The sequence below is a fragment of the Bubalus bubalis genome, chromosome 5, assembly GCF_019923935.1.
Source record: "Bubalus bubalis isolate 160015118507 breed Murrah chromosome 5, NDDB_SH_1, whole genome shotgun sequence".
Lineage (NCBI taxonomy): Eukaryota > Metazoa > Chordata > Mammalia > Artiodactyla > Bovidae > Bubalus > Bubalus bubalis.
In genome coordinates, this window is record NC_059161.1 from 46,014,702 (window position 1) to 46,242,905 (window position 228,204).

General features: G+C 39.3%; 5 protein-coding genes, 1 non-coding gene and 1 pseudogene across 7 annotated transcripts; 4 read left to right on the forward strand and 3 right to left on the reverse strand.

Moving 5' to 3' along the window:
• The first annotated feature begins 1,195 nt into the window (after positions 1-1,195).
• On the forward strand, positions 1,196-121,639 carry WDR64 (WD repeat domain 64). Its single transcript, XM_025286000.3, has 28 exons — positions 1,196-1,614; positions 10,768-10,898; positions 17,265-17,367; positions 20,108-20,211; positions 23,118-23,147; positions 24,361-24,471; positions 27,839-28,053; positions 31,705-31,839; positions 42,099-42,178; positions 43,735-43,874; positions 59,288-59,414; positions 63,280-63,428; positions 65,510-65,633; positions 67,508-67,683; positions 76,320-76,496; positions 81,510-81,640; positions 84,290-84,391; positions 85,589-85,658; positions 86,556-86,592; positions 87,168-87,310; positions 93,495-93,600; positions 100,245-100,303; positions 103,575-103,684; positions 108,036-108,224; positions 110,921-111,026; positions 114,236-114,316; positions 115,117-115,230; positions 121,352-121,639. The coding sequence occupies exons 1-28, from the start codon at positions 1,470-1,472 to the stop codon at positions 121,433-121,435; spliced, it is 3,279 nt and encodes a 1,092-aa protein (XP_025141785.3). The 5' UTR covers positions 1,196-1,469; the 3' UTR covers positions 121,436-121,639.
• On the reverse strand, positions 97,744-97,815 carry TRNAC-ACA. The gene has a single exon. It is a non-coding gene; the product is annotated as a tRNA-Cys (tRNA).
• LOC123333597 lies at positions 99,110-100,064 on the reverse strand (annotated as a pseudogene).
• A 3,900-nt stretch (positions 121,640-125,539) lies between the features above and the next one.
• LOC112585101 lies at positions 125,540-134,760 on the reverse strand. The gene is made up of 2 exons (XM_025286001.3): positions 134,196-134,760; positions 125,540-125,669 (listed from the first exon to the last, which is right to left on the reverse strand). The coding sequence occupies exons 1-2, from the start codon at positions 134,758-134,760 to the stop codon at positions 125,572-125,574; spliced, it is 663 nt and encodes a 220-aa protein (XP_025141786.3). The 3' UTR covers positions 125,540-125,571.
• On the forward strand, positions 134,589-177,178 carry EXO1 (exonuclease 1). 2 transcript variants are annotated; one of them, XM_006075861.4, is made up of 15 exons: positions 134,589-134,710; positions 135,096-135,290; positions 136,715-136,888; positions 139,799-139,918; positions 141,689-141,812; positions 144,173-144,310; positions 145,220-145,432; positions 146,893-147,080; positions 147,768-147,864; positions 154,574-154,799; positions 157,332-157,578; positions 164,696-165,254; positions 168,840-168,941; positions 174,176-174,369; positions 176,901-177,178. In XM_006075861.4, exons 3-15 carry the CDS (start codon positions 136,728-136,730, stop codon positions 177,037-177,039), a joined length of 2,508 nt encoding a protein of 835 aa, XP_006075923.3. In that variant the 5' UTR covers positions 134,589-134,710; positions 135,096-135,290; positions 136,715-136,727; the 3' UTR covers positions 177,040-177,178. The 2 variants fall into 2 exon arrangements, with proteins under 2 accessions (XP_006075923.3, XP_006075924.3); XM_006075862.4 differs by having other exon boundaries at positions 134,682-134,824.
• A 14,035-nt stretch (positions 177,179-191,213) lies between these two features.
• MAP1LC3C (microtubule associated protein 1 light chain 3 gamma) lies at positions 191,214-197,093 on the forward strand. Its single transcript, XM_025286003.3, is given in 5 exon segments — positions 191,214-191,377; positions 191,484-191,539; positions 191,741-191,847; positions 196,385-196,580; positions 196,583-197,093. Coding segments are annotated over 5 exon segments (444 nt in total). The 5' UTR covers positions 191,214-191,319; the 3' UTR covers positions 196,610-197,093.
• Positions 197,094-223,267: 26,174 nt separating this feature from the next.
• Positions 223,268-224,731, forward strand: BECN2 (beclin 2). Its single transcript, XM_006075866.3, has one exon. The coding sequence runs from the start codon at positions 223,353-223,355 to the stop codon at positions 224,646-224,648; it is 1,296 nt and encodes a 431-aa protein (XP_006075928.3). The 5' UTR covers positions 223,268-223,352; the 3' UTR covers positions 224,649-224,731.
• Positions 224,732-228,204: the final 3,473 nt, after the last annotated feature.

Here is a 228,204-nt window from a genome sequence, read left to right on the forward strand (position 1 = left end):
CCACATGGTTTGCTACCTTACTTCTCTCTGGTTTGTGTCCAGGTGTCTTTCTATTGATGAGTCCTTTTCTGAGCTCCCTCATCCATGTCCTTTGACTTATCCCCCAACCCAACATACTTTTACTCTTTTTCTTTAGCGTACCTATCACCTTCTGCCATATTACTTAGTTGCTTGTTTGTGTGTCTTCTCCATCAGATTGAAAGCTCAATAAGCTCTTTTGTTCACTGTTGTTTCCTCAGTGCCTAAAATAGTACCTAACGTGAAGCAGGTGTTCGGTGAATATCTGCTGAATGAATGAAAATGAGAATGCATGAGAATGGTAGGAAAAGTGGTCCTTCATGTGTCACTACCTATATTTTGAAAGCTTTAAAGGGAAAAGAGAAGGAACAAAAGAAATTAGGAGATTTTTTCCTACATAAAAGTCTTATTTTGTCCTTTTAGTAGCCAGAGATGAATATTAAGGAGACGGTATTACAACTGGAGGTACCCAGCACTGCTACCTGGTTCACTTCTGAATGCAAGGCCTTGCAGATGTTTTTAAAGATGGACTTCATCTAACTCACCTAAAGCATAGGAAGTTAGCTCATGGTGGCTAAAATATTAGACAATCTCTCCTTCCCATAAAGAGTTAAATATTGGAAAACTTGATTTAATAGCAATTGCACTCAATAGTATTGGAGTATTGGAGCTTGCAATTAGAGGAAAGGAGACAAAGAGAAAGCTTCTTCTCATTCAACTAATGATACCTTGAAAGAACTTTCCTCTCAGTCAGGAACTACCTCTTCCTCATACTGACTTGCTTTATTATTTTAATTGAAGGACAATACATAAAGGAAGAAAAAGTATTTTTATTCTCTATGACCTCACAAGCTATCTTCATTTGTCACAGAAAGGTCAGATACTGAAATACATTTTCATCTTTAGAAGTTCAGGTATCCAATCAAGTATGGCTGCAAAAATGAATGTGAATTTTACTCTCCAGGGCATATCCTGAGGAAGGCAAAATGAGATGAAAAGAGATATAGCGGGGAGAAGGTAATGCCCAGTTTCCACACTTGGCCTTTATCCATTTTTCTTTCCTCTTAGGGAGTATATACACACACCCCACACCCACCCATACACATACATACACACAAATTTGTGGAGAAAGAAATCTCAGTTTCCTCTTTATGAAGGAAGGAGGACGTTACAAAGGTATTATGATGCAATAAGGACCATATGAAGGACACTGGTAACATTATGAGGTCAGGAGTTTTACTGAAGTGTTTGCCTATATGAAACGCATTAGACCTGAGTCAGTGTTTTCCCTGCAATACTCCTACCCACAGTATGGGATGTTAAGATCAAAGGAATGAGACCTAGGGCAAAAATTGAGGCAGCAGGGAGGTGTTGCAACAACCGGAAGATTTTTCAAGTTGGCAAATTTACACTGTTATTTCTGGACAAAATAAAAGATTCCCTAAGTCCTTATGGATATCAAGGAGGAAAAACATATCAACACTGCACTGCAGGCTAGCAGTTTCAGGACAGCCTTGAGAGGGTTTGAAAGATTGGTTGAACACATAGCAGCCCAGAAAAGAGATGAAAGAGCCGGCGTGTTTGCCCCAAAAGAAGGTAAGATCAGTGAACATGGGGCAGTCCAGTTGGCTCTGTTGATTAGAACTAGGAATACTATCAAACAGAAAGATGATAGAATTTAATAATTTACAAATTACTTTAATAAATATAATTTAATTACTTCTTGTAACAGGGAGAGGCAACATAGCTGAATAGCAAAGACGTTGAATGGGAGGGTGGTGTACAGTTCCTCATCTGACTCTGTCCTTGAATAGCTAAGTGGACTTGAGGAAGCTCTTTTCATTTCTCTGAATGTTCAGTTCAGTTCAGTTCAGTCACTCAGTCGTGTCCGACTCTTTGTGACCCCATGAATCGCAGCACACCAGGCCTCCCTCTCTATCACCAACTCCTGGAGTTGACCAAAACTCATGTCCATCGAGTCAGTGATGCCATCCAGCCATCTCATCCTCTGTCGTCCCCTTCTCCTCCCACCCCCAATCCCTCCCAGCATCAGGGTCTTTTCCAGTGAATCAACTCTTCTCATGAGGTGGCCAAAGTATTGGAGTTTCAGCCTCAGCATCAGTCCTTCCAATGAACACCCAGAACTGATCTCCTTTAGAATGGACTGGTTGGATCTCCTTGCAGTCCATGGGACCCTCAAGAGTCTTCTCCAATGCCACAGTTCAAAAGCATCAATTCTTCGGTGCTCAGCTTTCTTCACAGTCCAACTCTCACATCCAAACATGACCACTGGAAAAACCATAGCCTTGACTAGACGGACCTTTGTTGGCAAAGTAATGTCTCTGCTTTTGAATATGCCATCTAGGTTGGTCATAACTTTCCTTCCAAGGAGTAAGCGTCTTTTAATTTCATGGCTGCAGTCACCATCTGCAGTGATTTTGGAGCCCCAAAAAATAAAGTCTGACACTGTTTCCACTGTTTCCCCATCTATCTGCCATGAAGTGATGGGACCAGATGCCATGATCTTAGTTTTCTGAATGTTAAGCTTTCAGTTGTGTCCAATTCTTTGTGACCCCATGGACTGCAGACCACCAGGCTCCTCTGTCCATGGAATTCTCCAGGACAGAATACTGGTGTGGGTAGCCATTCCATTCTCCAGGAGACCTTCCAGAACCAGGGATCAAACCCAGGTTTCCTGTATTGCAGGCGGATTCTTTACCACTTGAGTGACTAGTGCGTAGTGATCATTAGTAAGCCACATGAACTACCTGCCATCACTTTACTTAAGGGTATCACAAGATCATAAAGAATTTTATAAGTAAAGCAAAGTTTCCTGCCTCACCATGGTTCACTCTCTGGGCCTCTCCTCATGTCTCTAGGCTGGAATAATTTCAAGCATGCCAAGGTAAGGAGATGTTGGTGATCAGTGATCTGCCAGGATTACTAGAATCAGATATCAACACAGAACTGAACGTATAGCTCCATGGTCAAGGTTGAAGGGGAGTGGTGTAGTGTGTAGCTTCAGATCATTGAGGATAGCAGTGAAGAGCAAGGCTTAATGGTAGAGTAAAATTCTAACAGAACAAATCCTGCTGTTGTAAGGGAAGTAGTGGGGCCCACATAACTGCTAGAGGGTCAGCATGGCCAGCCTCTTAATATGCCAGGCTGGAGTAGGAAATGGCAACTCACTCCAGTATTTTTGCCTGGGAAATCCTATGGATAGAGGAGCCTGCTGGGCTACAGTCCCTGGGGTTGCAAAGAGAAGGACACGACTGAGTGACTGAACAACAATGACAACAACATAGTCATAAATAAGTGAAAATGTTGACTTTGGGTGTTCAAACCCAAACCAGTATTATTTGAATAGTCTTACTGACTTAAAAAAGATGCACAACCTGAGAGTTGCGAGTTAAATTTTATTGGGGGCAAAATGGGGACTGCAGTCTGGGAGACAGCACCTCAGATACCTCTGAGAGACTGCTCCAAAAGGTAGTGGGGGAAGGTCAATATATAAGATTTTGGAGAAATGGGAGTTCATGCAATCAAGCACTTATCTTACAAAAGATTTTCTGCTAGTCATAAGGAGCTGATGTCACCCTTAAAGGGTTTAGGACTTTTGTAGATAGGAGGAGATTGCAAGGGATGGGATCATTAAATCAGTTCCTGAAAATATCTAACTATCTAAAGACCTGTTCCACCAGTTTTCCTGAAGCTTGTGCCTGCATGCTAAGTCACTTCAGTCCTATCCTACTCTTTGCGGCCCACCTTCTGTTTATGGGATTCTCCAGGCAAGAACACTAGAGTGGGTTGCCATGCCCTCCTCCAGGGGATCTTCCCGATCCAGGGATCAAACCCAAGTCTCTTACAGATTCAATCCCAGCAAAGGCAGATGGCAAATGCCCTTGGCAACTGCCAATTTGTAGTTGATAGGTTTTAAGAATTTACAAATAATTTTAATAAATAAAATTTAATTATTTCTCATGACAATTCTAAAAGGCAAATATTACTGTCATTGCTATTTTTTTTGTTGTTGAGTTACTAAGTCATGTCCGACTCTTTTGTGACCCTATGGATATCTAGTCAAGGCTACGTTTTTTTCCAGTAGTCATGTATGGATGTGAGAGTTGGACCATTAAAGAAAGCTGAGTGCCGAAGAATTGATGCTTTTGAACTGTGGTGTTGGAGAAGACTCTTGGAAGTCCCTTAGACAGCAAGGAGACCAAACTAGCCAATCCTAAAGGAAATCAGTCCTGAATTTTCATTGGAAGGACTGATGCTGAAGCTGAAGCTCCAATACTTTGGCCACCTGATGCAAAGAACTGACTTATTAGAAAAGACTCTGATGCTGAGAAAGACTGAAGGCAGGAGAAAAAGGGGATGACAGAGGATGAGATGGTTGAGTGACATCACCAACTCGATGGATATGAGTTCGAGTAAACTCTGGGAGTTGGTGATGGACAGGTAGGCCTGGAGTGGTGCAGTTCATGGGGTCGCAAAGAGTTGGACATGACTGAGTGACTGAACTGAACTGGACTCTAGTCTGCCAGGCTCCTTATTGCTATTAGCTCCATTTTATTTGTTAACAAATGAGAGATATGTCAAAATCATCTGTTCAAGTCACTCGATTCCTAAGTGTTAGAGCTGACTCAGACCTTTTATTAATAGATATGCTTTTGTTAAATGATTGAGAACTTGGCTGGGCTTTCTAAACTACTCAATAAGCTTTCATGTTTCCCTAGTCCCCTTGTCAGTTTGTTTTAACTCTCTCTGTAACTGATTTTCCAAACCCTTGCACTTTTTCTGAGTCCTCAATGGGATCTCACCTCCTCTCAGTCAAGCTTCCAACATCATAAGTGAAAGCAAAGCCAAAAGATAAGAAATCTCTCAAACTCTCTTTCTTCCACTTCCAAATTACCTGAAGCAATACCTGTCCTCTCTTCCATGCTTCCTCCGCTCCAGAGCTGTTGCTACCTTGCTGCAACAACTGCAAAATCTTCCTTTTCCACTGGTTTTGTCCTCTAAAACTAAAATTATGATGACAGTCCTTACCTTGACTTTCTCTAAAGCTTGTACGTTTTTCCTTTGCTTCTTGCTAAATTTCCCCATAGTGTCACCACTTTGTTTTCAAACAAGTATGGCTTCCTTCATCACTTTGCTGAAAAATCCTCTTACCACGGTATTCGATCACCTAATATGCCTGCCAAATTCAACAACTTGTTTATATTTTCCAGCTTAGTTGGCCATTTCACTGCAAAAACAGTTAGCTGCTACTGCTTCTAGAAATTATCTTCTGTGTTACTCATTAACACCACTCTCCTCTTATTTTTTCCTCTTCTCATTCTTTCTTTGCCTCTTTTTTTCTTGAGCTTTGCCTGCATTGTCTCTCAGTCTTACAGCATAGACATCAACTACCTAGTCTCCTAAGCCAGATGTCTTGGTATAAATTTTGACTGTTTATTTCACAGCATCTCACTCTTGGGTTATTATAACAGCTTCTTTATATAATGGTTTTCTTGCCAAGAGTGATTCCTTTCTGTATAGTTCTGCTGGGAGATTTTCCTTTAAAAATCTGTTTAGAATTTCCACATTCCTAGTATATTAGAGCACCCTTAAAATCCATATGCGTTAACTTGGCATCATCCCCTAACCTACTTCAGTTGTAGCTCCTTGGAATTGCCCTGCCTGCACCTTCTGTCCTAACATTAACTTCTCAGCATTTCCAAACCTGGCATACTGTTAAAGACTCTGATTTTGCACACGTCATCCCTACAAAGTGGTGTACATTTCCTCCCTTTTGGAGGGTCTATGAATACTTCCTCATTTTTCAAGATCCAAATCAAACATCACTTCTTTACAAACGCTTCCAAACTTTTCCTGAGCAAAGCCATCCTTAGAAATTTTGATGCACTTTATTGCCATCTCTGCTTTGGAACTGTGGTGTTGGAGAGGACTCTTGAGAGGCCCATGGACTGCAAGATCCAACCAGTCCATTCTAAAGGAGATCAGCCCTGGGTGTTCTTTGGAAGGAATGATGCTAAAGCTGAAACTCCAGTACTTTGGCCACCTCATGCGAAGACTTGATTCATTGGAAAAGACCCTGATGCTGGGAGGGATTGGGGGCAGGAAGAGAAGGGGACAACAGAGGATGAGGTGGTTGGATGGCATCACCGACTTGATGGATGTGAGTTTGAGTGAACTCCGGGAGTTGGTGATGGACAGGGAGGCCTGGCGTGTTGCAATTCATGGGGTCGCAAAGAATCGGACATGACTGAGTAACTGAACTGAACTGAACTGATTGCCATCTCAAGGAATTTACTGCTAATCTTAACTTGTTGAAATTGATATACATGTGTGTATTCCTGCCCTTTCTTTCCAACATTGAACTGTGAGTGCTTTGAAGACTTGGTAACCTTAGGGTTAGCCCAGAGTCTGAAGCCAGGAAGCACTCCTTAAATGTGTGCTAAACAAATAAACCTTGCTTAAATCTATAAGCTTGCAATTACAAAGCCACACTGAAAATTTATTTCTCTAGTATATATGTTTATATACACACACATATGCATGTATATATATATTTATGTTCAGAGAAAGAGAACACATTTATATTATAGACACACACACACACACACACACATATATATATATATTTTTTTATAGTACATTATACTATAACTAAAGTGTAATGTACTAGTGGACTAAACTAAAAGATTGAGAAGGGAGAAATGTAATCTGAATTTTGATCAGACTGCTAATACTGGCATACATTCATTTTTGTTGTTGTTGTTTAGTTGCTTAGTTGTGTCCGACTCTTTTGAGATACCACGGACTGTAGCCCACCAGGCCTCTCTGTCCATTGGAATTCCAAGGCAAGAATACTGGAGTGGGTTATCATTTCCTTCTCCAGGTGATCTTCCCAACCCTAGAGATCGAACCTGTGTCTCCTCCCTGGCAGGTGGATTCTTTACCAGTGAGCCACTTGGGGAGCCCCAAATTGGGTCTACCTCTCACCATAGGCAAGATTGGCAAGAAGCTGAGAACTACAGAGAATGTTTCTTAATGGCACCGTTGTTTACCTCAAAAACTATATCAAGTATATTGTAGGAGTTCATCTGTGCAATATTGCTCTTGTATCTTCTTGTTAATTACCCAACAGTCTTAAAATCATCTGAGGAAAGAAAAATCTTACATTCCTTTATCCAGTGGCATTTAGAATGAGACATCTATCTGTACTAGTTGGTATGAATTTAAAAGAGCTAAGCTATTTGGATCTCTCATACGAATTTCAAACTTAATATTACCAAGATTGAATGGCTTATTTTTCTCAAGAAATATGACTCTTACTCATTTTCCCCTGTTTTGGTAAATAGTACCAATATCTGTTCAGTTTTGAAATCAGAAACCTGAGTGTCATTCTAGAGCAAGGTTTCTCAACCTTGAACCTGTTGACATTTGGGGCTTGATAATTCTTTGTTCTGTCTGTATGTGTATTCTATGGGTATGTGTGTGAGGCCAGGAGTGGGGGCGGGCTATCTTGTGCACTGCAGAATATTTAGTGGCATCTCTGGCTTCTACCCACCAGATGTCAGTAGCATCCTCATTCCTCGTTGTAACAATCAAAAATGTCTGCAGACATTGCCAAATAGGTAGGACAAACTCTCCCAATAACAACCATTACTCTAGAATCCAGCCTGTCCTTCACTCACAAATTCTGTCCCCCAAACTTACAAGCTGTTGCAAGTCTTTGCAATTCTACTTCCAGCCATATCTCACCATCTCAGTGATCTCTCTTTGGTGCCTGTGTGTGTATGAGTTGCTCAGTCATGTCCGACTCTCTGCAACCCCATGGACTGTAGCCCCCCAGGCTTCTCTGTCCATTGAATTCTCCAGGCAAGAATACTGGAATGGGTTGTCATTTCCTTCTCCAGGGATCTTCCCTACCCAGGAATTGAACCCAGGTCTCCTGCATTGCAGGCAGATTATTTACCATCAGTGCCTATGCCACTTATCATCCAGCTGAGGACACTTTCAAGAATGAAAGGGGTTGTTATTAATAATTAAGTGGACTAAATAGGTGGGCTTCCCAGGTGGCTCAGTGGTAAAGAATCCACCTGCCAATACAGGAGATGTGAGTTCAATCCTTGGGTCAGGACGATCCCCTGGAGGAGGAAATGACAACTCACTCGAGCATGCTTGCCTGGGAAATCCCATGGACAGAGGAGCCTGGCAGGCTACAGTTCATGGGGGTGGCAAAGAGTTAGACAAGATTGAGCAACTGAGCACACACTCACAGAGAAAAGAGGCATAAATGTATCATCTTGACTTAAGCCTCCACATCTGAAACCTGAATTAAATGCTCAAGCCCCTCACTAACTTTATAGTTTTCATCCTTGTCTCCTTATAGCAACCAGGGTCTTTCAAACACTCTAGTGATAGCTCACCACCATGCTTAGAGTAAAATACAAACTTCTAACTCTAACTTGGCCCTCCTTCCTCTCTGATCTCACCTCATGATAACTTTCCCCAGTCCTCACTATACTTCTTATCACTGATCTTTCCAGAACACACCAAGCTCTTTCCTGCCTTAGCATCTTTGTGTTTGTCAGCCTCTACCTAAAATGCTCTTCTCTAGCTTTAGCATATGTCTGACTCCTTTTGCTTATCAGGTCTCAGCTTTGTTGCTTTTTACCTGTCCTTAGAAAGGGATTCCCTCAGGTCCACCCTCACCCACCAGCACAGGATAATTCTGTTAATATCACATCTCCCTACTGATTTCCTTCTGAGCATTTATCCCACTCTCAACTTAATGATTCTCACATTGTTACTAAGATATGACCTACGTACAGTAAAGCACAGAAAGCGCACTGTTCTTGTGTATAACTCAATACATTTGGACATATGTAAACATACCTGTGGAGAAGGCAATGGCACCCCACTCCAGTACTTTGCCTGGAAAATCCCATGGACGGAGGAGCCTGGTAGGCTGCAGTCCATGGGGTCGCTAAGAATCGGACACAACTGAGCGACTTCCCTTTCACTTTTCACTTTCATGCATTGGAGAAGGAAATGGCAACCCACTTCAGTATTCTTGCCTAGAGAATCCCAGGAATGGGGGAGCCTGGTGGGCTGCCGTCTATGGGGTCGTACAGAGTCGGACACGACTGAAGCGACTTAGCAGTAGCAGTAAACATACCTGTAGGTATCAACTAGATCAAGACAGAGAATATCTCTACCATTCCAGAATGTTCTCTCATGCCCTGTTATGCAGATAACCACTAATCCAATGTCCATCTCTAGTAATTAGTCTTGCCTGTCATAGCCCGTAAATATTTTGTTCACTTGACTTTCTTTTTATCCCATTAGAATTTAAACTACCAGAAGAAGGGATCTTGGCTACCTAGTTTTCCATTCTATGACCACTATCTAGCTCAGCTCTGACACATAAGTTGCTTAATGTATACTTGTGTCTAACTCCTTGTTGTCCTGTAACTCAATAGCTATGTCCCAGTGAATCATGAAATTTGTCAAAATCAACATTCAGTCAATGGTGTGGTTTGTGTACATGTGTGTTTACAGTGTCAAATAGTCAACAACTGTTCTTCATAGTGATTGTAATTATGCCCATTTAATACATGGGAAAGTAGAAAGTCAGAAATATTAAGGTACTAGTATGGCTCACAAAAAATCAATAATTAACAAAGCTCAGTTCAGTTGAGTTCAGTCACTCAGTCATGTCCGACTCTTTGAGATCCCATGAACCACAGCACTCCAGGCCTCCCTGTCCATCACCAACTCCCAGAATCCACCCAAACCCACGTCCATTGAGTTAGTGACGCCATCCAACCATCTCATGCTCTGTCATCCCCTTCTCCTCCTGCCCTCAATCTTTCCCAGCATCAGGGTCTTTTCAAATGAGTCAGCTATTCGCATCAGATGTCTAAAGTATTGGAGTTTCAGCTTCAACATCAGTCCTACCAATGAACACCCAGGTCTGATCTCCTTTAGGATGAACTTGTTGGATCTCCATGCAGTCCAAGGGACTCTCAAGAGTCTTCTCCAACACCACAGTTCAAAAGCATCAATTCTTCGGCACTCAGTTTTCTTCACAGTCCAACTCTCAATTTTGGTGATAAAAAAACAAAACAAAACAAAAGAAGACATGCTCTTTGCTCACTTTTATCGTCTACCCAATATTAGTTTGAGGAAATACTCCTGTTAGTAAAACTTCTTCCTAAAAGGAAAGAAGTAATTCACTTTCTTACCTTTGTATTCCTGAACAAGACTTCTATAAAAATTGAAATAAAATCTATGGGTGAGATACTAAACACCAAAGTAAATTATTTCTTTCTGACTATGTAATATTCTAGCCAAGAGCTTAGTTATGTTCCCATGGAAAGATCTTTAAACTTTAGAAGTTTTTATAGGTTGAAATAAAGAAATAGATTGGGCTTCCCAGGTGGCTCAGTGGTAAAGAATCCACCTGCTAGTGCAGGAGACATGGGTTCAATCCTTGAGTTGGGAAGATCCCCTGGAGGAGGGCATGGCAACCCACTCCAGTATTCTTGCCTGGAGAATCCCCATGGACGGAGGAGCCTGGTGGGCTACAACCCATGGGATCACAAAGAGTCAGATATGACTTAGCAACTAAACCATACCACCAGGAAATAAATTAGAAAATAGAAAAAGCAACTAAAAATGCAGTATAGTCCTTTGAATTTTCTGACAATGTTCTTGTGCTTTGTTACAATGCAGATGCAATGGATTATGACAAGTTTTACAAGATGGTACAGGAACTTTTTGGTCCAGAAGTGAAGAGTCAAGATGTGAAATGCTTTTATAGGAAGCTCTGCAACAACCCAGATGCATCTATAGACTGGTGTGAGGTATCCACTTTTCTTGTTTATAATATGAAAATCTGGTATTATTTTCCCTTGTTCAGAAAAAAAAAAAAAAAGTGTTAACCCCATAGGGGTTAACCACAGTGTGCCGTGGCACGTTTCGATGCCTATACGCATTAAAGGCAAGGCACTGCCCATAATTAAAAGTGAGTAAGGCAGACAGAGTAAGGTTTTCATTACATTCTAAATGAGATATTCCTTTTCAGTAGTGTCAATGTATATAAATTTCAGTATATCCGTATTTTTAAGAGAAGAATGAGGTTGACCAGCTCTTATGTTTCCTGAGTCATTTTCTTATCAGTCTGGTATTGACCCTTTAGATATCGTTCTGGTGTTATTGGAAGAACATATGTGAAGAAGCATATTTGATTGCAAAGTAATCTGTGAACTATGGAAAAAGAGAGGGGAAATTCTTCACTCCTCACTTAAAACTCACATAAGACTGCATTCTATAGATTTGTTTATAAATCTAAAGGGATTTGAGGTAACTTAGAATTGAAAAAATTGCACACTGCATACAGAGTAATCAAAATGATCTCTTAAATTATTTGGCTGTCTCTGAAAAGTCAGTAGATATAGTAGAAAAAGAAATAGCAAGGATTTAATGGATTTGACTATCACATTTAAGGAACTAGTAAATATGTGTATATAGAATTTTGAATCAAAGATTTAGAAGAGATACATCTTCTCTATTATATATAGGGCCATCACAAAATTGACTATGTGGAAAGCTAAAAGTAATATTTCAATTGATTCCAATTTGATAAAATTAGAAACCAATAGTAAATGATAGCTCAGATCCTCAAAGTCAAACAAATAAATTCATCAATTAATTTTGGGGAAAAAATTGCAAACAAAAAAGTATGTCTATTAAGCCTTTAAGGAACACAAAATTCCCAAACTGAAACCGAGAAAGAGCCTGCAGGACCTTCCCAGTAGGTCAGGAACAATACAGACTGCTCTGTGTCCCTGCTTGTTGTTGATTGGGAAAAGCAGCTATAGAAATATACCATGACTCCCTAGGCTCTCCATGTAGAGCAAAGGACAGGCCCTAGCAGTTAATGTATGGGGAAGTAAAGAATGCAGAAACAAAAACAGGAGAGTCAGGCAGGAGAGTACCTATAACTTGAGCAGTTATGGCTATAGCTTAAAGAGTTAAACTATAACTATTATCTATAATATCTGTTATTATCTATAACAGATAGATCTGTTATATCTATCTGTTATAGATCTATCCCAAAGACCCCAGATTCTGTTTTAAAGACAGAATCCTAAGTATGAAGCATGTACCTAACTTTTGCAGATATTAAAACACCCACCAGGTTGACTGCAACTTTAACCAGAAGTTCACTGCATCAGTATGCCCCTGGCATGTAGCCCCCAGATTAGTTAGAACCAGAAAACTGAAAATGGAGATTCCAACACATCAGCTAATCAGGGAATTTGAGCACAAGCTGATTTTGATTGTGAGCACAAGCTAATCACATACCCTGATTCTTAGTATCTGACTTATTTCACTTAGCATAATACTCTCAAGGTCCAGCATATTATTGCAAACAGCAGGATTTCCTTTTATCTAACCTAACTACTCAAACTCATGTTCATCGAATCAGTGATGCCATCAAACCATCTCATCCTCTGTCATCCCCTTCTCCTGCCTTCAATCTTTCCCAGCATCAGGGCCTTTTCTAAGGAGTCAGTTCATTGCATCAGGAGACCAAAACATTGGAGCTTCAGCATCAGTCATTCCAATGAATATTCAGGACTGATTTTCTTTAGGACTGACTGGTGCTCAGCTTTCTTTATGGTCCAACTCTCACATCCAAAAATGATCACTGGATATATTGGGTGGGCCAAAAAGCTCCTTTGGCTTTTTAAATAAAAATAAAAGACACATTTTTCATTTTTCACCAAGAACCTTATTGAACACTGTATTCAATGCTTTGTTCCACTGCCTTCAGCAATTTTTCAGGCAACTTCATAATTCTGTCTTCCCAAAACTTCTCACCTTTTTGAGCAAAGAACTGTTCCAGGTACCTTTTTCAGTCTTCAGGGAAATTGAAACCTTGTCCATTAAGACAATTTTGTGACGACTGAAATAAATGGACATCTGAAGTACAGTGTCTGGTGAATATGGTGGATGAATCAGAACTACCCAGCCAAGCTGTAACAGTTTTTGCCTGGTCATCAAAGAAACATGAGGTCTTGTATTATCTTGATGGAAGATTATGCACTTTATGTTGACTAATTCCTGACACTTTCCATTGAGTGCTGCTTTCAGTTGGTACTTGTTGGAATTAATCCTTTGGTTTTCTGGAAGAAGCTCATAATAGAGGAGTTCCTTCCAGTCTTACCATGTACACTACATCACCTTCTTTGGATGAAGACCGGCCTTTGGTGTGGTGGTGTTATTTCGCTTGCCCCCTTTTATATTCCATATTATTATACAGTATCCACTTTTCATTGCCTGTCATAATTTTTTTTTCAAAACATGGAAAGTTTTCATCACATTTCAGTAGAGAATTGCATGTGAAAATATAGTTAAGAAGGTTTTGTTCATTTAACTTATGTGGAACCCAAACATCAAAGTGATTAACATAACCAGGCTGGTGCAAGTGACTTTCAAGGCTCGATTTGGATGCTCTGACTATAGTGGCTATCTCCTGCCTGGTATAACATTGATTGTTCTCACTGAGTGTCTGGATTGTCATCAACCACTCCACCTGACCACAGAGTAATGTCTAGTGTGGAACCTCCAGCATGAAACTTCGCAAACCACTTTTGACATGTTTCATCAGTCACAGCACCTTCTCCATACAGAGGACAAACTTTTTGCCCTTTTTTTTTTTTGCATTGCAACTATGTTTTAACATTTCTTGAAATAATGAAGCATAATATGCCAAAATGTTGCTTTTTTTCTTTATTCAATATTAAAAATGGCTACATAAAAATTCACCAATTTGATTTTTTTTTAAATGCATGCTGATATGACAGCTGGGACAATCTAATAAAATTAGTTCTTTTTTTACATTTTCAAAAAATCCAATTTATCATAGCCAGGTTCTCAAAGTTCATTGCACATTTAAAACTGCCTTGATGCATTTTGTATATTCAGTTCAGTTCAGTTGCTTAGTCGTGTCCGACTCTTTGAGACCCCATGAATCCCAGCACGCCAGGTCTCCCTATCCATCACCAACTCCCAGAGTTCACTCAACTCATGTCCATTGCGTCGGTGATGGCATCCAGCCATCTCATCCTCTGTCATCCCCTTCTCCTCCTGCCTCATGGGATCACAAAAGAGTTGGACATGACTTAGTGACTAAGCAACAAAAATACTGTAAACCTGAAACTATTTGCTAACTTCAAAAATGAGAAAAGAATGCCCCAGCATAGGTTTAAAAATGAGTTGCATACTGGTTTTTATTTTTCTTTATCTGCTTTTTATTTTCTCCAAATATTCTACATTGAACATGTGTTCCTTAGGTAATCAGGGGAAAAAAAAAAGTATCGTTAAAAAAGATGGATCACTTAATGCATGTAGCAAGCCCTTTAAATAACATAGTTAAAAGGAAAATTAACACTGTAAAGCATCATCAATAGTCATAAAATTCTCTAAAATGTCTCACTGGTTACTAGACTGAAATTTAAACCATTAAAAGAGAAATTTTGAGATTCTTGAGGCTACAGCCCATCACAAAAAAGTAGATGTTTTTTGTTCTTTAAAAACATTTTTCGTAAACCTTTTCTTTCAAAGTGTAATAACAGATAAAGACAGCTAAAGAGGGGTCTCTTTGAAAGGCCTTTATGTTATATAATATCTCAAATTTTTTCTCAATAAATGTTAGTAATTTGATGTTTTTAGTATTCTTTGGAAATTGCTTATGGTAAGTATTGCAATATTGTATCACTAAGCTTAAAAAGAGCAAAATGTATCATTTTCATAAGAGCAGATGTCCTATAGGATGGCACCTATCATAGACGTGACTGTAAACCACATATATGACAGATTGCATGGCTAATGTACTGACCAGGCAAGCAGCAAAAGTGCCCAGTGGACAGTTTAGAACTTGCAAAGAGGATATTAACACAAATATCCATTCCTATTGTCATTTCCCATTATTATCTGAAAGTTATCTCACACAACTATCTGAAGTTAAATAGCCTGCTAATATCGGTATTTGTGTTGTATTTTGCACAAATAGCTTATTGTATTGAATTGCATTTATAAAAAGAGGATGTGATAGGCAGAATGCTAAAGATGTCCCCCATGCCAGCCACCTGCCCCAAGATTCTTGTCCTGTGGTCATCCAATAAAACATCAGAGTAATTTAGGTACTGCTGTGAAGGAACTTGAACTGCAAGGAGATTCAACCAGTCCATTCTAAAGGAGATCAGTCCTGGGTGTTCTTTGGAAGGAGTGATGCTAAAGCTGAAACTCCAGTACTTTGGCCACTTCATGCGAAGAGTTGACTCATTGGAAAAGACTGATGCTGGGAGGGATTGGGGGCAGGAGGAGAAGGGGATGACAGAGGATGAGATGGCTGGATGGCATCACCGACTCAATGGATGTGAGTTTGAGTGAACTCCGGGAGTTGGTGATAGACAGAGAGGCCTGGCGTGCTGAGATTCATGGGGTCGCAAAGAGTCGGACACGACTGAGCGACTGAACTGACTGACTGTGAAGGGACTTTGCAGGTGCAATTATGATGACTAATTAGTTACCTTAAAATAGACTGTCCTGGATTATCTGGGTGGACCCAATGTAATCACAGGAGTCCTTAAAAAGGGAAGAAGAGGGCAGAAGAAGATTCTAAGTGTGAAGGATGTGAAGCACCATTGCTGGTGCTGAGATGTAGGGGCCCAAGTAGTAGGACTGAAAAGAGGCCTCTGAAAGGTAGGGGCAGCCCCACCTGACAGTTAGCAAGACGTGAGGACCTCGGGCCTTCCTTTCAGCATGCTCTCAATCCTTCAAAGGGAATTAGATGCTGCATGCAGAATGTTTCGTACTCATGGGAAGTTAGCTTCAATTTCTGAAAAGTAATAAATTTCTTAATCTTTTAATGAATATTGGTTTTGCTGATGGGAAGAAAAATGGAAAAATACAAAAGAGTCTTTGATAATCTTGGTCTTCCCAAGGAATAAAACCTAATTGTAGGAAATTCTTAAGGCAGTGGATAGATGCTGTGAGGTTTGGATGTGGGAGAATGTAAAGGAGGAAGTAGTAACATTTGTGAAACAACTGATGGAAGGACATGTAAACACATAATGCTAAGCCATTATCTACATCAAAATAAACAAATGTTATTATAACAGACTGATATATAGTTGGTCCTTCACGGGCAGCTTCTTAGAAAGGTGCACTCCCAGGCCTACAAGTCAGAACTGCACTTGAGTAAGATCCAGTGGTTCATATCCACACTTGAGTTTCAGAAGCTCATTCTGCTCATTTACTAACAGGACCAACTAGTCTCAAGTGTGTCATTAACTTCTAAGAACTTTATTTCTGCTTATCATAAGACAACTTAAAAAATAGCTATCTTATGTTTTAAATTCCTTGGAATTACACAATCTTGACAATTTATTCACAAATAAAAAGCACTTTATTTCTTCAAGATATTCTTTTTATAGTAATTGATTAATGCAATTCCTGGAGGGTAGGATTTGGAACAGCAAAATGAGTAAAAGTGTTAGTTTCTCAGTTGTGTCCAACTCTTTGCCACCCCATAGACTATAGCCCGCCAGGCTCCTCTGTCCATGGAATTCTCCAGCAAGAATACTGGAATGGGTAACCATTCCCTTCTCCAGAGGATCTTCCTGACCCAGGGATCAAACTTGAGTTTCCTGAACTGCAGGCAGATTCTTAATTGCCTGAGTCACCAGGGAAAGCCCAACCCCTGCCTCCCGCCCCCACCACCAATAAAGAAATGAAAAGTCTTATTCAGGAAGATTTATGGAAAATTGGTAGGAATAGTTACTTGAGAGTGGCAAAATTCAGCATCAGGGTTCTCAATTGAGCACTGAGAACTGTCTGATGAAGACTGATTTGATTTCCGAACAAGTGCCAGCTCCTAATTGAACTATCAGTGTGAGCAAGGACATCAGCCTGGGACATCAGTTTATCCATTGGAAAGAAGAATCTATGACTGCTCAAAACTCATGCCCATCAGCATGCAGTATGCTGAATAATATTAAACCACCTTCTGATATTTATATCAGAACTTTGTATTTATAAAGCAATGTGTTGATTGTTAATTCAAAGTAAGCCTTCAAATTCAACTGACATTAAATCTCTTACTCTACAGACATTTCTGAGATACTGTGAGTGTTTACCTGTGTTGTTTGGATTTTCAGATCTTTGGCTACTTTTCCTCTGAAGAAGATTCTCTTATTAACCAAATGGATGAAGAAAATTTGGTTTTCCTCGTTTCTAGAAAACAGCGAGTTGTAATTTCAGGTGATAATTTAATTTCCCTAACAAATTAACGTGGGTTTTAATATTTTCTCAAAAATAAATAGTGGGAATACAACATTTCCATTGAACCATTTTCCATCTTATTTACTTGATCAGTAATTTATAACAAGAGAAGGGAGTGACAGTTTCAAATGCAGTATCAGAAGAAATTTGCAGTTGAATTGGAAATATTATTGTTGCTCTGAAGGACACTAAGTAGGGAATATAAGGAGGGAAAATTCCCATTTTTCAGAAATGGTTCAGATCTCAAGTTAAATCTCTCCACAATGTCACCTCAATAATGTGTGCTCCAGTACCAAATGGATCAATCACATTTTTAAAATATATATTCTTAAAATTGAATTTTCAAGTTTTCACTTATTAGAACTCTTTCCCAAGCTCCCACCCTTGATTATCTTATGGAGATTAGCCGTAACACCTCTCAGAGGTACATTTGGGTCAATAACAGAAGAGTGTTAGCTCAGTTTGAGGTCTCCAGTTTAGATATGTCTTTTGCTTTAAAATTTGAGCCTGGGTCCCATGAACTCATTTCCCTGTCCACTGTTGAAGCCATGGGTTTTCTTTCTTTTCTTCCCTCCAGGGAGGGAGAAGTCCAGGATGTGGAAAGGAATCCTCCAGAATCTGTCTCTGTCCTCAAGCATTTCATCTCAAATTCTAAGATGAAGGGCATAGTCTAGATCAAATCTGGTGTTCTTTAAAAAATAAAAAACAAAACAAAAACAAAAAACCCTGGGCTTACTTCAGTCCTTTGTGAACAAAACCCACCCTGGTTTTTGGCCCCTCCTTAGTGCAACGCTAGAGCTCACCAGAGCCTAAACGATGGGCTTCTCCATGGGAACTGTCGTCAAAGAACAGAAGCCAGGGAGCAGCGGTGATGCTGCTGCCATGACTTACTGAGGAGGGGCCAGTGACCACGGGAGACGTGTTTCTGGCCTCCTAAATTAGAATTTCAAAAGCATCTTCATAGATGGCCGTTGAGTTCTGTAACTTGTTTATTCACTCAACAAATAGTTGTTAAGGTCTACTTTGTAAGCCAGGCTTCCCTAGTGGCTCAGTGGTAAAGAATCTGCCTGCCAATTCAGAAGATGAGGGTTCGATCCCTGGGTGGGGAAGATCCCCTGGAGAAGGAAATGACAACCCACTCCAGTATTCCTGCCTGGAGAATTCCATGGACAGAGGAGCCTCGCTGGCTACAGTCCATAGGGTTGCAAAAGAGCTGGACGTGACTTAGTGACTAAACAACTTTGTGAACTAGGTGACTTTCTAAGTGCTGGGAACACAGTGGTGAACAATCATAAATCCCTGACCTCATGGAACCTATATTCTAATGGGGGAAGAGACAGACAATTTAAAAAAAAAAGAGTAAATTAAGCACTATAGAAAAAAATAATAAAGTGAGCAGATTGTGGAGAAAAATAAAGCAGGAGTGTGGGAGGAAGTTGAAGTTGGTTTGGACATGGGAACATGTGTTGGGACTTTAAACAGGGTAGTTGGGAAAGACGTGGGGGAGATAGGCAAGTAAAGCACACACTCCACGCTGGAGTGGAGTGGTGGGGGAGGGAGAATAGCAGAAGAGGGGAAGGTTAGAGCAGCAGCAGCGGAGAGGGCACTGATGTCCAGGGCCTTCAGGCCACACTAAAGACTTCTGAGACAAACATCTATGAGAGGGCCTGGCCTGAGTTACACTCCGACAAATGTTCTGGCTTCTGTGATTAAAGTGGTCTATAGTGGGGAGGGAATGGAAGCAGAAAACATGTTGGTGGCTTGACATAAAATACTCTCAACAGTTTTTGTGTTGTTTTTTTTTTCATATTGACCCCTCCAAGCAGTCTTTTGGAACTTCTTTCCTAATTGCAGGAAAATCCTGCAGGAAAATTTTCCTGCAGGAAAATCCATCCCCAACTCCCTCTCAACCTCATTCCCCCAACCTTCAGACATTTTAATATCTCAGATACTGTGTCTCTGCCTATGTACTGTATGTACATCCGAACTTTGACACAGAGAGTAAGAGTTGTTTACGTGCCTTGCCCACCAAGAACCAATTTGTATCCTTTTGGAGAAAATAATTTCTCTGTTGAGAATGTGTGGGTTAGGCAGATTATACTGGAGTTTGAAATTTGTTCCCTTGCTTTTCCTCTCTAAACATTTGCAATTATAAAAACTTGATTTAAATCATCCTGGGAAGAGGCTCAATATGTGTGGCTTTATCATTCAGCACATAGGCAAAGAAACAGGAAAGTGTTTTCTCCAAAATGCATAAAATAAAAAAAAGAAAGAAAGCCTAAAATAGTATTAAGGCAGTTTTATTTTTTTGTACTGGAGAGCCTGAGATAGTATTAGACTTTCGTTCTGTGTAAATCATATGGTGACAGTTCAAAGAAAGAATTCCTGAATTTGAAGATCTTAAAATAGAAATAATTCTAAAAGATATTTGGAAAACTCATTCTCAGAAATGTGCACATTGTGATCTTAACAACTTCTATGGGAGGTCATGGACCTGTTTAGTCGGAAAGCATTAAAAGGTCAGATTAGTATCTCTAAGGATAATTAAAAAGCAATCGTTGCTCATTTTTTTGGTTTTATTCTACTTTAGTTTTAAAGTAACTAGAGCCTTTCTAGCTTAACGTTGGTTGTTTCCCTTTTCTTTTATGATTAAAACTCTAACAAGTGACTTTTAGGGTCTTTACTGCTAGGAGCTGAAATGAGTGTGTACCATTCACAGGGAGTAGAAGACGGGATGTGATTAAGTGCATTGTCAAGATCCCTCAGTTGGATTTACTAATAACAGCTTCTCAGAAAGGAATGATAACAGTCTTCAATAGCCAGGTAATTTGAGAGCTTGGTTTTCTTCCTCTCTCCTACTTTTCTCTTTTGTTTTGTCTATGCATTATGCCTATGTATCAGATGCAGCAGAAACCATAACCATATTTAAGAGTTATTCCAAGAAATAAAACCAAGTATTATTAAAACAAGAAGCTTGCTCAACCCCAGAGCAGCTTTTGAGAATTTAGTAACCACATTTGTCATTGTTCCTCTGGGTAGCCTATTGAACCGCGTGCATCAACACAATTAAAGGATGCCCTTAGATAATTTCTCAAACAAAATGATAAAAACTCACAAGTCAAGTGATTTTGTCATAATACTACCACGTAATAAAAGGTTCCAACAAGAAACCTTGTGCTTGAGGTTTAAAAAAAGGCTCAGATGCTAGCTCCTCTATTTTACCATCCTATATGTTAAGCAGGGAACTTAATGAACCAACTTACATCTTTTCATGTCTCTTTTTCTCATATTTGTAAAATGAGGACAACAGGATCAGTCTCCCCACGCTCAGAGCACTGTAGTGAACATCAAATGAGATAATGAATATGGAAACATTTTAGGGCATTGCTATTAGCAATGTCATTTCTTTCTAAATTTATGTTTTTGGACTTCTATTTTCAAAATATGAGGGATTGTAATGGAATGTATGATGACATGATAAAATATGATATAGACAAGTGTTTGGTGTTAAATATACAGAAATTGATTTAATTATTAATTTATTTTTAAGTAGAGTCAAGCTTTATACAAATAAAATATGTTTAAAATAATTATCACATGATTAAAATTTCAACAATGATTTTCAGCCTTTCAGTGATTTTCATCACAGGCAGCCAGATTGTGTCATAGAGAACTGCCTGCACCCAGAGGTGCAGCAGGAGATTCTGAGTGCAGGTGTGGAGACTGGCTCCCCCTACGACCCCCACCATAGCTATGCATGTTACTTCTAGGCCCCAGTTCCTCCTTATCCAGACCAGAGAACATCTCTCCCTAGGTAGTTGTGCTGTTTGCATGATTCCATCAATACAAATCACTTAGCTTTGTTGTAAACCCTTAGTAAATAATGACAATTATAATTATGAACAAATAATGTGAAAATAAAAATGGATTTGCCTCATTAAGTAGGCTTCCCTTGTGGCTCAGCTGGTAAAGAATCTGCCTACAATGCAGGAGACCTCGGTTTGATCCCTGGGTTGGGAAGATTCCCTGGAGAAGGGAAAAGCTATCCACTCCAGTTTTCTGGCCTGGAGAATTCCGTGGACTGTATAGTCCACTGGGTTGCAAAGAGTTGAACACTCATTAAGTATGAAAATCTTCCTCAGTCTCTTTTTTTCTCTATGCATTATTATCCTTTTCATTTTTTTACCTTTAATTCCTCAAAAATAGAACTAATATGGTATCTAAAGAAAAACAGTGAGGAGAAAAATTATGATGTTCATAATGAGATAGTTTAGGATTATGCGAATTAAGTGAGATGGCATTATCAAATTTCCAGAGATGTGTGTGTGTCTCTTTCTCTTTCATATACACATAGGATTATGAAAATTTTAGAGCAGATAAGGGAATTTTAAAGTGTCTTCCATTAAAGATGGAGAGAAATAGGAGAGGAATTTCTCTAATCCCTTTATTTGTTCCTTTAGAAAAAAGTCCCTGGTTGGAAAAGTATTTTTGAACTCTTCAGATGAAAGACAGTCTGTGATGACTACAAATAACAGTTCGAGTAATCTCTTTGATTCACATTTTCTTCTTTTCACATAATCCATCCTTCTAGAAGGCCATTTTCTAAACTTCCCCAAAGACCATTTGAGCATGCAAAAGAAACTAGGTCATTAATAAACTTCAGACCCTTACCTTTACCTTGGGAGCAGTTAACATGCCTTAAGGGTATAAGAGGGCTTACCTGGGGGCTCAGTGGTAAAGAGCAAGTGCAAGAGATACGAGAGATGAGGGTTGGATCCTTGGGTTGGAAAAATACTATTGAGAATGAAATGGCAACCACTCCAGTATTCTTGCCTGGGAAATCCCATGGACAGAGGAGCGTGATGGGCTAGAGTCCACGGGGTCACAAAAGACTCAGACATGACTTAGCAACTAAACAACAACAACAAAAGGGTATAAGAGGCTGCTCATGTACTTAATAGCTCTCCTGAGATAAATCTATGATTCTTCACTAGTATAGTACTTAGGATATTATACTCACTCAATACGTATTTATTGGGGCTTCCCTCGTGGCTCAGATAGTGAAGAATATGCCTGCAATGCAGGAGACCTGAGTTCCATCCCTGGGTTGGGAAGAGCCCCCAAAGAAGAGAATGGGAACCCACTCCAGTAATCTTGCCTGGAGAATTCCATGGACAAAGGAGCCTGGTGAGCTACAGTCCATGGGATGGCAAAGAGTAGGACACAACTGAGCGAAACAACACGTACACATACATTTATTGAATAAAAGAGAAAACCCACTAGATAGAATGTTCTTAAATCTCAGTAACTTGAGAGATAACTTTCAAATGAAATGCTTTTTTTTCTATATCAATCTATGTTCATATTGACCTATTTACCTTTCTTGCCATTGCTGTTAGCATTATTTTGCAGTCCCAAATTTTAGTATCAGAGGTTGCTCTGAATAGTTAAAGAATGTGAAGGAACAAAACAATCAATAAAGTTTAAGAGCACAGTAACTGGGCTTAAAGATAAGACACAGAAGCCTAAAGTTGCCCAAAGCAAACAGTGCATTATTCCACAGAGACAGGCTTTTCAGAAGCAGGAGGAACCAGAAGACTCACAGAAGGTAGAAATGACAACTAAGGTTAAACCAAGGAGATAACATAGTGCTTTATATATAGCATTTTCATCTTTAATCATAGTGCCAATGGGGGTTCATTGTTCTCTTCCTTTTTCTTTTTTAATAGATGAAAGTTCAGACCAGTACCAATGTTACAGTAAGTACTTTTTAAAAATTCTTAATCAAGTTAAAATGATTGATGATGATTCTTCCATAACTAATCAAAATCTCAGTGAAGAGCCTGAATAGGCTCTGAGAATAAGATGTTTTTGTAGGTTGTAGTTTTATCTTTATTGACTAGGATCCAAACTAAACCTTGAGCAACAGCAAAGAGGACACAGATCTTGTTTTCTGAGTTAATTTGCTTGGAAACTGATTATTCCCTGAAAGCTTCGATTTAAAAGCTTTGGCTGCTTTTCTAAGTGTTCCTATTAAAGAATGTAAAAAAAAAAATGGGCAAAACCCACACATTGTGCAGACAAGGAACTAGTCAGTGATGGTTATTTGTGCAATTTTGTAATTGATTCAATCCATATTACTAATTGGAACAGCAATCTTGTGGCAAATGTTGTAAAGCTATGGTGACTTCCCACTGTAGAATCCATGGCTTCTCGTGGTGGAATCCCATGGTGGAATCCCACCATGGCTTTACAAGGGACAGGGAATGGTTGGCTTTCACCTTATCTGTATGCACTGAAATGCACAGAGGTATCAGGCAGAGGAGTCTCTGAATCTCTCTTTCTTAAACTTTCTTAAAATTCCTAATGGGTTTTACAGAAGATTCAGGGCATACCTGGAGCAGTTTCTGGCACAGACACACTCACCAGTGGGAGCCTTTGTTCCTGTAACATCATGTGCTGTCAGTGATAATATGGGTCCAGGCCATGCCAACCTGGTGGCTTTTGGAAGGCATGAGGCAAACTTGTTGGCCTCAAGCTGATCCCTGACCAGATGATCACCAAGGTCTTATCCAGCTAAAAATGTTAAGCATGAGGACAGGGCCAGAGAACTTGCTTAATCAGTGCCCTAAATCTAGTCTTACCTCCTATGAAGAAGTGTTCTCATGTAGAACAGTGCACAAAGATGATTGCTTGACCAGTGGCTGTGTGCTTCCAGGAAGCTGTGCCAAGGCCCTGGCTATGCCATTCTCCAGCTGATGGTGCTGAGAAACTCAGGGTAAAAGGGAAAAAGATGGGACCCTCTTGTCAAGACATCAAAGAAGAGATATTGTGTGGCTCCTCTGCAAATAAGGGGGCAAAATGGTGCTTTTAACGTAACTAATCTACTCCTTAGTAGCCAGTCATTATGTGATAGAACAAAACACAGTACAGTCCAAAACACAACGTTCCAATTTCATGTTTTTCCATCAGGATACCTCCTGGATTACAGGATGCGATTACCTCTCACAGCTGAAACGAATTGTTGCTACTACGGAAAGGACCATTATCGTCTGGGATTATAAAGCTCAAGGGAGCAGCCAGGTACTGTGTTAAGGGAAATATTCAAAGAAATTGGATTGTCTTTTCCATACAGGTAGGATATGAGCAACTCACTTTCTCTATTGAACATCAGTTTCCTCATATATAAAATGAAAGTGAAGTGAAAGTTGTTCAGCTGTGTCCAACTCTTTGCAACCTCTTGGACTATACAGTCCATGGAATTCTCCAGGCCAGAATACTGGAGAGGGTAGCCGTTCCCTTCCCCAGAGGATCTTCCCAATCCAGAGATCGAACCCAGATCTCCAGGATTGCAGGCAGATTCTTTACCAGCTGAGCCACCAGGGAAGCCCAAAAAATCAGGGGTTAACTGTTAATAAAATAGTCTAGTCCAGCAGTAATATTCTGAGCCTTAATTAAAAAGGAACATATTTTCATTTAGCGTATGTTTAATTTGTTTTGTTTTTGAGAGCGAGAGATTGACTAGTTCATTTCTCATTTTACACCTTTCTCTGAATCCAAGTATTATCTTTGATTATGCTCATGTTATCCAGTTCAGACTTTCCCTTCAGTCCAGCTTTATTTGGCAAAAGAATTACTAAAATCAAATACCTAATTCTGGCAAAAAAATCTAATGGGGTAGATGTTAATGTTAATCCTTTCAGTAAATGAAATGTTACGGCTTAACCAATTTACAATATCTATTGAGCATCTGCAGAAACAAAGAACATGTTCCCTGTACTGAAACAAAACTCAGCCTTGAGGAATCTCATGAACAAACATAATATGTAATACAATGGTACAGAAAATTATAAAGTAAAAAGAACAAGAGCTCAGGGAGAGGTGAGATCACTAAGAACTGGTGTTATTTAAATATGCCCTCAGGAAGCAGGCTGACTTTGAAGGACATGGAAGATTAAGAAATAATTTACCCTTCCTCTGTGCCATACTAGTCTCAATGAAAAGTAAATTTCCTATGCTTGTCCACAACATTGGCCAGCTAATGATGCTAAGATGATTTTAAAGAAGACAACTGTTTGCTTAATGTATTTTAATATGTAATGTGTCACTATCTTGTGTCATATAGTTTGATTATAATCTCTTCCTTCTCACTCTCTTGTTTTCACTCTTGGTTTTCATTCTCATAGAAGCCTCCACTGTGTTGAAAGCATCTTCTTCCATGCTTCAGTACCCCTGCTTCTTCTCTCTTTCCCTTCTCATATTACCCCCAAGATGGGTCATCTCTTAAATCTCTGTCCTTCAAAACTTGAATCTCAGGTAGATGCTATAGCCCTGCTTTATTCCCTTGCAGTGGCTAAGCTCTGCTAGAGAAGAACCCAGAACCACACTATTTGGCATCGCTACAAAGTCAAGGTCTGCCACCTCGCTTGAGCACTCAGCGTCTTCTATCAACCTGTTTCTGATTCTTGCCAACTCACTTTCCCACTCCTGGCAAGTGTTCCCTTTCAGCAGATTAACTTCTTCCTGTTTCTGAGAATACTGAGTCTGGAAGGTTTGTCCTCTTTCAAATTCCAGCCTTAATTAAGCTTTAACTAAGAATGCAACACTACTTCCTTCCTTTCTTTGTTCCTCTCTCTAAAAACAAAATCTGACACTCTCTGTATCCAACACCCTCCACCACCTCCTGCCTTGTCCAGAACAAGGCTCCATAGCTTCTTCCCTTTCTCTTCTTTTGACATTAATCTCTTCTCCTAGGATCCTCCTTTTCAACCTCCTCTGAATTCTCCTCTCAACCAATTCAGATCCCAGATCCAAGGTCAACTTCCATGATCATGGGACCCAAAGTGACCTCTTCAATAACTCTTTATCACAGCGCTCTGGCTTATTTTTTAAAGTGTACATCCCATTATCTGGAATTATCTGTTTTATTCATCTGTCTCCCCCAATTGGGATAGTAGTTCCACAAAGTCAGAAACTTTTGTTCATCATGAAGAGGAACTCAAAAGCCTCTTGATGAAAGTGAAAGTGGAGAGTGAAAAAGTTGGCTTAAAGCTCAACATTCAGAAAACAAAGATCATGGCATCCAGTCCCACCACTTCATGGGAAATAGATGGGGAAACAGGGGAAACAGTGTCAGACTTTATTTTTCTGGGCTCCAAAATCACTGCAGATGGTGACTGCAGCCATGAAATTCAAAGACGCTTACTCCTTGGAAGGAAAGTCATGACCAACATAGATAGCATATTGAAAAGCAGAGACATTACTTTGCCAACAAAGGTTCGTCTAGTCAAGGCTATGGTTTTTCCTGTGGTCATGTATGGTTGTGAGAGTTGGACTCTAAAGAAGGCTGAGTGCCGAAGAATTGATGCTTTTGAACTGTGGTGTTGGAGAAGACTCTTGAGAGTCCCTTGGACTGCAAGGAGATCCAACCAGTCCATTCTGAAGGAGATCAGCCCTGGGATTTCTTTGGAAGGAATGATGCTAAAGCTGAAGCTCCAGTACTTTGGCCACCTCATGTGAAGAGTTGACTCATTGGAAAAGACTCTGATGCTGGGAGGGATTGGGGGCAGGAGAAGGGAATGACAGAGGATGAGATGGCTGGATGGCATCACTGACTCGATGGACGTGAGTCTGAGTGAACTCTGGAAGTTGGTGATGGACAGGGAGGCCTGGCGTGCTGCGATTCATGGGATCGCAAAGAGTCGGACACAACTGAGTGACTGATCTTATCTGATCTGATCTGAACAGCCAGTGCCTAGAATGGTTCTTGCCATATTGTAGGTGCTCAATAAATATTTGTTGAATGACTGAATGAACCTGTCAATATGTTCAAGTTTTATTCATTCTATAGGAAACAAGACAGATTTAAAAATTTTTAAATACTTTTTTCTTCTCTCTTAGGTAGAAACTAAGTTCCAGGAAAGCAATGGCTATATAGCTTAGTGAACCCAGTTTGATAATACAGAGCCAGCTCGATAGATGCTTGCTGAATATTTCTGGATACATGTAGATGTTAGGATATTTTTCTCCTTGTAAAGTAATTGGGACTTTGATATTAGATTTTCCCATTTACCACTCATTTTTATTTCAATGGTCTTTTAACACCTGAACTTTTTTTTTTTTGCTTCCTGTTAATATTGCCTTAAAATTCAAGAAAGGAATATTCATAGTAATATATCAGAAAATCTCATTATTTATTGGACCAAAGATAGATACCTCACACTTTTCTCCAACAAAACACCCAAAAGCACAGTGTTGGGCTCACAGCAAGTGTTCATTAACTTCTACTTAGTTAACTTTGTTTTTTTTCAAGTTCCTTTAACAGTGGGAGTATCTAAAATGAAAAACATCAGAAAAGTAAAATCTTATAAATAATAAGAGCAATATTTAAATTTAATATTTAGATACTTAGAGCAACACAATAACATTTAAAGTGTTCTTCTGTTTCTAGGAAAACTATTTTGTCATAAAACCTATGGATCATTGCCTCCTCTGTGTGTGTGCAGTGTCTCTGCCTGACCAGCTCTGCCGAGATGACATCCTCTTGGGGGACGATGGTGGTTTTGTGAGCAAATTCACAGTAAATAGTGAAGACTTTGGATTAAAGCAGGCAAAATCCAAAAAAAGATTACAGAATCAGGTCTTAGACTCAAAGAACTTCAAAAGGTAAGGATATGATATGGATATACCAACAGTTTTAATATAGACATTGTTCAAATATTTATATAATGAAAATAATATGCCAGACCCCATGGTAGATATTTTAAATACAAAGCTGAAAAAGAATTTCTTTTTTGTTTTTTTTTTTACCTCAAGGGACTTCCATTATAACAGGGAAGACAGGAAAATCAGCAACTGAAATCCCTATTTCAAATGCTATTGACAGTTAAAATCTATAGATACTTGAATGAATTAAAGAGTTCAATGAAAAATTAAATCATAAAAAAGGAAAAGGTACATATGGCTGTTTCCTAGTATTTAAATATGCAAGATTCTAAACATAAAAGCAATGGATACAGGACTCAAATAAAAAGTTTGATAGATTTGACTATACACAAAATCAAAAGATAATATCTTGAAAATAAATAGCAAACTGGGATAAATATAAAAATATGACAGACAGTGGGTTACTAATCTTTAATAGGTATTAGAATTCAATTAAAAATAATAATTTCTCAAGATAAAAATTGGCAGAGATGATGAACAGATAATTTACAAACATACCCACACAGTAGAAATAGTCAATGAACGTTTCAAACTGATCATCAGGCAAAAATGCTAACAACAGATATCTCCAACTGATGAGATTATGGGTGATTTCTATTGTCTTCTTTATAATTGTAGTGTTTTTGAAGTTTTTAGAGTAAGGTATATATTAATTTTATTAGCAGAAAAACAGACTTTTTACTAAAGACAACCTTTTTATTAATCAAAGTGCAACTTAAAGTCATATACAACTTCTCACTTATAAAATTAGAAAAGATTAAAAATGGGTACGATGCTGTGAGACAGGCATTCTCGCTTACTGCTTGTGGTGAAAAAATGAATTGAATCCCTTTCTGGAAAGCAGTTTGTGCAGATGCATCAAGGATCTTAAAAAACATTTATGCATTTAGACCTGTGATCCCCATGTGTTTAATGTTTAATATTTATATGTAAAATACAATTTTATCAGAGTCCTAAAAAATATTTAAGGCATCAAAGGCATGCAAAAAATCACAGTATAACCATATTAGAGGATGCCATGCATCCCCATTAAATTGTTTTGAAAAATATTTAATAATATGGAAAATGTTCATAATATAATATGAAGTAAAAATACTTTTGTTTGTCTATGTACATTTGAATCTAGTTTAATTTAAAAAACACACAGATGTCCATATGTATATATGTCCGTGTGTGTCTGTGTACTTCTACGTAGAAAGAAAAATGCTGAATGAAAATATACCCAAACATTAACAATGATTGTCTTTGGAACCTAAGAGAAGTGACTTTTATTTTCTTCTTTATGTTTTTCTACTTTCTAAATTTTGTACAAACAAAATTTTTCTTTCACAATAAGAAAAAAACCTTAAAAATACAGGATTATACTTTGTTATTAATATAGCAAATGTTTTATACCGGAGTTAGAATATGTAATTAAAAGCTCATTTACAGCTATCACTACAACAGAATTAAGACTAGTCCATTGCTGAAACCTTAAGAATGACATAATATTTGTCTGGTTCCATTTTCCATCTTTCATATATGAACAGTATGACATAGTTCCACCAAAGTACTAGCCTCTAATGGGAGCCTTTCCCAAAATGTGATGGGCTGTTCTATCCATTATCAAGCACTTTATTCCTGTTACGATAGGCTCTTAGATGCCGAGACATGAATCTTCTCTTTACTGAGATATGTGTCTGCTGTTGCTGCTGTTTAGTCACTAAGCAGTGTTTGATTCTTTGCGACTGTGGACTGTAGCTCACCAGGCTCCTCTGTCCGTGGGATTTCCCAGGCAAGGATATTGGAGTGGGTCACCATTTCTTTTTTTAGAGGGTCTTCCTTACCCAGGGATCGAAACCAAGTCTCCTGCATCGGCAGGTGGGTTCTTTACCATTGAGATTCTTGGGCATGACTTAAATTATTTGAGACTGAAGTATATATGGTGGTTCAGATGGTAAAAAATCTGCCTGCAATGCGCAAGACCTGGGTTTGATCCCTGGGTTGGGAAGATCCCCTGGAGGAGGGCATGGCAATCTACCCCCGTGTTCTCACCTAGAGAATCCCCATGGGCAGAGGAGCCTGGTGGACTACAGTCCATGGGGTTGCAAAGAGTTGGACATGACTAAGCGACTAAGCACACACACACACATACACATATGTATATACTTAGGCTGAGTGTTGAGGCAAAAACATTGTAGAAATTTTAAAAAGTAGCCAGTATCCAGAGTTCAAAATTTAACACAATGTGACATGGAAAAAAGAAATCTCCCTCTTCACTCTGTTTCATCCAATATTGTCAAACTTTCCTGCCTTGAGTTATAAACATGTTTATTTCTCAACTACAATCTAAGATATTTGATGATAAGGATTTTACGTTAATCATCTTTATGTCCTCAGTACCTAGGATTGAGGCCATAAAGCTCAACCAGTGTTTTTGACTGAGGAAACAAATACACTGGCTTCCCTGGTGGCTCAGCAGGTAAAGGAGCCACCTGCAATGCAGGAGATGCAGGAGATATGGGTTTTATCTTTGGGAGCATGGCAACCCACTTCGGTACTCTTGCCTGGGAAATCCCATGGACAGAGGAGTCTGGTGGGCTACAGTCCACGGGGTCGCAAAGAGTCGGATGCAACTGAAGCGACTGAGCACAGACATGGCACACATATGACAGTTGCCCTAGCCTCAGCTTCACCAGTGATCTGGGATTGCAAACTTCCTTGTTCTTCAGTTTTGAATGTACTCATGGGAAATATGAAAATGAATTGACTCATATAAGATTTAAAATATTATAACAGACTCATATAAGATAAAAAATATTATAAAACAGAATTTTTTCAATAGGGTAATGATGATAGTTGTTTCCCTGGTGGCTCAGTGGTAAAGAATCTACCTGCCAATGCAGGAAACTCAAGTTTGATCCCTGGTTTGGGAAGATCCTATGGAGAAGGAAATGGCTACCCACTCTAGTATTTTTGCCTGGGAAATTCCAGGGATAGAGGAGCTTGGGAGGTCATAGTCCATGGGTTTGCAAATGAGTTGGACATGACTTAGCGATTAAACAACAGCAACAAAAGATGATAGGGTCAATATTGGACTGAAATTCATCTTGATTAAAATTTAATTCTGAATCTATAGCTCAAAATCCGATGACAAACTTTTATTTTTTATTTTAAAATATGCTAGATGATGAAAACGTAAACAGTTGGAAGTTGCACAACGCATGCTACTGCTACTGCTAAGTCGCTTCAGTCGCGTCCGACTCTGTGCGACCCCATAGAGGGCAGCCTACCAGGCTCCCCCGACCCTGGGATTCTCCAGGCAAGAACACTGGAGTGGGTTGCCATTTCCTGCAATAGATGAAAGTGAAAAGTGAAAGTGAAGTCGCTCAGTTGTGTCCGACCCTCAGCGACCCCATGGACTGCAGCCCACCAAGCTCCTCCGTCCATGGGATTTTCCAGGCAAGAGTACTGGAGTGGGATTAATACATGGAGGCTTTACTATAGCTCAGAGTTACATTTTGGTTAAAGTAAAAGTGAAATACCAAATAGAAATTCAACATGATGTGTCTGTGAGTCTAACATAATCCCCTTTTTTCTTGTAATTCCCAGTGTTAAAAGGAAGCTACATAATGACTGGGTTATGAAAATTAGATATATTTCAGCCTTACATTGCTTTGGATCCTGCTCCTTAGACAACATTCATTCATTAGTTTTGGAATCCTTGAAAAGAATTGAGGATACTTTGTAAGTACAATTGTTTATATACATAAACATTTTGTGACTTTCAGGTGTTTTCCTTAAACTCAGGGCAGCCTTGGAGCTTTTAAATTGGTTTTTAGAAGAATCAGATGTTAAATATTCCATTTGTTCAACAAGATTAATTAGATTTTCCAGAAGACAGTTGAAGTTACACAAATATGAACATGATTTCTCTTTTCTTTGAAGCAATTCTGCTCATTTGTTGTTTATTGGTGTATTCTATTAAAATAAATCAATGTTGATATAGCTATTTTTTCCAAACATAATTCTATTGGTAAAACTTTATACTTTAAAAATCATTCTTATAGGTCAATTGAGTATCTGTAGCACAATCATCATGTTTCATGTTTAATAAATACACAAAATGGCTCTTGTATAGACAGGTGAGTTTGAATAGTGTATAATCTTAGTTCCTCCCTAGTTAGATATTTATTAATAGTTATATTGATGTATAGCAAGGTTATACTAATATATAGTAACTATAAAACAGCCATTGTGTTTTTTAAAGAGAGATATATCCTACAGCATGTATAACCCTCAAAAACGTTATGTAGGTGACAGAAGCCAGACACAAAAGTGTATATGAAGAATTCCATTTAAAGGAAATGCCCAGAAAAGACAAATTGGTGGAAATAGAAAGTAGTAGATTAGTGGATGCCTGGGAGCAGGGGGAAGCAGGGATCCCAAGTGGGCACAAAAGAACTTTCTGGGATTAGGGAAGGCTAAAGAAGAAAGTGTGATCACATGATCATATCAATAGATGCATAAAAAGCACTTGACAAATTCCAACACCCATTCCTGATAAAAACTCTCAATCTGGACATAGTCATTATACAAGTTTTAGAGAAATAACTCAAAATGGATCATATACCCAAAGATAAAATGCAAAACTATAAATCTCCTAGAAGAAAATCCAGATGACTTTGGGTTTGGCAATAACATTTAAGATACAACTGCATGAAAGAAATCACTGGCAAACTGGACTTCATTCAAATTAAAAATTCTGTTTTGAAAAAGACACCATCAAGAGAACAAGAAGACAGGCCCTAGATTAGGAGAAAATATTTGCAAAACATATATGTGATTAAAGGACAGTTATCCAAAATATACAAAGAACGCTTATAATACAACAATAAAGCAACCTGATTGAACAATAAGCAAAAGATCTGAGCAGACACATTACCAAAGAAGGTATACAGATGGCAACAAGTACATGAAAAGGTGTTTCACATCCTACATCACTAGAGAAATGCAAACTAAAGTCACAATGAGATATCATTACACACCTACTAGTGCCCAACGTCCAAAACATTGACATCAAACGCTGGCAAGAATGTGGAACAACAGGAGCTCTCATTCAGTGCTGCTGGGAATGGAAAATGAGCACAGCCACCTTGGAAGATAGTTTGGCAGTATTACTGATCACCCTCCCTAAAACTCTATTCTCTTGGCTTCTGGGAAGCCAGAGTTTTCTCCCAGAATCTTATGTTTGTTCTTTTCCCTTGTGATTTCTCTTTTTGCATCTGCTATTTTTGTGGTGGCATTCTCCAGAGTTTTGTCCTTAACCAACCTTAATAGTCACTTTCTATGCAAAATCTTGGGCTATTTTCCTCTATCCCAATATATTAATACCTGTATACTGATGAAACCCAAGCTGTCTTGAAACTAGACTTACTTATACCTGCTCACCATGTCCACCTAGATATCTCATAGCCCCTTAAATGTATTGTTCATAGCTAAATTTTACTTCCCTCACCTTTTAATCTATGCCTTTTATAGCATTTTAACTTTTCTTGGTAGCACTGAAATGGTGCACCTCAGAATGGGACTTGACCCCACGCAGTGGGACTCGAACTCAGGCTAAAGCCAGACTGGGACCTGAACTCAATGATTTTTTAATTAGAATCACTCACCTCGTGTCAGGACTTACTGTGGCTCAGGTTCTTTGTGCCTAAGTACAGAAGGAATTGAGTGAGAGGCAAAGTGATAGGCAAGAAGTAGATTCACTAACATAGGACATTTGTGAGAAATGCAAACAGGCTGGCGGGACTCTGCCCTGAGGATTAAGTGCGCTACATTTTTATAATCAAAGGAAAGTGAGGGAGGGGGAAAAGACTGCCTTCTTCCTCATTCTTCAAGTAGATGCCAGGCTTGCATCACTAGCTCCTCATTCCTATTGGGCAGGAGAGTGTCTGACCGTATGAGGTCAAACTAGGACTGTCATAGTGCTTATTCAAATCAGCTGAAAGGTGGATTTTTTTCTTTCACTTAATGACTTGGGGCATATCTCATACTTTATAGTTAAGCAGGCCTGCTTCATTCCACAACGATCTGATAGCTTTTTGCGGCTGCTGCTGCTGCTAAGTCACTTCAGTCGTGTCTGACTCTGTGCAACCCCATAGACAGCAGCCCACCAGGCTCCCCCGTCCCTGGGATTCTCCAGGCAAGAACGCTGGAGGGGGTTGCCCTTTCCTTCTCCAAAGCATGAAAGTGAAAAGTGAAAGTGAAGTCACTCAGTTGAGTCCGACCTTCAGCAACCCCATGGCCTGCAGCCTTCCAGGCTCCTCCATCCATTTTTGAGTGATCATTAAATTACAGGGGTCTCCCATCCATCAGGACAAGTTGTACTTGGTCCGAGTTTACAGCATAATTTCTTTGTAATCTCTCTGTGTGTTAGTTGCTTAGTCATGTCTGACTCTTTGGGACCTCATAGACTGTAGCCAGCCAGGCTCTTCTGTTCATGGAATTCTCCAGGCAAGAATACTGGAGTGGGTTGCCATTCCCTTCTCCAGGGGATCTTCCCAACCCAGGTATTGAACCTGAGTCTCCTGCATTGCAGGCAGATTCTTTACCATTTGAGCCACCAGAGAAGCACAGCTGTTTCTTCATCTAATACAAAATCACTTGTTAAGAAGGGTCTCCCATACATTAATTCATAGGGACTGCATCTTAGCTTTTCTTTGGGGGCTGCCCTTATTCTCATTAGAGTAATTGGTAATATTTGGACTCAGTTTTCCTGAGTCTCTCGGCATAATTTGGCTATACTTCACTTCCAAGTATCATTCATTTTTTCCACTTTACCTAAGGATTGGGGTCTCTATGCTATATGAAGGGAGGACTTTCCCCCAGGGTTTTAGCTACTTGTTGGGGCATTTTAGAGGTAAATTTAGAGGTATCACTTTGTATAGATTGAGGTAATCCTCAATAGATAATAGGGATTATCTCCTTAAGCAAGTGTTTTGTTACCTCTGAGGCCTGTTCTCTCTGTGTGGGAAAAACCTCTACCCATCCAGTGAATGTCTACCACTACCAATAAATATTTGTATCATCTGGACTTGGGCATGTGAGTCATGATAGTATAAGACAGATTAGTATAAGACAGATTAGATAGTATAAGATAGATTAGACAACAATAGGGTAGATGGATTCCATTGCTTCATTAACAGTCCTTAGATCTTGTACAAATTGATACTCCCTAGTTGGTTTGAAAATGTGTTCCTGGTGGCTCAGTTGGTAAAGAATCCACCTGCAATGAGGGAGACCTGGGTTCAATCCCTGGGTTGGAAAGATCCTCTGGAGGAGGGCATGGCAAGCCACTCTAGTATCCATGCCTCGAGAATCCCCGTGGACAGAGGCGCCTGGAGGGCTACAGTCCATGGGATCACAAAGAGTTGGACATGACCGATCGACTTTCACTTTCAATATTGGCATATTACATGGTAACTGACAGAGTACCATCAATCCATCCAAGTTATTCCTTTACTAAGGGAAAAGATTCCTCTCTGATTTTAGGGGGTATTGCTTTTTGCAGGGATATTCCTGCCTAGGTCTTAACTTAATAACCACTGGCTGGATATCTTTGGTCAAGCCTGGAACATCGATACTCCACACTCCAGGGTCTACTAAGGGTTCCATATCAACTTCAATCTGTTCCTTTTCGCTTTCCGTTAGAACCATTTGGCAATGAGGGTGATCTCCTTGCTCCTCCAGAAACAGAGTGGTCCCTAATTTAGTTAATAAATCTCTCCCTGTTAAAGGGATGGGACAATCAGGCACAAACTGCAAGCAATGTGAAAACAATTGGCCAGTGATGTTTCACAGAAGGGGTTCCAGAAAACCATGCCCTTGTCTCCTCCCTGACACTCTGTTGTTGTTTAGTTGCTAAGTCATGTCTGACTCTTGCAACCCCATGGACTATAGCCTGTCAGGCTCCTCTGTCCATGGAATTTCCCAGGCAAGAACACTGGAGTGAGTTGCCATTTCTGATCTTCCTGACCCAGGGATCAAACTCAAGTCCCTGCACTAGTAGGTGAATTCTTTTACCACTGAGCCACCAGGGAAGCCCTGACACTCCATTACATATTCCTTATGATTGCTAAGGTTTCCAACCCTCTGGGTTATTATGGAGAAGGTTGCAACAGTGTTTACAAGAAATTCTATCAAGTGGCCCACCACATCAGTGATCACTCATGGCTCAACATTAGTTATGTAGATAGTATCTCTAGGCAGAGAAGCTTTCAGCCTTGAGCCCTGTCAGTCTTCTGATTGTGAAACCATTAGTGGTCCTCAATGGTCACTCTCTGGCATCTGGGACATTCCCTCTTCCAATGCTCTGGCTGTTTGCAAAGGCATGTTAATTGCCATCCTCCCTCCAATGCCCCTTTTGTCCACACAGAGTACACTGGCCTTGTATGGGTACCCATGGACCCTGTGGTCCACTAGGGACAGACTGGCTCAGCAAAGTCAGCCTCCCAGTTGGTGGTCTCTGAGCAGACAAAGTCACTGCAAGTATTTGGACCCTTAGTATATTTCTCTGGGCGCGTTCAGCCTTTTTTGCAATATCCCCATTATTGAAAGCTGAATAAGCCAATTGGAGCAAATCACTCATTAGAGTTTGAGGACCAGCAGTAGCTTTCTGAATTTTGCACCTGAGATCTGGGGCAGACCGGGCTATCAAATGCATAGCCAAAAGAGTCTGTCCTTTGGAGGAGAAGGGATCTACATCTATGTACTTCCTAAGCCTCTTCTAGTCTCCCTTGGAAAACTGTAGGATGTTCATCCTGCCCCTGTTGGACCTCTTTTACTTTTTCATAATTAACAGGTTTTACTCTAAGGTTATTTGTGTGTTTTGTTTGTGTGTGTGTGTGCGTGTGTGTGTGTGCGCGTGTGCATGTGCGCATTCTAAGTTGCTTTCGTGGTGTCCGACTCTTTGCAACCTAATGGACTGTAGCCCTCCAGGCTTCTCTGTCCATGGGGTTCTCCAGGCAAGAATACTGGAGTGGGTTGCCATGCCCTCCTCCAGGGGATCTTCCTAAAGCAGGGATCAAACCCATGTCTCATGTCTCTTGCATTGGCAGGTGGGTTCTTTACCACTAGCACCACCTGGGAAGCCCAAGTTTCTTCATATCTTCTATTAACCAGTGAATCATATGGTCCTATCTCTATCAGTAGAATTTACCTGGTAATCCATTGTGAGTCTGTCTCAGGGATAGTGTCACTCCCCACCTGGTGGTAGACCCTGCATGGGTCTACTGGACTCGGGCTGCCAGGTGGTCTGCAAGGGCTCTGGCCACCAGTATTGTTCGCTGCTTTTCCTTGAGGGTGCAACAGTGGGACAGTAAGATCTGTAAATCTCCTCAGGTGAGATCAAAAGTTCTCACTAGTTGGGTAAACCCCTTTGAAAAAGCTCAGGATCCTCAGATAAACTTCTCAACTTGTCCTCTGCCATACTTAGATCAGACATTGTGAAAGGTACATGGACCTCTTACTGTTCCCTGATTTCTATCAGGGCCTTCTCTCAGAGGCAAAACTGAAGGGGCCGTTGGTTGGTAACTTATAATCGCTGTGAGTGCAAGCTGGGCTAAGGATGGGCCCCTTGAGTATCTCAGGGTACAAAGAAGAGGTTCTTGAATATGAGGGGAGGCACCTCTTTTCATCCCTAGCGACTCCCCCTGGGGTAATAGCCTTAGCTGGAGGAGAGGCTTCGGCCAGCAGGGTGGCCTCTGAGGTTAGTACCCTGGCTTCCCCTGGGGCAATAGCTCCTCCCAGCGGTCAGGGAGTAGCTCCTACTGAAAAAGCCGCTCCTAACTGCAATATAGTATAACTCAGGGACCCATTGAGTATCACTTTTCTTCCTAACTCATATTGTAGGTTGTTGGTGGTGGTGGTTTAGTCACTAAGTCATGTCTGACTCTTGTGACCCCATGGACTGTAGCCCGCCAGGCTCCTCTGTCCATGGGATTTCCCAGGCAAGAATACTGGAGTGGGTGGCCATTTCCTTCTCCAGGATATCTTCCTGATCCAGGGATCATACTTGTGTCTCTTGTGTCTCCTGCATTGCAGGCAGATTCTTTACCACTGAGCCACCAGGGAAGCCCATATGGTAGGTTATGTACCTAATAAATATTTTTCTTTTTAATTTCTGTTGTCTGAATCTTTCCCAGTCCTGGAGGATATGGCCCAGAGGGGTAATTTGTTGGGATTGATGCAGTCTGATTCATTTCAGACCCAAACCTGAGGAGATGTCTTTAACTCCCATGCTATCCAAAATTCCATTCAAGTCAAAATCCATCCATAATTTGGTCAAGGATTGCCCTTATGATTTTAGATGCTATCCCTTCCGAGGTATTTTCCAACCAGGTGTTAGTACCTGAAAAATTGCTGAAAGGGAATAGAACAGAAGTTATCCCCAGTGGTGTCCATGATGAGTGGGAGTTGCTCTGGCTGCAAGCTGGGAATAAAGTGTCAACACTTGAAGGATCAGACATAGGGGAGTAAAATAAGAAGTTCATCTTGGTGGTCACACAGGTGTTCTGGGGTTAACAAAAGAAAGAAATAGAGCAGGCAAATCTAATACAGTTATGTTAAGTTTAAAAATAAAATAAAATTAAAAAAAAAAAAAAAAAAGAATGTAGGAGCAAAAACTCAGAATCAAAGAGTACAGAGATTAATAGTTCTGTCTTGGACCTGCTGCTGGATGTGCATAAGCATACAGGGTTGACCCACCAGTCAAAAATGAGCAGACATTGGCAGAACATCCTCCCCAGTACACCTGGCTCATGGTGTCCTACTGGCCCCTTTAGGACTGAGAGCTAACTCTCGTGTTTTCTTACCTTACCACTGTCCTTTCGTGACTTGACAGCTGAAACTGTGCACCTCAGTTTGGGACTTGAACCTTTTAGCTGAGATCACACACCTGGTTTCAGAACTTAATGAAGCTCAGGTTCTTGATGTCTCATCACAGAAAAATTTCAGTGAGAGACAAAGTGATAGGTAAGAAATAGATTGGAGAGAAACATACTCCATAGACAGTGTGGGCCATCTCAGAAGGAGAGAGAAAGGCTTTGAAATATGGTTTGGTTAATAATTTCATAGACAAATGAGTGAGAGGATTATTCCAACTATTTTGGGGAGAGGGCAGAAATTTTCAGAAATTGGTCCTCTGCCCACTTTTTGATCTTTGATGGTAGTACTTGGAACTATCATGGCGCCTGTGAGTGTGTCATTTAACTTGCTGGTGTACAGTGAGTGTATACTGAGGCTCAAGGTCTAGCAGAAGTTGACTAGCTTCCCATCTTGAAAAGTGTTAGTTGCTCAGTTGTGTCCGACTCTGTGATCCCAGGGACTGTAGCCTGCCCGGCTACATGGTTGCTGTCCATGGTTCTCCAGACAAGAATATTGAAGTGGGTAGCTCTTCCTCCTCCAGGGGATATTCCTGACTCAGGGATCAAACCTAGGTTTCCTGCATTGCAGCCAGATTCTTGAACATCTGAGGATCTATTTAATTCTAATCAGTCTATGTCGTGTTTTCAGGCTACATCATTTTTTAAATGTTTGTGCCATGCCCCCTTCCCTCCTATTTCAGCACCATGATCCATCAAATCATTCTGGGCAAAAATTTAGCAACCCCACATAATTCCTTTTCCCCTCAACTTTCACAAATAATCAATCACAAATTTGTCTATATCGCCTTATAAATTCTTGTTGAATCTCTTGTCTTCTGTATCTCTATTGACCTAGGCTCTCCTCTCCAATTATCCTCTTGTCTCAGTACTCTTCCAAGAATTCCTGTAGACATGATGTCCAACCATCAGATTTCATTTCCATGTTCTCTCGTTGACTCTGTGATTGTGTTCTGAGAACTCTACAGCTTGTGTTTAATTTATATCTATTTCTTTTATAACCCAAATCCACAATTGGGCACTTATAAAGAAAATTTATTCTCACCTGAAGTTTAAGGTGATAATTGCAATCCAAGGTGCTTCTGGGTATAGTCCCTTAGGTTCATTATCTCAAAGATAGCCCTCAAATACCAGCTATATATAATAAATTATGCTTTATAAGGCCCAGTTTTTGGGAAGAGCCCCGTTTAAAGAAGTGTAGTCCAGTGGGCAAAAATAATTAAAAAGAAACTGCAATATATTTTAAAATTACAAATGCAAGTATCCCTTGACTTGCAGTATCATTTCTAAGAACTTATAGAAAAATGGCACTTTTACAAGACTGCTCATTGCAATATTATTTGTAATCACAAAAAATCTGACAGTCTGATGTTCCTCAGATTAAAGGATTTAGTCATTCAAGGGAATACTCTATGACAATTTTAAAAAGAATAAGAAAGTTTTTTAATGTACATATTTGGAAAGATCTTCAAGATTTATTATTAAGTGGAAAATCAAGGAACAGAATAGTATATACTACCCTTTTATTTATGAACAAAGAAAAGGAAAGGAAACATACAAGACAAGAGTAGACTAAGGTCAGGTGCTTTATGCCTAAGGGAAAATAACATGGTACCAGACTAGAAAATAACACAAAAGGCTTAAAGTAATTGGTGGGGGCAGGAGGGTGGAGTCTAGGAAAGGCCTTTCGGAGAAATTAATATTCAAGCAGACACCTGCATCTGTCTGTAATGAGGGAGACCTGGGTTCGATTTCTGGGTTGGGAAGATCCCTGGAGGAGGGCATGGCAGCCCACTCCAATATTCTTGCCAGGAGAATCCCCATGGACACAGGAGCTTGGTGGGTTTGCAAAGGAGTCCATGGGTTCGCAAAGAGTCAGACATGACTGACCAACTAAGCACAGCACATACACCTGCAGGAGGGTGGTTGCTAGTGTGGCTACAATCCAGGGGAGAAACATCTTTGGCCTATGCAGAAGCTCTTGAGGAGGAAGAGAGTTCAGTGAGGCCAGAAAGGAGGCTGAAGAGATTACAAGGCTGGATCAAAGGGAGGAAGAAGGTGAAAGATGACAGGGACCACCCAGCGGCACCTAAGCCGTGTGGGCCAAGTGATGGAACCTGGTATTCCTGAAAGCATCAGTAATCCACTGGAGAAAAGTGATGTGATCCAATTCATGTTTTAGAAAGGTCACTTTGGCTGCAACTTAACGGGATTTGGAGTGGGATTGGGGAAAGAGGAATAGAAAATAGTGGAAGCTGAGAAATTAGTTTATTGCAGTAGTTCTGGTGAGAGGGGATGGAGAGTTGAATCAGGATATTATTTATTTTTAATGTATTTATTCATTTTTGGCTGCATGCGGGCTTTCTCTTGTTGCAGTAGGCAGAGGCTACTCTGTTGTGGTGTGTGGGCTTCTCACTGCAGTGGCTTCTCTTGCTGGGAGCACAAGCTCTAGGATCTGTGGGCCCAGAAGTTGTGGTGCTTGGGCTTTGTAGCCTCATGGTATGTGGGATCTTCCTGGACTACAGGTCGAACTCATGTCCCCTGCATTGCAAGGTGGATTCTTAACCACTGGACCACAGGGAAGCCCAAAGCAAAGATATTATGATGGAAATGGGAAGAAGTGGTCAATTTCATGTCTATTTAGGAAGTAAAATCAACAAGACTTGACAGAAAGTTGGATGTGGGTAATGAGAGAGGGAGAAATGTCCAAACACATTCCTGCCATTTTGTTCTACGAAAAAGACTCATTGAGCTGAACAATGTACTTTCTGGCTTAAGAGGTGATATATCCCTGTCCATTCTTAACACCAGCACAACCTCAGCTCCAGGGCAGAGTAATGGATTTCTTTTTAAACAGAAACAATGCAAATGCTGTGTTAATATCATATCATAGAATAAATAGATTCTGTGGGTCAGTGAGAATTTAATCATTACTTACAATTTTTTTTCCTATGGGTAAATAGATTCACAATGACTTAGAGATGAACTTCTTGAACATTATAAGTTGGAATTAACTTTAGAAAGAAAAATAAACAAGTTTTACATTTAGCTTGTGTTTTGCAGGCCTGTCAGAGAGTTTTCCATGCCAAGAGGAGCAAACACTTTCTGTTACTGCATAAAAGCCAATGTAATTGTCACTGGAGGTAAGAGGACAGTCCACGTTACACAGGGATTTTCTCCTTTGCAAATGGTGCTCTCCTTAATTAGCACAGTTACAGAGTTTTCACACAGCTATAGCATTTTACTGCTAACAAGACCTTTTAGAGAATTTTTAAGTTTGTATAAAGTCAAATCTGTCATTCTTTTTCTTTGCGGCTTTTTGGTGCGGTGGCACACTTAGAAAGGCCCTCCCTAGCCTGAGACTGTGTGAAACAAATTCTCCTATATTTACTACAAATTTGTTTGTTTTACAGTTTACCTTTAATCTCTCTAGAATCTGTTTCATTGTGTGAGAGCATGAATTCCTAGCCTGGGGCCCATGTGTGGACTTTAAGGGAGTCCTGTAGCCCCTTAGGCTGAATAACTGTGTGTCCACGTGCATTTTTTTCTGGAGAGACAGTCCAAAATTTTATCAAATCCTCAAAGGAGTCCTTGACAAAAAGATCAAAAGCCAATGGTTTAGCATTAACAGAGAAGTGGACTAACGATAGAGTGCTTAAAACTACCAACATTTAAGGGCTCAGATTATCTGCTGAGAGTAACAGGAAAGATGACAAATACAAGAAACTTGAGGAGAAAGATGGGAGGACTGAGCTATCCTGCTGGCCTGACTCTTTATCTGTCAAGCTGGGATATGAAGCCTGTGATGGCTTTCAGCCTGGGCTTTGGAGTCAGACTGTCTAGGAACAAATACTAGTGTTTTCACTAGCAAGCCTTGAATAGGTTATTCAACTCCTCTAAGTTTCAATCTCAGGCTTCCCAAGTGGTGCAGTGGTAAAGAATCCACCTGCCAATGCAGAAAACTCAAGAGACACAGGTTTGATACCTGGGCTGGGAAGATCTCCTGGAGTAGGAAATGGCAACCCACACCAGTATTATTGCCTGGAAAATTTCATGAACAGAGGAGCCAAGCAGGCTACAGTCCACGGGGTTGCAAACAGTTGGACACAACTGAGCGACTGAGCATGCACGCACAATACAATAATGCATAAATGAGTAGGGACATATTAAATCAAGAAAAGAACTCATAGAATATTCATGAGAATTCAAATTTATATATGTAAATACAGTAGTTACAAAACAGCCTTGACAAGAAGAAGCAGATCCAAAGGAAGTCAATCATAGCATCCTGGAAGAAACAGACTGTGATTTGATATTAGAAGAAAGATAGTGAGAGTCACTCAGTCGTGTCCAACTCTTTGTGACCCCATAGGCTATACAGTCCATGGAATTCTCCAGGTAGCTTTTCCCTTCTCCAAGGGATCTTCCCAACCCAGAGATGGAACCCAGGTCTCCTGCATTGCAGACGGATTCTTTACCAGCTGAGCCACAAGGGAAACCCAAGAATACTAGAGTGGGTAGCCTATCCCATCTCCATCAGATCTTCCTGACCCAGGAATCAAACTGGGGTCTCCTGATTGCAGGAGGATTCTTTACCAGCTGAGCTATTAGGATATGATTAAAGTTGAGAAAGACTCTTTAAACTGTGACCATCTGCATCCCTGAGAACATAAACAATCTTCACATGTCCTTCTTTCAGGAGATGATAAAGTGCTCCGGTTGTGGCACCCCAACATCAGCACCAAGCCAGTGGGGAAACTTGTGGGGCACATGTTCAGTATCACCGAGATCGTGACAAATGAGAAAGAGCAACATGTTATCAGCCTTTCTTCTGCAAAGGTAACCGAAAGAAAACAACAAAAATGAAACAGAATGATTCTTTCCCATAAAGTGAACTATTGGAAAATATAGGATGCATACAGTTTTTCACTGAAATAGCTGACAGTCAAAGAGAAAAATATTGTTAATATGGATAAGAAAATAAGAAGTCACTGTTCTTTGTTTCTATTGATATCAACATAAGAAAGAAGATATGTTTAAAGACAAGAGTAAAAGGAATATAACATTGGGAAGAGAGCCATTATTCTTAATAGTAAAACATAATATGGCCCTTCTGTGATCATTAAAGACAGAAAAAATAAGGATTTCTAGACACAGAAAACAAATTTATGGTTACCAAAGGGGCAAGTGGGTGGGAGAGAGATAAATTAGGAGTTTTGGATTAGATAAACAACTATTAGATAAACAAAATAAAGGTCCTACTGGATAGCACAGAGAAGGAAATGGCAACCCGCTCCAGCATCCTTGCCTGGAGAATCCCTAGACAGAGGAGCCTGGAGGGCTGCAGTCCATGGGGTTGCAAGAGTCAGACATGACTGAGTGCCTAAACCACAACCACTGTACAGCGCAGGGAACTATATCAATATCCTGTGATAAAGCATAATGGAAAAGAAGATGAAAAACAATATATATATTTGTATAACTGAATCACTTTTCTCTACACCAGGAACTAACATAACATTGCAAATCAACCATACTTCAATTTTTAAAAAAGCAAAGAAAGAAAAAAGTATTTCTGTTGTTGTTGCTATCACTACACAGTGTTTTAAATGTTCTAAACAAAGTAATAAAAAAGAAAAAATTACTTATGACTATTAGAAATGAGGAGACTGCATATTTGCAAATAATGTGATTGCTGGGAAAAGTCAAGAAAACCAGCTTAAAGTTTTAGGACAGATAAATTCAGTAAAGTGGGTGGTTATATTCATGATTGCAATTTATAAAAATAAATTTCTATGTAAGAATAGAAACCAGTTAGGAAAAAATGGTCAAATGGATAGCATTCACAAGAGCAAAATTGTTTGAAATGCCTAGAAATAATCTTAACAAACAATATTCACTATTAATGTTAAGATAACTATGAAGTTCTGAGGTACATTTATTTAAGAACATGAATGTAGGGACTTTCCTAAATGAGAATATAGTACTGTAAAAGATACTCTGCATCAAATAAAGCTATGTATATTTAATGCTATTTAGGATTATTTAGGAGCTTCCCAGGTGGTTCTAGTGGTAAAGAACACACCTGCCAATGCAGGAGATATAAGAGACATGTATTCAATCCCTGGGTCAGGAAGATCCCCTAGAGGAGGGCATGGCAACCCACTCCAGTATTCTTGCCTGGAGAATCCGATGGATAGAAGAGCCGGGTGGGCTGCAGGCCACAGAGTCACAGTCGGACATGACTGAAGTGACTTAGCACAGACAGGAAAGGATTATTTAGACCTCAGTTTGCCAAATCTAAAGTTACTATAAAAGTGTTGACATACAAAAATATCCTAGAAACTTTAGAAAATAAGATTACAAGATAACACTTTCCCTATCAGATATTAAAACATTTAATAAAAGCCTCAATAAATAAAACAGAACAGCAGTCAATGCAGCAATAGACACATCTATGAAACAAGAGAAGATTCACACATAAGTGTGAATGGGGATTTCATATATGATAGAAGTAGCATTTTAAGTTTGTGAGCAAAAGATGGTTTGTTCATTAAATGTTGGGAAAACTGATTAACCATATTAGGAAAAAATAAGTAATCAAATCATTACTTCATAATTACCAACAAAATACATTCCATATGGATTAAATATTTTAAATGTAAAATATAAAACCATAGTAGTTGTAAAATTTTCCTGAAGAAAACACAGGTGAATATTCATATAGCCATCAAGTAATTCCTATGTATAATATCTACAACTAAAGAAAAAAAAAGTGACTACATGAATATTCAAACTGTAATTATTATAAAGGCTGTCATTTATCAAATGCTTACCAAGAGTCAGGCACTACCCTCATTATTTTACATCACAACTTATTTGATGCTGGTAACAATCCTGTAGTTATCCCAATTTTGCACATGTAAAGAAAAATGACATCTGTATACTTGCATTAAATAAATGTAGCCAATCTTGTGTCTATCCTGACCCCAGACAGCCTTCTTATCTGCATAGAAAAGGTTAAGACAGATAACAGAGGGGGGAGCGTGTAATATAAATGACATAAACTGGAATAATATTCTTATACAAATAAAAAACACTTTAACAAATCAGTAGGAAAATAGGATGAAGGAAGGAGAAGGGAAAGAATACAGGCATGTTTACATAGTGCTGCCGGGGGTAAAGGTGGCAAAAATTTGGGGGGCATTTATTCTAATAAAATAATCAGAAAAGTGCCCAGAGATCAATGTAAAAGGATGTTTAAGGTGCTATTGCTTATATAGGTTTAAAAAAGAAAAAGGAAATAAAAAGGAAAGGTAAGGGATAGGGAGTGAGAAATTCAGTTTCTAAAAATAAACCTTTTATTCAGTAATTTATTTTCCCTAAGTTTTATTGAGATATAATTGATATATAACATTGTATGAGATTAACATTAATGTATCATTAAGCATAATGATCTGACTTATATTCATCATGAAATGATTATTACCACAGTTGGTTTAATGAACATTCATTATCTAATATTGAAACCAAAAAATGAAAAAAATACTTTTAAAAAAACTTTGTAATGAAAATACTTAGGATTTATTCTCTTAGCAACTTTCATATATGTCATACATCAGTGTTAGCTATAGTTATCATGTTATACATTACACCCCTAGTACTTACATATCTTCTAACTGGAAGTTGGTATCATTTGACCACCTTTCTCTAATTCCTCCTTCCCTTAAATCAGCAATTTATGATATCTCTTTTTATATCATAGAAATTGTCACATAGACTTTCAACATCATATGGATGAATATTGATATGAAAATGTATACACAATATATTATGCAAAATATAAAATGGCATGTAAGATATTAACCCATTTTTAATATATGTGTCTATCATATATTATCAGGGATAATAGTGATTATGTGGGTAGCAAGGTTGTGGATAGATTTAATTTTTTTTCCTTTTTTGTGTTTTTTTTTCCTTGTATTTATATCTTTTTAACAAAAAATATACATTGCTTTTAGAATAAGACTATTTTTAATTTTTTTCTTTTTCTTGTGCATTTTTAATATAAATTTATTTATTTTAATTGGAGGTTAATTACTTTACAATATTGTATTGGTTTTGCCATACATCAACATGAATCCACCACAGGTATACCCGTGTTCCCCATCCTGAAACCCCCTCCCTCCTCCGTCTCCATACCATCCCTCTGGGTCATCCCAGTGCACCAACCTAAAGCATCCAGAATCATGCATCGAACCTGGACTGGCGATTCATTTCATATATGATATTATACATGTTTCAATGCCATTCTCCCAAATCATCCCACCCTCTCCCTCTCCCAAAGAGTCCAAAAGACTGTTCTATACATCAGTGTCTCTGTTGCTGTCTCGTACGCAGGGTTATCATTACCATCCTTCTAAATTCCATATATATGCGTTAATATACTGTACTGGTGTTTTTCTTTCTGGCTTACTTCACTCTGTATAATAGGCTCCAGTTTCATCCACCTCATTAGAACTGATTCAAATGTATTCTTTTTAATGGCTGAGTAATACTCCTTTGTGTATATGTACCACTGCTTTCTTATCCATTCATCTGCTGATGGACATCTAGGTTGCTGCCATGTCCTGGCTATTATAAACAGTGCTGCGATGAACATTGGGGTACACGTGTCTCTTTCAATTCTGGTTTCCTCAGTGTGTATGCCCAGCAGTGGGATTGCTGGATCATAAGGCAGTTCTATTTCCAGTTTTTTAAGGAATCTCCACACTGTTCTCCATAGTGGCTGTACTAGTTTGCATTCCCACCAACAGTGTAAGAGGGTTCCCTTTTCTCCACACCCTCTCCAGCATTTATTGCTTGTAGACTTTTGGATCACAGCCATTCTGACTGGTGTAAAATGGTACCTCATTGTGGTTTTGATTTGCACTTCTCTGATAATGAGTGATGTTGAGCATCTTTTCATGTATTTGTTAGCCATCTGTATGTCTTCTTTGGAGAAATGTCTATTTAGTTCTTCAGCCCACATTTTGATTGGGTCGTTTATTTTTCTGGAATTGAGCTGCAGGAGTTGCTTGTGTATTTTTGAGATTAGTTGTTTGTCAGTTGCTTCATTTGCTATTATTTTCTCCCATTCTGAAGGCTGCCGTTTCACCTTGCTTAATCATATGATTATCTCAATAGATGCAGAGAAAGCCTTTGACAAAATTCAACATCCATTTATGATTTAAAAAAACTCTCCAGAAAGCAGGAACAGAAGGAACATACCTCAACATAATAAAAGCTATATATGACAAACCCACAGCAAACATTATCCTCAATGGTGAAAAATTAAAAGCATTTCCCCTAAAGTCAGGAACAAGACAAGGGTGCCCACTTTCACCACTACTATTCAATATAGTTTTGGAAGTTTTGGCCACAGCAATCAGAGCAGAAAAAGAAATAAAAGGAATCCAAATTGGAAAAGAAGAAGTAAAACTCTCACTGTTTGAAGATGACATGATCCTCTGCATAGAAAACCCTAAAGACTCCACCAGAAAATTACTAGAGCTAATCAATGATTATAGTAAAGTTGCAGGATATAAAATCAACACACAGAAATCCCTTGCATTCCTATACACTAATAATGAGAAAACAGAAAGAGAAATTAAGGAAACAATTCCATTCACCATTGCAACAAAAAGAATAAAATACTTAGGAATATATCTACCTAAAGATACTAAAGACCTATATATAGAAAACTATAAAACACTGGTGAAAGAAATCAAAGAAGACACTAATAGATGGAGAAATATACCATGTTCATGGATCGGAAGACTCAATATAGTGAAAATGAGTATACTACCCAAAGAAATCTATAGATTCAATGCAATCCCTATCAAGCTACCAACGGTATTCTTCACAGAGCTAGAACAAATAATTTCACAATTTGTATGGAAATACAAAAAACCTTGAATAGCCAAAGCAATCTTGAGAAAGAAGAATGGAACTGGAGGAATCAACCTACCTGACTTCAGACTCTATTACAAAGCCACAGTCATCAAGAGAGTATGGTACTGGCACAAAGTTAGAAATATAGATCAATGGAACAAAATAGAAAGCCCAGAGATAAATCCATGCACCTATGGACACCTTATCTTTGACAAAGGAGGCAAGAATATACAATGGATTAAAGACAATCTCTTTAACAAGTGGTGCTGGGAAAACTGGTTGACCACTTGTAAAAGAATGAAACTAGAACACTTTCTAACACCATACACAAAAATAAACTCAAAATGGATTAAAGATCTAAATGTAAGACCAGAAACTATAAAACTGCTAGAGAACATAGGCAAAACAGTCTCTGACATAAATCACAGCAGGATCCTCTATGACCCACCTCCCAGAATATTGGAAATAAAAGCAAAAATAAACAAATGGGACCTAATTAAACTTAAAAGCATCTGCACAACAAAAGAAACTATTTTTAATTTTTAAAATGATACTGGAAAGACAGTAAGATTGTTGAGACATAAAAACTAAAACATTATGCTGGAGATTCCTTAAAAAACTAGGAATAAAACCACCATATGACCCAGGAATCCCACTCCTAAGCATATACCCTGAGGAAACCAAAATTTAAAAAGACACATGTATCCCACTGTTCCTTGCAGCACTATTTACAGTAGCCAGAAAATGGAAGCAACCTAGATGTTTATCGACAGATGAATGGATAAAGAAGTTGTGGTACATATACACAATAGAATATTACTCAGCCATAAAAAGGAACACATTTGAGTCAGTTCTAATGAGGTGGATGAACCTAGAGCCTATATTCAGAGTGAAGTAAGTCAGAAAGAGAAAGATAAATATTGTATACTAACACATATATATGGACTCTAGAAAGATGGTACTGAAGAATTTATTTGCAGGGCAGCAATGGAGAAACAAACATAGAGAATAGACTTATGGACATGGGGAGAGGGGAGGGGAAGGTGAGATGTATGGAGACAGTAACACAGAAACTTACATTACCATATGTAAAATAAATAGCCAATAGGAATTTTCTATATGTCTCAGGAAACTCAGACAGGGGCTCTGTATCAATGTAGAGGGGTGGGATGGTGAGGGAGATGGGAGGGAGTTTGAAGAGGGAGGGGATTTATGTATACCTATGGCTGATTCATGTTGAGGTTTGACAGAAAACAACAAAATTCTGTAAAGCAATTATCCTTCAATTAATAAATAAATAAATTAAAACAAACAAAAAAAGTTCAGGCCATTCATGTCCAGAGGTGAAGAGACAGCAGAGACAAGCTTTCCAGTTTCCTTTAGATATAGTGAGTGTTTTCAGTGCTGCTCTTTCAAGCATCCTAGCGGCTCTACTTGGGCAAAGTTCTTAATATCTTTCCCCTCAATTTCTTTGTCTGTAAACTGTAGTGGTGCTTAGCTCACAAGACTGTTATAAAGAGATCGTTCATTTAGTTATTTAGCAAGCTTTCTTTCTTGAGTGTCCTCCCTGTTTCAGGTACTGTTCTGGGTTTTGGAGACAGAAAACTGAACCAGGCAGTCAGGGTCCTCTCCACAGGAAGTGTACATTCTAGGGGAAGAAGGAGACAAGCAAAGTAACAAACACGTAAGAAAACAGAATAATAACTATTCCAATGAATAGAAAATACAACAATGTGATATGATTGAGTATCACCTCCAAAAAGGTGACATAAATGTTGAAACCTGCATGACCAGAGGAGCCAGCCCCATGAAGATCTTGGAAAGGAGCAATTTAGGCACCAAGAATGGCAATCTAGACACATACATAGTTTTGCTTAAGCTAGTTTCCACTTCTCCTTCTCCGTCTCCTTCCCCTCCCCTCTTTCTCCTTCTTCTCAGTAAAAATCATAGACAGGTTTTACACATTTAATATTCCTTCATATTTACACATTTAACATTCCTTCATATTTACATATTCAACATTCCTTCATATAAATTAGCTTTCATCACATCAAGTTTTAATAAATCACCACGGGTAGTCATGTGCCTACTCTGGGCCTTTATCTAAGCTCTTAAAGTAGATTTTCATCCTTCCTCTGAGATTTGCAGACTTTCAATCAGGATATTATTTTCTCCTGCACTGGTAAATTTTTTTTTCTAGTTGCAGAGCTCAAGTATTTAATAGCTATGCCACATTTATTGCTCCTAAAGAACGGACAAACATTGAAAAATAGAAATATAAATTTTAGTTGCTTTTATTTTATTAACAAAAACAAGAATAATGGTTGACAGGTGGCGCTAGTGGTAAAGAACCCGTCTGCCAATGCAGGAGACATAAGAGACACAGGTTCCATCCCTGGGTTGGGAAGATTCCCTGGAGGAGGGCATCGCAACCCACTCCAGTATTCTTGCCTGGAGAATCCCATGGACAAAGAAGCCTGGTGGGCTGTAGTCAATGGGGTTGCAAAGAGTCGGACATGACCGAAGCAACTTAGCATGCACGTGATCTTCCCAAGCACAGCTCTATAGTTATCAGCGGTTATTTTTCTGAGAAGGAGACATGCTTTTATGATTTATAACAGATGAAAATGAGTGTTTAAACATTGTTATTTTCTTAAATTTTCGCTTTGGAAAGTGATATGAAAGGACCCCAGGTATACACCTGTGGTGGATTCATTTTGATATTTGGCAAAACTAATACAATTATGTAAAGTTTAAAAATAAAATAAAATTTAAAAAATAAAAATATCCTGTGATATAAAAAAAAATTAAAAAATAAAAAGAAAGGACCCCAGGAAAGGTAAAGCTTAACTAGGCTGTGGGTATGGCTTAGAGCAAGAAGCAATGTCCTGAAACCAAGTGCCAAGTGGATAACTCACAGCAAGTCAGAGGTTTCCCCATCTGGCCTGCTGCTCAGCTGGACTTCATCTTATCCGTGACTATGTCTAAGATATTGTCCTAAGTGAAGATTTTTTTCCTGCCCTGTTTCAATTCCAGGCACATGGCTTAGCACATGGCCTCTGAAATCAGGTAAAACTAAATTTAAGTTCTGGCTCTAATTTATGACCTTGGGTGAGCCATTTGAGAAAGTTGAGGAGGATAATAGAATACAGGCAGACCTTGTTTTACTGTGCTTTGTTTTATTACACTTGGAGGATGCTGAGGTTTTTACAAAGCAAAGGTTTGCCACAACCCTGAGTTGAGCAAGTCTATCTCCACCATTCTTCCATTGGCATTTGCTCACTTTGTATCTCTGTCAAATTTTAGGAATTCTTGTCATATTCCAAATGTTTCCACAATTAATACTGTATTATTTATAGTGATCGGTGACCTTTGATGTTACTATTGTAATTGTTTCGGGGCACCAAACACCATGCCCATATAATAGATAGATACTGTTTGTGTTCTGACTACTCCACCAACTGGCTGTTCCCCCATATCTCTCCTCTTTGGCCTCCCTCTACCCTGAGATACAACAATTTAAAATAGACAATTAATAATACCACATTGTCCCCTAAGTGTTCAAGTGAAAAGAAGAGTGGCATACTGAGGAAAGATGAGTCAGGCATCCGTACTTAAAAAGGGCCCTCATGCCAAAAATGTTAGACTCATGCGGGCTACACAGGGATGGTCTCACATGAAAGCAGCCCTTCAAGATGACAGTGCTAACTGTCAAAACTCAGAGAAATAGAAGTAAAATGAAGGAGCACAGGAGCCTCTCTCAGTTAAGAGATCAAGAGAATTCCCGTGAAAGAACAAACAATGAAACAGACCTGTCTAGCCTACTAGAGCCCAAGGTAATAAAAATACTGAAGAAATTAAGAAAGGCTATTGATAGAAATGCGTATCAATATTAAAAAAAAAAAGAAACTATAATGAAGAGCCAATTAAAATTAGAAAAAAATCATTTGCCATGATGAAAGCTGAGCTAAAAAGCCATAAGTAGTAAATTTATTGATGCAGAGGAAAGAGTAAGTGATCTGGTTCAGGAGGGAGGGGACATATGTGTATTTATGGCTGATTCATGTTGTATGGCAGAAACCAACACAACATTGTAAAGCAATTATCCTCCAATTAAAAATAATTTTAAATGAAAAGACAACCCACATAATGAGAGAAAATATTTGCAAACATAGTGACTGGCAAGGGATTAACCACCAAAACATACAAATAGTTCATGCAGTTCAGTATGAAAAAACAATTAAAAAATGGGAGGAAGATCTAAATAGACATTTCTGCAAAGAACACATACAGATAGCCAACAAGCATGTGAAAAGATGCTCAACATCACTAATTATTAAGGAAGTGCAGATCAAATCTATAATGAGATATCACCTTACACCAATCAGAATGGCCACCATTAATATATCTATAACAATAAACACTGGAAACGGTGTGTGGAAAAGGGAACCTTAACTGTTGGTGAAAATGTAAATTGGTACAACCACTCTAAAAAAAAAGTAGGGAGGTTTCTTAAAAAATTGGATATAGAGTTACTATATGATCCAGCAATCCCATTCCTGAGCATATATCTGGCAAGGACAAAAACTATTTCGAAAAGACATGCACCCCAATGTTCATCGCAGCACTATTTACAATAGCCAAGACATGGTAGCAACCTAAATGTCCATTGACAAGAGTGGAGAAAGAAGATGTGGTACATACATAAAATGGAATATTGCTCAACCATAAAAAGAACAAAATAATGCCATCTGCAGCAATATGGATACACCTAGAGATTGTCGTACTAAATGAAGTAAGTCAGACACAGAAAACAAATATCATATGATATTGCTTATATGTGGAGTCTTTAAAAAATGGTTCAGTTCAGTTCAGTCGCTCAGTCGTGTCTGACTCTTTGTGACCCCATGAATCGCAGCACACCAGGCCTCCCTGTCCATCACCAACTCCCGGAGTTCACTCAGACTCACGTCCATCGAGTCAGTGATGCCATCCAGCCATCTCATCCTCTGTCATCCCCTTCTCCTCCTGCCCCCAATCCCTCCCAGCATCAGAGTCTTTCCCAATGAGTCAACTCTTCACATGAGGTGGCCAAAGTATTGGAGTTTCAGCTTTAGCATCATTCCTTCCAAAGAAATCCCAGGGCTGATCTCCTTCAGAATGGACTGGTTGGATCTCCTTGCAATCCAAGAGACTCTCAAGTGTCTTCTCCAACACTGCAGTTCAAAAGCACCAATTCTTCAGTGCTCAGCTTTCTTCACAGTCCAACTCTCACATCCATACATGACCACTAGAAAAACCATAGCCTTGACTAGACAGACCTTTGTTGGCAAAGTAATGTTTCTGCTTTTGAATATGCTATCTAGGTTGGTCATAACTTTTCTTCCAAGGAGTAAGTGTCTTTTAATTTCATGGCTGCAGTCACCGTCTGCAGTGATTTTGGAGCCCCCAAAAATAAAGTCTGACACTGTTTCCCCATCTATTTCCCATGAAGTGATGGGACCAGATGCCATGATCTTAGTTTTCTGAATGTTGAGCTTTAAGCCAAATTTTTACTCTCTACTTTCACTTTCATCAAGAGGTTTTTTAGTTCCTCTTCACTTTCTGCCATAAGGGTGGTATCCTCTGCATATCTGAGGTTATTGATATTTCTCCTGGCAATCTTGATTCCAGCTTGTGCTTCTTCCAGCCCAGCATTTCTCATGATGTACTCTGCATAAAAAATGGTATCAGTGAACTTATTTATAAAACAGAATAGAGTCACAGATGTAGAAAACAAACCTATGGGTCACCAGTGGGGAAAGAAGGAGCAGTAAATTGGGAGATGGGATTGATATGAATATACTATTATAAATAAAGCAGATAACTAATAAGCACCTACTGTATAGGAGAGGGAACTCTACTCAATGCTCTGTAATGGCCTACATGGGAAAGCAATCTAAAATATATATTTGCTTAGCTTATTCACTTTTAAAAACGATGGAAAAAATAAGATAAAATAATGACTTAAAAAATCAATCTTTTTAAACTCAAGTTCATAAAGATATCATCTAAACTTTTCTAAAAATACGTTTCTTTCTAATATTTAGAAGCATGATGTCTGTATATGTGTGTGTGTATCTATATGCTTGCTACTCCATATCTCCTCACATAGGCACGTAGGCCTCAGTTTAGAAATAGATCTAGTCCCTGAACCAGAGGTTGCTTTGGTTTAGTTCCTTCTCAGTCTCCTTTTCCTGAACCAGGAGACCTGCTCTGGGCACTGCCATGGGGTGGTGAGAGTGCCTGTGGTCCTGCCTGCCCTGCTAGAGCTGCTCCCCTGCTGCCACTCTGCCCCAGACAGTGCCCAGGCTCTGGTTGGAGCCCACTCATTGCTTTGTACGCCTCTCTTAGTTGGATCTATTCAGTTCAGTTCAGTTCAATCGCTCAGTCATGTCCGACTCTTTGTGACCCCATGGACTGTAGCACACCAGGCTTCCCTGTCCATCACCAACTCCTGTAGCTTGCTCAAACTCATGTCCATCGAGTCCATGATGCCATCCAACCATCTCATCCTCTGTCATACCCTTCTCTTCCTGCTTTCAATCTTTCCCAGCATCAGGATCTTTTCCAATGAGTTAGTTCTTCACATCAGGTAGCCAAAGTATCTGAGTTTCAGCTTCAAAGTCAGTCCTTCCAATGAATACTCAGGACTGATTTCCCTTATGATTGACTGGTTTGATCTCCTTGCAGTGTAAGGGACTCTCAAGAGTCTTCTCTGACACCACAGTTCAAAAGCATCAATTCTTCGGCACTCAGATTTCTTTATGGTCCAACTCTCACATCCATTCATGACTACTGGAAAAACCATAACTTTCACTAAATGGACCTTTGTCGGCAAAGTAATGTCTCTGCTTTTAAATATGCTGCCTAGATTGGTCATAACTTTTCTTCCAAGGAGCAAGCGTCTTTTAATTTCATGGCTGCAGTCACCATCTGCAGTGATTTTGTAACCCAAGAAAATAAAGTCTCTCACTGTTTCCATTGTTTCCCCAACTATTTGCCATGAAATGATGGGACCAGATGCCATGATCTTCATTTTTCGAATGTTGAATTTTAAGCCAGTTTTTTCACTCTCCTCTTTCACTTTCATCAAGAAGCTCTTCAGTTCCTCTTCGCTTTCTGCCATAAGCGTGGTGTCATCTGCATATTTGAGGTTATTGATCTTTCTCCTGGCAATCTTGATTCCAGCTTGTGCTTTATCCAACCCGGCATTTCGCATGATGTACTCTGCATAGAAGTTAAGTAAGCAGAGTGACATATACACCCTCAACTACTCCTTTCCCAATTTTAAGTCAGTTGGTCTAGTATTCTCATCTTTTGAAGAATTTTCCAGTTTGTTGTGATCCATATAGCCAAAGGCTTTGGCGTAGTCATTAAAGCAGAAATCGATGTTTTTCTGGAATTCTCTTGCTTTTTCGATGATCCAACAGATGTTGGCAATTTCATCTCTGGTTCCTCTGCCTTTTCTAAATCCAGCTTGAACATCTGAAAGTTCTCAGTTCATGCACTGTTGAAACCTCACTTGGAGAGTTTTGAGTATTACTTTGCTAGCATGTGAGATGAGTGCAATTGTGTGGTAGTTTGAACATTCTTTGGCATTGCCATTCTTTGGGATTGGAATGAAAATTGACCTTTTCCAGTCCTGTGGCCACTGCTGAGTTTTCCAAATTTGCTGGCATATTGAGTGCAGAACTTTAACAGCATCATTTTTGACTTGAAATAGCTCAGCTGGAATTCCATCACCTCCTCTAGCTTTGTTGGATCTACAGAGATTAGATATCTTGCTTTGAAGCCTTGCTGTTTCTTTCTGCTTTCTCTTTTTAACTTGACTATCTGTCTGTGTTTGGAGAAGAAATGGTGCATTGAGGCACCATAGTGCAAATTCATTGCACTATTGTGACCTGAACTCTCTTTTCTAAAAAAATACTTTTTATTTTATATTGGAGTGTAACCTGTTAACAATGTTGTGATAGCTTCAGGTGGACAACAAAGGGACTCAGCCATACATATGCATGTATCTGTTCTCCCATAAATTCCCCTCCTACCCAGGCTGCGACGTAACATTGTGAACTCTAATGCTAATAATCTTTATGACAGATTTAAAGAAAGAGCAGCAGTTAGCTAGATAGATAAGAGTGAGGAGAGGAAACAGTAGAGGGTAGCAAGAGTATGTGTGAATGTGCTGAGACAACAGAGAAAAAGAGGTTTTTGGAACTGGAAGCAGTTTGGTATCACAGTAACTAGAACAGCCTAAGGGGAGAGGGCAGCAGAAGAGCCTAGAGGAGAGATGCAGCATAATGAGGAAGGTCTTTGTGCCTTCTGCCAACAATCACCACTTCCCTAAAAACACACAAAAGAAGTAGAAAATAGAATCACTGTGCAGAAAACATCACAGGTTTCAAAAGATATTCACATCGATTCACTGAGGCGGAGAGTGCTGGTGTTATTATGTCCATTCTAGAAACAAGAAAACGGAGGCTTAAGAAATTTAAATGATGGACTAGAACTGAAACCCAAAGCCTCTTTTGCTTCATCCTTTGTTCTTTCCGTGGGCTTCCCTTGTGGCTCAGTTGGTAAAGAATCCACCTGCATTTGGTTGGGAAGATCCCCTGGAGAAGGGAAAGGCTACCTACTCCAGTATTCTGGACTGGAGAATTCCATGGAGAAGTCCTTGGGGTCACAAAGAGTTGGATACGACAGCAAATTTCACTTTCACTTTGTTCTTTCTACCAACCACAGTTCAGAGCACATACACAAACAGTAAAAAGACTGCCAACCACGAAGCATCTCAAACAAAACAATAGAACTGGAAACAAAACAGAGATAAACTTCTTTGACACTCCTTGATTCCACTTTTAGATTCTTCCCCTACTTGTCTCTCTGAACCTAATTCATAAATAGGCTCTGAACCTAACTTCATAAATTGTCCTAATGGACTCCTCTACTCTGTCATGCAAACAGTGATAAGTTTCAATATTGTAGCTACGCCCCAAACTTACATTTTTACTAGCACAAAGGAAGTAACGACTCCCAATTGCACAGGTTCTGAGTAATAGTGGCCTGTAGATGGCATACATGTGAGCCAAAACTCCTGATCATGTGATTTTGACATTTTTATGTTCCTGCATCTAAGTACCAACCTGCCTTCACAATAGTGAAATTTTGAACTCAATTAACTCTAAGTGTCTTAAGTAAGAAGTTAATACCTCTGTTAACAAAACTACTTATCAAATCTTTATATGTAGTTCTATAAAATTATCACCATTTATTCAACAAATATTCTAATTTAGTAAGTACTATATAATATAGCAATAGGTAATGTATATAATAATGACTATTATGACATAAAAATATTAATGCTGATGCATGCTAGGACTTGTAATCCTTGATCAAATCACTTTTCTTCCCTGAAGTTTAATCACGAGGTAACTTTCTGAAAAAGAAAAAAAGAATAATAAGAATACTAAGACTAGCTGTTTCAAGTGACAAAGTAAACTTGACCTAGTTTTGCTGAATTTGTACTTTATTGTTCTATTATATTATCCCAAGTTCTAGCTGAGTAACTAATCTAGGTCTCTTTCCTTCCTCAAAGGAGAGCACTAATAATGTATTTACCTATAGTCTTTCTCCTCCAGGGCATTGTCCGGACCCAGGGATTGAACCTGCGTCTCTTAGGTCTCTTGCATTAGCAGGTGTGTGTGTGTGTGTGTGTGTGTGTTACCACTAGGGTCACCTGGGAAGTCCCTCCTATATCTACACCATCCCTAAGAACTGCTTTCTGTAATTCTTCATTCCTGGATAGGAACAGGGAAGGTTCTTAGAAACCTCATTTAGTAAGACGTTCTCATCTTAAGTCATGAAAGAGCAATTTGAAACCCTCCACCTGAACTATGCTGTGTCTCTATTTTCTAATCTATAGTGTAAGAGAAATATGGCTTCAGATAAACTGTTAGTCATAACCAGCCCTTTATTCTTCCTCCAGATTCTTAAAGGATAATAAATTCTATGTCTTTCCCCTATCTTTTTTGAGGACAGAAAAAGTCTAGTTCCTACTGGCAAGCTTTTAGTCACTGCTTTTATTTTCTTCTGACATTAATGAATAACAATTGAATCAAGAACCAAATTAAAGCTTAGCAAATGAGTGCTCATCATACAAATCATACTTTCCTGCAAGTTTTTAAGAGCATATTGCAGATTCTGAAGATGGTTCACCTCAATAGCTTTGAGTAGGGAAAGTAAAGTAGAAAAATGGTGACCCATGTTCTTTATCCCTCCAGGTTTTCAGAGTATGGGATATACAGACTCTTTCACTATTACAAGTCTTCCACGATAGCCAGGGAGGACCGGGAGACATGCAGATTTACTCTATGATATTTGATTCCAATCATCGCGTGCTTATTACAGGTAAGTGCACTCAATTAATGGGCTTCCCAGGTGGCACTTGTGGTAAAGAACCCACCCTCCAATGCAGGAGACATAAAAGACATGGGTTCTATCCCTAGGTTGGGAAGATGCCCTGGAGGAGGGCATGGCAACCCAATCCAGTATATTCTTGCCTAGAGAATCCCATGGACAGAGGAAACTGCCGGACTATGGTTCATAGGGTCACAAAGAATTGGACACAACTGAAGCGACTTAGCACCCCTGCACCCAGTTAATGAGAAATAAAATCTTAATTTTTTCAAATCTTTTTTTTAACTAGCACTTGATCACTGACCAGAAGAAAAACAAAACTAGATGGGAAATTTATAAACTGTGATTCCTCACAATAGATAACTGAATTCAATTCTATTTTTCTATGGCTTTCTATTTTTCTATAGCTTGGTGGATGAGGTCTTGAACCTAGGATGCAAGGTGGTGGGGTTAAAGCTGTTGCTACACACAGGGCAAATCCAGCTCTGCATTGAGTGTTGGAGCAGGAATATGACCCATCTTAGCACGGCTGCACCAGCATGCTGAGTCAGTGCCCCTTTTCTTCAGGGAGGCAATTTGGCCCCATGTACTCTGGTACTGGGACAGTCACTCAGTGGGTAGGGTGTTGACCTTCCCACCTGCCGCTGCTTCTAGACAAAGGACAGTGAAGAGAGAGGATAGGGTTCTGAATGACAGAGCCACCCCAGCACTGATGCTCACAGATTGTTTTCTCCTTTTCCTGCTGCCCCTGATAAACATGCTTACTCAAGAAACAAAAGACCCTGTTAGGCATTTGGGTTGAACATTGCTTACATGCATATCCTCAGAAGAAGCTTTAGAAGACATGAATAGTATTAACAATAGTTCCTCCTTCTGTAACACCAACCCAGAATGCATTTCCTATTGACCACCTTATCTGAGTTCCTGTGGGATTAATAGGGCAGAGAAATGATTGATGCTACCTCTCCTGGTGGAGAATATGAATTATTTTTAACTTTTAGGTGTTTTCTGGATTAGAAGTGAACTAGAACTTCATGTTTGATGGATAATCTTCTACCTTCTAAAACAGAAATTAATTCTCGTTGTAAGCACCCCTCCTCTATACTATGTCCTCTAAGAATAACATAAAAATGGCTACAAACAAGTTTTCTCTTAGTGCCCCAACTTGCATGTTTGATTTACTAAGCTCAGCATTTCCATCCCATTTATCATCAGAGTAACTAAAGCTTCAAATATCAAGGCAAAAGCAAAAACACAAAAGAGAACCCTAAGATCAAAATTTCTTTCTGCTGCTGCTGCTGCTAAGTCGCTTCAGTTGTGTCCGACTCTGTGCGACCCGAGACGGCAGCCACCAGGCTCCCCCGTCCCTGGGATTCTCCAGGCAAGAACACTGGAGTGGGTTGCCATTGCCTTCTCCAATGCATGAAAGTGAAAAGTGAAAGTGAAGTCACTCAGTCGTGTCCGACTCGAGCAACCCCATGGACTGCAGCCCACCAGGCTCCTCCGTCCACAGGATTTTCCAGGCAAAATTTCTTCCTAAGTTTATGTAATTCGGATAATACTCTACTTACAACAATATAGAGCTCTGTGTATTGCTTAATCACTAAAATCACATACATTGACTGCAACCATCAACGTGACACCAGAATTGCATGAAGCTTGGCTCTCAGATTTTAATTTGTGCTTTTGTTCAAATGAAGCAGCCATAGTAATCTTATACACCCCAGGGCCAGCAGCACCACATTATAAAATATGCTGTTGTTACTGTCGCCGTTGTTGTGTTTGTTACTCTAATAAGACAACTACCATTTGGTTAGTTCTTTCACAAAGTGCTTTCATGGACTTTATTTCATTTGCACAACCACCACTGAAGTAGGAATTATTATTCATCTTATTTTGTAAATGATAAGACTAAATATTAACTATTTCAGCTGACTAGTATAAGGGCATTAGTTGAGATACACAGGTGGGATTCAGTCCCAAAGTTTCTGACTCCTGGATCTACTTTCTTTCTCTGTATTGCTTTGTTTCTATACTGCTAAATGGTATACCTAGCCAAACATGGAGCGGATTGCCACTTGTTCATAAGTGTATCTAGCTTTGTTGTCAGTTCAGATAAAATCCATTACTGTCAGTAGAATATGAAGGTGCTCCGTGTGTTGTTTGATTATCTGGTTACCACCTCCCTCTCAGATTTCCACCCGGTTGTATTTGAATTGAGAAATACTACCAGAGGAGCCACCTCCATTCTTTTTACACATGAGTAGACTTTATCTTAAAATTCAAACACTTTAGGAAAGTGTTCAGTAACTCTTGCTGAAAATTTTGCTGCAGTTGAGATTTCTATGGAGAGACTTGAGAAAAAGAAGGGCCAGCCTTTGGTAACTTAATCTCCACACCAATAAATTAGGAAGACGTTTCATTTCTATTTGAACTGTAGAATGCTTTGAGATCCTTATATTTCTAGACATTACACTAAAACAGAATACATAGTTGATTTTGAGAGTTAAATCATACTTGCAGTTTATAGGATTACTGTAAAAGCAAACCAAATGCCATGATGAATGGATAAGGAAGTTGTGGTACATGTATACAATGAAATATTACTTAGCTGTAAAAAGGAATGCACTTGAGTCAGCTCTAATGAGGTGGATGAACCTAGAGCCTATTACACAGAGTGAAGTAAGTCATAAAGAGAAAGACAAATACTGTATATGAATGCTTTTATATGGAATCTAGAAAGATGGTATTGATGATCCTACATACAGGGCAGCAAAGAAGAAACAGATGTAAAGAACAGACTTTTGAACTTGGTGGAAGGAGAGGGTGGGATGATTTGAGAGAATAGCATGGAAACATATACATTACCATATGTAAAATAAATAACCAGTGCGAGGTCAATGCATGAAGCAGGGCACTCAAAGCAGGTGCTCTGTGACAATCTAGACGGATAGGATGGGGAGGGAGGTGGAAGGGAGTGTTCAGGATGGGGGGGACACATGTGTATCTATGGCTGATTCATGTTGATGTATGGCAAAAACCATCACAATATTGTAATTGTCCCCCAATTAAAATAAACACATAAATTTTTAAAATGCAAGTAAGAAATACCTGCTCTCCATCTAATTCACTATGGTAATTTGGAAATTAATCTTACTTAATATTGTTGCAAGCACTGGCTTATTTTGTTGTTGCTGTTTAGTTGCTAGGTTGACTCTTTTGTGACCCCCCCCGGACTGTAGTTGGCCAGGCTTCTCTGTCTATAGGATTTCCCAGGCAAGAGTAACAAAGCGGGGTGCCTTTCCTTCTCCAGGGTATCTTACTGACACAGGAATCAAACCCTCATCTCCTTCATTGTGTAGGTAGATTTTTTTGACCACTGAGTCACCAGGGAAGCACGAGACCATGTTTACGGAGTGCTTTACTATTCGTTGGTTGAAACAGCTTTCTAACATATCCCAATCACTAAGTGGAAGTTTTCCATCAGCATAAAGGTGGCCACCATCTTTATTACTGTACACTAGATAATGTAGCAGGCACTCTGAAGAAGGAAAAAACTAGACTATAAAAAGTAGGAAAAAGTGGTCACTGAAAAGAAGATATCAAGGAAGTCCAAGTGCCCTACACTTGGAAATTAATGAAGCCCCAAATGAATGCTTTTCTCTGGCTAAATAATATTTGTTTTATTTGTCAAAGATGTTTTTAAATAAATGAATGTGTTTTTACCTCATTTGGTCTCCTAGGCATTAATAATCTCACTGACCAGCTAGTTCCAAACACAATTAGTTGAATAAAATCCTTTGTGGTTCAAATCTTCTAATATTTGTTATTTATGAGATTCTTATTTCTGTTCAAGGATCTAGTGTTATGGACATGTATCCTTTAACTAGGATGATACAAGATACAAAACAGGTCCCTCACACCCATGAACGAGAAATCAATGTCATGCTTTACAACAAATATTTTCACCAAGTACTTACCATCTGCTCTGAGTCCATAATTAAGGTGAGTACATATTGACTCTTCAGGAAGAAAAAAGCAAAGATAGAATTTTCTCTTCTTATAGATGAGTCTTTGAGTGATTAAATAAAGATAATGGCATATATGATGGAACCTTATGTTAGAGCTATTTTTAAGCTTTCATGAATACATGAAAAGTAAGCTTTTTAATGCAGCTCATATTGCTTGCTGTTAGGCTACAGGTTCAATTTAAAAAATGAAGCTAGTTTTTATGATTAAAACAGGAATTTTAAGGGAAATATGTCAAGGAAACAAGCCTAGAGTGTGTGTAAAAAATTTTTAAACTGAGCTATAGGAGACTGTTAAGAAGAAGGGAAAGAAATGTATAGATGTTTACTCTGACCCCTACAGGTGCAGGATATGTGCCAAGTGTCTTAAATCCACAATCTTGTTTAATCCTCACACTAGTTCTCTGTGTGAGGGTCCATTTAAAGATGTGGAAATTAGGATTCAAAGATCAAGCAACTTGCCTCAGTTCATATAACTAGTAAGCATCGTGGCTGGGATACGAACCCAGGATTTTCTGAGGTGTATACCAACGTCCTTCCCTCTGCAATCCTCAGGCCATGTCATTAATGTGTTCCCCAGAGGCCAGAGTTCTGGACCACCCTAACTGTGTTTGTATTTACAACCACTGACTTCATCTAGCAATGATGGCTGGGGGTGTTTGCCTGAAGTGTTTATCCTTTTATTTCATGCATGCTCTCCAAAAGGAGACATTGGGAGCAGGAGAAAGCATTTCTCAGAGACGCTTCAAATTCCCTCTCAACCTTTGACCTGTGCTCATCTGCTGGAGCTTTTCTCAGACCAAAATCTCCTAAGTTCATGTAATTATCAGTTATTTCTAATAATGCCTACAGAATAAGTAGAGGGAAACTAAAACCTGGCTGTCTTCATGAAATACTGACCTCTTAAAAGGAAAGTGTCTTCCTTGCAAGGTGGGGAGGGGAAAAGAAGACATCTAGGTGAATTTTCATACCTGACTGGTTGGAGACAGATCATACTTTAGGCCAGGAAATGGGTGGCCCCTGAGACCCCTTCCTGTAGTGGTCCTTATTCCTCATTCTCCCTTTAAGACCTCATCTACACCCAGGGGAGCACACAGGTTATGAGCATGGGCTTTAGGGCCAGCCTGACTTCATTCAGATCTTGGCTCTGCCACAGCTCAGTCAATGGCCCTGTTGTCTGGTCTCCAGACCAGTGATTACATCAGCTACATCTCCTCCCTCTCTCCTCCTTTCACTCTAACTGCGACAACTGACTTTCAGTCCCCTGGAGGAGCCGTGCCCCTTCCCAGCTCTGGCCCTTTGTTTATGCTTCCTGTTTCCAAATACCTCAAGTTCAAACTGTGTTGCCAGTTCAGTTTGTTTACTGGAAGTCTAATAGACACCTAAAGTTGGCAGATCCATGAAAAGCAAAAGATTCAGGCCGAGACTGCAGGTCTCACGCTTCTACTGCATTTCTAAAGAGATAGTGATGAGCTTTGACATGTTTCTAGGCTTTCTGATTACACCCAACCTTCTCTGAAATCTCAGCCTCCCCCGCCCTTCCTCCCCTGTTCTCTCTGTTAAGAACTGGGCCCAGGTCCCTAATCAGAACACTCCTTGGAAAGGTCAGTGAGCCCTTTCCTCGGGTTGTCTCAGATTTCACACTGTTAATTGTAGATTCTGTCCCATGATCTCTAGACAATTTGGATAAATGACAACAGAGAATACATTCAATTTTATTTCTTTGTCCACTGACCTCCTGTTACATTTCTAGCCTGCTGCTAAGCTTGCTTCATGCTGAGAGTAGCATCTGACTGCTTCCTAGATAGACAGGGGCTGCCTGGAACAGTTGTGGCTTGTCTCATCCCACCTATATATATATTACAGAAAGACTCTGGGGTAGCACAGTGACTATTAGACTACATCTTTTAGACCTTTCTTTGATTAAACCAACATTCATGGCAGAATGTTGGAAAAGGTGTTAGGTATGCCCTGTGCCAATTTTGAGGTTATTTTGAATATTGTAAAATTGATGAAAACTGAAGGTCTTATGAAATATTTTACTGTTCTTTCTTGTAGGTATGGGAACTCGAAACTGGCCTCCAAATATACCAGATTTTAGACCCTCATGGCTTCAATGTTGAACTGACTGCTGCAGCTATCGATGAAAGTGGATTTCTTTTTGCCACAGGAGCATATAATGGTCAGACTAATATCCAGAATATGGCCCCCCTGCTTTAGTGTCCCAAGAATTTGTTCTAGGATCTCGTCACAAGTTGTTTGGGTTAGAGGGGAAGTGTGAATCGAGCTGGAATATGTAAGCGTGCCAGTGAGACTGCTGTGCCTGACTGAACAGTGCTAGGCTCTTCTCTAATGGGCATTAATGTCCTGATATTGGTGTTAATCATAATAAATACCTTACTTATATAGATGCTTATCAGTTTGCAAAGTCTTTCATATATACCATCTCAGTCCATTTTGACTGAGATTTATCTGAGTTGCACTGACTCATTCTGTCCCTCTAATTTTGAGTACCATCAGCTAAGAGTTATTACTGGTGTTTAGTTGCTCAGTCATGTCCAACTCTTCTGTGATCCCAACCATGCACTATAGCCCTCCAGGCTCCTCTGTCCATGGTATTTCCCAGGCAAGAGAATACTGGAGTGGGTTGCCATGTCCTTCTTCAGTGGATCTTCCCTACCTAGTGATTGAATCTATGTCTCCCGCATTAACAAGAGGATTCTTTACCACTGAGCCACCAGGGAAGCCCCATCAGCTGACACAGACATTCTATTTAGTGCTTTTCATAATATTTTTACTGAAAATATGGGACCAGACAAATTATCCATCCAACTTTGCCATATCACATTTAGGATTCTATACTGGACTTGTTTATAAGTCTAAGATGCTTAAGGGCATGTGTCATGTCACCCCTGAGAGAATGTCATGCTCCAGTTGGGCTGTGTCATTTGCTGCTGTGGAGAGTTCATAGAACTTGTTGGAACCAGCCTTCTCTCCTTTCACCTTACCTTATTCTGAACTCCCATGAGAGAGACAACATGACCTAGACAATATGACCATCTGTATCACTATATAGTGATTCTCCTCTCCAGGGGATCTTCCCAACCCAGGGATCAAACCCAGCTCTCCCACATTGCAGGCGGATTCTTTACCAGCTGAGCCACCAGAGAAGCCCATATTTCTTTTAGGGATATGTTTACTAGATAAATTCTTGTTTGTAAGCCAGTTGATGGATTGAGTATCTTGAGTACAAGTCAGAGTTTTTAAAGTTTGAGCAGATAACAATATACATGAAATAAAATCCAGAATGCTGAGTTGATGGGGTATGAATAAATGCAACCTGAGGTCACTCTAAAAATCCATGTTAGAAGATAATTCTCTACACTGAGTAATGACCTAGAAACAGGCATTCAATAAGTATGCTATCATTTCACCTGGCCCTTTCATGAGGATCTCCTACATGAACAAAATTAATTAGAATGTATGATTCCAAATGTAAGAAGAAACTCGACACCCTTTTTGCATTTCCTTTTTATGTAACCAACAACTCCAAACATTTTGTTTTCTACCTGCTGGAATTATTTTAATCCTTTTAACACCCAGTAGGATCTAGTTCTAAAACATGTTAGCACCTTAGGAAATGACACTATTGGAGTAATCTTTTACTGTTAATAATCACTGTGGCATGATTTTAGATAGATAGATATTGGAGAGTATTTAGCAAACTGGAAAGCGTTGGGATAATAAAAGCAGAAAAGACCCAATGAAGACAGGAAACTCACACAGGAGAGTCTGGGAATTTCAAAGAATATGTTCACAAATTTCAAGACATTGCCTGGTCCTGTTCATTTTTTATCAGCCTGTGACAATGAAAGTATACAGAAATATACTTTGTACACAGCAATGCTAGGGAGACTCATGTGTCAGTCTCAATAGGGAATAAACTTAGGATAAACTGTTGCAGAAAGCTTTCAATTAGATTGATTTTCTCTGAGATAAAAGCCATTCCTCCTAGAAATGTTTTTTGCTTATAGAATCTTTTCTCTGTGTGTTCAGGAACAGTTAAAATCTGGGACTTTGGCAGTGGACAAGAGTTGAAGGTGTTACCAGAAGGGAAAGACTGGAAAGAGGAAGAGCATTGGCTGCACCGCCTGATTTTCCTGAAAGCTCAGGAGAAACACCAATACTTGCTCCTCTCTTTGGAGCACAACGGAAAGATCAAAATGATCCAGGTTTGCAATCCCATTTCCACATACTCTATGTGCTCTTCTGGGGAAAATCAACTGAACGTGGATAATCCCCATTTAACTCTTCTCTTGCCAGCCAGTGGAGGATAGTATTTCTCCACCAGCCTTCCTAGGATGTTCCTAATTAACCTTGTCCATGTCCAAGCAAAGAGCAAAAGAGAATAGCTAGTCGACACTGCCCATCCAATGTTTGCTGAAGGGATTAGCCAGGATCCTTCTGGAGTAGATATTAAGAAGATTAAATTTACAAATTTACATACAGCTACCACCTCTGACATGGTTTATATCCTCATTGGAGGAATCCCAGGGACGGGGGAGCCTGGAGGGCTGCCATCCATGGGGTCGCACAGCGTTGGACACGACTGAAGTGACTTAGCAGCAGTAGCAGCAGCACCGGCAGAGCTGATCCCCAGTAGGCTTTATGAAAGGGAGCAATGATTCCTCTCTGAACCATAGAACCCATAATGCCTTCAGGGATGTTCAAGTCACTCTTTCAGTTTGTCATCAAAACTGCTTTGTGTACTTAACATGGCAATCTGTTTAGGGATGTTTTGGAAGGATTGAGGTAGACTAAATTTGTTTTTCCTGTGTGTCTTTTACCACCTAAGTACACGAAAGCCTTCTTCATACTTAAAATGAAAACTAGATCATTTACTCTGGCTGTTGAGTGGATATTTCCCTGCCTACAACTCAAGGATTCTTTGCCCTTATTCTTCCCCTTTTGAAGATAGGAGTGAAAAACTTCCTTGACTCAACTAATCTTTCTTGGCTGTCTGAGCAATCCAAAAAGGCATTGTACTAAAAGGAAGTTCTTCAGTGGAAAGAAATAGTTGTAAATTTCTTTTAAAAGATTTTCTTTGTAATTCTGCCATGACGAGAATGTGGAATTCTTACTGAGGGACACAATTTCCTCAATATATAAAATGAAATACTGAGAAATGTGGTTAAAATTTTAATAACATAAAGACCAAAGGAAAAAGATTAATGTTCTTTTAGATAATTGAGACACAAACAGTCAAGGAATCAACACAATTCTATGTGTTTAATTATGTATTGAGTAATTTGTAGCAAAGTGAAAACAAGTTGATAGCCAAGTCAATACATGACTAAATGAACTTTTAGTTTGCTTTTGCTTTTTTTTTTTGCTGAATTGACAAAATAAAGCAATAATTTAAGTATCATCGAAACATAGCCACATTCCTTCAGAAAACAGAACCTGCAAGTAGCATTATCCTTGAAAACTGCGATAGACATTTGTGGGTTTTCAGCCTGTGAAGGAAGAACCTAAAAGATGACACAAAGCAAAGAGGTCATTAGGAAATTGTAACTTTGAGCCTAAAGTTTTGGCTAGAGATGGCACTAATCTTTCTTCAGATCAGATCAGTTGCTCAGTCGTGTCCGACTCTTTGCAACCCCATGAATCACAGCACGCCAGGCCTCCCTGTCCATCACCAGCTCCCGGAGTTCACTCAGACTCACGTCCATCGAGTCAGTGATACCATCCAGCCATCTCATCCTCTGTCGTCCCCTTCTCCTCTTGCCCCCAATCCCTCCCAGCATCAGAGTCTTTTCCAATGAGTCAACTCTTCACATGAGGTGGCCAAAGTACTGGAGTTTCAGCTTTAGCATCATTCCTTCCAAAGAACACCCAGGACTGATCTCCTTTAAAATGGACTGGTTGGATCTCCTTGCAGTCCAAGGGACTCTCAAGAGTCTTCTCCAACACCACAGTTCAAAAGCATCAATTCTTCAGTGCTCAGCCTTCTTCACAGTCCAACTCTCACATCCATACATGACCACAGGAAAAACCATAGCCTTGATTAGACGAACCTTTGTTGGCAAAGTAACGTCTCTGCTTTTGAATATGCTCTCTAGGTTGGTCATAACTTTCCTTCCAAGGAGTAAGCGTCTTTTAATTTCATGGCTGCAGTCACCATCTACAGTGATTTTGGAGCCCAGAAAAATAAAGTCTGACACTGTTTCCACTGTTTCCCCATCTATTTCCCATGAAGTGATGGGACTGGATGCCATGATCTTCGTTTTCTGAATGTTGATCTTTAAGCCAACTTTTTCACTCTCTTCTTTCACTTTCATCAAGAGGCTTTTTAGTTTCTCTTCACTTTCTGCCATAAGGGTGGTGTCATCTGCATATCTGAGGTTATTGATATTTCTCCCGGCAATCTTGATTCCAGCTTGTGTTTCTTCCAGTCCAGTGTTTCTCATGATGTACTCGGCATATAAGTTAAATAAACAGGGTGACAATATACAGCCTTGACGTACTCCTTTTCCTATTTGGAACCAGTCTGTTGTTCCATGTCCAGTTCTAACTGTTGCTTCCTGACCTGCACACAGATTTCTCAAGAGGCAGGTCAGGTGGTCTGGTATTCCCATCTCTTTCAGAATTTCCCACAGTTTATTGTGATCCACACAGTCAAAGGATGGCCTTAGTCTTATTCTTTATTTCCCATTTTTTTACCACCTGGTCCTGACACACACGTGCACACCCCTTGCCCCAGCTCACGCAGTCATTCATGTTGACAACTTTACTTTCATCAGAGCTTGGTCTACAAATCTACTCAATTTCTAGAGACATGAAATAAAACTAAACTCATGTCCACCCTCTTATCCCTTGGAATCTTTAATTGCTATAATGTTTAAAAAATAAAGAAGTAATAAATAAAACAAGCTCACTTACTCCCTAAAAAAGTGGCACTGTAGAAAGGAACTTATTAGTAATATACTCTCAAATGTGACAATGTATTAATTTCTCTGTTTTAAGTTAGTGCAATCCCAGCAGACAAAATCTGCTATTATAAACACTCCTTTTTAAAAACTGCAAAATGTAGCATCGTGCTGTTCCCACATCAAAATTGCTTTTAGATCTACTAGTAGTTTTTGCTTTATTTTGAGTTTTTATGTCTCCAGAACTCCATAGATTGAACTTGATGAGGACTGAAAACCTCTCTTATTCATATTTGTATTCTTGCTCTGCCCAGAGTAGGTGTTCACTAAGGATTGACAGAATGAAGAAATATAAGAAACCCCTTGTAAGGTATACAATAGTAAATCTATGGGGCATTTTACGGTATTTTATTAATGCTTGAGGGGGGAAATTTACAATAAGGATAATGTTGAAAACATTATTTTTATTATTATTGATATCTTATTATTTGCTTATCACTTATTATCTGCCTTCCCTGGTAGCTCAGACAGTAAAGCGTCTGCCTACAGTGCAGGAGACCTGGGTTCAATCCCTGGGTCAGGAAAATCCCCTGGAGAAGGAAATGACAACCCACTCCAGTATTCTTGCCTGGAAAATCCCATGGACTAAGGAGCCTGGTAGGCTACAGTTCACGGGTCGCAAAGAGTCAGACATGACTGAGCGACTTCACTTTCTTTCTTTCTTTCTTCACTTTATTATCTGCCTATTCAAAGTAAAATATGGTTTGATTTACATACTTAATTTTTGGAATACTTTCATTTATTCACTCATTTTTTTCAGTAACCATTTACCAAATGTTTACCATGAACCAGAAAGATATCTCCCATTTCACAATGGAACTTATAATTTAATAAGAAGGACTGATATTTATCCACCTGTTATATGTGTTATGAATGCTTACACAAAGTGCTATAGAAATTAATGATGGCAGGTGGTGCCTAGCCTAAGCTGGGAGTCAGGGAAGACTGCTTTCCTCTGATTTCCAACTAAACTCAACACAATTCAAGAAATATTTTGTGTGCTCCACATACGGTAGGTATTTTTCTAAATCCCAGGATTCTATGTTAGATAACTACTCAGGACAGTCACTGAAAGCCATGAAACACTGTGGATAAAATATTTTCTAAATCTCCCAGCTGGTACTAAAGAGATGACAATATAATAAGTAAATAGCAGACCAAAATTTTAGTGCCTGTGTGTGTGTGCTTAATCGCTCAGTAATGTCTGACTCTTTGCAGCCCTATGGACTGTAGCCTGCCAGGCTCCTCTGTCCATAGAATTTTCCAGGCAAGAATACTGGAGTGGGTTGCTGTTTCTTTCTCCATTCATGAGTTACAGGACCTTTTATTTGGTCTATATGTAACTTCATTGTCTTGAAGTGACAGTGCTGTCGATGAGCAATCCAAAACTGGTCCGAGTCTTCTTCCTTTGTAAGCAACTTATTCTTTCTGCAAATTTATAAGATGTTATCTTTGTCCTTGGAGTTTAAAGTCTATGCCTCTGTTTGTATCTTTTCTCATCAATTCCACAGGAAACTCAATCTGAAGTCCTAGGTATTTCTTCCCACTCAGGGGATTTTCGTTGTATTATTATTCATTTCTTAGATGTCTCTTTGGCATGTGTTTCTTTTTCTAATTCAGAAACTCATATTATTTGCATATTCAGTTCAGTTGCACAGTCGTGTCTGACTCATTAGGTCTTCTGAATCTGTCCTCCAGATTTCTTATATTTTTCCTCTGCTTTTGTTTTGTTTTAGCTTTGCTGCCTCTTGATATATTTCTCTACTGCTAGGCTATTAGTTCAAATCTCAGACAGGCACTGTCTCCTTTAACTCATCAACCAAATTCTTAAACTTGAAGATCATGTGTTGGTTTTTGTTTCTGTTTTGAACTCCCATGCTTTTGAACTGTGGTGTTGAAGAAGACCCTTGAGAGTCCCTTGGATTGTAAGGAGATCCAACCAGTCAATCCTAAAGGAAATCAGTCCTAAATATTCATTGGAAGGACTGATGCTGAAGCTGAAACTCCAATACTTTGGCCACCTGATGCAAAGAACCGACTCATTGGAAAAGACCCTGATGCTGGGAAAGATTGAAGGTGGGAGGAGAAGGGGACAACAGAGGATGAGATGGTTGGATGGCATCACCGACGTGATGGACATGAGTTTGAGTAGACTCCGGGAGTTGGTGATGGACAGGGAAGCCTGGCATGCTGCAGTCCATGGGGTCACAAAGAGTTGGACATGACTGAGCGACTGAACTGGAGTATTGTTCAGGTTTGCTCAAACAACAGACTGGTTCCAAATAGGAAAAGGAGTTCGTCAAGGCTGTATATTGTCACCCTGCTTATTTAACTTCTATGCAGAGTACATCATGAGAAACGCTGGGCTGGAAGAAGCACAAGCTGGAATCAAGACTGCCGGGAGAAATATCAATAATTTCACATATGCAGATGACACCACCCTTATGGCAGAAAGGGAAGAGGAACTAAAAAGCCTCTTGATGAAAGTGAAAGAGGAAAGTGAAAAAGTTGGGTTAAAGATCAATATTCAGAAAATGAAGAACATGGCATCTGGTCCCATCACTTCATGGGAAATAGTTGGGGAAACAGTGGAAACAGTGTCAGACTTTATTTTTCTGGGCTCCAAAATCACTGCAGATGGTGATTGCAGACATGAAATTAAAAGACACTTACTCTTTGGAAGGAAAGTTATGACCAACCTAGATAGCCTATTGAAAAGCAGAGACATTACTTTGCCAACAAAGGTCCATCTAGTCAAGGCTATGGTTTTTCCTGTGGTCATGTATGGATGTGAGAGTTTGACTGTGAAGAAAGCTGAGTGCTGAAGAATTGATGCTTTTGAACTGTAGTGTTGGAGAAGACTCTTGAGAGTCCCTTGGACTGCAAGGAGATCCAACCAGTCCATTTTAAAGGAGATCAGTCCTGGGTGTTCTTTGGAAGGAATGATGCTAAAGCTGAAACTCCAGTACTTTGGCCACCTCATGTGAAGAGTTGACTCATTGGAAAAGACTCTGATGCTGGGAGGGATTGGGGGCAAGAGGAGAAGGGGACGACAGAGGATGAGATGGCTGGATGGCATCACCAACTCGATGAATGTGAGTTTGAGTGAACTCCGGGAGCTGGTGACGGACTGGGGGGCCTGGTGTGTTGCAATTCTTGGGGTCGCAAAGAGTTGGACACGACTGAGCGACTGAACTGACTGAACTGCTCAAGTTATTGTACTTCCCAGAAGTTCTAGCTACTCTGGGATCTGTTCTGCATGTTTTGTCTATTCTTCTGTCTAGATTCTAGGCCCATTTAACTACAGTTTTTCTTCTCACTGGGCTTTGGCTACTAGAAAAATGCAAGAGGTGACAATCCCAAAGGGAGGATATATAGTCATTGGTGTTCTTGAGGGCTGGGGTTCAGCATTCCCCACAGCAGTCCTCTGTTGGGACACCATCAGTACGCCTTTCTGCTGCCCATTCTCTTCCCAGTTTCAAAAGTACGAAAGGCTGTTACACACATGTTCAGCTACTCCTCTACGTCCTTGGAAGCAAGGAAAACTATGCATAATCCATAGCACACATTGCCCCCTCCACACACACCTCTGGGGATTTAAGGATACTTGCAGATGAAACATCATGCTCAAATCTCATCCTAGGAGTGTCTCTGAATAAGGGTCCCCCCATGTCCTTTCTTGGTAAAATGAAATATTAGTAACTCTAAATAAATCTTTTAAAAGATTTTTTAAAATTTAGTGTTCTGTGAATTCAGAAAGTCTGAGAGCTACTATCTGAAATGGTTCAGCTAAAACCAGCTAAACTTATTAAAACCACGGTAGCCAATTTATCTCATCAAGGGAGCCCATGACCCTAAGCAAGCTATTTCTCAGTATATCAATATCTGATCACTATTTGAATATTGCTGAGATTCCTTCTAATCCCATGATGGTGCAAACACTAAAGAATCAACTAATGCATAGGAATACCATTGGCTCACACTTTTGAATTAACATACATATGAGATAACAGAGATGTTAGATCAACACCTAGAAACATAAAGTTTTTAAAAATAGGACTTTTATCTATGAACTAAGGAAAATAAGGCCCCATAAAGATATATACTTTGTCTAAGGTCTCACTAGAACTAAGACTAGAAACACATTGTCACCATGCCTAGAACCAATATTCTCTTCATTTTACCACAGCTGCCTTTCAACCTACAAAGATCCCTGCTCTGCCAACAAAATAACCTTTACAAAGTAGCCTTTATTTCCATATAAAAGTTGAAAATTCTAAAACTAAAAGCATCTCACCAACTAGAAAGCAGAAAGAATGAGGACAATAGCAAATAAAAATCAAAGGTACCTAAAACAAATCGAACAATAACATACAAGGCTCTTGTGGTGGGATCTTAAAGGACATAAAGACAATGTGAATAAATGGGGTATCACAAAGATATCTTAACTACAGTCAAATTAAAAATAAACACCTGTCTTAGAAAACAAAGTAGAGAAACAAGTCACAGACTGTGAAAAGACAAATGCACCCCAGGTAAATAAGATTAGGAACCAGACTATCAAAAGAAACGACACAAATCCAGAAGAAAAAGAAACAGCCCAACAGAAAATGGACAAAGAACAGATAAGAAAATCAGATGGTTCAAAAATACATGAAAAATATGTTCAACTTACAAAATTAGGAAAATGTAACTAATGTAATTAATAAATTAAAAAAATTTTAAATGTCCTATTTTAAAACTATCAGATAGCCAAAAATAACTTTTAAAAAATCAAATGAAATGAAGCTTTGACAAGAATGTAAAGAAAGAACTAGATGCATATATCTTACAATTTAATAATTCTACACCAGGCACATGTGCTAGAAAATATGCCATTTGTTCATAAAAACATGCAGTGAAAAATTCACAGCCTGAACACTCACCAGTATGAGAATGGATAAGTAAATAGTAGTATATTCAAACAATACTATAAAGCAGTTAAAAATAAATGAACTAGCTGCTGCTGCTGCTAAGTCGCTTCAGTCATGTCCGACTCTGTGCGACCCTACAGACGGCAGCCCACTAGGCTCCTCTGTCCCTGGGATTCTCCAGGCAAGAATACTGGAGTGGGTTGCCATTTCCTTCTCCAATGCATGAAAGTGAGAAGTGAAAGGGAAGTCGCTCAGTCGTGCCTGGCTCTTAGCAACCCCATGGACTGCAGCCTACCAGGCTCCTCCATCCATGGGATTTTCCAGGCAAGAGTACTGGAGTGGGGTGCCACTGCCTTCTCCAAAATGAACTAGAGTGCCACGTAATTACTTGTATAAATCTCAAAAATAAATTAAGTGAAACAAGCAAGGTGAGTAAGAATCCATAAAGTTTGATATCATTTTATAAAAAGGTTAGAAGCCTGAAAGCACTATCATATCATGTAACATACATATGAAAAGTGTTAGTCACTAGGTCATGTCTGACACTTTGTGACCCTGTGGGCTGTAACCTCCCAGGCTCCTCTGTCCATGGGATTCTCCATGTACTGGAATGGGTTGCCATTTTCTCCTCCAGGGGATATTCTTGACCCAGGGATCAAACATGGGTCTCTTGCATTGCAGGTGGATTCTTTACCATCTGAGTTGCCAGGGAAGCTATATATATGACTAATACCTGAATATGGCATGTGGGTATAAACTTTGATGACTAAAACCATATGCAGGTTACTAGTTACCTCTAGAAAGTAAAGAAAGAGGAATTATATTAGGGAGGGACAGGTAGAGCTTAATATCTGATAAAGCTGAGTGGTAAGTATATCACTGTATGTTCTATTTTTCTCTATGCCATTAAAACAGCTCAAAATAGTTAACTGAATTTTTCATGTACTCACTGGATTTCTATTAAAGGGTAAAGAAGATGATATTTACCTTGTGGTGATATGGGAGCTGCCTGATGTTGCGCCTCTCCTACAAAGTGGGAATCGTATTGTGCATCTAAGGGTGTCTACTAAAGAAAGGAGCATGGCTATTCCCTTTCCAGATGTAGAGCTGATAGTTGAGAAAAACTTTTCTCAGCGTGTTGGTGTAAGTTTCTTCTTGAATTTTTTCCATTATGAAAAATTACAAACATATACAAAAGTAGAGAAAATAATACAATGTATTTTCATGTACTGTTAGCCAGCTTCAAAAAGTATCTATTATGGCCAATTTTTTTCCTCATTATTTCTACCACTTCCCCATGACCACGGTCAATGGATGGATTATTTTGAAGCAAGTCCTCAACATTGTGTAACTTTATCCCTAAATATTTCAGTATGTATCTCTAAACAGTAATGACTCAAAAATAGAACAATGGTACCAGTATTTTCTCAAATATGTTCTAAGATAATTTATAAGACACCTTTAATATAATCACATCACAGTTTCCAGTTTTCCCAGATCTTCTCATACAATATATACTTCTTACAGTTTGTTTCAACCAGAATCCAATCAAGGCCCATTTGTTTCATTTGGTTGATGTCTCTTTAAAGCTGTAATTATCTTTCCCTATCTTTTTTCCCCTTGTAATTCATTTCTTAACAATACTAGACAATTGGTGCCTGGTTTCTCATTTTCCAGATTTTGCTGATTGCACCCTTGTGGGAAATTGAAGAGGTTCTTTTTTACTTCCTTTAATCTGGTAATTATATCTGGTGCATACAGCTTTGATTTAAAAAAAAAAAAAAGACTCTGTACTACATGGAGGTCACTATAGTACACGTGTCATTACCTCCATCAAAGTTCACATAATTTTTTTGGGGGGGTGGGGATGTCAGCAGCCATTAATGATCACTACCTAGGTTTATTATTTCATTCAGAGTTGCCATTTTACCTTACTCTGATTAATTTGTTAGCTGGAATGTGTCTCTAAGCAAAAACTATTATCAACTATTCAGTTACCCCGAGGTACAGTTCAGATAGGAAATCAAAGTAACTGACTGACTGTTTTCTTGCATTTATCAGTTTTCAAAGTAAGAAGTTGGTTTTCTAGCATCCTACAAAAGTGGTCAGTGCATTTTATTTGTTTAGTATCATTATCAGATCACAAATTTAAATATTCTTGATGTGTTTCAGTCTACTGCATTATTGATTAATTCTTAAATTGTCCCATCTCAAGCTAGTTGGACACTTCAGGTTTCTGAGTTCTTTTGATATGACCCTAGTGGTTCTGGATAAGTTTCAGGTATGACAAGTTTTCAGATTAAATATTTTTAAGTACATGCATCATTTGTCTATTCTTTGTTTATATTTCTATCTAGATTTTTCTTTTTTCTAATGTATTAAAAAGTTCTTTATATATTAGGAATATAAGAATATACACATATATGTAAAATAATTTGGAATATGTATTAGGAATATCAGTCCTCTGTGAGAGAAGTTTCAAATACTTTTTCCCATTTTCTTATTTGTGTTTTCACTTTGTGTATGGTCACTTTTGCCATGGCAATGTTAATTTCTGAGCAGCTTGGTGTAGATGAGGTTTCAACAGTTTTATTAGAAACTACTCTTGGAAATAATCACAGTTATTCTTTCAGCTCCACTCAGGGAGTCCATTAGCATTTCATGTTTTCATCTATCTAAAAATAGCTAGGTTGTTTTAACGTCTCCTAGATTTTGACAAGAAGGGTAAGTTTGGGATCATGTCAAGAGGTCACAAAATTGTTGTTCACATTTTCTGGCTAATTATTATTTCACCATGCTTACATTATATGATTTTAATTAGATTTTCCAATATCAGTTAATAAAGTTTCAACTTTTTGTTTTCAGCTTTTATTTTTTAAGCTTCTTATATTGCTCTGGTGATATCACTTATTGATATCTGGTTAATATTTTTCTTGCTGTCCTAAATATTGTTTAAAAAATCTAAATAAGGAAAATATATCATCAGACTATTTCTGTTACAGGATATTCTCCTATTTTCAAAATTGTAAGTAGATTGAAAGAAACCAATATTGTTTTCCACACACAGATAAAAAGAAGTATCTCCTGACAAGTCCTTAGTAGTACATCCTTAGAGTTACAGAACCAGGGTCCGTAACATCCTAATTTAGGATCCTTGAATTCTCTGTCCATGGGTGGACTTCCAGGGGTGTAAAAAGTCTTTGTAATTATAAAATCTCTTTTCTGAATAGTGTATGGTTCATAGGTTTTTCTTTCTCAACATTTCATTATGAAAAATTTCACAAATATAGAACAACTGGCAGCTTTATAAAATGAGCACCTATAAACCCTCCACTTAAAATTTACTCTTTACAAATATTTTGCAATATTTGCTTCATTGCATATGTAGTTACATATTCATCCCCTACTCACCCTTCAATCCTCCTTGTTTTTAAAATGTATTTCAAAGTAAGATGACGATATCAGTACATATCATCCCCAAATATATTCAGTATATGTATCTTCAAGTAGAATTTACTATTTATGTTTTTTAGTAAAATTTACAAATAATAAAATGCACAGAATTCAAGTGTGCTATTCAATGAATTTGAATAGGAATATATTCAAAACACAATCCAAACCCCATCAAGATAAAACACACTTTATTGGGGTATACCCTGCCAATCAATACTTGCCCCTCACTCAAGACAACTACTGCTCTAATTTTTTTTTAGATTTGTTTTTCCTTCTTCTAGAATGCTATGTAAGTTGAATCACACAGTATATACTTAAATATTCTTTAGTGGGTTTTTGAGACTTTTGTATGTCACTGCATGTATTTTTAATGAGCACCTACTAGGTATCCTGTTCCAGGGGTCATTAACTTACTGAGCTCACTGGGCAGGATGTGGGTCTCATGCCACCATTGTTTTATTGTTTTAGGGCATCTGTATAGTCAAAGCTGTAGTTTTTCCAGTAATCATGTACAGATGTGAGAGCTGGACCATAAAGAAGGCTGAGCGCCAAAGAACTGATGCTTTTGAATAGTGGTGCTGGAGAAGACTCTTGCGAGTCCCTTAGACTGCAAGATCAAACCAGTTGATCTGAAAGGAAATCAACCCTAAATATTCATTGGAAGGACTGTTGCTTAAGCAGAAGATCTAATACTTTGGCCGTCTGATGTGAAGAGCCGACTCACTGGAAAAGACCCTGATTCTGGGAAAGATTGAAGGCAAAAGGAGAAGGGGGTGGTAGAGGATGAAATGGTTAGATAGCATCACCAACTGAATGGACATGAATCTGAGTAAACTCTAGGAGATAGTGGAGGAGAGAGGAGTCTGGTGTGCTGCAGTCCATGGGGTCACAAAGAGTCAGACATGACTTAGCAAATGAACAACAAAAAATGACTGATAAACTGAAAGACATGCTATCTTTCCCCAGAACTCTCAAAACAAAACTCTAATGGAAAATCTGATGACTTCATCCAGATCAACAGGAATTAACATTATGGGATCAGATGAACTGATAAACATGGTTTATAACTTTATGACTTTTTGGAAAATATACTAGTTTTAATCTTTGTTTTCCAAAAGAGGTTTCCTCTTATGCTATAACTTACAACAAAATTGATAAAGTATAGCTTTGTAAACAAAGATGTAATCGTTGTTTTAATCTGTTCTTCATTTCCAAATGTGTTTTGTGCCTCCATGCTGCCCTATGACTTTGTTAATATTACTAGCTGTATTACTTATATCCTGTCTATTTTATAAGGTTGTTGTCTCTTACCGTATCCAACTTATAACTAGGCCCCGTGACAAAACTAATGATGGCTAAACATTTTGAGGAAATAGATCACATTTATGACACATAAAATAATTCTAATAGTGTGATTCTAGGTACGGAAAGAAGCAATAAGGTGAAAACATTTCCTGGATCATAATGGACTAGTAAGACAGAGGATCCAGAGAATCTTTAATTATCAACAGAACCTAATCCAGAAATTAACATCCAAAGTGGCATATCAACAAAAATTTTTGCCAAATCTAAAAAGAATGTCCTAGCACCATGGGACAAAAATTGGTCATGAAATGTCTCCCAGGTATTGCTCAAACTTTGGACCAAGGTGAAGAACTGAGAAATAAAATATTATCTGCCATATCAGTAAAAAAAGATATCACAGTCATCAGTGATTGTAGCCAACTCTGACAGTGAGCTGGTAAGTCCTGAGGGAACTCAGGAAGGAAACAAAAAATACTTACCATCTAGCAGCCATCAGACTGCAGCCACTTCTGATGGTGAGCCCTGAGGAAACTCAGGATGTGAAAACAGGATACTGGCCCCAGATAGCTGAGGTGCATATCAAAGGAATGAACAGAGCCCAGACTCTTGCATCTTCTCATATATAGAAAAGTGTTAAATTCCTTAAATTGAGTTTTCTTTTATTAACTGTAATCTTTTGTGCCCTTTGTTGGATAATTCCTATATATCCTAGCTTCCTCCTCACTTCCTTGGAGCAGTTTTCCCAGGATTACTTAAGATGCTATCTCCTGGATGTCTGTCAAATAAAACATACATTCTCAAAAAAAAAAATTGTATGTAATTAACATTTTATCTGAATTAACAGTTATCTGGATGCTTGAATTTTATTAAAAATTTCTCTGGGTTTACTGACATTCTGTTTAACTATATATCCCAAGAACCTAACATAGTAGGTATCAAAAAATACTTGAGGCAAGACAACTAAAATATATCAAATAGCACTGGCAAAAGAAAGTCCCTAGTGATATTTAGAAAAAGCTTTCATAGAGTGGCATGGAGCAGAAGCTAGGCCATGGGTGAAAGGAAGGTCAGTAAGTTAGAAGAGCTAATATAGGATATTCTTTCAAGAAGTTTGAAGAGAAGAGAAAGATGGGAAGGTAATTTAATGGTTGATAGTTTAGGCTGAAGGAAGAAGACAACAGATGAGTATATTTTTTCTTGCTTTATTAAATTCTACAAATTAAAGTATTTAATGCCAAAATAATTTAGATTTTACTAAATTTCATGCTTTAGGATTTAAATATATACTTTTTTTGGTTTAAGTTAATGAGAGAACAACAAAGTATACACATTGTGTTTGCATGGTGCTTAGATACTGTGTTCATGATGGTCATTGGGTCTGTTTCTTTCCGTCTTCAGAATCCTGCTGTTAGTATAGAAGTGAACTGCATTGATCTATTACAAATAGAAGGATATAATTTGATAGCTGCTGGAACCTTAAATGGTGTGATCATCTTATGGAATTTTGTAACATCAACTGTCAAAGAAGTGTGAGTTGAATTGTTTCCTTAAATACTATATTCATTTCCTTAAAAAGCTGCACTGCAGAAGAGTCAAAGTAACATTCATTACTTAAAAAAAAAAAAAGCAATACATAAAAGTGATGATAATTTTCTCAAGGAGCCTTTCCTGGAGGTTATCTTTATAAGCAGGGTATGTACTAAGTGTTTAAATCCCAGAATGATATGAATAAAGTAAACCTTAATTATTTGTATTCCCAAGTGCTTTCACATTTACTCTTCTTGAGTATGTACTAGAGTATGTACTTTATGTACAAAGAGTATGTACTAAAGTTAGTATATGCTTTCCATGTATAATCTTGTCCAAATACATAACTTTAACAAATATTTAAAATATGTAGTAATTTTAAATAATAATCTAAGAGTTTCAAGCACACATATCCAATTGCCTACTGGCAATTATCATATGGATGACTAACAAGACCCTTAAAGTCCCCCATGCCCAAGATTTCTTCCCAATCTACCGTCCCCCATCTTGTCTGGTATTCCCAGTGACACCAGCGTCAAATGGTGAGAGGTAATTAAGATGGGTCTTCCTTCTCATTCACCACTCCAACACATCTGGTTTATTGGGGTGGTCAAAAAGTTCTTTTGGGTTTTTCCATAAGCTCTTATGGAAAAAGAGCTCCACCCAATACTACAGGGCAGTACTAAGAAGGGCATTACATATTCAATTCTACATCTCAACCAACTAGATTTGCTCTTTTCCACAAAATTTACCCTCCCCTGGAAATCCAGTTCTAAATATGCTTACCATTGGTTATAAGGGATATAATGTAACATTGTATTATTTGTTATGGATGGGTTAAAAATAATAACCTTTCCTCAGTAGTGTAATTGGGCTCTAAGTAAGGGCCATATATCACCCTATATCTAGAGAGTTTCTAAAGTTGTACTTCAAGGTATAAGATGGCCAAGAACCTTAACAATGAATTAAAAATAAAATCAATTCTATTTAAGCATTTGGGGGAAGGAAAGAGGTATAAAGGAGAAGAGAGTCAGAGAAGACAGGGGAAAAGAAGAAGAAAAAGCAAAAGAAATCTCTGCCTCTCCTAGCTACAGTACTTGCATATGTCTTCCTGGACTCTATGCCCCTTTTCAGTCTATGTCAGAGTTTTTACTTTTAGCCAAGTTTTGGGAGGAAATATTCCTTTCTTTTTGGGACTCTGGGTATGCTTTTCTTTGAACCTTAAGCTGAAGTAGCTGTTTCTGCAAACCCCTCCTCTTTACCTCAGCTCAGGGTCTGCTGGGCCCTGCCCCTAGAATTCCTGTCAGCCTTCAGTTCCTTTCCTCCAATCCTTGTTTTTCTCACAGACTGTATACGTGTCACTTTATTCCTAAATAATAACACCACACAATTCCTCATCTTCTTATTAATACAGTTTTCACACTGTGTCAGCTTATGTATGACTCACTATTTTGGGAAAGCATCCACTAGACTAAAAATGCAAAAACCATAATCTACTGTCACAACTTAAAAGAGATTGCAGCTCCCCCAAGAATATTCCCAATTCAAAGGTGGAGATTCTTCTTGAATCTATTCTTGAAGTGCTAGGCAGTTTGCCAAGGGATGCATGCAAATCCAGCACCCAAAGAAGAATAACTGACTACAATGGGTCATACAGTGTCCTCTTCCCACAAAAAGATGACTATATTAAAACAATTGGTTTAGAATCACTGGAGTATTTTGCAAAACATATAATTTAACTGTCCAAAGTAATCTAGGTCCAGTTTAAAGACTCTAAAGTTAAGGATGGCCATCTCTACCTCTACCTCAAACTTTGTCTAAGAGCCCTTCACCAGTCAGGAGAAATAGTCCTTCTTTTTCTGTTCCAAGTCCTATGCTTTTTTGAGGGTGCAAACTAGAAATTGTTATTGCTAATGAATAATCCACTTTACCATGCAGTTCACTTGCAGAGCAGAAATACATAAAAAGTTGGAGCTCAACAAGTCATCAAATTTGCAGTCTCCTCCTTTGAGCTTGGTTCACTCCCCAGCAGGTCCTTCATCACTTGCCCATCCAAATTAGGAGAGGTAATTTTCACTAAAGGAAAAAGAACAGTTTGTTACAACATCTATTTCCTATAAGGAATATCAAACATGACTTTAAAAGCCTACTATGAAGTGCCAGGGCAGACGTTGGGGGACCATCCTTCTGCTTCCATGAAACTACCTAGGAAGGTGTTTTTGGGAATCTGAGTCAATTGGAGACTGGAGCAGGAAGAATAGTGTGATTACTGAATTACCTGCTTTCCTTTTCCACTTAATGATAAGGTGCTTGAGGGTAGTAACTACATTTTATTCTAATTTCTCACTGCACTTATTCAAAGAGTAGAAATCTATTCTTTAAACTGTATGAAACTTTCAGGAGGTTGTATAAGCTCACTCTCTGAACTAATAGACAAACTGATTGAATTAAAAGCCTTATAAACACTAAAATATCATGTTGTTATATAGATGTTTATTAAGGAAGAATTCAAATGCTATACTTTTGGGTTTTCTCTCCATGTTCAATGATAATCAACATTTCAGGAGTTGATTACCTCTGCATGGAATATATAATAATGTACGTTACCTTATTTGTAAATTTTTATCTTGTGAATGTATGCTTATTCCTAGGTATAGACCAGAAGATTGCTTCACTGTAGACCCTGATTTGGACCCTAAACGCTTTAGAATTAATGACATACTATTTCTCTTTCGTAATCCTGAATGTGTAAGGTAACTCAGCACTTACTGATCAAGAAATATTGTCTGGGACTTAAGTGGATGATATAAAAAGAGTTCTCCTCATCCCAGCATTTAGGAAGGTACAATTGAGAGAAGGGTCTTCCCAGGTGGCACTAGTGGTAGAGCTTCCACCTGACAATGCAAGAGATGCAGGAGATGCGGGTTCGATCCCTGGGGCCAGAAGATCCCCTGGAGGAGGAAGATGGCAACCCACTCTAGTATTGTTGCTTGAAAAATTCCATGGACAAGAGGAACCTGGTGGGCTACGGTCCATGGGTCACAAAGAGTCAGACACAACTGAATGACTGAGCACACACACACACAACTGAGGGAAGATATATTTGGACTGACGTACTTGGCTTCAGCGTTCTTCCCTATTACGGTTTTTGTAAATGGGTGGCCCCAGGGGGATCTAATTGCTGTGTGGTTAACCAGTTTCCCCTTACCATTTCAGTCCCACAGCAGAGAGGAAAAATGCCCACTTGACCCCACTTGCAGCTAAAATACAACTCTATGAGCACTGATATACAGCAGAAATTTAAAAAAAGATTTATAGGGAAAATATGAAAGATCATATGGAAGCAGGTTTCATACGACATCTGCTATAACTGAGCAATCGTCATCCATTTCCAAGACAGCAGGGGATTTTTTTTTTTTAAGTTTAAGAAAAGGTGTTTTTCCTATTTATATTTGCCTGAGAGCTCTGATTTCAATAGGCAATGAAAAACACATCTCTGGAGAGAAATCAAAGGCTTCTGTACTATCTCATCATCCAGAAGTGAGCCAGGATATAACATCTTCCTTACTCCTTGACTTGAAATGTTCTCATTCTGAGAATATTTTGAGGACCTCATCTGTATATATCTGCATCAGAACACTAATCCAGTTTTCAGCCCATTCTAGCAGAATTAGAAACTATAGAGCAGAAGTTACTAGGTTTTCCGAGCCTCCTCACAGCCACCTCACTCCTCACCATTTCAGTGCCAGAGCCTCTGGGACTAAATCTAGCCTTAACAGTGGGAAAGAACAGATTTTTGTTTCCTACACCTGAGCAGTATCCACACTAAAATCCAGAGATGCTAAAAAAAAAAAAAGTAACCAGCTGAAATTAAAACAGAGGAGAGCACCTTCTGAGTATGAAAAAATATCTTAACTTTTCCTCCTTGGGCTTCCTCCCTCTCCTTATAGGAGATCAAGTCAGGATTCTGTATGTTCTTCATCCCAGTGTGATTCTAGCAAGGGTCCACAGAGTAGCAAGGTAAGCAAGAGAAAAGGAGAGTGTGCCTTCCTGTTATTGCCAATGTTAGCTCAATAATTTGTTGCATGTAGTAGGTAAAATCTTTTTTGTTTTCCCTAAAAAGCAATGTCTAAACTGTTTTTATCTTTTTTTCCCACTATTTTTCAAGGCTTTCCTATATGCAATAATAAATAAATAAATTTATTTATTTCATGAATAAAATAAATTACATAGGCTATTTTTATGTTCATTAAATAATAATTTTAGACTATCTCTTTTGCTAAAAAGTATTATATACATTTCACAGAGGAAAGAGACAGCATGTGATTATGTTACAACACAATGTAATGAAATGGTTTTCAAACTGTGTTCTTGGTTCCATATTTTATATATTTTTATACATTTTTATTTCTAGTTAAGATTTTGTTTGAAGGAAAGTTTTCACTGCATAAATTATTTTAAAAGCACTAGCATAGTGGAAATAATCAGTTTGTAAGGATGTGTCAAACAGACTTGTACTTAAATCCAAGCACTCCATTTATTATCTGATTAGCTTTAGAGATGTCACTTAACCTCTGAGTTTCCATTTCTTCAGCAATACAAAGGGAATAGTAGAACCTAACTGGCGTGGTTGTTAATGGAATTAGAGACATTATACACCAAGAATGTAGCAAGCTCTAGGTATTTAATTACTCTCGTTATTATGCTACACTGGAGCCACTAGAAAAAGGCTGTGTTATAAATACCCTATTTATAAACATGAAAATCACTGTAGCATCTTTTCAAAGAATTAATTGTAAAATAACTTTAAAGTTAATGCTTGGAGATATAAATTTAACTATGAAAAAAATCTATTCGTTCAGTGTATCACATTTCCTTACAATATCATAAATATTCTCTTTTTCTCCCCAAATTCAGGGAAGCAAACAGAGCATACACGAAAGTGAGGTTAAAGGTTAGTATGAAATTGCCTCCCTTTCTTCACTTCTTTGCTATAGGGAGTTTAGGTGATAGACTACTTAGAATTAATGTATATTCTTTTTTGTGACTAAATGCTGAGGTGCTATAGGATTCAGTAATCTAAGAGGCGGAGTTTACATTATTATGATGCTTTTATAACTATTAACTTTAGATTTTAAAAATCCAAAGTACTACTGAGCTTCTTAGTCTCCAGTCTGCTGCCCGGAAGCTTATACTAGATTCATAAGCCTTTTTTGACTGAGTAGGACTCATACTGGATGTATACCTAGTTTTAACTACCATGTACAGTACAGAGGCTTTTGTAATAGAACCCAAAATGAGCTCTTTTAGTTTTTTCCAGTAATACAGGATTCCATTTGTTAAAGGTTTTTTGTTCTCTGCACTGACTGAAGTTCTCTAAGATTTAAAAAAAAAAATTTTTTTTAATTCTAGGGAAAAGAATGTGAGTTTTTTTTTTTCCTATTTTCCTACTTGCTTCCTCTTTTATATTCTATAAAATTTGAAATGCCAAGTACAACAAACACTGGTAACTCACTAATTTTCCAACAGGTGAGCAAACAGATGTTGCTGTGAGAGAGCAACAGCCAGCGGACAAAAAGCCTCCTGGAGGCACCAAGGAAGCAGATACTCAACCACCACCTATCCTTGTCACTGCGCATGAGGACGGACATCTCCGCTTGTGGACTATGGAGGTCAGGGCCTGTCATTTACCTGGAACAGCAAAGAACGGGAAAGATAAAAAGGATTATTGAATAAACCTTAGCCCCCTAAGGTTTGATATAGCATCTAATTTTATTACTGTTCAATCTTCTAGCCAAATGGCTGGTTTTGCAGTCTGCTCACTGAAAATACTGAAATTACTCACTGAAAATACTGAAAATACAAAAATTTAGGTCAATTTTGTAACTCAAAAGATCAAATCATCAAAACCGCTAAGACAACTACTATATTTCCGAACTTTCTTTACATTGAGCTACAAATACATCCCACTATATATTTCATTGGATATTTAAATAATCAGTTCAGTCACTCAGTAGTGTCCAACTCTTTGCAGCCCCATGGACTGCAGCACACCAGGCCTCCCTGTCCATCAAAAACTCCCGGAGCTTACTCAACTCATGTCCATCAAGTCGATGATGCCATCGAACCATCTCATCCTCTGTCATCCCCTTCTCCTCCCATCTTCAATCTTTCCCAATATCAGGGGTCTTTTCCAACGAGTCAGTTCTTCACATCAGCTGGCCAAAGTATTGGAGTTTCAGCTTCAGCATCAGTCCTTCCGATGAATACTCAGGACTGATTTCCTTTAGGATGGACTGGTTGGATCTCCTTGCAATCCAAGGGACTCTCAAGAGTCTTTTCCAACACAACAGTTCAAAAGCATCAATTCTTTGGTGCTCAGCTTTCTTTATAGTCCAACTCTCCCATCCATACATGACTACTGGATGGACATTTGTTGGCAAAGTAATGTCTCTGCTTTTTAATATGTTGCCTAGGTTGGTCATAGCTTTTCTTCTAAGGAGCAAGCATTTTTAAATTTCATGGCTGTAGTCACCATCTGCAGTGATTTTGGAGCCAAAAAAAAAAAAAATAAATAAAGTCTGTCACTGTTTCCATTGTTTCCCCATCGAATTGCCATGAAGTAATGGAGATGAAGTCATGAAGATGGCAGAGTAGAAGGATGTGTGCTCATCTTCTCCTGTGAAAACTCCAAAATTACAACTCACTGCTGAACAACCATCAATAGGAGAACGTTGCATCCCACCAAAAAAAGATACCCCACGTCCAAGGGCATAGGAGAAGCCCCAGCAAGATTGTAGGAGGGGTGAAATCACATTTAGAATCAAACCCCTTACCCGCCAGAGACGCTTGGAGGGCTCAAACAAACCTTGTGTACACCAGGGCTCAGAGACTCCGCAGAGACTGAGCCAGAACTGTGTTTGACTGTCTTCTGTGGAGACAGCAGTGGAGTGCAGCAGGGGCAGGGGGTCTGGGTGCAGTCAATGTGGGTATGGCATAGGGCATAAGCCCTCTTGGAGAAGGTCACCATTAACCCCATCATAGAGCTGCCAGATCTTACACAGGACTGGGGAAACAGACACTTGGAGGGCACAAATAAAACCTTGTACACACCAGGACCCAGGAGAAAGGAGCAGTGATCCCACAAGAGACTGACCCAGATTTGCCCATGAGTGCCCAGGAGTCTTTGGTGGAGGTGTGGGTCAGTGGTAGCCTGCTGCAGGGTTGGGGGCACTGAGTGCAGCAATGCCTGCATGGGACCTTTTGAAGGAGGTCACCATTATCTTCATTATCTCCACCATAGTTTGGCCTCAGGTCAAACAACAGGGAAGGAACACAGCCCACCCATCAACAGGAAATTAGATTAAAGATTTACTGAGCATGGCCCTGCCCATCAGAACAAGACAGTCTGTCCCCAACAGTCAGTCTCTCCCATCAGGAAGCTTCTATAAGCCTCTTATCCCTATCCCACAGAGGGCAGGCAGAATGAAAATCACAATCACAGAAAATGAATGAAACTGATCACATGGACCACAGCCTTGTCTAACTCAATGAACCTATGAGCCATGCCGTGTAGGGCCACCCAAGACAGATGAGTCATAGTGGAGAGTTTTGACAAAACATGGTCCACTGGATAAGGGAATAGCAAACCACTTCAGCATTCTTGCCTTGAGAACCCCGTGAAGAATATGAAAAAGCAAAAAGATAGGACACTGAAAGATGAACTTCCCAGGCTGGTAGGCACCCAATATGCTACTGGAGATCAGTGGAGAAATAACTCTAGAAATAATGAAGAGACAGAGCCAAAGCAAAAACAACACCCAGTTGGGGATGTGGCTGGTGATGGAAGTAAATTCCAATGCTGTAAAGAGCAATATTGCATAGGAACCTGGAATGTTCAGTCCATGAATCAAGGCAAATTTGAAGTGGTCAAACAGGAGATGGCAAGAGTGAACACTGACATTTTAGGAATCAGTGAACTAAAATGGACCAGAATGGGTGAATTTAACTCAGATGACCATTGTATCTACCACTGTGGGCAAGAATCCCTTATAAGAAATGGAGTATACATCATAGTCAACAAAAGAATCAGAAATGCAGTACTTGGATGCAATCTCAGAAACAGACAGAATGATCTCTGTTCGTTTCCAAAGCAAACCATTCACTATCACAGTAATCCAAGTCTATGCCCTGACCAATAATGCTGAAGAAGCTTAAGTTGAATGGTTCTATGAAGACCTACAAGACCTTTTAGAACTAACACCCAAAAAAGATGTCCTTTTCAGTATAGGGGATTGGAATGCTAAAGTAGGAAGTTAAGAGATACCTGGAGTAACAGGCAAATTTGGCCTTGGAGTACAAAATGAGCAGGTCAAAGGCTAACAGAGTTTTGCCAAGAGAACGCACTGGTCATAGCAAATACCCTCTTCCAGCAACACAAGAGAAGACTCTACACATGGACATCACCAGATGGTCAAAACCAAAATCAGATTGATTATACTCTTTGCAGCCAAAGATGGAAAAGCTCTATACAGTCAGCAAAAACAAGACCAGGAGCTGACTGTGGCTCAGATCATGAACTCCTTTATTGCCAAATTCAGACTTAAATTGAAGAAAGTAAGGAATGAAGGGAAAACCACAAGACCATTCAGATATGATCTAAAACAAATCCTTTATGATTATACAATGGAAGTGAGAAATAGATTCAAGGGATTCAATCTGATAGAGTGCCTGAAGAACTACAGATAGAGCTTAGTGACATTGTACAGGAGGCAATGATCAAGACCATCCCCATGAAAAAGAAAAATGCAAAAAGGCAAAATGGCTGTCTGAGGAGGCCTTACAAATAGCTGAGAAAAGAAAAGACATGAAAGGCAAAAGAGAAAAGGGAAGATATACCCATTTGAATGCAGAGTTCCAAAGAATAGCAAGGAGAGATAAGAAAGCCTTCCTCAGTGATCAATGCAAAGAAATAGAGGAAAACAATAGAACAGCAAAGACTAGAGATCTCTTCAAGAAAATTAGAGATACCAAGGGAACATTTCATGCAAAGATGGGCACAATAAAGGACAGAAATGGTGTGGGCCTAACAGAAGCAGGAGATATTAAAAAGAGGTGGCAAGAATACACAGAAGACTATACAACAAAGATCTTCATGATTCAGATAACCACGATGGTGTGATCACTCACCTAGAGTCAGACATCCTGGAATGTGAAGTCAAGTGGGCCTTAAGAAGCATCACTATGAACAAAGCTAGTAGAGGTGATGGAATTCCAGCTGAGCTGTTTCAAATCCAAAAAGATGATGCTGTGAAAGTACTACACTCAATATGCCAGCAAATTTGGAAAACTCAGCAGTGGCCACAGGACTGGAAAAGGTCAGTTTTCATTCCAAACCCAAAGAAAGGCATTGCCAAAGAATGCTCAAACTACTGCACAATTGCACTCAACTCACACACTAGCAAAGTAATGCTCAAAATTCTCTAAGCCAGGCTTCAACAGTACGTGAACTGTGAACTTCCAGATGTTCAAGCTGGATTTAGAAACCAGAGGAACCAGAGATCAAATTGCCAACATCCATTTAGAAACCAGAGGAACCAGAGTTCAACTTGCCAACATCTGCTGGATCATCGAAAAAGCAAGAGAGTTCCAGAAAAACATCTATTTCTGCTTTATTGACTATGCCAAAGCCTTTGATATGTGGATCACAGTAAACTGTGGAAAATTCTTCAAGAGATGGGAATACCAGACCACCTGACCTGCCTCCTGAGAAACATGTATGCACAACAGGAATCACAGAACTGGACATGGAACAATAGACTGGCTCCAAATTGGGAAAGGCATACATCAAGGCTGTATATTGTCACCCTGCTTATTTAACTTATATGCAGAATACATCATGGAAATGTCAGGCTGGATGAAGCACATGCTGGAATCAAGATTGCTAGGAGAAATATCAATAACCTCAGATACAGAGATGACACCACCCTTGGAAAGTGAAGAAGAACTAAAGAGCCTCTTGATGAAAATGAAAGAGGAAAAAAAAAAGAAGAAAATGAAAGAGGAGAATGAAAAAGTTGGCTTAAAACAGCATTCAGAAAACTAAGATTTAAATAACATGATACTATTAATGATGAATACATCATTAAACAGTGTAAGAACACTGAAATGTGGAATATACATGAAATTTTAGCTTTCCAAGCTACTGGAAGAAGTTATTACATTATATTGAGGGTCCTAAACACTTTACAATGAAGGGATAGCTTTCATTTACTGAAAGGTTTTAAATGATTTGGGGGTGGAAAGTAGGGCAGGGGGTTTGAATTAGGTGGACAGAAATGACAGAAGTAAGGATCTTGAGTAGACTGATGATGAACAGCAAGGGAGGTGGCATCACTTATAAGATTCCTTTCTAGAGAGAAACCCAGAAAACAGCAAGTTTTGTATGGCAGATAGTGAGGTTCAACAACACAGGACAGCATACTGTCTGCTGTATAAAACCTCCAACTGATCAGTTGATTCTAACTTATTAGTGAGAAACTCTTGGTTCCTGGTGGCTCAGACGGTAAAGCGTCTGCCTACAATGCGGGAGACCCAAGTACAATCCCTGGGTTGGGAAGATCTCCCGGAGAAGGAAATGCAACCCACTCCAGTATTCTTGCCTGGAAAATCCCATGGATGGAGGAAACTGGTAGGCTACAGTCCATGGGGTCGCAAAGAGTCGGACACGACTGAGCAACTTCACTTTCTTGGTTTGAAAATGCTATGAAATACTATACACAATGATTTTCCCTGAGACGATCCAGGTATTGGAGCAGTGACGTTTCCCCCTCCCCCCAAAATAGGTAAATAATAAAAGTGTGAGAACTATAGGAGGAGAAAATATTATATCCAACTAAATCCCAGGAAACAAGTAGCAGATTCAAAATTTTTCTTCCTATGTTTTGACTTTTATTCTTCAAGTATAGAAATGTATATGAAAGTCAGTGATGACTTACACTAAGCACTGAAAAACAACCTGCCAAATTTGAATCTCTTGCAATCTGTCTTGTACCAATATTCAAAAATAGATATTTCTGAAAGGACAAATACAACATTCTGGCTTAAAGTAAGTGAGAAACACTTAAATATGAAAATCATGTTTATTTAAAAGGAGAATATATCACTGGAAAGGGGTTGAGGAACTGCATGAAAAGAGTTATCGGAAGTGACAGAAAACAACCTACAAGTATAGAGGTGATTTGCAGTTAAGAGTCTAGATGGTTATAGTTATCAGTTGACCCCACTTTTACTAATATTTAGTTTCAAGGAAATAAGTCCTTATCAGTTCAGTTCAGTTCAGTCACTCAGTCATGTCCGACTCTTTGCGACCCCATGAATCACAGCACACCAGGCCTCCCTGTCCATCACCAACTCCCGGAGTTCACTCAAACTCATGTCCATCGAGTCGATGATGCCATCCAGCCATCTCATCCTCTGTCATCCCCTTCTCCTCCTGCCCCCAATCCCTCCCAGCATCAGAGTCTTCTCCAATGAGTCAACTGTTCGTATGAGGTGGCCAAAGTATTGGAGTTTCAGCTTTAGCATCATTCCTTCCAAAGAACACCCAGAAATGATCTCCTTTAAGATGGACTGGTTGGACCTCCTTGCCATCCAAGGGACTCTCAAGAGTCTTCTTCAACACCACAGTTCAAAAGCATCATAATTTCAAATTATTTTTATTATGAAGAAGAGAAATCATGTTATAATTAGAAGAGAAATCACGTTATAATTAGTATATAGCTCCTTGGGATAAATTATCTATAAACTCAACTCTAATACTGATGTTTATATAATTTATTATCATATTTTATACAGGGAAGACTACTGAAAGATATTCTACCTTTCACAAAACATGCTGCCATTTCTCTGACATCGCTGTTCACTGATTCATGTGCAAGAATACTACTGACTGGAAATACGGGTAAGTCACTGCTGTTATGCAGTTGGCCACAGGTATCTTAACAACCTACATGATATAAAAATGGATATAGGATAACACCGTGACATTTATTGAAACAAAAGGAAGGATACCCAAGCTGCCAAATAAACAGAAGAATGAAAGGGTGTCAGGAGAACCTATTTCATTCCCAGCTCTGTATTTAAGACATATGATTTCTTCTGTCATTAAATTGGGTATAGGACTGTTGTTCACTTGCTCAGTTGTGTCTGACTTTTTGCAACCCCGTGGACTGCAGCATGCCAGGCTTCCCTGTCCATCATCATCTCCCGGAGCTTGCTCAAAATCATGTCCATCGAGTCTGTGATGCCATCCAACCATCTCATCCTGTGTCATCCCCTTCTCCTGCCTTCAATCGTTCCCAGCATCAGGGTCTTTACTAATGAGTCAAGTCTTTGCATCAAGTGGCCAAAGTATGGGAATTTCAGCTTCAGCCATCAGTCCTTCCAATGAATATTCAAGATGGATTTCCTTTAGGATTGATTGGTTTGATCTCCTTGCTGTCCAAGGGACTCTCTCAAGAGTCTTCACCAACACAACAGTTCAAAAACATCAATTCTTCAGCATTCAGCCATCTTTATGGACCAACTCTCACATCCATACATTGCTGGAAAAACCACAGCTTTGACTATACGAACATTTGATGGCAATGTGATATCTCTGCTTTTTAATATGCTGTCTAGGTTGGTCATAACTTTTCTTCCAAGGAGCAAGCATCTTTTAATTTCATGGCTGCAGTCACCATCTACAGTGATTTTGGAGCCCAAGAAAATAAAGTCTATCACTGTTTCCATTGTTTCCCCAACTATTTGCCATGAAGTGATGGGACTGGATGCCATGATCTTCATTTTTTGAATGTTGAGTTTTAAGCCAGCTTTTTCACTCTCCTCTTTCACTTTCATCAAGAGGCTCTTTAGTTCTTCTTCACTTTCTGCCATAAGGGTGGTGTCATCTACATATCTGAGGTTATTGATATTTCTCCCAGCAATCTTGATTCCAGCTTGTGCTTCATCGAGCCTGGCATTTCCATGATGTATTCTGCATAAAAGTTAAATTAGCAGGGTGACAATATACAGCCTTGATGTACACCTTTTCTGATTTGGAACCAGTCTGTTGTTCCATGTCTGGTTCTAACTGTTGCTTCTTGACCTGCATACAGGTTTCGCAGGAGGCGGGTAAGGTGATAGAGTATTCCCATCTCTTGAAGAATTTTCCACAGTTCGTTGTGATCTATGTAGTCAAAGGCTTTAGTGTAGTCAAGCAGAAGTAGATGTTTTTCCTGGGATTCTCTTGCTTTTCCAAAAGTTGTTGGCAATTTTATCTCTGGTTCTCCTGTCTTTTCTAAATCCAGCTTGAACACCTGGGAGTTCTTGGTTCACATACTGTTGAAGCCTGCTGCTGCTGCTAAGTCAGCATTAGTTTGCTAGCATGTGAAATGAGTGCAATTGTGGGGTAGTGTGAACATTCCTTGGCATTGCACTTCTTTAGGATTGGAATGAAAACTGACCTTTTCCAGTCCTGTGGCCACTGCTGAGTTTTCCAAATTTGCTGGCATATTGAGTGCAGCACTTTAATAGCATCATCTTTTCAGATTTGAAATAGCTTAGCTGGAATTCCATCATCTCCACTAGCTTGCTCGTACTGATTCTTCCTAAGTCCCACTTGACTTTGTACTCCAGAATGTCTGGCTCCAGGTAAGTGGTCACACCATTGTGGTTATCTGGATCATTAGATTTTTTTTTTTTTTTTTGGTATAGTTCTTCTGTACATTCTTGCCACCTTTTCTTAATATCTTCTGTTTCTGTTAGGTCCATACCATTTCTGTACTTTATTGTGCCCATCTTTGCATGAAATGTTCCCTTGGTGTCTCTGATTCTCTTTCCAACTCTATTGTTTTCCTCTATTTCTTTGCATTGTTCACTTAGGAAGGCTTTCTTATCTCTCCTTGCTATTCATTGGAATGCTGCATTCAGATGGGCATATTTTTCCTTTTCTCCTTTGTCTTTTGCTTCTCTTCTCTTCTCACATATTTGTAAGGGCTCCTCAGACAACTATTTGGCCTTTTCACATTTCTTTTTCTTGATGGTTTTGATCACCGCCTCCTATACCATGCTATGAACGTCTGTCCATAGTTCTTCAGGCACTCTGTCTATCAGATCTAATCCCTTGAATCTATTTGTCAATTCCACTGTATAAGGGATTTAAGTCATACCTGAATGGCACAGTGGTTTTCCCTACTTTCTTCAATTTAAGTCTAAATGTGACAATAAGGAGTTCATGATCTAAGTCACAGTCAGCTCCCAGTCTTGTTTTCATTGACTGTATAGTGACTCCATCTTCAGCTGCAATGAATATATTCAATCTGATTTCAGTATTGACCATCTGGTGATGTCCATGTGTAGAGTCATCTTTTGTGTTGTTGGAAGAGGGTGTTTGCTATGACCAGTGCGTTCTCTTAGTAAAACTCTGTTAGCCTTTGCCCTTCTTCATTTAGTACTCCAAAGCCAAACTTGCCTGGTCCTTCAGGTATGTCTTGATTTCCTACTTTTGCATTCCAGTCTCCTATAATGAAAAGGATATCTTTTTTGGTGTTAGTTCTAGAAGGTCTTGTAGGTCTTCATAGAAGGTCTTCTTGTAGGTCTTCAACTTCAGCTTCTTCAGCATTATTGTTTGGGGTATAGACCTCAATTACTGTGATAGTGAATGGTTTGCCTTGGAAATGAACAGAGATCATTCTGTCATTTTTGAGATTGCATCTAAGTACTGCACTTCAGACTCTTCTGCTGACTATGATGGCTACTCCATTTCTTCTAAGGGATTCTTGCCCACATTAGTAGATATAATGGTAAGCTGAATTAAATTTGTTCATTCCAGTCCATTTTAGTTCACTGATTCCTAAAATGTCGATGTTCACTCTTGCCATCTCCTGTTTGACCACTTCCAATTTGCCTTGATTCATCGACCTAACATTCCAGGTTGCTACTCAATATTGTTCTTTACAGCATCAGACTTTACTTTCACCATAGGAGACACGCCCAGCTGGATGTTCTTTCTGTTTTGGTTAGGCCTCTTCATTCATTCTGGACCTATTTTTCCATTGATCTCCAGTAGCATATTGGGCACCTACCAACCTGGGAAGTTCATCTTTCAGTGTCACATCTTTTTTCCTTTTTACACTGTTCATGGAGTTCTCAAGGCAAGAATGCTGAAGTGGTTTGCCATTCCCTTCTCCAGTAGACCATGTTTTGTCAGAACTCTCCACCATGACCCATCCACCTTGGGTAGCCCTACATGGCATGGCTTATAGTTCCTTTGCTTTAGACAAGGCTGTGATCTATCTGATAAGTTTGGTTCACTTCCTGTGATTGGGGTTTTCACTCTGTCTCCTTCTGATGGACGAGGATTAGAGGCTTGTTGAAGCTTCATGGTAGGAGGGAATGGTTGTGGGGAAATCTGGGTCTTGTTCTGGTGGGCAAGGCCATGGTCAGTAAACCTTAAATCCAATTTTCTGCTGATGGGTGTGGCTATGTTCCCTCCTTGTAGTTTTGGCTAATGGCATAATGGTGACCTCTTTCAAAGGGACTTATGTCAGCACGCCATGGCTCCATGAACTGTTTAGTTAGCGCCCCTGACCACACAGCAGGCCACTGTTGACCCATGCTCCACCAGAGACTCCCAGACACTCACAGGCAAGACTGGCTCAGTCTCTTGTGGGGTCACTGCTCCTTTCTCCTGGGTCCTGGTGAGCATAAGGTTTTGCTTTGCCCTCCAATAGTCTGCTTTCCTAGTCCTGTGGGAGTTCTGTATAGGACTCCCACCCCCTTATTTGCATATTGGGAATAATGTAAAGATTTTATTTATAATCTTAAAAGGGTTATGTTGCATTGACCTTCATTCTAAAGGGAGTCATGCACGAGAAGAAAGGGGTTGTTTGTTCTTTATAGGGGACTTTTATTGTTATAATCAATATGAAAGTGAAAGTGAAGTCGCTCAGTCGTGTCCAACTCTTTGCAACCACATAGACTGTAGCCTACCAGGCTCCTCTGTCCATGGGATTTTCCAGGCAATAGTACTGGAGTGGATTGTCATTTCCTTCTCCAGGGGATCTTCCCAACCCAGGGCTCAAACCTGGGTCTTCTGCATTGTAGACAGATGCTTTACCAACTGAGCTACCAGGGAAGTCCATAACCAATATAGTTGGTCTTAATTCTTTCATGTAACACTATTTTTTTTAATATTGCCTTCCTATTTCCTCTCTTCTTTTGAATTAAGCCTAAGCTTTCTTTTCTTCTCTCAAGCTTAGCCTACCCTTCTTTTTACCACAGCCAACCCTTATTATTTTCTAATGTAATCTTGAGATCTGCATCCAGATATTGTTATTATACTAATATTTAAATTTTATGTCTCCTATTTTAAAAACTAATTTTTCATTTCAAAAGTTACCTTAAAAAAGTCTCAATGTATTATTTTGTATTAACAATTACCGGAGTCTTCTGGAGATTGTAGAAAATAATTATTTATGTTTGCATTCAGTATTACCAGTAGATTTACAACATTTATTTAAAGCTATCTTTATTTAAATGAACTTATTTACAAAATAGAAACAGACTCACAGAGACAGAAAACAAACTTATGGTTACCAAATGGGAAAGTGGGGGAGGAGGGATAAATTAGGGTAAATTAGGGGCTTGAGATCATCTGATACAAACTACTATATATAAAACAGACAAACAACAAGGTCCTACTGTAGAGCACAGTATACAGTAATGGAAACAGTGACAGACTTTATTTTCTTGAGCTCCAAAATCACTGCAGATGCTGACTACAGCCATGAAAGCAAAAGATGCTTGCTCCTTGGAAGAAAAGTTATGACAAACCTAGACAGTATATTCAAAAGCAAAGACATCATTTTACCAACAAAGGTCCATATAGTCAAAGCTATGGCTTTTTGAGTAGTCGAGTATGGATGTGTGACTGAACCATAAAGAAGGCTGAGCACTGAAGAACTGATGCTTTTGAACTGTGGTGTTGGAGAAGACTCTTGAGAGAGTCCCTTGGACTGGACGGAGATTAAAAAAAAAAAAACAGTTAATCCTAAAGGAAATCAATCCTGAATATGCACTGGAAGGAGTGTTGCTGAAGCTGAAACTCCAATACTTTGGCCATCTGATATGAAGACCCAACTCATTGGAAAAGACTCTGATGCTGCGAAAGGTTGAAGGCAGAAGAAGGGGACGACAGAGGATGAGATGGATGGATGGCATTACTGATTCAATGGACGTAAGTTCTTGCAGACTCCGGGAGATTGTGAAGGACGGGGAAGCCTGGTGTGCTGCAGTCCATGAGGCTGCAAAGAGTCAGACACAACCGAGTGACTGAACAATAACTGTATAGCACAGGGAACTATATTCAACATCTTGCAGCAAACTATAATGGCAAATAATCTGAAAAAGGATATACATATATAACTGAATCACCTTTCTGTCCACATCACAACATTGTGAGATTTCATTTTGACACTGCCAACACGTAGCTTGCCACATTACTCCAATATCTGGTTTTCACCTGCAGACCACTTGTAATATCAATCTTCTGGCAGGCTTTAACTTGTCTATTAGTGCCTGGGGACACAGCTGGGTCTATGGCTCCTACATGAATAGCTCCATAAGGGGCTTCTTCAGCATACTCCATCCTCCACCCCCCACAAGCAGCTACAGTCTCCCTGGAAACAAAAGCACTGGATCATCCTTTCCGACATTATTTACTGAATAGTTTAGTAGCTCCTTAATGTGGCTTTTCCAGTAGTCATGTATGGATGTGAGAGTTGGACTTTGAAGAAAGCTGAGCGCCGAAGAATTGATGCTTTTGAACTGTAATGTTGGAGAAGACCCTTGAGAGTTCCTTGGACTGCAAGGAGATCCAACCAGTCCATTCTAAAGATCAGTCCTGGGTGGTCTTTGGAAGGAATGATGCTAAAGCTGAAACTCCAGTACTTTGGCCACCTCATTCGAAGAGTTGACTCATTGGAAAAGACTCTGATGCTGGGAGGGATTGGGGGCAGGAGGAGAAGGGGACGACAGAAGATGAGATGGCTGGATGGCATCACTGACTCGATGGACATGAGTCTTAGTGAACTCCGGGAGTTGGTGATGGACAGGGAGGCCTGGCATGCTGTGATTCATGGGGTCGCAAAGAGTTGGGCACAACTGAGTGACTGAACTGAATGTAATCAATTCCTATGACTTTTCCACTAGACCCAACCATACATGCAAAACATGCAGTTTAAGGGTCCCACTTCCAGCTCCTACAGTTTTAGCTCCTTCATACAGTGGATCAAACAGAAGTTATTGTACATATGCATGCATATGTGGAGTACTAATTGTTTCTTTGAACCCCATAGATTGTGAAGAATCCATATAAGGTTTCATTTTGCATAGTGAGAGCTGCTGCTAAGTTGCTTCAGTATTACACCTCTCAGATACTATTTTATTTACCATTTTTAATGCTTAAATCAAAACAACTTGATCAAAACAAGTCTGAGTAGTATTAATAATTACTTAGACAAGAGAATATCTAATTAAAAATTCCAATGTTTAAATTTCATGCAGAAGGACACGTTATCCTTTGCAGTATCAGTTCCTTCTTGGACTCACCTCATGATGAAAAGGTAAGAACTTCAGTTTTAGTTTAATTAATGAATCAAGACATTTACTGAGCATTTCTCTGTGCCAAATGCCACAAAAGCTAGAAATACAGGATAAGACTACCTACTCTCAAGTCATATGTGATACTACTGAAACTTAAGCCATACGACAAATAACAGTGGTCTACTGGAGAAAATAGGGGATGAATGAGTGAGTGAGCAAACAAGCCACTGGTCATTCTGCATCTGCTTCATGTTTTGACTTATTTGTTAGAGTCTGCCCAGAGCTTAAGAGCATCATACATCATGCAGTCCTCCAGTCATTGCCTTTATCTTATACAACTTCATAGAAGGAAGTTTCATAACCCTTTATAGAAGCCCCACCTGGTACCCAGACATTATTATTTTCAAGAAACTCTTCCCCTATCGTCTAAAATCATCCTTATGATTAAATGTTATTCTATTTTTAATGTTAATGCAATGTAAATGTCGCCATCCTTAGTTGATAACCATTTAAATATGTACTTCCTGGGACTTCCCTGGCAGTCCAGTGGTTAGATTCCATGCTCCCATTGCAAGGGGAGTGGGTTCAAACCCTGACTGGGGAACTAAGATACCAGATGCCTCAAGCATGGCTGGAAAAAAAAAAAAAAAAAAACCACTTCTTTTGTGTGTGTGTGTGGATATGCCAATATATCTACATATATTATAAAAATTCAAAACTAATTAAAGACTACAGCAAGGAAGCACTATTTTATCGTAGGCTTATTTCCCTGTAAGTTAATAGTTCAAATCCAAAAGCCAAATAGTAGCTTAAACAGAAACATTTTGTTTTTGGATTACAGGTATTAATATTAATGCATAGATACATAGATTAGGATGGGATTCCTTGCAGAGTGTTTTAGAATGCTTATTGTTTCCAACATCATCTCATTTGATCTACAGAGTTTTTGTTTCCAAGAACCCACCATTATAGCTTTTATAAAGTTCAGATACTTAGCTTCAGTATGACTATCTTCAGTTTGCAGAAGGGAAATCAGAAAGCAGCTTGCCTGGGATCACATCATAGTTAATGATGAAGACAGAGCCAGAATCGGGGTTCCTGTCCTCTAATCCAATGCTCTTTCCACATGTAATACATACCACCAGCAAATGGAAAGCACTAAGTTTCAACTTACTGTATCAACTATGTGGCATGCTGTGAGAGGAACAACAACAATCATATGCTTGAATCATGTATGAGAAGAAGGTTATTTAATTGTTTTCTCTTACTTGTGATAATTATCAACATTCTCATATTAATTTTAGCAGATAAAAAATACAATTCAAAACCTACATTTTCACAAATGGACTTCCTACAAACTGGCAACTGAGATCTTTCAAAATTCAGAGAAAATATTTAAAACAAAGTTATGTGTTGATATTGAATTAGAATAATATGGTATTGATTTTTTTTTGGATTGATTTTTAAAAGCATTTTCACCAATTGAAAAGAAGAGGATCTATTTTAACAACATGTCTAAATTCTTCCCTATCCAACCTCATTTCAACCTTCTCTTTATTTGAACAATGTGATTTTCCAGTTTGTATCTGGCTGCCTATTCATAAATGCACAATGGACTCTGGTCATAAAACGCCTCATTATTACATACACTAATACATACCATGCATTAAACAAGATTCAGTTATGGATTACAACTACAGTGAAAACTTAATAAGTCAGTCTATAAATCAGAGGTTAATCTAGTTCTCTTGAGACAATACTGTTTAAAAGATGACCCATGGAATACCAATAGTCTAAGAGATACAGTAGTCAAAATCTATCTACATAAAGACAAATAATATATCATATATTGACATGCTTACAGAAGATAGTTTTATTCTATGTTTTTTCTAATTACTGGTTGTAATACACTAGGGGAAGTCATAAAATCAATTTAATAAGTGGCAAGCAGTACTTTTGTGAAAATAGAAGAGAATGGAGTGGAATGAAATATTGGGTTGGCCAAAAAGTGTGTTTGGGTTTTTCCATATCATCTTAGGGAAAAAGCCAAACAAACCTTTTTGGCCAACCCAATACAACAAAATAGAACAACAGACAGTATCAATTGTGCATTATACACAAAATAGACTAAGTATCCTTTGTGAAGGATACTGAAACTTGTTTCAGATGCATGTGCAGGTATTGTATGTGTTTACTGGGTCATGTATTTCTTAGTAAAAAAATGTATTTCTTACTATAGATATGGTCCATATTAATGAAATCCTTGCCTTAAGAGAATTCCATCCCAAGGCAGAGAAAGAACCTTTGGGCAACCAATGTTCTTGAAAAGCTTTGAGAAAATAAGTAGAAGGGTGTAGATTTTACCCTGGTTCTCTAAGAATATGGAACTGAATCAGAAGGTCAAGAAATATTGGAAGAATTGTGCCTAACTTACTGTGTTAAAATCTAAATGTATTTGGGTCTCATAGAACTCTGAGCTGTCAGGATTCTAGCTCCCACATAGATGACCAGCAAGAAGTAAGGACTTAGTCTGGATTCATCAGTGACAGAGAGGGAACATGTTTTATGGGGATATTACTACAGAATAAGTCTCCCAATTGACAACTTTATTTCACATGGTTTAAAAAGTTCTTCTGGAGCCAATTTAGAAGCTCTAAACTTGAGGATAAGTCACATCCTGAAGTGTCAAGATGTCTTTGCGAGAGAATGAGCTGGGTCCAATCCTTTTGTTAATTCTTTGTGGTATGTAAGTAAATATATATCCCGCAATCACCACCAACACCCCCCCCAAAAAACAAACAAAAAAATAATTAGCCAGGAATCTCTGGATAAAACTTGGAAATAGGAAAAGTCTTCTTGCCAACCTTCCCTTTGGTTGTCTTCTTTTAACTCTGCTTTCTCCTGCTCCTGATTATATTATATATAATATTACTATATTATATTATATAGTCCTTCTACAACCTTTCTCCTAAGGATTTTCTTTCATCTAGTCTTCTACTAGTTTTCAACTAAATGAATTGCTATCCTCAGTTAAATGATAAGCTGCTAAAGATGTAAGATATTTCCTGTCCCAGGGATATGCATAGATTAACAAATATCTAAAAATAGAATTTTTGGTACCTCAACAAGCAATAGAAGAGATAACTGGGGTGGGGATTTCACTGTCTTGCACAGATGTCTATACCATTCATTCATTAGCTTAGCTCTTTAATGATTAATGTTTTTGTTCAAGATTGTATTTGGATCAGTATGTACTTATTAAAAGAGATATGCTTTATTGTTACTGTCTAGAAATTCAAGCAGCTTCTTGCCTGGCGTGCTCATTCATTAGAAATTGTTCAAATAATCTATGTAGAAGAGAAACAAGTGGTACTTACTGCCTCCATCGATGGCTCAGTAAGGTATGGACCTTCATATTGTAAATTCAGGTTGTATGAGGTAAAGGATTTTAAGCTAAACTTTGAGCATATACCATAAGTGGAATCTTGATTAACTGACTAAAACAAATAAAAGGTGGCACCAAAGAGCTTTGAGAAGGTAGTCACTAATTTGTAATTTTCCACACTCAAGAAAATGAGATGCCATGCTCATCGACACTAAAAGGTATACTTTCAATACAAGTGTTCTTGTAGACTTATTTCAAATCATTAAGCAATATGGGTAGCTCAGAGAGATAGACCCAAGCCCAGGGAAGACTACAGGATACACAGGATGAGAAGTCATTACAAAATATAGGAAAGAACAACTAATGCTGAGAAAAGTGAATGTGAAGTAATTGTTTCAATGAAAATGTAATTGACATTAAAAGTCTACTTGTTTTTGTGGTTCTTTTCTTCCTTGGTTGATCCTCTTACTTCAGAGGGGTGAGCACAGTGCTGCAATTGGAGCAAACAGAGATGATTTACTAGGACTGTAATCAATTATATTCTCTAGAAAGCCTCCCCTTAGGATCAGCTTTTTTGAAAACTGAGGTTTTAAATAATATTATATTAGTTTCAGATATACAACAGAATGATTCAATATATGTATATATTGTAAAAGGATCACCTTAATAAGTCAACACTTGTCACCATACATAGTAATAAATTTTTTTTTTTCCTTCTAATGAGGACTTTAGAGATCTACTACTTCAGAACTAATAACTATAGTGGCCATGCTCTACCAAGCCTACTTGTTTTTAATTGCCTAGTGATGCTAAGTATACATATATAAAATGCTAAAAACACATACATGTATATATATATAAACACACACATAAAGAGAAAAGAAGTTTCATGACCATTCTTGAGACAAATTGCTACATATAATTCAAACCATATTTCAAAAAGATACATGCAAGCCAGTGTTCACTGTAGCACTATTCACAATAGGCAGGACATGGAAGCAACCTAAATGTCCACTGACAAATAAAGAAGATGTAGTACACATTTACAATAGACTATTACTCAGCCATTAAAGAGAATGAAATAATGCCTTTTGCAGCAGTATGGATGGACCTAAAGATTACCATACTAAGTAAAGTCGCACATAGAAAGACAAATACCATATGATATCACTTAAATGCAGAATCTTAAAAAAAAAATGATACAGATGAGCTTATTCACAAAACAGAAACAGACTCACATCTTAGAGGATGAATTTTTGGTTACCAGGGAGATGGGATAAATTGGGAATTTGCCATTGACATGTACATACTGCTCTACTCAAAATAGATAACCAACAAGGACCTAGTACACAGCACAAGGAACTAGGCCCAATACTCTGTAATAACCTGGGGAAAGAATTTGGAAAAGAATATATACATGTACATGTATAACGGAATCACTCTGTTTTATACTGAAACCAACACAACTTTTTAAATCAACTATACTTCAATATAAAATGAAAGTTTAAAAAATTACATTAAAAATCATGATAATGAATTGGCCTCTTAAGGGCATAAAAGTAGGTTAGATCAAGGGAGATAAAGAGGTTTCAAAGTGTTTTCAAGAGTTTAAACATAAGGAAGATGAAAAGGAAGAAGTATTTTATGTTGTGTGAATGACCGTGGTCTGAAATTCAGAAGACCCTAGCCAGCTATATGAGCTTGCGCCTGGTGATTCAGACAAGGACAAGACCATACAGCATGTAGCAGACACTGTTCAGGATTTGGATCTTCATCTTGAAATAAATAGCCACCAAAAAATATTAAGTGAGTGAGTAACATAATTAGTAGAGTTTATATATAGCTCAGACGGGAAAGAATCTGCCTGCAATGCAAGAGCCCTGGGCTGGATCCCTGGATTGGGAAGATCCCCTAGAGAAGGGAATGGCTATCCACTCCAGTATTCTTGCCTGGAGAATTCCATGGGCAGAGGAGTTGAGCGACTAACACTCATTTAATTTGAGATATGTTTTAAAAATAATAATGTGTGAGGTATGGATTTTGGAGCAGCAAAATTGGGAGCACAAAGACCAGTTAAATGTCACTGGTGAATACAGTGGTGTGAACTCAGGGAGTGGTAACAGTGCTAGGAATAAATATTTTGGATTTGAGAACTATCTAGGAGGCAAAATCCAGAAGACATAAACTTTAACTGAAAGAGAAGGTAACACATGTATACCTGTGGCGGATTCATTTTGATATTTGGCAAAACTAATACAATTATGTAAAGTTTAAAAATAAAATTAAAAAAATAAATTAATTAATTAAAAAAAAAAGAGAAGGTAAGAGATAGATGTCAAATGATTCCAGGCATTGTAAAAGTAGATGAATATTAGTGTCATTCATTGAGAAAAGAAGCACTAAAAAAGGAAAACATTTGAAATATGGAAAGATGAAAATCTTTCAGAAATACCAAGTTCAAGATGAATCTTTAGGATAAGATGTTATTTGAGGGCAAACAGAGCTGCTTTCTCTGTCAAAGAGATCTGTTGTTTTATTCATAGGAAAAATGAACTGACATGAAAATTGCATTTAATTATTATAGATGTTTTCCAAAACTCCGTCCCTTGAGTCTCTGCTCCAGCTTATTTTTAGTTGTCATCATAAGTGTTAATTGGGCATTATGATACACATACACACACACACACACTCTCCACACGTTACATGTGTGCACACCTCTATCATTTATAAGCTTTTCCTGCTCAAACCAGTTATCTATGGCATGGAGAAATTACTTTTACAATTCCTTCAAGTGAAGCTATCCCTAAATACTCAGTTCAAAAAACCTAGCTCTATTAACAGCTACCTCAGAATACAGTTCTTTTCACAAATAAGTCTTTCTGCTAATACTCACTGCCACTTCCTAAGTGTAAGTGAAAGTCGCTCGGTTGTCTCTGACTCTTTGCGACCCCATGGACTGTATGTAGCCCCTCAGGCTCATCTCTCCATGGTCCAGGCAAGCATACTGGAGGAGGTTGCCATGCCCTTCTCCAGGGGATCTTCCCAACCCAGGGTTTGAACCCAGGTCTCCCACACTGCAGGCAGATTCTTTATCAACTGAGCCACCAGGGAAGCATTTAACACTCTAAATCTTGTTTGTCAAAAATATTGATTTTATCATAGGAAAAAGCATAATAAAGGCTTAGCTTTGGGACAGAGGCTAGAGAGGGGTAAAGATCCAAATCTATATCTGACTCCTAGAAAATCAGGCTGAGAGATGGGGTTAGTCATTTGGGAACACTGCACATGAAGCAGGAAACACCAGAAAACAAGACCAAAAATTACTTCAGTCCTTGCCTCCAGCAGAATGAATTTAGAGTCATGCTGAAGCCAGTCCCTCACCCCTCTAACTTCTGTGTTGAGAGGGCTTGTCGATTTCACTTTGGTCAAGTCTCTGGAAAGTCCATAAAAACATCTATGTAGCACTGGGGAATTAAAGTATGAAAGGAAGGGTACATTTCCAGGCCACTGTCAGGTGTGAGGACCCCTGATTGGATTCCTCTGTTTTACCTCCTCCTCAGTGCCTACCTCTTCAAACTGGGATACCACCTAGACTTTGTAGAATCTACTCTTAATCCATTTAGATTATTCTCCTCTTGGGTCATTGAGGTAGGCACATTATGATTGTTTCCATCACTTGCTATTTTGAGCTTGAAATCAAGACATAAATGGAAGATCTGTTGGACATTATTTTATTTGTGTCTTATTTCCATAAGACATAGGGCACATACTCTTGCTAATGACATTCTGTATGACTTTAAACCATGTGGGTTATTTATAAGGACCTCTTGGAGTGAAATAATGCATATGTATAAAGAATCACTTCTTTTGCCACCTTATTCCAGAACTCAGTTGTAAAAAATAGTATGGCGTTTCCATAATAGTAGAAAATGTGGATGGCAGTTGAAATGATTTTGGTAAGAGTGAAACCGTTAGTAGATGTCTCCTCCCATAAGTTCTGTTGATGCTGATACAGAAATTAGACAGCTGAGATATGGCCCATTCTACAGCCTAATTCAACAGACGAGTCAATATAAGTTGAATGAGCACTACTATTTTGGGAAAAATCCATTTCTAGTCTTCTGGGTTTAATAAGTGGTTATCATAAGTATAGATTTAAAATTACATTTCCAAAATTGTTGTAGATTAGAATTCCAACTGGTAAAAATGTTTATGTTATGATTAGCTCCACATATTTAATAGGTAGAGTTCTGGACTCGAGTTTAAAATCCCTGCTGGGCCAAGAAAAATCTACATAAATGACCCAAAGAGAGTAACTTCCACTGAATTCCAGTTACTTTCTTCTCTCTGCCTTTGCCTTTCCCCAGGCTCTGGCATGCCCTCAACGGTCATTACTGTGGATATTTTGGACAGCGCAGGACCTTCGAACTATCACAGACAAGTGATTTTATTTTGCCTTGTGATGTTACTGAATATCCCATAGAAATAAAAGAAGAAAGCAAATTCACAGAGAAGAAGCTAACATATGAATATCCTCTGGTATTTGACCGGCAAAGGTAAGAGCATTTGGGATTCTTTAGGTGAGCAGATGAAATTAAACTATATGATATTGTCATACTGTGCTGAACATGGAGAACTCAAAGATGAAAAGCCCAGAACTTTTCAGTAATTTTGCAACTGAGGGAAAGGGAGAAACAAGTAAACAAAAGCTATAATTTGGTATAATAGTACCTCTAAGAACACGAGTTCTTAAAATAATCACAGAAGGGCAGACAGGATTTAGTTGAACAAAGATCAAGGAGGCAACTGCCTAAGCACACACACTAAATAGTGAAAGACCATGTTATAGTCTTTCAAGGCTTGGAGTCCAGGGAGCAAGTAGTGAGGATGTAATATCTTGCATGATATAAAGCAAGAAAAGTCTATAGGGGCCAAAGCACAATAAGACTTTTAAGGCCCAACATAAGGATTTTTAACTACAGAAATCACTATGATACAATACATAAGGGGAAGAGGAGGTCTGAAGAAAAAGATGGTGAATTTGGTTTTGGACAGGTTTAAGTCTGAGATGTTTGTGGGACTTCCAAGTGGAGATATTTAATGAGCAGACAGATCTGTCTGGAGCTCCCCAAGAGGTCAGACCTAGAGGTAAAGGTTTTGGTGTCATCAGCATGGTAGTATTTTCAATCTGGGTAAGTCACTCAGGTCCGGTATACAGAGTGAGCAGAAACAGAAAACTGAGGAAGAAATCAAGAAATGGCCTGTAAAGAGCAGTCCAAAGAAGAGAAACCAGTGAAAAACATTAAGAAGGAATAGCCAATAGGTTGAAAGGAAAGCCAGAAACAAAGGGTGCGATGGAAATCAAGGGACGAGAGAGGAAGAAAAGTGAGAGGACATGTTTGTAGAATGCGGCGGTGAAATCACATCAGACAACAGAAAAGTAAACAGTGGATCCAGCATGTCTGTCAGCTGAAAGGTCACTAATGATTCTAAGTTTCAAAGAGTGATGGGTAAAAATTGCATTGTCATGGTTGAGAAATAAATGGGAGATGTGAGGTGATGACCGCATAGGTTACTTTGCTAGGAAGTCAAATAGCTGTAGGACTGAAGAAGAGTTTGTTTCATGAGTTTGCTTGTTTGTGAGGGAGACTTGAGCATGCTTATAGGCAGAGGGGATGGAGAACAGTCCCCAGTAAAGAATAAAATACTGGTGAAAAGTTGTTTTATGCTTTTGCAAAGCTCAGTCCTGGTTTTGACTGTGGCTGAATATTTGTCATAATGGAAGTGACTAGTGTTCATCTGAGCTTTCAACATCAGCAAAGCCCAGCCCTAAATGGTAGATGTCTAAATGTCTAGCCCTCACAGAACTAGAATACCTAGACTGGTAATATCCAGCAGATCACTCCAGTATTCTTGGCCTTCTCTGATAGCTCAGCTGATAAAGAATCTGCCTGCAGCGCAGGAGACCTGGGTTCAATCCCCTGGTTGGAAAGATCCCCTGGAGAAGGGAACGGCTACCCACTCCAGTATTCTGGCCTGGAGAATTCCTAGACTATCCATGGGGTCACAAAGAGTCGGACACGACTGAGCGACTTTCACTCACTCATTCACTCATTTCACTCACTCACTCACTCATTCACTCACTCAGAACTGGAATATCTGACAAGATGAGTCCAAAGTGGAAAGAATCAGAGAGGACTGTCTAAGATAGAGTCTTTCAGGGAAATCTTGAGTAAGTCAAGGCTGGGGAGACACAACGCCATCATCTAGTCCAAAAGTCGGTAGAACAGTTGTAAACAGGAACTGAAGCTAAGACTCATAAGCCACACGGAACTTGGTTCAAAACAGAAACAGTTGGGGAACAATTAATGAGGGTTCCAAATGATTGCCAAACCACACTGAAGTATTCAAGGCTTGTCTTAGCTGGGCAGTAAGGAGCACTGGGGAAGACATCTGGCTAAAATGTAAGAAGTGTGACAGTAGAGCCAAGATTCATCAGGATGTGGCAAAGTTCACCAGGCAAAGTTGATGAGTCTCCTTGAGTAATTGCTGAGTCTTAAGAATCCATGTATCTTAGTACTTAAAACACTATATTCTGATTTGTTAATATGCATCTTATTTACTATTCTCTTGAGTTCCTTGAAGACTAGGAGCATGTTTTATGTATCTTTATATATCCAATTCTTAGTTCAGTGCTTAGCACATAGTAGGCACTCAAAAGATACTGTGGAACAAATAATGATTAATGGAGAACTTTCAAGCAGAGGCAACAGATATAAATGATAGATACAAAGTATGAAACAGTATGATATATTTGGGATATGTTAAAGTAGGATATATGTTTACATTTAGAAGACATATGTTTACATTTTTAATACTTAGTTATGACTTTTAAAATATATACATAAGTAAGTTTTAAATATAATGGAAGTTTGGCCTGAGTCATTTGAAAAAAAATCAAATATTAGTTTTATACCAGAGATTTCTGTTTTTGTTTTTTTCCCCCCCAATGGCTATTAATGAAGTTAACTTCATGGAATGTTGAGATTTAGTAGAAATCTTGGTGATTTCTTTGGAGGGAACTCTGGGAAGTGAAATAAGAGTTAAGTGCAAAGGTCACATCATTAGGGCTGGTGCCATGGGAGCCAGAGAATTTGGAGGCCCAGACAAAGGACATGATGAATACTTGTTGAGTAGGCATAGGTATGTCCTTAGCCATGTTTTTAATATGTGTGTGTATCTTTATATGCAGATGGCAAAAAATGAGCTCGATGTCTTTGCTCTTCAAACGTACACCTCCTAAGGCCTTTGAAGTGGAACATGATTTTAAGTTTTTCAAGTCTCTTTCTTCTCCTAAGGTAGCTTTAAAAAACAACAAAAAAAATCACTTTGCTTTTGTTTTTCTGAATTTAATATGTCCAGTGTATTAGTTTCCTATTGCTGCTGTTACATGTCAATAGGAACTTGGTGGTTTAAACCATACAAGTTAGTTATTTCACAGTTCTGTAGAAGTCTGATTTGCGTCTCACTGGTGTCGACAGAGTTGTGCCTCCTTCCGGAGCCTCTAGGCAGAATCTCATATTCCCTAGTTTGTGGTTCTCTTCCTTCACCTTCAAAGCCAGAAAATCCTATTCTTCTGTAATCTCATCTCTCTGAACAGTTGGAAATGTTCTCTGCTTTTAAAAATTCCTGTGGCTAGATTGGGCCCACTTGGATGATCCATCTCAAGTTTCTTAATGTTAGCCACATCTGCAAAGTCCCTTTTGCCAAATGAAGCAATATATTCACAGCTTTGGGGTGGGAGGAATAGTGTGTGAATATCATTGGTTGCCATTATTCTGCCTATCACAGATAGAAAAACTTCTCTTTGCGCAGAATAGGAGAGAAATGTACATTGCGATTTATTCTATTTCAATTTCTAAAACTTCTAAAAAATGAATATAGCCTCTGAGCCTTTAGGCTAAGGTCTAAATGCTTTCAAGATGTGGTGCTGGAGAAGACTCTTGAGAGTCCCTTGGACTGCAAGGAGATCAAACCAGTTAATCCTAAAGGAAATCAACCCTGAATATTCATTGGAAGGACTGATGCTAAAGCTACCTGATGCAGAGTCAACTCATTGGAAAAGACCTGATGCTGGGAAAGATTGAAGGCAAAAGGAGAAGAGGGTGTCAGAAGATGAGCTGGTTAGATAGCATCACCAACTTGATGGACATGAATTTGAGCAAACTCTGGGAGATGGTAAAGGACAGGGTAGCCTGGCATGCTGCAGTCCATGTGGTCACAAAGTGTAGGACACAACTTAGAGACTGAACATCATCACCACCAACAATTGGCATTAATTAATTAAAATGGATTTCTTCAAGATCTTGCACAATACAAACCAAATTTACCTCTGATTAAAACTTATCTTCCATTTCTAACCTATAGTTGTCTGACCCTCTATGCTGATGCTGCTAAGTCACTTTAGTCGTGTCTGACTCTGTGCAACCCCATAGATGGCAGCCCACCAGGCTCCCCATCCCTGGGATTCTCCAGGCAAGAACACTGGAGTGGGTTGCCATTTCCTTCTCCAATCTGACTCTCTATAAATCAGACTAATTGTTTTTTCCTGAACATCTCTCTCAGTCTCCAGTCTGTACAGACCACCTGGGCTTCCCCTGCCATATCCATCATCTCTCTCTGTCAAAGTCCATCCTACTTTGCCACTGACAAAGTATTAGTATCCAGTATAGGAAAAAATCAATAATCAGAAAAGATGATCCAGTTTAAAAAATGGTCAAATACTTGGGTACCTCACAAAAGAAAAAAAAAATAAGTAACTGAAAAGATGCTCAACCTCATTAGTAATCATGGAAACACACACCACTAATATTATAAGGTAGAATTTTATACACACCAGATTGGCAAATATCAAAGAGTCTGACAATTGGTGTGCATTTAGAACAATCAGAACACTAATCTGCTGGTGGAAGTAGTGTAAATTGCTAGAATCACTTTGGAAAATTATATGACAGGCATTATCTAGTAAACTGAAAATAGGCATACTCTACTAAGTATCAACAGAAATTCCTAAACATGTGTTTAGGAGGCAGGAACAAGACAGCTCATAGCAGTACTATTTGTAACAGAAAAAATCTGAAAGCAGCCTAAATGCTCATCAATAGTATAACTGGTAACTAAATTATGGCCTATTTATAAATTAAAATACTACGGAGCAGTAAAAATAAATGAACTCGAATAACACTTCCCTACACGGATGGATGTTTGAAACATACTACTGAATAAGGCAAGTTGTGCATAAGAATATATACATAGTCCTTTCATTTTGATAAAAATAGAGGAAAGGCAAAAGTAAACAAAATACTGTTTTGGCAAAAAGTTATATAAAAGGTAAAATTATATAAACAAAAGCAAGAGAGTTAAGAACACAACATTCAGATGGTCATTACGTTCGAGAGATGAAAAGGACTGGGCATAGGACACTGACAACCTCGAGTTGAGGGCATTGTTCCAATTTGTAAAACAGAATATGTCATTTTTCACAGCATCAACTTCATGTTTAATAAGTATTTAACACTTTCCAAATGAAACCATTTTATAAACCCTCACTTTCTGTCCAAAGGGAACTTGGATAGCTTCACCCAGAAGACAGGGTGACAGGCAAGAAAGAGACTGGCTGTGGAATGAAACAGACTTCAGTTTAATCTTAGGTGTCATTTTATCTAATAACTAATAATCTAATCTCTCAAAGAGTTTTTTTGAGGATTAAATGAGAAAATGTATATGAGGTACATTGTAGGCATTCAATAAATGTTAATTCCACTTTCCCCAAAGGCCCCAATCTCTCTCTGCCTTGTGTCTCATAACAGGTTCATTTACCATGTTCTACACTGAAGTAGAACTATTGGTATACTGACTCTTACTTCTCCCCTCCACCAATAAATCATAAGCTCTTTATGGGCAAAGATACATGTATAGCATGTAACAAATGCTTGATCGCGTTGAACAGCACAACCTAAAAATAAAGATTGATATTCACATTTAATATTCTTTTCCAACTTGAAGTGGTAACTGTTAAAGTAATTTAACTGAAATGTTAAATAAATTTGGGGAAGTCTTTAGAAAGGTTTTAAAGCTCTTGAAACAAATGAATGCACTCAATGTTATAAGGCTTGGCCTCTTCTTACCACATCTTTATCTTCTCAGTTGGTTGGTAAAATAACAAAGGTTTAATGCTTGATATAAAAATACATTTCAAGTAGGAATCTGATTTCTACTAACAATTTTATTTTCCCCATTCCTTTTCATTCACAATTGTGTAATATTTGTTCACTTCTTTTCATTTCTTTTTGACATATTGTTATTAGTAATAATAATACAATAGATTTAAATCTTACATTTGAGTAGCATCTTACTATATACGTTTTGTTCTCATAAGTTGTCAACAGGGAAAGAATTTGCTTAAGATCATGCAAATAATAAGTGGAAGAGTCAGAATTTGATTCCAGGAATTTTGCCACTGATATAATGTGCCCTTTTCATTAAACATTCACTCCTCTCTTTGCAGATTCGAAAACATGCCTTGGAAGGTTTCATGACTGAAAACAGAGAGGCAGGGATTGTTTTTGGTTCTCTGCCCATATACAGGGTGAGTTGGAGGTATCTAGGACTAGAGTGATTCCAGAACAATTAGGGAATCTGGCATCTCATTCCTGACCCTGAGCAAGCAATCACACGAACCAAGCAGAAAGATGATTCCATAAACATGCTGCATCCAAAACCAGAGAAATCTTTGGGTTTCTGTGTCAGTGGCTTTGATCATTTTCTGTCATTCCACATTGAACAATACTACAGAAAAGTATTTCAGACCTTACCCTGGCTCTTCATCACCTATAGGATAAAACTAAATGCCTTTAGCCTGGCATCTCATGATCTGACCTCCACCTGAACTGTATAACCCCATTTTCCACCATATTCTCCCATGTACCCTACACTCCAGTGTGCTAACTTACCATTCCTTAAGCATCACTGTTCCTCATTCTACTGTGATTTTGCCTGTGCTGCTCCTCTGCCAATAACTCATCCACCCCTTGTTTCCCTCCAAATCCCTACTTCTTCAAGTCTCCAACCCAGATAACCTCTGTTGTTTAATTAACCAAGAATAATAAACCAAAGACAAAACATTGCACCCTAATTTTAACTTATAATATTGTTTTATAAAATGGTACTTCTCTTTCCCAAGACCATGTTGATAACTTCCTACAGGTATTAAACAGTTAAGCTATAGATGCTGCTAAGGGGAAAGTATCAGAATTAATAGTGGACTCCTGGGATGGTGGGTATGTTTTAAAGCAGTTGGACCTTCTCACTTCCTATCCCCCACCCCTGAATTCATAATACAAAATTTATCACCTTAAGTATGTCTTATTCTTTATTTATGGCTCCTAGGTACCAAGCCCCACTAGTCTAAGATTCCTTCCACTAATTGGTTCAGAAGCACAAAGGGAATCTTCAGATGGCATTCATGGAAAGAAGAAGGGAGGCCATGTTCAACATGAAAAAGTGAGTTAGTACTTAGAAATCCACAGTGTATACCATTTTGGTTTGGATTATTTCTTATTTCTGGGCCTAAAATTATCTCAGGTCTGACTCTGTCTACAAATATTCCAGGATGCATATGTTTTAGCTCAGTGAGAAGGAAAACATAAATTTCCAGGACAGACAGAAAAATCAAGCAGGATCTCTGAGCCTGGGCAAATTAACATCCTAGAGTTAATTTCAAACTTAGGTTCACTGACTAATTTTAAAAGCCAGGCAGTATGGCATGACATATCTGATGGCTGTGTAGCCATCCTTACTTTCTAATATTATTGTACCTGCAGGATGGAGCCAAGATAACAGTAAGTTTCTGGCTCACCAGCCAAGTCAAGGAGAATCTTTTCCATGTATCAGTAGGAAAACTAACAGAAAACTTTATAGCTAACATGGTATTTTTATAAATGATTCTTTGATTTTCACAAAGATCACAAAGAAAATATTATACACTCATCTTAGAACTGGGGGAAAAAAAGGAACCAAAAGGGTGATTAAAATGACTTACCAAAGATCATATAAAATTAAGTCATAACCTGAAGTCAACTTTTTACTCCAAATATCATGCTCAATCTCTTAAAATAAACAGCCTAAAAAACTAAAACCTTAAAACTGCTCTATTAGTTCTAGGAAGTATGTATGAGCCTAATTTAAACTATGGCCATGTATCTAGTTATTCAAATTGATCAAATATTAAGAGGAAGATCTAACAAATAGTAATTTTAATTTTAATTTTTTGACCACAACACACGGCATGTAGGATTTCTTAGTTATCCAATCAGGGATCAAAACCAAGCCCTCTGCAATGGAAGCACAGAGAGCTAACAACTGGATCACCAGGGAATTCTATTTTCATTTTTTAATTTATAGTTTATATTGGAGTATAGTTGATTTATCAATACAATGTTATATTAGGTTCAGGTGTACAACAAAGTGATTAGGTTACCTATATACACATTTCTAGTCTTTTTCACATTCTTTTGCCATATAGATTATTCCAGCATCTTAACTAGTCTCCTCTGTGCTATACAGTAGGTCTTTGTTGATTATTTTCTATATAATAGTATGTATATGTTAATCCCAGGGACTCCTAGGTGGCACTAGTGGTAAAGGATCCGCTTGCCAATGCAGGAGACGCAAGAGACACGGGTTTGATTCCTGTGTCAGGAAGATGCCCTGGAGAAGGAAGTGGCAACCCACTCCAATATTCTTGTCTGGCAAATTCCCTGGACAGAAGAACTTGGTGGGCTGCTGTCCAATGAGTCACAGTCGGACATGACTAAGCACACAACATATGTTAATCCCAACCTGTTAAATCTCTCCCCTCAACCTTTCCCATTTGGTAACCATAAGGTTCTTTTCTAAGTCGGTGAGTCTGTTTCTGTTTTGTAAATAAGTGCATTTGTATAATTTTTTAGATTTCACATATAAATAATATCGTATCTGTCTTTCTCTGCCTGAATTACTTCACTGTGATAATCTCTAGATCCATCCATGATGCAACAAGTGGCATCATTTTGTTCTTTTTTATGGCTGTTCCATTGTATATATGGACATTTAGGTTGCTTCCATGTCATAGCTAAACAGTGCTGTAAACTGTGCTGCAATGAACACTGGGGTTCATGTATAATTTTGGCCCATGTTTTTTCTCTGGATATATGTTGTGGAGTGGGATTGCTGGATGATATGGTAGTTCTACTTTTAGTTTTTAAAGGAACTTTTACACCGTTCTCCATTGTGACTGTACCAATTTATATTCAAATCAATAGTGTAGGAGGGTCCCCACCTCTCTACACCCTCTACCTACAAGCAATAAGGGAGTACTTATTTATTGCTTGTAGACTTTTTGATGATGGTCATTCTGACTGGTGTGAGCTGGTGTCTTGTAGTTTTGACTTGCATTTCTCTAATAATTTGTGATATTGAGAAACTTTCATGTGCCTCTTGGTTATCTGTCTGTATTCATTGGAGAAATATCTATTTAGGTCTTCTGCCTATTTTTTAATTGTTTTTTTTTTTGATACGGATAAATACAAACAGCTGTTTGTAAATCTTGGAGATTAATCGCTTGTCGATTACATTGTTTGTAAATATTTTCTCCCATTCTGTGGGTCATTTTATTGTTTTGTTTATAGTTTCCTTTGGTGTGCAAAAGCTTTTGAGTTTAAGTCCAATTTGCTTACATTTGTTTTTATTTCCATTGCTCTAGGAGATGGACTGAAAAAGATATTGCTGTGGTTTAGGTCAAAGTCTGTTTTGCCTATATTTTCCTCTAAGAGTTTTATAGTATCTGGATTTACATTTAGGCCTTTAGTCCATTTTGAGTTTATTTTTGGCTAGGACTTCCAAAACTACGCTGAATAAAAGTGGCAAGAGTAGGCAAATTTCTCTTGTTCCTGATCATAGAGGAAATGGTTTCACCTCTTCATTATTGAGTATGATGTTAGTTGTGGGTTTGTCATATATGTTTTTTATTATATTAATATAGGTTCCCTGTATGCCCCCTTTCTAGAGAGTTTTTAATCATAAATGGGTGTCGAATTTTGTCAAAACCTTTTTCTGGATCTATTAAGATCATATAGTTTTTATTTTTCAACTTGTTGATGTGGTGTATCACACCAATTGATTTGTGGATACCAAACAATCCTTGCATCCCTGGAATGAATCTACTCTGTGGTGTATGGTCCTATTAATGTATTGTTGGATTTTGTTTGCTAGTATTTTGTTGAGGATTTTTGCATCTATATTCATCAATGATACTAGCCTCTAATTGTCCTTCCTTGTGGTAACTTGGTCTGGTTTTGGTAATCAAGGTGATGTTGGTCTCATAGACTGAGTTTGAGACTGTTCTTTCCTCTGTGATTTTTTTTTTTTTTTGATAGTTTCAGAAGGATAGGTGTTAACTCTTCTCTAAATATTTGATAGAATTTGCCTGTGAAGTCATCTGGTCCTGGACATTTTTTGGGAGTTTTAAAAACACAGTTGCAATTTTAGTACTTCTGATTGGTCTGTTCATATTTTCTATTTCTTCCTGGGTCAGTCTAGGGAGGTTGTACCTTTCTAAGAATTTGTCCATTTCTTCTAGCTTGTCCATTTCACTGGCATAAATTTCTGGCAGTAGTCTCTTATGATCCTTTTTATTTCTGTGTTGTTTCTTATCTCCTTGTTCATTTCAAATTTTATTGATTTGAGCTTTTTTTTTTTTTTTTACTTGTAAGAGAAGTAAGCCTTTATTTTCTCATTTTCTTGATGAGTCTGGCTAAAGCTTTATTGATTTTATTTATCTTTTCAAAGAACCAGGCTTTAGTTTCATTGATCCTTTCTATTGTTTTCTTCATCTCTATTTCATTTATTTCTGCTCTGATCTTTATGCTTTCTTTCCTTCTAATAATTTTGGGTTTGATTGTTCTTCTTTAGTCACTTTAGGTATAAGGTTAGGTTATTTAACATTTTTCTTGTTTCCTGAGGTACGCTTTTATTGCTCTAAACGTCCTTCTTAGAATTCCTATTGCTATATCCCATTGGTTTTGGATCATCATGATTTCATTTGTCTCCAAATATATTTTAGATTCTTCTTTGATTTCTTCAGTGATCCACTGGTTGTTCGGTTGCAAATCAGCTAGCCTCCACAGGTTTTTATTGTCTTTTTTTTTCTTATAGTGATCTATCCAGGAGAAAATTCCATGTGCAACTGAATATGTATTCTGCTGCTTTTGGATGGAATGCTATATAAATATTGATTGAGTCCATCTGGTCTAATGTGTCATTTAAGGGCTGTGTTTCCTTATTGATTTTGTTTCTGGATTATCCATCAATGGATGAAAGCTGGTGTTAAAGTCCTCCACTATTATGTGTTACTGCTGATTTCTCCTTTTATGGCTTGCCTTCTCCTTTTATGTTAGCCTTGCCTCATATATTGAGGTGCTCCAATATATATGGGAGCACATATATTTACAATTGTTATGTGTTCTTCCTGGATTGATCCCGTGATCATTATGTAGTGTCTCTCTTTGTCTCTTTCAAAACTCTCTATTTTAAAGTCTATTTTAACTAATACAAGTATTATTAATCTAGCTTCTAGAGAATTTTACTTGCATGCAGTATCTGTTTCCATCCCCTTACTTTCAGTATGTATGTTTCCCTAGATCTAGTGTGGATCTCTTGTAGAATGCATATTTATGGGTTTTATTTTCATATCCATCCAGCCAGTCTAAGTCTTTAGACTGTTGCAGCATTTAATCATCTTATGTAAGGTAATTCTCAAAATGTATGTTCTTATTGCCATTCTGTTCAGTTTTGAATTTGTTTTCATCTTTTTTTCTTCCCTTCCTCTTTTGTTCTCTTCTCTAATGATCGGATGGCTATGTTTAGTGTTGTTTTTTCTATTTTGTGTGTATATATCTATTGTATATTTTTTATTTACAGTTACCACAAAGTGTTGATATACAGTCCATATATAAACGATTAAGTTACTGTTCTCTTACATTTCAAATGCATTTCCAATATTCTGCATTTGTACTTGCCTATTATCATCATTGCTGTTTTATTTTTTTTGGATGTGCAGCATGTGGAAAACTAAGTTCCCTAACCGGGGACTGAACCTGCACCTCCTGCTTTGGAAGTGTGGATCTTAACCACCAGACTGCCAGGGAAGTCCCACAATTGCTAATTTTGGATATCATATTTGTAGTGGATGATTTCCTACCTTTACTGCATGTTTGCCTTTACTGGTGAGCTTTTCCATTTGCAATTTTCTTCTTTCTAGTTGTGGTCTTCTTCTCCACTGAGAGAAGTTCCTTTAGCACTTGTTTAAAGCTAGTTTGGTTTGGTGGTACTGAATTCTCTTAGTTTTTGCTTGGCTATAAACCTTTTCTCTTTTAAATCTGAACAAGAGCCTTGCTATATAGAAGTATTCTTGGTTGCAGTTTTTCCCTTTCACCACTTTAAATATATCATGTCACTCTCTTCTGTCTTACAGCTCACTTATCCATTTTTCTGTCTCCTTTATTCTGCTATTGATTCCTTCTGATGTATTTTGCATCACAGTTACTCTATTGTTCAACTTTGTTATTCTTTATATTCTTTTTCATCTGTGCTTCCATTCTTTTTCAAAATATAGAATGGTTTTTACTATCATCACATTGAATTCTTTTTTGGGTATACTGCCTATCTCCATTTCACTTTTTTGTTCCTTCATTCGGAATATATTCCTCTGCTATCTTTTTGCCTTTCTTTTTACTGTCTCCATTCTGCAGGCTGCAGGAATGTAGCTCCTCTTGCTTCTGGTGTTTGCCCCTGGTAGCTGAGTCTGGCCTAAGAGGTTTGTGCAGGGTTCCTGGTGGAAGGAACTGGTACCTATCCTCTGGCCAGTGGAACTAAGTTTTGTCCCTCTGGTGAGCCAGGTTGTATTGCAAATGAACCCCTCCTATCATCTCCTTGTCATTTTGATTGGTTCCAGTCTTTTTTGTTAATGGTTTTTCAGCAGTTAGTTGTGGTTTTGATGTTTTCATGAGAAGAGGTAAGCTCAAGTCCTTCTACTGTACCATCTTGTCTCCTCTCTGACAAATTTAGACATTTCTTAACCTAGACTTTTGAAATCAAATGAGTTTAACTTTTTATATGCATGTCTTCCAAAAATACCTAATTGAAAACTTTCTCATTTGTGGGATCATCACTTGACTTTATTTTTTTTTGTAAGTCAGTGGACTCTGATGATATTAATATAGAATATCTATACCTTACAAAAACCTAGGAAGCTTCTTTATGTTTTCTTTTAACTAACCTTTTACAGATCAGGCAACAAATCCCAAGAATGGATAATTGCAGAGTTAAGTAGTTTTAAAGCCTTTGCTCTTCTTCCATGCCCTGCTGCAGCCCCACCTCCTGTATTTTTTTAAACACATTTTTACCCTGGAGGCACACAGGAGAGTTAAACTACTATTTATTTAACTATCCTCTTTTAGTATATTATTTAACTATCCTCTTTTAGGAGGATTAAAACCTCTACAAAAGTTAGTGGCAAAACTTGACTCCGAAAAATTGTGCTCATCATATAATCCAGTTATTAATTGATCTGTCCGTTATTTCTCAGGTACAACGAAGGAGAAGTCTGAAAAGAAATTTGGTCCCACAAGTAAACCTGGCTTCTTCTTTCTTCCCAGCCATCCCCAAGTGAAAAGAGAAAAATCAGAAGTGGCTGCTGTTATCTGAGCTATACATCAAAGGGCAAGGACTCAATTATATTCCAGTCTTTATTTCAGGATGAAAGTGAGGGTCTATCAATCAGATATTGTTATCCATCTCTGTATCCTCACGCCATCCTGTCTGTGGGGAAGATTACTCAGGGTGCTCAGATGACCTCATCTCTGAATATCAAGCAAGTAGCAAGCAGCCAGTTTGCCAATGTTTTTCCTTCATGGAAATCACTTACTGAATAGGCAATATTTCTCATTCACTCTCAGGAAAATGACACATAAAGAAAAAAGAAAATAAATAGCATAAAGTAGATTTAAAATAATACAGTTATCAATGACTAGCTTTCCACCTCTCCCTATTGTTCACCCTAATTTATAACCTGAATTATTATCAGAATGCTTGCAGCAGGAGGCAAATTACTTATGTGTCATGCTATGTGCAATCAACGAGAATTATTATTAAAAAAAGTGTCAATCAGGCCTCTAGCATTTGTCTTATTTATTTAGAGAAATGTTATATGGAAGAAAATGTTCAGAGTTTCTTAAAGTTAGAAGTTATTTGCAATTGGTCTATATTGACTCCAGATGTTAGAATTTCAATGGTTATCTGATGTTGCCAGGGTCCATCTTTTACTGATACCTATATTAACTGACAGAGAAGTCAATGGCACCCCACTCTAGTACTCTTGCCTGGAAAATCCCATGGATGGAGGAGCTTGGTAGGCTGCAGTCCATGGGGTCGCTAAGAGTCAGACACAACTAAGTGACTTCACTTTCACTTTTCACTTTCATGCACTGGAGAAGGAAATGGCAACCCACTCCAGTGTTCTTGACTGGAGAATCTCAGGGACGGGGGAGCCTGGTGGGCTGCCGTCTATGGGGCTGCACAGAGTCGGACATGACTGAATCGACTTAGCAGCAGCAGCATATTAATTGATTCTGGTATTTTGATCAAATGATTAATTACCATTGGGTACTCATGTAAAAAATAAAAGCATCTACATTTGATGAATAATAAATGAAATTTTAAATAAGTCAAATGAAGAAGGTATCAAGAATTAAAGCCTCAAGACTGGCTGAACCAGGTCTCTTTGGGAAAATATTTAGGGTTATAAGTAATAAAAGCATTCTGCTGTCAAGTATTAGTCTGTTTTCCACAAAGCACAAGGCCACATGGGAAGAAAAACCTATAGTCCCTGAGCATTTGATACTGCCTTTACACTCTAGGAAGGGTTTTATGGTTCTGAAAATCATAACAACTTTGGAAAACTAAACTAAGAAAACCTTTTATTATGTATCAGTTCAGTTCAGTCGCTCAGTCGTGTCCGACTCTTTGTGATCCCATGAATCGCAGCACACCAGGCCTCCCTGTCCATCACCAACTCCCGGAGTTCACTCAGACTCACGTCCATCGAGTCAGTGATGCCATCCAGCCATCTCATCCTCTGTCGTCCCCTTCTCCTCCTGCCCCCAATCCCTCCCAGCATCAGAGTCTTTTCCAATGAGTCGACTCTTCGCATGAGGTGGCCAAAGTACTGGAGTTTCAGCTTTAGCATCATTCCTTCCAAAGAACACCCAGGGCTGATCTCTTTCAGAATGGACTGGTTGGATCTCCTTGCAGTCCAAGGGACTCTCAAGAGTCTGCTCCAGCACCACAGTTCAAAAGCATCAATTCTTCAGTGCTCAGCTTTCTTCACAGTCCAACTCTCACATCCATATATAGGCATGTACTAACCATGGGAAGTCTAATTAACTTAACATCCATCCCCATAGGTAGTTACAATTCTTTGTGTGTTAAAAAAGTTTAAGAGGACTTTCACGCTTCCCTGGTAGCTCAGACAGTAAAGCATCTGCCTACAAGGTGGGTTCAACCCAGGATCGAACCCGGGTTGGGAAGATCCCCTGGAGAAGGAAATGGCAACCCACTCCAGTATTTTTGCCTGGAAAATCCCATGGACTGAGAATCCTGGTAGGCTACAGTCCACGGGGTCACAAAGAGTCGGACACGACTGAGGGACTTCACTTCATTTCACTTCAAGAGGACTTTCATGATCTACTCTCTGTGACCACATGGGGGAGCAGCTACAGTGCAGGTACCTGAGGGTTGCTGAGGAATTTTTTTTAAACGATCTACTCTCAGGAACTTTTTAGATATAAAACACAGAATCATTAACCACAATTACAGTGCTATATGTTACATCCTCGTGACATTTATTTTATAATTGGATGTCTACCTCTTAACTTCCTTCATCCATTTTGCCCCCAGAAGACTCCTTTTTAAAAAAAATTCTAAAAGTAAAGATGAAAATTCAAAGGACCTCATGAAAATGATTTCATTCCTGTCTTTAATCTCAGCTGTAAAAGAAGGTCATTTCATCCCCACAGATTTCCTAGAATAAAACAATATTGAATACCCTGCCATGCACTAAATCCCTTTAATGTGGCATTCAGGGCTCTAAATTAGCATCCCTCTTCTTTTTTGACTGAAGGATTCTCTCCGGCCTCTTTATACAGAAACATATAATTTCTTGACTCTCTTATGACTAAAAAAATATTTTGGAATTTTTGCACATTATGTAATATATGATTATATTTTAGTCAGCATACTGTTAAGAATGGCAGTATAATAATAATATTTAATGATATACAAAATATGTAGAAAAATTTTGTCTTTTTAATTTCCTTACTGATTTAAAATGCAGTATTTACATTACAATTCAGACATATGGGGAGAAAAAGGGTTTTAAGACAAGTTTATCCTGGTATGTAGATAAACACAAATCACAAAAACTAATCACAAAAGTCTTAAAAGAAAGGAGGCAAGAGGGTCAAGGGCTACTCTCATGACTCAGATGGTAAAGAATCTGCCTGCAATGCAGGAGACCCGGGTTCAGTCCCTGGGTTGGGAAGATCCCCTGGAGAAGGGAATGGCAACCCACTCCAGTATTCTTGTCTGCAGAATCACATGAACAGAAGAGCCTGGTGGGCTACATGGGGTAACAGAGTTGGACATGACTGAGCACCTTTCACTTTTTACTTTCAAGAGGGTCAACATTGATAAAAAGAGATTTGACAAGAGAAGCAGACTTGGGTGTAATATGCTTTGAAGACGGAAGGAGGTGCCACAAGTCAAAGAATGTAGGCTGCTGCTGAAACTAGAAAAGGCAACAAAACAGATTTCCCCTGGAGCTTCTAGAAGGAACATAGCCCTGTTAGATTCATTTCAGAAATATGGTCTCCAGAACTGTAAGATAACAAATGTGTATTATTCTAAACCATTGAGATTGTCATACTTTGTTACAGCAACAGAAAAAAAAAACAGAGAGAGATGGGGTTATAGTTAATTTCAATTTCAATCTCCCAGGCAAGGTCTAGGCATCATTTTTGTTGTTGTTGTTAATCTCCCTATGGGATTACTCCTCACTTGCGGTCAGAGTTTAAAAGTAGTAAACTAGGAGGGTGAAGGAGATGGTAAAATATTCTGACACCAAAGGAATGGCCTGTCATCACTAAGTAGCTCTACTAATACAGACAATTCAAGATTATAGAATAAGGGATATAACATTTTGATACAGGACCAAACAACAAAGAAATATTAACCAGGGCTGTTTCAGACTATGCACACTTCAGCAGAGTGTCCGAAGAATCTGTTGAAGCCAAGCTTGGACATATGCCATTTTTTATTAGTATTCACTTATATATCTTGTGTTTTGTTTGCTTTGTTGTTTTCTAAGTTTGTTTTTAGTCAAATTAATTATAAATTTTTTAAATGCAGATAAAGCTTATACTTTTTATAATCTAATTTAAACGAATTCTTGGATTCATTTATTGTGGAAGATATAATGTTGGTCACAAAATCCTGGTTATTTTTAAATTTCATAATATCCTGAAATCCCATCTGCTATTTGACCCAGTTTTGAAGCCAAGTCCACCCAACCTTCTGGGTGTGGCTAGGATATTTTGGGTGATATCCTAGCACCTTTTAGGATGACATAATTAGATTTATTCCAAGCTAGCAGATTTTACTCCTACCAAGTTGGGAACACCTGAGAATAAATATCAGTGGTCATCCAGACAGAAAATCAATGTAGAAACATTAGACTCAAATGGTATTAGATCATGTAGACTTAATACATACATACTTCATCCCATCCCAAATCAGCAGAATACACATTCTTCTCAAGTGTACATGGAACATTCTCCAGGATAGATCACCTGTAAGGTCACAAAAAAAGTATCAGTAAATTCAAGAAGACTGAAATCACATCCAGCAATCTCTCTGACCACAACAGTATGAAACTAGAAATCAATCAAAAGAAAAAAAAAACACACACAAAAATGTGGAGACTAAACAACATGCTACTGGACAGTGAGTAACAATGAATGAGTCATCAAAGAATAAAAGGAGAAATTTTACAAATATATAGAGAAAATTAACACAGAAATAGGACATATCAAAATTTATAAATGCAGCAAAAGTGGTTCTAAGAGGAAAGCTTGTAGCAGCACTGCTGCTGCTGCTGCGAAGTCTCTTCAGTCGTGTCCGACTCTGTGCGACCGCATAGACAGCAGCCCAGCAGGCTCCCCCGTCCCTGGGATTCTCCAGGCAAGAACACCAGAGTGGGTTGCCATTTCCTTCTCCAATGCAGGAAAGTGTAGCAGCACAGGATACCTCAAAAAAACAAGAAAAATCCTAAATAATTTAACTTTACCCCTAAAAGAACTAGGAAAAAAAACAAAAAGAAGAGCAAACAAAGCCCAAATTAGAAGAAAGTAAATAATAAACATCAAAGTGGAAATAAATGAAAGAGACTAAAGTATCAGTGAAACTAAGAGCTAGTTCTTTGAAAAGAACCTTTACTTAGACTAAGAAAGAGGCCTTAAATAAATAAAATGAGAAATTAAAGAGTGGACATTACAACTGATAACCACAGAAATATGGAGGATGATATCCGACTATTATGAAAAATTATACACCAACAAAGTGGGCAATACACAAGAACTGGATACATTTCTAAAAACATACTATCTTATGAGATTGAGTCATGAAGCAATAGAAAATCTGAATAGACCAATTACTGTAACAAGATTGAAACTATAATAAAAAACTCCCAACAACCAGAAGCCCAGGAACAAGTGATTTCACTGGTATTAATAAATTCCATAAAACATTCAAAAAAATTAATACCTATGTTTTTAAAACTCTTCTAAAACACTGAAGAGGAAGGAACCCTTCCAAACACATTTTACAAAATCAGTATTAACCCAATACAAACACTACTACTACTAAGTCGCTTCAGTCGTGTCCAACTCTGTGCAACCCCATGGACTGCAGCCTACCAGGCTTCTCCGTGGGATTCTCCAGGCAAGAACACTGGAGTGGGTTGCCATTTCCTTCTCCTATGCATGAAAGTGGAAAGTGAAAGTGAAGTCGCTCTGTCGTGCCTGACTCCCAGCGACCCCATGGACTGCAGCCCACCAGGCTCCTCCATCCATGGGATTTTCCGGGCAACAGTACTGGAGTGGGGTGCCATTGCCTTCTCCGAATACAAACACTAGACAAAGGCAATCCAAAAAAGGAAATCATAGGCTAATATCCTTCATGTGATCCCATGCACATACTGCTATACTCAGTACCCCCAACCCTGCAGAAGGCCACCACCAACCCACAGCTCCGCTGGAGACTCCTGGACACTCACAGGAGCTGTGGCTGCGCGGGTGTAGGAGGGCCTAGAGGAGCTATCCCACGTTGAAGGTCAGGAAGGGCAGCGGTGAGGAGATAACCCTTGTCCAAGGTAAGCAGCAATGGCTGCCCTTTGCTGGAGCAGCCTTGAAGAGATATCCCACGTCCAAGGTAAGAGAAACCCAAATAAGACGGTAGGTGTTGCAAGAGGGCATCAGAGGGCAGACACACTGAAACCATACTTACAGAAAACTAGTCAATCTAATCACACTAGGACCACAGCCTTGTCTAACTCAATGAAACTAAGCCATGCCCGTGGGGCAACCCAAGACGGGCGGGTCATGGTGGAGAGATTTGACAGAATGTGGTCCACTGGAGAAGGGAATGGCAAACCACTTCAGTATTCTTGCCTTGAGAACCCCATGAACAGTATGAAAAGGCAAAATGATAGGATACTGAAAGAGAAACTCCCCAGGTCAATAGGTGCGCAGTATGCTACTGGAGATCAGTGGAGAAATAACTCCAGAAAGAATGAAGGGATGGAGCCAAAGCAAAAAGAATACCCAGCTGTGGGTGTGACAGGTGATAGAAGCAAGGTCTGATGCTGTAAAGAGCAATATTACATAGGAACCTGGAATGTCAGGTCCATGAATCAAGGCAAATTGGAAGTGGTCAAACAAGAGATGGCAAGAGTGAATGTCAACATTCTAGGAATCAGCGAACTGAAATGGACTGGAATGGGTGAATTTAACGCAGATGACCATTATATCTAGTACTGTGGGGAAGAATCCCTTGGAAGAAATAGAGTGGCCATCATGGTCAACAAAAGAGTCTGAATGGATGCAATCTCAAAAACGACAGAATGATCTCTGTTCGTTTCCAAGGCAAACCATTCAATATCACAGTAATCCAAGTCTATGCCCCAACCAGTAACGCTGAAGAAGCTGAAGTTGAACGGTTCTATGAAAACCTACAAGACCTTTTAGAACTAACACCCAACAAAAATGTCCTTTTCATTATAGGGGACTGGAATGCAAAAGTAGGAAGTCAAGAAACACCTGGAGTAACAGGCAAATTTGGCCTTGAAATACGGAATGAAGCAGGGCAAAGACTGATAGAGTTTTGCCAAGAAAATGCACTGGTCATAGCAAACACCCTCTTCCAACAACACAAGAGAAGACTCTACACATGGACATCACCAGATGGTCAACACCAAAATCAGATTTATTATATTCTTTGCAGCCAAAGATGGAGAAGCTCTATACAGTCAGCAAAAACAAGACCAGGAGCTGACTGTGGCTCAGACCATGAACTCCTTATTGCCAAATTCAGACTGAAATTGAAGAAAGTAGGGAAAACCACTAGACCATTCAGGTATGACCTAAATCAAATCCCTTATGATTATACAGTGGAAGTGAGAAATAGATTTAAGGGCCTAGATCTGATAGAGTGCCTGATGAACTATGGAATGAGGTTTGTGACATTGTACAGGAGACAGGGATCAAGACCATCCCCATGGAAAAGAAATGCAAAAAAGCAAAATGGCTGTCTGGGGAGGCCTTACAAATAGCTGTGAAAAGAAGAGAAGTGAAAAGCAAAGGAGAAAAGGAAAGATATAAACATCTGAATGCAGAGTTCCAAAGAATAGCAAGAAGAGATAAGAAAGCCTTCTTCAGCGATCAATGCAAAGAAATAGAGGGAAACAACAGAATGGGAAAGACTAGGGATCTCTTCAAGAAAATCAGAGATACCAAAGGAACATTTCATGCAAAGATGAGCTCGATAAAGGACAGAAATGGTATGGACCTAACAGAAGCAGAAGATATTAAGAAGAGGTGGCAAGAATACACAGAAGAACTGTACCAAAAAGATCTTCATGACCCAGATAATCACGATGGTGTGATCACTGACCTAGAGCCAGACATTCTGGAATGTGAAGTCAAGTGGGCCTTAGAAAGCATCACTATGAACAAGGCTAGTGGAGGTGATGGAATTCCAGTGGAGCTATTCCAAATCCTGAAAGATGATGCTGTGAAAGTGCTGCACTCAATATGCCAGCCAATTTGGAAAACTCAGCAGAGGCCACAGGACTGGAAAAGGTCAGTTTTCATTCCAATCCCAAAGAAAGGCAATGCCAAAGAATGCCCAAACTACCGCACAATTGCACTCACCTCACAGGCTAGTAAAGTAATGCTCAAAGTTCTCCAAGCCAGGCTTCAGCAATATGTGAACCGTGAACTTCCAGATGTTCAAGCTGGTTGTAGAAAAGGCAGAGGAACCAGAGATCAAATTGCCAACATCCGCTGGATCATGGAAAAAGCAAGAGAGTTCCGGAAAAACATCTATTTCTGCTTTATTGACTATGCCAAAGCCTTTGACTGTGGATCACAATAAACTGTGGAAAATTCTGAAAGAGATGGGAATACCAGAACACCTGATCTGCCTCTTGAGAAATTCGTATGCAGGTCAGGAAGCAACAGTTAGAACTGGACATGGAACAACAGACTGGTTCCAAATAAGAAAAGGAGCTCGTCAAGGCTGTATATTGTCACCCTGCTTATTTAACTTATATGCAGAGTACATCATGAGAAACGCTGGACTGGAAGAAACACAAGCTGGAATCAAGATTGCTGGGAGAAATATCAATAACCTCAGATATGCAGATGACACCACCCTTATGGCAGAAAGTGAAGAGGAACTCAAAAGCCTCTTGATGAAAGTGAAAGTGGAGAGTGAAAAAGTTGGCCTAAAGCTCAACAAACGAAGATCATGGCATCTGGTCCCATCACTTCATGGGAAATAGATGGGGAAACAGTGGAAAAAGTGTCAGACTTTATTTTTTGGGGGCTCCAAAATCACTACAGATGGTGACTGCAGCCATGAAATTAAGAGACGCTTGCTCCTTGGAAGGAAAGTTATGACCAACCTAGATAGTATATTCAAAAGCAGAGACATTACTTTGCCAACAAAGGTTCGTCTAGTCAAGGCTATGGTTTTTCCTGTGGTCATGTATGGATGTGAGAGTTGGACTGTGAAGAAGGCTGAGCGCTGAAGAATTGATGCTTTTGAACTGTGGTGTTGGAGAAGACTCTTGAGAGTCCCTTGGACTGCAAGGAGATCCAACCAGTCCATTCTGAAGGAGATCAGCCCTGGGATTTCTTTGGAAGGACTGATGCTGAAGCTGAAACTCCAGTACTTTGGCCACCTCATGCGAAGAGTTGACTCATTGGAAAAGACTCTGATGCTGGGAGGGATTGGGGGCAGGAGGAGAAGGGGACGACAGAGGATGAGATGGCTGGATGGCATCACTGACTCGATGGACGTGAGTCTGAGTGAACTCCGGGAGTTGGTGATGGACAGGGAGGCCTGGTGTGCTGTGATTCATGGGGTCGCAAAGAGTTGGACACAACTGAGTGACTGATCTGATCTGATCCTTCATAAACATGTATTGTTTTATATATAGAAAATTCTAAATACTCTACAAAAAAACTGCTAAAATAAACAAATTCAGTCAAGTTTCAGTTTAAAATAATCAACACACAGGTTTTTAGCATTCCTATACACTGATAAAAAATATCAAAAAGAGAAACAAAAAAATAATAATTCCACTTACTGTTACATCAAAAACAATAAAATATCTAGGAATAAATTTATCCAAGGACATAAAAGACCTGTATGCAGAAAACTATAAGGCACTGACGAAAGAAATTAAAGAAGACCCAAATAAATGTAAAGATATTCCATGTTCATGGCAGAGGATCTGAATAGACATTTTCCCAAAGAAAATATAAAATGTCAAACAAGCACATGAAAAGATGTTCAAGCACATATAGGTAAATAGATACATATTTAAATATAAATATTAATATATAGGTATATATTTATATACCTAAATTTATAGGTATATATATATATATATAGCTCATTCAACTCAACATAAAAAAAAAATCCAAACAATACAAAAGCAGAGGATATGAATAGACATTTTCCCAAAGAAGATATAAAATGTCAAACAAGCACATGAAAAGATGTTCAAGGACACTTATTATTACAGAAATGCAAACCAAAACCACGATAAATCACCTCACTTCTGTTAGAATGCCTATTATCAAAAAGACAAGAAATACTGGAGAGAATGTGGGAGAAAAAGGAAGCTTTTACACTATTGGTGCAGCCACTGTGGAAAATAGTATGCAGATTTCTCAAAAAATTAAAACTAGAAATATCACATGACCCAGCAATTCCACTTCTGGGTATTTATCCAAAGAATCTGAAAACACTAATTAGAAAATTGTATGCACCCCTATGGAGAAGGCAATGGCAACCCACTCCAGTACTCTTGCCTGGAAAATCCCATGGACGGTAGAGCCTAATAGGCTGCAGTCCATGGGGTCGCTAAGAGTTGGACACGACTGAGCGACTTCACTTTCACGCATTGGAGAAGGAAACGGCAACCCACTCCAGTGTTCTTACCTGGAGAAACCCAGGGACGGGGGAGCCTGTTGGGCTGCTATCTATGGGGTCACACAGTGTCGGACACGACTGAAGCGACTTAGCAGCATGCACCCCATGTTCATTACGGCATTATTTACAATAGTTAGGGTGTGAAAACAACCCAAATGTCTACTGATGGGTGAATGGATGAAGAAGATGTGCTACGTACCCAGTTGTCCAGGTATGTCTGAATTTCAGATAAACGTGGAAATTTTTTTTAGAATGTTTCAAATATTGCATTAGGCATACTTGTACTAAAAAAATGTATCTGTTTACCTGAAATTCAAATGTAACTGGGCCTATATTATTATCTGGTAAATCTGGGGGACAAAGTCAAATAAAATAGTATGAGAAGTGTCAAGGCAGAGGTCATCACAGGATATTTGGGCACATGTCATGAAAGACTTCAGAGAGCTGGTAAGACAACTGAATTTTAAGCTGATAATTGTGTGGTCGTGCCACTCATTTCAGAATTATTAACACATCATCATGATTTGTGATTTCACTTTTTGATGAATATATGTTTTGTGTACAGAAACTTGCTTAAAGACAGTAACCAGTTCTTTGTGTTCCCCATATCACCTAGTACGGACAGGCACACCTAAGGCATGCATTGATGTTATGGAAATACCCAAACTTTCTGGCCAACCCAATAGTAAGTAACTGCATGAACTGATTCAAATGGTTTTACCTTCCCAAAGTGTAAAAATATTCTGTTTAGGAAATCATTGTTAACTGCTATTTTCTTCCTTAGTTTTTAAACACTATAGCCAAGAGTCCTGTCTAGAACCTTTGGAGTCAAATTAGTAATAAAGATATGGGTTGTTCGTAGGGCAGTAACCTGTCAAGTCTCATGATGCAGTGGGCATATTTTTGATGTTTGGGCTCCTTTCTAAGGCCCCCCTCCCCCCCTCCCCACCCACATTTAGATCCCTTTTCCACTTACTACAGTTTGGAACTGTTCACCCCACTTCCACTACAGGCAGCTCCAAGCTGATCCAGAGTGAGGTCTACTGCTGTACAGGTGTTGGAACCACAGAGGAAGATCGTTTTTCTGACCTCCTCTCCTAGCCTCAGCTATTAAGACTAGACTTGGGGGAGGCAGCCACGTTCCCACTTAGCATATTTCCCCCAAGTGACATCTTTCCAACAATTTATAAGGTAGTATGTTGACATGATAGATGTTAGATTCATCATGAAAAGACTTTAAAAAGAAGTATGAGGAAAAACATGCAGAGTGGGCAGTCAAAATGGGAGCCTTTTTAAAATCACTTTTCCTCCTTTAACTCCTTAAATTGAGTCTGAATTTATCATTCATGCCCATCCCTGGGCCAAGAGTATATTCTGTGGTCTAACCTAAGGTTCTTTCCAATTTCTTTTTCTGCAATATTCCCAAGAAGACAGTAATCAGGTCCAGAGTCTCATGAGGACTCGAAGTTTCACCCCATGTGGCTGCCAAAATAAAAAATGTCTTTAAAGTCTATGTACCATAACCCATTTTCATGACTGCTTGGTTAGTTTCTCCAGGCCAAAGATAAAGCAGGACACCAGGTAAGGTGGTTAGGACAGACTTCAGTCAGTAATATATTGCAATAAGGAAAAGTGTCAATCATGAAGTGAACTCACTCTGGATTTGTACAGAAGTGACTGGGCAGTTTCAAGAGAAAATAGGGGTGTGTGTACGTGGTGACTCGGTAGAGTCAGGGAGTGAAAAATAAAAAAGAATGGGAAGGAGAACTGACCTGAGACTAGTAACCAGAATTTATGGAAGTTAACCTCCTCCCTTCTTAGAGACGCTGGGGATAGAGATCTTGTCTTTGGATGTTAACGGGAACAAATGCTGAATTCTTTTGGTAGCCTTGAGCTTTCTCAGTTAGGCACTTCAAGTGGGGCTGGGGTGACCCAAGGGATGTGGTGGTAGTTGTTCAGCTGCTAAGTCGAGTTCCACTCTTTTGCGACCCCATAGACTGTAGCCTGGTGGGCTGCAGTCCATGGGGTCGCGAAGAGTCGGACACGACTGAGCGACTTCACTTTCACTTTTCCCTTTCATGCCATTGGAGAAGAAAATGGCAACCCACTCCAGTGTTCTTGCCTGGAGAATCCCAGGGACGGGGGAGCCTGGTGGGCTGCAGTCTATGGGGTCGCACAGAGTCGGGCACGACTGAAGCGACTTAGCAGCAGCAGCAGACTGTAGCCCGCCAGACTCCTCTGTCCATGGATTTTCCAGGCAATAATACTGGAGAGGGTTGCCATTTCCTTCTCCAGGGGATCTTCCCGACCTAGGGATGGAACCCGTGTCTCCTGCGCTGGCAAGCAGATTCTTCACCACTGAGCCACCAGGGAAGCCCAAAGGATGTGGACTTGATGTTACAAACTATGTTACTGTTCAAGTCTTTATAGACCAAGGTTGAGTCTTAGTTGAGAAGAGGGCAGAGGAGCCCGTCCAGTTAGTTTACGTAAAGACTCTCTGTCACTTATCAATTAAATTACTTAGTAAGCGCTTCCTCCACTTCTGGAAGTCTACAGGAAGGGTCCAAAGAATATATACCTCAAGTTGCACTTACTGTGTCCCTGGAACCACGTGCAGCGCCTGTTAAGAGCCAGGGTAAGCAGCACAACACAAGCACTAGGGACAGTTCCAGCCAGGACCCTTTTTAAGTTTAGAAACCTCAACATAAACACAGGGCGGCGTTCTCCCAGCTTCAGCGCCTGGACCTGAGGCCGCAATTGGGAGAGATCCACGACTCCATCAGCCTGCGAAAGGAGCTCAACGCGCGTTCCGGGAGCCATGCCCTGTAAGGCAGCTGAGCCAGCTCCGCTCATCCTCCATAAGGACGCTTCGGAGTCCAGGGGCTGACTGCGGTGGTGGATGCAGGTATCCAGGTGGCCAGGACCTGGTGACTCAGGCAGGAAGCGGGGAGCCGTGGGAAGCGGAGCAGACGTCGCAGAGGAGGTGACGTCACTTCTTCTGGGCGGAGTCTCGGGCCATCCCGCGCAAATTGAAAAGTCCGGCCCTCCGTGCTGCGCTGCGTCCCTGCTTCTAGCTTTTGGCGCAGCTGGCTGGCGCGCTGCGGCACAGGTGAGTGCGGGCCGTGGCCTTGGGCTTCTGAGTCCGCACGTGGCTGCCATCGGACGGACGGGAGAAGAGGGACCTCCCCGGGAAGCAAGCGGAGCCAGCTGTGCAGAGCACGCGGTAGATCCGGGCTGGTCCCCGCCCCTGCCCTTGGGATCCCGGGTCTTAGGGGCAGAAGAGGAGCATCTGGCAAGTTACTAGACCCTGCAGCGGCCCTGGGGGACGGTGCGGGGGTGTATGGGCCAGGGGAGCGCGCTCAGCCAGACCAGGGCTGCGGTTTGGCTGACTGAAGGAGGGTCCTTTCGTTTTCCTGCGGAAGCTACCAGGGCGGGTTTACCTGCAAGCTCCCACCTTCCAAATGCTTGACAAGTATATTCTTCACGTTGTGCAGGCCAAAGGAACGTGTCTTCTGGAAAGGGCGTGTGGGCCCCCCTTCCAGTCCGTGAGAGAGGGGATGGAGCAATGACGTTGTGTTGTCAGTACTGCCGGGTGCCGCGGGCGGTCCCCTGAGGACGCTTTGTGCCTAAAACCCCCGATCTCCTCCATTGTTTCATCGTGCTAAAGAGGAAACATTTAGGAGAAACTTGTAAGTTTCACGAAATATATGTATTGTGTCGGGCTTCCCTGGTAGCTCAGTGGTAAAGAATCCGCCTTGGGGATTCCCAGGTGGCGCTAGTGGTAAAGAACCCGCCTGTGCAGAAGACAAGAGATGAGAGTTCGATCACTGGGTGGGGAAGATCCCCTGCAGGAGGAAATGGCAACCCACTCCAGTATTCTTGCCTGGAGGTCCCATGGACAGAGGAGTCTGGCAGCCTGCGGTCCATGGGGTCGCAAAAGAGTCGGACACGACTTGGCGACTAAACACCAGCATATACTATGTCAATTTTCCTCAAAAGAAGAAAACTCTTTTTAGGAACCTCTGAGAGGTAGAAGACTAATTGTTTTTCATAAATTGTGGTGTGAGGACCTCCTGCATCCAAATGACCTGCCTTGTTTAAAATGCAGAATTCCCACCTCACTCGAGGACTAGTGAATCATAGTCCCTAGAAGTGGAATTTAGACTGTAGGAAGAACTGAAATTTGAAAACCGCTGTACTAGACTATCAGAACTTTGATAGAGGGTATCAACAGCGTAAGTCTGTCTTTTGATCTTGTACGTTCTTCTTTTCCTCCCAGACTTAATACCTCTTGTGAGAGATCTATTTTAGGAAATGCTAAGCAACTGCTCAGTTTTTGTCATGGGGTTTGGAGGAGGGGACAGTAGTTGCTTGGGAAAGGATTGGCAGCTACAGGTTTCTGTATAGAAAGGAGGCTTGGGGCTGCAACTTGGATGGAAGAGGGTGGAAAGCTAAAACATTTTTCTCGAAACTAATTGGACAGCAGGTGCAGTTTCTCCTTATTTGGGAATAGTTTTCAGAGAGTCTAATGGAGTTGCCCCTGGGCACCACCACTGCTTATTAACAGAATGTTCGTTGCTTGGAATAAAGCATTCTGATGGTGGTAAATTTCAGTCCTAAAAAAGTACAGCTTTAGTTCTAGAATTGTTTGTTTTATTTTTTGGTTGAAATGTCTTATGAAGTATTTTGCATGTTATTTCATATAATGCCTGTGCAGATGCAGGTGATATCATAGCATACACGCTTTTATAGATGTTATAAAACAATGCCTTTTTGGAGAGAAGACAGACTCATACTTTTTTAGTGCCTTCTACCTGCTTTGTTCAGTGTTAAGGGCTTAGAGTAAACATGATTCCAAATGGGAAAGCACTTTAGAAAGAATAAACACTAAGGAACTATCAAGTGGCATCAGATTAGGGTACTAGACTATGGAGATTGTTTGACAGAGAGGGGCCCACTTAAAATATTAAAGAGCAGTGATTCTCAAATATCTGAACAATAACAGTTGCTATATCAACTTCCAAGCTCTTTTCTTTATTTTTCCAAAACTTTGCAGTAAATATATTTTGCTTTAAATTTTGCTGTTTTCCCTTTCTCTTTTTATATCATATAGTTAACTTGGCACTATGGGGATACACGGATTGCTGCAATTTATCAAAGAAGCTTCTGAACCTATCCACATGAGGAAGTATAAAGGGCAGGTGGTAGCTGTGGATACATATTGCTGGCTTCACAAAGGAGCTGTTGCTTGTGCAGAAAAGCTAGCCAAAGGTGAACCTACTGATAAGTAAGTTTGGATCTTATATTAATTCTTTGCCAGTTAAGAATGAGACTTGCAATGACCTTTTTTCAGAAAGGAGTCATTTTTATTCAGTGCAGGGTTTATTAAGAAGTGAGAATATATGCTTTAGAATATTGCCAAGGAACATTTCCTTCTTTGATGGAGGTCTAGTTTCCATTCTTTCTAATAAGCCAGAGTATTAGGACACTAATGGACAAAGGCCAAAGAGTCTCTTCTTTTTTCTATTATCTAAGATAAAACTTTTTAACAATATTCTAAAAATCCATGGTGACTTCAGAATTCATAGGCAACACATTTGCTAAGCCCTGTTAGCCAAACAAGCCAGTTGTTTCTAAGGGACATGGTGTTCTCATTCCCTTTTACTTCACTTGGGCCCCAAAATAGTGGCCATCCTGATATCCACTCATAACTCTGTGCCTTCATTTGAGGCAGGACAAATGCCTTCTTTATTTTTTAAATAGAAACCCTAGAAAAACAAGCAAGCATAGTTTTTAGACAGAGATTTTCCACGGGGATTTGGGCACTAGTATGTATTTTCTTTTCTGCAATGCATACTTTATGTCCTAGAGGAAAAGCTCACAGATCTTAGTCTGATGTACTTAAGCACAAAGGACATTAATGACCCTTTTTGTTTACAGAAAATGGAGGAGGGGGTGGGGATGGACAGCAATAGAGAAATCATTATTGAAAAGTAGCTGTGTGTTTGGGGCTTTCAGGCCTATCAAGTTAATTTGACCAAAAGTGGAGAGTCTGGGCATTTCAGCCACTCTCAACTGTTGTAATCATTTTTGGAAAGTGATTTGTTTTCCACCACTGAATTTGAATGGGACGACAGAGGATGAGATTGTTGGATGGCATCAATGACTCAATGGACATGAGTTTGAGTAAGCTCAGGGAGCTGGTGATGAACAGGGAAGCCTGGCGTGCTGCAATCCACGGGGTCGCAAAGAGTCGGACATGACTGAGTGAACTGAACTGAATTTGAGCAGTAGCAGTAATAGTTCAAAACTGCAAGTTGTTTTCAGTGCTGCCTTCAGTGTTTCTTTTAATTCTCTTCCCTAGGAGGAGAACTTTATCTCCTATTTATTGGTATTTGTTAAGGGTTCTAATATTTTTGAGTAACTGAAAGAGCTATCCAGAGTGCAGGGGATAGCTTTTATTATCAGATGAACTCCACAGGTCCGGCCTCTGGCAACCACAGGTCTGTAGCCTAGATCACCTCCTTTGTTGACGATCAGCTGTCCAGAGGTGTGTGAGTTTATTCTTTGGCTGTGTATTTTATTCCATTCATCCCTGTGCCTGTTTTTGTGCTGATACCGTGTTATTTTGATTACTATAGCTTTGCAGTATTGTGTGAAGTCCGGGAAGTTAAGCAGGAGCCTCCAGCTTTGGTTTGTTTTTTTTTTTCTCAAGATTGCTTTGGCAATTCTAGGTCTCTTATGGTTCCATTTAAGTTTTAGGATTATTTACTCTAGTTTTGGGAGAAATGTCATTGGTATTTTCATAGATATTGTATTAAATCCATAGGTTGCTTTGGGTCATATGCCATTTTAACAATATTAATTCTTCCAATCAAAGAGCATGGGATATCTTTCCATTCTTTGAATCATCTTCAGTTTCCTTTTAATGTTTTATACTTCTCAGCATATGTCTTTCACCTCTTTGGTGAGATTTATTCCTAAGTGTTTCAAAAGGGATTGTTTGTTTACATTCCCTTTCTGCCATTTCGTTGTTAATATAAAAGAATGCAACCCGTTTTGTATGTTAATCTTGTATCCTGCTACCTTGCTAAGTTCGTTTATCAGTTCCCGTGGTTTCTGTGTGAAGACTAAAGGGTTTTCTATTCATAGTATCATGTCTTCACTACCAATTTAAATACATTTTATTTCTTTTTCTTATCTGATTAGTGTATATAAGACTTCCAGTATTATGTTGAAGAGAAGTGGTGAGAGAGGATATCCTTGTTTTGTTCCAGATTTTAGTGGGAAGGCTTTGAGCTTTCACTGTTGAGTATTATATTCATGTGGGTTTGTCATAAATAACTTTTTATTATGTTGAGATATGTTCCCTCTGTACCCACTTTGATAAGGGTTTTTATCATGAATGGATGTTGAATTTTGTCAGGTATTTTTTCTGTGTCTATTGAGATGATCATGTGGTTTTTGTCTTTTCTTTTGTTGATGTGATGTATCACCTTGTTTGATATACATGTGTTGAACCATCCTTGTGACCCTGGAATGACTCTACACATAGTAATTTTAATTGTCTTGCCAGAATAAAAATCTAAATGCAATACATGATTCTTGTTTGCATCCTGCTCTGGGGGGGAAACTGTAGCAGAGCTGTGCTACAGTCAACTTACATGAGCTTCCTATACACCATCTTCTCCCAGTTCAGCATTTAATAAGCCTACATTAGTAGTTTATCCACCATTGTAGAATATGCATGTCAAGGAAATTGACAAACGCTACAAATCAGGCACCCCTTTCCCCAGAACTGGTTGTTGCACGTTTATTAGGTCACCACTGGTTATAACCTTACTGAGACAATTGGATAAATTTTAATATAGACTGTATATTAGATAATATTATATTACTATTAGGTTTCTTGGGTATAATAATGGTGTTGTTGGAGAACTCAGGTATTCTACTGTTCCTTTAACTTTTCAATAGGTTTGAAATTTCTCAAAGCAAAAGAAAACAGTGGTGGGAGGGTGGAGAGGTAAAAAGATTAGATTTAGAATAATGCAATGTCAGAACTTCAGGAATGTAAAAGTCTTTAATCTACACCTAAAGAAAACATATAGCCCATAGCCCATTAGGATCCAAGGCAGGATTTGAATCCAAGTCCGAATTAGAGTTTATATTTCTTAATTATTTTTCTTCATTTTCATAGGTATGTAGGATTTTGTATGAAATTGGTAAATATGTTACTATCTCATGGGATCAAGCCTATCCTGGTATTTGATGGATGTACTTTACCTTCTAAAAAGGAAGTGGAAAAGTCTAGAAGAGAGTAAGTGATACCTTAACGTAATTATTTAAGGTCTGACATTGTGGTCTCTATGATACTAATTTCTCTTTTGTTTTAGTTTGTCGAGGCTTGTTTTAAACTCATACCTAAATGAATTTCCTTAAATGTTCCATGTATGCTGGAAAGGAATGTGTATTCCTCAGTTATTGAGTGGATAGTTTTATGTCTGTCCAGTAAATCAAGCTTATTGGTTGTAGTATTCAAATCTTCCATATCCTTATTGATTTTTTTGAATGTTTTTTTAAATGTGTGTCTACTTAATCCTACTTAATGAGCTTCCCTGGTAGCTCAGCTGGTAAACAATCTACCTGCAATGCAGGAGACCCCAGCACGATTCCTGGGTCAGGAAGATCCCCTGGAAAAGGGATAGACTACCCACTGCGGTATTCTTGGGCTTCCCTGGTGACTCAGACAGTAAAGAATCCGCCTGCAATGCAGGAGACCTGGGGTCGATCCCTAGGTTGGGAAGATCCCCTGGAGAAGGGAATAGCTACCCACTCCAGTATTCTGGCCTGGAGAATTCCATAAACAGAGGAGCCTGACTGGCTATAGTGGAGGCACAAAGAATCAGACACAACTGAGCAACTTTCACTTTACTTAATCCATCAATTACTAAGAAAAGTATGTTAAAATTTTATATAATAGTGGAATTGTCAGTTCCCTTGTAGTTCTGTCCATTTTTTTCCTGCTTTGTTTGTTTTGAAGCTATTTTATCGGTAGCATTCAGGTTTAAGAATTTGTTATTTTTTTGACATATAAGAACAATATGCACTGACTTAAAATTTCTGTGCTTTTTTGTTCTAAAGTCTATTATGTCTGATATTAATATAGCCATAACAATTTTCTTTTGTATGTTTCTAATTTCTTTTTCTGTTGACTTTTACTATGTCATTGGTTTTAAGTTTGTCTTTTATAAAGAATGCATCACTGTAATTTTTTATCGATTCCATCAGTCTTTGTCATTTTTAAAACTGCAGTTTTATTCTTTTTACCTTGATCTTAATTACTAATACATACGTCCTACCTTGTTTGATTTCTGGGTTGATTGTTTTTTCCACTCTTATTGTTGTCCCTTATTTCTAGGGACAATTCTATTTCTATTTCTATTTGAAAAGTGATGTACTCTATTTTTATTCTTTTAGTAGTTTTAATTGAAATTGTATCTCATATTTAACTCAACAGAATCTAGTATTTTTACAGTAGACTTTAAAAAGAATTTCTGTATTTTCTTTTAAGAATTTTAGTGAAGCATTTTAGTGAAGCGTCTGTTCTACTACTTTCATCTATTCTTGTTTTTATCCTCTGTTGGTTTTTAGGAGTCATTATGCTGTACAGGAGATACTACTGGGCGTAGTTGTTAAAGCTAGTGTGAGTCAGCCCCAAATGGAAGTAAACCTCACTAAGAGGGGTTGATAAAGTTGTACCCTTTATAATGGAAAGTTAGTTTTAATGGTATAAAAGCCTTGACTTACATTTTCTTAAGGTGTCTTCATTACTTCACTTTCTTTTGACATGTAGCAGTGCTGTGAGAAAGTCTGATGATTAGCTTGTGCATATGGGCACTGTAAATCCGTGTTCTTTTTGTCTACAAGCCCAAAAGATCTGGGTTAGCATAGTCAAGGAACAGGTGTGCACTTTCATATGAGTCAAGCATTTTTTATTCCAGAAAAAATTCTTGAATACAATTCAAGGGTATAATATGGTAATATTTTGAGTCCTCTTCTCACTTTTTTTTTTTTTTTAATCTTGCAGAAGACGACAAGCCAGTCTCCTTAAAGGAAAGCAGCTTCTTCGTGAAGGGAAGGTCTCAGAAGCCAGAGAATGTTTCATACGTTCTATCAATATCACACATACTATGGCCCACAACGTAATTAAAGTGAGCTAAATAAGAAGCTAAAGTAACAGATTACACAGTTCATTTAGGTTAATGGGAGAGCAAGGAGGTGAAGGGAGGAGGATTATTCTGGGTCTAACCTTTAGGAAAGCTGGTTGTCAGAGGAAGAAGAGAAGAATATCTAGGTAGAAGAGAGGAGTCCAGCAATTTCCAAAGAAGAAATCCTGAGGAACAATCACCTCAGCTCTCACTTTCTAGATGAGTCACTTACATAGATAAATGTTTTCTGCAGAGACAGAAGGAATAAATTCCTAGAGGTTCAGTCCCACCCCACTCTCATAATCTTCAGCACTTACTCTTGAGTGTCTGTCAGAGATCTCTTGAAGTCAACTGGCCAGCTCAGGAGATTTGCAGCAGATCAGTTCCACTTGACCTGCTTCTTAGAAGCTTCTTTCCTTATTACCTGTTACCATAAATCTTAGTGTCAGCACACACACAGTCACAGCCCACACAGCCCCTTTTCTGTGTTCAAACTATTTGATAAACAAATGGGAAGATAGATAGTTATAGAGTCTGTTAGTTTCATCAGTTCAGTGTCAGGCTTGTGTTCTGTGGTAAGAGATTGTGGGGAAACAAGCGGCTTGTGTTCTTTAGAGCACAGTCATTCTTAAGATGGTAGATTTCTATAATTTGAAAAATTGAGTTTGCAGCTTGTATTCCCCCACCCCCACCCCCGCCAAATGTATAGCAATATTTCTTTTTCCCTAATTCATACATTGATTTTTAAAAAAGATTTATTAGCAGCTATATGATTCAATATATAGGACTACATATAGCTCAATATGCCAGCAAATTTGGAAAACTCAGCAGTGGCCACAGGACTGGAAAAGGTCAGTTTTCATTCCAATCCCAAAGAAAGGCAATGCCAAAGAATGCTCAAACTACCGCACAATTGCATTCATCTCACACGCTAGTAAAGTAATGCTCAAAATTCTCCAAGCCAGGCGTCAGCAATACATGAACTGTGAACTTCCAAATGTTCAAGCTGGTTTTGGAAAAGGCAGAGGATCCAGAGATCAAATTGCCAACATCTGCTGGATCATGGAAAAAGCAAGAGAGTTCCAGAAAAACATCTATTTCTGCTTTATTGACTATGCCAAAGCCTTTGACTGTGTGGATCACAATAAACTGTGGAAAATTCTGAAAGAGATGGGAATACCAGACCACCTGACCTGCCTCTTGAGAAACCTGTATGCAGGTCAGGAAGCAGCAGTTAGAACTGGACATGGAACAGCAGACTGGTTCCAAATAGGAAAAGGAGTATGTCAAGGCTGTATCTTGTCACCCTGCTTATTTAACTTCTATGCAGAATACATCATGAGAAACGCTGGGCTGGAAGAAGCACAAGCTGGAAATCAAGATTGCCGGGAGAAATATCAATAACCTCAGATATGCAGATGACACCACCCTTATGGCAGAAAGTGAAGAGGAACTAAAAAGCCTCTTGATGAAAGTGAAAGAGGAGAGTGAAAAAGTTGGCTTAAAGATCAACATTCAGAAAACAAAGATCATGGCATCTGGTCCCATCACTTTATGGGAAATAGATGGGGAAACAGTGGAAACAGTGTCAGACTTTATTTTTTTGGGCTCCAAAATCACTGCAGATGGTGACTGCAGCCATGAAATTAAAAGACGCTTACTCCTTGGAAGGAAAGTTATGACCAACCTAGATAGCATATTCAAAAGCAGAGACATTACTTTGCCAACAAAGGTCTGTCTAGTCAAGGCTATGGTTTTTCCAGTGGTCGTGTATGGATGTGAGAGTTGGACTGTGAAGAAAGCTGAGCGCTGAAGATGCTTTTGAACTGTGGTGTTGGAGAAGACTCTTGAAAGTCCCTTGGACTGCAAGGAGATCCAACTGGTCCATTCTAAAGGAGATCAGTCCTGGGTGTTCTTTGGAAGGACTGATGCTATAGCTGAAACTCCAGTACTTTGGCCACCTCATGCGAAGAGTTGGCTCATTGGAAAAGACTCTGATGCTGGGAGGGATTGGGGGCAGGAGGAGAAGGGGATGACAGAGGATGAGATGGCTGGATGGCATCACCGACTCGATGGACGTGAGTTTGGGTGAACTCCGGGAGTTGGTGATGGATAGGGAGGCCTGGCGTGCTGCAATTCATGGGGTCGCAAAGAGTCGGACACAACTGAGTGACTGAACTGAACTGGTAGTTCAATATTTAGGACTAAAAGTAGAAACCTGTACTTCAAAGGAAATGACTTCCAAAAATAATACTAGCATGTATTCAATACATGTTGAGGCTGGTGATAAATTGGTTTGAAACAAGAAGTTGTTCAGTGCTTTCCAGATGCTGTTCTTGAGACTGACTCATCCTTTCTCACAGGCTGCTCGGTCTCAGGGAGTAGATTGTCTTGTGGCCCCATATGAAGCGGATGCACAGCTGGCCTATCTTAACAAGGCTGGCATTGTACAAGCTGTAATTACGGAGGACTCTGATCTCCTTGCTTTTGGCTGTAAAAAGGTACCTAACATAAATAAAGGAGCTGAAGTTTTTTTATCTTATATAATACCTGCAACTAATATCTATTTATGGTGTTAATAATTATTTTATTTAAAATGGGAAGAAAGGTTTTGCTGCTTGACATTTGTATAATCTGAATGATTTTTCAGATTAAGCCCTTAAAGTTAGAGAATTTTGTTGTTTTCTCTAAATTCTGTAGTGGAATATAGTCTTATATTTTAATAATGATTACTTATATGCTTTATAGTTCTCAATTAGATTAGGTGAATAAGCTAACTTATCTACTAATGAGATGCTTTGCAGTTTTTTAGAATTATGTATAAAACTATTTAATGGAAATTTTTATTATGATATTAAGATACAAAACTGTAGGGTGATCTCATTTTTGTTAATATCTATGTTATTTATATTATCTATTTCATAAATGACGAGAAGGATCTGTGAAAAGGTTGATGCTGGGTAATAGTGATAGATAAGACATTTGGGGCAATTTCTGTTTTCTTCCTGAATTTCTGTTTTCCAAATTTTCTACAAGTAACATGTATTACTTTAAGACTAAGCAAAGGGTTACTTTAATATGTAAAAGTGGAAGGTAAGGAGAAGATGCTTTTTGTAAGAAGTGCTGTTTGACACGATAACCCTGTAGTGCAGGTAGGAAGTAGGTGCAGAAAGGGCCTTCTTTACACCAGAGGCTAAACGATTGAGTACTGGCATATGACATTGTCCAGCCATGGCCTGTGTTTCAATTTAACTTATTTGAAAATTTCACAATAATTACCTGGCCTACGTATCTGTCTGCTCACTTATGATAAAGAACTGGAAAGATTTCTTAGAAATGCTGCCGTGGATTAGATGATGAAAAATAAAAATGACTCTTACAGGTGTTCACAGTTTCCCTTCCTCTTGAAGGTTATTTTAAAAATGGACCAGTTTGGAAATGGACTAGAAGTTGATCAGGCTCGTCTAGGAATGTGCAAACAGCTTGGGGATGTGTTCACAGAAGAGAAGTTCCGTTACATGTGCATTCTTTCAGGCTGTGACTATCTTTCATCACTGCGTGGGATTGGATTAGCCAAGGCCTGCAAACTACTAAGACTAGCCAACAATCCAGATATTTTAAAGGTAAGAGTGATTTACCAACTCTTGTGTTCAGTTTCTAAGCAATTCTTAAGTAATAGATGAATCACTCAGAATATGGATCTTAAATATTCTATTATATCCACAACCAATATTGTGTCATTGAAAGGAGAAATGATTAAACACTACAGCTTTGCTTTGGCAGCAGATGAATCCTGTTTTCAGCAGTTGACAAAAAATTAGTAGTAGTTTTTTGAAAATGAAGACTAATATAAAGAAACTTCAGGATAAGATATTCTAGGGTTGAATTCATGTTAAAATGCACGATTTTTTTTTGTTTGTTTCTGTCCTGTTACTCTGTAGTAACGGTTCTCAAAGTTTTTGGTCTCACAGGATCCCTTTACACTCTTAAAAACTCTTTGTGACAATTATTTTTGTTTATATGGGTTATAGCTATTGAAATTTACTGAGTCAGAAATTGAAAGAGAAGAATTTTAATGTTTATTAATTCACTTAAAATTAACAATAATTAATGCATTGCATTTTAACATAGATATATTTTTATGAGAAGTAGTTGTCTTCTAAAGCAAATGAAAGTAATGAGAGGAATTGCACATTTATGTGAATCTCTTTAACCTGGCTTAATAAAATACAGCCAGATTCTTACTTCTTCATACAATTTGAGGAAGTGTCATGTATTTTCTAAAGAAACTCTGAGACCTCATTTCATCACTGCTGTATAAATTCTCTGGTGTCTTTTCCTTAAAAAATGAAGTAGATTATTCCTACCCTCACTGTACCTTGGGTAGTTCTCTTAAGCCCTTAGAGTTTGCAGAGCAGAATTTCCAAGATTATAAAATGTGAGTCCTCAGGGCCAAGGGTGGTGTACTGAAGTAGACAGATCTCAAGGTTGGGAGATGGTAGCAGATTTTGAAATAGAGCAATGTGTACTAACTAGCCTGTGACTTCAGGATCACGTCAGGCCTCTGGGTCTTTCTTCTTCATCTCTTCCAGCTTTAATCATCCATGACTCTAATTGAAGTTAAAATGTTGACTTCTTTTTTGAAATATGATCTACAAATATTTGTGTTTGTTTTTTTTTTTAATTCTCAGGTAATTGTGTGTTTTGTTTTTGCTTTCTGGATGAAAGAGACTTTGAAGGCGAAGAACATATCTTTGAATTTTAAGTCATGATGTGTTTACTGGTTGAGGTTTTTAATGTAGCTGTATGATGGCCTAGACGGGTGGGTTGGGGTGAATGGGAGAGAGGTCCAAGAAGGAGGAAATATGTATACATGTGGCTGATTCACTTCATTGTACAGCAGAAACTAACACAACATTGTGAAGCAATTATTCCACCCACCCCCCCAAAAAAAAGCAATTGATTTTTCTATCCCTCCTCAGCCTTCTCTAATGTAAAGTGATGGATCTTGGGAATAATACTTCCCCTATTCTTTATCTTCAGGTATTAAATAACTCATAAATATATTTATACTCATTATTAGGTCGTCAGGAAAATTGGACATTATCTCAAGATGAACATAACAGTACCAGAAGATTACATCAAAGGATTTATTCGGGCCAACAATACTTTCCTCTATCAACTAGTTTTTGATCCCATCAAAAGGAAACTCATCCCTCTGAATGCCTATGAAGATGATGTTGATCCCAAAACACTAAGCTATGCTGGGCAGTATCCTTTCTGAACCAGAATGGTAGAACTTTGCACTCCTTCCATATCTTTGTGGTGGTATTTTTAGCTAGACATTCAGTCAAAAGCTGGCAAATTGTTTTTGGCTTTCTTTTTTTTTATATAGTGGAATCTTTATTTTGTTAAATTTAATTATCATGCGAGTTAAAAATTTAGAGTAACTATTTATAAACCTGAAGCTCATCCATTATAACTTGCTAATTACTTCGGTTGATTTGACAGAAACATGTACAGTCAGTCACTTAAGGTACATACTCCAGAGGTGGCACTGAAGAGAACCACTCATAGTAAGCAAGCTCAGTTAATCAGGAAGAATGCTCTGGTCATGTGAGTACACCAGTTGAGGATGCTGTCCGCAGAGCCACTGGCCACGTACATACAGGGTGATGTGTAGCTGTGAGTCACCTGGGCAGGGCTTTCCTCTCTATCTCCCTTGACAGGGAGTAACTGATGCCGTGGGGCTTTGCTTCAGAAAATCGCCAACTCCTGCTGTGACTAGTAAACTATCATGTGGTTTCAGTGAAGCCAAATGTGGAAAGGAAGTAGGGTCCTTTGAAGTCATAAACCTGAAGGTTTTCTCTGACAATAGACCAACACTTTGCTGTCTTAATACTGTATTGTTTGTTTGGTTGTTAGTAAAATTGTTTTTCCTTAATCTCACCAACCTAGGTATGTTGATGATTCTATAGCTCTTCAAATAGCACTTGGGAATAAAGATATAAATACTCTCGAGCAGATCGATGACTACAATCCAGACACTGCCATGGTAACATATTAAAGACTTCTTTCTAAAAGCATGTTTTGTTATTGCTTAGGAACTAATACTAAAGGCAAATCTTCACTTAGTAAACATCTTTTAAACATTTCTACATCCAAGCACTGTGCAGTGTTGATTGAAAACAACTCAATTCTAGAGAAAATATGTCTCTTAGAACCAATGGGTATATTGGTTAATTTTCTTAAAAAGTGACCACATAATATAAGACCTTTATACTTGAACATTTTCTTTGAATATACCAAGTGCTTAGTGCCTTTTTCTCATCTCACCCAATCCCACCTCTAGCATTTGGCATTGTTGAAGACTCAAATCTAGAAATACCTCTTGGGAGTAAAAACTTTTTTTCTCTCATTCACAGTTTAGCAGTACTTACTGAGTACCTCTGCTGTATGTCATTCAGTCCTTTCCTATTTTCTTCTACTTTTTCCCAATAGTATGTCTCTTGTGATGTATGCTCCCATCGTTCTCTCTTTTCTGGTCATATTTCCAGACTCTGATCTCTCTTATGTTCAAATTTATTCCTTAATAAGTTCTTATGACTCTAATTGGAGAAGGAAATAGCAGCCCACTCCAGTATTCTTGCCTGGAGAATCCTATGGACAGACGAGCCTGACAGGCTACAGTCCATGGGGTCACAAGAATTGGACACGACTTAGCAACTAAACCACCACCACCTTGACTCTAATTATCTCATTTTATGCAGAGAACTTGCACATCTTTAACAGTCTCTAATCTGTGTACCGGCCACAATAATTCTAAATGTCTCCTGTGTCTTCATAAGTACTTTCTTATAACCTTAAATCTATCTACAATCAAAAGCAAACTCTATTTCTTATCAGCTTCCTTTTATAACCCTTATTCTTTTTAGCACTTATTACACCACAAATTCGGAGAAGGCAATGGCACCCCACTCCAATACTCTTGCCTGGAAAATCCCGTGGATGGAGGAGCCTGGTAGGCTGCAGTCCCTGGAGTCGCTAAGGGTTGGACACAACTGAGCGACTTCACTTTCACTTTTCACTTTCATGCACTGGAGAAGGAAATGGCAACCCACTCCAGTGTTCTTGCCTGGAGAGTCCCAGGGACGGGGGAGCCTAGTGGGCTGCCGTCTACGGGGTCGCACAGAGTCGGACACGACTGAAGCGACTTAGTAGCAGCAGCAGCACACCATCCATGGTTGGTTGATTCCACAGGTGATAGAGAACTATAAATATAGAGGGCTGACTGTCAGGTATATTCAGGTTAACCCTCACATTGTTCAAGGGTCAACTGTATTAGTTTCAATTCTACAATATAGTAATTTGATATTTCTGTAGATTATACTGCATACAAAGTTATTATAAAGTATTGACTATATTCACTGTGCTGTACATTACATCCTTGTAACTTATTTATTTTATACCTAGTCTTTTGTACCTCTTAAATCTCCTTCATCTATTTTGCTCCTCCCCCACCCCTGGCTTCTCTTTCATTGCTAAGTCCTACTTCTTTTTTGTCTTTCTGGTTAATAGTTACTTCTTTCTCATAGTTTTTAGTCTAGTCCAGATCTTTACTTTTACTCACCATTCAGTTATTTACTAAGCATTAATTATTATAATGAACATACTCTGGAATGTTCTGGAATATAAAGAAAAACAGAGCATAATCCTTGCTTGTAACATACTCATTGTCTAAGGGAAAGACACGTGGTTATATACATAGAAATATGGTATGTCCCATAATAGAGATGTATTCTAGGCTCCATGGAGACAAAGGGGATGCACTTAACTCCACTGAAAGATAGAATACCTTTTAATAATAGTAAGAGACATTTATTGAGCTGTTTTCTAAGTGCCATTCTAAGCACATTACACATAGTAACTTATTTACTCCATAACAAGCCTCTGAGGGCGGTACCATTATTTCTACTTTACAGATGAGGAAATAATTAGAGATTAGGTGACTTGCCAGGTCATACGTTTAATCAATAGGGAAGCTCTGACTCCAAGCCAAGCCCTCTAGTGTCTCCTAATAGAGGAGCTAGTGTGTGTCCTGGATTTACAAAGATGAGTTGGGATTTTCAAAATGGGTGAGTGGTTCGAGGCTAAAGGAATAGCATGTATGGAAGAGGATAGCATGTTAAAGGTACTCAAAGTAGTTCATTCTGGCTGGACTAAGAATGTCTCAGTGTTTACCAGCTAAATGAATCAGAGCACCTTGAGAAAGAAAATGAAATGAGCCTAAAGAAGATGGCCACAGAGAAACTGGTGACAAGTTGAGCATTGAGAAGAATCATTACTGTCAGCTGAAATAAGCCAAGCTTATTAAGACAGCACAAATTTATAATGGTACTAAAAAAGAACTTTATGTTCATCAGCTCAAATTATATAATCCTTATACTCAGGTTGCTGTTTCTTCTTTTCTGTTTCCTCTGTTCTGTTTCTGGAACTTCTATTAGTTAGATATTGGTTTTTCCTGGTCTTTAGATTCTGGAACTTTTCTATCTTACTCGTCTTTGTCTTCTTTTCTTTCCGGGGGAAACTTTTTTTCTATTTTGTCTTTAAACTTTGTGCTATCCAGTGTGTTAGCCACTGACCACAGTTCAGTTCAGTTCAGTCACTCAGTCGTGTCAGACTCTTTGCGACCCCATAAATCGCAGCACGCCTGGCCTCCCTGTCCATCACCAACTCCCAGAGTTTACCCAAACCCCATGTCCATCGAGTCAGTGATGCCATCCAGCCATCTCATCCTCTATCGTCCCCTTCTCCTCCTGCCCCCAATCCTTCCCAGCATTAGGGTCTTTCCCAATGAGTCAACTCTTTGCATGAGGTGGCCAAAGTATTGGGGTTTCAGCTTCAACATCAGTCCTTCCAATGAACACCCAGGACTGATCTCCTTTAGAATGGACTGTCTGGATCTTCTTGCAGTCCAAGGGACTCTCAAGAGTCTTCTCCAATACCACAGTTCAAAAGCATCAATTCTTTGGTGCTCAGCTTTCCTCGCTGTCCAACTCTCACATCCATACATGACTACTGGAAAAACCATAGCCTTGACTAGATGGACCTTTGTTGGCAAAGTATGTGGTTATTTAAATTAACATTAAATTAAATTTTAGTTCTCCAGTTGCATTGGTCAGTTTTCAAGTCCTTAGTGGCTACCATGTTGGACAGCATAGAACTTTTCTATCATTACAGAAAATTCTGATGAATACTTAGTTTTTGCTGTCATTTTCCTATCTAAGAACCCTTTCTAAGACCTTTTTTCATTTCATGAATATACTCTCCTCTTTCCCACTCCTCTCAGAAATTTAATATTAATTATAATATTAAATACATGTACATTTTCTTGTACATTTCTCTTGTACATTTTCTTCTCTCTGCATTATTTCTGTTAGCTTTGGGATTTTTTTTTCCTATGTGTTTTGGCTTTTCTCTTTTATGGTGGAGACTTTTCTAACACCTAGCTTCTTGTCAGTTTGTTCCTATTTGGGAGAGGCACTAAGAAGCTTAACAAGCTTTGTGTAAATGAGTGGGGCTTACAGTCTTGGGTTTTATTACTCTTGGTTGAACCGGTTAGCAACAAGCTGGCTTTGTTTTGTGAATTCTTAAACATCAGCATGTTTTCTTTGTACAGTTCTTTTTTCAAAAATGGGATCCTCCAATTTCTACTTAGCTATGTAAACATTTTAAGAGCAAGCTAGGGAAAATAAATTGGGGTGGACCAGGAAGGGGTGGATTTCCCTAGTGGCTTAGTCAGTAAAGAGTGCCTGCAATGTGGGAGACCGGGGTTTGGTCCCTGGGTTGGGAAGATCTCAACCCAATGGCAACCCACTCCAGTATTCTTGCCTGGAGAATCCCATGGACATAGGAGCCTGGTGGGTACAGTCCATGGGGTCACAAAAAGTTTGACACGACTGAGTGACTAACTTTCTTTTCTTTCTTTAGGAAGGGGTAGGGCTAGTGCCACCATTCAATATTTAACCTTGCATTTGATCCCTGTGTAGACAAATGGCTCTTCTCACCTTTTGAAGTTTTTATGTTACTGTTTGTGGGTTTCGAAGGTCTGGTTGCTCTGAAGGCAGATGGGTATGAATTGACCATATTGGACAGATCAAAGATGAGGGCCCAGGAGCCATATAATCCTTTTATCAGCCCTCCCCCTACTTGCGGCCTCCATGGTACTTGGTTCAAGTCTTTCTCTAAGTTTCTGTATGTGGAATTAATGTCATTCTTTTCTGCAGACACATGAGTTTGATCTTTCTTAAGCTAGGTTCTTTATTTTTATCTTTTTATTGAGATATAGTTGATTTATAATATATGTTTCAGGTGTACAACATAGTGATTCACAACTTTTAAGGGTTATACTTTATAGTTATAAAAGTTGGCTATATTCCTTGTATTGTACAGTATATCCTTGTAGCTTTTTTACACCTAATAGTTTGAACCTCTTAATCTCCACCCCTATCTTACCCCTCCCTCTTTGGGCTAGGTTCTTTAAATTTTTCTGTCTATACTCTTGTCTTCACTATGGTTTGGAAGTCACAGATATCTCCTAATTTTTCTGCAGATGGAGTTTGTATTTGTTTCTTATTGGTTTGGGCGTGATTTTTTTCTTATTGAATTATTATTGACATATTAGTTTCAAGTGTACACATAGGGATTCCATATTTATATACATTAATAAATTATCATGATCAATCTAATTACCATCTTTCACCATACAGAGTTATTATAATTTTATTATTATTATTTGGCATGCCAGCATGAGGGATCTTGGTTTTCTGATCAGGGATCAAACCCATGCCTCCTGCATTGGAAGCACAGAGTCTTAACTACCGGACCATGAGGGAAGTTCCACAATATTATTGACTGTACAGCCCTCCATATCTGTGGGCATCTGCAGATTCAACCAACTGCAGATCCGATTAGATTGAATCCTTGGATGCAGAATCCATGGATGTGGAGGGCTGACAGTACTACTCCATTTTATGTCAGGGAGTTGAACATCATGGATTTTGATATCTGAAAGGATCCTATAACCAGTCCCCTGCAGCCACTAAGGGATGACTGTATTCTCTGTGCTGTACATTATAGCTGTGTGACTTATTTACCTTATAATTGTAAATTTCTAGACTAAGGGGACTGAAAAGTCTTTATTCTGCTATCTTTTTTACACATTTGAATTACTGATATTAATATAATTTCATCAAGAATGATTCTCAAGTTTCTCCTTTGTCTCAGAAACTCAAAAATAATTGGTTGTATTGCAAATGTTCAGATATCATTGGGAATGTTATGGAACACTAAGATGGCCATCCTTTGTGAGATCAAATCCTTATCAGATCTTTTATTTCATGAGGACATTTCTTTCAGAACCACTAATTGTACATCAAACTAATTATTATTATTTATCTAAAATGTATTCTTCCCAATCAGATTTTCTACTCTATTTGTCTCTTTTTTTAATGAAACCATCAATGAGATCTAATGCCATGACCTATACTGCTTAAGCTGTTTTTTATTATACCTTTTTTCTCAGTTGATTGTTGTTCATTCTTAAAATATATTGTGAATAATGTCACCTTAGTTTTTATTTATTTTTATATTTAATCCTTTCTTTAACTGAAAGATTAGATTCCAAATTCAAGTGGGACTTTTGTCACGTGGAATTCACACCCTTAGTACCAGCATTTTTTATACCACTGTTAATTTTTCCCTTTGCCTCTTCTACTCTATTAGAGTATCATTGACACCCTTTTAGCAGATCATTGTCATCTAAAATATATTTATTGTGAATAATTTGTATTAGCATTAAAAATGATTATTTACCAATCTTTACTGTCAATAAGCTCTTTCTCAGAGAAAGTTTTATGCATGACTCAGTGTAGACCAAAGTAGCTTTTTGTTTAATACATAGGTATTATTCACTAATACTTGCCTATTTAATACATAGATATTGTCCACTAAAGAAACTATTGTTTTGTAAATAAGATTGTTTCCATTTAAGCTCATCCAAGTTCTGAAGATAGGATAGTTGATTAAATATATAATTTTATGGTTTTGATTTTCAGATCCTTTGTAAAGGGTATGTCAGTAATTAGAGGCTTATTTGCTATATGATTATTAAACTAAATATTGCATATTGAAATATTACTCACATTTTAAAAGTATTTTTTTTCTGGTCATACTTCTTCAAGTGTAATTTTATTTCTTGCACCGCTTATCTTAGGAAGATATTTTTTTTATTTCTTAAAATGATCTAACAAGTTTGCTTGACCCTCATTAGGAGAAAAACAGACCTAGGGATACAAGACACATTTAATGGAAAAGTATAGGACTAGCAAATGGGCTTCCCAGGCTGCTCAATGGTAAAGAATTCACCTGCAATGCGGGAGACGTGGGTTTGATACCCTGGGTCAGGCAGATGCCCTGGAGAAGGAAATAGCATGCACTCCAGTATTGTTCCTGGGAAATCCCATGGACAGAGGAGCCTGTCAGGGTACAGTCCATGGGGTTGCAAAAGAGTCGGACATGACTTAGCGACTCAACAACAGCAAATAGGACTAGCAAAGTAGAAAGTGTTATTAGAGGATGGATATTTCATCAAAAGCAGTTCAAAGAAGTAATTTAATTATTTGCTTATAATTTATGTTGATACAGAGGGAAATGATTTAACCATTTTTCTTCTTTAAGTAACCTTTTTCTTTTTACTACTTTAGCCTGCCCAATCAAGAAGTCATAGTTGGACTGACAAAGCATGTCAAAAATCATCTAATATTAATAGCATTTGGCATAGGAATTATTGCCCTAGACGTGAACTGGATATTGTTTCAGATACTACAAAGGTGAAGGAAAATCCAAGTACTGTGGGCATTAAACAAGTGATTAGTACTAAAGGGTTAAATCTTCCAAGGAAGTCATCCATTGTAAAAAGACCAAGAAGTGGTATGTATTTTGTTTTTGTGAAATGCTAGTGAGAACTGGTCACATTTTAGAAGTCTTTGTTAAATCTAAGGTCGTTAAGATTTTTTTTCCTGTTTCTTTTAGAAGTTTAATAATTTTAGTTCTTACATTTAGGCCTTTGATCCATTTTGAATTAATTTTTTATATGGTGTGAGGTAAGGATTAAGGTTCACTTTTTTTGTATATGGCAATTAAGTTGTTCTAACACCATTTGTTTAAATGATTATCCTTTTTCCATTGAATTGTCTTGGCACATTTGTGGACAGTCAGTTGACCATATATGTGCAGGTCTCTTTCTGGGCTCTATTCTGTACCATTGGTCTCCTCCTACTTTATGCCAGAAAAACTGTCCTGATTACTGTACCTTTATAGTCAGTCTTGATATCAGGTAATGTAAGTCCGTAAGTATGTTCTTCTTTTGAAAAGTTGTTTTGACTATTTTGTGTTCTTTGCATTTCCATACAGATTGAATCAACTTGTCAATTTCTTTAAAGAAAAAAAAAAGGAGCCTGCTAAGGTTTTGACTGGGATTTAGTTGAATCTATAGATTATTTTCCCAGGTGGTGCTAGTGGTAAAGAACCCACCTGCCAGTGCAGGAGACTTAGTAAGGGACTCAATTTCCATCCCTGGGGTGGGAAGATCCGCTGGAGGAGACCATGGCAATCCACTTCAGTATTCTTGCCTGGAGAATCCCTTGGACAGAGGCGCCTGGCAGGCTACAGTCCATAGGGTCACAGAGTCAGACATAACTGAAGCAACTTGACACATGCATGGATTATTTTGTGGAGAATTGACATCTTAATGATATCAAGTTTTCAGACCCATTTATTTAAGTCTTCTTTAGTTTAAGCCTTCAGAAGTGCTTTGTAGTTTTTAGTGTACAGGTCTTGCACATATGTTGTCAAATTTATCCCTATATTTCAGGGTTTTGATGCTGTTATAAATGATATTTTTAACTGCAATTTTGGTTCATTGTTAGTATCTAGAAATACACTTGACTTCTGTATATTAATCTTGTGTTTTGAACCTTACTAAAATCACATATTAGTTCTAGTGGAAATCTAGAGCCCTGTAGTAGAGACAGACCTCCTTTCAGACCAATAGTCAGCAATAGTCTATCCAGCTATTCAACTTGCTGCAAATTCTTGTAACTAGTACATAATAACTTTTGCTAAGCATTGTCCACTATGATAATATGAGACACTGAAGTGTCTTGATCAATTCAGGATATACTAAATCTATGAATTTCTCCAAATAGTCTAACAACATTATCATAAAAAGAAAATGAGGTTAGCAAAGTGTAACTTCTTGGTGAAGGCTTTTCTGGGGATCCTACAATATTTTTTTTTCCTCTTCTGTAGAGCTTACAGTTTCCTACATAATAAACAGATTTTGGTTTATAGAAGTTTGCTGACCTGTAGGTATTTTTTTTAACCTGTACATTTTTGAATTTGAGGTGTCACCTTGTCTCTAGTATTTAGGCACCCTCCACTGCTCTACCCACATCTTAGTCATGAGCATTTACTCCCATGTGAGTGGAAGCTATTTAGACTGAGAAGTAGTTGGATTAATTTTAAGCACATTAATGCTTTGTCTATGTGCTTGCCTATTTCAGCTTTACCACTTTTATGTTATTTAGTCTTATGATTTATTCTTATACCATTAGATTGTTACACAACAATCTTCTAGAACTGTATAGCTGTGTAATGAGGATCAGAGCTAGAGTACAAATTACTTTCCACTACAAGACAATCAAATATACCTCAAAAACCATCTCAGTGATGGTGTATATATACATATATTAGGTATAGCACCTGGTTTTAATGAAACATTCTTTTAAACCAAACATAGATTAATCATAGGTTTAATTTTTTTCTTCCCGTGGTGGCTCAGCTGGTAAGGAATCCGCCTGCAATGCAGGAGATCCTGGTTCGATTCCTGGGTCAGGAAGATCTGCTGGAAAAGGGATAGGCTACCTACTCCAGTATTCTTGGGCTTCCCTGATGGCTCAGGTGGTAAAGAATCCACCTGCAATGCGGGAGACCTGAGTTCGATCCCTGGGTTGGGAAGATCCTCTGGAGAAGGGAACAGCTACCCACTCCAGTATTCTGGCCTGGAGAATTCCATGGACTATATATAGTCCATGGGGTCACAAAGAGTCAGACACGACTGAGTGGCTTTCACTTCACTTAATTTTTTTTTTTTTTCATTCAAAATCAGACCCTTTTTTTTATATTCAAATAGTATAATGAGTGTAGAGCCTTGCAGAATTGATTGTATCCTGAAATTCATACAAATAATTGACATTAAATCATAGTTAATTTTGAAACAGTAAAACACAGCCAAGGGAATTTTTTTTTTAATCGTTTTATTTCCTTTTCTGGTGCATAATCAAAAAAAAAAAAAAAAAAAGACTTCATCTTTAGGGCAATAGAACATAGGCTGTGAAACTGAGACCAAATCTCTAACTAGTCATGAAAGGAAAACTTACAAATAATCTTATTTTTATTTAGAAGAGCTGTCAGAAGATAATATGTTGGATCAATATTCTACTTCCTTTACAAAGAAGATCAAGAAAAACAATTGTGAAGGTAATAAGTCATTGAACTCTTCTGAACTGTTTATGCCTGACCTGGTAGATGGAACTACTGTTAAAAAAAGCTTAAGCACACCACCTACGACAAGAAACAAATTTGCAACATTTTTGCAGAGAAAAAATGAAGAAAGTGGTGCAGTTGTGGTTCCAGGCACCAGAAGCAGGTATTGTTACATCTATAGAATGTTGTGTGTCTCTTAGATTATATACTCTGTTGGTGTTTATTTTCATTGTTATGAATAGCATTGAATCTAATGAAACAGGTGTAGGACTTGGCTTAATCCAGTTTATCATGTATTGCCTTAGTTCCACTTGGACTTCTATTACTTTTGTTATCTCTTGATACAGAACTAAAATAAGAATTGTAGACCTTACTGCATTTTGCATCAGAATATCCTCTGTTACTTTGCCAGGGGGCAGGGAGGATCCACCTTTTTTTCTATTTTTTTTAGTTTGTTTAAGAGTTAAATATAATTTCACAAAGTACTTTTATAAATCTATTTAAATACAGATGACTATGGAATTCTCATATTAATTGATAATCTGATATAATACTAGGTGCTGGGTTACAGAAATGAGAGACATGGTTTTTGCTCTTGAGAAACGAATAGTTTTTCTTAGTTGGAAAAATAGGTCAGTAACAAAATCATTCCATACCCTGTGGTAAGTACAGTGACAAAATCATGCATGAGGTGTTTTGTGGGCATCTAATGCTGAGACAGTGGTTGGAAAGGGTGAGAGGGAAGGGGCGCGTGTAAGGTGCTCTTACCTAGGTTTAAATGATTCGTGAGTGAAGCAGATAAAGAATGGAGCCGGGTATTTTACCAGCAGACTCATGTAGCTTGGACAGAGGCATGGAGGTGAGCAACAGTGTGGAGCATGGGGGCAACTCTTTGCTGTTTGATCACCGCTATTTTTACTTCTGCCACAATGTAAATTGGAAAAAGAATGAAAAAGGAGCAGGAAGGTACGTGATGAAGGAAGAGAAATAAGGAAGCCAGTTCATGAAAGGCTTGTGACCCAACCTAAGGAACTTTGAGTCTTTAAGGGTGATAGGAAACATTTAGAAGGTTTTAATCAGGAGAGGGTTGTGATTTGACTCCTGGTTTAGGTAGACCAATGGTCCTCAACCTTTTTGGCACCAGGGATCAGTTTCTTGGAAGACAGTTTTTCCAGGAACCAGGTGAGGGGATGGTTTCAGGATGATTCAAGCACATTGCATTTATTGTGCACTTTATTTCTAGTATTACACTGTGATACATAATTAAATAATTATACAATTCACCATAACGCAGAAGGGGTGCATTCTGGGAGAGTGCACTCAGTGGGAGCCTTGAGCTTGTTTTCCTGCAACTAGATGGTCCCACCTGGGGTGGTGGGAGACAGTGACACCTGAAGCATGTTGCTTATGTCCAGTCTACTCCATAACCTCGTTTTGGTTGCTGTCACTGCAGAAAACCCTGCTTCACAGAGGATGTTGGAAATGGAAGCCAACTTTTTAGTGTTTTTGTGGCAATCTCAGGCTATTCCGCCTTGACTTTAATCCAAAATGTATGGAGGTTTGAGGTTGTCTCAAACATACTTTTATGGCCACCATCATTTACGATCTCAAGCAGGTGATCCTCTTCTAGCATGGACAACATCTGTTCACCTGGCTTGTTCACAAATAGGTCACGGATCCATTCCTTCCCAGTCCGGGGGTCTTTTGTGGTAGGGAAGTAATGCTCAAACTCTTTTGAAAACTGAGGCATGTGATCATGCATCCAGCTGGGAAAAAGAAGGCCCTGGCTCAGTCTCTTTCAAAATCTCTAAATGTCAAAAATCCCAGTGTTCACTTGTTGCCCCCATAATTCCAGTCTGGCTTTGAATGCAGCCACTGTATCTGCTGACTTGAACACAGTTGTTCTCCCCTGAAGTGACAGACTGAGTTCGCTGAGCAGGTTGAATATGTCACACAAGCAAGTTTTGCAACCCCTTCTGTTTCTCTGAAATGTGCTACCAGTGGTGACTGTTTTTCTAAAAGAAATCTCTGGAGTGACTCTCATAACTCAGAAACTCTAGCCAGTGATCTACCTTTAGAAAACCACCTCACTTCTGTATATAAGAGAAGACGTGTGTCCATCTCCTCACAGAGTTGTGCAAATAGACTTGAATTAAAGGTGCGTACTTTAATGTGATTATTTTAATCACATCCTGCAAAACGTTAAGTTCAGGTGATATTTTTCAGCTAGCCAGCATTTCTCTATGGATGACACAGTACACAGACTCATATTCAGAAATGAGCTCTTTGACCCATGTAGTGGAACCAGAAAGCTGTCCAGTCATGGCAGCCGCTCTGTCTGTGCATATCTCAACACAGAATGACCAGTTTTCCTGATATGTAATAAGTCGGAGACTTTAGTTTTGCAGCGGTGGTGTTGATTGCCAACAGAAGTGCGCATAACATATCCTCATGCACATCCTCCTAAAAAACAGATCACACAAAAACAAGCATTGTTGTCTTGTCAACATTGGTAGACTTGTCAACCTGGATTGTGTACCACGGTGACTCATTAATCCTCTCTAACAATTATGCCTCAATATCCTCTGCTGTTTCATCAATTTGTCTAGCTATGGTGCTAGCCAAAAGGGGAACCTGTGCCACCAAAGTTCATGACAAATGTCCTTAGCGGGATCAACTCCTCACCAAGAGTAAAGGGCTTCTTAACTTTAGCCTTGCAGTCAGCCACTAAGAATGATGCTCTCAGTGTAGACACATTTAATGAAGTGGTGGCCTTCAAGAATTGCTTCTCTTCTTCATGTTCACATGTTTTTTCTTTTGAATCTCCAGAGGCTTGTCTTTTAATCCTGGGTGCTTGGTCTCCATGTGGCAAAGTAGTTTTGAAGGTTTCATGGCTTCTCTAGATAGCTAATCACCACATATTATACAAAGCATGCCTGGAGAATGTGAATTGCATGTTTCAATGAACCCATAATTTAAGTAGGGCTCTTGGTATTTTCTTTTAAATGCAGGTTTCTTTTTGTTGGCAGTCTTAGAGTGTTCTGCTGTTTCATCATTGGGTCTTTCCCCCTTTTCAAAGAAGTTCTCCAGTAATGTTTGTTTTTTACTCATTTTCACTAGGGTTAGCCTGTGGGCTTACCAAAACTGACTGAGACAAGTGTGCAGGGTGGAAAAGAGGCAAGGAATTAGAGGTAGTAAATAAAATAATGGGCAGGCCACACATGAACTAAAAATAAGCATTGCATTCTGACTTAAAGCCTGCTACCAGATGTATGTGTACAACTGAAGTATATCAACTCACTCACCACTATAAAGCTTGCCACCAGATACAGCGTAATTGTCACTTGCCATCACTGATAGGGTTTTGATATAAGTCTGCAAGCGTGTGATTTGTTTGATCTCTGTATATCTCTGCCTGTGATAATCTCTATTTGCAGCCGCTGCCCAAAGCTAGCATCACCACCTCAGTTCCACCTTAGATCGTTAGGCATTAGATTCTTATAAGGAGCACGCAGCCTAGATCGCTCACATGCACAGTTCACGGTAGAGTTCTTGCTTCTATGAAAATCTAATGCCACCAGTAATCTGACAGGAGGCAGAGCTCAGGCGGTAATGTGAGCAATGCAGAGTGACTATAAATGCAGGGGAAGCTTCACTTGCTCATCCACCCTTCGTTTACCTCTTACTTTGTGGCCTGGTTCCAAACAGGCCTTCCCTGGTGGCTCAGACGGTAAAAGCGTCTGCTTACAATGTGGGAGACCCGGGTTCGATCCCTGTGTTGGGAAGATCCCCTGGAGAAGGAAATGGCAACCCACTCCAGTACTCTTGCCTGGAAAATCCCATGGACAGAAGAGCCTGGTAGGCTACAGTCCATGGGGTCACAAAGAGTTGGACACAACTGAGAGACTTCACTAGTCCAAACAGGCCACGGACCAGTACGAGTCTATGGTCCAGAGGTTGGAGACCCCGAGATGGACCACTCTGAACACACTGTGAAGAGTGGATTCTAGAGGGCCAATGGCTGTTGTCATAGTCCCTGCTAGTGAAGATAAGAATTTGAAGAGTCAATACTACTTAGGGGTTAGGAATTTGGACCCTGGGGTTAGACCACCTGGATTTTGAATCCTGTCCTGGTTACTCATGAGATGTTTGACTTGGGCAAGTTAATTTCTAGGTGCTTCAGTTTCTTCAAGTATAGCAATCTTAGGATTGCTGATGGAATTAAATTATTAACCTAAGTAAAGTATGTAAAATAGTGCCCAATAGATGGTAGACATACAATGAATAGCTCTGTTTCATTGAATTCGGATAGTGGTACCACAACTAGAAACAGGAATTAGTAACTTTCAGATCAGATTAGATCAGTCGCTCAGTCATGTCCGACTCTTTGCGACCCCATGACCCGCAGCACGCCAGGCCTCCCTGTCCATCACCAACTCCTGGAGTTCTAAGAAAAGGAAAATTTATCAGCTTCTGTTTTTCTCCAAAAGACTTAGAATGTGATTTTTTTTTTTTAAAGTTTAATAAGTTAGGTTGCAGCCAATTTTGTCTATCCATGATGACGGGAAATGGTCATGAAGGAACAAACCACTGGTAATCCCTAAGCTCCTTTTAGGGGATGTGTCAAACCCTTCTCCCATCAGATCTTCTCAAGGAAACATTCACAGTGCAGTGAAATGATCATTTTGATTCTTCCTTTGTTAAAGAAGGAATTAACACCCTCATTAAAGGTGTTAGTTAACAATGCAATAATGAAAACGTGGCTGCACAAATGGAAAATGGGTTTCTAGATGATATATGTTGCTTTATATATTCTAGAAAGTTGAATTCTGTCATTTGGAGAAATTTTTGAAATTTGTGTTTTATCTTTGCTTTTGGGTGAAAACAGAATTTCCTTTTTCTGCCTCTTTGGAGACAGCTAATGAGAATGAAATGGCAATCCACTCCAGTATTCCTACCTGGAAGATTCTATGGACAGAGGAGCCTGGCGGGCTACAGGAGTCACAAAGAGTTGGACATGACTGAGCACAAACAAGCAAAACAAATGAGAAGAATGTTTGTGTATCTCTTCAGGTCTTGGCTGTTGAGTCATTGTGGAAGCTTAACGAAATCTTCATTCCAAGCTGTAAATAGCTGCTTTACCTAGTTTAGTGAGATGTTTCACTAATAGTTCAGAGGATGTATTAAGAAAAGCTTAGAAAAACATTTTTTTTCTGCATCAACTTCCTGTGAAATAATAATTGTGAGTGAAACTTCTGATGTATAATTTTCTGATCTAGATTATATAACAATATCTAATAATCACTAGATATTATTAAATTAGTTTTCTCAGCTGATTTTCAAGATTTTTTTATATGTTATTCTTCACAATAGTATTATGAGATATTCAGCTCAGCGTTATTTTCTCTATTTTGGGCTCAGAAATTGCGGCTCTAAGAGGTTAAGAAACTTTCCCAGGGCTGTGCAGTTAGTAACAGTCCTAGGAAAGACTCCCAGTCATGGTTGATTAGCCATACCGTGTAGTGGTGCGTTGAAAGGAGCACACAGTCGGGTAGGCCTGGATTTGGATTGTCGCTCTATTCTTTACTTAGACCTTCACGTGCCATTTAACTTCTCTAAGCCTATTTTTTTAACTATAAAATATGGGTTAGATAATATATAGAAGATAATATATATAAGACTGTTCCAAGACTAGCGGAAGTTATGTGAATCAGACAGCTGGCACAGGTGCCCAGTCACTAATATATATGCCAGTGGTCGTTCCCTCCCCATTCTTTTTGATGTAACATAACAGGAAGTGTATTAAATATGCAAAAGTTTGTCTCCTATTGCCTGTCTTTTGAAAGTCTGTTTTAAGTCTTTATCTTTATTATATAGATACTTATCCTAGAGTAATGCATATTTATTTTTTGAGATCTAGAAATATAATTAACAGTTAAGTAACACCACAGGCTATTTGGAAAGAAGCAACCATGAACTGGGAGGAGTTCTGGGTTTTAATTCTGTTCTTTGTTGTTCAGTCACCCAGTCATGTCCGACTCTCTGCGACCCCATGGACTGCAGAATACCAGGCTTCCCTGGCCTTCACCGTCTCCTGGAGTTTGCTCAGACTCATGTCCCTTGAGTTGGTGATGCCATCCACCCATCATCCTCTGTTCTTTAGCTGATTAATTTTACAACCTTGGGCTCTGTTATTCTAACTTCTCTTACCTATGAAATAATACATAGAAAAATGTTTGGGTATCATAGAGGTGATTGTTTACTGAAAAATGAACTATGTGATCAGATAAAGGAGCTGATGTTTTCTGCTCAATGAAAAACCAGATAAGACTTTTCCTTTCACATGCTGCTTCCTTTCTGCCTTATACCCACACACATGAGCTAATGATTTGATGAAAAGCTAAGAGGATTTTTACTCTCGAGCATTTAGTATATATTCAGCTTATCATCTTGGTTTTGAACTAATGCTTATTAAGGAGGTACATTCTTTGTAAGTTTCATATTTAACCCATCATACGCTCTAGGATTGCCTTTTTAAACCTAAAAATGCTACTTGAATACATCCTTCCGAGTAATGATGCAATCTTTGTTTCTTTCATATTGGAGTTTTTAAAATGAGTTTTTTAAAGCTACTACCCTGAGTAAGTAGTACCTCTTTAGAAATATAGAATTTAGTAATTGATTTGGAAGTCTTAACCTCAATATTTAAAATAGTATAGAAATATTTAGGGTATATAAAAAGCTTGGTAGATTAGTATGCTACTACAAGTTCCCAGAGAGTTTACTACTAGGAGTTAAGCTAAAATGAGAGGTAAATAGCTAATTTATTTTACTTGTATTTTAATTAATTTATTTAATTTGTATTCAAATTACAAAATAAGAGACAATAGTTATTAAGTGTCCTTTCTGTTGCATATTTCTTTATCTGTTCAAATATTTGAGTGTCATGCATGTCTGCTCATTTGCTCAGTTGTGTCCTACTCTTTTGTGACCTCATGGACTGTAGCCTGTCAGGTTCCTTTGTCCATGGCATTTTCCAAGAGCACTGGAGTGGGTTCCTATTACCTGCTCCAGGGTATCTTCCCAACCCAGAGATCAAACCCACAGCTCTTGTGGCTCCTGCATTGGCAGGTGGATCAGCCATGTGTAAAATATATTTATTTATGAAATTAATGTATTTATTTTTAAAAAGAAGCAACCATCTTTCCATTATAAATGTTGTCACCTTCGTGAGCAAACTCAAATATTTCTGCATTGTTTCCGTTGTGTTTTTCTGTTAGGTTTTTTTCCAATTCTCTGGATTCTGCTGACTGTATATCAAAGAAAGCAAGCAGCCAGCCTCTAGCTGAAACTGCTGTCACAGATAAAGAAACCGATGCAGGTGAAGCAGATTGTCTAGAGGACAAGAAGTTGGGTGATACCAGTGTATCGCATAGTTCCAGTGAGCAGATTCCAGATGACGTGCCTGTGATGGCTGAAGAGTCTCAGTCTTTTAAGACCAGCACATTCACGAGGACCATCTCACCACCCACCCTGGGGACACTAAGAAGTTGTTTCAGTTGGTCTGGAAGTCTTGGAGATATTTCAAGAACTCCGAGCCCCTCTCCAAGCACAGCATTGCAGCAGTTCCGTAGAAAGAGTGATTCTTCCACCTCTCTGCCTGAGAATACCGAGAAGTCTGATGTAGCTCCGTTAAAGAGCGATGAGTCAAGTGATGAATCACATCCCTTACATGACGTGGGTTGCTCTTCACAGTCTCAGGAAAGCATGGACTTGTCACCACACAATTTAAATGCATCAAAACTTTCTCAGCCTTCTAGTCAGGATTCAGATTCAGACGTAAGTCACATTCTGAAGCCTTTGTTTTCAAATTCATGTGTAAGAGAAAATAGGGTGTTAATCAGATAATTGAGGAAACTTTGCCCGTGTTACGGAAATAATTGGTTGTTCTAATTTTTCACTCTAGACCTTACTGTATAGAAAGTTCATGTTTTACTCACCTGAAGGACTTCTCTGTATCTTTCATATTTTAGACTCTTATACTTTTAATCTAGCTGTATATCTTGAATCATCACTATGTGTTCCACTAATAAGTGTCTCAAGTTGTAGAACACTTAAGACCTAAGAATGATAAGCTTATTGAAGTTATTATAAATTTAATATTTAAATCCTTAATATAGTCTTGAATTCAGACAATGTTTGAAACCTTATAACTAAATGACCCTATTAATGTGATGGTGTTTGTCTTAAGTTTTAATACTTAAGAAATATATATATATTTTTACTCTTATTATTCTTGTTGTAAGTCCCCTTTATGATAAAACAAGATAGTAATGTAAGGGATTTTATATTCTGTTTAAATTAATAAAAGCATCCTAGCCATTTTTTCTTATTCATAAAATAGCTTTATTCTTACTTAAATAAAATCAAAGCTCCAAATAACTACTACTAGTAAGACCCAGTGATGTCATATTTTAAAATGACATGATGGCATAAGAGCATTCTTTAAATCTGAGTTATCTCAAATTTACTAATTTAACATACTTCATTTTATGTTCACAACTGTAGTTACCAAGTTGTAAGAACAATTATAACCTTGGTAATATTTGACAGAATTTTGAGGTCTGATAATCCTGAATATTAAACATCTAATAAACCAGTATGTCTCTGTGTACCTGTGGTCCGTTGCTCAGTTGTGTCAACTCTTTTTCGACCCCATGGACTGTAGCCCACCAGGCTCCTCTGTCCATGGAATTTTCCAGGCAAGAATACTGGAGCGGGTTGCCATTTCTTTCTCCAAGGGATCTTCCTGACCCAGAGATAAAACCCACATCTCTTGTGTCTCCTGCATTGGCAGGCGGATTCTTTACTACTGCGCAACCTGGAAAGTCCAGTAAATCAGTATATCTTGTGTTTATCAAAAGGAAAATATTTTATTCAAGTTCCTAAAGGAAATTTGAGTGGTATTGGACTCAAAGAAAAAAGCCTAGTTAAAATGTGGAAACAAATTTTCATTTAGAGAAAGCTGAAATCAGTTAATGTCTTCAAATCCAAAATCCATTCCAGTTTTTTAAGTAAGAGGGGCTTCCCTGGTGGTTCAGCTGTAAAGAATCTGCCTGTAATGCAGGAGATGCAGGTTCAATCCCTGGGTCAGGAAGATCCCCTGGAAAAGAACAGGCAACCCACTTCAGTACTCACCTAGTAAATTCCATGGACAGAGGAGCCTGGTGGGGTACAGTCCGTGGGGTCGCAAAGGAATCGGATGTGACTTGGCAACTAAACAACAACAAAATGCCAAACCAAACCCTGTGACTTTTGCTACTCTTTTCCTGTTCACTCACTTTGTGTTCAGTTCATCCATATTGTTTCAAAGACTGTTTCTTTTAATATGAGCCTCCATTTTAATGTCATCTTTTTCATTTTCCACGTCTTACTGCATTTTTCTCAAGGCACTATTTGGGTTCCATCACAGTTGTTGTTTCTTGAACATCTTTTTTTTTTTTTTTTTAATTTTATTTAACTTTACAATATTGTATTGGTTTTGCCATATATCAAAATGAATCCGCCACAGGTATACATGTGTTCCCCATCCTGAACCCTCCTCCCTCCTCCCTCCCCATACCATCCCTCTGGGTCGTCCCAGCGCACCAGCCCCAAGCATCCAGTATCGTGCATCGAACCTGGACTGGCGACTCGTTTCATATATGATATGCATATTTCAATGCCATTCTCCCAAATCATCCCACACTCTCCCTCTCCCACAGAGGCCAAAAGACTGTTCTATACATCAGTGTCTCTTTTGCTGTCTCGTATACAGGGTTATTGTTACCATCTTTCTAAATTCCATATATATGCATTAGTATACTGTATTGGTGTTTTTCTTTCTGTGAGGATACTTTCAAGTCCTCTGAACTCCTTTGGGGTATTTTTGTTCCTTTTCCAATAGACATCTTCTGTTTTACTAACTTCGTAAAGCTTTTAGCATGTTTTACTGAGAAGGCTTACCAGCTCACAGCCTAAGAGCTCGTCATGCTGACAAAACTCTCCACATGTCTGTCTTCTGGGCAATCATTTTTGTGCTTACAGTTATAGAAACATAAATTCTCTCCCCTCACCAAAAAAACCCAAACTAAACTAAAAATCTTTCATTAAATCATCTCTTGCCACCAGATGTGGTGAATTTCTCTTAGGATAAAAGGATTAATGGTCAAACAATTGGGACAATAACAGGTAACTTAAAAATTATGTTATCTTTCTTTATTCAGAAAATGTTTTAGAGTGTCACTGACATTTCATTTTGAATATAGTTTTTACTGTATGATTCTGAAGAAAATGCATTGGAGATTTCCATTGGTGGTTCACTGTGAAAAGCAACAACTGTATACTCTATGTTTATTAAGTTCATTAACCCTATTTGAGGTTAATTAATCTTAGGATCTTACTCTTGATCTTTCTTTTAAGAAACAATATAGCCCAGAGTCATCACTACTATGAGCAAGGAATGTTAGTGTTTCTGTAAGTTACAATCCAAATTAAAGGAATATTTTTGACTTTTGGATTGCTTTTTAAGTACATAATGCTATGTAGAATCCCAAGATAAATATATATATATATATTGAATCCTCTTGAAAAATGCAGAAATGTAAAGTCTGCTGAATTTATTTATTTACTTTCTAAAGTCCTTGAAAGGGTACAGCATCACATGGATTCTGTATCCAATGGCTTACGCAAGAAGGTTGCTTAGAAATTTGGCGTGAAGCATGCCATTGTTTCCATGAACATGAGTTGCTTTTCCCCAGATTATTCTGGTTTTGTTGAGCATTGTTCTTTGCTTTGTACACACAGAAGCATATCTCTTGCCTGGATAGAAGTCAATTTCATCTCAGGCATATGTCCGCTCAGTCATGTCCAACTCTTTGTGACCCCATGGACATAGCCCACCAGGCTCCTCTGTCCATGGAATTCTCCAGGCAAGAATACTAGAGTGAATTGCTGTTCCCTTCTCCAGGGGGTCATCCCGACCCAGGAGTCAAACCCGGGTCTCCTGCATTGCAGGCAGATTCTTTACCATCTCAGCCACCAGTCATAAACACCTTCAATTTTAAGAAGAGCTGTGTGCTCCTTCTGGTTCTGGAGACCCCACTTAGAGCTTTTTAATTTATATTTTACACAATTTACTTCTCCAGCTGAAATTTCTTACTAGTTTTCTGTAGTGAGACTGGCAAAGATCATTCTTTCCACATTAATTTTCTTTTATTGTATTTCATGCTTTTAATACCTTTTTTCTTCTGAGAAGTTACATTTTATTTACACTGATTTTTATCAATTTACTTGTTTTATGTTTTGTTGAATATTGGTCAGTTGTCATAAAATCTTGATAGTAAAAATCTAATTTTGCTTTATTTTTCGATCTTGGGGATCTAGGAATCTGATTGCAGTTTTAAGTCACTTGATAAACAAGGTAATCAGAAATCCAAGCTACACTTGTTTCATTTTTCGAAGAAAGACACGCCTCTAAGAAACAAGGTAAAACACTTATATAAATTACTTTTAAATTTCAGAAGCAGGGCATGCTTATTACCAGGAAATATGAATATAAGCAAATTTAAAACTCAAAGTGCCTGTATTCTTATTTACACAAAAATGTCTACCTTCAGATCTTTTAGGACCATATTTGTACTTGATTTGTATCGGGTTGGCCAAAAAGTTCCTTGAGTTTTTAGGTAAAAATAAGAGACACATTTTTCATTTTCACCAAGAACTTTATTGAACAACATATTCATTGTTTTGTTCCACTACCTTCTGCCATTTTCCAGGCAACTTCGTAACTCTATCTTCCCAAAACTTTTTATCATTTTGAGTAAAGAATTGTTCCAGGTACATTATTTTCAAAATTTTATCAAGACCAAAATAAATGAAAATCCGACGTTATAATATCTGAATATGGCAGTTAAATCAGAAAACCAGTCTAGCTGTAAATTTTTGCCTGGTCATCAAAGAAACCTTGTGGTGTCCTGATGGAAGATGACACATTTTCTGTTGACTCTTTTCATCTAGTGCTACTTTCAGTTGGTCCAGCTGGGAGCAGTACTTGTTGGAATTAATTGTTTGGTTTTCCAGAAGGAACTCATAATAAAGGAGTCCTTTCCAATTCCACCATATGCACATCACTTTCTTTGGATAAAGACTGTCCTTCAGTATGGTTGGTAGTTCTTCTGTTCCGTGATCTCTTCTGTTCCACATTGTTGAACAGTGTCTACTTTTGATTGCCTGTCACAATTTGTTTTTATAACGGGATGTTTTAATTATGTTTAAGTAGAAAATCACATGCATAAATACTGTCAAGGTTTTTTTTTTTCACTTATGTGGAACCTAAACTTCAAAGCAATTAAAATAAGCAAGCTGGTGCATATGATTTTCAACATGTGATTTGGATATTTTGAGTATGTGAGCGAGCTATCTCCTGTGTGGTATAACTTTGATCTCAGTTTACATCTCCCTTTGATCATTGTCAACTTGAATTGGTCTACCTGACCGTGGATCTTCGTCTAGCAAGAAATTTTTACCTTTCCTGGAATGAAAAGTGAAAAATGAAAGTGAAAGTTGCTCAGTCATCTCCAACTCTTTGCAACCCCATGAACTATACAGTCCATGGAATTCTCCAGACCAGAATGCTGGAGTGGGTAGCCTTTCCCTTCTCCAGGTGATCTTCCCAATCCAGAGATTGAAGCCAGGTCTCCTGCATTGCAGGTGGATTCTTTACCACCTGAGCCACAAGGGAAGCCCAAGAATACTGGAGTGGGTAGCCTATCCCTTCTCCAGTGGGTCTTCCTGACCCAGAAATCGAACCAGGGTCTCCTGCATTGCAGGTGGATTCTTTACCAACTGAGCTATCAGGGAATAATAAAGTATAATATTGCCAAAAATATTTTTAAAATTCCATCTTCAATATTAAAATGACTGCACAGAAATTCACTATTTTTTTTTTAAGCACACTAATATGAAAGCTGTCACAATGCTATCTAACAAAATTGTTTCAAATGAAGTTATAGACAAGGAAGTGCTATTAGCCATCTTGTGGAAAAAACCTAATGAACATTTTGGCCAACCTAATAGGTGTTTAAGTTGTGAAATTTGCTTTTTTTTTTTTTTTCTTTATAGTATATAAAGATCTATTTCATGTACTTAAGTAACATTACTTATAATGACTAAAATATGCCATGGTGTGGGTTTAACTAATTTTCTTATGTTTGTCCTTTACTCTAAACATTTTTGTTATACCAAACAGTACTGCAATGAAGATTTTGTTGATAAATGTTTGAGTACTATACACATTCTTGGTTTTTCATGGGGATGAATTCTGTGGAGTGGTATTACTGGTCCAAGGGCAGGTATGACGTAAAGCTTTGATGTGTATTGTAAAAAGGCCTTCTAGAGACTGGGTCCCTGATCAGTCAAGGGTTTTTTTCATTCAGACTGTATAAATATTTGTGTGCCTGCATAGTGAAAGCTCATAAGTCAAAAGCCCATTTTATGTATTAAGTATCTTGCCAATATCAAAATACTAATTCCTAACTTAAAAATGGGCAAGAGACATGAACAGAGATCACAAAAGCAAAAAGCCCAAGTGGATGATTAATGTATAAAAGCATGTTCAACCTCATTAGTAATCAAATAACACAAATTAAAGTAATAAAATATAATTTCTTACCTCTTATTTTTCCAAAAGTTTTTGATTTACTGATTTTATAAGGGTATAAAGTGCTGAGATGAATAATCACATTTAAGATAGCATAATCCTATTAATTGGTATGATTAATTATCCCAATAATTAATTAATTAGGATAATAATTACTTAAGATAACCATATTGAGGAGAATAAGAATTGCAGTGCCATTTCTGGAAAGCAATTTGAAAGAGTTCAAATAATTTAACCCAGTAAGTACATTCTAGAACTTGAGCCTAAAGAGATAATGAGAATTTAAATACAAGACAACTTATTCTTGCATTGGTTGCAATAGTGAAAAATTGGGGGAAAAAATCTAAATATCTAAAAAATAAATGTGTGAAATACATTAAATACTTTGTTGGTTTTAATGGACATATATTATTTTTCTTATATAAGAAAGCTATATTTATATAGTTAATAATGTTACTTTCTTATGTTTATTTGTAAAAGCATAGAAACTTTACAAATATTTTTAATAAGTGACTAGTACATCTATTTGAAATAAGGTCATATCTCATACTATGTAAATATAAAACTGAAAGATATTAAGGATATAAATGCAAAACATGTAAATATAAAGTGAAAGTTGCTCAGTCATGTCCGACTTTTTGGGGAACCCCAAAAGTATGAGCTGTATAGTCCAAGGACTAGATGTATATGAACTGTATAGTCCAAGGACTTCTCCAGGCCAGAATACTGGAGTGGGTAACTAGTCTCTTCTCCAGGGATCTTCCCAACCTAGGGATCGAATCCAGGTCTCCTGCACTGCAGACGGATTCTTTACTAGCTGAGCCAACAGGAAATATAAGTTTCTTTTAAAAATCTCTGAGTGAGAAAGACTTTTTCAAACAGATCCTGTGTTGTAAAAATTTCCATATCATTTTTGAATGAAAAGGGAAACTATACTATTAAATAATATGTGTAGCATGGTGTTTTTGTTTGCTTAAATGCTTGAAAATACGCATATTGTATATGTTTGTATGTGTGTGTGTGTTAGTCACTTAGTCATATCCGACTCTGTGACCCCATGGACTGTAGCCACCAGGCTCTTCTGTCCATGGGATTTTCCCGGCAAGAATGCTATAGTGGGTTGCCATTCCCTTCTCCAGGGGATCTTCCCGACCCAGAGATTGAACCCAGATCTCCTGCACTGCAGGCAGATTCTTTACCTTCTGAACCTCCAGGGAAGCCCGTGTTTGTATAATCATGGTAAAAAGTCTGGAAAGATATTAAAATTATTTGCAGTGATAGGACTAAAGATATAGAAAGTACTTTCTCAAAAGAAGTTACGTCTGAACATTAAACCATCATCTTTTTATTATTATTATATTTTCAGGTTTGCACTGTCAGTGTTTTAACTGACACTTCTGTCTTGGTGACAGCTCCACAGATGAACCTTCCCTCTTGCTCCCTGGTGTCCATCTTCAGTATATAAAATCAAACTCATCTTTCTTTTTTAACCTGTAACCAGTGCTTCTTAAAGCACTTATCAGCTGTAATAATATTTGTTCTGTGTCACTTAGTTTCAAAACCTTAGGGTTGTCCTCTTTCTTTATAACATCCAGCTGGATCCTTCTTTTTCAAGGGCTAAAGAACAACAATCAAGACATCTATACCTATCTAAATCCTGTTTCTTTCTCTGTCTTATTTCTTGCTCTCCTTTTTTCCTATCACCAACATCCTAATTTAATATTTCATCTTTCAGGTATGAAGCTGTCCATTCTTTATACACCCTCTACTAGGTTCATCAATTTTAAATCCTTGTTTTATATTACCACACTCATACTGTCCTAAAAAAAAACAGTAACAAAACTTTAATGGCTCCACATTTCTAGCAGCATACAAGTCAATGGATTCAAGGCGCAGATTAAGACAAATATCATATGACATCATTTAATCATGGAATCTTTTTAAAAAAATGATACAAATGAACTGATTTACAAATCAGAAATAGAGTCACAGACATAGAAAACAAACTTACGTTGCCTAAGGGGATAGCGGGGAAAGTAGGGTAGGGATATAAGCTAGGTGTTGGGGATTAACATATACACACTGCTGCTACTGCTGCTAAGTTACTTCAGTCATGTCCGACTCTGTGCGACCCCATAGACGGCAGCCCACCAGGCTCCCCCATCCCTGGGATTCTCCAGGCAAGAACACTGGAGTGGGTTGCCATTTCCTTCTCTAATACATGAAAGTGAAAAGTGAAAGTGAAGTTGCTCAGTCGTGTCCGACTCTCAGCGACCCCATGGACTGCAGCCCACCAGGCTCCTCCGCCCATGGGATTTTCCAGACAAGAGTACTGGAGTGGGGTGCCATTGCCTATATAAAATAACAAGGACCTACTGTATAGCAGAGGGAAATATACTCAGTATCTTGTGATAACCTATAAGGGAAAAGAATCTGAAAAGAAGATATGTATAATATATATGTGTGTATAACTGAGTTACTTTGCTGTACCCTTAAAATTAATACAATATTGTAAATTATACCTCAATTAAAAATCAATAGATCAACTTAAATGTCAGTAGAGATCTGTTTAAGTAAATTATGGTACATATATACAATGGAAAAATAAGCAACCTATTCAAAACAAAATTCAGTTCTATATGTGAAATGGAAAAATCTTCAAGATACATTATTTGGTAAAATCAAGATATATTAAGCAAGGAAAAAAAGTACACATTGAAGTATGACACAATTTTTAGTATGCTGCCAGTCATGTGGTGTGTGTGTGTAAATGAATTCAGTCATTGCACAGGAAACCAGTAATAGCAATTGCCTAAAGGCAGTGAGGAAGTAAGAGAGACTCACTTTTCTGTCTTTTCTTTTGTAACTCTTGAATTTAGGTACATGGATCACCTATTAAAAATATTATATAAGTTTTGCAGACCTAAACCCACTTTTGCACATTGATTATAGGTTATTTTTTGTTCCAGTATATAAATAATTTTGTTTCAGTATATAAAGTTTGAGATTAAAGGTAGTTTGTTTTAACACAGTAGTATTAAAACAAGCATTTAATCTTCAGATTCCTGGGCTGTATAAATCCAGTTCTGTGGACAGTCTTTCTACAACCAAGATCAAACCTTTAGTACCTGCCAGAGCCAGTGGGCTGAGCAAGAAGCCACCAAGCGTCCATAAGAGAAATCATCACAATGCCGAGAACAAGCCAGGACTGCAGATCAAAATCAATGAACTCTGGAAAAATTTTGTATTTAAAAAGTGAGTTACCGTGTTACTGATTCTAAAATAGGATAAATCATTTTTTTTTCTATAATCTTAATTCCTGTCTCCTCTTTCTATTTTCATATGAATCAGTTTCTTTTTCTCTTACCCTAAGAGCTTTAATTTCCTCTGGTCCCTGTAACTGACTCTTTGTAAGAATATGTAGTCTCAGTTTCTGTATCTTCTTTTTAGTGAAAAGATGGCCAACTGAAAACCTCAGTTCTCAGTCTGGCTTTGGGGTCTCTATGTTGTTACGCAAACTACTTTTCCAGGGCTTAAGTGCCTCAGCTTTTTTTCCTTCTAAAAGTTGTTTCAGACTTGAGAATGGAAAGATAATGCTGTATGGTTACTTCTGGACTTAAGGCAGTTTGTTTCCCTAAATTACCTAATCTAAAATGGGAAGAATCAATGAATTTATGAGTTTATATGATGAATTAGCCAGATTTCTACAGTATATAGCAAACTTTTAAGAGAGTTGACCCGGCATATATCTACATTTTTTGAACCGCATTACTTCTGTTAGACAACAAAATTAACCACAGACTAGCATGACTTTATAGTTAATTTATTTTCTTGTTCTTATTACAGCAAATGTGCCAAGAATAAAAGCAAAGAGAAAGGAGTGAGGGAGGTGACTTACATGCGATGATAAGATTAAACTTTCAGTTCAATTCAGTTCATTCGCTCAGTCGTGTCCGACTCTTTGTGACCCCATGAATCGCAGCACGCCAGGCCTCCCTGTCCATCACAAACTCCTGGAGTTCACTCAAACTCACGTCCATCGAGTCAGTGATGCCATCCAGCCATCTCATCCTCTGTCGTCCCCTTCTCCTCCTGCCCCCAATCCCTCCCAGCATCAGGGTCTTTTCCAGTGAGTCAACTCTTCGCATGAGGTGGCCAAAGATTAAACTTTACCTAGTAGATATTGTTATCACAATCAGTTGAGATAGTATTAGTGGAAATACTTTGTAATAAGTGCTGGACAATTATCTTTTACTTACATTGTGTAAAGTCTAGATTAAACCATATAGCAGCAGTTCTCAAGCTTTTTGCCCTTAGGAACACTTTATAGTCTTAAAAATTACTGAGAGCCCAAAAGTACTTTGCTTTATGTGGGTTATATCTGTTTTTAATCTGTTATTAAAAGGGACATTTAGAAAATATTTGTTTATTTTAAAATAACAACAATCTCATTTCATCTTAAAATTGATAGTATATTTTTACAAAACTATGTTTTTCAAAACAAAAGTGAGAATGACATTGTTTTACATTTTTGCAAATCTTTTCTGTCCAATTTAATGTAACTGAACTGCATTCTTATATCTGCTTCTTTGTTTGATTTGTTATGTTTTGGTTGAGTTATATGAAGAAAATCTGGTCCCACATGTAAATGCACTTTAGCATAATAGCATTTTTTATTTAATTTTAATTTTTCTTCTTTTATATTACACCAAAATTCAGTACGTGGTAGTTTCTCAAAAGTTGTAATATAGGATATGAAACCATATTAATTGATTTTTATATATTACAGTCTACTGGCTCATATTGTATTTTGGAGTTCATCTTTTACTCATTCATAATTTTCTGACATTGGTGTAAATCATTTGAAAAATGTGGACTTACTGAGTTGTGCTTATCTTTCAATTGTTGACACATTTCATTATATAATATTTTTAAAAATCACAGTCTTGCCAGCAGTCTTTTAAATATTGGGAAGGTGTCAAGGGGCAGATATAAGTTTTCCAAAATTCTAATTTTCACTGGAAAGCTTGAATTTTTGTCTCTGGCAACTAATGCTGTTAGGTTTTTTTTTTTTCCCTTAGAAATAACAAACAATCTCTGTTCATTTTAGAGAAGCCCTTTGCTAAATACTTAAATTTGCATTTCCATAGTGAGACTGACTTTTCTTTTAGTACTATCAATATTTCTTAAACAGTTTGGTGATACTGTGTTGATTCATTGTCAGCAGCTTTACTTACTATCAACACAAGTGTCCTTTTTTAGATTATTGATACGAGTGTCAGCACAATATGAAAAGTAGATAAAGTCTAAATACTATTATGAAAATAGTTTTAAATATTACAAACCCCCCAGAAGGGTCTTGGGAATAGGATTAGTTTTTATAGACGTAGAACTTCCTTCCCAAAGTTGGGAGCGGGGAAGGAGTGAAAAGTAGGGCTTAAACGTTTGTTCATGCTTCACTCGCGCTGCTTCTCAGCCAGACTTGAGAAGGACGCTAGAAAGAAAAAAACTAAAGTTTGTTTACTGAGATCCTTCTACCTTAGCGAGTACGGTGTGGTACCTACTTTGAAAGATGATTTAGAAAGCAGGAACGGGTACTAAGAAGCAAAGCTCAAATTCTGTGGGGCATACTCAGAGGAGAATTTGATTGTGTTACATGATGAATTGAGGGAAATTATACGGTAGAGGTTCTTATCCTCTTTATATACCTCTATTTTGTCCAGGCAGATTATTCTCTAATAAACACTACCATAAAAACACCAAATTCATTTTATTATATTTTGCAGAGATTCTGAAAAGCTTCCTTCTTGTAAGAAGCCAGATCCCCTGTCTCCAGTCAAAGATAACATCCAGCTAACTCCAGAAGAAGAGGATATATTTAACAATTCTGAATGTATGCTTGTTCAGAGAGCACTATTCCAGTAAACGCAAGCAGCTGGGAGACTGTTGCCTGCAAGAGAATCTCTATCAATTTCAAGTCCTGTTTGGAAATGAGGCCATTCTGAAAGATTTGTTCTTAGATCTATGCTATTTATTTTAAATAGAACACAATTTTTTATAATAATTTTGTAGCTGTTCTTGTTTGGCTTTTTATATTTTTATAAGAAGCTAACTAGAGAAAGAACTTTGGAAAATCTACTCTCCGACTTTCCCTGTGGTCCAGCGGCTAAGACTCCTTGCACCCAATGCAGGGGACCTGGGTTCGACCCCTGATCAGGGAACTAGATCCCACTTGTCACAACTAAGGGTCCCCATGCTGCAACTAGGTCCCAGTGCAGCCAAAATAAATAGTTTTAAAACAAAAATCTATTCTAAAGATTTCTATAATGTTGTCAAATACAAAGATGGTAAATGGAAAACCACAATTCTGTGATCATTTTATACTATAAGAAATTACTATACTTTTCCATGTTTCCATTTTTTTTCACCTGCCTTTCCTGTCTTTCAGGGTTGAATTGGAAATATGGTTGCTGGGATGGGAGGGGTAGTTGGAAGGGTTAAAGATCACTGCATAAATGGGACAGTGCTCTGTCATCCCTGAAGAGCTTGGTAGGTTACAGATTGACAGTGAAGGAAAATTGCTTTCAGCATCATATGAAAGGAACTACTTATATCATTCATTTTCTTAAACTTCCAAAATAGCCTGTTTCTCTTGTATATCTGTTTTGAAGTGTAAGCTAAAAATTCCTTAACTTATATTTAAAACTTATGTCCTAGGTGTGATGTAAGATATTACTACTAAAGCTACAGAATCGATGACTTGTCCATACTCTGCAAAGAAATAGATGGGAACCAAAACCAGGTATGCAAGTGAAGATCTGAAGTAAGGAAGTGAAGTGACAGTCTGACCAGAAGTAAAACAATTATAAAAGTGTCTGAGATATAGAGGATAAATGAAAGGGATTCAGAGCAGTTTAATTTTTAAATGAGACTTAGTAGAGGACTTGGATAAAGAGTCCAAGTAGAAAAAAACATAATGTTTTAAGAAACAGCATAAAAATTTTAAATGGAGACAATTTTTTTCTCAAAATCTGGAAAAAGCTATACAAAGAACAAAAGCAAAATTGAACTTTCTGTGAATGTTTCCTATTACAGAACAAATTAAGAAAGGGAAATGGCAACAGTGCTGTAGTTTTTCAGTCTCCGAACCCCCACATAACCGCAACTGGATGACAAAGCCAAAATACCAATGAACAACATTACAACAAATTCAGATGGCATCATATATTTAAATCCCAAAATGTAAGTAGGTGAAGACAAGCCACCAACAGCCACAAGACTGCAAGGAGGCACTGACATCTATATGGGAGAAGTAGAGAATGGCAATAGGTCATCTAATGGACATGAGAACAGAACTTAGAATTGTTGAAACACAGAGCAGACCAAGTTGCAAACAGCATTTAAAACTGTTATGCAGTCCAATGGTAAGTAAGTGCAAGAGGCCTGCAATTATATCTGAAGGACTGAAGCAGTGTAGTCCATATGAACTTTTGAGATAATTTACCGTATTTGCCAAGGCTCCCTTCTAGGGGAACAGGGTCCCCCACAGAAGAGAAACTGCTGGCAAGTAAAACAAAAGCTTGAGTGGGAAAGAGACAGTAGACACAAAGGAAGAGGAATAGTTGACCAAGAAATCTCAGGAGAATACTGTCTGAGTATACTTTTTGAACACTGAGAAAGCAGCAACAGCAGCAAAACAGCTGAGAAGCTCCCATGAGCCATGCCTGCTCAAAGTTTAGGAAATTTATTTTTACTTAAAAAGAAACTACAGAAAAATGTTTAGGTCAGTCCTTTACAAAACTGATTTAAAGACTCAAGCAGTATAACATCTCTACAAATAATGAAAACCTACCAGAAAGGCCCACTGAGCCGATCAAAACCAGTATATTTGAAAATGTGCTAAAAGTTAAGGAAATGCTATAGAATATGAGGGAAATTTAGAACTGGAAAAAGTCAGAGGGAAAAAAAAAGGCAAGCTCAGGAAAGCCTTAGAAATAAAAATTTCAGAAATTAAAGCTAGAAGGAACACAAGCAAATAATCATACAGATAGATGATGCCTTAAATAGGTAAAAAAAAAACCAAAATGGAAAAAACACCTTAAAAGATTATCAAGTCAGATATTGAAGATGGAGCAGAAGGTCTAATATACAGATAATAAGAGTCTCTGAAGAAAAAACAACCTATAATTTCAGCAAAATTTTAAATTTTAAGATTTGAAACAATATTTTTAAAATGCACTCTTACACCCAGGATTATTGATCCCAAACAGCTAACACCAAGATGTAAGCAACAAGCTACTTTAAAGAAGGAAAAATCCATGTCCTGGCTATTATAAACAGTGCTGCGATGAACATTGGGGTACTCGTGTCTCTTTCCCTTCTGGTTTTCTCAGTGTGTATGCCCAGCAGTGGGATTGCTGGATCATAAGGCATGTCTATTTCCAGTTTTTTAAGGAATCTCCACACTGTTCTCCATAGTGGCTGTACTAGTTTGCATTCCCACCAACAGTGTAAAGTTTAAAAATAAAATAAAATTAAAAAAAAAAAAAAAAAAAAAAAAAAAAAAAGAAGGAAAAATCCTCTGGGTAGGCAAGGACAGTGAATGACATGTAAGAAAAATAATAATAATCATGAGATTTTTCCACAATTATTCTTTATACCTGAAGAAATTGAGTAATGTGTTAAAGATACTCAAGGGAAAATGTAAGCAAAGGATTTTATATTCAACAAAATCAACTTTCAAGTATAAAGAATACAAACATCTATCAAACAAGGATTTGGAAATTATTGCTCACTTAAGCTCTTCCTGAGAAATCAGAAAATAACCAAAATAACTGGAGAAATAGCACCATAAAGATTGATGATGACCATCAAACATAGTGACTTATACAACTAAAAATGAGAGCTAAAAGGGAAATATGATATTCAATGACTGTGTACCCAGATGATATAGATAGTACAGCTACAGAGAAGAGACCATATGCAAAACATTTGGTTTAGTTTGAAGTAGTCTGATAATTGTTATTTTAGGACTGTTGTGTATATAATGTGGGATAGGGTAAACAAGTATTTGTGGGATATTTTAATTCATCCCCAGTTTTCTTGAGAACCAAGATTCTTCCCCACCCCCAAGATTCTTAATGTCTAGGAAAAAGGAGATTAAGACAAAATACAGAACAGCTTAATTTTTTTAAATGTAGTTATAAACTTGAGTTGGAAGTACTGGTAAACTTATGAATGTATATGCACACATACTATATATGCACACATATACATATATGTGTATGTGTACATACATAGAGCTTCCCTGGTAGCTTAGATGGTAAAACGTCTGCCTACAATGCAGGAGACCTACCCACACATACTAAAGAGACCCAGGAAAAAGTAACCAATCCTGTACCAATGAGCATCCCAATCACTAGTCTTAATATACCACTTTTTACTGAAAGAAATGAGAGCTTGGAAAAGACGTATAAAAGGCAAGCCTGGGATATCTTGTTAAAACAGAAGCCTTTAGTGAGTAATATGTAATTTCAGAAATGATTAAGGAGACACCTGAAGAGGACCCCACTCTCCAAACATGGGTGATTTTGATCTTGAAAAGATAGGAACTGTCCTTTGTTTGATCCCATCATAAACATATTTTTAAAAATTGGTCACTTTCGGAAGATGACAGAGTATCAATGCATTATCATGAATATGGGAAAGTAAAAGGAGAAATATCAGGCATTCCCCCTATCTTTATACTGTATACTTTATACTCCAGGCAAGAATACTGGAATGGGTTGCCATTTCCTTCTCCAAGGGATCTTCCCAACCCAGGAATCAAACCTGGGTCTCCTGCATTGCTGGCAGATTCTTTACCAACTGAGCTACAAGGAATGCCCATCTTTATACTGTACCAGTGGGTTACCGGAGAAGGCAATGGCACCCCACTCCAGTACTCTTGCCTGGAGAATCCCATGGACAGAGGAGCCTGGTGGGCTGCAGTCCATGGGGTCGCTGAGTCGGACATGACTGAGCGACTTTACACTTTCATGCATTGGAGAAGAAAATGGCAACCCACTCCAGTGTTCTTGCCTGGAGAATCCCAGGGACGATGGAGCCTGGTGGGCTGGCGTCTATGAGATCGCACAGAGTAGGACACGACTGAAGCGACTTAGCAGCAGCAGCAGCAGCAGCAGCAGTGGGTTACCAAACAGAAGATAAATCTCTTTTTATTGCTCTAACAATGAAAAAGAGATATTACTGTTTTGCAGTCCCCAGTGGATTAATGGATTTAGGTTTAGAGTGTCAGCTGCTGTTAACATTGTAACTAGACATTTCATTTCTCTTAATGAAAGAACTCAGCATCCTCTAGTCTTGCCACGGGATTGGAGATGAGACATCATTCCTCTGGATCCAACTGCAGAATTGCAGAAAATACAGAGGACAGAGGAAATAGGGAACTGCAACCTGAGTGTGCAATTAGCAAAATTCAGACAGCAAGAAATTACACATTAAATGCCCTTGGATTCTCAACAGATAAATTTTAAGGAAAGGGAGAGGAAAATTCCATATTAAAAAAAGGACAAAACTAAATTATTTAGGGAGGCCCACTCTGGTGATTAGACAATAAGAGAAATATAAGGAAGTGATAACTATAAAATTTAGGGTGGTGGTTACAGGGAGTTCAGTAGTGTCCAACTCTTTGTGACCCTATGGACTATAGAGTTCATGGAATTCTCCAGGCCAGAATACTGGAGTGGATAGGATTTCCCTTCTCCCAGGGATCTTCCCAACCCAGGGATTGAACCCAGGTTTCCCGCATTATGACAAGGTTTGCTCATAATAGCTTATTAGGGTATCGATGTCAGGAAGTAAAATGGTGGCCTTCTAATTTATTAGGCCATTTACTTGATTTGTGTGGCCCTTCATATTCTGTTTTTTTCATTTATGTAAACATTTGTTAAAATGTTTACAATGTTGTATTGGTTTCTGCCATACAACAGTTTTTTAAAATCATATTATTTTAATAGTATTCCATCAAATTGAAAATATGACTGTAAGAGGCATCATTAATTTATGTACCATTGGGAATAAACTCCATCAACTTTAAGGTATACACTGTTCTTAAAAATGTTAAAATATGTGCCTTAGACTAGAGGCCCTGCCACAATTCAGTGATACACGTCCTGTGCCTTGTGTGCGGAATCAAGCAACTATCTTCACTTCCAAAAGTTAACTGGACAATCGGCACCAGACAACCTCTGTTCTTGAAAGACATGAAGCACAGCTGAAAGTACAAGGAGGAAAAGATGGGATAAAGTGACAACAAATTGAACTCAGTCTCACTTCCCTATGTAGGTCCCATTCTCTCTTCTTTTGGGGTTCCAGCTGCACACATTAGAAAGCTATAAGTTGTCACACAGCTATTAGGGCTGTTACGTTTACTTTCTACTCCGTTTTTCAGTTTGGGTAATTGCTATGAACCCATTTTCTAGTTAACCAATTCTTTCCCTGACTCTTCATCTGGGTTATTCTGCTTTTTGTTTTTATTTCTTGTATTTCTAACTTACAGTTTCTGTCTCTCTGCTGACATTCCTCCAACCCGCTCATGCACATATGGTCCATATTTTACACAAGGCATATTAACTATAGTTATTTTAAATACTTTGTCTGATATTTCTAGTATCTGGGTCATATCTGACTCTGGTTCTGCATCTTGTGTCTTGAAAGTGTTTTCATTTTCCTTGTTTTGTGTGTGTGTGTATCATGTTTTCTGATTGACTTGTATGCCATATATTGATATAGGAAAGTAGTGACCGAAGTAAATAGTACACTTGGAAATGAGCATGCATCTTCCACTAGGGGTTAGAGTGAGGCATTGTAAAGTCTACTCAGGAGTTTAACTGGCTTGGGTTTATTATTGCTATGACAATAAAGTCCTCTAGTGTGGTGCTAGGGTCTTTAGTTTTGTTTGTTTTTCAATGTTCCTGCTCTATCTTCAGTTTTTAGCCTTCTTCATGCACTTATGTCTCAGAAGGGGTCTATCTTCAACCCCTTGCCCCTCTCCATCAGTAGACCGTTGTTGTTTATTGTTGCTTGTTTAATGACTAGATGCAGCTTGTGCTGTGCTGTGCTTAGTCGCTCAGTCGTGTCTGACTCTTTCCGACCCCATGGACTGTAGCCCACCTGGCTCCTCTGTCCATAGGATTCTCCAGGCAAGAATACTGGAGTGGGTTGCCATGCCCTCCTCCAGGAGATCTTCCCAACCTAGAGATCAAACCCAGGTCTGCAGGTCTGCCGCATTGTAGATGCATTCTTTTACGATCTGAGTCACCAGGGAAGCCCAAGAATACTGGAGTGTGTAGCCTAACCCTTCTCCAGGGGATCTTCTTGACCAGGAGTCAAACTAGGGCCTGTTGCATTGCAGGTGGATTCTTTACCAGCTGAGTTTCCCAGCTATCAGCTGGGAAGCCCAGATGTAGCCTGAGGGTAACGTAAAACTATATCAATTACATTTGACTTTATAATCCACTGCACAATCAGTATTATCCACCTTTGTTTCTCAATGCCTAGAAAGTTCCTAGCAATATGATCAGTATTTCAAGTTCTTACTACATGACTTCTGGCCACCGGGCACTGCATATTGTATAGCACCTGAAGTCTTTATAAACACGTGTCAGTGTTTAACAGTTGTTGACTCATGGCTTAGCAGGGACAGAAGAATAATTGAATGCCAGGTAGGGATCAGAAGACTTGATATATATTAATAATTCTGATTTGCCCAAAACTCTTAAGTGACCTTGAGTAAACTATTGAACTTTTGTTGTCTTCTTTTTTTTCTCATAGAACAAACATTACAGCTCCCAAATCCTGTGAACCAAACAGTAAATTCTCTGATTTATCCCTGGTAGCTCAGATGGTAAAGATTCTGCCTGCAATGCAGGAGACCCAGGTTCTAGCCCTGGGTTGGGGAGATCCCCTGGAGACGGGAATGGCTACTCACTCTAGTATTCTTGCCTGGAGAATTCCATGGATCAAGGACCCTGGCGGGCTACAGTCCATGGGGGTTTTAAAGAGACAGGACTGAGCGACTAACACACATTTTAAAGTCTATTCCAAAGGCTCCACAAGAGGGCAGCTCCTCCACATTGCTTAATGTCGGAAAAGAATTCCACGAGTCTTTAAGTCTTTAAAAACTCACCCTTTGAGATTACACTATGGACATCAGTGTGGAGATTCCTTAAAAAACTGGAAATAAAAACTCACGCTTGCATACAATATTTTACTTTTGTTTCTTTTAATTGTACAAGTCAGGCACAAATATAGTCACACTTATGAAAAAGTTCCAGCATTACAGACTAACTTCAAGTCTCTTAATGAGTGCCCCCAATCCTAATTTTCCCTAATGTCAGGTTGTGGGCATTTTATTTTTTACGAAGTTTTCTTTTCTGTGACTTCTTTAAAACAGTTTCTGAAACTAACTTGTTTTAATCCGCATAGGATTTAAACATCTTTTCCTAATCTAGATAGATTAGTTTACCTTTAATTATTCTAACTCCATAGAATGCATGTCATAATTAACTTATTTCTTAATGATGTTTAGATAATGTTTTCAGTATTTAAACAATGTTGCATCAAAAATTTCTATACTGCATTTTGGAAAAAAGTGAAAATTCTCCCTCTCAAGATTTCATAGTAATTAAGATCTGAAAGCTAATTTATTCAACCAAAAGAGGAATGTTTTAGTAATTTTACCAGCCACAAAAATATGTAACAGAAAAGATGTTACAGAAAAGGGGCTAGAAGAAGGAGAAACATTTGACAGCCTTCCTTGGAAAATTTACTCCATTTCATGATATAAATCATTCTAGATGCCATTACCGTTAGGGTGCTTCACAGATATTTTTTTGTTGTAGAGATTAGACCTAGGCAACAAATGGCCCAATTAATAGAGAACAGAGACAAGAAAGACTCAAGTGTGGCTACCCAGTGAGGGTAGGTTCTATGTCTTGGTTACCTCTTTGTCTTCTACACTGTTTGAGGGACATGTTTGATGGGAATAAGCCAGAGCTGTTTATATGTCATACACACACACACACACACACACACACACACACAAATGTCTGGTGTTACTGCACACGTACACACTAAGTTACTCAGTTGTGCCAGGTTCTTTGCAACCCCATGGACGGTAGCCCATCAGGTCCCTCTGTCCATGCAATTCTCCAGGCAAGAATACTGGAGTAGGTTTCTATTTTCTCCTTCAGGGGAATCTTCCCAGCCCAGGGAATGAACCTACGTCTCTTGTGTCTCCTGCACTGGTAGGCAGGTTCTTTTCCTCTAGCGCCATCTGGGAAGCCCTTGGTGGTATTAATGGATATAAGTTGTACCTATAGCAAATATTGATCAATGATTGTAATAGTGTAAGTCTAGAAGGCAATGGCAACATACTCCAGTACTCTTGCCTGGAAAATCCCATGGACGGAGGAGCCTGGTAGGCTGCAGTCCATGGGGTCGCTAAGAGTCGGACACGACTGAGCATCTTCACTTTCACTTTTCACTTTCATGCATTGGAGAAGGAAATGGCAACCCACTCCAGTGTTCTTGCCTGGAGAATCCCAGGGACAGGGGAGCCTCGTGGGCTTCCGTCTATGGTGTCGCACAGAGTCAGACACGACTGAAATGACTTAGCAGCAGTAGCAGCTGCATAGCAAATATTCCCAGAGAAATAGACAGGTTCTTCTTTGGAACTTTTTTAGAATTTGGAACCTGATTGTCCTTGAATGGGATGTGTGAAACAAAGACAGGTAAAGAGGCAGTTGGGATGCTTTCTGTGACCAAAACTTAGAGAAAGGGATGTACAGAATATGTTTGCAGAAAAGTGAAATTAGCCACACCATTCTAAACATGGAGGTTGGTTAGGAGGCTACAGGACCAACGGTCAGGTGTTGTCAAGAATGTGTGTGTGTGTGTGTGTGCTCAGTCCTGTCCTCCTTTTTGTGACCCCACGGACTGTAGCCCATCAGGCTCTTCTGTCCATGGGATTTCCCAGGCAAGAATACTGGAGTAGGTTGCCATTTCCTTCTCTAGGGGCACTTCTCAACTCAGATCAAAGCAGCATTTCTAGCATCTTCTGCATTAGCAGACAGATTCTCTACCACTGTGCCAATCCATACGTTAGAATAAATAAGAGGTGCAGAAGCAAGAATTTGCCTAGGATCTTAATAAAATGGGCTTGGAACTCCCTCTGTGGCTGATCTCATCAAGGCCTGCCACCTCCCCAACCTAGTGTTCAAACTGTGGTCCAAATTCACATTAGGCTTATTTTCCCCTTTCTACTTCCCTGGGCCTATGGGATGCTTTGATGTCAGAAAAGTTTTGTTTAATTTTTTTCCCATAAGACACAAACACCTGAAAATTTGACTCATTAAAGGAGACCAAGAATTATGACTGGATTTTTGGAGCTGTGGGGCAGGACCTTAAATCATTTATACTTATCCCCATAGGACCTGGAGGCAGCCTACTCACCTTTATTCTGGGATGCCATATTTTGATTTCTGAAGAGACCATCTGTGATGGTATTTGGGGACTAAAGGAAGAAATAGTCTTTGGAAGTATTGAAGGGGTATTCTTCATTTATAGACTTAAAGTGTTTAATACCTACATTTGGAGGTATTGAGGGGGTATTCTTCATTTTGATCTGAACTTTGAAGATTTGTACACTGGGATGACAGTGTCCGGCCCTTTAAGAACTGTGCAGATGAGGAGGTTGCCAGAGAAATGTTTAAGAAAATATTTCCCCTAGAGCACAATATTTTCTACTCCCAACTTTTCAACTTAAAATTCGAGAGCATATTAGCAACATGGTTTTTATGTTGTTCAAATCCTACCACCTGTGCAATACAGAGCATGTTACTTTTTCTCTGAGCTTCAGTTCTCCTTTTCAGAAGAAATGAGAAAATATAGGTAGTAATTAGCAAGTACAGTGTCAAACATGATGTGTGCTTCCTGCCTATTCCAATGAGGGAAATAGTGATGATGAAGACATTTGTGATATTGATAACCCAAGTCTGTTGTCCAGACTGACCTTGTCTTTTTCAAATAACATTACCCTTCTGATCCTCAAGCTGTTCATCAATTAAATTGTGACAACATTAACTTACACTTTTTGAGTTGTATGTATAAGCCATTGTTGTAAGTGTTTGCATATATTAACTAGTTCATTTGATGCTCACAGTCCCCCAAGGTAGATGTTATTTTATTTTACACACAGGGTGTCAGGGAACATTTAACAGGAGGATTCCTGCGTGCTGTTTTCTATTTCTCAAGGATTCTCTGTTCCTTATCAGTTCCTATTCCAAGAATGAGTAAAGCTGCATGCAGTTCTCAGGACTGAGGTCATGGGATGAGACATGCAGTGACTCTTTTCAGCGTCAGTGACCTTGTATGTGTTAGACTATCCATATTGTGGCTATTGATAAAATCTCATCCTGTTTAATAGCTGAGTAATCATCTTACTAAAGATATATAAGCCTGCATTTCTGCTAATAAAGCACGTTTGCTCCATCAGAGCTTGAGTCCCTGTGTATTTCTTTCTTTCTTCCTCTCTTTCTCTCTCTCCCTCCCTCCGGCTCTCTCTCTTTCACTTTCTTATCATCGACTCCGGACTGCCAGGTCCGGTCCATTAAAGGACCCCAACAACAGGGTAACTGAGGCAGAGAGAGAGGTTGGTTGTATCAATTGCCATAAGGTCACACAGCTAGTAGGTAAAAGATCCAGAGTTCAGCCCCAAGTGGTATGTTTTTTGCTTTTGTTCTTTTGGTCACTACGTTACATCAGACTCTTTGTGACCCCATGGATGTAGCCCACCACGCTCCTCTGTCCTTGGGATTTCCTAGGCAAGAATATTGGAGTGGGTTGCCATTTACTTTTCCAAGTATGTATATGTATACCAAATGGTATGTATACTATTTTTGTGGAATATTAAAATGTAAAATTAATAAAGGACATAGTAATTGCTTGGAATATAATCACTATGTTGGAAAAAGTAGTGATTATGATAGAGGCCTCTCTAGAGGTACAGTCATATGATTAATGTTCATCAAAGGAATATGAGTGAACACTCTGAGATGTTACCACGCTAAACACTTTAAGTCTGAGAAGGCTAAGTGTAAGTGTCTTTTCCACCTATTTTTCTCATCTGAACTTGTGGAAACAGAACCTTGAGATGGCAGAATTTCAAGTGTACAGCAGCATGTACACTTGAATTTCTTCTGAAACAATGCCAAACAGGGAGTCTCCTACCTGTACTGGAGTGCAATGTGGGTGAAAACCAACTTTTTTTATGTTTATCTATTAAAGTTAGGGGGCTTCCCTGGTGGCTCAGCAGTAAAGAATCTGCCTGCAGTGCCAGAGATGTGAGTTTGATCCTGGGTCATGAAGACCCTCTGGAGAAGGAACTGGCAACCCACTCCAGTATTCTTGCCTGGGAAATCTCATGGACAGAGGAGCCTGGGGGACTACAGTGCATGGGATGCAAAAAGTTGGACTTGACTTAGCTTGTGGACTTGACTAAGTTGTGTTTGACTCTTTGCGACCCCATAAACTGCAGCACACCAGGCTTCCCTGTCTTTCACTATCTCCCAGAGTTTGCTCAAATTCATATCCATTGAGTCAGTGATACTATCTAACCATCTCATCTTCTGTGAACCCCTTAATCTTTTGTTCAGTCTTTCCCAGCATCAGGATATTTTCCAGTGAGTCAGCTCTTCACATCAGGTGGCCAACATATTGGAACGTCAGCCTTAGCACGTTCTAGTCCTCCCTCTAGAACCTCAGTCCTCCCAATGAGTATTCAGGACTGATTTCCTTTAGGATTGACTGGTTTGATCTTATAGTCCAAGGGACTCTCAAGATTCTTCTCCAGCACTACAATTCAAAGGCAACAATTCTTCAGTTCTCAGTCTTCTTTATGGTCCAGCTCTAAAATTCATACATGACTACTGGAAAAACCATAGCTTTGACTATATGGACCTTTTTATCAAAGTGATGTCTCTGATTTTTAACCATTAAATGGAAATAATGATTATTTTTCTCAAGTATAAGTATCTAGGAAAGAAAAATATCATAAAGTTAATATGAAATATGTAAGATTCTTTCTTCTTGAGCAATAAAAAGACATGTTGAAAGCCCAGAGCTTAAGAGATTGGTTAGATGATATTGAGTGGAGATGAGAAGGAAGGCAAAACCAAGAAAGGGAAAAGAAAAGGGTCCCAAGGCAATCATGTTTCTGTGGAAGACTGTCAGACCATAACAGAATGCCAGCACCTCTAGTCATTGCCGCAACCTACTCCCAGGACATTGTCCATGGAGGAATGGCCCTGGGATCTGCAAGCCTTCTAAGACACCCTCTGACTAGTGAGGCCAAGTTCCCTCTCTTCCCGTGGACTCAAGGACTCAGAGTAAGTCCAGCAACTTTATTAAGTCCTAGCTTCCTGTTGTTGTTCTTTAGTCATTAAGTCACTTCTGACTCTTTGGTGACTCCATGAGCTGTATCCTGCCAGGCTTCTCTGTGGAATTTTCCAGACAAGAATACTGGAGTGTGGTGGCATTTCCTTCTCCAGGGGATCTTCCTGACCCAGAGATTGAGCCCGCATCTCCTGCATTAGTAGGTGGATTTTTTACCAGGGAAGCCTACCTAGCTTCCTAGGCAGGAGAAAAGGCAAAAAAAAAAAAAAAAATTTTTAATGGGGAAGTTTTAAGTAGTGAAAGTGAAAGTCTCTCATTTGTGTTCAACTCTTTGTGACCCCATGGATTATACACTCTATGGAATTCTCTAGGCCAAAATACTGAAGTGGGTAGCTGTCTCTTTTCCAGGGGATCTTCCCAACCCAGGGATCCAACACAGATCTCTCGCATTACAGGTGAATTCTTTACCAGCTGAGCCACAAGGGAAGCCCATAAACAAAGCAGAATAACCTACTTTTCTTTGTGTCCCTCAACAAACCTAGAGAATGTTTGGTTTTCTCTATGTCATCATCATTAGGCTGAAGACTTCAGTGTCCAGTGTCCTGCATGGAACAGAACCAGAGATGACCTATGAAAATCATGGTACCTTCAGAGACAGTGGAAGAAATCCAAATGGTCCTATTTATTGTTAGGACATATCTGAATAAGATGGCGGGACCACTGCTCCTGGATGTAAGGTAAGGAGGTGATCAGCATCAAATGGGAAAGCTGAATCACTAGAACCATAATTAATGCATAAAAGAAGCACAATCAGGTGAAACACCCTGATCTGAGAATAAGAACTGGGTCCATTTATCCATTTGACCAGTGAGTCAGTTTCCATGGATCTCAGTTTTATCATCTTTTAAATGCAAGATCCTGAGAATAATAATCAGTGTTCTACACACATTCCTAGACCTGTAAAAAAATGAACAAAATATGTTGGAAATACTACTTTGCTACACATCTGGATTTTAACGCTGGTTTTACATATTTTTATCTGGACAAATTGTTCAACCTTTTGGATTGAACCCTTTGGGCACCTATTAATATTTCTTACTGTGAAAAATAGCAATATATTTCAGGATAAGGTGAATATCTCTTCAATTTGCTTCATTACTGTAGTATTACAATGTCCTCACATGAAACTGTTTCTACCCATAACTTCTTAGCTTAGGCTCATAGAACCATTTATAGGGAGGACCAATGCTTTTTGTTTTAGTCACTGTCATGTCAGACTTTTTGCCACCCCATGGCTCTTCTGTCTATGGAATCTTCCAGGCAAGAATACTGGTGCGGGTTGCCATTTCCTTCTCCAGGGAATGTTCCTGATCCAGGGATTGAACCTGCATCTCCTGCAATGTCAGGCAGATTTTTACCTCTGAGCCACCAGGAAAGCCTCAATGACCAATGAATGACATTATAAAATTTAATTTCTTTAGCAAAAACAAAATTTTTAAATAGTAGTGAGTGAAGTAACTTTCTTGAACCAGCAACCAGGTGCCTGTTTCATTTCCTTTCTCAGAACTGACCTCCTCCTGCCTGGGGAGAAGGGAGGGTTGGAGAAGGCTGATGTCACACAGCCCTACATAAAAGCCTTCTTTGGGCTCCTGCCGGCAGTTTGGAAGCAGCTGGAAGGATGAATTAGGTCCTGGTGGTGAGATTTTTTTTTTTTTTTCCAGGCAGACACAGACACAACTGTTGAGCAAAATGCAGACTCCACAGAAAAGCCCAAGCCTCAGACCTTTCAAGCAGAGGAAGAGCTTAGGTAAAGCTCTCAGAATAGCTGTCTGGGTTTTGGCCCTTGAGACAGCAAGGGAAGGTACAGACTTCTGTATATGCTGATGTGCTCATTTAATCTTAAATGTTCACAGCAACCAGAAGAGAGGAAGTTGCTGGAATCAGAGTGAAGTTCCCTGGCAAGATCCCGGTAAGACCATTGTCCTGGGGAGTGGGAGTGAGGGTGAGGGCAGGGATTTGGGGAAGGGGGGCTGTGAGAGCCTATTCTTTGAAACACCAAGACCCAGCCAATGACCTCCTTCTTTCTAGTCCAAGTTCCTCAGATATAGAAAAGGGAGGTGTATCCTTTGACATTTGCTTCAGAGGAGATTCAGGTTGAAATCCTTGACAGGTGATAGTGGAGCGTTACCCCAGGGAGAAGTTCCTGCCCCGGCTGGACAAGACCAAGTTCCTGGTCCCACAGGAACTGACCATGACCCAGTTCCTCAGCGTCATTCGGTAGGTAGCTAAGTGCCTGTGGGGGTGTGTGTTGTGTGGGCTTGGGCTTTTGGAACAATGAGAGATGGGATGTGACAGAGAGAAGGAGAATGATTTGTGCTTCCCCTTTCTCTTCAATATGCCTTGTGTGTGTGTGTGTGTGTGGCTGTGCTGCGTCTTCGTTGCTGTGTGGGCTTTTCGTTAGTTGTGGCCGGCTGAGGCTACTCTCTAGTTCTGGTGCACGGGCTTCTCATTGTGGTGGCTTCTCTTGTTGCAAAGCATGACTCTAGGGTGCGTGGGCTTCAGTAGTTGCATCACGTGGGCTCAGCAATTGTGGCTCCCGGGCTCTAGAGCACAGGCTCAGTGCCTGTGGTGCAGGGGCTTAGTTGCTCTGCGACATGTGGGATCTTCCCAGACCAGGACTCGAAGAACCCGTGTCTTCTGCATTAGCGCGCGGACTCTTTGAGTCTTTACCACTGAGCCACTAGGGGAGCCCCAACTATGCCTTTAAAAAGGATGATCTCATGAGTAACCAATTTTAAAAATGATGTCAAATATTTTGCTACTGCCCTAAAATAAATGAGCACTCCCAATATTGATGTATCAGCTATTTTTTCCTTTGTTTCCACATTTTACTGGTACTGTGTTTTAATTTCTACCTTCAAATTTCTCTAAGAATTTTTAGAAACTGGTCCAAAACCTTGTTTTTAGCTATTTTAAAAGCCCAATGACAGCTTTTTACCTCTAAATATTTTCCCTCTTGTGGCTGGGAGGGAATTTGGGGTAGGAAAATGCACTGTCCACCTGCTGAATCACTGAGCAGGAGAACCACACCTTCCCCACATCCTTGTTTCTTCCATTCAGAACAAGGGAAGGCGTAGAGTAAAACCAGTGTTGCTGACTTTGAACCTTAAGGGATTGAAGTTGTCATCTGCCAGCTGGACTGAATAAAAAATGATATGAAACCAAAAATAGCTGACTAAGGGTTCCGTAAACATGGCTGGCGTATGAGTCTCCCTGTGCTGGAAACAACCTCTCAAAAGTTTTGGCTGATGCAGACAGTTTCATCTGAGAATTTATTATGATTTTTTTAAAAATGAGCTCTTTCAGAAGACCCTGCATTCTTCTCAGACCTACTTAAGGGTTAGGTTAATCCATGGAAATTGGGGCAACTCAAGGAGAACCACAGTCGGATGTAGACCCCTCCTTCTGTCAGCCTACAGGCTGCTGGGGCACAGCGTGGCTTCACCAAAAAGTGAATTTTGACACAACTTCCTCCTTTTTTCCTCCAGTTATCATACTCTTCATCCTAATAATTTTGAATCTTTGTATATATGTTAGTCACTCAGTCGTGTCCAACTCTTTGCAACCCCCGGGTCTGTAGCTCGTCAGGCTCCTCTGTCCATGGGATTTCCCAGACAAGAATACTGGAGTGGGTTGCCATTTCCTTGTCCAGAAGATCTCCCCAACCCAGGAGAACCTGAGCTCCTGCATTGCAAGCAGATTCTTTACCATCTGAGCCACCAGGGAAGCCCTTGAATCTTTACATTAAGTCATAATGGGTGCTTAATATCAATATGTTTAGATAACTTGAATCTTAACATTAAGTCATTAGACACACTGATATTAAGCACCCATTATGTATCATGCACTGTTCTGGGAGCTACACAAAGAGCAATGAAAAATACAGACCAAAAGTCCTATGCTAAAAAACATTCAAACTAGAGTTTTCACTCTTGGAGACTCCTCGCCCTTAATAAAATGAGACCCTAGTGGAAGAAGAAAGGAGATGAAGGTGCAATTGTGGGAATATAGGAGCCCCATCTTCAGATCTACTCTTTCCATGTATAACAGGCATTTGCTCACCACATGAGAGCAGTGCAATGGTCAGGATTTGGTCTTTGTTTATCCAATGTTAGTTAACCAGATTCTGAAACTACTTCCTCTCCCACCCACCACATAAATTTAGCTCCTCCTAGCTAAGACTAGTGGAGAAGACAGTGGCAACCCACTCCAGTACTTTTGCCTGGAAAATCCCATGGATGGAGGAGCCTGGAATGCTGCAGTCCATGGGGTTGCTAAGAGTCGGACATGACTGAGTGACTTCACTTTCACTTTTCACTTTCCTGCATTGGAGAAGGAAATGGCAATCCACTCCAGTGTTCTTGCCTGGAGAATCCCAGGGATGGGGGATCCTGGTGGGCTGCCGTCTATGGGGTCGCACAGAGTCGGACATGACTGAAGCGACTTAGCAGCAGCAGCTAAGACTAGGGGTGTAATGGCTGTGCCTCTAATGTCTGGGTGGAAGGTGGTCAGACAGGGCAAGCCATTGCCAACAGATTCATCTTGCTCTGCTACTAAAGCAATTCAGAACTCCTATGAATCTAGCCAAACATGGCTGCTCCTCTGCATCCCCAACCCAAGGGGAGGGATTTATACTTTTGCATAGTAATGCTTTTCCAAATGGGCTTCCCTGGTGGCTCAGATGGTAAAGCATCTGCCTGCAATGCAGGAGACCTGGGTTCGATTCCTGCCCAGATTGCTCAGTGGTAAACTACGCCTGCCAATGCAGAAGATGCGGGTTTGATCTCTGGGTCCAGAAGTTCCCCTGGGGAGGAAATGGCAACCCCACTCCAGTATTATTGCCTGGAGAATCCCCATGGATACAGGAACCTGAGAGCTATAATCCATGGGGTGGCAAAGAGTAGGACACAACTTAGCAACTAAACAACAATAACCTTTTTCAAATGTCACCCCAAAGCTGCTTAACTGACATGTCAAAATACTCAGCATTATGTGTTTTCTTTGCACCACTCAGGAAATTCTTAACTTGAAATTCACAGCAAACTGAGGCATATTTACTTAGCATTTTTGAGCTAAGAATATTTTTTTTTATAGTTTTTAATGGGATGGTCTCACAGTCTGAGCTCATCTAAGAGTTTGAAGACATTTCAAATTTCCAGAAAAATGAACAATCTTTTAGCCAGTTTCTAATAAATTTATCTTATTTACTGCAGAGAGACAGCTACGATAAGCAGATTCTTTGATTTCTTTTATTATTATATTTTAATTGTGATAAAATATTATTTTAAGTGAGCAGATCATGGCTTTAAGTACATTCATATTGTTGTGCAACCATTAGAAGTATCCATCTCATCTTCCCAAAGGAAAACTCTGTCCCCATTAAAGACTGATTTTCCCATCCTCTCCTTCCCCCTAATCCCTGGAAACCAGCATTCTACCTTCTATTTCTATGAATTTGACTATGCTCTCATCGGAGAAGGCAATGGCACCCCACTCCAGTACTCTTGCCTGGAAAATCCCATGGATGGAGGAGCCTGGTAGGCTGCAGTCCATGGGGTCGCTAGAGTTGGACACGACTGAGTGACTTCACTTTCACTTTTCACTTTCATGCATTGGAGAAGGAAATGGCAACCCACTCCAGTGTTCTTTCCTGGAGAATCCCAGGGATGGGGAAACCTGGTGGGCTGCCATCTATGGGGTCGCACAGAGTCAGACACGACTGAAGCGACTTAGCAGCAGCAGGTACCTCATATAAGTGGGATCATATGGTATCCTTTTGTGACTAACTTATTTCACTGAACATACTGTCCTTAAAATTCATCCATATTGTAGCATTTACTTGTCAGTATTTCCTTCCTTTTTTTAAGGGTGATTAATACTCCATTTATGAATGGACCATGTTTTGTTTATTCATGTGTTGATGGACACTTGGGTTGCTTCCATCAGATTCTTTAGCTTCTGTGCCTTAGTTTATCTGTTATTAGGGAATGAAATGGAGCAAAGACTGAAGTTGTATATAAAAAAGTTAAGTAGGGACTTTTCACTTTCCTTGCGGTCAGTAATTAATAATCTGCAAGCCAATGCAGGGGATGCAGGTTTGACCCATCATCTGGGAACTAAGATTCCACATGCCTTAGAGCAACTAAGCCTGTGCAACCCAGCTGCTGGAGCCTTAGTGCCCTAGAGCCAGTGCTCCACAACAAGAGAAGTCACCCTAATGAGAAGCCCAGGAACAGCAACTAGAGAGTAGCCCCTGCTTGCCACAACTGGAGAAAGCCCGCACGCAGTATCAAAAACCCAGTACAGACAAAAAAAAAGAAATAAAAATTTTCAAAAATAAAGTAATGACCAGATATAAACTCCTATTTTAGCAGTCACTAGTATAAGCAAGCAAATAGATATAAATGACACTCTGAAAGACTCCGGGCAGCAGCAGGAGTGGAAGTTAGATTGCCTGTGCATCTAGAGTAACGTTTCAGGGCAAGTTCTGCCTGCTTCATGGTCCCACAGATTTCTGGGCTGCTTCCAAGATCTACTAAACCAAAACCTGTGGGATGGAGTCCACTTTCAACAGGACTCTCCTAGATAATTCTAAAGTTTGAGGGTAACAGCCCTAGAGTAGGGAGGTGGGTATCTTGGGTAGATAGGCTTACACTGGCCACATAAAGGTAAGAAAGGCTGTGGGTCAGCGATCATTCCCTTCCAGGTTAACTTTTCCCTTCCTGCCTCCTGTGCACCCTCCTCCCCAACCCAGGAGCCGCATGGTCCTAGGGGCCACTGAAGCCTTTTACTTGCTGGTGAACAACAAGAGCCTGGGAAGTATGAACGTGACCATGGCAGAGATCTACAGGGACTACAAGGATGAGGATGGCTTTGTGTACATGACCTATGCCTCCCAGGAGATGTTTGGCTGCTTGGGAACAGCAGCCCCAGAGGATGGGAGCAGCTTGGGGAGGACAGGCCCTGCCATCCTCTCTAGCATGTGTCCTGTAACCAGTGCGTTCACCAGTGCAGGAGGTACGGACTGCTTTCTGTGTGTGCAGTGATGATCTGGGGGCAAAGCCCCCTGCAGTGATCAGCACCAACCATGACAATGAGGCAAGACCTGCCGTGTTTCCTTTTTTGTGCTCACCGTCTTTGGTGGCTCTTGAAAATTTTGGAAATAGTCTTTTCTGAGAAAGAAGTAGTTAACTTGGTCAATGAGCTGGGAAGGTATTTTAAGTGTTTCCTGTGATGGAGGCCAAGCTGGAGGCCCTGGAGGTGTGTGATCTGCCTTGATGGGCAGGAGTCCCAAGTATGCTTGGGCATGGAGATCCTGTGACCTGTGGATGGTCTCCATAGAGCCTGGTGCAGCCATCGTGAACTGCCTCATTTGGGGGTGGTGGGGGTGGCGGGTGGAATGACTGCAGAGGGGAAGTGGCCTTATCTATGTCATTAAAGAGATTATTGTTATTTACACACCATTCACTTGACTTGGTTGTTTCCCCTTATATTCTTTTAGTCTGTCTGTGCCCCTCACAAATTTATGCCAAAGTGGTGACTGCTCAGTTTCAAATAATTTAAATGATTACTTTTCCTTACAATAGAAGTTTGTGAGTGCCATTTCTTTGGAGCATCTGAGCTGATTGCCAGCATGCCCATGGCTGAGCGCAGTGCCAACAACAGTGTATTTTGTGAGTGCACACAAAGGGTGAGAGGTGACAACACAGAGCATACTTCTTGGTGGACACCTCCTGCAGAGGAGTCCTCAGTGGGTTCTTTAATAGCAGGAGCCTGCCCGTTCTGCCCACCTCACACTGCAGCTTAGAAGCGGATCTGGAGCTTTTATACCAACAACTGGGGAGCAGACCCTGCCCCTGACAGGGCTGTGGCAACCACAGAGCAAAGAGAAGGCCCCAACCAATATCCAGGGAAGGCTTGGATCACCACAACACCAATTATATCCCCTACCCAGGGGATAAGAGCCAGCAAACACCAAAGAAAGATGTGGTAGGCATCCATAGTAAAATCGGACTTTGCACCAAAAATACTAGATTCACACAGGCTACACATGGACACTGTCACATAGAAACAGTCTCAGACTCTCACTGATTTCCTGTTGCCAAGTGTCTGATAGGAGGAGTTTCTTGGTTCTTCAGGCATCATAGGGCTTCCAAGTCAGGGCTCCACTGCTCCTTCAAGAAAATCTATTCCCTGCCTTCTCTCCCTGTTATTGTCTCTAAGTGTGTGTGCCCTGCTCTTCAACACAGAGGACCCTGCTTCTCAGCTATCCCCCCTACTCAAACTCCCAGGCTCCCAGGGTCTGAGTATCTCTCATACCATGAGTCTAAGTCACTTAAGACTAGCAGGGAGGAGGATATTTCTCTCTCTATCCATCTTTAAGTTCTCATGGTTGGACTAATAATTAAATTGACATGACAGATTAACAGGAGAAAAAGAAACTAATTTGTGCACCCACAGATCCATACAAATGGAACCTAAGAAGTATGTACGAAGTAGCCAAAGCAGGCAGAGTTTATACTTTTTAGACATAAGCAATACATTTCTGAGGAATGGACAGGATAAAGAAACTTGGGCTTTGGGTGCCCAGTTAGTGAAGAATCTAAAGAGTTTGGGCTTGGGATGGTAAATGAAAAAAGTACAAGGTTTGTTTATATAGGCTTCTCAACACCAAATGCCCTATCTCTGGCGATAAGGGTGCCCTTCTACCTTCAGATGCAGGGAGCACACCTTTTACAGAGGAGATTTATTTTCTGCTTTCGAGAAGATGGAAAGGAGGCTCAGAGTGTCTCTCTTGCATTGGCTGTTTCTTCAATAACTTCAATTCAAAGTAATCAATATGCCCTTGTGACTTACTAGGGGGCAGCCTGCTCTGGGCCCTAACAATGTCTAGAATCATGGGCAATAAGACCACTCTGCTTTTTCTTCTCATCCCTTGGAAAACTGTCCTATTTATATTTCATCTCTTTCCATCCCCCTTCCAGCTCAAGTAGGATAAAGTCCATGGGTACAATTTGAGCAGGTACATAACCCAACATCATACCAGGAGAGGGCCTCCCTGGAGGCTCAGCAGTAAAGAACCCACCTGCCAGTGCAGGAGACATGGGTTCGATCCCTGGATCAGGAAGATCCCCTGGAAAAGGAAATGGCAACCCACTCCAGTATGCTTGCATGGGAAATTTCGTGGACAGAGGAGCCTGGCTGGCTTCAGTCCATGTCACAAAGAGTTGGACACAATTTAGTGACTAAACAACAATGACATACCCAAACCTTGTAATCAGACAAACCTGGATTCAATGGCCAGGCCTGTCTCTGTTCTCAGCACAGTTACTTTCTCTCTGTGTGTTGATTTCTTTATCTGTCAAAACTGTGGACTATATCCTAGGACAGCTGCATAGACATATGTTGTACAGGGCCTTGCACTGAGAAGGGCCCCTTGGTTTACTGCTTTGCTATTGCCATCTTGAAACTCTTAACTTTCTAACAACAACAAAAAAAAAAAATTTAAAAAAAAAAAAAATTTTTCTAACAGGAGCCATGCATTTTCATTTTGCACTGGGCCCTGCAAATTACACCGCCAGTTCTGTCTAAACAATCAGGTTAATATGAAAAGAGCCACATGCAAGTAAGTGAGATTGGTCAGTTGTTACCGAGTACTTACCATGACCTAGATTCATGAGAAGATTCATGATATCTCATTTCACAGACAGATGGTAACTTCTATTAGCACATCCTATGTGAAGGGCCAGACTGCTCTTTCCATCTGTGCCACCTTGGGAAATCTCAATGTCTCAGATGCCCTCAGGTCACCATTTATAAGATGTAGATAATAAAAATATTTACCCTGTGGGGTTTTGGAGAGGATTAAACGAGGTGATATATGAATCATTCCTAAAACAATGCTTAGCACATAGCAAGTTATTCATATTCTTATTGTATATTTAACATTATTTTGTTTGAAGCTGTGTTTTAGTTTAAATATTTTATGTTAATACAGGGCAATTGTAGGTACCGTAGAAATAAAAAATTGACCAAAAAAGAAATACAAATGGCCCATAAAAATTTGAAAGACTTTGCATATTTCACATGGCTAAAGGAATACAAAGTAAGTTAGTTATGGGATGGTTATTTTTCACTCATCTTACTGGGGAAAATGTTTTAAATGATAATATTCCATATTAGCCAGATTATGGGAGATAGGTACCTCTGGAGCATTGCTGATGAGGAATACAAATGTGTTCACAATTTTAGGACAATATGGCTGTGTTTACCTAAGGTTTTTGTTTTTTTTTAATTTAAATGTATTTATTTTAATTAGAGGCTAATATCTTTACAATATTGTATTGGTTTTGCCATACATTAACATGAATCTGCCACGGGTGTACATGTGTTCCCAATCCTGAACCCCCCTCCCACCTCCCTCCCCATACCATCCCTCTGGGTCATCCCAGTGCCCCAGCCCCAAGCTTTATGTCAACAATCCCAATCCAAGGAAATGCAATACTTGCAGACGTAGTAAAAATATATTCACTCGTTCATTTATTTATTGAATGTATATTGAACATCTGTTTAGTATCAACTGAAGTCAATGATTCGTGGACTCCCTTAAAGGAGGTAATCAATCAGATGACATGATTTCATGTAATCATAAGTATTATTAAGACAAAGAAAGTCAGCTCATGATTAAAGAATGATGAGATAGGGAACATGATAGTCTATGGATGAAAGAGGAAGGCCTTGCTAAAGAAATGATCCCGAGGGCTTCCCTGGTGGCTCAGTGGTAGAAGAATCTGCCTGCCAATGCAGGAGACATGGGTTCAGTCCCTGGTCCAGGAAGATCCTACATGCCACGGAAAAGCTAAGCTCATGTGCCACAACTATTGCACCTGTCCTCTGGAGCCCAGGGACCGCAACTAAAAAGCCCTTGTGCCTCAACTACTGAAGCCCTGTGCCCTAGAGTCCATGCTCAACAAGATAAGCCACTGCAATGAGAAGCCCACGGCCTGCAACTAGAGAGCAACCCCCACTCTACGCAAGTAGAAACAAGCCTGTGCAGCAGTGAAGACCTAGCACAGCCAAAAACAAACAAACAAACAAATAAATAAGATTATTTTTTTACAAAGGAAGTGATACTGAAGCAGAGACCTGAAGGAGGGTGTGCTGGCTCCCTCTATGGAAGGTCGTTCAGCCAACAAAGACGAAGAGGGCCCAGAGGGAATACAGTGGCTCTTCAGGGACCTTCAGCAGGGAAGGCAGTGTAACAGACAAATGACTATAATAAAGGGGTAAAAGAGTGCTTTCTTGTCATCTGTACGCTGAATATTATATGAAGCTGAAAAAAGTGAGAAGACCCGCTTGAACATATCTGGAAATGTGTTTGTGACACATGTAGTGGAAATAAAATTACATAGAGCAATGTATGAATAATCTCATCCTGATAAAAATATAGAAATGTGTGTATGTTGTTTTGGGTAAACATTTGGGAAGATCTTGAGATAGAAAACCAAGTATTATGGATGGTTGTAGCAAGGGAATTAGAGAGCTGACTATCGGTCCAAAGGGTAAAAGAGAGTGTGACAGATCAGTGGGTTTACAGTGTCATTCTCAAAGTTTAAGTTTTCTGCTTCTCTCCAGAGTAACTGGAAGGTGCTAATCATATATTTGCAAGGATCTTCTGGTTGTGAAGTGGTTTCCCTTGTAAATAGTCCTGCAGGGGAAGAATGTCCAGATCACACTGATGACTTATGTGCCTTTAATTAGTGCACTGTTTTGTGCTGTGATTTTCACACCATTTGGCCTGTTGCAATCCCAGCAGTGGGTGATAGATTCCCCATTGGCAGCTCACAGACACTTAAGCCAAGGATGGGCCCAGGAGCAGGCGCTCCCCACCCATCCCAGGCTACCTGGGCAGACTGTGGGGCATCCTGAGGCCACTCCACGCAACACTACCCACCCTCTTAGGCTAAGGTCAAGGTTAAAAAAAATATGATGCACAAAACACCTGGCAGATCTCCTGGAAAACACTGTGTGCACGTGTGCTAAGTCACTTCAATTGTGCCAGTCTCCTCTGTCCATGAGATTTCCCAAGCAAGGATACTGGAGTGGGATGCCATTTCTTTCTCTAGGGGATGTTTTCCACCCAGAACTCAAACCTGCATCTCCTGAATTTGTCTCCTTCATTGGCAGGCAGATTCTTTACCACTGAGCCACCTGAAGGCTCTTTCACAAGGGGGTTTTGATACACTTTGAGAGAAAGAACATAATCATGGAAGCCAGAGAATAATCAAAGACTACACACAAATGTTGTAGAATTTATAAATCATGGGAAAACGTCGCCAAGAGTCAAAGGAATTATCTGGATTATTCAGGTAATGACCTTCACTTTTCCTGGATTGGATTTTATTCTCTGAAGAATTATCCTAAAAGTCATGTGAAATTTTCTTTTTCCTCTTCTGGTTTTATGAGATCAGGTCTAATGAGTGCTTTCTGTCCTTAAACACCTTACATTTTGGTTCTACCTTATGATCTCATCTTAGAGGAAGAGTAAGATTTTTCTGGATCTCTGTTCCATCACATGAACATTGTTACTGCTTCTCTTAAACCTCCCTTGAGGGATCCAGTTGGCTTTGAAAAAATACATCATTTTGCTCTCCTGTTTGAAGACATTTTACGTGAGGGAGGCAGCAGCCTGCTCTTTCTAGTCTCCATTCCCTTATTTCCTTCCCTGCCTATCCCCTCCATATATGTATTGGAATATGCTGCCTTTGTTCTGAGAACTGAAAGTCCAGGAGGCTAGTGCAAAGGGAAGAAGGAGAAAAGTAGGAGAAGAGGTAGAGCGGAGGGCAGGGGAGAAATCAAGCAAAACATTTATTTTCTTAGGATTTTGTTCTAAATGTGATAAGACGTTATGCAAGAGTTGCAAGCACTGGGGTGAAGTGACCCAGTGGACACTTTAAGGTCATTTCTGTGACTGTGATGAGAAAGGATTGAAGGCAGTAGGTATAGGTAGTCCGGGTGAGAACCTGTGGCTTGGATAAAGAGGTGGCCAGAAAAATGAAGAGGACTGGCAACATCCAAGGACTAATTTGGAGGTTAAACTGCCAGGGCTTGAGGCACTGGATGTGGGATTGGGGGAGAGAAATCCAGGGTGAAGCTCAGTGTCAGCCTGATGCAATGCATTGATGGGCACGGCTGCCATTTACTGCAGAGGAAGGACCTGCAGGATGAGGCTACAGGAAGACTAAATTTCACAGAAAACCAACCTCTTATTTTTGGACTTCCTATGAGTAAAATGTCTACAGCATCCAAGGGAGGCTGCCCTCTAAGCAACTGGGAGAGCTGGGAGAGGCCTTCCTCCCCCTTTGTCTTGCATCTTCCGTTGTAAGCTGAGCTGCCCTCACCTCCAGCATTACCCCCATCTGTGCACTGCGGCAGGTTAAATTCAACACAGATCCTGAGGGTCTTCTGCACATGGGGCTGCTCCTTGTCAAGGCCCAAGTCTCAGGCTGGGGAATCATCTCCCACATCTTAGGTGCACAGACTTGCCCTGTTGCTGGAGCTCAGGAATAGTCCTCTGACCCATGCTGGGATATGGTCTAAACTGTGCTGGGAGTAGGGACACACACTGGAGTTAGTGATCAATTGTCAGTATAAGAATCCAAACAGTAGGAAGGAATGAGGGAACATAAAAATGGGAGGAAAAAAAATGATGGGAACCCACTGAGACGCATATATCTCCAAGCTATCATTTGAATTGAAACCTTGGTGGCTCAGACGGTAAAGAATCTGCCTGCAATGCAGGAAACCCAAGTTTGACCCCTGGGTCAGAAAGATCCCTTGGAGAAGGGAATGGCAACCCGCTCCAGTATTCTTGCTTGGAGAATTCCATGGACAGAGGAGACTGGCGGGCTACAGTCCATGGGGTCACAAAGAGTAGGACACGACTGAGCAACTAGCACTTTCACTTCTGCCCTATGACAAGTCCGTTCCTCAGCCTCACCTTTAGATCTGGGCAATAAAAGCCCTTTCCCCAGCTGCTGACTTAAAGGGTACTGTTCTAGGCCTCTCCAGTCACAACCCTTCCCATGGGTCTGAGTCCACGGTGCCCCGCTGGAACCCATGACCCTTCTGAACAGTGCCAGGATACCAAGGCCCCAGAATTAATTACCTACACTAATTGGTACAGCCTACTTCCAGGGCTAGTCTGGACCCTTCCCTGTCTAAGCAAATCACCTCATGTTATTGGTTAGAGCAAGGAGGGAGACCAAATCTTTGAACTGGGATAATATTATCACCCACACCTCCCTCCTACTCTTACAGAAAGGTGTGCATGGGGAGTCTGGCTGCTCGCTGCTCAAAAGCCAATAAGCAGGCCAGGTTGGTGGAAAGGAAAGTTTGTTTTATTTCAGATGCCGCCAGCTGTAAGGGGGAGGGTGGCAGGCTTACTCCCTGCCCCCAACAAGCAGCGGTTGAGAGCATTTATAAACAAAGTGGAGGGGGTGTATATGCAGAAATAGCCTAGCCATCTCTAACAGTCACCTTCAGTTGGTCATCAGTGGTAGGGCTAGCATCATCTTGGTTGTCTTAGATACAGTTAACCTTTATTTCTGCTTTATTGACCACGCCAAAGCCTTTGACTGTGTGGATCACAATAAACTGGAAAATTCTGAAAGAGATGGGAATACCAGACCACCTGACCTGCCTCTTGAGAAACCTGTATGCAGGTCAGGAAGCAACAGTTAGAACTGGACATGGAACAACAGACTGGTTCCAAATAGGAAAAGGAGTTCATCAAGGCTGTATATTGTCACCCTGCTTATTTAACTTATATGCAGAGTACATCATGAGAAACGCTGGACTAGAAGAAACACAAGCTGGAATCAAGATTGCCAGGAGAAATATCAATAACCTCAGATATGCAGATGACACCACCCTTATGGCAGAAAGTGAAGAGGAACTAAAAAGCCTCTTGATGAAAGTGAAAGTGGAGAGTGAAAAAGTTGGCTTAAAGCTCAACATTCAGAAAACGAAGATCATGGCATCTGGTCCCATCACTTCATGGGAAATCGATGGGGAAACAGTGGAAACAGTGTCAGACTTTATTTTTTGGGGCTCCAAAATCACTACAGATGGTGACTGCAGCCTGAAATTAAAAGACGCTTACTCCTTGGAAGGAAAGTTATGACCAACCTAGATAGCATATTCAAAAGCAGAGACATTACTTTGCCAACAAAGGTCTGTCTAGTCAAGGCTATGGTTTTTCCTGTGGTCATGTATGGATGTGAGAGTTGGACTGTGAAGAAGGCTGAGCACCAAAGAATCGATGCTTTTGAACTGTGGTGTTGGAGAAGACTCTTGAGAGTCCCTTGGACTGCAAGGAGATCCAACCAGTCCATTCTAAAGGAGATCAGCCCTGGGTGTTCTTTGGAAGGAATGATGCTAAAGCTGAAACTCCAGTACTTTGGCCACCTCATGCGAAGAGTTGACTCATTGGAAAAGACTCTGATGCTGGGAGGGATTGGGGGCAGGAGGAGAAGGGGACGACAGAAGATGAGATGGCTGGATGGTATCACTGACTCGATGGACGTGAGTTTGAGTGAACTCCGGGAGTTGGTGATGGACAGGGAGGCCTGGCGTGCTGCGATTCATGGGGTTGCAAAGAGTTGAACATGACTGAGTGACTGAACTGAACTGAACTGAACCTTCAGTTCCGGAGTGCACTTTTTCCCTTTTTTCATGGTCAATTCTCAGAATTTTGGCAGCTCAAGTCCTGGGTACAGTCTGGTCATCATGTAGTTAGTTTCTCCATCTGGTGTTTGGTATCTATAAGACAGCTCACAGGATATGGCTCAGAATATTATCTATAGCCCTTGAGAAAGAGCTAAAGGTCCTTGACTATGCGTAATGACTACATAATTATTATTTAATCTCCTTAGACTGTTTTCCTTTCTTTCAGTACTTCTCACTTCTCTGATTAAATTTATTCTTTGACTAAAGTTTTCCACAGGCGAAAGTCAGGCAGAAGATATGGCGGGGGGCCAAGGATTAGAGACTTCTGCTCCATTTCACTACCACCCCATCCCAATGCAGTGTACTGATGGATCAAATAACTCTAAATTTGAACCTGGCTTCAAAGATTTTATGAAGATATATTGTTCAAGGTGTGAGGATAGTATTCTAGAATCAGGTTTGTTTGAACCCACACACAACAAGCCAATCACTGAGACACTGAATTTGCATCAGAGAAAGGATTTATTCACAAGGCCAGCAAGCAAGACAGGAGAACAAATCTCAGGTACACAGTCCCAAAGGGACAAAGAAGCAGGGTGGTTAGTGGGGAAGGCCATCCCTGAGTCACATGTTTCTTTATGGGATGCATGTTAAAAATGGAGGCACTTAACATCTGAGCATGGAGTTTTCACTCCTCTGACGTCAAAAGGTCATATGTCTGCACAGGCCCAGTTTTAGGGTTGGTGACCCCAATCAGATTTAGCTGGCTCAAACTGGAAAAGAACTTCCTCCAAGTTTCTGAAAAACAGCTTAAACACCTCTTACTATTGTGACCCATATGTCAGAGATGTTATCTGCAGGGGATGGTTGAAAGTGAAAATGTTAGTGTCCGACTCTTTGCAACCCTATGGACTGTAGCCTGCCAGTCTCCTATGTCCATGGAATTCTCTAGGCAAGAATACTGGAGTGGGTTGCCATGCCCTTCTCCAGGGGATCTGTCTGACCCAGGGGTCAAACCCAGGTCTCCCACATTGCAGGCAGATTCTCCACTGGGGAAGCCATGGGGATGATTAAGTAGTCAAAAAAATCCTTAAGGCAAGGGCTTCCCTGGTGGTCCAGTGTTTAACAATCCACCTACCAATGCAGGGAACATGGTCTGACCCCTGGTCTGGAAAGATCTCACATGCTGTGGAGCAGATATGCCCATGTACCATAACTTATGATGCCCAAGTTTCCAGAGCCTGTGCTCTGCAACAAGAGAAGCCGTGCAATGAGAAGCCCGAGCACCACAACTATGGTAGCGCCTGCTCTCCACAACTAGAGAATGCCTGCTTGCAACAACCAAGACCCAGCACAGCCATAAATGAATAAATAAAAATTAAAAAAAATAATTTAAGGTAAGTTTGGTCGGTGAAGGCAGATTATAAACTGAGGGGTTTTAAACAACCTATACCCTTAACTGTTGTTCTGTAAGATAAGGTCAAGAATTCCAGTTAGTCACCAGTTTCTATTAACCCTATGGGGCACAGTTTCAATAGAACATATTTTATTTAAAATTTTAGTTTGATTTAAACATTGACTATTTAAATATGTGGTACATAGACCTTCATTTGTACTTTTACCCTGATTATTATTATATTTGGATTGGGCTAAAGTCCTTAAAATCCCTGTCTTTCTCAGACTGTAGGGAAGCACAGAGGGATTGGATGGCAGAGGGGGAAAGAGCAGGCAGTCAGTCTCAGGAATCAGCCTGAGGTGGGCCCTAGAGTCCCACCTGTCCAGTCCCACTCTGTCTAGAACCACTGCAGATATCTGGAAAGTTCCAACTAGTTACAGGAATACAGAATTTTCTCCATGAATAGGCAAGGTCAACCACCACCACCACATGGCACCAATCCAACTTCTGAGGGTCTAGAAGTGGGAAGCATTGGACTGTTGTCCAGTAAACATGTAAAGATCCAAACCATTTCAGACCTCTTAAGGGGTGTATATTTCAGAGGAGAGTCCCCTGAAAGGCTGGCATGGGGGAGGAGTGACTATGTATAGATGTGGGGGAAGTGTCTTTAGGAAAATCAAATGAGTGTCATCAAAGTAAACGCTAAACAAGGAGATCCCAAATTAGGCAACCAGAGATTAGAACTGCTGAGACCTTGAAAGTAACAAAACTCCATATAGGAAAGCACAGTCCTCTCAACTCCTGACATTGTCATGGCAACTGGGGCCCAAATGAAGTCATCCCAAAGGTGGGGAGTGACCCAGGTGACTGATTGGGGGAGGGACTGGGGTGAAGACTCAAACCACCAGAAGGGAAATGGAAACTATGGGAGGAAACCATAGAGAATGTCTGGTAACAGAATAAAATTAGTCACAGCCATTAAGTTACAGCCACAAAATCTTGAACAGAACTTTTGGCCAAAAAGAAAGGAAAAGACTCAGAATTTACTTTGCTCTTGCATATGTCTCTCATCAGGGGATATTAAAACATTTCACTCACACCAAGCACTTTGTTCAGGGAGCAGTTGCATCCAGTTTAGGAATAGTGCAGTCAAGTCAGTGATTCATGCTAACAGAGAGCATGGAAGGTATGAATAAAGGCATTTCATGGGAACTGGCCCTACTATTAAATATTTGCAACTTATTTGGGCCCCCAAGATTAAACCTCTTGTTTTATCAAACCTGTCTCTAACCTCATGAATATAAAGGTAAGGCTAAAGGAAAATTACCTTTCAACAACCATATTGATTGTAGAAAAACCAAAAAGTTAAAACTCAGGGTTTATAATGAGAAGACGGTGTAGATCTGGCTTAACTAAGGAGAGGGACAAAGGCAGGATTATAGTAGAGATGACTTCCTCATGTCTACAGCTGAAATCACAAGGTTTCTTGAAATATAAATAACTATACTACCTTCCTTAACAATACTCTTCTACCACTTGATAGCTTTCAGCCTGAGGAAGAGAGAACAACTCCTTACACAAGCCAAATCCTTAAGTCTTTCTAACCCCTCTTATAGTCAAAGGTATGGTTTTTCCAGTAGGCATGCACGAGTGTGAGACTTGGATCATAAAGAAGGCTGAGCATCAAGGAATTGATGCTCGTAAGAGTCCCTTGGACTGCAAGGAGATCCAGTCAATCATAAAGGAAATCAGTCCTGAATATTCATTGGAAGGACTCATGCTGAAGCTGAAGCTTCAATACTTTGGCCACCTGATGTGAAGAGCCAATTCATTCGAAAAGACCCTGATGCTGGGAAAGATTGAAGGCAGGAGCAGAAGGGAACAACAGAGGATGAGATGGTTGGATGGTATCACTGACTCCATAAACATGAGTTTGAGCAAGTTCCGGGAGACGGTGAAGGACAGGGAAGCCTGATGTGCTGCAGTCCATGGAGTTGCAAAGAGTTGGACACGACTGAGTGACTGAACAAAAACTGAAATGCCCTCTAGTTCTTCACACTGAGTTCTCCTTTGTTGTAAAGAGTTAATAACCTCAACTTTAACTAGAGGTGTGTTCCTTGATGGAGAAGGCAATGGCTCCCCACTCCAGTACTTTTGCCAGGAAAATCCCATGAGCAGAGGAGCCTGGTAGGCTGCAGTCCATGGGGTCGACTTCACTTTCACTTTTCACTTTCATACATTGGAGAAGGAAATGGCAACCCACTCCAGTGTTCTTACCTGGAGAACCTCAGGGACGGGGGAGCCTGGTGGGCTGCCGTCTATGGGGTCGCACAGAGTTGGACACGACTGAAGCGACTTAGCAGCAGCAGCACACAGCAGCAGTGTTCCTTGATGACTAAGATAAGCCAGTTTAGTATTTCATAAGATTGGAGGGGATCATTATTCCATAGACTCCAGATTTACTTTTGTAAATCCTGACTAATCATGGTTTTATCCTCTGGTGATTTGAACATTTTATCATATCTACTTTGATCTCTTATAATGCTTTTGCCTTAAGGTCAATTTCATCTGGTATTAATGTAACTATACAGATTTGGGGAAATTAGTGTTTGTATAGTATATATATATATATATATATATATATATTTCTACTCTTTTAGTCTGCATATGTGCTTTAGATCTATCTCCTTTTATTGGATAATAAATTTTAATAAATTTTCCTTTAGTTACAATCCATTTGCATTTAGTATAAATAAGTGACACATTTGGGTTTTATTGGACTATAAAACTTATGCTCTAGGGGCTTCCCTGGTGGTCCAGTGGTTAAGAATCTGCCTGCTAAAGCAGGGGACATGGATTCTATCCCTGGTCCTGGAAGATCCCAGATGCCGTAAACCAGCTAAGCCCACGCACCACAATTACTGAGCTGGTGCTCTAGAGCCCACAATCTGCAACTGCTGAACCCATGCACCGCCACTACTGAAGCCTGTGTGCCTAGAGCCTGCGCTACACAATGAGAGAAGCCACTACAATGGGAAGTCTGTGGATCACAACCAAGTGTAGCCCCTGCTTGCTGCAACCAGATAAAGTCCACACACAGAAATGAAGACACAGTGCAGCCAATAAATCTTTTTTAAAAATTATGATTTTTGTTTTCCTGTTTTTTATTTTTTGGCCTCCATTTATACTTTATCTGACATCTATTTTTTTTCTTTTATTTTTCTTTTGACATCTATTTTTTTTATTAGTCTACCTTCCCCCATTTTATTAGTTTAGAAATTTTATTCTTCTATTCTTTTTGTGATGGATTGAGAAATTACAGCATGCCTTATTAACACATTAATGTCTAAATTTAATTTATTTACCTCATTGTAGATAATAAAAGAAATTTAGAACACTTTTAACTCCATTTACCACTCCAGATTACTGCTTTACTTCATGTCTTTTAGTTTTATCCTTTTTGAAAAACTCTATATGACATTATTTTTCTATTTGATGAAGTTGGACATCTGTCTTGATTTTCCCACATATTTATTACTTTCTTTAGAATGTCTACCAGTGGGGCACTCTCAATTTTTATTTGATCTGAAAATGGCTTTGTATTGTTTATGTTCTTGAAAGATACTTCATCCCATATGGGGTTCTAGATAATATTATTACTTTTTTTTTTTTTACTACTTGAAGATATTCCCATAACTTCTATTTTCTGCAGTTTTACTGTGATGTATCTAGGTACTGTTTTTTAAAAATATACTCAGCTGGGGATATGTTAGGCTTTTTGAATTGAAATCTTTCAAACGTTTATCACTTTTGGAGAATTCATTGTCATTATTTCCTCATATACTGCTTTTCTTAATTCTCTCTCTTCTCTCAATTAAATTGGGGCTTCAATTAAATGTACACTGGGTGAACTGCGGGAGTTGGTGATGGACAGGGAGGCCTGGCATGCTGCGGTTCACGGGGTCGCAAAGAGTCGGACACAACTGAGCGACTGAACTGAACTGAGACTATTTATTCTATTATTCACATCTCTTTAACTTGCTATCATATTTTCTTTTTGTCTATGTGGCATTGTTCCTTCTGACCTATCTTCTATAAATTTCTTTTGTTCCCAAACTCATCCATTATATTAATTTTGAATTTTAGTTATTGAATTTTTTCCTTTGGAGAACTTCCTTTTTCTTTTTTTTTCAAGTATGCCAGTATCCAATTTATAATTTTCTGTTTCTCACAGATACTGTTTCAGTTCAGTTCAGTTTAGTCATTCAGTCATGTCCAACTCTTTGCAACCCCATGAACTGCAGCACGCCAGGCCTCCTTCTCCATCACCAACTCCCAGAGTTTACCCAAACTTATGTACATTGAGTTGGTGATACCATCCAACCGTCTCATCCTCTGTCATCCCCTTCTCCTCCTGCCCTCAATCTTTCCCAGCATCCTGGTCTTTTCCAATGAGTCAACTCTGTATCAGGTAGCCAAAGTATTGGAGTTTCAACTTCAACATCAGTCCTTCCAGTGAACACCCTGGACTAATCTCCTTTCAGTACGAGGGGCTCTCAAGAGTCTTCACCAACACCACAGTTCAAAACCATCAATTCTTTAGGGCTCGGCTTTCTTTATACTTCAACTGTCACATCTATACATGACTACTGGAAAAACCATAGCCTTGACCAAATAGACCTTTGTTGGCAAAGTAATGTCTCTGCTTTTTAATATGCTATCTAGGTTGATCATAACTTCCTTTCCAAGGAGTAAGAATCTTTTAATTTCATGGCTGCAGTCACCATCTGCAGTGATTTTGGAGCCCAGAAAAATAAAGTCTGACAATGTTTCCCCGTCTATTTGCCATGAAGTGATGGGACCAGATGCCATGATCTTCGTTTTCTGAATGATGAGCTTTAAGCCAACTTTTTCACTCTCCACTTTCACTTTCATCAAGAGGCTCTTTAGTTCTTCTTCACTTTCTGCCATAAGGGTGGTGTCTGCATATCTGAGGTTATTGATATTTCTCCCTGCAATCTTGATTCCAGCTTGTGCTTCATCCAGCCCAGTGTTTCTCATGATATACTCTGTATATAAGTTAAATAAGCAGGGTGACAATATACAGTCTTGATTTACTCCCTTTCCTATTTGGAACCAGTCTATTGTTCTATGTCCAGTTCTAACTGTTGCTTCCTGACCTGCATATAGGTTACTCAAGAGGCAGGTCAGGTGGTCTGGTAGTCCCATCTCTTTCAGAATTTTCCACAGTTTATTGTGATCCATGCAGTCAAAGGCTTTGACATAGTCAATAAAGCAGAAATAGATGTTTTTATGGAACTCTCTTGGTTTTTTGATGATCCAGCAGATGTTGGCAATTTGATCTCTGGTTCCTCTGCCTTTTCTAAATCCAGCTTGAACATCAGGAAGTTCACGGTTCACAAATTGCTGAAGCCTGGCTTGGAGAATTTTGAGCATTTCTTTACTAGTGTGTGAGATGAGTGCAATAGTGTGGTAGTTTGAGCATTCTTTGGCATTGCCTTTATTTGGGATTGGAATGCAAACTGACCTTTTCCAGTCCTGTGGCCACTGCTGAGTTTTCCAAATTTGCTGGCATATTGAGAACAACACTTTCACAGCATCATCTTTCAGGATTTGAAATAGTTCAACTGGAATTCCATCACCTCCACTAGCTTTGCTCATAGTGATGCTTTCTAAGGCCCACTTGACTTCATTTTCCAGGATGTCTGGCTCTAGATGAGTGATCACACCACTGTGATTATCTGGGTCATGAAGATCTTTTTTGTACAGTTCTTCTGTGTATTCTTGCCACCTCTTCTTAATATCTTCTGCTTCTGTTAGGTCCATATCATTTCTGTACTTTATTGTGCCCATCTTTGCATGAAATGTTCCCTTGGTATCTCTAATTTTCTTGAAGAGATCTCTAGTCTTTCCTATTCTGTTGTTTTCCTCTATTTCTTTGCATTGATCGCTGAAGAAGGCTTTCTTATCTCTTCTTGCTATTCTTTGGAACTCTACATTCAGATGGGAATATCTTTCCTTTTCTCCTTTGCTTTTGACTTCTCTTCTTTTCACAGCTATTTGTAAGGCCTCCTCAGACAGCCATGTTGTTTTTTGCATTTCCTTTTCTTGGGGGTGATCTTGATTCCTGTCTCCTGAACAATGTCACGAACCTCCGTCCATAGTTCATCAGGCACTCTTTCAGATCTAGTCCCTTAAATCTATTTCTCACTTCCACTGTATAATCATAAGGGATTTGATTTAGTTCATACCTGAATAGTCTAGTGGTTTTCCCCACTTTCTTCAATTTAAGTCTGAATTTGGCAATAAGGAGTTCATGATCTGAGCCACAGTCAACTCCTGGTCTTGTTTTTGCTGACTGTACAGATATGGTTTAGTAAGTCATATTTTAAATACTATAATCATCCTTTAGAATAATTTGTGTCTTATTCAGTTTTCAAAATCATTGGAGGTCAGTTTATGTCATCTGCTGTTTTAGCCAATTCCCATTCAAAATGAATTTAGTTATCTTTGATGATAAGCTTCTCAAAGCCCTGGAATAGTTACTAATGTTCCTAGAAACATAGGCTCATTCCTCTACTGAGAGTTTACATTTGTATTTTCTAAATTTCTGGAGCATTACCAGTTTGCAGCCACTTAAATCCACCATTTGGTGCTGATATGAATGAGATACAATTCCCTGGAAACATGGGCATTTGGTTTATAAACTCTCAGAGACACATTTTTTACCCATGCAACAAGAAGACAATTCAATCTCTCCCAGCAAGAAAATTCTTCCCATAGCTCTAGAAAGATGGGGAAGGGCACTGGATTTCTGCTGATTTGTCTGATTTTGAGGAAGACATCTTTTGTCTTTCTTCTCTGGAGGGTGCCTTGGGCTTTTATCTGTCAGCCTCTCCCCACATGTCAATTTAGCAGCTGCTTTTATCCAGACCAGCAAATGCCCCAAAGGGCAAAAGTCAGCTGTGGCATTCCTGCTCTCTTCCCTGTTCTTCCTTCTCCTGTATTTTGGGCTGCATTTCTCATTATACTTCAGGTCTTCTATGCTTAAAGAAGTTTTCAGATATCTCCCAGTACTTTCATTTCTTTCAGTAGAGATGCTGATCTGAATAAACTAGACACCCCACAGTCCCCATTACCTGACATGGAAATCCCTCAAACAATATTTCTTTCCTGTCTCCCACTTTTGTGACCTGCCATGTCTGAATACTGGCAGCCAAAGTCACTGAGGTTCACTGGCTTCAGTTTCCTCAACTGTAAAATGGGGTTAATGATTTTCATTACCTCATAGAATTATGAGACTCAGGTAGATAAAAGTTCTCAACAAATCATAGATACTCAGTTCTTTTTTGTGTGTGTATGCTCAATCATGTCCAACTCTTTGTAACTGCATAGACTATAGCCCGTCAGGCTCCTCTGTCCATGGAATTCTCTAGTCAAGAATATTGGAATGGGTTGCCATTCCCTTCTCCAGGGGATCTTCCTAACCCAGGGACTGAACCCATGTCTCTTGTATCTTCTTCATTGGCAGGCAGATTCTTTTGTGCCACCTGGTAAGCCCCATAATTATTACATATACATATAATAATGTTTATAGATAATAAATTATGTAAATGATAAATGTATATAATAAGGCTATTTATTATATAGTGTAGGGGAGAAAAAATAATTTTCCCTCTACCTCCCCTTCTAACCTCTTTGGAGCAGTTCTTCAGAGCGATCTGAAATGCTGTCTTCTGGGCTATAGTCCTCATTTTGCTCCATATAAAATTTAACGCATAACTCTTATATTGTACATTTTTCTTCAGTCATTAGTCAGCGGGAGGCATTTTGTTTTTTCAAAAGTCCTCAGTGATTCTAATGTTCAGCCAGAGTTAAGAATCACAGTTGTCTTCCTCCCATTTTTCCATTGGTTGTTTATTTTTCTAATTGATTTGTGGAAATTCATTATATATTCTGATATTAATATCTGACTTACATATGTTTATAGGGATTCTCTGTACCCTATATTTAATGATGCTGCAACTTAATGAATTCTTTCAGAAAAGACTATTAACACAGCATTCCAAAAGAAATTCATAGCTTTTAAGACACTTACCCTAGAACATATAACATATAATTACCACACACATGTGTATATATATAAATATATTAAAAATCACGGAGAACATAACATGAAAACATCATATAGCTACTAAATTGAAAAAGATCACAAGTATTGATAGTGTGAGTTTCTTTTTAAAAAAAAAAATTAAGCGTGGAGCCTTAGATATAGCAGCTCCAGTAAATTTTATTGAATAAAGACAAACTTTTGAAGAATTTTTTAATAAGAAAGGAGAAATATATCCTTAATCTTTTTATAGTGGTAACTTTGCATTACTGTGACTAGAGGGGAGAAGGAAAGACTTTTTAAATAAAATAACTACTAATAAAAAGTAGAAAAATATACCATCATGTAGTCAGAAAATCTGAATCCTTCAGGTTTAGCACTTCATTTATTCAATTATTATTTAATGGAAAACCTGCTACATGCCAGGTACTGGGATTAAGTATCCATAGAAGACAAGGTGACTGAAAATTTTAATCCTGTATTTGAACAGAGCTCTCAAGGAATAATTATGTATATTTTTATAATGCTTTCCCTCCCCCAGAAATCCAGCCAACAAATTTATAGGAAGGGATCTAAAACTGGTGCTAGTCAGGACATCAGAGCAGTAAAAGAAGTATTTGATGAATACGATTTTCAAACTATCCTTAAATCAAAAGACATCTCAAGAAATGACAGAGGGTGTCACAAAAGCTCCAAACTCCATCTCCCAGCGCTCTGTGGACTTGTGTTGGATTTGTCAAGTCCAGTGGTCATTGCCTACAGCAGAAGCAGTGAGTCTGCACATGCTTGGCGTTCTCTGTCTGCAGAACAAAAAAGCAGCCAGGATCGGGAAGACATCATATATGGCTTCTAGCAATCCTAGACCTCCCTCCTGCTGCTTCACAATTCAATTGTGTGAAAACTGGGCTAGACAGATTGAAGACCCTGTGTGTGTGTGTGTGTGTGTGTGTGTGTGCGCGCGCGCGCGGTCAGTCGCTCAATCGTGTCCACCTCTTTGCAACCCCATGTTACAGTTCACCGGGCTCTTCTGTCCCTGAGATTCTCCAGGCAGGAATACTGGAATGGACTGCCATTTTCCCAAACCAGGGATCGATCCCACATCTCCTGTGTCTCCTGCACTGCAGGTGGATTCTTTACCACTGAGTTGTCGGGAAAGCCTGAGCCCTGTAACTACTTGTCAATGTGTTTATGAAACATGGGAACTGCAGAAGCACTAGATAAGCTTTTATTTACTATGAATTTCCCTTGTAGTAAGAGTTAAATGCTGTGTGACATTTTTGATTAACAATCCTTAGAGTGAGTTTCTGATGATAATATTATCGAGTTGGAGCTCAAATTTTTTGCCACCCAACAGGCCAGCAAGTTGAGAAACAAGGTACTGAGGCAAGGAGTAGCATTTTATTTGGAAAACTGGCAAACTGAGAAGATGGCAGACTAACATCTTAAAGAACCATTCTGTTTGGGTTTGAAAACAAGCTTCTTCTGTGCTACAGAGGGGGAGATGAGAGAGAGTAAGATCAAAAGGTGAAGGGCTATTGCAGAGTTCTCGGAGCCTGCCAGACCTTGAAGCTGACATGTTAATTCTTTGGTATTGCAGCATTTGTTCATAGTAGGCCTGGACATGTTGCTCCTGTAAGTCTTCAACGAGTGTCATTTCCTGTCCTAAGACAAGTGTTCTTTCCTGTCCTGCAACAGCTTATCTCTTTATGAAATATGTGATCACTAAGCAAAGGAGAGTTATCTTTCTAATAATTCATACTTCAAGCTATAGGTCACAATCCTTTTATGATTAATGTGCCTGTGTGCAGAATTAGCAAGGCAATTAGCTGTAGAGTATAAAATTTAGAGCTTAAAAAAAATAGATTCAGTATGGAGTCAGATTAGTTCTTCCCTGTTACAAGAAGAAATTGCAAAATAATTATTTATAGAATAAAAATAACTTGTCTATAGATAGTGCAAATCAGTTTACATTATCAAGGGAAACAGCCTATCTTGGTAAATCCTGCTTTGGGATGAAAGCAAAAGCTAATTGCAAAAGATCAAAGAGAAACGGGCCCCAAATGCTTGGTTGCCATTTTCTAGTTTTCCATCCATAGGGAAATGGAACAAATTACATGTAATAAGCAGCATATAGGAAAAGGGAAGTTTCTATCATCCTTGAATAAAAAGAAAACTCACATTAAAGGATACTTCTATGGGCACAGAAGTAAAAATGTGTTGAAAGGAGAAGGCTAGTGATGTTTCTGATCATTCAGTTTCAATGTTTGGTGGATTTTCACCACCAACAAGCGATTCTTGGGCATCAGCTGAGTGTCCTACGTTTAACTCAGTTATGACACTATCTGCCTGGAGACAACCTCAGATTCCATGAGTAATGGGCTCAGTCTTACAAGTCCGTCTCCCTTCCACGTGCATGCTCAGTCACTTCAGTCCTGTCTGACTGTTTGCAATCCCATGGACTGTAACCCTCCAGGGTTCTTTGTCCTTGGGATTGTCTAAGCAAGAACACTGGAGTAGGTTGCCATTTCCTCCTCCAGGGGATCTTCTGACCCAGCTAAGGAACCTGGGTCTCCTGTGTTGCAGGCAGATTCTTTACTGCTGAGCCACTGGGGAAGCCCTTTCTCTCCCACTTCAGATGCCAATTCCAAGTCCAGGTTAGCTCTGCTTCTGACCCAACTGGATATAAGTCAGAGGTTCCATGACCAGTTTCTCTGGTTCAGTTAACTTGCTAGAGTGGCTGACAGAACACAGGAAATTTTTTTACTTATTAGATTGCTGGTTTGTTATAAAAAGACATAACTTAGGAATAGCCTGATGGCAGACACATACAGGGCAAGCTACAGGGAAAGGATGAGGAGCTTCCATGCCCTCTCTGAGAACATCAGTCTCCAGAATCTCCACCTTTTCACCAACTTAGAAGCTCTCAGAATCCCATTCTTTTGGGGTTTTATGGAGGCATCATTACAGAGGTTTGATGATCAAATAATGGTGAGACATTGATGTTAACCTCCAGCCTCTCTCCCCTTCTCAGAGGTCAGGGGTGGGACTGAAAGTTTTAACCTTCCAATCACTTGGTTGGTTCTCTTGGCAGCTAGCCCCCATCCTTTGATGTGGCTTAAAAGTCACTTAACAGAACAAAACAAAAAACAGAACAAAAGACAGCTTTGTCACTCTGAATGCTTAGGAAATTCGAAGAGTCTTAGGAGAGTTCCTCTGGTGGCTCAGTGGAAAAGAATCTGCATTGACAATACAAGAAACAGGAGTTCAATCCTTGGATTGGGAAGATCCCCTGGAGAAGGAAATGGCAACCCACTCTGGTATTCTTGCCTGGGAAATCCCATGGACAGAGGAGCCTCACAGACTGCAGAGTTGGACATGATTTAGAGAGTGAAAACATATATGCACGGATTTTAGGAGCTCTGGGCCAGGAACAAGATCAAATACACACTTCATCACATTAACAGAAAAGAGAACAAAAACTCTTAAATGGTTACTTGGGGGAAGGGAAAGGGCTAGATGTAGAGGACAAAGAAAGGGGTACTTTGCCTCTGTCTTTCATTTCCTCAAAATATTTGAATATTCTGTAGTGGCAAGTCTTCACATATTATTTATGTGATACAATTAAGGCAACATTTAAAAAAAAATCTGGACAGAATTCATCAGTTAATAGCAAAATTATACTTGCTTTTCAGGCCTGATGTAAAAATGTACTCATTCATTCAATCAATCATTAAGTCCCTAATTATCAAGTTCATAAACTACCAAACAAAAGGGCCTCAGCAATGAATAAGCTGGATTTACTCCCTGATATGACAGAGTTCAAATTCTAATGGAGGAAGGCACAGGATAAATAGCTAAGCCACAGCTCACTAAGAATGGTGGTGTTCTGACTACCTGAAGAGACAAGCTTACATAGAAAGGCCAGGCAAGAAACAGTCAGACAGGATTTAGTGACTTGATAACAACAACAAATGACAACAAAAACCAAACAGATTCTGCTCCAGGCACAGACTCTGAATTCCCAGACATTAGAGCAACAGGACAGGGGAGGCTGGCCCTTCCTTTAAACCTTAGACACTAACAAAGAAGTTTCTTAGTAGACCACAGGGCCATGTTCAACTTCTCTTTGGGCCAGTCTGACCCTGGGGGCAATACATTTGGAAAACAGAAAAATTACTCAGGCTCTTCAAAAAATACACTTGAAATACATTTTCTGGTTAACTGTATGAAGCCCTGCCGTCCTTCTCCAGCCAGTTTCCAAAGAGCCTTTCCATTCCACGGCTTCCTCTTTCCTACTTTCCACTGGTAAGCCCTGAAATACTTCTCCATACCAGAGAATCATTTTTAATCCCTGAGAGTCACAACCAAACACCTGCAGCATGACTCATGAAAGAAATGAATCATGGCTTTCTGACAGAAAAATGTAGGGACTATGAGGCAGGACTCATTGTTTTTACTCTCTCTAAATGTATTGGAAGCAATCTGACCATCTATCACCTGTGATGCCAGTTTGTGGTCTATTCCTAACTATATTATTTATGTATGGCATTTAGGGAGAAGGGGAAAAAGGGGTTGCTAGCATCTGAGTGTCTGAAACTGCTTTGCTAATATAGAACTCATATTAGGTCATCTATTCTGTGGAAGAGGTTTCCCAGGTGGCTCAGTGGTAAAGAATATGCCTGCCAATGCAGAAGACATGAATTCGACCCCTGGATTGGGAAGATCCCCTGGAGAAGGAAATGGTAACCCACTCTAGTATTCTTGCCTGGAGAATTCCATGGACAGAGGAGCCTGGAAGGCTACAGTCCATAGGGTCGCAAGAGTTGGACTCTACTTAGTGACTAAATAACAACAACATTTCTGTGGAAGAGTCTGACACTTTGGTACTTAGGGCTACTGGAGGCATATTCAGTTAACATTTTCTCTAAGACCACAGTTCTATGCTAAGTCAACTATTGCTTTACGCATCAAGGACTAGGGTTGTTATGTCTTAACGGAAAGCATGGCTTTTGATGTCGTTTATGCCTGGGCCTAAATCCCAGAATCTGCGGGATTCTGATATTTGTGTTTCTGAGACTTTGTTGCCTGTTTCTGAAGGACTAAAATGAGAAAATACATGTTAAGCGATTAACACTGTGTCTATTAGTCATATTTTGCTGTGATAATAATCCCCTAATTTTCATGGCTTACAACTCAAGCATTTATTTCTCAGAGTTTTGCAGGTAAGTTATGGTTGGTTTCTATGTCTTCTCATTTGGGGACCAAGATTGAAGGAGCAGCTCCTTTACGGGATATGCTTGTCTCATGGTGGAGGACAGGAGCAGAAAAGAGCTAGCAAAAACCTGGACTTGGTACTACCATACTGTTGCTTCAGCCCACAGTCCATTGTACAAAATAAGTTCCTATGTGGAGGGAGGGGAGGGTGAATATTTGAGCAACAGTAATACAATCTATTATTGTAGACAAGACTGAAGCGACTTAGCAGCAGCAGCAGCAGCAGCAGCAATACAATCTATGAACTAAGCTGGAAACATGACAATTACTTACATGTTAGCCTCCATTCTTTCCCAATGCCTGTAGGAGTTGATAAATAAATGTGTCAATGAAAAGCCAACTCTGTAGCTAGCCTAAAATTGTGACATAAAATTGGTTGGCTGCTCTCCATGCTGAACCCAAATACCTTTGCCTTCATCAGTTTTATAGTCCAAGAACTGTTTCACCATTTCCAGATCTACTCCCAAATTCCTCACTCCAACCACTTGCTTCACTCTCCCCTGCAGCACCGCACTTAACCTTGTGCCCTGACACTAACTGGGGAAGACCCCCACTTTCCACCCTCTCCATAACTCCAACAGCCCTGGGGCCACATAGGATCCTGCCGCTCTAGGCTCTGTTTGCTAGGCACAAAATGACTCTGTGAGCCAGAATTTGACCAACATCTTTGCCATTGAAACAGTGCATCAAGCATCAACACTTAGCCTGAACTATCCAAATAACTGAAAAATAGTCTATAGTCACATGGCCATATCACATTGTTATTTTTGGATGTAAGTCTGTACATTTTAATAAATTCTGGTCTTTAAATGACTTTTCAATGGTATTGTTATTGGGGGAAGGAGGAAGTTTGAGGTGGGCACAAGAACTAGTTGGCAATCCTAACTAAAAGGAATGGGGGACTTCCCTGGTGGTCCAATGGTTAAGAATCTGCCTGCCAATGCAGGGGACACAGACTTGAGCCCTGGGTCTGGGAAGATCCCACTACGCCTACATTCTGCAACTACTGAGCCCCAAAGCCCTAGAGCCTGTGCTGAGCAACAAGAAGCCACTGTAAAGATTGCCTGCATCTGGAAGTAAAATACCTTTATTGTCAGACATAGGGAAACGGGGCTGAGATGCCTGGTAAACAAACGTTGCTACTTTTAAATTTTACTAGTCAAAACTCTGTTTAGATTCTTCACTAACTGAGCACCTAAAACATGTTCTTTGTCCTGTCAATACCTGTCAATTCCTCACAAAAGTATTATTTCTTTGTCTAAAAAGTTTAAAAGCAGTCTGGTTTGGCCACTTCTTAGGTCCCATTTCTGTGGATCTGTGTGTGCACAAATTAAAATCTGTTTCTCCTGTTAAACTATATTGTGTAATTTAATTATTAGTCCAGACACAAGTACTCATGAGAGGTAAGGGAAAATTTGCCCCTCCCTGATGATGGTATTAGAAATGAGTAAGGAGTGGCAGATGGTGTGGTTACAGTCCCTTTGAGCACTTCCAGGATTGATGGCATGGGAATTTTCAATGGTTTACAGAACACTTAACTCACAGCTGTGTTAAGCAAAGAGGGTGCACAATTACAGAGGCATATTGGGGTGGTATTTCTGAGCTGTGAACATTTTTTTTTGTAGTTAACAATGAGATGGCCTTGGATTTTGAGCCCATCTGAGAGTCCTGGGACATTTTAAGTCTCCAGAAAAATGAACAACTTTCCAGCCAGTTTGCTTTCTTTTTTTTTTTTCATTGACATTATTTTTTGTTTGTTTGTTTATTTATTTTTGGCTGTGCTAGGTCTTCCTTGCTGCGTGCAGGCTTTCTGTAGTTGCAGCGAGTGTGGACTACTCTCTAGTTGCGCTATGCAGGCTTCTCTTGTTGTGGAGCACAGTCTCTAGGCGGACAGACTTCAATAGCTGTAGCTTGTGGGCTCAAGAGGGCAGATTCAGTAGTTGTGGCCAAGGGGCTTAGTTGTTCCACATCATGTGGGATATTCATGAACCAAGGGCTGAACCGATGTCCCCTGCATTGGCAGGTGGATTCTTAACTGCTGGACCACCAGGGAAGTCCCACTATTTCCTTATTTTTTAATTGACTTTATTAAATGATTCATAAATTAGGCAGCATCCCATCTAACAAGTAGAAAAGTGCTTTTCAGCCAGTTTCTAATAACTTTTTAAAAATATATTTATTTATTTTTGGTTGCGTTGGGTCTTCATTGCTGCATGCAGGCTTCCTTTAGTTGCAGTGGGTAGGGCCTACTCTTTAGTTGCAATGTGTGGGCTTCTCATTGCAGTGGCTTCTCTTGTTGCAGAGCATGGGCTCTAGAGTACTCAGGCTTCAGTAGGTGTGGGCTTCCCTTGTAGCTCAGTTGGTAAAGACTTTGCCTGCAGTGCAGGAGACCTGGGTTGGGAAGATCCCCTGGAGAAGGAAATGGCAACCCACTCCAGTATTCTTGCCATGGACAAAGGAGCCTGGCAGGCTACAGTCCATGGGGTTGCAAGAGTCTGACACGACTTAGCGACTAACTCCCCCACCCCCACCGAAGCTACTTTATTTGATGTGATTTGGTAATTAAACAAATATTAATAAAGTTTTCATGTATGCCCATTATATTACTATGAGATAAAGAATGTGAAGTGTGTCATCAGAGCAGAAAACCCAAATTTTGTAGTCAGGGAAGGCTTTCTGGAAGAAATGACATCTAACCCAAAGGATGGGTAGAAGTTATCCAGGTACAGATGGGAAGGAAGAGTGTTCCAGTCAGCGGGAACAATAAGAAATGTTGGAAGAGCTGAAATTCAGTTATTATGCAGGAGCCAAAGTGAGGGTGGCAGGAAATGTGAAAAAGTTGGAAAGATGGACAGAGGCCTTGGTGTCAGGTTAAGATGTTTAGACTTTATATTAAGGTAAGATAAGGGCATTAAACATTTTAAGGAGGGATGTGCCCATGACCAGATTTTAGTTTTAGAAAGATTATTATTTCTAAGGGTGGAGTAAGATGATTGGCTTTTCTTTTTAGAAAGAAATCCTATAAGGAGGTAAGGGAGGTCTAAAAGTATTTAAGGAGGGTACCATTGTAAGGTCTTAAGGAGAGTGACAAGATGAGATATGCATTTTAGAAGGAGTTCTAAAAGGTATAAATGGTTAACTAACTGGTGACCCAGAGGAAGCAGTGTCAAGTTGAGAGTCAAGGCCTCCACCATGTCCCACCTCTGCTTTCTTTGCCAGCGCTGCAGCCAGGCCCTGAAGCTGAATCCCTCTGTGGAGCCCTCCCAGGAACCTGGAGCTTCGATGCTCATCTCAGCTCAGGGAGAGACAAGAGAAACACCGGAGGGAGGCCCTCCCTCCAAGGAGGAGGCAAACCTCGAAAATCTACAGGATGGTGCCTTTTGCAGGACTCCTCACCCCCCCAGTGGTGGGATGTCCTGGGACTATTCCAGCTTCACCCTGCTTGGGAGGTTGGAGCCCTGGAGGAGTCTCGAGAGCATCCAGAGGACTATTAGGGACAGTTCTGACATCCTCTCTGGTGAAACAGAGGTGGACCACCCGCTGTGTGTGGACTGTACTGACTACCTTTTAGAGGTACTGGACGTTGAACTCGCCATCACAGAATCTGACGTTCAGAACTACAAACGCTGTTTGGAGACCAGGAAGTGGGTGAGTGAGGATGACAGGGAGATGCTGCAGGAGAAGCTGAAGGGCCTGGAGTTGGAGGAAGCGAGGCTACTCCAGGAAGTGGCAGAGGTGGAAAAGAACCAAGAAAGGGTAGCAGCCGATCTTGAGGCAGCCCAGGCAGAGACTAAGATGCTGGAGCAGCAAGAAAAGCAGTACTGGAAGGACTACACTAAACTGAAATGGCAACAATTAGAACTACATGAGGAGCTGAGCAGTGTGGAGACGCGACTACAGTACGCCCAGATCCAGTGCAACCAGTTGGAGAAAACCGACGTCTTTAATGCCACCTTTGAGATCTGGCAAGACGGCCCCTTAGCCATCATCAATAACTTCAGATTGGGCCGCCTCCCCACTGTCCCTGTGTGCTGGAATGAGATCAGTGCAGCCTGGGGACAGACAGCCTTGCTGCTCCTTGCTCTGGCCAATACAACTGGACTGGAGTTTCAGAGGTACCGTCTCATCCCCTGCGGAAACCATTCCTACCTGAGGTCTTTAATAGAGGACTGTGCCGAGTTGCCGTTGTTCTCTAGTGGGAAGCAGAATGTTTTCTTACATAACAAATTTGATCAGGCTATGATGGCTTTCCTGGACTGCATGCAGCAGTTCAAGAAAGCAGCTGAGAAAGGTGAGTCAGGTCTCTGTTTGCCCTACAAGATTCATGTGAAGAAAGGCCTGATGGAAGACCCTGGAAGCAGCAGTGGATTCTATTCCATCAGAACCCACTTGAACACGGAGGAGGACTGGACGAAGGCACTCAAGCTCATGCTTATAAATTTTAAGTGTAGTCTCACTTGGGTCTCCTTAAGGTATGGTCAAAAATAATTTATTCTACAAGGGGGAGATTATTTTTTTGATTTAATATATTTTATTTGTGAAAGTGTTATCAGATAAAATTTAAAACTGAAGCATGTGTGTTTATATGTTTTTGGTTGTGCTGGGTCTTCATTGCTGTGCGTGGGCTTTCTCTAGTTGCGGGGAGCAGGGGTTACTCTTCCTTGCGGTGCTCAGGTTTCTTATTGTGGTGGCTTCCTTCCCCTGTTGTGGAGCACAGGCTCCAGGTGTGTGGGCTTCATCAGCTGTGGCTCTCGGGCTCGGTAGTTGTGGCTCATGGGCCCTAGAGCACAGGCTCAGTAGTTGTGGCCCGCAGATTTTAGTTGCTCCTTGGCATGTGGGATCTTCCCAGATTAGGGATTGAACCCATGTCCACTGCATTGGCAGGCAGATTCCTATCCCCTGCACCACCAGGGAAGTCTTACTTTAAAAACGAATGGCCACACAGGCACTAATTTAAAATTATTGTCCTGAGCAACCCCAAATTTATTGCTGTCTTTCCCCGAACGTTTGTCCTCTCTCCCATTTTTCCTAAACATTCAAAAGGAGGAAGATTAAGTCACAAGATGACAAGACTACTTCTCCATTAAAATGGAATAAAGATTGCAGAAAAAACTGAAATGGGTGGTGGTGAGGGTGATGAGAGGATGGGATATTAAGGAGAGAGGTGGGGACGTGCTCAATTGTGGCCAACTTTTTGCAACCGCATGGACTGTAGCCCACCAGGTTCCTCTGTCCATGGAATTTTCCAGGCAAGAATACTGGAGTGAGTTGCCATTTCCTTCTTCAAAGGAGAGAGGTGGAGGTTTTTAATTTTTTATGAGGAAAGTACTTGGGCCATTGTCCATAGAACTTTGAAGTCAGGAGGTGAATATTAAAAGATAATTACATTTCTGCTGTGATACAGTAAACCCTCTTCATCCCAGAAAAGCTTTAAATAAAGCTTTCTACACTTTCTTCTGTGATTTAAAGTGAGAAGTGTGTCTTTGAGCACAAACCTTAGGTGAGGGGCTATGGAGACCAGAGAAGACTGGAAGCATTTCTACTGGCCAATGCTCAGGTAAGGGTCACAAAGCGAACCCTTACAGAGAACTGAAGATTGTAAAAGTCAGAGGATTCTGCAAATTGTGAGACTTTCCTGGTGATCCGGTGGTTAGAACTCTGTGTTTCCCCTGTGTGGGGCACAGGTTCAATCCCAGGTTAGGGAACTAAGAGCCTGCATGCAGCTGCAACATGCATTCATTGATGCCAAGTTGTTTTTTTTTTTTTGACAAAATACAAAAATTTCAAAAAAGCCTATTGTGTCATGTCATTTACTCGATTCTCCATTGCTCTCAGAAGAAAGTCCCAAATTCTTACCGTGACTTTTAGCCTGGGTAATCTGTCCTTCCTGCCTCTCTAGGCTCACCTCATATTTCTCCCAGCTCCTTTCTGTTCCCAAATATGCTCACTCCACTCTCCTTCTGCCTTTGGCCCATGCTCTTCCCTGTATGTTTTCTGAAATTTATTTTTGGTGTGCTGGGTCTTTGTTGCTGTTCCCGGGCCTTCTCTAATTGCAGTGAGTGAGGGCTACACTCTAGTTGCAGTGTGCGGGCTTCTCATTGTGGTGGCTTCCCCTGTTGTGGAACAGGGGTGGGTTCTAGGATGCGTGGACTTTAGTAGCTATGGTGCACACGGGCTTAGCTGCTCTGCGGCATGTGAAATCAGAATCAAGGATGGAACCCGCATCCCCTGCACCGGCAGACACATTCTTTACCACTGAGCCACCAGGAAATCCCTGATAGCTAGCTACTTTAGCTCAGTGGTCCAGATGATGCCTAGAAAGACCCTCATACATATTAAACATCTGTCAGTAGAAATCACTGTGGAAAATAAGAACAGGGAGTTGACTAATTTGTCATGGACTCAAGGCTTCCTGGGTAGCTCAAATGGTAAAGAATCTGCCTGCAGTAAGGGAGACCCAGGTTCATCCCTGGGTCAGGAAGATCCCCTGGAGAAGGGCTTGGCAACCCACGCCAGTATTCTTGCCTGGAGAACTCCACGTACAGAGGAGCCTGGCAGGCTACAGTTCATGGACTCGCAAAGCGTCAGACACAACTGAGTGACTAACACACACACAGATGTAATTAGGGGGCTTCCCAGGTGGTGCCAGTAGTAAAGAAACTGCCTGCCAATGCAGGTAGATGTGAGATGCACAGATTCGATCCTTGGGTTGGTAAGACCCCCTGGAGGATGGCATGACAACCCACTCTGGTATTCTTGCCTAGGAAATCTCATAGACAGAGGAGACTGCTGGGCTTCTGTCCATAGGGTCACACAGAATTGGACAGGATTGAAGCAACTTAGCATGCAAAAGTAATAGGAAACTCCTAGGAGATTAAGCTTCCCTGGTGGCTCAGATGGTAAAGAGTCCACCTGCAATGCAGGAGACCTGGGTTTGGTCCCTGGGTCAGGAAGATCCCATGGAGAAGGAAATGACTACTCACTCCAGTATCCTGGACATGGGGTTGCAAAGAGTCATTCGTGACTGAGCAACTAACTCTTTCACTTTCACTTTCCAGCCTTCAGACCTATTTACTGGAACAAGTTAAATGCCATCTTGAAGAAATAATCAGATTAGTCTAGAAATGTGGCTCCATGTGGCCTAGGTTTTAAGAAGTAGACATTTTTTTTTTTTTTTTTTTAAGTAGGAGGTGTGTATTAAAAGAAATAAATGAGACATAACTGAATATAATGAGAACCCTGAGATGAAAAAAGGAGCCCCTGACTGCTGTCACTGAGTTGGCCTGACTTTAACAGCTGGAGTTCTCCTAGATAACATAAATAACTTTACAGAACAAAAGAATCCCCTCACTCTGTGACTATGATGGAGCAAGACAAGAACAAGTCTAGTCTGTAGTGCTGTCTAAGAGACAAAAACAAGAACATTTCCAAACCACAAAAATGGCCAAACATTCCCCTTTCCTGCTGTGTTTCTTTTGCTTTCACATAAAAAATCAAGATAATCGTAGAACTGTCCTTGCTTTTGACAAGTCCAGGCAAAACCCAGGAATCCACACTTCATCCAGATGCCACCTTCATTCCTTCCCTGTGGCATCTTTCCCTCCTTGCAGAGAACTGATCAATCCAAATTTGTTCACATAGGTTCCCAGTCTTTGGCTGGAGGGCAGCAATCATTTTGATTAGATCCTGGCTTGAAAAAGCAAGCTCAGTTCAGTCACTCAGTCGTGTCTGACTCTTTGCAACCCCATGGACTGCAGCACGCCAGGCTTCCCAGTCCGTCACCAACTCCTGGAGTTTTTTCAAACTCATGTCCATCAAGTTGGTGATGCCATCCAGTCATCTCATCCTCTGTTGTCCCCTTTCCCTCCTGCCTTCAATTTTTCCCATCATAAGGGTTTTTTCTAATGAGTCAGTTCTTCACATCAGGTGGCCAAAGTATTGGAGTTTCAGCTTCAGCATCAGTCCTTCCAGTGAATATTCAGGACTGATTTCCTTTAGGATGGACTAGTTTGATCTCCTTGCAGTCCAAGAGACTCTCAAGAGT

What these genes read in the sequence shown, in the direction of transcription:
- WDR64 (XM_025286000.3), top strand. Translation starts at nt 1,470, where the DNA reads ATGGATATCAAGGAGGAAAAACATATCAACACTGCACTGCAGGCTAGC. An exon ending in AAAAGAATTGAGGATACTTT is followed by an intron (nt 31,840 to 42,098) that starts GTAAGTACAATT and finishes TGTGTTTTGCAG; the next exon opens with GCCTGTCAGAGAGTTTTCCA. An exon ending in ACTACTGACTGGAAATACGG is followed by an intron (nt 93,601 to 100,244) that starts GTAAGTCACTGC and finishes AATTTCATGCAG; the next exon opens with AAGGACACGTTATCCTTTGC.
- LOC112585101 (XM_025286001.3), bottom strand. Translation starts at nt 134,760, where the DNA reads ATGGCAGCCACGTGCGGACTCAGAAGCCCAAGGCCACGGCCCGCACTC. An exon ending in CACGTGGTTCCAGGGACACA is followed by an intron (nt 125,670 to 134,195) that starts GTAAGTGCAACT and finishes GTGACCTTACAG; the next exon opens with GTGATCTATCCTGGAGAATG.
- EXO1 (XM_006075861.4), top strand. Translation starts at nt 136,728, where the DNA reads ATGGGGATACACGGATTGCTGCAATTTATCAAAGAAGCTTCTGAACCT. An exon ending in GTTCCAGGCACCAGAAGCAG is followed by an intron (nt 157,579 to 164,695) that starts GTATTGTTACAT and finishes TTTTTCTGTTAG; the next exon opens with GTTTTTTTCCAATTCTCTGG. An exon ending in AAAAATTTTGTATTTAAAAA is followed by an intron (nt 174,370 to 176,900) that starts GTGAGTTACCGT and finishes TATATTTTGCAG; the next exon opens with AGATTCTGAAAAGCTTCCTT.
- BECN2 (XM_006075866.3), top strand. Translation starts at nt 223,353, where the DNA reads ATGTCCCACCTCTGCTTTCTTTGCCAGCGCTGCAGCCAGGCCCTGAAG.